At 48.3% G+C, this 278466-nt stretch overlaps 10 protein-coding genes and 1 long non-coding RNA gene across 24 annotated transcripts; 10 read left to right on the top strand and 1 right to left on the bottom strand.

Annotated features, from left to right (window-relative positions):
• Nucleotides 1-26913: 26913 nt before the first annotated feature.
• Nucleotides 26914-37290, top strand: GORAB (golgin, RAB6 interacting). Its single transcript, XM_087734097.1, has 5 exons — nt 26914-27046; nt 28104-28452; nt 30872-30973; nt 32755-32895; nt 35530-37290. The coding sequence occupies exons 1-5, from the start codon at nt 26983-26985 to the stop codon at nt 35996-35998; spliced, it is 1125 nt and encodes a 374-aa protein (XP_087590223.1). The 5' UTR covers nt 26914-26982; the 3' UTR covers nt 35999-37290.
• A 22300-nt stretch (nt 37291-59590) lies between these two features.
• On the top strand, nt 59591-104172 carry PRRX1 (paired related homeobox 1). Of its 2 annotated transcripts, XM_087732296.1 has the most exons (5): nt 59591-59691; nt 62977-63206; nt 97369-97544; nt 98153-98334; nt 103272-104172. In XM_087732296.1, the coding sequence occupies exons 2-5, from the start codon at nt 62990-62992 to the stop codon at nt 103408-103410; spliced, it is 714 nt and encodes a 237-aa protein (XP_087588422.1). In that variant the 5' UTR covers nt 59591-59691; nt 62977-62989; the 3' UTR covers nt 103411-104172. The 2 variants fall into 2 exon arrangements, with proteins under 2 accessions (XP_087588422.1, XP_087588421.1); XM_087732295.1 differs by lacking the exon at nt 59591-59691 and having other exon boundaries at nt 62686-63206; nt 103272-104171.
• A 3664-nt stretch (nt 104173-107836) lies between these two features.
• On the top strand, nt 107837-120401 carry LOC148052187 (uncharacterized). Its single transcript, XR_015699070.1, has 3 exons — nt 107837-107867; nt 115463-115712; nt 119085-120401. It is a non-coding gene; the product is annotated as an uncharacterized LOC148052187 (long non-coding RNA).
• Nucleotides 120402-126159: 5758 nt separating this feature from the next.
• On the top strand, nt 126160-146737 carry LOC104010436 (flavin containing dimethylaniline monoxygenase 3). The gene is given in 10 exon segments (XM_087730443.1): nt 126160-126278; nt 136138-136326; nt 136635-136797; nt 137673-137815; nt 137956-138155; nt 138284-138642; nt 139089-139161; nt 139811-139837; nt 139839-140001; nt 146684-146737. Coding segments are annotated over 9 exon segments (1308 nt in total). The 5' UTR covers nt 126160-126278; nt 136138-136200.
• A 4290-nt stretch (nt 146738-151027) lies between these two features.
• LOC104010437 (flavin-containing monooxygenase 1-like) lies at nt 151028-158897 on the top strand. The gene is given in 9 exon segments (XM_087732647.1): nt 151028-151054; nt 152530-152700; nt 152915-153103; nt 153188-153350; nt 154075-154217; nt 154540-154739; nt 155283-155638; nt 156645-156717; nt 157860-158897. Coding segments are annotated over 8 exon segments (1602 nt in total). The 5' UTR covers nt 151028-151054; nt 152530-152574; the 3' UTR covers nt 158212-158897.
• On the top strand, nt 157905-166010 carry LOC104010438 (flavin containing dimethylaniline monoxygenase 4). Of its 7 annotated transcripts, none has more exons than XM_087732646.1 (9): nt 157905-158160; nt 160648-160817; nt 161122-161310; nt 161678-161840; nt 162250-162395; nt 162746-162945; nt 163125-163477; nt 163780-163849; nt 165187-166010. In XM_087732646.1, the coding sequence occupies exons 2-9, from the start codon at nt 160686-160688 to the stop codon at nt 165575-165577; spliced, it is 1644 nt and encodes a 547-aa protein (XP_087588772.1). In that variant the 5' UTR covers nt 157905-158160; nt 160648-160685; the 3' UTR covers nt 165578-166010. The 7 variants fall into 7 exon arrangements, with proteins under 7 accessions (XP_087588772.1, XP_087588769.1, XP_009460830.1 ...); XM_087732643.1 differs by having other exon boundaries at nt 158070-158160; nt 161005-161310; XM_009462555.2 differs by lacking the exon at nt 157905-158160 and adding an exon at nt 159342-159473.
• Nucleotides 166011-166611: 601 nt separating this feature from the next.
• Nucleotides 166612-243943, top strand: PRRC2C (proline rich coiled-coil 2C). Of its 3 annotated transcripts, none has more exons than XM_087734483.1 (37): nt 166612-166771; nt 178153-178261; nt 187824-187991; nt 189232-189409; nt 192731-192837; nt 195072-195209; nt 197159-197409; nt 197785-197864; nt 198817-198950; nt 199034-199121; nt 199403-199544; nt 200567-200641; nt 201411-202056; nt 202878-203047; nt 203680-203926; nt 205014-205227; nt 206008-208368; nt 209572-209780; nt 210380-210534; nt 210993-211335; nt 211806-211891; nt 212880-213068; nt 215823-216074; nt 221214-221303; nt 223038-223139; nt 227364-227577; nt 228497-228700; nt 229398-229510; nt 230109-230245; nt 232253-232487; nt 232950-233072; nt 234655-234873; nt 235697-235771; nt 236911-237014; nt 238797-238923; nt 239943-240179; nt 242476-243943. In XM_087734483.1, the coding sequence occupies exons 3-37, from the start codon at nt 187877-187879 to the stop codon at nt 242734-242736; spliced, it is 8421 nt and encodes a 2806-aa protein (XP_087590609.1). In that variant the 5' UTR covers nt 166612-166771; nt 178153-178261; nt 187824-187876; the 3' UTR covers nt 242737-243943. The 3 variants fall into 3 exon arrangements, with proteins under 3 accessions (XP_087590609.1, XP_087590608.1, XP_087590610.1); XM_087734482.1 differs by lacking the exon at nt 239943-240179 and adding an exon at nt 215253-215423 and having other exon boundaries at nt 166613-166771; nt 197174-197409; XM_087734484.1 differs by lacking the exons at nt 235697-235771; nt 239943-240179 and having other exon boundaries at nt 166613-166771; nt 197174-197409; nt 232950-233057.
• A 3365-nt stretch (nt 243944-247308) lies between these two features.
• Nucleotides 247309-250757, bottom strand: MYOC (myocilin). Of its 2 annotated transcripts, XM_087734485.1 has the most exons (3): nt 249910-250753; nt 249338-249457; nt 247309-249204 (listed from the first exon to the last, which is right to left on the bottom strand). In XM_087734485.1, the coding sequence occupies exons 1-3, from the start codon at nt 250406-250408 to the stop codon at nt 248420-248422; spliced, it is 1404 nt and encodes a 467-aa protein (XP_087590611.1). In that variant the 5' UTR covers nt 250409-250753; the 3' UTR covers nt 247309-248419. The 2 variants fall into 2 exon arrangements, with proteins under 2 accessions (XP_087590611.1, XP_087590612.1); XM_087734486.1 differs by lacking the exon at nt 249338-249457 and having other exon boundaries at nt 249910-250757.
• Nucleotides 250758-250819: 62 nt separating this feature from the next.
• VAMP4 (vesicle associated membrane protein 4) lies at nt 250820-263600 on the top strand. 2 transcript variants are annotated; one of them, XM_087731440.1, is made up of 8 exons: nt 250820-250942; nt 251290-251401; nt 253281-253327; nt 253688-253738; nt 260879-260979; nt 261543-261622; nt 261808-261859; nt 262922-263600. In XM_087731440.1, the coding sequence occupies exons 2-8, from the start codon at nt 251336-251338 to the stop codon at nt 262948-262950; spliced, it is 426 nt and encodes a 141-aa protein (XP_087587566.1). In that variant the 5' UTR covers nt 250820-250942; nt 251290-251335; the 3' UTR covers nt 262951-263600. The 2 variants fall into 2 exon arrangements, with proteins under 2 accessions (XP_087587566.1, XP_087587567.1); XM_087731441.1 differs by lacking the exon at nt 250820-250942 and having other exon boundaries at nt 250950-251401.
• A 2560-nt stretch (nt 263601-266160) lies between these two features.
• On the top strand, nt 266161-270790 carry ITPA (inosine triphosphatase). Of its 3 annotated transcripts, XM_087731437.1 has the most exons (8): nt 266173-266815; nt 266898-266955; nt 267044-267108; nt 267874-267947; nt 268803-268834; nt 269568-269683; nt 270205-270281; nt 270586-270790. In XM_087731437.1, exons 1-8 carry the CDS (start codon nt 266753-266755, stop codon nt 270704-270706), a joined length of 606 nt encoding a protein of 201 aa, XP_087587563.1. In that variant the 5' UTR covers nt 266173-266752; the 3' UTR covers nt 270707-270790. The 3 variants fall into 3 exon arrangements, with proteins under 3 accessions (XP_087587565.1, XP_087587563.1, XP_087587564.1); XM_087731439.1 differs by lacking the exon at nt 269568-269683 and having other exon boundaries at nt 266161-266815; XM_087731438.1 differs by lacking the exons at nt 266173-266815; nt 266898-266955; nt 267044-267108 and adding an exon at nt 267463-267712.
• A 135-nt stretch (nt 270791-270925) lies between these two features.
• Nucleotides 270926-276886, top strand: METTL13 (methyltransferase 13, eEF1A N-terminus and K55). Its single transcript, XM_009462508.2, has 8 exons — nt 270926-271389; nt 271813-272560; nt 273305-273504; nt 274121-274316; nt 274575-274718; nt 274911-275123; nt 275504-275635; nt 276129-276886. Exons 1-8 carry the CDS (start codon nt 271141-271143, stop codon nt 276401-276403), a joined length of 2157 nt encoding a protein of 718 aa, XP_009460783.2. The 5' UTR covers nt 270926-271140; the 3' UTR covers nt 276404-276886.
• The last annotated feature ends 1580 nt before the right edge of the window (nt 276887-278466 follow it).

The raw sequence follows: 278466 nt of genomic DNA, 5'->3' as shown, positions 1-278466 counted from the left end.
CATGTAAGCTGCAGGAGCTGTTTGCTCTCAAGGTGAAAATAAAGTTAATAAATCAAGGGGACTTTACTACTTTTAAGAAAAAGCTGCTTCCCTACCTGCACCTTCCTCTCTGGAGAAGCATTAAGGTGTGCGGGGCAGACCTGCTGGCTTGGCTATGGGATGCTGCAGGGTTAGGACATCACCCGCCAGCCCTGAGGGCTTGCTAATTGAATATTTTTTTACATCTAATAGGAGCAAAGAAAGGCAAATAGTCTGTGAGGAGACTCCCACAGCATATACTATTGGAATAACAGATGGAAATATTATATTTTTGAAACATTCTTGCTGCAGAGCTGCCTCTTTGAAGTGTGTTTGAGCAGAACACACCGTGCCAAGAACAGGGGGAGAAATTATTTGTGTCAGCAGAGCTGGGAGCTTGCGCGTCCCAGATGCTGCAGAGCCCCAGCACGCTGGGCCACTCACCCTTGCCAGGGAGGGGTAGATGGGATGAGGGTCTGTCAGGACCTGTCCTCTGCAAGCAAATCCACTGGCTGTGCCCAGGTGAGATGGTGAATATGGGGCTTTCCAGAGATGTTACTCCCCGAGTGTGGTGCTAATGGCCTGTGCTTGCTAACAGTGCTGCCTGATTACGTTTGCACTTATACTTTTTTCCCCCCACAATGATAAATGTCTTTTTGGGGAGGGGAAGGGGAGAGGATTAAAAGTTTCTGGGATCTTTCTCCAAAAAGCATAAGAGCGTGGCTTTTACTTCCACCTGATGCTCTTGTTCTGGGAAGAAAAAGTTTCATATTCAGTCAATTTGAGGGAAATTAAAGAGGGAGTGGGGCACCGCCAGGGCCCTGCCCAAGGATGTGGCATTAAATCAGAGGCTGTGAGGAAGAGGTGAAGGAAATGGTGATGGAGGCAGGTTGCAAGCATCCAGCACTGCTAAGGGAATGGCCAGAGAGCTCTTTAACTGGGGAAGTGCCCCATCACCCATATCCCACCGGGGTGGCCCTGCAGAGCTGGGGGATGGGATGCCCAACACCAAGTGCCTGAGCTCAGAGCTGGGGGAGCAGCATGGCGTGCCAGGGCACGGCTCAGTCTGCCCAACTAGCAGGGAGAGGTTTGGGTTGAAAGCAGCTTTCTCCAAAACATGCAAGGAAAGAATAAAACAAGGCCAGGCAGTGTGACAAGGCTCTCAGCTCTGTTTATGGGGTCCCTTTGGGTGAATAAATACCACTTTGGTCTGCAAAAGCTTTTTCTAAGCCCTGGCTATGGAGGAAGGTGGCTCTTGGTGTTGGGCTGGTAGGTTTGCTCCAGAGATGCTGGCAAAGAACTCCAGCGCTGGGTGGCCCTGACCTTGAAGCAGGTGTCCTGGGAGGCCTATCCTGTGAATCCACCATCCTCCTGCTCTCAGATGTGTACTTGGTGCCTGCTGTCCTGGGCCTGGCTTGGCAGTGGGCATGGCTGGTAGAAGAGCAGCTGTGTCCTCTGCACCAGGTCAGGAAGGAAATGGGGTCCCAGGGTGGGAGAGGAACAGGGCAGTGCCTTTTCTTGGGCATGTGGTGGAGCAGACAAGCACTCACCTCCAGGACGGTGGGAAGTAAGGGAGGCTGCAACCCTGGGTGGGCTGTAACAGCCCTGCCTGGTACACAGTGAACCCACGCTGAAACCAGAGGCAGCTTTCCTCCTGATGGCTGGCATGTGGGCTTGCTGGAGCAAGGAGAGCTTTGAGGTGCCAACACTATTCAGCAGATCAGTCCCCTAGGGTTGCATGGTAAATGCAAAGAGTTCAAAGGCAGAAGCAGCCCTGACACTTTGCAGCTTCTGCTATTCTGCCCTCCGGCCCCCCTCTCCCTGCCAGGGAGGATGGTCATGTGTGCTGTTATGCAGAGAAGCTGCATTGCTCCGGCTTGTCCCCAGCTCAGCCTAGCCAAGTAGGACATTTGCACTCCCCAGAAATGTTTCTCTCCCTCTGAGTAGGCAGACATGACTCTCCTTGGAGCTGACGTGGGCTATGGCGAAGTGGAAATGTGTAGGTACTGAAGGATGCTGTGCCTCCTGGGGATTAGCAGGCAAGGCTGGCTTTGCGCTGGTGGGTTCCCTGAGTTGGACTGGCTGTACAACATCAGGACAAGCATACGCGGGTCCTCTCCGTCATGCAGCTTCAACATGTTTTCTCTTCACAGCATGGAGCGGCGCTAGCTGCTGGGGGCCGTCTTGTGACAGCAGGCTGCAATGCCATCCCGTACCTGTTTGATCTCATGGTGCAAAGACGTGTGTGTTATGAGTTTGTGATAAAGTTCCTGTGATAAAGCAGTGAAGATGTGACAGCTCCAGACAGGCCCCCATCCCATGCTCTGGGATACAGATGTTGGCTGTGCCACTCCACAAATTGCTGGGGGATGTTCTCGGCAGAGCTGTGCTGAGAAGAGCATTTAAGACTTGCAGAGGTATTTGGAAATTTGGTTCCTTTCTGATGGGAAGTGAAGTTTGTGATGCTTTAGGGCTCTCCCTGAAGGGAAGCAGAGCATGAGCTGCTTGCAGAGTTGCCTGGTATGGCAGCCGTGGGTCCTGGGTCCCCCTTGTCCTTCCAGGGGATAGGCAGAGGAGCCCAGGAGAGAGTGTGCAGGTTTCCATTTCTGGCCTGAGCTATTCTGCTTGTTAGCAAAGGCTCTGCTATTTCAACAAGGGGGTTTGATTTAGATGCGGCTGCAGAGTGTGTGTTTGCTCAGGGCTTTTCCTTCCAGCTCTTACTCACCTTTCCCCTAAGGGATGGTGAAGCTGAGGCACAGGGACTCATCAATGTCCCTGCATTGCCAGCAGGCACAGAGCAAGGTCACCAGTGTCCTGCCTTTGGCTCAGCACAGAGGAGTGACTGGAGATGGCACTGCTCCAAAGGAGCCCTGGTCTCCCTGTGTGCTCCATTGAGCTCTCGGGCAGCCGGAGTCATCTTCGCTTCCACCGGCCTGATGGCAGTTCCGCTCCTAATAAGTTAATCTGATGGGTTTTGTCATGAGCAAAACAAGAAATCACGTTTTTAATAATAAAAAAGGGTCCTGCATCTTGTTAACATCTGGAGTTCAATCATTTCTGTGCTCAAAACTGTGGAATGCTTCAGCACAATATAAATCTTGCCACTTGCTGTACATGGGCTCCAGATGGGGAGGGAGAGTTCATGTTCACTTGTAACCCATCTGGGTGCTGGCGGCTCTGAGCGGAGCCACCACAGCGTGGGGCTCCCTTGGTCCCACACCAGGGGATAGCAGTGAACCTCTCAAATGGGCTCTGGCACTGCATTCAGTGCTGGGTGTTTGCATTTGGCATGGCAGGGGTGTATCATGGCACTCCCATACCCATGGTGCCCATCTGGAGAGGGGTGAGGTCTCTCCACCACCCAAAAGCTCGTGATGCTGAAGGTTTCCCAGTGCCATGGGGTGATGAAGCCACGACCCAATGCTCCCATGAGACCAAAGCAAAGACCAGGTCGGGCATCTCTGCTGAGCGATGCACAAACTGCTCCTGGGAGCCAGTGGCAAGGCTGGAGCTGCATCCCCCCGATGGCACCCACAGCCATCCGATGGGAGAGCCTGTGGTCAGGGTGATGGGACCCTGAGCCCCTGTGGTCTTGTGTCATCTGTGGGCATTACCATCTCATTTTTCATCATTGATAAATATATTAAACTCCAGAGCAGAGCTGTGGGATGCCCGGCTGTTAACCTAATGTCAGGCTGAGAATGAAGCATTTATCTTCACTATGCTCCTTCACCAGCTTATAATCTGGACCAGTTTGTTCCCTTTTGCACAGTGACTATTTAATTTCCTTAATGGTCTCTTGAGGTGGGCTTTTCTGAAAATCTGAGTGTAGCCATCACAGCATGAATGTTTTTAATGAAAGCAAGAGAATTTATTCTCTTGAAGTTTTCCTTAATTTTCACTAAAAAACTTGAAAATTGCATTTTTTCATTAAAACCAAGATTTTTGCAGCTTGAGGCCAAAACTTGATGTTTTTTCTAGATTTTTTGTCATTTCAGACAAGTCAGGCAAATTTCCACAAAAAGAGGTTTTCTATGTTGGTTTTTTTTTGTTTTGTTTTTTTTTTTAAAGTTGCCTTTCACTGAAAAATGACCTGCTAAACATTGTTTAGATGGAAATTTTTCCAGCAGCTGTAGTCAGGGCACTGATGTGAGAAAGGCAGTAGCAGAGCTGCAGGCAGGAATAGGAAATGTATGCTTGGAGGGTCGTGGAAGCTCTGTGCTGCTTGTGGTTTTGTCGGTGTTATAGGTGGAGGGTGGTCGTTCGGCTTCTCCATGCTTTTAGGCATGTCTGGTCAAACAGCTCTGGGCAGAGTTAAGATGAGGGGAAGGAGGCTGGGGGTGATGCATGATAAGCACGGGTCCACGGCTGTCCTGAAATGGCAGAGCTTTGTGGCCAGGAGGAATCTGGCCTCCCTGGTTTTGGGGATGTCTTAGAGCAGAGACATCCTGTTGCATTAATAAAATGATGCTGCAGGGCTTGCACCGCAGCTGAGCTGGAGGTTGGGTTTTCCTTTGCAGGTTGTTTTCAATGATAACATGAAGGTTTACAAGCCTTGATGCACAATGCATGTGCCTAAATCTCTTCAGGAAAGCCACTAGAAGTGATTTTTTTAAGGCATGTGTGCGCTTCAAGACCCTATCCGCAAAAGTACGTAAGCTCTTAATTTCCATAAAAACCTTGTGTGCCTAAATACCTTCTGAGGGTCTGGGTTTTACCAGCTGGTATCTTGGTCTTATCTGTTCCTTTAGGCATTTAGATATCTTTAAACTGCCTGGCCCTCAGTTCCCAGTGGCTTCAAAGGAGACTAGAGATGTGCCTGCTAGCTTTCCTAAATAGAGATGCTTTCCTGGACAAGGGCTAGATCAGTGTTCTTGGTGTGGCTTTGACAGATGACCTACCGCTCTGACAACCCCCTTCCCCCAATTTCCATCACTGCCTTATTTATGGGGAAATACAGAGTCCAGGCATATGAAAATAATTTTTCATTTTTATCAGTTTGGCTGGAAAATTCAATCTCCTCCTACGCGAGGGCCAAAGCAAAGTCAGTGCTGCTTGTAGGCAGCTCTTGGTCAAGAGGACAGCGGTGAAGTGAGGGTCTCGGGGCTGGACGGGTGCATGCGCTCCATCCTGCTGGATGGGACCTCTGCTTTGTTTTTCAAGTGGTCTGGAGAGTATTTTGGGATCTACATGGGCTGAGATCGCCTGTGGCTTTTAGGCAACAGGTTTTCCTGTCTCAGGCTAAGTCTGCAGAGGAAGCTTTTGAGATCTGCTTTGAGGCATGGAGCTGTTCTCACCTGGGCTGCTTTAATTAGTGTTGATTGATGCTGGGGTGATGGTAAGGAGGGTATGTATGTCCCTGCAAAATGTTTCTATGTAAAATGTCAGTCCTGTGGCAAAATGAATGTTTCTATGTAAAATGTCAGTCCCCTTTTTTTGAAGAGCTCCAATTTTAACTGGAAAACCAAAAAGAACCAAACTGGAAATGAAAAGATTTGGGCTGGAAAAACATTAGATTCCCAGACATTAAGAAAAAAATCAGGCTGAATTGTTTTGGTTTTGGTTCCCAGCTTTTTTTTTCCCTGGGAAATGATCTGCCCCTCAGTTGACAGAGGAAGAAAGAGGCAGGCAAAATGAACTCATGGTGCTCTCTGCCAAGATGATCTGGGGGGAATATTCCTTCCTGACGCTAAAATCAGAGACCTGGTAGCTCCAAATGCTAGCAGGATGCTCACCTAACCACCAGGGTGGTTTCCCAGGACTCTCACCAAACCCCCTTAGCACCTTACCTAGGACCCCTGGGCGGGAACAGGGAGAAGATGGGTTGGAAATCATCTCCCTTGGGTCAAAGCACTCCTAGTGTCCATCAGGCTTAAGAAGCAGGTGTTAGTTTTATCTATGGCTCCCCCAGTATGGGTTGGTTGGTGACCAAGCTGTGGCTCTTCCATGCACTGATAACTCAGTGAGGAGGATGGGTCCTGGCTGCTTCTTCAGCTCTTGTAATGGAGATGCAGAAGGCAACTCTCGGTTTGCTTTTCCCCTTGTCTATGGTTGAATATCTGTTGGTGTTGTTTGCTAAACAAGACCGCCAGTGGCAAAGGAATTAGAAGAAATCCCTTCTTAATTGGAAACAGTGAGTTTGTGTATTTTTTCAGTTGTCTATTTTGGGCCTTGTAAAATTAAAGTTATTAACTGTAATGCAGCGGTTTCCAGATTCCCACAGCCCTTTACAATAGCAGGGAAATTCATCCCAGGTCACTGGGAGCCTTTAATGAATACATTAAGGCTTATTATTAAAATAAAGTACTTGCAGCTTTATGGGAGACATCTGGCAAGGATGCTTGTCTCTCTGAAGGCAGCAAGGCTCCCTGAGTGTCCTCTCCCGGCGTGCACCGCGTCCGCCCCAGCAGAGGCTTTCAGGAGTCGTTCCCTGCACGAGGATTCCCGCAGGCAGGTCTGCGAGACAGAGAGGACCTTTGCTGGATGTGATGGAGAGTGGTTGTACCAGACCTGCCTCCGTGATTGCTCCATTGATGTTTCTAGAGGCGACCAGCCCCTTGCTGGTGCTGCAGGTACTGTGTGAGCCCTGCCAGGATGCTCATGCTCAGCAGAGCAGTTGCAGTGGGGTAAAGCTTCATTCACCAGATAATGTGATGTGCAGGCAAAGCTGAGCTTGGGCTAACCCCAGGTGGGAGGAGAGGAGACCGGGAAGAGACAGCTGACCTGGGTGCAGGCAGGTCAGTTTGGAGCCAGCTGCTGGCCAGCTGTGCTTGCCCAAAGCTCTGAGCTAGCAGGGTGCCGCATCTGATAAGTGGCTTCGTATTGCATTGCACGAGCTCACTGGTGTGGGTGTACCTGTGCAACATCTCCATGCTGCATGGATACATCCTAAAACAACTCCTCAGTGTTGCACGGAAAGCTGGGAGCTGAATCCCTGGGGTTTAGTGCCATAAAGCTCCCTGGCCCGGCACTGATGGAAGCAGGTAACTTGCAGCCAGAGCGTTCGCGTGCCGATGAGAACAAACCGCGGCTGGCGAGGCTGCAAAGGGGTCTGGAACAGTGTGCGATCTTATCGCTGCTTTATCTCTATCCAGGCTTGATCCCGGCAGAAAGCAGGGCCACGTGGCAGTAATTGTGTTAGGAAAACAAACTAATCTCCAAAGGGACGGAGAGCAGCTGTTGGGCTATTGGTGCTATCGGGGGAAATGGATGTGGCCTGCCAGCTTGCAGAGTGGGGCTGCTTTGCTGCCAGGGCCAGGCAGGGGGTGGAGGGGGCAGAAAGGGAATAAAAATAAGTTTGGGCTGCCAGGCGGGACTGAAGGAGTGTTTGTCATGGCGTGATCTGCCCAATGTTATCTGCCTTGCTTTGCCAAGGAGCCCTTCGCTTGCCAGAAGGTTTGTGAAACGTGGTCTGGTGGGTCAGGTGTAGGAGCGGGGAGAGCCGGGTTTAACTACCGGCTCGGGGAGAGGCAGGTTTAACCTTGGCAGATCGCTTATCGCCATCTGTGCTGATGTCTCCTCTGTGCTCCTTGTCTATTTAGGCAGCGGGTTTGCAGAGCTTCCTCTTAATGTGCTTCATACAAGTCTTGCTCTGTGCCCCAGGCACCTCCAAAACCTGCTGCTGACCGCAGCTGAGCCATGGGTGGCTTGCCCATCCCAGGGTTGGGCTTGCTCTCCCTCCCCACCCCACTCCCACCTCTTCAGCCTGGTCTGGTGGCTCCAGACAGGGTCTCACTGGCAGGGCATCACCTTGGGATGGAGGGGCCGGACCCCGAAGGTGTGCTGGGGAGATGAAAGAGGCTCTTGGAGATGCGTGCGGAGACTGGGCTGCAGCAGGAGGAGCCTTCCTGTGCAGCCCCTCCCCAAATTTGCAAAGGAGAGGAAACAGGCAGTGGTCAGACTGGTTTTGAGCTGGTTATCTCCTGTGAAGCCAATGGCAAGAAATTAACTACAGTGATCCTATAACTGTTGTGCTTGGCCCTCCCCACACCTCTCCTCTGTGCCTGGGTCTCCAGCCCAGGAGCTCAGGCACTGCAGTGCAGTAACACACTACTGGGAGATGGGGATCCCCCCCCCCAAATCCTGAGCGTGAGCATCTTTGGGGTGGTGGAAGGTGGGGAGGAAAGCAAATGGCAGAGGCAGGTCAGCCCCACAGGTTACACATGAGCCCTCCCCTTCCCTGACAAGCCGAATCAAGTCCCTGGCTTCCAATAACCCCAAACTTGGGGAAGGTTAAAATCCAGCTCTGAAGTGTCTGGCTCCAACCCAACACAAACATTGTTGTTGTTTCTGGATTATGTAGTTTAACAGAAAAGAAAACCCTATCATTAAGTAATGCCAACAAGATACGCACTTGTGTCTTGTATTTAGTCTGTCCTATGAACTCTACTAAGGCTCCAATCGAGACGGACTTAAAAAAAAAGCCCAGAATTACGCAGCTCCCAAAAGTTTTCCTGAAAATAAATTTTTGCCATGTTCCTCCCCAGCAGTTAATTAAGACTTCTATTAAATGCTGACAGGCGCTTGATAATGTTATATATTGCAGCAGGCTCTGTTCATGGTGTTATAGTTATGGCAGTAAAACAGTTTCCATTATAGCCCTTCTTTTCATAAGCTAATAACTTCTGAAAACATTCACTTTTCAGGTTGAAATTTTTGCATGCCTGGCCCTTACCCAGTGGGGAATTTTTTTGGAAACTCTCAGCAAAATCAATCTAGTCCTTTTTGAGTTATGGAATAGAGGGGAAGAAAAAAATGAACATTTTTTCAGTGGGAATATAGGTGGGGAAAAAAGGTAATGACACAATTTTTCTAAATAGATGGATAGCAAAAGCATGCGATACCTGATGCTTGCTTTGGAAATCAATAGGGCAGGCTTTGCAGAGTGCCTGGGGCATGTCCCATCCATAAAACCCCCTATCTCTGACTTAAAAGCCTTCATGAAGCCAATGGCAGAGCCTTGAGAGGATCCGGTTGTCACCCATGAGAAGTGACTCTTGGTTGCAGGTTAAAAATAGAGGTTGGTAATTAATAACTCTCTCCTTCTGGCAGCATTTTTGAGGTACTGACAGTATTTCTCATCTCTCGTGGGGATGAAGAGTCAGTCCTGAAAAATTTTGTGAACTAAAAAACCAAAGGGTAAGATCTTCTTAGGTCAATAAAAATATTTTTCTTTGATAATTTCAGGCTTCCTGTTTTGATAGGTTTTTTCCTACAAGCAGCCTAATTCTGAAGAGAAAAGACCTTTTCAACTAAAACCCTGGGATGTGTCACTGAAGGAAACGTAAAAGCCAAACATTTGGACAATTTGGAAATGTGTGTCAGTTTTTTTCAAGCTGAAACAACTGTTCGAACAACCCTTGCCTGCGAAAAGTTTAATGGGCATTTTCCCACCAGCCCCCCTCCTCTTCCCAAGCCCATTGCACTGGGAGTTTCCCAGCTGGCCCATGTTAGATGGTGGATAAGATGCAGCGATGGAGCAAATCAGACGGAACCGCATTGGCAGGAGCAACTTGAACCACGCTGAGACTTCACTGGACTCTTGATTTGAATTGTCTCAGGGCAAAAGCCCTGGGTGGCTCAGAGGTTTGTCCTCCTCCCCAGCCACCGCCACCTGGGTCCCTCAAGAGGGACTTCAAAGGCATGCGGGTCCCTGAAGATGTTGAAGATACAGATGAACCTCTACTGCAACCTTCAAAAGCATCAGGATGATTAACAGTCTACCTCTTGTTGGGGCCTTTAACCACACTGGAAAGTGAGACTTAGGCTCTTAAATTGTTTTGGTGCTTTTGAAAAACACTTGTAGTCCTTGTTGGGGCTGGTTCTTCTCAGCTGGTGGCCGCGGCCAAGGAAGGACATGCGGGAGCAGGGTCAGATGGGAGTACAGCTGGAGAGCGATGCCTTTGCAGCATCATGTCACTTGGTGTGCTGGGCTGTTTTTCAGACAGCTAAAAGAAAAGGTGTCCTGGAGAAGGATGTGGAGGGTGAATGGAGGCACAGACCTGCCCAAGAGGAGGGGTTTATCCCTGAGAGATGGCAAATGCACTTTGGCAATGCTAATGAGTGATAAAGCAGAAGTAAGTTGGCTTCTCTCAACCCCCTTGTTTCCAGAAGCAGATCGAGGGGACATCTAGCACTAAACACAGCAGTTACACATTCTTTGCTCCTCTGTAAAATGGGGCATTGACTGCTAAACTTGGTCGTATGCTTATATACAGCTTCACATTCCCCAGTGACAGCTGCAGGGAGTTTCCAAAGACCAGCTGGGTTTTCTGCAGTTCCTCTCCTAACCTGCTGCAGAAGGGATGACTGGTTAGGCCTGTCTGCATGGCAGCCAGAGGTGGGTCTGCAGCCTGTGCTGCCCCATGTGAGCTGGCTTTCCCCTCCACCGTGCCCCTGCGTGGGGCTGCGGAGGGACCGGTGCCCTCCCTGACGTGCTGTGCACAGACCCTGGCCAGCCTGGCTGCTTTCTTTGGCATGGTGGGAGCTCACTTGGCTCTGGCAAAAAGCTGTGTCTTGACACTGATGTAATCGAAATCCAAATATTGCTGAAGGAAGCTTATCTCCAAACATGCCCAGCTCTGGAGCCAGCATCCCCAGCGCAAGCCTGCTGCCCAAGGCAGTGCCAGGAGGGTTGCACGGATGGTGTTGAATAAGTCAGCTCAAAATGATGGCTTGTAGGCATGCTGTTGAGACCTGAGGAGGTTAGGGCTGGAAAAATCTGCCTTGCCTGTCAGACCCAAGTGTCTTCACTGACCTGGACACTTTGTCTTTAGGTTTTGCTCCCTGGGGAGCAAGAGGGACATGTGCCCCAAGCGCTACCCAAATACCCTCTCTGGGGTGGCTCCAGCGACTCCAAGGAGTCCCAAAGACAGAGGCAATAGAAATCTTGCTCTGGGTAGCAGACCCAATGTGTGTCCTTCCTAAGGACTGGATCCAAGGGGGGGTGTAGGCTGCTAGGTAGGATTCAGGCCAAATGCACATACCAGAAAGGTGAAAAGAGAAAAATGCTACATTGATTAAAAAAAAAAAAATTCTTGGAAGGGCTCAAAACTGTTGCCCATGGTATTGAGCTGGGCAAAATGGGGTGAGCAAAGAGGGATCAGCAAGTAAGAAGCAATACCAGTGTTGCTCTTATTGAGGAAGAGGTTTAGTCCATGGAGTGAAACTTTGAAAAGACTTGTGAACACTGCAAACGCATTGGGTGAAAAATACATGGGATGGGATGGTGGAAAGGAGCTGCAAAAGGAAGAATGTCAGAAATGTTACGTTAGGTCCAGTCAAAGGTTTCTGGTGTCCGTCCGCAGGCAGCAGTGACTCCCTGGGGATGGAGCGTGTAGGCTGTGATCTGTAGAGCCAAGGGCTGCACCTGGCCTGTAATTTTCAGATTGTATTTCCCCACAGATCAGCCTTTCTCAAGTGTGAATCCATTCCTCCTTCATCCCTCCACACCACCCTCTGCTGTCAGATACAACAGGACCCTGTGTCTGTAGGAAGCAGTCTGTGGTTTTTGTGCCGCTGGCAGTGGCATGGTGCTAATTTTCAGCTTCTTACCCCAAATTCCCAACAGAAGTGGAGGAAACTTCAACCAGTGGTGTTCTTGGTGGGTCCATGTCACCAGTCTCTGTGCACTCAAAGTTTGTCGCTGGGTGCTTCCCCCTGCAGCGGCGTTGGGGTGTGAGCCAGGCTGCTTGTGAAGAGCTCGCCGATCGTCTCTCGAATATGTGCTGGCACTGCACTGTGCGGTTGGGTTCGGACTTCCCCACTTTCCAGCTAATCTGCTCCCTCCGCCCCAATTGTTTTTCCAGATCGCAGCAATAATCGAATGTGCAGAGGCAGCGAGGCACAGATCTGTGTCTGAGCCCCGCTTGCCTTCAGTACCCTGGCGTGCTTTTGGGGGAGGGAAGAGGAGAACTGGTGGGGGAAGCCTCTTATCCCCTTTTAAAAAGAAGAAACATGGGATGTGCATTAGGCTTTCTTCTCTGGAGAGTATTTCTGCATTTCGCCTCTTGCATCCATCCCTCAAAGCGTGCGCACCCTGCACCCCTCCCTGCACATTCCTGCACAAACCCCTTTTGTTCGCTGTCCTCAGCCAATATACAGGCAGCAACAGCAGCCCAGATGTTCCCTATCAAACTCAGAGCCATGCCAACAAACTTTGGCACACATGAAAGTGTGCTGAGGAATGGGCCTCCGCAAATACCATTTATTTTTTTCCCCCCACCCTCCCATTTCTGCAAGTATTTTTAAATGTTAATGGCTTCCACGCCGTGACAGCTGGCAGGGGGCTGCCAAGCCAGGCTCCGGGGGCGTCTGGCAAATTAGCGGTTCAGGTATCCCCGGCGCCTCGTCGGGGCTGTGCTAACCTCGAGCCCCTGCACAGTGTTTTCCCCGATGGCTTTCCAAGGACGGGGCTGAGCTGGTGGTGTTTTCCTGTGAGCGATGCTGTTTGGAGGCAGCGACCTGCAGCCCAGCCCATGGTGGGAATGCAGACGATGCTTTGGGGGGATTTGCTGTAAATCTGTTTCCTCCTAGCACTGTCAGGGCTGGTTTGTGATGACCTAGAAAAGCATAGTTAAAGATGCTGTGGGGGCTGAGTGGCCTCTTTAGGCTTGGCTTTGCCACAAACCCAGTGCTTGGTAGGTGTGCAGAAGAGTAAGCTGGATTTTTGGCTAGTGTGGGATGCAGTTTTTCATCTCTTTCTCAATGTCTTCCCTGCAGGTGATTCCCACTGGCATCGTTCAGCTGTGAGCCCTGGGTCACGGCACAGATGGGGCCACTGTGCTGCCCAGGAGTGCTGCCGGAGATCACCGGCGCACACCGGGGTGGACTGGGAGCCGAAGAACAGCACGGCCAGGACTCGGCACTACAAACCAGAGTTGGCTTTGGCCATGAGCAGATAGGTGAGTGCACAAGTGAAAACCTTCCTCTGTCCATACAAGCAACAAATCTACTGCTGCTGAGTAAAACACAATCTCAAGGCTGTGCATGCACGTGCTTCAATGGAAAAGCTCCTCATTGCACCCTGGCGCATAAATGTGCTTAAAAGCTGCTGCAGGCAGGAGCCGCCGCCTCTATACGCTCCTGTGCAGGCTCAGCTCTGCCTGTCACTGCAGATGTTTCTCCTCCCATCTCAAATGGCAGAGCCATGTCCCACCTCTCTGGCTCCACCGCGGAACCCCATGCAGTATGTGCCAGATTTGGTGCCCACCACCCCGACTGCGCAGAGATGGGCTCAGGCAGGAGATGGCAAACGCTGCCCCTCACCCGAGCTTGCCGAAGCAAGCAACGGCCATTTCTGTAAGAAGATCCATTCCCATCTAATTTAAACAAGAGAAGCCCATTTGCTTCAGCACCAGGGCTCTTCAAAGAGAGCCTGAACCCTTTTTTTTTCCCTCCACTATAATGGCAGCAATGTATTTTTTCACTCCTCTCTCACATTGAAAAGACTGAAGCACTTTTGCTCAAATTTAAAAACAAAAAAAAAAATCTCATCTGGATGAAGACCAGACCTTGCAAAGTTTCCACAGACGGTGGTGAACCTCTTTCCTCAGCAGTGGGCTTATCTGAGATTATCTCCTCAAGGAGTGTGCCAAGATTTCCACACTGGAAAAAGACCCTTCTCAGAGGGTTTTGCAGAAGAAGGGATGGCATGAGCCATTGCACGGTGAATTTGGCTACGAGAGGAGGAGGCAGACAAGGTCTCATGGGAGGAAGAACAGCCATGTTTCCAGCCTGGAGTTGAACGGAGATGAAGCAATGATTGTGGAGAGGTTCAGAGAAACAACCAGATGTGCATGCGATAGCCAGGACTGCGGAAGGGAGAGAAAATGGGTTTGCGCAATCCAAGTGCAGGAATCAGCTCTGGCTACAAAGACATGCTCTGACGGGCAGCAACGACAGCTGCTGCGGAGGGGCCTGACTGGGTGAACTGGGCAGCATACTGGGCTGGATGAGGGCAGGGGCCATTTTGAGAGACACTCCCCTCCAGGCTTGCATCTCTTGCAGTGGTGACAATGACCCTCAAAAGACAAAATCAGCTCCACCTTCTGTATCCTTGTCCTGCCCATGGACCTTGGAAAACAAATGTAACCTTGGAGAAAAGGTTAAGATAAAGAGGTAGTGGAAGAAAAATGGTCTGAGCTGATGAAAGCCCCCCTCTCTCTGTCTCTCAGGGGAAGAGAAGGGGAAAGAGATTGTGGTTATATTTTTACAAAGGATTTGTAGGGACTATTTCTAGAAAGCAGGAGAAATTGAGCGCCAGTCCCTGGTCCCCTTCATTAAGGAGGGAAGGCAGCACACTGAATTTGCCATTAAAATAGTAATAATAATAATAAAACCCCATAGCCCCTAAATTATCCTATTTAAAAATAAAATAAAAAATTGAGAGGTAGCTGCCATTTCACATGTGGTCTGGTTTAAATCCTGGGAGCAACGTGGCCCCTGAGATCTAACCTGTTGGAGCAGATCCCCGCTGTGTTCAAAGGCAATGGCGAACCCTTGAATTTGCTTTCAAATTTAGGCTGGGGTTGCTAAGGTTTTTGAAGCCCTGAGCAAGAGGAAGATCTCTTTTCATGACCAAGTAGTCTGTGGGAAAAATATACTGGTAGATTTGCATGAAGGGAACAGTTTGGGATATGAGGCAAGTCTCTCCAGATGCTTGCTGGATTGTTTTGTGGCTTATGCAGAAAGTCTGCAATCTTTGGGGTTTTATATGAAACCTGGAGGACAAAGGTCCTCTCTGTAAGCGCAGACAGAGTCAGATTCCCCCAAATGAGGCCGATTTCAACAGTTGATCTTCATTTAATACTCCCAAGCCAGATGAAAAATTGCAGACTGAATCCGACCATGTGTACTTAAGAAGGTTTTCTAGTTGCTGGTGCACAGGTGTTGCTACAGGGAGGATGCAGACATATACCCTGATATATGCTGGTTAAATAGTCCTGCTTTTCTAAGCTGGACAGTCTGTATTGGATTAAAAGGTAGTGCTGGCTTGTTATCAAAACTCAAGATATCTGTTTGTCCTCTTCGGTTCATCTTTAGTTTCTCTGTTTGTGAGCGCATTGCTACACTGAGCACGCGGACAGGGATTGCAGACCCTTTTCTCCTGCTAGGAGAGGAATCTGGAAACAATTACAAGCTGCTCATGCTTAATCACTCGGGTAAATCTTAAATGCCTGTCTTAATATTTTGCAGGACTGAAGATGGCATCTGAATTTTTGCGGTGCACAGGTTACACGGCACAGCACACTGACTTCGGCAGTTTTGCTCTGTGCATGTTTCAGGGGTGGCTGGTCCTGAGGACCCCACAGCTTCTCTGAAATTCAGGTACAATTTCAAAGAAAAACCTAAAATGCAAAGGAAAAAAAAAAAAAACCAAGCGTTTGCTTGATATTTGTGCAAATTGTCAGCTCAGTCATGTTCTTATGAACCTTTGCTGAACCTGACCATTTGTACCTCAATCTGAACTGGAAGAGAGACTATTACATTAGTTTAAAAAAAAAAAAAAAAAAAAGTCTCCTGTGAAAATGAAGGCAAACAAAATAACTCACAAATGTGGGCTGAAGTCAATGACAAGACAAAACAATAGAAGTCCTTCTTTCCTTCCTTAAGTATTGAAATGTTTCACTTCAGTGTTTTCAGGCTGAAGTAGTTTGCTTTATTGAAGATCATTTAGTTTGAAGCCTTTTTCTTCTTATTTTCAAATGGACCTAAATTTAAAAGGAGAAGAGTTGTCGGGTTTAGTTTGACTTTTTTTTTAAAGATTGAATAGTCTCCAAGCAAACTAGAACATTTTGTTACTGGTCAAGCAAAACGAACTTTTCTTATATATTAAGTCTTTCCTCTTCGGCTCAGCTCCAAAATGAGAATTTTCCACCACTAGAAGAAACCAGTCATCCTTGTTTTCACCTTACTGCTGCAGCAGTAAAGGGTCTAATTTTGGTTGCCCCTATTTTAATCAGAGCTTGCTTTATTAAACTATCCATTTATTGCAGGCTGAGATCTGTGTGATATCAGCGTTTGTAGCCAGGGTGTGGTACAGATTGCTCTCCAACTATTTCAGATACCTCATCAAAGAGCTGCTAAGCCTCTTTGGCCATCAGCCTGCTTATTTACAGTCTTTATAGCTACAGTTCAAACCCTGTGAGTGACACTGACACTTGGAAATCTTCATTAGTACGTGGCCGTGGTAAGCCTTGTGGGTGTCAGTTGGGTGTGCAGTCATGACAGTATTCGAAAACTAAAAAATTTCTCCTGCCAGAGAAACTCCTGAAAAACGTATTCTACACAAACATTGTGAAAGGCAGCTACTGACTGACGGGGATGACTTTCCGAAGCCATGAAAGAAAGTTACCTGCTGAAGCCTCAGTGAGAGCCAAGCACTCTGCAACTCAGTGACCCTTTGAAAACCTCCTCACAGATCCAGCCTCGGCAAGTAACAGTTCTTCATTAGGAACACCCATAAACACATGGGGGTTTACATCCTTTTTGTGCTTGCTGCAGAGATAAGGCATCAGCATTTTGTGAACTTTATTGCAGGAAAGACGCAACGTTTCATCTTAAAGACTTCCAAATCATAGCAAGCGTTATCTGTGGGATGGCTAATGGCCAAGGCTGCGGGTGGAAGCAGAAGACCATCCCTCAGGGCTCGGTGTGTGCTCAGGAGCTGGCTGGGTGCAGGCACTCCCGATGTGGTGTACCATAGGTAGCATTTGTTCAAGGTGTTGCTGGACTGCTGCATACAAAATTGGCCATGCTACCTCAGAGTAGCTGTTTACCTGACTTGGGCTCCACCAGCCTCTCGCTGTGGCTGCAGGGCAGTACCAGGCAGCTGAGGGGATGGCAAGGTCCTAACCCTGCACATCTGTCTGTTGTAGCTTAAACGTTTTGCAGGATGGGGAGATGAAGGAAGCTAGCGCGTGTCCTGAAGAGCCTGCAGCTTGCTGGTCTCCAAATGGGTTCCTTTGCCATGGGAGATGCTTGGTTGTTCATCCTTAATACTTGTGTTACCCTGAACAAGGAGGAGCTGATTGTGCTCTGGACAAGACTCCATGGAGAAATGTCCAATGTCTTACTACAGGGATACAGGAAAGGTGAGGGCACAGCTTGTTTTGCAAACACGCAGGGGTTGTCACACATCCTCCTCTGGCACTGAGTGTATCATCTGCCATTGCGCGGCAGGAAAACTACGATGTGGTCGCCATCGCGGAAACATGGTGGGATGACTCACACAATTGGAGTGCTGCAATGGATGGCTACAAGCTCTTTAGAAGGGACAGGCATGGAAGGAGAGGTGGTGGGGTAGCCTTGTACGTTAGAGAGTGTTTTGATTGTCTAGAACTCAACGAAGGTGAGTAGTTCTAACCTACCCATAAGGTTGAGTGCTTATGGGTAAAGATCAGAGGGAAGGCTAATAAGGCAGATATCCTGGTGGGAGACTGTTATAGACCACCCAACCAGGATGAAGAAACAGACAAAGTATTCTACAAGCGATTGGCTGAAGTCTCACAATCTCCAACCCTTGTTCTTGTGGGAGACTTCAACTTACCAGATCTCTGCTGGAAATACAACACAGCAGAGAGAAAGCAGTCCAGGAGGTTCCTGGAGGGTGTGGAAGATAACTTCCTGATGCAGCTGGTAAGCGAGCCGACCAGGGGAGGTGTCCTGCTGGACCCGCTGTTCACGAACAGAGAGGGCCTGGTGGGCGATGTGGTGGTTGGAGGCTGTCTTGGCCTCAGCAACCATGAAATGATAGAGTTTTCAGTTCTTGGAGAAGCAAGGAAGGGGGTCAGCAAAACCGCTACCTTGAACTTTAGAAGGGCAGACTTTGGATTGTTTAGGAGTCTGGTTAACAGAGTCCCTTGGGACTGAAGGGCAAAGGAGTCTAGGAAGGCTGGACGTTATTCAAGAAGGAAGTCTCAAAGGCACAGGAGCAGGCCATCCCCATGTGCCGTAAGTCAAGCAGGTGGGGGAGAAGACCGGCCTGGCTGAACAGAGAGCTTTGGCTCTCAGGAAACTCAGGAAAAAAAGTAGAGCTTACCACCTTTGGAAGTAGGGGCAGGCGACTCAGGAGGACTACAAGGATGTTGTGAGGCTATGCAGGGAGAAGATTAGAAAGGCGAAGGCCCAGCTGGAACTTAAACTGGCCACGGCCATTAAAGATAACAAAAAATGTTTTTACAAATATATCAGTGACAAAAGGAGGGCCAGGGAGAATCTCCCTCCTTTGTTCGATGCAGAGGGAAACTTTGCCACAAAGGATGAGGAGAAGGCTGAGGTACTTAATGGCTTCTTTGCCTCGGTCTTTAATAGTCAGACTGGTCATCCTCAGGGTTCTCAGGCCCCTGAGCTGGGAGATGGAGATAGGATGCAGAATGAAGCCCCAGTTGTCGAAGAGGTGGCAGTCACTGACCTGCTCCTCCACCTGAATGCTCACAAGTCCATGGGGCCAGACGAGATCCACCGAAGGATACCGAGGGAGCTGGCAGAGGAGCTTGCCAAGCCACTCTCCATCATTTATCAGCAGTCCTAGTCAACCGGGGAGGTCCCAGATGACTGGAACTTAGCAAATGTGATGCCCTTCTACAAGAAGGGCTGGAAGAAGGATCTGGGGAACTACAGGCCTGTCAGCCTGACCTCAGTGCCGGGGAAGGTCATGGAGCAGATCATCTTGAGTGCCATTATGTGGCACGTGTGGGACAACTGGGGGATCAGGCTCAGCCAGCATGGGTTTATGAAAGGGAGGTCCTGCTTCACTAACCTGGTCTCCTTCTATGACAAAGTGACCCACTTAGTGGATGAGGGAAAGGCTGTGGATGTTGTCTACTTGCACTTTAGTAAGGCCTTTGACACTGTCTCCCACAGCATTCTCCTGGAGAAGCTGGCTGCTCATGGCTTGGATAAGTGCACTCTGCGCTGGGTTAAGAACTGGCTGGACGGTCGAGCCCAGAGAGTGGTGGTGAATGGAGTCAAATCCAGTTGGTGGCCAGTCACGAGTGGTGTTCCCCAGGGCTCAGTGTTGGGGCCGGTCCTGTTCAATATCTTCATTGATGATCTGGATGAGGGGATTGAGTGCACCCTCAGTAAGTTTGCAGATGACACCAAGTTGGGTGGGAGTGTCGATCTGCTGGAGGGTAGGAAGGCCCTACAGAGGGACCTGGACAGGCTGGATCCATGGGCCGGGGCCAACTGTATGAGATTCAACAAGGCTAAGTGCCGGGTCCTGCACTTGGGTCATGCAATGCTACAGGCTTGGTGAAGAGTGGCTGGAGAGCTGCCTGGCGGAAAAGGACCTGGGGGTGTTGGTTGACAGCTGCCTGAACATGAGCCAGCAGTGTGCTCAGGTGGCCAAGAGGGCCAATGGCATCCTGGCCTGTATCAGGAATAGCATGGCCAGCAGGACCAGGGAGGTGATAGTGCCCCTGTACTCGGCATTGGTGAAGCTGCACCTTGAATACTGTGTTCAGTTTTGGGCCCCTCACTACAAGAAGGACATTGAGGTGCTGGAGCGTGTCCAAAGCAGGGCAACGAAGCTGGTGAAGGGTCTAGAGAACAAGTCTTATGAGGAACGGCTGAGGGAGCTGGGCTTGTTTAATTTGGAGAAGAGGAGGCTGAGGGGAGACCTTATTGCTCTCTACAACTACCTGAAAGGAAGTTGTAGCGAGGCAGGGGTCGGTCTCTTCCCCCTAGTAACAAGCGATAGGACGAGAAGGAACGGCCTCAAGCTGCGCCAGGGGAAGTTTAGGTTGGATATTAGGAAAAAAATTCTTCACCGAAAGGGTTGTCAGGCACTGGAACAGGCTGCCCAGGGAAGTGGTTGAGTCTCCATCCCTGGAGGTATTTAAAAGATGGGTAGCTGTGGTGCTTGAGGGCATGGTTTAGTGGTGGACTTGGCAGTGATAGGTTAACAGTTGGACTCAATGATCTTAAGCGTCTTTTCCCACCTTAATGATTCAACGATTCTATGATTCTATGTTCTGAGCTGGCGTCCCTTCAGCCACCTGGGCTGAAAAAAAGCCGAAACAATGTACACTGCTTCAGCGCTACATCTTCATCACACCAGTGGCAGGATTTCTGGGATACTGTGTGGGGATGTGACAGGATGGGAGCAGGGTCCCACGTCACTGCCTGAGGACTGCCAGCATTTCACTTGCAGAAGGGAGTTGTCTAATTCCAGCTTGCTGAGTTGCAATGGTGTTGAGCTGGGAGAGGTGAGGACAGCATCCTCCAGCATGTGGCTTGTATAGCTGGAAGGAGATACGTGAACTGGCCCTAGAACATGTTGGACTCGGCTGTCACATTGGGCAGTTGGGGATATTTGGCACTTTATGGTAAAGTGATTTTCGCATCATATAATACTCTACTGCAAATACCTATTACAAGCACTGCTGGCTCTTGGGTTTGGCAACCATCTGTCTTTCTGTCTTGCCATGAGAAGACGGACTTTTGCAGCATCTGGCTGGCACCAAAAGCAGTACAATCGGTGGTGCAGATGTGCATGCCCATGAGAAGGGTGATGGGGTGGTGACAGCAGTGGAAAGAGGTGGGAATGGTGTGGGAAGCATCAGAGTCACGGGAACAAGGCTGGGAGAGGTATCAGGAGATGGCCAGTTCTCAGCTGGCAGCCAGTACACCCCGATGGGGATGTGGGTTACCTGGAATGGGCCAACAAAAATGATTCAGCAAAGCAAGGTCAAAAATGCTGTACAGCAGCCTGCACCCATGGGGTGTCTACAGGTCCCCATCTCCTCTAGCACCTGTGTGGGGATCCACAGACCCAAAATGACCAAATATCACATCTTGTTGTCCCAGGGCTGCATTGACGTTTCCTCTGCCTTGTCCAACAGATGTTTATTGCTAAAGATATCTGGTGATGGAGACTCTATGGTGGTCTTAAGCCAATTCTCTCCATGTGTTGCTGCCCTAACTGCTGGGAAGCCCCTTCTCATCTCTAGCCTGGGTCTTGCTTTCTTCTTCACCTATCCACCATGGTCACTGAAAACACACTGCCCCTGTCTCTTTACAGCTGTGTTTTATATATTTAAAGACTATTATCATGTCTTCTCCCCCACAATTCTCTCCCATCCAGACTAAACAACTGCAGTTCATTCACTTGAGCATGTAACAACAATAAGTTTGTTTGATGAAAATTCGATTTGTTTAGTGCAGTGGTTCTAATCACTCATGTTATGCCAAAGATAACAAACATTTAGCAAATTTCTCTTCAAATCTCTAGTTTTATCAACTGTTTTGACAGTTAGATTATAATTTATACACAAATGGTTAGAATTAAAGCAATTGCTTTCTAATTTTTCTATATAAATGTTTGAATTCCAACTTACATTAAGCAATACGATTAAGTATTATGGAACTGTCATGAAACATTTAGCTTTGCTTTTAAAAAGTATTCTTTTAAAGATATTTAAGAGCTATTTAGTAAGTATCTTTTTTAAGTCATTAGCTGCAAAAATATTTCTTTAGCTACACGAAAATATATATAAATAATTGCTTGTTTCCACTTGTTTTACTCAGCTCTGGTATTGCCATTCAGAAGTGGCAAATTTATAATCTTCAGGATATTTCTGGTCAGAATAAATGTAATTTTATTTTATTTTACCAGCTTTTTTCTTAAGGTGCTTTTATTTAGCCATCTTTTAATCCTATTTAGATAGAGATAGACAACTTTTTTTTCATGCAAATGTTTTAAGATGAGGCATTCCTAAGGAATATTTTTGTCTGTATGGAAAATTTATCTTAAATAGCTCAGGGAAGAAAGACAGACCCCAAAGATGTCAGTTAAAATTATCTTATTTTTAAAAAAAGGAAATGTTCATATTGCATGCTGAGCTTTCTTCCAGTTCAGATTTTACTTTCTGAAAGCTAAACTTATCTTAAGGAAAATACCCGAAAGTTGAAATGAGAAAACATGGGGTGGGGGCCTTAAAAGCGGAGATGTTTTGAGGCTCAGTTTCAAAGCAAACACATCACTGTAATGAGAAGTGTCCTGGAAAAACACGCTGCTCTCCCCAGCCAGCTCCGCTCGCCACCAGCCCTGCTCGGGACGTGCAGAGGAGCAGGTTTAGCCCTGGCATGGTGCAGAGCCCCGGTGGCCGTGGGACCATCTCTCCCCCTGGTTTGGCTGCTGACAGCCCTGGGCACCCTCGGGAAGGAAAAAGCCATGTCTGCGGGTCTGGCTGGGGAATTTGCAGCCTGCTGGGGTCCATGGCAAAAATCATACCGATTTTCTGTAGCCCTGCATTGTGTCTTCATATCCCATGCCCCCAGCTGTATTGGGATCTTCCCCTTGGTCCAGTCCCCCTGGTGCCGCAGGCAGCCCTGCAGCATTCTGCAACGAGAGGAGCGAAATCTGCCAGGACCCCTGCTAGGACGTGCCCCCTCTTTCACTGGGATTTGGGAAGCAAAATTTGGATCTTTTGAAGTAAAATAGCTGTGGTTTCAAGCCATGGCCTTAGCCCAGGGGTCAGGAGATTACCACTAAGGTCTCTGTGAAAAGTAACTCAGAGGAAGCAAGGTCACAGCCTTAAACTTGCTGCATAAGAGTCTGCCTCTTTACTAGAAAATGTGAAAAGATCCACAAATCAAAAGATGTTGAAAACCATTGGTTTATATGGTTTAAAAAACAGGTTTCCAATGTAATTTTTTTCACTCAGTAGCTCTTTAGATAAGTGGATTTTTGTTTCCCTCTAAGAAATTTTTACAAACCAAAAGACTGCCTTGGTCCCAGAAATGACAGTGCTGACTTAATTCCAGTTACTGGGCAGCTAAGGGGCTAAGCGGTTTCTGTTAAAGTGGGGAGACAAAATAATGCTGTATTTTTTAATTCCGTTTTTTCACTTCACTCCAGAATGAGAATAATTCATTTTACAGTAGAAACACTATTTCCATGAGATGTACCTGCATTTTTGCATAAATCCTCAAAGCAGCCCATTGCAGTATGGACAGCAACTGCAGGACAACGCTCGGGCTGTGTTCTTGCAGTGTTGCAGGGGTTTGAATCCCTGGCCACGGTTTTATATCCAGAATAAAGCAGCCAAGAGGCAGAATAAAACACACAGCACCCACTGTTAACCTCCTCCAGAGCTGAGGTGCTGTAACACCGCTATATTATCTCATTGCACTCAGAGCCCCATCCTGCCACGGGCTGAGCTCCAGGTTCCCGACGCAGCTACGGCCTTGAGCACCTGGTTAGGAGGATGCTGGTGCCGAGCCAGCCATCCTGGCACTTCCCTGGATCTGCCCGGTAAGGCCCAATTAAAGAACCGGGCGTTAGCACGTGGCTGAGGTTAAAGACACACTCGCGTGCTGTTTTGGATCAGGGCCTGGGGGCCAGGCTAATTTCAACCTTGGTTTCTGTGTCTGGTGTTTACTAATGGAAGACTCTCAGTCTTCAGGGCATTTAATCAGTAAAAAAACCCCACTGCACAGAGACCGGTATTGATACAAGGCTCGAGGCAGAGTCTAATCCACAGCCTGCTGAAAAATGGGCAAAACCCGATTGCCTTCAATGGTCTGCAGAAGAGTTACAGCTCTGTACGTGGGTGCTTGCAGCCTCAACATCTGAAGTGCCCTCTTGCTTCCAGTGCCACGCTAAGAAATTAAGTTATTCATCTCATGCTTGGAAGCTGCCAGGTCAGTTCAGCAGAGAACCAGCAAAAGAAACTTTCAAAGCGTGGATGTCAAAAGCATTCTTTAAAGGACAGATTAAATCATGAGTTATTCTCAAAAGGCAGGTCTTGCTCCTTGCTCACACAGTGCCGTGGCTCAGCTGGATGCGGTGACTCTTCCTAAGCCAGCCTGCGTTACGCTCTGGTAGAAGGTGGGATGGTATTGACATGGAGACAGTTTGACAGATTTTTTATTAGAAAGAGAAATAAACAGATTTAGGAATTCTTGGCTTTCTTTCAGGATGGTTTTTCCCCAGGCCTCTTGCATTTATATGTCAAAGCCCTTGGGAGCATGCGATAGGGTTTGAAACACAAGCAGAAAGGAAACCGTCCTTCCCTATACGTGTCGTTTCCTGCCTCACGTTAGGGCTCAGTCTTTTACCGGGAAAACGTTGCTTTGTGCGTTACTGCGACAGTGCAGAGAGTGGTGAGCAGAATCGGGTTAAGAATATACATCTAAGTCAGGGAGCACCTTACTGGAAGAGCTTATTTGGCTCTTAAGAACCCAAAAAGTTTTCAGTATGAACTAAACCGATGCAAACTGAAGTTATGTCCTGGTACAAATTGCATCTGTCCTGGGTTGAAATGTCACCTGAGGTCTGACCCTGAGGTCTGACCTGGAGAGTCCAATTTGCCAGCCAATGATGACATTTCCACACTGATTTGGGAACTGCAAAGGAAAAGATGGTTTTTTTGTGATCTTTTGGTGCTCGCTGCTTCTAGAGCCAGAAGACTCCAGGCCAATTAGACCAACAGAAAATCGATGCAGCAGTCATGGAGATCTCTAGGTCTGCTAGCGAGATGGTGGCTCTTGAAGCACAAAAAGATAGGGGATCCAGCCCCAGATGTAAAAGGAAAGTTTGCATTGTTGCTTTTTCATCATGGTTTGGATTGTCTATCACCTCTCTTCCGAAGAGGGGATGGAAAAGAAGGTTCCTATTTTCTCTTCATCTGGCCTTGTCCAGCCTGCGTTGTAGTAACGTTTGCTTGGAAAACACTTTATTCCTACGTGGCAAATGTTACGCTCACAGGACTTTAATCAGCCGGAGAACACGGCTAGCCTCCGTTTTCTAAATCTGCTATTGGTAAATGCCCCGTGAAATGACTTCGCTGCGTTATAATTGTTCCTGGAGAAAGCTGGCCCAGCGGCTGGTAATTAAACCTTTGGCTGATGGAAACTGTTAAAATGGATTGCTGCTTTGCCTATAGCGTTATAGTTAACAATTCAAAAGTCTTTATACTTTTTCTGTAAAACATGTGGGAGTTTTATGCCTGCAATATCTGCAGCAATAAAGTGAATATGGTGCTTCATTTTTGTTTGTAGCATTAAAACTTGGAAGAGAAGAAAGAACTAAGGTTCAAGAATGAGATCTGGCATTTGTACTGCATGAAGCACAATCAGTTGGTATCTGTGGGTTTGGTACAGCCCATTACAGTGATTTAGATACCGAGACAGATTTAGATTGCTGCTTCCCATACAGGCATCTAAAAGGGAATTAGGTGCCTGCACCTTGTTGTGGGGCTGGCCAACTCTGATTCATTGTAAAATTCAAGCTGACACCTGGTTCTGCCATCTAGACTCCCTGGAGTTTGAGAGCATTTGTCAGGGTTGGATTATGGTTCTTGTTCAGATGTCTTCTGTGCTTGGTCAGGTTTCCCGGAGGAAGCCGTAATCCCGTCTGAAGGGCTGCTCGGCACCCCTCAGCCCCAGGCTCACTCAAGAAGGACAGCGCTGGTCAGCGCCGACAGAATCAAGATAACCACACTCCCCTTCTCCTCCGCTGGATGCCCGCAACACCTCCGCTTGGTATCAAGGCCTACAGCTAAGCTGCAGGTGAAAAATGGTGGCACTTCTGTTCCCCAAAGGCACTCAGCCAAATCCGATCAGAAACACTGAACGCCTGCCCAGTGAGTGGCAGCTCAGGACTGCTGCTCCTCTGGCTGGGGCTGGTATTTATGGGACGCGTTAGTCACGCAGAAGCTGTTAAAAGTGCTGCTGCGATAAATTGCAAAGTCATACACGGTCATCGAGTTATGAGTTTGCTCTGGGAGATAGCAATACTTCAGAGCTTGACTAATCCCTTACAGATTGGAGACAGGAGGGATGTGGTTAGGCACTGAAAACGTCCCCGTTTTATTGCCAATGATGTATTATTTAAGCCTCCAGTCCCCTGGATGGCTTCAGCTAAGGCTGGGGCTCATGCTCTTGTGTTCCAGCCAGCTTTCTCCTGGTGGGAAGTAAGCTTGTCTTTAAGACCTCTTGTAGGCTTAGAGTGGCCACAAGAATTTGGGCTGGATGGAAAAAAACACTTGTTTTCATGGCTACTGACAGAATACTGCTGTACATTGCAGGATCTTTTCAGTTCATACTTAAGAAGGGGGAAGTATGTCTGTGCATCCTTCTGCATAATGGTCAAAGCAGACCTTCAGAAACATCAGTATGGACAAAACAACACTTTTCCTTGCCCATTTCCTCGCAGTGGTGTCACTGTAACTTTCTAAAGCACACCAGCACCTAGCTGGGCAAACATCCCTGCTCCCTTAATACACAGGTCCCAAAGACGTGCTCTGTACACCCTGCAGACGCAGCTCTGGATGCACTGGAGCAGGTATCTGATCTGCTCTTATAAGTACCTAATTACAAATTATAAATGACCGGGGGCCATGGTGATGCTCCTTGAAGTTTGCTTTCTTTGGGAGCGGGTCCTGCTCTTCATTTATGCCTAATGAGCTGGGGCTCATTAGCTGGGGCTCACCGAGCTCTTCACGGCGTTACGTTCGCAGCAGCTCCGGGGCAGTGCCCCACGCGGGGCACCGAGCCCGCGGCAGCCCTGCTGCACGGCCAGCTTTCCCCGCAGCCCGTGCGCTGCGCCGGGAGCGCCGCGGGCCTGAGTGCCCGGCGGGGCCACCGACGGGGCGCCGGCCCGGCCCGGCCCTGCCCGCCCGCGGGGAGCGGCAGCCGGGGGCGGCCTGCGGCCTCCCGGCCCTGTCAGCGCCCCGCAGCGCGCTCCGTCCCACGCCACCTCCGGAGCCCAGCGACCCCCGCAAGCGCCGACCCCGCTCACTCCCCCCCGAGCCCCCCGCCCCGGGCCGCCCCTCCCCGTCTCCTCAGGGCGCCATGTTCCCCGCCCCCGCCGCGTTGCCGTGGAGCAGCGAGGCCCCCCCGGCGCCGCCGGCCGGGGCTGTCCGCGGCGTTCGCCTGCGGCGAGCGGGCGGCGGCGGCGGGGCAGCCGCGGGCCCTGCCTGCCGCGACGCCCCGTCAGCGGAAGGAGGAAGAGCCATGGCCGAGGCCTGGGCCGGCTTCTCGCAGGAGGAGCTGCGGCGCCTGCGGGGCCAGCGCCCAGGTACGGACCGCGGCTGGGCTCTGGCGGGGGCCGGCGCTCGGGACCGGGCCGGCCGAAGCGCCCGCCTCGGTTAGCGGGGGGCAGCGGGGCCGGGCGCGGCGCGGAGCAGCCTCCGGGCCCCCGGCACCCTATCACCCCTCGCATCTGCGCCTCCGTCCGTCCGTCCCCTCAGCCTCCCCGTCTCCTCAGCCCCGCTCTCGACACCTCCATCCATCCCCTCGGCATACCCGTCCACCCCGGCCTGTCTGTGTACCCTCAGCCCTCCACATCCTTTCCCTCAGCCTTGACATCTCCCATGGGTTCCCACCCCCTTAGCCCTCGCATTCATCCCCCGTATCGGTCAGCCTCGGCCTCCTCATTCAGCCCCTCGGCCCCCTACATCCGCACCTCTATCCATCCCCTCAGCTCATCCAATCCATCCCTGCATCAAACTTCTCCTCAGCTTCTCCAGGCAGCCCCTCGTTTCCCCCAGCCAGTCCCTCGGCCCCTCCAGTCCAGGCCCCATCTCTCCCTGCTCCCCTGTCCCCCATCCAGCCCCTCTGTCTCTCCACCTGCAACCTCTCTGTCACATTTCCAAACTCTCCAGCCCCTTGTCCTGCACCCACATCTGTCCACTACCCCACTCATGTTCCCAGCCTCCTTTTTGCCTATCTGTCATCTTGTTCTTCCCCTGTTCTTCGCTTTATAAATCCCCAGTTTGCCCACCAGACTGCCTGGGACCTTTCTTTAGCCCTACATCCATCTCTCCATGATTTCCCTAACAGTTGCCTCACTCCTACCTGAGGTTCATCCTTTATTCCTGCAGTCCGGGCCCCTTATTCCTCCCTCTCCTTGTTTGGGATGCTCAGATCCTGTAAAACTCCTGATTCTTAGGCTAACAAAACATTTCCAGGTTCCTGGGTTTTTCCCCATGTTGCCTTCCCTTGACACCCTGGCATGTCTTTCCCTTATGTTGGTTTTGCACCAGTTTGCTTGCCCAGAAAAGCTAATTCACAGAGTCTGTCTTTGATCTCAAGATTTGGTTTTAATCCTGTTTCTCCCTCTCATCCATTGATAGATTTGTATGAACCCTCAGAGCAGCAGCATCGCCCCCACACTGTGAATAAGAGTCGGAAGCAAACGCAAAGAGAAAAAGCCCTCCAGCAGCAATGTCAGAAGCTGGGACTGCAGGGTGGAGCAGCCTCTGTTCCTCCTGAGCAGTTGCTTTCTGTACCAAAACACAAGCCTGGTCATCCTCAGCAGCCTGTGCCACCGCCTCATCCTCCTTCAGCGGGAGATCAAAGGCAAAGTCACAACCGAGACCAGCAGAAGGAAGCGACGCTGGTAGATCCTTGTAATGGCAGTGACAATGCACAGACCCGCCCTGCAAAGCCAAATGCTGAAGTGGAGAAAAAGAAAGTGGCATTGTTAGTAAGTCGGTAAAATCAGGGGATGGGCCTTATTCTGTATTGACTCATTCTTTCATTGTACAGTAAAGTGAACTTTCCTGTATCTAATAGGAAGGTTTGACAGATCATGTTTACTTCCTCTGGACTGAACCTTTGTTTTTCATCTCTACTTGAGTTAAACCTGATTCAAGACCGAATTCTGTAGTGTAATCCATGCACACATGCACCATGCTGTCTTCAAATAATTTCCTGTGGTAGTGGGACTGTACATCATAAAGCGCCCAAGATGCAGGACAATCTTAATGGTTTATGAAGACTTAATCTCACCATCATGATGCGTAGACAAGCCAGCAGCCACAACAAAAAGCCCTTCTGGAAGCAGATATGCCATGATTTGTGTAACTTTGTGTTTCCCTTCACAGTATTGCTGCAGATTTGTTAATGCCAAAAGTGTCATTAAGGAAGTAAAATTTCAGGTTTAAGCAGTTCTCTAGCTTTTGTGATTCAAGATGAGACCAATCTCAAGGCTCTCACCCTGTGCATCAGCCCATAGTGGGGTGTCTGTCTCCCTCAGAAGCTTCAGACTGGCACATGTGAGAGAGAAAGGAAAAAGTACTGAACATGGCTCTCTGGGATTCTGATTGAATGTAGCAATTACTTAGTTCATCATCCAGAATTCAAATAGTAGCCTATAAAAGGAAGCTGCTATCTAAATGCTAGAGAGGGCAGGCATTACCAATATGGGAAATTACTTGGTTTTACCTCTTCACGTTTGTTTTCCTGTCTGTATCCAAGTGCTAATTTTCTTTTTCTCCTCAGCAGGCAAAGCAAAGTGTGAGGGGCAAAAGGATGAATTCTTTTTCTGGGGCATATAGTTTATTTTTAAAATACTTTAACAATGCTGCTCCAGCCTTGAGTTCCTATGTAGGTCCAAACTTTTCTGCCCAATATAATCAACAAATACTAGCTGGCCACCAAACTCCCATGCATAATTTGTATTCCCCCAAAACAGGGATCAGCAGCTTTGCAAGTGTGGTGTGCCAGACCCTATCTCTGGTTAGATCTGCCTGTAGGATGTCAGAGGGCACTGAAGGCGCTTCCTGCTGGAGAGGCAGGACTGTGGCAGTCAGCAGCACTTGTGTGGAGAAGCAGAGCGTGGCTTCTCTCAGATTCAAAACTCAAAAGGATCTGGGAGGTTCTGTTTTGCACAGATGTGCCTTGAGAGGCTGCAGGTGCTAGCCATGCTGCCTGCCATTTAGCTGCCTGGCTCCTGGCTGGGATCGCCTACCTGCAGATAGCTGACCCTTCACCAGAATAGCAGCGCCAAGTTCCTCGTGTGGGTGCAGCTCACCAGTAGCGCTGGCTGTTCAGCTCCTTCCTGGTGGTGAAAAATACAGACACTGTTTGGCTGGGGAGAAGATAGCTAAAGCTTTGCAGAGAAGTTTTTCACTCTGTGGGGAGCAAATGACATTTAGCTGCAACAGCCACCCCCTGAATCTGCTGAATTCATCTCAGACTGTGCACTTCAATTCAAATCTTATTAAAAATATTTATCTATATGAGGTTTTAGGAATAGGGTGATGAGAAGAGGTCTGAAGAGATATTCTTGTGCAGAAATGGTTGTTAAGATTAACATAGCTGAGTTACTTGGGTATTTTTAAGCTAAGTTATTTTTAAGCTGAGACTTCTTGAGAGAGGGTATGAAGAACGCAGCAGGGTGGAAAAGGGGCAAAGCAGCTTTTGTTTCTCCTTAATCCTGCCCAGTTGTGTTGATGCAGGTTGTCCTCTCTCCCCTGAGGCCTTGCCTTCCATGCTCTGGGGCTAGTCGTGTCTCTTAGTAGAAGTAGCCGAGGAAATGGAATCCATATAACTCTTTCCCTGGTGGCAAAAGTGAATTCTCGTTCTTCCTCGTTGCTCATTTTCATCGTAACTTTTACCAGCCTTTCATTTGTATCAGTTTAATTATTTCGGGGCTGTATTGTAAAGCAGACCTGTAAAAATACGTGTTTTATGGGAAAAAAAAATTCCAAAAAAGAGGCTGCGTTGGCAGACTGAACTGATAACGACTTCTAGCAGCCAGTAGGAAACCTGAAACTGCTCCTACCTAGTGGGGAAGCACATCCTTTAAATGAAAAATTCCACCCATTTCTGAAAAAGCACAGTATGCTCTTTCTTCCAGCCAAGCTGAATTAACCAGCAGCTTACTTGGTTATGAAGATTTTTGTTCTGATCAGCAGATTTCATCTGGAAATGTTTTATTGGTCTGAATGACTTCTTACAGATGATTCTTCTTTCCTCAGAACCGAAACCTGTTTATTGTTCCTTTGACATTTTTAGAGTTTGCTTCAGGAAATATGATGGTGATTATTTGTGTCATTTGGGGAACAGGGAGAGAAATGAACTTTCTATTAATTTTGATCTTATTGTCAATGAGCAGACAGGAAAAATCACGATGGGAAATCCTCCAGCAAGAGCAGCGGCTGATAGAAGAGAAGAATAAACGCAAGAAGGCACTCCTGGCCAAAGCTATTGCTGAGAGGTAAGGGGCTATGCTGCAGCATGGACTGAGGCAGGGATTACTTTTCATCTGCAACCAGTTGCATATCTTCATTTTAAATCTCACTTTTTCCTCCTCTCTGTGCTCTGTATGTACTGCTCCACAAGTGAGCAGCTGCGATCTACATTTCCCTTTGATGACAAGTGCTGGCCAAGAAGCTGTGACTAAGCTTTCACACTTCCAAAGCTGCAGCTCTGTGTGCAGATGGAAAAGTTATTACACAATTCGAGAATTAGCTGAAGTCCTTGTGCCTGTTTGGAAGCTGGGTGCTTGTATGCTCATCCCTCTTCCTGATTTGTTTTCACTGGATTTAAGGAACTTTTATTTGATTCCTAACCTATGAAAGGAAACTATAGCTATTTCTGTTTGGGCTTTTGACTCTTTCTTATTAATATGTGAAAAGTGTTGAAAAGAGAAGACTATCAACTTTAAGTTTAAGAAGGTACCGTTTTACTACTGGCTGATTAGAAAATTATAAAAATTCACATGTTCTCACAGTTGTTAGCTCTTGCTTTCCAGTTGACCAGACTTTAAGGTATTGTACAGTGTTGTCCGCTGAGATAGTTTAAGACTACAGGGAAGGCAAGGTTTGTAGGGACGGATATTGGAGCAGCTGATGACACTGAATGAAGGAAGGAGATGTGAAGCTTTCAGGCTCACAGTGCTCTCACAGACATGTGTTATGTTCTGCCCATCAAAGCTCTTGAGTAGCACAAATGAACATAGCCAGTACCGTGCAGAATATTCTCTTTGAGGTTCTGAAGATTTTGTTTTCCTTTGCCAGGCAGCGGTAAAACACAAGTACATTTGGTCTGAGCCACTATAGGACAGCAAACGTGGGCCTGACCACCAGGCTGGGTTCTTCCTTCTGGAAGCAGAGCATGAGGAGAGAGAGGAGGACTTGGAAGGTGATAGCTAGGGAGTTCTGTCTGACATCCAAAGGCCGCCTTCAGGCTCCAAGCAATAGTACAGAATGTCTGTTTCTCTCCACCTGCATCAGCTGATCTAATGAGAGGTGGTGTCACTTCCTACAAATCTAGTCTTGCTTTCAAGTACCCACTTTGGGGTGTAAAGCAGTGGCTGAAAAGCATGGTTTTGCTGGTGGTGATGAATGACAGCAAAGTGACCTGGTGTAAAAGCTTTTTGAAAGTTACTTAGCTTGCTTGGGAGTGAAATCCATCAAAGCTTGCTGCCCTTAGCAACATTTAGTTTTCAGAACTTAGGAATGAATAGGCTGAGTTGAAAAAGGTTACATAAGGCTTGATTGAAATCCTTTGTGTTTGATGTAAAACTTTCCATTGACTTCATTGGGATTTGGCTAGGCCTTTTGGGAATAATTTTACAAAATGGAAATCAAGCTTAGGTTAGGTGACTTTTTGGCCCCTACTAACTGGGCTTCTTTGAAAGGGGATATTTGCAGGGCTAAATACCCTTCCCCCTCTCGCTCCCCCCCAAGCCATTTCCTGTTTCCTTACACTGAGAACTACTTAGATACAGCAGCTTCTTGTGTGTTTCCACAGTGAAGAAACACAATCCATTTTAGGCACTTTGATTATAGTCATTACGTAATTTTGCCGTAGTCCTTTAATAGCAGGCATTTTAGATCCCTGTGGATATTAAAAAAGATCAAAAGTCTTAAACCATAAAGGAGAAACCTTCTGAATAGCCCTTAAAGAAGTTAGTTGCTCTGCAAATGAAATGGGGCCCATTATGTCAAGAAGAGAGGCTTGAAAAGGAAAAAAAAATGCATCTTCCTTTTGCAGATCCAAAAGAACTCAAGCTGAAACAGTGAAACTTAAAAGGATTCAGAAGGAGTTACAAGCTCTGGATGACATGGTATCTGCTGACATTGGCATCCTGCGGAACCGCATTGATCAGGCCAGCTTGGACTACTCCTATGCCCGGTAAGGGACAGATGGGGAGGAGGGAATAGCCCTGCCTGAGCGGAGGGAGAAAATGCTGTTTCCTGTCACCGAAGTAGTAATGGAGTTCTGTCATTGTAATAATGTGTAGTTAAAGCGGTCACAGTCTGGGGGGCTTTCAAATCTTAAGGTAAAAGTGTGCTTTTTATTTCCTAATTTTTCCCTTGGAATCTGGAAACTGAAGTAGGTTTTCTGACTGCAGACTGTGCTTTCCAGCTTCATGCTGTCACGAGACATACTTACTGCTTTAACTGTCTAGTTGTCCACAAGCCCTGCTTTATTGTTTCAAGGTTGTTTATTTCTTCTCATGGGGAAAGAGTTTTTTTAAAAGTCCTAAAATGAAAGTCCTTTTCAGGGGAACTTGGTTGTTGATGACAGCTCTGGTCCTGTTGGAATCAACGGGACCAATTAAGCTTAAAACGTGTAATACTGCTGAAGTGCTTTTGGAACTGGGACCAAAAATTGAAGGAAAAAGCAAGCTTTCACCCTTCACAATGTGCCTTTAATCACTCTGGTTCTGATGAGTTCCTTAAATGTAAGAAATTAATCGGAACACCCTATTAGTTGTGGGTAAACCACAACATCAGTAGATAAACATCAGCATGTTTATGTAGCCATTTAATAAAATGGAAATGTTTGGTTGCGGTTTTTAGTTCATGATTCAATGTGTTAAACGTGTATTTCTCCTTATGGCTTCTGCTATACGTTGACCACAGCCCAATAAACATGGTAATTAGTCTTTAAAAAAATATCAGTGGTAGCTAGAAAATAAGGATTTTTTTTTTTTGTAATTATCATTTGAAATACCTAAGATTAACTGTAGTTTCAGTAGCTGAGTGCATATGAATACTGAATTTCATATCCTCAAGAGGAAAAACATTTCAATGTATTTCAGGCTTAAGTCTGGTTTCTAAAACCATTAAATGCTCCTGGAAATTTCCTTACCCAAATTTTGTAATAATGCATCTATTTGAAATGCTTAATGGCTAAACAGCGTGTAACACAAGCAGCTCTGATGTTTGGAAAGCAGTTTTTAATGAAGATAACAAAATGGGATGCTGGTAGGACAAAGGGGATAAACTTTACAAAATACTTAATGACTTTCGTGAACTTGGTAGGTCTTTCTTTTTGTGAGGGAGGGATTTGGAAGCGTGAGTTAGATACTTTCAGTGTTGTAGTTTTTATGCATTATGAGCCAAAGGTGATTTACTTTTAAGTGGTGTCTTTTCAAGCAATTTTTTAGTTCTTGCCTTATATTTTAGGGCTAAAACACAAATAATTTCAGTGGATCAAAAAATGCAATATTAAATAGTTCTGAGCACATACATAGTTAGGAGCATTTGACAATTGCTGTGGAATGGAATTTTCGTTAATATGATGTGAAGAATATGTGTGAATACAGCCCAAAGTTTTAGCTGTGCAGAAGTTTCCAGCATAGCATTAGTTTTTCCATTTGAGTTACCTGGCCCAGGGAAATCTTGACTTTCTTGTGAGGGAAATGTAAGTGGGCATCTTCTGCCCACTGCAGACATAGCCTTTACAGCTGGGTCAAAGTTTTGTGATTATTATATAAAGGAACATATTTGGGAAGGCTGTTCTAAGTCTTATTTCCTTGTGTTTCCCTAAGCAAAGGATCTCTCCTATCTTTCTGTTGCTTTGTTTAACCAGATACTTGAATCTGGTTTTCTAAAACAGCTGGATTCTTTATTCAGCCACCTTACTAACATTAGTTTTATGAATGCTCTGTAAGGTACATCATGTAGGCATTCTGCAAAAGCCTTTGCACGTTCCCTTTCCTGATGAGCAAGACTGCATCTATCTTTCTGTTAATTAAACCAGAATTAATATACAGATTCACTGAATGTAGCGGAAGATGCATCACTAATGTGGAGACCAACCATTAAAGTGCTAGATCTCCTGGATGTGTTAGCCTCAATAAATATTTGGAATATTTCCTTTCTGCTATATTTGTCATGACAGGAAGTGCAAATTGGCAGGAGGTGTGTGTTGGGGGGATGCTTACAATAAAATTCTACATCTGTTGCCACACAAAAGTTGTGATCACTATTGATGTCATATGCTGTGTCAATCTGTGCTTCTCATGATTTTCTGATATGGGTGGCTGGAAGAGTACACTTCTAGACCAGATCGGAATGTAAATGTGTATAGCACCATTGTAGCATCTGTATCTGTTGGGTGGATGGTTGGATTAGAAAAAATACAAAACTGTTTTGCAGTGTTTCAGTTCACTAGATAGGTGTTCATTAGAAGTGTGAAAACACTACAGTTTCTAATGGTTTCTTTCTGCTGCTAGTGATGCATCTCTTAAAACAGGCAGTAAAAATGCTTGTTTGTGATTCAATCTGTCGATTTCAGACGAGCAAATTAACTCTTGGAATACAGCAACAGTGGAGGCTAATGTGTCAAGAGGAGAAGATTTGATCGATTCACACTTATTTTCTTCCCTTTTACTAATGTAGCAGCATGTCATGGAATAACTGGCATAATGCATTGCAGAGCACCTTGCATTTCAGGGATGCTTAAAGTATCTGTCCGTGTGTCAAGTTGTAAAGTGCTTTGAGAACTAACCCACTAGAAATGATGATGATTTTGCAGGAAGCGGTACGATAAGGCTGAGTCGGAGTACGTGGCAGCCAAGCTGGACCTCCAACACAAGACGGAGATTAAGGAGCACCTCACGGAGCACCTGTGCACGATCATACAGCAGAATGAACTCCGCAAGGCCAGGAAGCTGGAGGAGTTAATGCAGCAGCTGGAAGTGGAGGCAGATGAGGAAAATCTGGAACTTGAGATAGAGGTGGAGCGGATGCTGCAGCAGCAGGAGGCAGAAGCAGGGAGACAAGCCAGCCAGTCACACAATCATGCCGGGACAGCTAAGGAAAACCCCACTCCCAATGTTACAGCACGGGAGAGTGAGCATGCTAACCGTGCTGCCGCTTCTGCTATTTCTGAACAGTCGGTTCGGGCTGAAAACTCTGGTACCAAATCCCTCTCCAATATGGACAGCCAAACTCAAGCAGTAAATGTGACTCCAGGAAACTCCTCAGCTTGTTCTGATACATGACTACTATATTCACATAGGCCAGACGGTTATGGACGATATGCTCTCTGCAGGCTTGTGTGCTGTATGTTGTACCTGGGTTTCTGCCATGCCAGTAATATGCACTTCATTTCTCTTTTCCTTTAATATTGTTTTCAAATTTTAGAGGCTCTTTTTTTCACAGGACTCTCATTTGGGGTTCACCATCTGTCTTCATCATTCTGGTTTAAGTTCGTGTTCTAATGCCCAGCTCTTCATGGGGCTTTGTACATTCCTGAAACAGGATACTTGGAAGCCAACAATAGGGTTTTTCCAAGGGCTTTCAACATATTGATATCGCAGGTACCTGTTCCAAGCAGTGTGCAAGAAATACATATCTACAGGAGGAAACATCTCGACTTATTCTGCTTTTGAACATATTCTGTCCCCTGACAAATGTGATAGGATGTTTGTCTTCCTTTGTATCTATAAGGGATTAGTTTTCAACAGTTTTTAATCCTGTGAAACCCAAGTGCTTACTTTAATTATCTTCGTAGCTGATACTCTTTCTTGCACCTGATCTAAAGGAAATTCATATATTGAGGCAAATTGCAAAGTCAGTTATAATATTTCCTATTTATCACTTTGCCTATTTCTTTCAGATCATGCTGAATTACACAAAGCTATCGATTGATAACATTATTATCTATGAAATCACAGCAGCTGTGATTTAACAAAAATGATGGGTTACAGTTTAAGACATTGCAGAATGTAAGATGTAGAAGTAGAAACACGCAAAAGAGACCATGTTACAATTAAAGCTGTTTCATTACAAACATTTTTCTCTGTCGTAGTTGCCTTAAAGTTCCAATAGTTAGCCAGGGATCTTGTAATGAAGAATCCCCACTGTATATTGGAAGTGAGCCCATTTTTATATAATATTCAATGCATTTTCTTGCCTGAAGAGTGGGTTTTTACCCCACAAGAAGTTCAGCTGGTTTGCTCTGTTGTTGTTGAAAGGCTTTAAAAAGCTATTCCAGGTGGAAAAAGTCTCGGGAATTAAAATAGAGGACGTAGGAAAACCTCCCATAGACCTATGCAGCTGCAAACCATGGGGACAGTGTTCATAGCTATCCACTTTGTAACAGAGGAAGGCTGCTTTCATTGTGGAAATGGTTTCTGTAATACCTGACCTGAACGTGTCAGTCAGAGTTTATGAATGAGTTACTGAATGATGCCATCCAGTACATAGATGGGACACTGATTGTCTCTATGGCTTTAATAGTGGAAAAACATGTCACTACATTTCATTTTTATTCTATTAATAAATCAATGCATCTTCTACGCAGTATGTTTACCTTCAGTTGTGATATCTGATGCTAATATACATATCCAAGACTGGTTTTCCAGAGCAGGTGATGAATGACAACATCAGGTATGTCCTTTGGCAACTTTCCGCTGTGTGAAAGTAAAACCTGGAACAAGGCTGTTCCAAAATACGAAAACTTATGAAGCAAAGACATGATAGGATACAGCTTGGCAGGAATCTTTTCAACTAACCGTGGCCCAGGCAGCGGTGGAAAATCTCTACTGGTGCCTCCTATACCCAGGAGAAAGAGGGATAAATCTGTTTCCTAGAGTAGCCACTCATAATCAGGGCTGATTGAAGTTAGAAAACTCCGAAGTAACATTTGAGATACGTATGAAGCATTGCTCTGTTGTTGCTAATACACTGCATTCCCTGTTATTTTGCTGGAAGACGTGGCCTAAAAGCCAAAGATTTGAGTCTATTGTGAGAAAACTGTGACTGACTTCCTTTGCTCTGTTTGCAGTTGCAGAACAGCTTGTAGCAACCTCATTATGGTTTTCAAAACTGGATACCAGTAAGCGCAATAATAATTTAATTGTACCATTCTTGTTTCCATCCTCTGCAGCTGTCCCCAGTTGCTCCTCAAGAGAATCTCAGTCCTAGTGGATAGGTCTGTTCCTCATTACAGTTGTATTCAGCCCATCAGGAGACATACAGAAGAGCATCTGACAGAAGAGTTGAATTGTAATGGTATTTACAGGAAGCACATGCATACCATTTTGCATATAATTTGTGTTTCTCTAGGAGGCTAAAATATGATTGAAATAGTCCTACTGATTGCACCTTGTTGTTACGGATAAGATTATTGTTTGAATTCCTCAAACCAAAAAAGGCAAAAAATTGAGTCCAAAGATCTTTTTGACAGCTGCTTAAGAATATGAGTTTCCTTGAAGGGAATAAGTTCATATCCAACAAAATTACTTGAAAGCTGAAAAATTCTTATGTGCCATCCTGATAGTGCTGGCACTGTTTCTGCTTGACAGGGAAGATGTATTGTTAGAATCAGCAGTTTCTGTTCTCTTACAAGTCCCTCATCGAAGTTCTGGCCAGTTCTATCTGTCTTCAACTTCTGAGCTTGCAAAATTAAGCGAACTGGCTGAAAGCCACATGAAACAGACCTATGAAATAACAATAGGCAGCCTAGCATTTGGTCGCTCTCTCTAGACAGGGAGCTCAAAGAGTTAAATTGTTTGATCTGAGTTACGAAGCCTTTCTCTGACGTGTGATATAAACCACTACCATGGTGTCAGTTCCACTTTGGAAGTTCGCAAATGTTTTGATGGGTGCCAGTGTGCCGGTTTAACATTCCCCCTATGCTGGAGCCAAGGAGTCCAGTCATAATTGTAACAACATGTGTGCTGGTCAGAAATGCCAGGAGATGATTTTGGTGCAACAAAAGGGTTGGTTTTTTTCCTTGTTTTTCCCTTAAGGAAAGGGAACAGTTGGAATTGATAGTCTTCAAGCAAAAGCCATTTCTACCTTTGTAGTAGTTGATGCATCTTACACTGTTTGGCTCTGCTGTCACTGGAGCGCGTTGAAGGCAGGTGGACTGTCCACTCAGCTAGCGTGTTGTATCTTCAGAAAAAATGGAAAAACTAGAAGTTCAGCATAAGTCAGGAATGGGTTGGGTGGGCAGATTTTTAAGTGAAGGCCTTTTGCAGGTAGAGGTAGAAGTCTGAATGCGAAGCATCCTGGAGTTGAACACCTATGGCAGGGAAAATAGAGCAATGCATGATATCTGACAGTAACACTGCAGGGCTCATCACAGGGAACATGCGTTCTCTTGTGGCAATGTAGCCATTTCTGGGTTGGGCCACTGCATTACCATTATGGGAGGAAGTGGAAAACACTGATACATACCACTGTGAGAATGTTACAGAGCACAATATAATTGCCCATGTTGCAGTTTGGCCAGGATGTCGGGATTAACACTCCCCCCTCTGTCAAGAAATGTTTAAATGAGCACAGATGGTCATGGCTCAGCCTGGGGTTCCCATGGATGTCTAGTGTGTGGTGTAAAACACTTGGACAATCCCCAATCTGATTGTATATCTAGCCAGCTGAAGTTGGGCTCTCAAGAGGTTTCAGCTTAGGGTAGCTGTCTGGGGAGAGACTCGACTTCTCTGTCAGCCGTTCTTCTTCCTAATACCTTCTGCGATGCAGTGGAGTCTTCCCTTTGAGCCTGCATCCCTTCTAAACAGAAAGAGGAAAAACTAGTAAGAGTGAAAAGTAGTGACTGGCCTAGTGGTTGGAGGTGCTGTGTTTCCTGACCAGCTTTACTAAGAACATGCTAGGAAGGATTGCATATGGGAAAGTTACCCTATTCTGGGGAAGTTCTGGAGCCAAAGAAAGGGGCAGAGCACTACTGAATTGCCTCCCTCACTGGGATTCACTCCATTCTGCATTGTCTGCTTAGGACAGTAGGATCTATAGATTTTCTGTTCCTAACACCCTTTTCTCAACGTTCAAACTTGGATCAAAACCCCTTGTGATATGAATTGCCCTAACGTGAGGCCTAGTACTTTACTAGATGCCCCTTATGTGGGATCTTTGAGCAGCTGTTGGTCCTGGACTGAGTTTGGTACTTCCATGTGATTCTGTGTAGACATAGCATCTTGGGTGTCTATGCTCCGCTCTTGGGCATGCCATAGCTATGTATAATGGTTCATGCAGTTGCTGAGAGCTAGATGAAATTTTTCTGCAGGCCTGATCCAACCCAGAAATCATATGTTCAACACTTTGGTATTATATCATGGTTCCTTTTCTAATTCTGTGGATATAAGCAGGTGTGGTGTGCAAGGGACAAAGGGTTTTGCCAGTGGCAATGCAAACAGGGTGTCGAGATGTGGGCTGGTATAATAGAAACCACATGCTTGTTAAGTGCCCTATTTAGGCTCGTCTGCATGGTCCTATTAAGGCGAGTGTTGGCTCCTTTGATGGGGCACGAGACTGGTTTCCTTCATCATTTCCCCTGATTTATGTCCCAGCAGCAAACTTGTACGTCAGTGGGGAAAGACCAAGTAACGAGAGAAGTTAGCCAAGCCTCACCCCCTCGGCATGATAGGACATCAGATCCTTCAAATCCTTGCCTTTGGCAGCCTGCTAGTTACAGGGTTTAAATCATGCCTTTTAAGACACAGGTAGAGACACTAAAAAGCTTGGGCCTTTCTGAATTAGGGCCTGGATTGTGTAGTTAGAGTCATTTTCTCAATTAGCTAAACATAAATCAGTATAACGAGGCGCTTGGGAGCACTGGGCAGGTTTAGTACCTTGTCTCTCCTGCCTCTGTCCATACCACTCCCACCTGCTTGTTTGGCTGATCAGCCAGTGATTTTATTTTTCCATGCTGCTAGAGCTGAGCAGTGGGTTTTAATGTCTGAACTGGTTTTCACACCTGGCACATGTGTGTGAGAGGTGAGAACCGGGAGAAATTGCTCTTGTGCAGTAAGTAAAGCAGCCCTCATGCGTGGCAGAGATCTGGCAGTCTCAGCACCCCATGCCACACCATCCTTCAGAGGATGGGGACAGCGCCCATGGTGGCATGAGTGCAGAAAGTCTAGCAGTAGCAGGGATGCCATTTGATGTGATATCGGACTGGAAAGCATGTGTAAGGGCCAGGCACTGCATTTGCACCCTAGAGCTGGGTAGCCAGCCCATGACTCCCTTTTCCAGGGCTATACCATGTAAGGGCTGTGCTGTTTTCTGGAAACTGCTGGATGATTGAGATGGGACAGGTTGCCCTGCAAGCCCAGTTCAGCCCAGTCCTCTGGTGGAGCGCTGGGATCGATTTGAGCAGGCAGTAAGAGAAAAGCTTGGAGGTTCTTCACAGCAAAGAATGAAACCCCAAGAGCTGGAATAACCCATTTTGTGCCTTGTGATCCCATTGGAGTGGATATAAATCATCCAATGTGAAAGCTGCAGTGCTAGGGACACCTCTTCAGTCTCTTGCCTCATGAAGAATGGGGGAGGATGTGGAAAGATGGCTGAATGAAGGAACAGGATCACTGTTCACCCAGACCATGCACGGGCTAAAGCTGTGGCCCTCCCTGAGTCTGGTTTCGAGGGTTGGAGCTGAGTAAGACAAAAACACCCAAACCAACCTTAATTGCTCCATAGGTAATAAAAGTGAAACATGGGTCATAAATAAATCCCTGAATGATGGACCTCTTTAACTTTCCCTATGCAGGGTTTCTTGCTTTTCTCTGAAGCAGTTGGCAGTGCTGGTGATGTATCTGAACATATGATCATCTGGTGTGATCCTCTTGTGTTCTTGTTATCAGTGCTGAATCTGACCCTTCAAATGCCTCTCTGATGTTTCTTTTCTCTGCAGTGAGCAGTAATGGGTCTTTGTTTTGGTTTGCAGGCGTTCCCTGATGATGCAGGGCCAAATTGAGCCCAAGATCTCCGTCTCCTCATTCATTGGGAAGGCATTGCTCTGAATTCACTGTGGCTTGGGAACTCTCAAACAAATACTGCGATCCAAATGCATAATTGCTGACCTCATGTTGCTTCTGCATTAGTGCCTAAAAGTCCTGAAGGAGACCCCATTGAGTTATTTTGCATACACAGCTTCCTCCTTCAAAGAGGCAGTAAGGGAGATAGTAGAACAAAGGACAGAGTCACTCCATGAACTTCAAGCTTAGCAATGTCATAAGGCATCTTGCTAGCAATCGATATCAAGTGAGACCCTGGCTGCACTGCAGTCACAAGGTCCAGCAGCAACAGAAGTAGAAGCCTTTCAGCTACTTACCGTGTAGCTAAAGGGCAGCTGACCTTCTTGACCATTGCCTCCACATGGCTGTTGTCCACTGTGTCCCCAGGAGGATGGGGGATGGAGAGCCCTGGGAATCATTCCTACGCAGCAGATAACAGCAGCTCACTGTTGGTGTGACTCCTTCACTAACGGATGGAGCTAGGTATCCTGCAGCTGGTGTCTCAGCAAGCCATGTTATCTTGCTTCCTTCCTTTCTCCATGTGGAAGGGTAACCCTTTGCACTACCACAGCCTTAGGAGGTCATGAGCCATCAGCCCAGCAAGGGTAACCCACTAGAAGTATTTGTTGGTTGCGTATGGTATGGCTGAAGAGTCACAAATTGGCTGTCCCTCAGATTGTTAGTTTGGGCAACAAACTCTATAAACTCACTGGAGACCCATGCTGTGAGCCTGTGCTGAAATCTGGGCTGAGTATGCTCACTGTCTTTGCAGCGTGAGCTAGGTAGAGTGAAGCAGCTGTGTCTTTGCAGGCTCAAGTCACTTTTCCCATTCTAGTGTAGACAGATCGTCTGTCCTGAGGAAGGGTTAATCCAATTCAGACATCATCTTCTTCAAAGTTTCCCAATTTGGATCTGGATTAGGTTTCTGAATATCACCCGAAACGCTGCGTCATGTTTTGAGTAGTTCTGTAGCTGTTTAGGTGATGACTCTTGTTGCTGATGGTGCATATTTCATTGTCTGTAGTGCTGGTGATGTCCTAGAGGTTGTGTCTCTGGCTTCACTATCGTGTGAGCTGCAGCTGGTCCCATGTTTTGGTGGTTAGCTTTCATGGCAAAGAGGATGATACTATTTGGCATGAGGATGTGCTCATAAAGAACCAGGTCCATTCCAGCATTTTTCTAACGTGCTTCTCTGATCCTCCAAGAAGAACATCTTGCAGCTGTTTTAAAAAGTCATGCCTGGTTCTCTGCGGGATTTTCCTCTTGCTTCCAGATCCTTTTTCCCTGTCTGCTAAAATACCAATTGTTTTCTTTTCTGCATTCCTCAAATCAAAATATTTAGCGATGGACTTTTCTCCATAACGTCCCACTGCATCCCCTAACTACTGTGGACTATTCATCAGTCTCACTGACATTAACCAGTTCTGCAGGAAACCAGCACTGCCAAGCAGGCAGGCTCCCGCTCCTGGACTTGCTCAGCATATCTGGTATTGTCAGTGGCAGTCCCTCTGATGCTCTCGCTGGCAGAACCTGAGAAGCTACTTTCCTTGGCCTGGCAGTTGCACCAGGTCATGCTTGGACACTCATGATGCTCCCTTCTGCCCTTGACATCCACAAAGCTAAATCTGCATTTCATAGTGGGGAAATCACGATTTGCTTTTCAAGGCCTCGTCCATCTCCTCTGTCCCAACTGCCCACAACACTGCAGTCTTTCATTACTCAAACCCTCCCAAGCCACCAATACGTTTTCTCCTTCTGTCCTTCAACCGGTTTCTCTTCCTCCCTCCAGCAGCTGCCAAAAAACTTCCTGGACCCATCTCTCCTGCAGGCTAGGCAAATAACCAGGGCTCCTCAGAGCCATCAGGCTGAGCAGAAGGTGGGTGAGCACAGGGTGGTACTGGAAGTGCTTTGATTCATAGAATTAAAACTCGGTAGGATAAAAATCACAGCCAGTTTCAGAAGTCCAGGACCCTGTTGTTCTTCCCACTTCTCACAGGCTTTGGGGTTATCCACGTTCACCTTTACACCCTAAACGCTTACACTCAGAAACCTTTGCTTTCACCTACCACCATGTCTGCGACCCCAGAGGTGGCTGTTTTGAGTTGGTCACCTCTGGAGAGGTGACAGATAATAACCCATCTGGGCATTTCTGGAGAGAGCCAGAGGGAGACTTCCTGATGGGGGCAAGGCCTGGGGAAGGCATTTGGGATGGCTGCCATCCACAAACACATCAAAGGTGCGAATGGCTTTTATCAAGAGGCAGTAAAACTTTAATCCAAAGCCCACTTTAATGTATTTGCCACATATTTAAAAGGGAGCTGATTTCAGAAATGCTTTTGAGAGTTTTAAAAATTCTCCAGGACCTGTGTCTTACAACTCTCTCCACTCTGGAAACCTGATGCTTTTGTTTCTGGGATCCCAGATGTTCGGGACTCATGACTGAGGGGAGAATGAGAACCATTTCTAAACCTCTTTTGAAACATGGGCACAAATAGCTTTTTTCCTAGCCCCAAACCTCTGTTAAACTGATTTTTTTTTTTTTTTTATCACAGACCACGCTTACAGCAAGTACCTCCTCCTCCGTCAGAAAGTGAGACATCTTCCCATTCAGTTGTCAAAAATCCCTCACTTCCAGCTCAGTAAGGCTGCAATACACTGGCCTTTTGACCTGCTGGGGTGCTTGCCTCTAATCTAGAGTTTTAGGCTTGTCCTATTTTGCTGGAAGATATGTACCTTTAGTGTGGAAAACAGGAGCAATTCCCTGGCAAGATCAGAGGAACTGTAGCCTTTCTCATTTTCTTTCTCTTTTTCTTTTTCTGTGGGAGACTTTAAACATCACTGCTTTCATTTGGAAAGGGCGAGTGACTTTCCCATGCCGTAATACCCAGCAAGTGTTGAGAGAATGTGGTTACATAAAACCATATTTTTAATACAACCGACAGACTGTCTTGAGAGCTAAGTGTTTTTTGACAGTTTTTATGCACCTGTTAATTCAAAGCTCTTAACATGTGCCAGTTAAAAAGAGCCAGGCACTAAAACATCCACCCTGTGGACGGCAGGGGCTCAGCTGCACACCAGAGCACAGGGAATCCGTGCAAGGTAGAAACTTGGCTTCTCTTACAGAACCAACTGGTACACAACAAATTCAACTCAGAGCTTTTGTTTCCCAGTCCTGCTTGGCCTTGGATATTCCTGCTTCTGCTTTGGACCTGAAGAACAGCTGACGTTTCTTTGGGTTTCTTCTGTTTGCTTTTCCCAGCTATTGTAGTTATCAGAAAGAAAAGATGCTAAACATCCTGTCAGGGCTATGTCCTTAAAAGAGGTGCACTGACAATACCTCCCCAGGCTCCTCTGCTAAATTTGTGCCTCCTTGTTTTCTGAATAGTGGGGTTGCTTCTTATAATCAGTGCTGAGACATTGGCATTGGCAAAGCCCAGATGGAGACTTGCTGCACAGTCCTCCAGCACATCTGCTTGGGTATCGCCTCTGCAGTCACTCCGTGCTCAGAGGGGGTAGGTGGTCTGTTTAGACACAGCCTTGCTATCAGTAACATGAAGTAAGGCTGGGAAGTCCTCCTCCTCTTCTCTAAACTTTTCCTTCCTCTCCACCCCTTCAGTATTACCAAACTCTCAATTTAGAGATTTTCTCAGGGTCATTTTAAACCTCTTGCAGCCAGATCTTCCCTCTTCCTTCTAGGGCTTTCTCCCCATGCCCTATCTGCTCACATCCCATCTCCACAGAGTTTTGGCTGGCTGTCCACACTGTGGGTCACCTGGTGGCCTCACCCCTGTGGAGAAAAGCTTGAAAATTCAGCACCATCTAAGATAAAGGCTCAAAAAAACGGAAGGCAGATAGATACAACAAATAAATACAAGAAAGCTTGAGAATTTTAAATACTTGCAGGTGCTGACACAGGAGTTTCTGTGGTAGAAATGACCAGCTAACCCTGAAACGAGAGGCCGCTCGGTTTTCGTGCAAGCCATAGGCATTTACAACTGTGCATTTGGGATGTGCTTCTGTGTAAGGTGGGGTTAGCATGCCACTGCCACTTTCCTGCTGTATAAGCTTAGTCAAGCTTTGTCAAGCCCTCACCTGATAATTGCACTGCCTTCAGGAGATGGGGCTGTGGCATCTCTAGACCTTTCCTTGATCTCCAGGCCAAGAGGCGTGATAACAGTCTCTAGTGTTAAGCCCAAAGCTTTGGGGTCTGAAGAATCAGGGCACAGCAGAGAGGTGTATGAAGGCCAGGGACAATTGTCCTGTAGGGTTGGAGATACGGGTCGGAGAGGGAGAGGAAATGGCTCTGGTTTCATTTGCATGCCAGGCCTGTTGGGGTGTTTAAGGTAAGCTGTGGCATCCATTCTGAAGTGGAGGTGAATCCAACACTGCTATCCCATCTGGGTTATAAATGGGCAGCAGGTTTGCCTGTGGCAATGGGGGTACCAGGAGCTGGCCCTCACCCCAGCTGAAGGGGAAAGTGCTCTCAGAGGACACAAGAGCACATATTTGGAGGACAGGGGTGCCTTGGTACATCCTGCATGTTGAGCCCTAGCTGAGGAGAGCACTGCAAGGTGGTCAGTGGAGCTGATGGGACATGGAGGGCATGTGTGATATTTACAGCCAAAGGTCGGAGAAAGCACTGCTAGGGCCTAGCCTTGGGCACAGAAGGTGCGCTGGATTTGCGTGCTACATGATGTAGAACTGCAGGTTAGTGGGAACCTGCCTCAAATTACAGCTCCACTAGCCTGGACAGTTGACTATGAGTGGGCTTATTGCCACGTGCAGATCAAGGGCTGCTTGTCTCATACGCTGCTCAGAGCTGATGGCTGGGACTCTTCTGCTGGGTAGTTTTCTGTAGTGGTGGTGAACATCCATGTTCTTTCTTGCATCTCTAAGAGGCATAAATCCCTTTCCCTACAGGCTCCGTTTGTAGGCCTGATTGCTTGAGAGTGGGAAAACTCGTCATGAATAACTTGTCAGGATGGTATTGGTATCTCTGAATGCTGCACGTGAGCTTGAACTGACGTGAGGGGTTTTTTAAGCAGGAAACGCTAGATGAGGGCTTATCAGGACAATAGATGGGGCTAGGATTCCACATCATTAACGCTCAGTCTGTGTTTTGCAAAATCACCTGGCAGGACAAATATGATCCAGATCAGGTGTGTGCACACTGTTGCTTTGTGTTGAATTAGCTAGAACATGCTATATAGTGTTTATACTGGCTTCATGTTTTACATTGGCTGCAGGAAGACATATGATACCCCATCTGGCATGAATTCTGTTGGACTAAAGTTACCCCGTAACAATTCAGAGGATAAATTTGACTAGGCAGAGTGGTATACACTGCATCAGTGTTTTGCTGCATGGGGCCACAGCAGTTTTAATCCAGTCCTGGGGACCCTCAAACAAAACTTTCTGTCTCGGTACTGCTTAACTGTGCAGGTATGTGTGATGCTCATGGGGTTGTTTCCCTGAAGAAATGTGAGCTCTGCTCCTGTGAAAGGTTATATTACTGTTATTTCTTAGATTGCTACTTCAGTAGCTGCTGTGTGTGGACTTGACTTGTAGACTATGTCTTTTTGGGGTACACCTTCCAGGCAAGATTAAGGTGCAGGTAGGGTGACCTCCTGTTCTGGAATGACAGAACGGGAAAGGATCTCAAGATGTCCTCTAACTCATACCCGCAACCAGGTCCACCCTGTCTGTCCTGTCAGATAATTGTCTGATAGCTTCTGCACCCTGCAGCGATGGAGAATCTGTCTCTCAGCAGTAGAAGTTTACCCCAAGGTCTAACTGGAAACTCCACTGCTGCAGTTTAAACCTGGGTCTTCTTGCCCCATTAACTGTGTTTGAGGATAATGGTTTTTTCCTCTTCCCAAGGCACAGCCCTTTCTCTGTGTTACCCTTTAAAGCATTTGCACAGCAGGCTCTGCAGTGAGACAGGGAGTGAAGTATGCATGGTGGGAAGCATCCAAAACTTGCTCAGATCTGCATTGAGTTTCCAACACTAATCGAGCCATCTGTGACTCATCTTCATGCTTGTGCGTCAACTCATGGAGATATCCTCAGAACAAGGAAAGCACTGGATCACTGCATGCTTACATGGATAACAGCACCAGGTTTCATGGTTGTTGCCCTCATCAGGGGACAGAGCTATGATGCAAGATAAATTAATAAGAAAAGTATGGTGGTTGTTTACTGCTATATTCGAACTCTGAAACATGCTCAATTTGCAACTACAAGAAAATGATGAGAGTCATAATCCTTGCTGAGAGCCTAACTACTTTTGAAAACAAGTTGTCTCTCTTTCCATCTGATTTAAATTCAAGAGAACCACTCCATGTCCCAAAGCTGAATGATTTTATCACCTCTTCACCAGCCAGAGTACGTGATGACAGATTTTTTGATCAAACTAAAGAATAACTTTGCTGAGAGATCTCCCAGTTTTCAGCCATCTGAGAAGCCCTGATGTTTCCTTAGAATCCCCTCACCCCTTTGCTGCAAAGGTGGGTTGCTCTGAGTGCAAAACAGCTCTCTAGGGCTGGAGAGCAAAGGGAGGCTGCAACACAGGCTCCAGATCAAGCTTGGAGGTAGGAGCTTCTTTCATTAAGCTCAAAGAAGACGTGTCTTTTTTTTTTTTTTTTTTTAAAGAATGTGCTAACTGCATTCAGCTAGAAGCACTGTTCATGGGGTAAAATGTGTAAACCTCATTTAGGATGCTAAAAGAGTTATATTAATTGTATTGCTTAAAAATGTGCACAGTAAAATAAAATGGGCCTTTTTTCTGGCATGCTCTTCTTTGGAGAACTTCCTGAAAAGCCCTTCCTTGGATCGGTGATTGTGCACCATCTTACAGCCAAAAAGCGCTTGGCAGAAAGGTAATGCCAATGTGACCTTAAACATCAGAAGGCAGCAAAGTACTTGAATGCCGATGCACTTTTCCCAGCTGCTGCTGACAAATTAATTTCCAGGGCAGATGCAACAGCTGATCTATCTTGGACAAAGGTTTTCCTTTCCACAGCCACGTGCAGTAATGAAAACAGCAATTTCCAGTGATACTTTCTGCCCAAGAGCAGATCTGTTGCAGACTTCACATCCCCACACTTAAGGTATCTCTGAGTCCAAACTGGACAGCTTGGTTTCCTCTAAAATCAAGTAGCATGTTCAGAGTATGGCTTGTCCTAAGGATCTTGGGCTGGAATTTCTCACCATCGGCTATAGAGGGAGCCTTGATGAGTGACTCAGATCTGGAAGGGACTTCAGCACAAAAGGAATTGCCGGGTTTAGGAGGAAATTGAGTAACCAGAGCTGCAGGGAGAGCTGTACTGATCTACTCCTTAGGGTTTCTGGCCAGCCATGTCCTGGGGTGAGTGATTGCGACCTGGGTGAATAAAGGATGCTTTGTACTGTGGTCAAATTCAGATACCTGGGGGAGGGGACCAGGGAATGAAGCAATTCTGTTTGTTTTGAACCAAGACAGTCTTAAAAAAGGAAAAAAAAAAAAGATAAAATAAACCAGAAATATTGAGTCAACCTAGGACATGGTGTTTGATCTGAAACACAATGTGCCATTTTACAGTTTAATTTCATTTTTTCTAAAGTTAGGTTTTTCAATAAAACCTCCAAAAGGCTCATTTCAGAAACACCTATATGAAGTCAACCTCTTTGCTTTGAAAACACTTTGGAATGAAATGTTTTGAAGTTTAAAAAAGAGCCTCCTGTATTAGGCTTGTTGGTTTTGTTTGTTTTTTTGGCAAAAGGTGCTTGTCAAATTCAGCCCAACTTCGTGAATGGTTTATGTCCCTCCGAAATTAAACTCTGGTCAAAGTTGTATCTATGAATCCACCGAGGGCAAAACGGAGTCTGTGATTCAACCCGGAGCTGTTCCACCTCCTTGGAACCAGGGAGGAGAACCCAGGCCATTTTCATAAAGGAAGCGATTCAGCTCTCGGTAATCAAAACCCAGGTCCTGCTTCCTTTCCAAGGGCATCTGGAGTCCCCTTGCTGCAAGTGGCCAAAATTCCCATTGTCTCCATGAGGAGTTAAAGCACATCCTGCCACCAAACGAAGAAAACAGCAGAGCATGGGAAGAAATGGCCCAAACCCCTTTTATTTATCTGCTTCCAAGAAAAAACATGAGCACGAGACGTGAGGTTTCTTTTCAGGCACTTTCTAATGACTCGGATGATCCAACGAAATAAATGAGAGCAGCCAGGAGAGCGCTCGGCTCCGAAAGGGCAGAGAAATATTTGCCAGTGCAGCAGCTCTGCAAATGTGTGAGGCTGTTAAGCTCCTAATCCCATGTCTTATTTTTATGAATTTTCACACTAGTGGGATAGAATGAACGTTGAGCCCAAAGACATTAATTACTCGGGTCCTTTTTTTGAGAGGAATTTCGATGGAGTGTAACGTTTTAAATTACAAGGTGTGAAATAAACTCCACAAAACTCACAGCTTTAGTGGAGGAACTCCAAAATCAAATAAAAATGCAAAACCGCTGATGAAGTCCAATTTACTGTAAAATGCCCTGGATCATGGTGTTCCAGTAATTTTTTTTTCCCTACATACTTTGGTTAAAATAATTTATATCCGCTGCCGTGTTTATGTACCTTAAGCTTTATTTATTAAAGGATATGTATATTTCAAGCCCGGTTTTAATGAGACATGCTGAAATCTGTAAGGTACAGTGCGACTTTTGTTCTAATCAGCACTAAATCTCTTCTCTTTACTTTTTCTGTGTTGAAAACATTCATGTTGGACGGAAAGGGCTGTGTGTGTATGTGCGTGTATATAAATTTCAGATATGTATAAATATATATGTAAAGTAATAAGCAAAATTTATTTCTCCTTTTCCTATCGTCAGGGCAAATACTCCATCATTGTTCAGTCTGAGCACTTAAAATCACAGACGGATTTTATCCTTATTCTTAGAATGGGACAATTACTTCTTTTTTTAGGCAAATTATTTATTTGCCAAAGATTGTGCTTTAGGTTGGCTGAAAATGTTTGTGAATTCACATCAGCTTGACGAACTGTTCTGACAAAGGAAGAAAAAGAAATCCAAGCGTTTTGGCTTTGTTTTCTAATGAAATGTTTTGAGATTTCATTTTGAAACAACACCCTTAAACTAAAGTTAACATCAACTAAAAAAATACTCTGGAAGCTTAGAAACTTCTTAAAATTGGGAATTAAATGGGGCCTTAGGGATGTTCCTTGGGGGAGCTGCTTTGAAACCTTCTTCCTGTGTTTTCATTCTTGCAAGGAAATAGAAAATATTTTTGTTCAGATAGATGAATTTGAAAACTATAATGTTTATGGCCATTTCAGTATAGCATTAGGAGTAAGTTCTAAAAATTCTATTAGGTTTTAGGAACTTAATCAAACTTAAGCCGTATTTTCAAGACACTGTGGAAAGCCTGGCTTTCACTGACACCTCAGGACAAGATAAAAGGTATTTAACTGCTTAACCTTTACTGATAGTACTGGAATATGGATATGAAGCTGGTCATGCAAATGTCCCTTGTAGTGCCTAAACCGCTATTGAAAATGGTACGTAGGTTCCTAAATCCCTTTAAATGTAGTACATAGCACGCATATCGTGGGCAGGAAAGTGGCTCTCTTTCCTTACAAAACAGTTTTTGATGAAAATGAAAAAGTCCACTTCTGCCAATTTTTGCTTTGATTTAATGAAAAAAGGAAATAGAAAAATCTTTAGTTTAAAGATGCCCGTCACAAAGAGGGCAAAATAAAATCTCTTCTGTGTTTAGAGAAGTGGAAAACGGAAAATTTCTGGTAAAAATCAGCTTTGCTAGGCTTTTGCCCAAATATCTGCATTTCAGAGGCTATCTGTAAAGCAGAGAAGGTTTCAGGTCTGGTGAACTTGATTTCCTCCCCGTGCTTTCCTCTGCACATAAAGCCACTTATTTTTCTGATGAAGTTAAAGACACAAGTTCCCAGCAGAGTGAAGTCTGGGGGCAGAGGGGGGAGACTTTTCTCTGCTTCGTGGAAAATGTCTGCTTTAGAAGTGAATGCATTTCTCAAAAGTGAACCCCGAAGCCCAGAAATGGCTGACCAAGGAATTTAAAGGGAGAAACACTCAGAGTCAGGGAGCAGAGTAATAAAGTACAGGTTTGTTCTGTAACAAATTCCAGCACTTGCAAGACTTTTTTAGACATATGGAAGTCCATTTAGGAGGAAAATTGGTTGCAGCCGCTGATTCAGAACCTATTGGAATCAGTGGAAACGTTTCCATTGTCTTCTGTCCTGAAGAAATGCTGTTTCTGTCCTTCCTTCCATCTCTAGCCTGCGCTCGCTCTCTGGGCCATATGGATTTCATCTCCCTCAAAGACATGTAAGAGAAGAGGGTTTGGCTGTTTAACGGCATGATGTAGCTATGTGGACAGGAATGGTTGAGTTCTACTTGATTGGCTACAAATCAGGTAACCAACGCCTCGGTTTCGAGCGGCTGGCTTCGGAGGAGTTATCTGGGTGCATCTGGCTCTCCTATCGCAGAGCCGAACGTGGCTTTAATCACATCAGCACGCTAATTGTGCCCCTCAAGAAGAGCTTGGAGGAATGAGGGTCTGTGTTTTGACAACCGTCAGATTTCTTTATTGCTGACCATAATTGCTGGGCTGTCCCTGGGAAAGCGCACTGGGTAATTGCTTATCTGGATAGTACCCCCCTTCCGCTATTTCAGCTCAGAGACTTTTCTAGCATTAAACCCAGAGCCAGGCTGCCTGCAGAGGGTGGGCGAACCAAACCCACCAAGAACTGATTTTAAAAGATTGACTCCTGTTTCTCTTTCTGCAAGGCAGTCTCCCAAAAAAGGGGGCACAGAAGGGGACGGATGCTCACGAGCACTCCCTGTTCTCACAGGGTATCACCTGCAGATGTACTTGTGATCATCGCCACTATCTGCCTCCTACCATTGAGGCCAGGACAAGTGCCCACAGAAGGGGTGACAGCCTGCAGAGCAAGAAATGTTGAAGCATTTCAGCCTCTAGAAGAAAACATTGATATTTTCAGACAGGAGCTAGGTTTGAGAGAGAGCATGAGATCAGATGTGAGATGCAAGGAAAGAAGCGGTTTTCTGCCTTCAAACAACACCCATTTTACTGGAACTGGTCCGAAAGAGGCCCCACCAGGCACGCAGAACGTGTCAGCAAGCAGCTGAGCGGGGCTCCTGGAGCGGGGCTGACACACGGACGCAACAGACTCCTTGCTGGCAGCAGAGGCAGAAACCTGGGGTTTGAGTTTTCTGGAGGAAATCACGACAAATCTGTGAGTGCATACAGCAGGCTGAGAATGGAGGGCTGGAGCTCAGCTCCCCCTGCCACCTTGGACCTGCTGTGTGGCCCAGACAAGTCCCTTCCCTTCACTGTCCCTTGTTCCCTTTCGTTCGCGTCTGCCTTGCCCCGCCGATGCTCCACGTCCTTTGGGGTAAGAACTGCCTTACACAGAGGCACCCGTCTCCGCCTCCTGTTTGTAATGACATTCCCAGTGCTACCGTCATCTCCAGTGTAAGTGGACGTGCCAACAAGGAAATCTTCCCTGAAACCAATTCTGGGTATCAGCTGGCTCTGTTCCCCTCCTCTCTCCGCTGAATGGCAAGTTTCGCGGCAATCTTCTCTGGGTAGTCTGGACAATGAATGTGTTTCTTGCCATGTAATTAAATTATCCACTTTAGAAAGAAAAAGATGTGGTTTTGTTCCCATTACAAAAACAAACAAACAAGGACGGATATTTATTACAGGCCAAGGCTACTCAACAAGTGTTTTCTGGAACTCTAATAAATTGCTGAAGAAAGTTTACAGCTGAGCCCTAAAGATGGTTTAGTTTTCCAAGTGGCTGGGATGTATTTATTTCCCATTTTCTTAACCCACAGCATGGTGAACAGCTTAACGTGCTCTTTCTAGGGTTCAGACAGTGTCAACCCAAACCCATGGTCTTCGCCCCGAAACAGTTAACCGCTTTTTAATTAAAACCACGCCAATTATTCATTTTCAAGTTTTGCATTTATTTTTCCCCCTTTGCGCAGCCTACTATTTGGTTTTGCTTCCACTTCATTAAAATGGCTTCCAAAAGAAAAAAAAAAAAAAAGAACAAACCTAAAAACCCCAGCCACACACCCAAACCAAGCAACACAAGTATCTGGCAAGGAGCCTTTCAAACAAATGGTGTTTTGAGTGCCAAGGGCATATCTGTGAAGCAAAGGGCTGGGCAGGTTAGTGATGACTGTGCTTTGTGGCGTCTGGAGAAAGCCTTGTCCTTTGAACAGTGGGCAAAAAGAAGAGGGTGGGCTTGACTGTTAGAACGAAAGCAGCGATGCAGGAAACCCTGAGGACATCAGTCTCAAGATTGCAGAAGGAGAGGGACGACCGGTGCCCAGCACCGACGTGCAGCAGCCATGGGGTCTCCGTCTCGTTGTGTTGCCCGTGCAATGAGTAGTTCAACAGCTCAGCAGCCAGGCCCAGGGACTCTCATCCTGCAGCAGTTTAAACGTGCTCCTCACTTTAAGCACATCCTTTGTGCACGAAGATGAGTGTGGACAGATGTCCCCGTGGGAGCAAGGCACTTAAATACAAGTTGGTTGTTAAGCACAAGCTTAAGTATTTGGCTGGATTAGCAGCCTGGTATTGAAATGTTTGCTTTTTGAGAGAGCCCCCAAAACATTAGAAAGTTGATTTTTTTTTTTCAGTTCATTACTGGGCCTGCCAATGACGTAATTCATTTGCAAGATGAGAAAAAGTGTTTAAACGAGATTAAAAAAAAAAAATTAAACAAGACGCAATTTTAATGACCACTTACAAAGGAGATTTATGGATGTGCATAAAGCTGCTTTCCATGGGAGAGGGACTAAGCTTTTAACAGTTACCTTCCTTTGCATTTTTTTCCCTCTTGCAATATAATACCCACAAATATTTGTGAGTTGTGACTGCGCTCCGAAGGGTTAGTCCTCTTCTAGAAAGGGGGGTGGAGGGAGAAAAGACGAAAACAGTGGTGCCAATTTGTCTGCCCAGACTCTGATTATGGGAGGGCTTTTTTTCTTTTCTTTCCTGCAGGGGAGAGAAGCTGGTGGGACGCTTTCTCTCTCCGGGGTTAGGGATATCTGATATCCAGCCCAAGAGCAGTCCAGCAGACTGAACTTTCATCTCCAGCAGTGAGGGATTTAAAAAAAAACACCCAACCAAACCTTGTGGATAAACTTCTCAGATAAATTTGCAGGAGATCTTGGAGTTTCTGCTGGTGAAATTAGGGCCATTTGCATGTCTGATTGTAAAGAGCAGAGATCTTTATAATGTGCATGGAGAAGGGGAGAGAGAGAGGAGATCACTTGGAGGAAGGAAGGTGGTTTCAATACATCTATTTATTTATTTGCGTGCCCTGGGCCTTGCCCTCCTCCCGCCTAGCCTGCTATCCAGTGACCCTCGGTGCTGATTAAAGTTCCCGGGTGACCTCTGAGTGCTTTTGTTACCCTGCTTGGTAATAAAACCCCGGTTAAACGGCTGGCTTATCCAAACCTACGGCTCCTTATGCAGCCAGCTCTGGAGCCAGCTCAAGTCTGAGCCCTTGGGAACATGTGGCTTAGCCCTAATTTAGCTTTGCTAGCTCTGTTGCCGGGAGGGTTCCTGGTGGCCGTCTCAGTGCCCCCAGGTAGCCATGGTAGGTGAGCAGGCAACCTGAAAGGGCCACAGCCTGGTTGCTTACTAGGCAGAGTCCTGCCTCCGGAGGCAGGTAACCCCGTGGAAATCTTTGAAGAGGACGGAGCAGGCTTAGTGTGATGAAGACAAGCACCATCAACCTGCAGGACTGTGCCCTGTCACCCTGTGCTCACGTGGCTCCTGGCCACTGGAGCTAAGCCATAGTGGGGAGATGTTTGTGCTGATAGTGCTGCGGTTTCCTGGTGGAATCCATGAACCCCCATCTTATGTTGTCTTGAGAGGCCATGATGTGTGTCATCTGCTCCCTCCACCTCAGACATGGTGCTGATCCTTGGGATCATCTCAGGGCAGTGCTGACACACCTCCTGCAGAGGCAGCCTCCAGGGCCAAAGGCAGAGCTGACAGCCACATGGGCATCCCTAGCAAGAGCAAAGCCAGGGAAATGAAGAGCTGAACTCTAGTTCAGATCCACAGACCGTCCAGGCTGCAGATGAGGACATTCCCTTCCTCATAGCCTCTCTTCTACTTGGTGGAAAGCTTATAGAAAAAGAAAATAGGAGACTAGTTCTTGCCATTGCCAGCTGGTGAACGTGCTTGTCATCTCTGTTGAAAGCTAGGTGGCAACTGTTGAAACTCTGTCTTGAAATCTAAAAATTGGGACTTTTACAGACAAACTGATGAACAAATTTCCACTCTCCCAGCCTCCTCCTCCACTTGTGTTTTATAAATGACAAGGCAAGGGAAGGGCTCCAGCCCTAACTGGGTGTGGGGAGGTCTGAGCAAGGCAGATTTGAAAAGGTAGGAACCCTGCTAGTGAAAACTCCAACCCCGGTGCTGCACAGGCAGCCCAGCTGCCCCTACCTCAGAGACTTGGGGGTACTCCCAGGGGCCATCCAGATGCGACTTTGCAGAAAGGCCATTTAGGAGGAGACTTCCCTGGCTGCATTTGGCTCAGAACTCCCTCCCCAACCCTTAGCTCAGCATGCCACCAAGCCTGTTAGATGGTGCCGGTTCCCGTGATGGTTCTGTTGCTGTGAGGTGGCTTTATCCCCTCCTTGAGTAACACATACCTTCCCATCCTTCCTCACCCCCACCCACACGCAGCCAGAGGAGGTGGCAAACAGAGAACCCCTTAGCCAGTATCCTGAGGCCACCTCCCTTATTACAACTGGTACCCAGCATAAAAAAATGTAAGTGCGTGGCCTTGCCCCACCATCCACGTGGGGCTGGAGCCCCATGCGTTGTGCATGTGTGCAAGTGCTCTCCTGCCTCAGGTTCTAAATCACGTACAGTGTCAATCCTGCGATATTCCTAAACAAGTTCCCGAAGCCTAGTATTTATCACCCCCATGAAGCAGTAACAAGCCACCTCGCTCTGACTGGAGATGTGATAGCACTTCCAGGAATGATTGTGTGTGATGTGAACTCAGCCCCTCGTTCAAAATATTATGCAGAGGAATAATAAATCTCAGTTTTAAATTGCTGCCCCATTTAAGCTTTGATTAGACTCTGATGGTCTGTTCACCCTGGAGCTGCTGGTATTAATCTGCATGCTAAACCCTAATTATAAACTGCTCATGGCATTTCCAGATGATATCAAGATGTTTGGGATTAAAAGAAACCCTGTTGTTGAGTTTACAGCTTGAAATGACTGTAGACTACCTGATCCCCACAGACCTAATAACACACCTCTGTGTGGGGAGGAAAGGAAGAAAAGAGGGAGATTTGGCCCAAGCGTGTAGCAGGAGTTTGGAGGGGAGAGGTTGGGCTCCAGACTTGAGTGTGTGCATACGTACGCAAACGCTCACACATGTGTAAGATGATACACCTATATGCACACATATGTTCCTGCAGGTGCTTTCTGTCTCCAGCTCAGCATAGTTCTTATCCAGCCCTGGGCGGAGCAAGTGCAAAGAGGCTTGAGACCAGACATTTCAGTGAACCAGCACAACAGGGTGATGGGAGGAAAACTTTCCAGGGCAGCGGCGTTCTGGTTTGGCTCCCCAGCACCTGGGCATCAGCAACAGAGTCCAGCAGTGGGGATATCGCTGGGCTGGGCAAGGGACGGGACAGTACGGATGCAGCCTCAGAAGTGGCCAGCAGCAGAGGGATGCTCTGATTTGATGCCTCTCATCAGCTTGCCCCTAAGGAGCTGCGGCTGATGTTTCGGGGTGCAAAGGGGTGGAGGTCTATCTTGGCATGCTCCCTCTCCAAAGTGGCTGTTGCTGTGGGCCTAGGAGAGGACTAAGCACCATTTGTGCCCTCCTGTCCTCCGAATCACCCATCTGAACTGCTGGCATCCAGCCAAGGTCCTCATGACAGTGGTGTTGGAGGGTACCCAGCATGTCTCAGAATAGCTGAGCAGTAATAAATTGTGCTATCATAATTTTGGTCATCATTTGTGTTATCATCATCAGGTTTCCTAAAGGCGCAAGCTTGTGCAATGGTACTGGCTGTTAGCTCCTCCTTCTCCCTGCTGCCCTCCTGCAAATATTATTTTTAAACTGCTAGGATGAAACAAATTTGGCAGATCAAAAAAGGGCTCTAAGGCATCACATGCTGACAAGTTTCATGAAAATAAGGTAAGGAAGAGAGACCCAAACTACTTTCCCTCACTGAGCAAAATGTGAGGGAAAAATATCACCTGAGTGCCATGATATTATTAGACAGCTGAGAATCCACACCTGCGTGTCACAGCCTCCACAGGTTCTTCTGCCTGGTTTTCTTTGTTTTTAATTTGGGTAGAAGAGAAGATATTTAGGGCACCTGAACCAAATGTCATAGTCTATGCTGGGAAAGGCATGTGATGTGGTGGTCAGTGCAGAAGAGCTGCATGTGGGAGCAGAGCAGGCGAAAGCTTGGCTTCCTCACTGCTTGGTGCCTTCCTGCGTCCCACTAATGCCAACTACAAGGAGCGTGAGCTGCCCTAGGGGTGTTACTGCTGCCCAGCTGCTCATCTGCTCTGACTACTTCTTGTTGGCTGCAAGACCCTTGGGAAGGTTGTCAGCTCCTGTTTGTTGCACCTGAAGACTGTCGCAAAGACTGTGGCCATGAAGCGTGCTAGGAAGCTCCCTATTTGAACAGACAAGAAGGTGAGGGGAACATTTCTGAGGGCTTATAGCATACTTTGGTAGCCTGTACATTGGAGCTGTGAACCACAGGAACTTCCAAGTGAAGGATTTCATGGGAAATTGCAGGAATTGGGGGAAATACTCAAGCTGGAGATTTTCTCACTGACACTGCAGATTGAACTTGTGTTTTTCTATGAGAAAAGAAAGCAGAAGCAAATGTGCTGGTCATCTGCAGAAGCGCAGATCTTTGGTTTTCCCCTTCTTGGTATGCAACTGGGGGAGAGAGAATGGAAGAGTTTGTGGTTTCTGCCTCACCTTCTCTGAGCATCAAATGTGGTCACAGTGTAGGAGATAGCTAGGTTTTGAGGCAGGGCTCCAGCTGGTGAGTCTCACTGAAGTCCTTCAAAACGATAACCACTTTTGGGAGCAGGAAGGGCGAAACTGGGGTTTAGCTGCTGTCTGCAGTGTGAGGCTTGGCCTCCCAGCTGTGGGCGCTTTACCTAGCGGATTCCTGGCTATTTCAGGACCTTTGGGCTTTCTCTTCTCCCTCCCTGGCAGCAGAGGCTCAGAGGTCCCTGCCTTGCTGGGAGTGTGAGCAGGAGGCAATCATTCCCTGGACAGCCCGGGAAGGTGGAGGTATGGGGCTGCAAGCAGCTGCCAGGCAGGTGCACGTTGGAGAGGAAAGGTGGGACGGGAGGATGGTGGGGAACGGGAGCTATCTGTTCAGCTTCACACCGGGCCAGTGGTGAGGTGGGAAATAGATGTCTAACTAACTACTTGATGGCCTATGGGATGTTGAAATGGTACATGCATTTGCTGACATGGGCCATCTGTGGCATGGGATTCCTTTCCAGCCTCAGGGTCATGAGGACTGGGGTATCCTATCACCTCTGCTTTGGGTTTGATGCTGAGGACAAGCTGCCTTTGCATCAGTTTCCCCATCTGAAACAGGGGGAAGTGTGTTGAAATCTTTGGATTACAGCAGGCGGTGGTGTGGCTCATACCCGTCCTGTGGCTATTTATCCTGCAGAAACTCCTGGAGACTGTAGAGTGAGTGCATGGGCTGGCTATTGGATGCTCTCACAGGAAGAAACTGATGCATCTAAGATAGGTGGCAAATGTCCTGTCCTCTTCTGCCTTCAATGCTGGTGGCTGGAGGGGAAAAAGATGAACACTAGAAGGCTGTACCCTTGAGGGTTCAGGTAAGGTGATCATATCTGCCTGTACTCTAACCTGAAGTTTTCTAAAACTTTGAATCAAGTTAAAGGAAACAGCTAAGGAAGGGATGTTTCATGCTTTTCCTGTAAAGATAGTCCTACTTCTTAGTGGCAGGCTGAGATCTGCAGCTACGTAGGGCCCTGGGGCCCCTTGGCTTGCTCACCCAGGAGCTCAGAGAGCATGTCCTTCATCCCCTCCCTCTCCTCATCTTTCTGATTCTTTCTCTTCTGTTTGTCTTTTGCTCATGATCTTTGTGGGCTGCTTTGGTCCATCACTTATTTCTCATGTGACTTATTTCCTGCATGTGACAAGGTCCCTTCACCCATCCCACCCATTCCCTCAAGCTTGGGCTGATCCTCAGTACAATAGGACACCCTGCTACAAAGAGCACTTTCCACTATTTTCTCCTGGTGGGATTTTTTCCCTGGCACTATCTCTACTTCTACCTTCCTTAGGCTTCCCATAGGCAAACCAGGCTCTCCATGGAGCAGAGTATCATGGATGCTCCACTAATTCTGCCCTCTGGCACATGCAGAACAGGGCAGCACTGCTTTGAAGGACTAGCTTGGTCCTAAAGGCACTACAGATGATCTAGGGAGAGAGGCAGTTATCTGCAGTGGCAGCATGGTCACCATCCCTCTCAAGAGCCCAGGGGGTTCCTACCACGCTCGTTTCCATGCTGCAGGTGTGCCTTGGCCTAGGGCCTGCCTGGTCATAGCAAGTTGAAAGAAGAGTCACAGGTCTGTGGTGTTTGTGCAACCTTGGAGGCCTCCCGCTGTTCCTAACCCTCCTTCTTTTGAGACAGACAGAGCTGGAAGAGTTTCCCTTGGGTTCATCTTGTCCCTCAGCAGAGTTCTCCCACCCAGTCACAGAAATCCAGTTGTGCTGCAGGAGGCATCTGGGCAAGGAAGCGTTTAGGCCACTTCCAGAATGTGAATCTGGCATCCCATGTTGCTGTTCAGCCTGCGGCTGCTGTATGCACAGGGAGCACCTGTGGCTCACTTCGGGGTAAAGCCACAGTAGCCAGTCTTGGAGCTGGGCCCCTTTATTGCCTTGCAGGAGAGACTCTCCCTTTGTAGCAGACGCACACGTGTTGATGTGGTCACCCACAGCACCAACATGCTTTCACCCACCATCTTTCCAGGGCATCTGCTGGTATTGGGCTGCATTCCCAAACGCTGAGGCTGGGAGGGAGGGTTGTCTGGAGGACGCCCTTAGACATGGGAAGATCTAAGAAGAAATACTTCTTACCAGGGACGTCAGTGAGAATATTGGTGAAGGTGGCACAGAGAGCTCTTGTTCTGGTTTCTGTGGCTTCTGCTGTCACCTCCATAGCAGAGGTTGCCTGGGGCTAAAAGCAGTCCCCCCTGCCTTCCCCAGTGGAAAGGAGTGTTTATGGCTGGGACTCCCCAGCACCCACTCCGAACAGCCAGGTCAGCTGCAATATCCATTTGAAGGAGAACAGGGAGAAAGAGGGTAAAACCCAGCTCACCAAGAAAGAAGGCAACCAAATCTCTGGGAAAAGCAAAGGCAGAGAAAAGGGGTTTTGATGCGCTGGGCAGCCCACAGGGGTGCCTACAGTTCTTCAGAGCATGGAAGTGCGTACACCCACCCACCCTGCTCTGCCTAAACCTGGAGACCCTGAGAGGCAGGGTGCAAGATGCCAGCATACAGAAGCCAGCCAGATGCAGCCCTGCACACCCGTGTGAAGACACAGCTCCTTCCCCATCCAACACATGGGCACACACCGCAGGACATCACGCTCAAATGCTCCCTCACATGCAGAAAAAGGGCCACACCAGCATACAAGGAGGCACACACCGCTCTGTACATAGATGCGCACACAGTGTTTTCGGGCGTATATACACCCATGCATCTCTGTGCACACGTGCAACCTTGCCCCAGCGCTTTTCCTGGCCTTTCCAGCCCTGCCATGCTCATTTGGGTCTTTGAGACTGCAAAGGGTAAACTAGGACCGGGGGGGGGGGGGGGGGCTGAAAGCAAGCTAATGATGAAAATGTCTCCTCCATGCCTGTGCCTTAATTAAATGCATGGAGAGGCTTGGGGAAGCACATCTGTTTTCAATCTGGAGCCCTTTGATGGCATCAAATGTTCTTTCCCCAGATCAGGGGGGATGGAAATTCTGGGCTGGCTGTGGCAGCTCGGAGCCCAGGCTCCAGCCACCGGGACGCAGCGGCCTTTCCTGGCCCGCAGGACCCTGCCCCTCGCCGCCAGCCCTGCTGCCCTCGGGGCCCTTCTGCGGGGAGCGAGGGTCTGGGGGTACCTCCCTGCACCTCTGCCTGTCCTTGGCCGGGGGGCCAGGCCGGACTGCTGGGACCTCTTTGCTTGCTGGCCTGAGGAGCCCCGAGTGCGTCCTCCTCCTGCTGTCTTTTTGCCGTTTCTCTTTTTGGCCTCCCCCCCCCTTCTCTTTTGCTTTTGGTCTTTCTTCTCTTTCTTAGTTCTCTGTCGCACTTTTTCTTCCTCTTTCGTGATTTTCCCTCTCCCTTTGCTCTCTCCCTTTCACGCTTTCTCTTCCATTTCTCTTTGTCGCCTTTTCATCTGCATTTCTCATTTTCACTGTTTCTCTCCTCTGCCCCGGGGCCGTGCCCACCCTCCCCTCCAGGTGCAGCTCCGGGTGACGAGCGGGGGGGGGGGCCCCCCCACCCGCTTTGCGGCCCTCCCGCCCCCACCCGGGGGCTCCCCCCGCCGCCCCCCCCCCCCGCGGAGCTAATGAGCGCGGCGGGGCCGGCGCTGCCCACCCCCGCCCCGGGGGGGCCGCGCCGGTGCCACGTCCCGGCGGGGCCCCGCGGGCCGCCCTCCCCCGGGTGCCCGGCGCGGCCGGAGCGCCGCGGAGCCGCCCCCGCCGTTTGAAGTGCGGGGCGGAGGGGAGGGGAGGGCAGCGCAGGGGCGGAGGGAGGGGAGCCGCCGGCGGCGGAGGCGGAGGGACGGGGCGCACCCGCCCCAGCGGCCCCACAGCCACCCTGCGCCTCCCGGCCGGCGGCAGCTCCCCGTGCCCCGCGCCGCCGCCCCGGCGCCCCGAGCCGGCCGCGCCGCCTCTCCCCCTCCGGCATGTTTTAAGCCCGGCCCTGCCCGCTCCCCTTCGGGCTTCCCCTCCCGCCGCCGTCGGGTCCTGTCCCGTTTCCCCCCCCCCCCCCCTTCGGTCCTTGCGCATCCCCCCTCGAAGGGCCGGCGGCTGGGGGGGAGCGGGGGCGGTGGGCGCCCGGGGGGGGCGAGGGCAGAAAAGCCCCGCTCGACACCATGGCGTCCAGCTATGCCCACGCCATGGAGAGGCAGGCCCTGCTGCCCGCCCGCCTCGACGGCCCCGCCGGCCTGGACAATTTACAAGCCAAGAAGAACTTCTCCGTGAGTCACCTGCTGGACCTGGAGGAGGCGGGCGACATGGTGGCCGCCCAGGCGGACGAGGGCGGCGGAGAGCCCGGCCGGAGCTTGTTGGAGTCCCCCGGGCTGACCAGCGGCAGCGACACCCCGCAGCAGGACAGTAAGTGCGGGGACACCCCCCCCCCCATCCCTCCCCGGGGCCAGGGGCTGCTGCGGCCGCTCCACGTGCGCCGCGCCGCCGGGGCGGAGCGGCCGGGGTAGCCGCGGCGGCCGGTGCCGGCCCCGAGGGGGCTCCCGCGGGGAAGCGGCCGGAGCAGCCGCCGGCCGCTGCCCGGGCCGGCTCGCCCCGCTCCCCGGGCCGGCCTTCCCCGCCGTGCCCGCGTCCCCCCCGCCCTCGGCGGGGCCGGCTCCCGGCGGCCTGCGAAAAGGCTTGTTTTCCCCCAGCCGCCTCCCGGGAAAGGGGGAGCGGCGCGCTGCCCCTGGCCGCCGTGCCGCGCTCGTCGGGTCCCGCGCCGCGCTGCTCCGCTCCGTCGCCCTTCGGGGGACCCGGAGGAGAACAGCGCGGGCAGCATCGGGCCGGAGGGCTGAGCCCCCTTTGCCGTCGCCTGCCGGGGGGCTGAGCACGGGCCTTGGCTGGACGGGGCGAGGCGCGGCAGACGAGCTGCCCTCCATCCGTCCGTCCGTCCGTGCCTCCGGCCCGTCGGAGCTGGGACCGGCGCCGGGGTTTGCGTGACGCCGGGAAGCTGCTCGGGGGTCTGGATGGGGACCGGACGGTTGCCCGACGACCTGCCCGGAGCATCGCCGCTCGCAAACAGCCCGAGGGGCCGTGCGCGGCTGCAAAGTGGAGCCGCCGGTCCCCTCCTCCCCGAGCCCCGGTTCTCCCGGTGCGGGCCTGGCAGGGCAGGGCGCAGACCGGCCTCTGAACCGCCCGTCCTAACGGGTCCTCGCTTGGGAACGCAAGTAGCCGTAAAACAACAGCCCAGCGGCTGGAGGGCGGCGGGGACGGGCGCCGGCTTGCGCGGCATTTTCCAAGCGCCGCTTGTTCTTTTCCAAGGGCAGCGCTGTCAGAAAGGGCGAGCGGCGGCGGAGCGGGGCGAGGTGGGTGCGCAGGGCCAGCAAACCGCCCCGTACCCTCCGTCTGCTTTCTGTTAAAAAAAATTATATATCTATATCCCCGGCCGCAGGGACTGGCCGCGATTTTCGTTGTGGGTAAGGGCTGGCTGCGGCTGCCCCCGCCGTGGCTCCCGTGGGGTGGCAGGGACCGCGGCTGCGGACACGGGCTGGCTTCCCGGGGAGCCCCCCATCCCGGGCCGGGGGGCTGCCCTGCGGCTGCCGGCCGAAGGAGGAAAGAAGAGAGAAAAAAAACAAAAAAACAAAAAACCAAAAAACCAAAAAACAAACCGAAAAGCAGTTGCAATTTTCGTTCGCTTTTCGTTTTTTTTTTTTTTTTTTTTTTTTTTTGCCTTTCGCCAGCGGCCGCCTCCAGCCCTCTTTTTCCCCCCGGATCCGACGTGGCTTTCTCGGTATCCCGAAGGAAACCGGGTTGGGGAAAGGGGGAAGCCTTCCAAAAAGCAGCCGCTCCTTACGCTACCACCGGTGGGATCCCCGGGCTTCACCCCGGCCGGACGCTTTCTGCGGGCGGGGAAGCAGCAGCCCCAGGCGAGTTTGTGGCGGGAGCGCGGTCGGGAGGGGAGCGAGGGGTGCGCGGCGGCCGGAGCGGCTCCCTCCCCTCCCGGAGAGCCGGGCCGGGGCGCGGCTGGCAGACCGACCGCCGATGGCAGGTTGCCTTAAAAAATTTCCCTTCCCAGGACCCCGAAAAATGCGATTTCTGACCCTAAAGCTGTATATTTTAGCGGAGAAGGCAGTGGTCGTTGCTCCCCCCCCAGTTCGGCTCCCTGCGCCGCAATACTGCGGCTGGAGAGTCCCCGAGATACTAACCAACAAGTTAGGTAGACAACTCTTTTTTTCCTTCTATTCCCCCCCCCGGTTTCGTTTATCATATTTTATTTGGAGCCGATTTACTCCTGATGCTGCCCCTTGCCAACTGCTGAGCTCTCTGAAGCTAGCCTGGTCAGCCTGGAAAAGAGGGGCTGTGTTTCCCCGATACTCGCCCTGCTTTTAGACCATGAAACGGACCAAAAATCCCAATCCGAGGGTGTGTTTCCCAGCCAGCATTGCCAAGCTGGGACCAAACTACAGCTTGAAATAAATTAGAAGTTCTCCGAATGCTGTAAAAGTTTTAATGCCGTTGTGGTGAATTAGAAAGTTTTAAAAGTATTCTAAAGTAAGCAAAAAAAAAAAAAAACAAAACACGGGGATAAATTCTCCTTGGTTTATTGGGCAGAGCTGTCATCTGGGCTTTCTGGCTCTTTCATTGATGCGTTTAGCAGATCCCATGAGTCTCTGTGCCTCAGTTTCCCCACCTATCGCATGTGTTTTGTGAAGTGTTTTGCAATCTACACAGGAAAAGGACCGTGCTGGAGCTAGGTAGTGCAACGGAGGTATGAGCTTTTCTCGGTGAAAAATGAGAGCTGGTTCAGTGGAAAAGCTAACACAGGGCTCGGTTATTCTCCGTGTTACTAAGGGAGAGAAGGTAAAAGCCGTTTGGAGAAATTGTGGAACGTCTCAAGAATATTAAAAATGTTCTTCCAACCTGGAGGAAAGTCAGCTAGTCCGTCACTGATTTCCGTCCCAAACTGAAGTGAAAAGCCAAATTATTGGTGCTATTTTTGTAATCCAAAATTAAGAGAAAAAGTTTGACACAGAAATGACAAAAGGTTTTATTTGGACATTTGAGATTGAAGGAACTGTTTCACCACTAGTTCATTTGAAAGAGGTTCAGGAGAAAACGTTTCTCTTATTAAAAAGAAAAAACCCAACATCCCTGGGAGTAGCTGTGATTGTAATATTTACAGGGAGAACTGTCAGCGTATTAAGGAGCTGATTTTTCAGTGGTGCTGCAAAGCTGTCACTCTCATTGACTTTAGTTCAACTTGCAGCTCTGAAAACCATACCCTAAAAGCTGCTACAATTCGCAGCAAATCTCCCTGCCTCTGCCGCTTAGCCAGGAAGGCTTTGCAGTCCGAGTTCCTCCTCTTTGGAAAACCACCTGTTAAGCTACAACCAACTCTTGCTTTGGTAGCAGGGCTTTCGCTGATCCAGCTAAAACTGGGATGAAAATGCGGGTCCCAGCTCAACAGAGGAGACCCACCAAGCTTCCCAGCAATCGGCTGCTATTGCTCCCGTGCCCTTCGGGGTGGCAGAAACCTGTCGGTGGCATATGGGTTCCCAGAGCTCATGGCTCTGAGCAGTGTTAATTCTCCAAATCCAGAGCTGGTAAGCTATTAGCTATTTATTTTATATATATTTTTTTTTTAAGATGGCATTTTTGACCTCTGCTTTTTTTTGGTTTGTTTGTTTGAGTCTCACTGTTGATGGCTCGTAAAATGATGCAAAGGAAGCACGAGCAGCAAAAGAAAAATTTTTATGCCTATATTTCTTTTGTGAGGAATGAATAAACCACGCTTTGGTCCAGTACGTGCACGAGTTCTGCATATTGGAGTTATTACTGTCCTTTAACTTCTCTCCAGTATAAAAGCGATGGCAGTTTGGGGGCTGCGCTTCTCTCCCAGGCTGGCAGATTGCATCGGGCTGTCAGGGCTGGTTCGCGATTCAAGCTGGGGGGCAGGCAGCCTGTGGCTCCCCACGACTTCTGTCTCAGTGGGCATCGTGACCCCTCGGCACTGCTGCTCCTTCCGAAGGAAGTAGAAACCCTGCCGGGGCGGCCGGGAGAAGGCGAGTTTCTTTGCTCAGGCTGGGTCAAGCAGAGCATCTCTGCTGCCTTCAGCCCCCTTGTCTCAGGCAGCGGGTTGAGAGGACGAGGAAGGGCTTTCTCAGCCGGCACGTTGTTTGGTGATGGGTCTCGTTGCCACAGGATTTTACGGAGACCAGAAACAGAAATGGTTTCAAAAAAGCACAAGACTAATTCAGGGAGGAGAGGGGCCCGAGGACGGCGGTGTATGGAGGCAGCGTCTGGCTCGGGGAGCCACGAGTCTCGGACTGGAAGGATGAGCTGGGACAGGGATCGCTCCGCTGCTGCCTGGGCTTATGCCCTCTGACGCTGTGGTTACTGGTAGCCTGAGACAGGACCCTGAGCTGAAGGACCTTTGGTCTGCTCCCACATGGCTCTTCTTTATGCTTTAATTGCCTCTTTTGAACAAGTGAGGTTGCCACAGGAGTAAAAGTGTGTGTGTAAATATTGAATTGTTTCTCTGTTTTTTGCTGATCCTGAGGTTGCCAGCAGTCCCCACCCTTCACAAGAAAACATACGCCTTCTTAAAAAAGAGGTGGAAAAACTCTGCCACCGCTTTGAAATGTGAAAAGCGATTCTGGGCTGCATGAGTCCCATGGAGAGTGAACGTGAGGGGAAGCACTAGGGACAACTGCAGGGTTTTCTTTGCAAACCTGTGCTTTATCTTGACGTACTAAGTGGCTCTTTTGTTAGTAAAACACAGCCCTTATTCCCAGAAGATGCTGAGACTGTAGACCTGGGATGTACGAAGAATAGAAAAGGGGGGAGGGGGAGAAGCAGGGGAAATTAATTAAATCTAGCAGCTACCTTCTTCCTCTCCTGTCCTGCCCAGCTGGTGGGCAGAGGGAGAGCCTGCAGGAAGCAGCTGGCTGCTGATGTCCACAGGTTGCACAGGGTGAGAGAGGGAAACCGGCCGGTGCCTTTCACCCCGCGGGCAGCGGTGAGCATCCTTACCAAGTGCTGCCAAGAAAGATTTTCCAGGACCAATCCTTCCCTTCCAGCAGCTGATGTGGAAAAACTGAGGATCAGATCAATATTGTTTTTAAGGCACTTGTTTATGTTATCTGCGTGAAAAATACAACAGCTCACTTTTTATTGCGGGAGTAAACTTTACGCGTGCCAGTTGTACTGTGCGTATCCTAGAGGCTTCTTGCAGGAGGAGCGAACGGTGTTCACTAGAGTAAAGGCTGAATAACAGGCAGATAACTAACACAGAGCAGTTGTTAGAAGTTTAACTTCTTTCCATTTATGTTCCTTGGGCATATCGACTTAATTTCGCTCTCAGGCTGGCTGGTGCATGGTTATTCCGGCAACTGTCTCGGCATGTTGGATATTTTTCTTGCATCCCTGAATCCTACAGCTCTAAGTGGAAAAACATTTTGTGTTTTTCACATAAATTTCTACAGCTTCTGGATGCAGACAAAAGATGGAAATGTAACTCTGTCACAAACCTGGAGTCTTAAAGAAAATAAAAATAAAGGCACCAAAAAGCAAACAAAGATGGACAACATGCTGTTATTAACAAAGCAAAAAGAGCCCTGTGAATTTGAAGGAGAGAGCTGACTCAGTTTGCGAGTGCGGGCCATGCTGCCCGCCTTTTGACGGGCGAAACTAGACTTCTGTTTGTTTGTGAATTTCACTTTTTTTGATCATAATCAGTTTTGCTTCCTGGTTCTCATGGTCTCATAATTTGCTGATGGTATTTGTGTTTTCAATCCATCTGCACAAAGCTTCCAACTTTGTAATTTGAAAAAGATTTTGCTGAAGGTTTTTACTTCCCCCTCCCCTTACTGTAATGAAAACAGTTCCATGAAAATTAGATTTTGAAATCTCTCATAAAACTTAAAGGTTTGGTCTAAACTGCTAGAACACTTTTAATGAACATCAGCTTTCTGTCATCTGCACCGAGTTTCCACTACTAGCCAGTCTATTTTCCATCTTTTTGATGATGTATAAAGCAGTGATCGCATGGGAAAATATTATCTCAGGGTTAATTTGTGCAGTCCTTACTCACACGAGTCATTGCATGCAACTCAATGGACCGCTTATATGTATGCCAATTGATGAGTATTAAACACTTGACCAGCAGCCTTGAGTCATGCAAAAAACTTTTTTTTTTTCAGACCAGTGGAATATTTCTGCGCAGGCATGAAACAGTTTTGCTGTCTGCATTCAGGAGCACGATCCTTTTGCCTTTCGGCAAAGGTGCAACATGCATCAAAATATGTGACGCTAGAAAGCCTGGAAAGAAAGAGCAAGAGCATGGACAGAGTACAAGCAGGAGGGGCTGGGAGAGTTGAGTGTTTGACAAGGCAGACAGGGAACTGTAGGATCATAATTCCTTCGAGGATATATTCTTTTTTTTTTGTCCCCCGTGCAACTGAGTTTGCTCCCATGGTTTTTGACATCCCCAGAATGGCTTGATGGGATTATAGGTGTTTATTCCTGGTTGCAAGTTGTTTATGATATATTTAATCGTTTTTGAAACCCATATTAAGTAGCCCTGAGGGAGCTGTGCTCCTGCTGGGCCTCCATTGCATAATGAAGTACATCACGAGTATTTACCAAGTGTCACAATATTCCAGACTTGGGCCTCTGTTTCTGGGGAGGATGAATCACTGCATTGCTGGTTCCCCACCCTACTCGCCTTTACTAAAGGAGGCTTGGATTTCGGGGCGGATTATGGAGATGTGAAGTAAGAATCATCACAGCCTGGCTGGAGGAGCTGTTGTCCAAGGCTCTGATCTGACTTTCTGTTTGAACTGTCCTTGCGGCTTTACGCGCAGGGCACAGAAAGGCTTCAACCTGTGCTCGGCTGGTGAAGCACAGAGCATAGGTTTTTAGTCTGGTTCCCCCAAGAAAAACCTGTTGTATGGTCGCCGCACATGGGAAGTATCTTCTGAACCCACTGGCTACTCTGGTGGGAGAGCAGACAGCTCAAAGGGGTGTGAAATCCCAGCGGGTGTTTTGGTAATCCAGTGGGTTATGGAGAAGGATGCTAGCAGTGCCTCCCCATGAGGGGGAGATGCAGCATAAATTCAACCTCTTACTAGTCTCTATGGAGACTCTGCGTTATAGACTGTGTCAGTGGAAGCTCACACATGCATAGACGCGGGTGCCGCCAGCCCCCTGGCACGGGTCCTTTGTCAGCCTGTGTTGTGACTGTAGCACTCTTACAGCCAGGGGTCCACGGGTCCTCTAGGGCAGTCCTGCGGTTCTTACACCTAGATTTGCTGGCCCTGCTCGCATTTGTCATTCATGCGTTGATGCATAAGCGTGTGGTATGCACCTAACCTGCCGTTTCCCTTCCTGCACTCTTTCTGCTGGACTCAGCTGGCCTCTACCATGTAGCCCTGGAAGATGCTGTGAGGTAGGGATGGGAGCTCAGCAGAGGTGCACTACATGTCTGCTGGGACTATGGTGGTATAATTTTGAGAGAAGTTTCTTTCAAACAAGAACATCTGGAGGATGCTGGTTGGGAAGGGAAGGGAGCAGTGGTGCCGAAGCTGAGAGCCACCTCCTGCAATGGAAAGCCTGGCATCTGCAAGGATAAGTCTGGGAAGAGAGGCCTGATGAGCAAGCCAGTGAGCATCTATTTCAGCTTACATAGCTTTCTGGGCTCCTCTCTCACCTCCAGAGGCCGAGAAAAGGTTACGCTGGTGTTTAAAGCACTGTCCCAGACAGTCTGGATTTGTCGTGCCCGTATGAAGTGAACATTTGCTTTGGGGTGGCAGCCCAGGACGTCCTGGTGCCTTGTGTTCCTGGAAGGGAAGGTTAGAAGAGGGGTGAGGGGAGCCAGCTGTGCTGTTAACAAGTCACTACATCCTATTGCAGCATCCAGTTCATATTCCACCCAAATTTTCCCCCATTTCTGGCTAGAGAAATTTTCCTACAGGAGAAACTCCAGCCAGTCAGCGAGACTGCTGGGCAGGGCAAACGTCCAAAGAGTCGCTCAGTATCTGGCTAGGACCCTCTCCACGTCTTGATGAGCTGCTCAGGCAGCAAAACTGCTTTTGCACCGAGAGCTGGAATTCATCAGCAGGCTGGGGACATTGCTTCCTGCTCCGAGCCCACCAGCAGATGAACTTCTCCCGTGGCCTCCTTGACCAAAGTAAACCCAAAGTCATCCGTGGCCCTGTGTGTCTGGGGCAAGAAAAAATTGGCAGCAGCAGCTGCTGAGTGGGCAGGCTTGGAGAAGGAAAATGGCATCCAGCTCTGAAGGGGACCAGCAGTCCTAGGGGCACTGGGAACAAAGCAAGGTGCCTGGGGGTGATGGAGCAGGGTGAGTGGCTGCAGAAGGCAGCATCCAAGTAGCTTCCAGCCCTCTCTTGTAGCCAGTGTGGTTGCTGGACCAGTCAAGGTCGGGTAGGTTTTGAACCCATGGGGACCTTTAGCAGTCTGCTGTTTCCTCTTGGTTTTGTTGTGTTTGTGGCTGCTGAATGAGTGGTGGGTGAGTTGGGCTGAGCTGCAGCCAGTGTGCCAGCAAAGCCGTGAAGACCTGCTTAGTGCTTCTGGAAATCGTCCTCTTTTTTGGAAGCGTCACTAATATGACCCACATTTGGGAAAAAAAAAAAAAAAATCATGCTTGTAGCTTTCAAAGAGCCGTCACTTCTCCGCATCAGCTCAGCAGAGTCGGGGCTCTGCAGGGACGGATTGGACTTTAATAGGGAAAAGTGCCTGAGCCGTAACAGTGAAAACAGCGTGTTAATGCTCTGGGCCTGGTGCTGCAGAAAGGGCTGCCCTTGCCGGTGGTTCTGCAGGCAGCTTCTGTCCCCACGAAGTCTGGGTTGGTTTCCTGTAAAGCTTTACAGTGCTCTCCCCACCCTGTGTCTTGAAATGCCGGTAACACTTCATACCCGTTATCCTTCTGCGTCCTGCGCAGTGTTGCGTTTCCCCCTGGATGGAGCGGAGGTTTGTGAATCCAGCACCGAGTTCCTGCTTGGGATGGATGGCTCCCATGCTGACAGCGCTGGAGAAAGCTGGTGACAAGCCTGTGTCTCTTTCCTGAGCGTGTTTGCTCCCACTTGGCACTGGGAAGGCTGTCTCTAGACACGAGCTGGTAGCGCAGCCTGTCTGGTCTTGAGTGCTTGAGGTTGTCAGAGCAAATGTCTTGGTGATTTTTCAGTGTGAGAGAGAAAAACAGCTTTCAAGCCCAGGCCAGAGCCAAGCTCTGCATCCTGCTGCCTTCACTCTGAATGCTGACGGGTCTCCGTGGATCAAGGATGGGGAGCCAAGGTGGTGGTGAAAACCCAGGTCTGAATTTTATGCACACACACAAGGCAGCCTGCCGGGGAGGGCATTTGTGTGCTCCGTATGTTCCCCAGGCAGTGTTGGGCCACTCCGCTTGGGGATACCGCAGGGCAGGGTCTGTGGGGTACGGTGTTTGCTGCTGCTGGGAGCAGCCTGCCCAGAAAGGCTTGCACCCAAAATCTAAATTGCAACGGTGGGGCTTTTTTTCCTCCAAACGTCAGTAGACATGGCCCAGTAGGATGACCTAGTCTGTCTTTTATTGCTCCAAAATGCCTTAGTGTCTTAGCCACAGAGTCTCGAGGTCTTTTTTTCTGTATACTTGTTGCCATAACTTGGCCAAGTTCACCTCGCCATCCCTCAGTTTTCCTGCCCATATAACTGGGTATGATCCTGGCCCCTAATTACGAGCTTTGAAATCTGCTGGATGGATGCGTGTTATATAAGAGTTTGGCTTTAACAGCGACCCGGGAAGATTCTCCTCCCTCTGCATCGCCCCCAGCAAATTGCTATTTCATCTGCCTCTGTCTCTGGAATCGACCACTTTCCATGTTAATTAACTCATTAGCGTTGAGAACATCCCCTTCCATGAACTGGAGCAACTTCCAGCAAATTTGTTCCTGCAGGGAACTCGCCTTCTGCTCAGGTGCACCTGAGTGCACCCCATGCCCTCGGGGCAAGTTGTGTTTCCCACATGAACCTGTCCATGGGGTGAAACAGTTTTCAGTGGCAGGTTTTTCCATGCAGACTTGGATCTCCGGAAAATCTTGAGATGCTTGGGCTCTCCACAAACCCAAAAGATGCAAAGAGCGGCACATGCCGGTCAGCTGGAGGGTCCCTGGAGCGTTTGGTGGCAGGCACTGGAATTCCCAGTGGCTGGTTGGGATGGTCGTGCTCTTTTTCCTTGGCTATTGCCTGGTCTTGAAGGTTTGGCCAAGAAGATCTTTACTTACAGTTTGTTTCATTTGGACAACTGCTGATACATCGCATGGAAACTAGGGGAATTGCTCAGGAATAAGTGCTTGAGACGCATTGCTTGTTTGTGATTTGTTTTTCATTGTTTCTCCTTTAAAAAAAAAAAATCAGTTAATCAGTAAAAAGAAACAATCACCTGTGATTTAGGAGAGGAATCTCTCATTGTAAATAATAAATTAGTGTCAGGAGACCAGGCAGACAGAATGGTTGATGAATATCCTGCAGGCTGAAAGTTGTTTATCAAGCCTGTTTGAAGACTTATGACTAACAAGCTCATTTACAGAGTTTGGAGTCTGTTCATGAGCCGTTCTCCAGCTGGGAGGATGTGGGAATCATCAGAAAATGTATTCACAAGTTACTCGATCATTTAAAAAAACGATCAAACAAACAAAGACTGGTTTTTGGAAGGGAACTGTAAATTCCTCCTCCCCCCCAGGGTTTTCTGAGGCATTCCCCTTAGGAAAACGAGGGGCCCGGAGAATTAAGAACCCCACGTCGCTTGCTAAAGACCCATTTTGGTGCTAAACCTTCCTCTGAATGCCCCACCACTGGCCAAGCCCTCCAGCTGCAGGAGAGCTGGTCCTCCATGGGAGGACCAGTCGCTGCAAGGTCCAGTCACGGGCGCCCGATGGGATGGATCCCTCTCGTCTCCACCAGTGATTCCCAGTGGGAAAATTGGGCTTGCTGGGGGAAGTGGCTGCTCTCACTCCTCTGATGAGCTTACAGAGCAGATCTCCCCCATGTCACAGCCCAGCACGTTTCGGTGTGGTGCCCTGTAAGGAGGGCAGCACAGGAGCCGCTGGTGTCAACCTGCTGCCTGCATAAAGGGGGGTGAATTCGGTGTAAGTAGCCTATGCTGGAGCGCTGTGGCTCTGTGCCCTTTGCAAATCTGCTCACCTGGCCGTGAACCAGCTCTCGTGCTCAAAGCAAAGTGCTGCGTCTTTATGAGGGGAGGCAGATGTTTTTCACGCCCAGCATCTCCTGTAGTTCTGCCTCGCTTGTGGAGCGTCCTCTCGTGCTCAGCCACGGAGAGGGCTCCAGGTGGGCTCCGTTTGGCCAAGCTGGGTGTCAAGGAAGATGCGAACTGAGTCAAAAAAAGTCCAGAGAAGGAAAGCAGTAAGGAGAGCTCCAGCATCCAGTTTAAGAGGAAAGAAGAGGTGCTTAAGCTCAAAAATAGGAGGATATAAACTGATCTCGAAGCCCACCTACTTCTGTTGCAGCAAGGGAGGTGTGAGGCAGGCAGTAGGGAAATCCAGGTCTAGCGAGGATAGGGAAGCCCTGGAAGAGGTGGTGTGAGGATGCTCTGGAGATGCCAAGCACACATCTGATGGAGACAAACATGTAAAGGAATAAACAGTGTAGAGCTCATCCTGCCTTGGGAAGGGAGTCCTTCCCTCAGGTTTCAGTGGCTGCATGACTTCAGTGGGAATGTGCCTGTGTGTTCAACCCTGTGTTTCATCTGTCCTGGCCAGCACAAAGGTGCTGCCTCCAATTTCCTCCTGCTTTCCAAGCAGGTTGTTGTGCTGTGTTCAACTGGGGTGCCTCTGGGGCAAGAGGGACCCATCCAGCTGAGGGAAAGCACACGGATGGGGAAGGGACACGCTCACTGGGGGTGACCCACTGCTGGGAAACCAGACAACACGTTTCCTAGACATGCCTTTTGGCTTGGGCATTGTGGGCTGGAAGTAGCTGGTGTGATTGAAAAGACAGACTAGGCTGTGATTAGCAGGAAAACTGGCCCAAAAAGCTGCCCATCATCAATCTAGGCAGGTTCGTGTCTGCCTTTGTGAAAGCCGTGTGCTCCTCCAGCCAGAGATAGTCTGTGCCTGGAGGAGGTTACAGCAAGGAAGTGAAGAGGACGCCTTGTTCTCAGAGTGTCAGAGCGCTCCGTGGAGAGCGGAGTGCTGAATCCTGATTTTCTCACTGGCAGTGGTGCTGGGATCCCCCTTCCCCCAGCCCCTCTTGCTACACCCGTGGCGCTGCTCTCCAGGCTTTGTCAGAAGGCCCTGCTCTCTGCTCTGCTTCCCCGGTCTCCGCTCCAAGTGGGAGCACTTTTGCTTGTGTGACGTATCACTGTCCCTCTCAGGCCGTGCAATGCTGAGAGTCATTCCAGACACTTGTGATGATGGATTTGAATCCCCGTTTCCATGACTCTCTAGGAAGAGGTCTTTTTTTTTTTTTTTTCCCTCTTTAATCCATTAGAGAAAGGTAGAACAAGAGCCAGTGGCTGGGAGCAAAAGCCAGACGTGCATTCAAAGGAGGTAGAAAACATGCATTTTTTAACTGTGAGATGCGATGTAATCACTAGAAATAACTATGAAGGAGAGTGTTGGCTTCTCCATCCATGAATGTCTGGAAGCCGTTTTGGAAGAGCTGCTTTTGTCAGCCGTGAGTTATTGGTCTCACTAGCAGGGCTAGTCTCGCCATGGCTGGGTCTTGCACAGAAACCGGCAAACTGAAGAGCTCGGCTCTGGCCGTGGGACGGATGGACGCGCTGCAGCATTCCTGCACAATTCGATGTCAGGGATATTCCTGCCAGGAAATTGGATCACAGGACCAGATGGAGAATGCAGATCCACTCAGTGCGAGTCTGTTTACAGGTTTGAACCAAAACATAGCGAGAAACACAAAAGAAAAGCAATGTCCTCATCTCTGATCATAACTCGGGCCCTTATGTGAACCAGCTGCCACGCTCATTTATAGGACAATCCCCTCTGCAGAATCCCATTGTTAGGAATAGCAGAGATAGGAAAGCCTCTGCAGAGCTACGAAGGGCCAACATCAGCCATGGAAATAGCCCAACGTGCTCTCGTATTTCAGGACCTCTTCTGAGTTTACTGCGTCTCTGAAGAAAACAGGCTGTTGCATGAGATTTCTGGTATTTCTGGCCAGGTTGAGAGTCTATGTGAACGGTGTCTCTTGTAATTGCAATGCTGCTGGCTTCGGGTAAAATGAGGAAAGCAGGGAGAGCTGCAAATCTAATCAATGGTGGGGAGGGGGATAAACATGCTCAGCATCCTCACAGGACAGAGGGGCTCCAAATCGATAGGGTGGGCCACGATGGTCAGAGCCATCTTTTGCCTCCTGTGTCTGCACTCCATTTTGCGTTTGCGTGTCATCAGCCGGGGAGGAGCCCCCTGAAACCAGGAATGGCCAAAGAGCCACAGAAAGGCGGCTCTCCCGGGAGTGTTCGTAGCACGAAGCCCTCATGGCTGGCCCTCTGCTCTGCTGTTGAGCCCACGGGGACGGGAGCCTTCCTCCACCCCAGCAGGCTGGGCATTTCCCAGCACTGATGCTCAGTGCTTGTGGCCACGTGCTCATGCACACACCGTTAGCCAAGGAGGATGGAGGCGCAGAGGTTTCCAAATGTGATCCATTCCTAGAAGGGCTGTTAAGTAAAAAATGTGCCGAGAAATGGTTTGGCAAACAATTGGAGGAATTGCACTTTGCTTCGGTATGATTAATCATGGGGATGGGGGGAAAGGATCAAAATAATCAAACTCCTCTTAAAACTTTGCTGGTCTGAGCCACGTTCAAAACTCAGTCCCAGGTGTGAAAAGTCAGAAGGTCTCTGAATTTGTCCCAGATTGACTCTGGGCAGGATTCAAGCTTCTGAAAAAATCCTGGCACCTCCGTGAGCGCATTAAACCGCCCCCAGGCAGAGCCATGGCTGCGGCTCCAGGGTGTTCGGCATCACTGTGCAGTGCTCAGGTACACCTCGTCATGCTTTGCAGCGGAGCCGGAACGGGGGGAGTCCTGTCCGCTGCAGCGAACGTCACTGGAGACCACCATCGTCTTCACCCAAGTCCTTCTTCTGAAAAGACAGCTGTCCACTGCTGCAATCAGGCATGGATGTGAGTAGGGTCATCCTAAACTGGCCATGATGTGGCTGGATTCTGTTGCAGGCTGTTCCCTGCCTGTTAATCCTGCTTTAGGGCAGACTCTCTGTAAAGAGGAAAATTCTTGCACACATGGCGTGCAAGAGAGAGGCAGGTACCTCCCAGGGGGGAAATGTCCACCCCAACCCAAGCTGGTCCTGTTGCTTGTTTTGCGAGTGTTGAGAGGATGCTCAACCCACCGGGGTCAAGGATGTTGTCATTAGCTAATAGCAGAAGCTGCTTGAGAAGAAGTACTAGACTTTCCTTTAATAATGTCGGCAGTCGCAACGGCCAAAGAGAAGGGCATCTTCCTACCTAAAAATATAGCCAGGCACTTCTCGGGTGAATTGCTTCTACATTGAGAAATACAGATTCTGCTCAACTGCAGCAGGCAGGACATTTCTGTCGGTTCTAGCTGGAGGGGGGGAAACCTCGTCCAAATTAAAGTAATTACAGAGAAAGCAGATGCTTTGGGTAAATACTTTGATTCTATTTTTCATGTAAAAGCAGCATCTATGTTGAGGGGAAAAAGTAGATTTTATAAACCTCGACATGGAAAGAAACCACTTTGATTTTATTTTTCCCCTTCTCCTGAATTTGTTTGCTAAAACTTTTAGAAGTCCTGTTCCAGGTCAGCTCCAAACAGGCTTTTAAACTAGAGAGCTGAGAGCCGCTGGTTGCTGCCAGTCGTGTTTGGGGGTTGATGCTGCGGAAAGATTTGGGGAGATGCGGAGGGCAGAACCGGAGGGGCTTTTCTGTTATTCTGGTGCCATCTACTGGTCCGAGCCCACAGATAGGGCCGTGGCAGCGGGAAAGGGGAGGGAAACACGGGGGGTGGATGGTGTGGCGTGGCCGGGGTCCTGCAGGAGCGTGGGCTGCTCGCCCTCGCTGCGCAGGGCACACGGATGCGGTCGGTGCTGCGCTCCCCGCCGCCTTGGTCTCCGCTTTCTCCCGGTTTAATAGTTAGAAAGACGGACACAGCCGTACTGAAACCTGGGGCTCGGGCTGCCCCTCCTGAGCTCCAGCCTCTTCCAGCTCTGGCCTCGCTGAGGAAGGCGAGGGGCTGTGATGCGAAGGAGGCAGCCGTTGGCGATGATGCTCCTGCCGCTGTGCACCTCCAGGTTGGGATGTCCATGGAGGAATCGGGGCTGAGCTCTGCTGGCGTTTCCCCTCGCTTTGGCAGAGCAGCGATGTGCTCTGGTCTGGATTCTCGAGTGTCTTGTAAGAGCTTGGGCTCGCCCGGCTGCCTGGTCTCTCGCCAGCATTAGTAACACCTCTTTCCTTTTACTGAGCCACCGGGTTTTCAAGAAGATTGTAGGAGCCGAGTTATCTTCACAGTTCCTGTTCAAATTGTCAAATTGTAGTCGAAATTGGCCAACAACTCAAAAACAGCCGGGGAGATCAGAGGCAAAGAGCATGTCGCATTGTAAGCAATTTCTCCAGAAAGCCAGTTGAAACCAGCTGGGGAAGCTGGGCCGCCCTTTTGGAAGGCACCTCCGAGGCGTTCGGTGCCCAGAGCAGCCCATCCAAGGACACAGTCTCCTCTCCGGATGCCTGGCTCCCGTGGGAGGCTGGTGCGAGCTCTGGCCTGCAGCTTCTCCTCTGTCGCTGCCCCTCTCCTGGCACACGTTGCATGTTGGCTTTGCCGTCCCGGTGGCTGGGCCAGCCCCGCGCAGCGTGTCCCTTGAGAGAGGATGTCCTCTCTGTTGTGGCTGCTTCAAAGGGCCGAGGCCCGTCTCCAACTTGCTTTGCTCCAACGTGGCAAGCAGTGCTCTGAGCAAGACACGGCCTGCCTTGAACTCAGCCGGGACAGGGAGCAAGGAGGAGGGAGAGCCAGGAGAGGAGAAGAGATCTTCAGTAGGGTTTTTCTGACAATCTTTCCCACTTTTTTTCAGTCTAAAGGCAAGACCCACAGCAGGAGACCTAATAGCTAGAGGGCAGCATCTCTGCCCTGCAAATGTACTCTCTGCTCTAGCAGACACAGGAGGTATTACCCCTTTGGTTACTGTCAGTAGTAATTTTTTAAAGTGCTTGGGTTTCAAGCCTTGAAATTTCCCAGGCTCATTTTCTCTAATGATTTGAGAGGAGTCAAAGCCCTTTCTGTGTGAAATCTGGAGGCACAGGGAGTTTTTGGTGACGGGCTGTACTTGAAAGGTGGAAAGGCTGATGCTCAGGTACCAGGGACTGCTGGGTGGGAGAGGGTACCCCAGAGACCCCCAGGCAGTTGCAGGGATTCAGCGCTGTTTTGGGGCAGCCTGGCCTGTTTCAGCCAGTGCTGGTGGAGCTGGCGGTGGAGCTGCGGGGCAGACGTGCGGATGGGGGCACCCGTCTCTCTGGACATGGCTCTCATGTCTCCCAAGGCAGGCAGCAAGGATGGGACTCTGACTTTGGCCATAGGCTGGCAGATAACCAGGGAAAGATACAGCCTGTGCCCAGGGGTAAGGAGTTTTAGTATTTTATTACCTCTGTGCAGGATGATAGATGCAATAAAACTGCCAGAGCAACTGCAAAGCAAATGCCTGAGCAACAGAAGAGGTTTGTGGGAGAAACCTGCATGTCGTATCACAGCCCAGGCTCAGCACACAGGAGGACTTGAAGTCATCTGTGCATAAATGATAATCATCGAGAGCGCTTTTGCCTCCCCTGTTCATGTAAGGCAAGATCAGAGTGCTGTTAGCCAGAATGAAATGTAATATTTGTTTTAGTAACCCATCCATCCTTCATCGGGGATGAATTCTCCAGTTTAAAAGGAGCTTTTCATCTCCAGCTCCTGCAATTCCTCTAATGCTGGGAGCAGATTTGGTCGAAATATTACTTGGGTTTAATTTATGTGAAGACTTGGGTTTTTCTTCCTCTTGCTTTTGATTCAGGGAAATGTCTCTATTCATCAGGGGCACTTAAACTGTCTGCGAAGTAAAAGCAATGTCTAAGCTGGGAGCAGTCCCTGCGTCCGCTGTGAATTCGTCAGGCGCTCGCTCAGGAACGAGCCTGCGGCAGCAGATGACATGCGGTTTGATACGCTTCTTCCCGTCAGACGTTGGGAAATAAAACATGATTCCGATACGTTCATTTGACGATGTTAGCTTGGTCTCCCTATGAGTCTCTGTGTAACAAGAGTAAATTTAAAAAGCCTTTTTTCCCCCTGACAAAAACCTAGGAGAGAACTCCAGGGTCTGCCCTGTCGAAAATGCCGTCTGACTTCTGGAGTGGGAAATGGCCGAGATTTTGAGGCGGTTGCCTCAAGTTGGGCATTTCAGCCTGTAGTTAGGCGCCTGACTACAAGTGGCTTGAGCATCAAAGGGCTCTGCAGATGGGTTTAGCTGTCACACATCAGCTTTTAAAATTGGGCCAACTGGCTAACGATAGACCTTTACTACCAGCATGCCAGCTTTTGCCTGGCTCACTAACGGAGTGCCTGAAGCCTTTACTGGAGGACTGTCGCTTACCGCATGTATGTGCCATGCCAGTACAGTGGGATTGAAGTCCAGTCTCAGCGTTGCGGTGGCTCCTTGAAGGACCGTGGCTCTTAATTCTCCTCCCTCCCCCCCTGCCCCCCCCACCCCAAGCTCCAGATTCTGGGGTCATGTGAAAACCTGGGGTAAAAAAAGTACATCTCTGGCAGTGTGTTTACATCAGAAGGATGAGACTCGGCCAGCTTCAAGGTTAAAAAAAGCAGAGGGTGCACCAAGAGAAGGCACAGTCTGTCCGGAGCCTGTCTCAATGCCTGTCTCCTACAGGGGCAGTCGCGTGATTCTGGGATTATGGTCCGTGAATGTTTAGGTTGGTCTTGTTTTGTTGCTCCTGTTGTGCGCAAGCAATGCTGGGTAAAGACTTGCAGACACGCTTAATTTCAAGCCAAGTGACAATTCCTGGGCTTGCAGGAGCAGGGGTTAAACTCAAAGGCTGCAGATGCCATGCAGGCGTCTGGGCTTTACAAGTGCTGGAGCAGAGCGTGCTAACGCGGGGCAGGCTGCCTGCCGCAGGCTGCAACTATGTGCAAAAAGTCTCCTTTTTCCCCCCTTTCATTTTTGTTGTTGCTGCACAAGTCCCGTGAATGGTTAAATATCCTGCCAGGGCAAGGTAAATGAAGGGTCTTTGCCTAATAAACCTCTGTCTTTGTAGGTCTGCTGTAGCTGCGTGCCTCTGACTTGCGCTGGGGAAGGAAACAGTAAAGTTCTTGCAGAGCGCGGGGCCGGGAGCATTTTACAGCTCACTGAGCGGGCTCTGGGTTTGCAGCAGGAAAACCGAGCTGAGGCTGACCTCTCCGGAGCCCGCTCTGAGAGCCGAGGCAGTGATTGTTTCTGGACTGATAATATCTGTTGCTTTTTCCAGGTTAACTCGAGATAGCGCTGGCCCGGTGCAGGGGGGCGGGTGAGGGTCTTTCCCTTCCCCAGGCTTACACGTTCTGCGCAGAGCGCTTCTGTGTGCGCTCCTGCGCGGACACGGTGCTCGTCCTGAGCAAACACCAGGAAGGTTTCCTGACTCTGAGGTTTCCTCTTCTGGAGCGCTCTGCACACCAGAGTTGAAAGAGGTTTGAGGGCCTGGGGAGTTTGCTGGCAGAGCTCTTTCCTCCTCTCCGAGAGGTAGGAATAATCCTGCGGGACACAGGCAGCACAGTTGTCTCTCGTCCTGGGATGTAGCTGAGCTGTGTGGGATCAGGAGGTGATGGAGCTCCCAAATTGCCACCTTAGGCACAGAGCCAGGTAACCCACCCGTTGGGTTCCATGCCCTCCTGACCCATCCATGCTGTTGACTTCAGCCTGTCCCAGCTGAACGTCCAGCACAGAGCTAACAGGCTTTGGGGTATTTTGCTCCAAATGGAGCAAGATGCTGCTGTGTGGCTCGGAGGTTCTTTGCAGCCTGGCTAGAGCCAGTGCAAGCCTGGCTCTGCCAGCTGCCCGTCAGCTCTGCAAGGCCCTTGCAGAAATCAGCTTGCTGTGTCTCGAGCCCTGTGGCTGAACTTGGCAGGCACGTGAGCCGGAGGGTCGGGGAGAGGGGTGTCACCAGTCCTAAACCAGGCGGCAGCCTCCCGAGAAGGGGCAGGAAGCGCCGAGTCCCCGATCCCCCCGCTGAACTGGCAGCTCGCGCCCAGCATTGTAGCTGAGCGTGTTTGCAGCGTTTTATGGGGCATAATCTGTTGTCATCGAAGCCGATGGCAAATTCCGTACTTTCTGCAGCTGACGCTAAATAGGTCTTTTGAAGGTTGTAATTTCTCGTTTAACTGATGCCAGTTGCAAATACTTTGTGCTGAGGAATAACCCCTTAGCGCCAAATAAAATACAGTGGAAGTCTGTGGCATGTTTTTCAGCGTATTGTTAGTTACAGCGCTCCTGACAGAGCACATTCTATGCCGAAGATAAATGCTTGGGAGCCTCTTGCCAATTTATGTCCAAAAGGGCTTTTCTTGGATGTCCTCTTCTCTGTGGAAAACGCTTTTCTGTTTTTCCAGCAAACATTTAATGAGCTGCGCTTAAAAGAAGAAGAGGACCTATTTCAGGACCAGACCGTTCTGCTTTAGTTCTCTCCGAGCTGGTTTGTGGCTCTATGGGTGCTCTGATCTTTGTTACACCACGTTGCATGGCAATGGTCTTTGCAGAGCAATATGCGTGTTCCAGTACCTGCGTGGGGGATGTTTCGGTCCACCCAGCACCGCTCTATTGTCCCTCGTGCCCAAAGTTGAAGGGTATTCCCAACTGACCTGTCTCAGAAAATCCAGGCTCCGACCAGGCTGCAAGTACAGTTGTTGGCATATTAGGACACTGGATTCCCATGCTGGGATCTCAGTCTTCCCATTTGAATTCAATTTCTGTGACCAAGGGGGAGCCTGGAGAGCTGGTGTGAGTGGCCTGGGGCCAGTCAGAGGGACGTGCCTGCAGGGACGCGGGCTGGCAGTGGCCCATGGCCAGGAGCTTCGTGTCTGGCTGCTCACCAGTCCCGGTTTGGCATTGCTGCCAGCACTTCCAGCGCATGGCTGGTACCTGAGGCTGGCAGGAGAGGGCCTTCAGCCTGAGCTGTGGTGTCCATCCCTGGTGCCCCTTTCTGGGAGATGTATAGAGAGCTGCACGAGGAGGAGGCGGGAGGAAGCTACCTCTGATGGGGGGGGGTCACCTGCACGCTCACTAATGCATTTACTCTTGTGACCAAAGAGGTTCGTAAAGATTTCCTAAGTGAAGTTGAAGGCTCTCAAGGTTTCTGTGAGCCACCAGGAGCAGCTGAGCTTTCTTTCCTAGGGATGAGGTGATTTCGAAGTCCCCTCAAGGGATGCCATTGGTGGATGTCCTGGTTTCAGCTGGGATAGAGTTAGTTTTCTTCCTAGTAGCTGGTATAGTGCTGTGTTTTGGATTTAGGATGAGAATAATGTAGGTAACACACTGATGTTTTAGTTGTTGCTAAGCAGTGCTTACACTAGTCAAGGACTTTTCAGCTTCCCGTGCTCTGCCAGGTGCACAAGAAGCTGGGAGGGAGCACAGCCAGGACAGCTGACCCAGACTGGCCAAAGGGCTATTCCATACCATATGATGTCATACCCAGTATATAAACTGGGGGAGTTGGCCAGGGGGCAGTGATTGCTGCTTGGGGACGGGCTGCGCGTCAGTTGGCGGGTGGTGAGCAGTTGTATAGTGTATCGCTTGCTTTGTATATTATTATATTATTATTACTACTACTATTACTACTATTCTATTTTATTTTACTTCAATTATTAAACTGTATAGTGTATCGCTTGCTTTGTATATTATTATATTATTATTACTACTACTATTACTACTATTCTATTTTATTTTACTTCAATTATTAAACTGTTCTTATCTCAACCCACAAGTTTTCTCACTTTCACCCTTCCAATTCTCTCCCCCATCCCACCGGCGAGGGCGAGTAAGCGAGCGGCTGTGTGGTGCTTAGTTGCTGGCTGGAGAGCGGAAAGCCCATCCCGCGGCTGCTTCTGTCTAAATTAACCCAGACATCCAGGCCCTGGGGCGATGGTTTGGTAGGTTGACGAGGCTGAGGGAGCTGTGGCACTGCAGCAGTGGGGCGATCCAGGGCCCCATGCAGGCGATGCTCGGTGCTCACCTGCTGTCACACAGCCACGGCTGTGCCTGACCCAGAGGGGACTGAGCTTGGGCTTCAGGAGCTGTGTGCTGCCTCGGCCTGGGGAAGCCTCAGCACAGGGACATGGTGGTGCCCATCAGCTGTTGGGGTGCCATTAAACCTAGCTATGGAGCCCCATTAACCTGAAATAAGTCCATCTGCCTTCATTTATGAATCGAAACTGACAGTTTTTTCTGCAAAGGGTTAAGAGCAGAGCCAGCATCGACGTGGAGCCTCGCTGTTCACACTGATGATAGCTAGGAAATGCAGTCTGCAATACTAACAAATACACCAGCTAGCGTTTGCATATGGAACTGAAGTGAAGTAGCTCCTGTGTACCTTTATACCATATACTGAAAGTACTTTAATTACTCACTGTTAATTTATTCTCCGTGCTGTGAAACTCAACAGCATGAATGGCACAATTGTAATGGGAATGCGTCCCACTTCTGGTTTGTTTTGAAGTGATCTGCTTTTTGTCTGCACCCCTGTAAGTATGGGACTACTAGATGTGTTATGAACAAAGAGAGTGGCAAAACATGTCCTTCAAGAGCGGGTTGTCTAAAGAGATGGGCGAGGTGAAGCAAGGAAGGAAACGGAGGCGCAGAGAAGCAGACTGCGTTGCTCACAGTCGTTTAGAAAGCTGGAGCTGGGGAGTTTCCCTGGCTGACAAATCCCACCCTGCTCCTCTGTCTGCTGTCCCCAGCTTTGCTTTTGCGCTGGTTTCGTTGCCATCTCCGAAAGCTCTTCCCCGAAATACAGCTTCACTGAGAGCTGGGCGCATGGTGTGGGCTCCAGGGACACGAGTCTGGCAGAGACCCGATGAAGTCTTGTGGTCAGTCCACCTTTCCCCCAGGGCAAGATGGAATTCGCACATGCTGTTCGAATTTGCATGCCAGTCCTGACACATGTTGTTCCTCTAGCTCGTTTTAAGGACCTCTAATGATGGAGAAATCTGTATAATATACGCTAATGACCCTCATGAACTTGAATCTGATGGAAGGTCATTTACTGATTTCAGGAGGGCTTTGATCTGGAGCAAAAGCCCTCATTCTGCGGTTCATTGGGAGTTATTAGGGGGGAGAATGACCAGAGAGGGGTGGTTTTAAACCTACACTTACATACTGTGTTGAATGCGGCCCTGAGGCTAGGCATATTTTCTCTAAATATCCTCAAACATCATTGTTTTCCAGTGAAGAACATCACCTGGTTCCCATAGGTTTTGTTCAATAGTTTTTTTTATTATTTGGAGAAATTTTTTTCCAGATTTTCCATTGCAACTCATATTCAGATATCGGTGTTTCTTGGTTTAAAAATACTTTGTACTCGAGTTATTTTATTTTTACTTCAATTGTTAGTAAAAATGGACATAGTGAAGTAACCAGCAAATAATTTTGCCAGAAGGTTGATCAAAACAATTATGTTTTCCTAGGGAAAAAAAAATTCTGTTTAAAAATTTCTCATTAAATGTAGTTGGCATTTCTGGATGTGACTGACACAAGGAATTCTGAAAAAAATGCCCACACTAACAGGCCGGGGGACAGGAATTTGCTGTATTTGACAGGCTGTATACAAGAAGGATGCAGCACTGCAAACTCAGCAGCGCAGGCTTTGCCAATGTGTCTAGACAGCCCATCTCCACGGGGGAGAGAAAAGCTTATTTCTTGGACCCGCTCCATCTGTGGTTGCTCCGATGAGACAAGACCACTTACGGCTCTCCTTTATCAATGGAGATTTTGCGTCCAAGCTTTGGGGTTGGGCTGAGCTTGCTCGGCCCTCGTTGCGCGGTGATCGGTCGTCTGCATGAACTGACTTGGGCTCCCACAGCTGGCGGGATGCGGTGGTCGGAGCAGGGGCACGGGGCGCAGCACGGGTGCATAGTCGTATTTCTCCAACTGTGCTACTTTGGGTGAGCCGTCAAATCTTTTGCTGGTTTTGAGATACTCCTCTGTTAGGTGAGGATGTGCCTAGTCTGGCAATGAATGTGATTCATTAGCTAGAGCCCTTTAAAAGCCTTAAATTCTGTTAAATTGTGCTAGAATGGCAGCATTCATCTTCTAGCCCTGCACCAGACCGAAAGCAGTGCTTTGTGGCTGAGATATCCTGCATCTCCATACAGGTTCCCGAAATTATCTGATCCTCCAGGTTAGAGCATCTGACATTTCAGCCAGATTAAGGGCAGCAATAAGCAGATATCCTATAATATATTCATCACCTGGAGGCAAAGATTATTATTCCGTATTAGGGAATGTTGTTTCCAACATATCCCTCGTTTGCCCCAATTCACAGGAGCTCTGACAGTCATTATTCTGCCTCCTCTGCTGGGAGTTGTGCTTTTCAAACTGCAGTGAACTTTGTGGAAATACAGAGGTTTCAATTTTTCAGCCTTTTGATTTAAAATCTCTAGATGATTGTTCGACTCTGGCAGGGAACCATTCAAAATACATTCCAAAATATTCATCATTCCAGCAGGCTAAGAAACATAAGATGTAGCAATTTATTAGCTAATGTGAAATGCATTCGCCGTCCAGAAGAGGCTAAGGATGGAAGTGGATCTGAGCCTGATTTGCCTTCGCATCCCGCAGAGCTGGGGCGCGGAGCACGCTGGAGCCCGTCGTCCGTCCCATCCACCCTCCTGTTTTGCTGAATGTCCCTGTGCCCAGCAAAAAGCCCCCAGAGCCCAGCAGCAGCCTTGTCCCTCCTCCCTGTCCCCTGGCCTTAGAAGAGCAGGACCTGGGAAGGAGAAAGAGTTGTTTTGAAATGGCCCTACATGCTCTAATCCCTTTGCCTCCCGTAGCGATGCGGGATGTAAAGGTCCTTTATCCCCCACCCAAGGAGCGCGCTCCCGGTCAGGATGCTCAGCCCTTGGAAGAGGCAGGTGGGCTGGATGCTGACAGCCGGGCTCAAGTTCTGTTATTTCTGGATCTCAGATGCCATCGTTTTTCCAGTTGTGATCAAGAGGGACCCATAAAATGCATTAGCGGTCAAAATCTGGATTTCTAAGCGAAGCTCTGCAGCGGCTCCGGTCCAATTTGCTTGGTAGGGGCGATGGCAGTGGTGGTCTGATTTGGTCAAAACACATTTCTTCTTGGATGCTAATGAAAGGGGGGCGCAGCCTTTGGAGAGCTGGTTTCGATGTTCTCGCCATGGTTTGCACTTCCCCTTCTCCTGGCGCTCTGTGGTCCCGGCACGGTTGTTCTGTGCCATGCAGTTTGCAGTCCTGGATATTTCAACAGTAAACAGATGAAATATCCATTGAGAACAGTGCTTCTGCCTACCGGTGGGGCCAGCTGGCGCGCACATCCCACCGCTCATTGTCTGTCTGCTCGCGCGGGTCCCACGTACCAAAAAAGCACGTCCAAATGAATTTCCAGATCCAGTCGGGATGGGGCTGTTTAATAATGGCACTCCTCAGCAGCACGGTGGGCCTCCGTGGGGACCTGAACAAGCGGAGACATTCATGAAGCCGGTCAGCTTGAGTCAGTCTTTCCCGGTGCGGGCGGGAGATTCCTGGGTAACATTTGCAGACTCTTGCGGCTGCCACAGCGTTTGGAAATGAGCTAGTTGAAAGGCCCAAAATGCCAAGTGGTTCATCTGCAACATACATATGGACTGAAAAAAAATCCCCCCCAAAGCAGCCCTTTTTCTGTCTTGGCAACCCCCCCCCCCCCCTTTTTTTTTGTTTTTTCCTTTTTTTCTTTTTTCTTCTTTTTTCTTTTTTCTCATTTCTTTTTTTCTCTTTTTTATCTTTTTCTTTTTTCTGTTTTTCTCTTTTTTGTTTTCTTTTCTCTTTTTTCTGTTTTCTTTTTTCTGTTTTTCTCTCTTTTCTCTTTTTCCCTTTTTCTTTACACTTTTCTTCTTCTTACAAAAATATCTCTAATTTTCCCCATTAGAAAGGTTTTCTAGCTGAAGCTCATGAGGATTTTTTGCCACTTTTTTAAAATGCAAGAGAAAATCTAATAAAAGCAGTGTTGCCCAGAGTTCAGGTGGGTGTGCAGTGGGAGGGGGACTGCAGGGCCCCTGCTTCGTGGCTTCTGGCTGATGCATCCTTCTATGTGAATACTAACAGGGAGGCTCAACCTTCTGAATCTGTGGCCATCAGAAGAGGGTGGAAGTGGTTTCTATCTATTTTGGTCTCAGGGACTACTCTGAGGGTTGGAGAGACCTCGAAAAGACTGAAGTGTGCCATCCCGAAGGGCTGGACCAGTTGTAGTATTGTCTGTGTTGTGCTCCTGGCTCCAGTACAGCCATGAACCCCTGGCCCAAGCACCAGCACGCATCATTTTTGCTCTCTCCGAGGGACTCCTTCCCGTGGAAGGAATCAAAATCCACCCCACGCTTGGTCCCTACAATGAGGGAGTCTCCCTAACATGGTCTGTATTTTGTTGTTAAAGTCTTGTCCCAGCAGCTTGGTGTCAAAGGGCACATTGATCCCTGAAACCTGAGGCATAGGTGACACCTGTTTGTGATTCATGTCCAGCTATAGGTCCGTGGGTTGCCTCTGTACATAAAGAAAAAGGGGACACCAGGTAAATCCAACAGGACAGCAGGTAGAAATAATACTGTGCGCCTTTTGTATAACGTGTAACCCTGTGGAGCTCGCTGCAGGGGGATACGAGTGTGGAAAATAGATTAATAACCTGTCCTTGCCTAATTGTCGTGACAGTCATTGCTAGTGTCTTTGAGGCAACTGGTGGTATCCAGGTGGACATGGATACTGGTTTTCCTGGTGCACCAGTCCGCTCCTGCATGGGAAGTCCCCGTTACGCAGTCAAGCTAGGAGCAGCGTTGACTCTTAACAAGAATGCTCTCAGCAGTTGTGCTGGTTTGGATACGCACCACATGCGTGTTAGAGTTAAAAGGGGCAGTGTTACACAGCTCAGCTTTTCAAGCCTTTGTAGAAAGGACAAGAAAGGGTGCTGGAGGGGAGAAAGACGTTATCTGGAATGAACTAGGGCAGGGACGGGGCCAAGAGCATAGAGAGGCGGCTTTGGAAATGAGAAAATACCGATGGAGCAGGGCGGAGGTTAGGAAGTTTGATCTTGGCTGCCTGAATGCTGTTCCCAAGATGAAACATCAGGACACATGGCATGGGAAGGGGAGCTGATGGGAAGCGGATGTGGGCGTTGGAAGTCATACCCCTGACCTTGCAAAGCCGTGACTTTACATGTGTTCAGTGCTGCCAAACGCACTGATGCCAGGTCTTACCCAAGAATAAGGAAGGGGCTGTGAAGGCTGAGGTGCTCCAGCTCTCCAGGGATGGTCTGGTGGTCATACTGGCACCAGCGGCTGGATGTCATCGTGGAGGAGTGCTGCGCTGGGAAGCACGGACCCATTTTAGATATGATACCTTTGGGTATGGTGGTGGGGTTTGGCTGGCGGAGCCGTGCGATTGCATTTCTGCTCCTCTGTCACGGGTCCAATGCTTTTGCGGCATCAGGCTACCCTAATGAGGGACTCGGGGGGGACTACAGACCCCTTGGATCCTGTCCCCTCCCGAGCCTGGTAAATCCACCCCACTGGATCGCCGCCATGGTCTGGTGGTTTGGTTTCTTTGTCAGTTACAAAGTGCAGTCTCACAGAACATGATTTGCCGCTGGCAGGCTTTTAAAATATGTGTTTGCTTTTGATTATATTTTTTTTTAAATTAATTTTCCAAGGATCAATGTGGTAATGCATATAAAAATTACAATATGTAAAACAAAGTATAAAAGCATACAAGGAATTCCAAACACATAACATACTGTGCCTTGGAGCTTATGAGATCCATACAGCGCTTATTGTATTATGGGAACACTCTGACCCCAAGACCCAGCGGAAAGGCTTGTTAGAAGAGCAGGACTAAGCCATGTGCCTTATGAGCTGTAGGATGCCCAGAAGGAAAACCCTAGCGAATATAAAAGCAGAGCTGTTACAGCAGAACTCTGACTGGTCTGGGGGATCTAGGGGGACTTTCAATGGCTTTGTACCAATTTCTGGAGAAGGATGTATACTTTTGCCCCCACAAATATTGTTCTCCCAGTAGTTAACACTTAACGTCATGTCTTTCCAGGGAGACTCTCCAGATTTCCATTGGATCATGATTACTTTTTTTTTTTCCCCAAACATTATTTCTTCTGTCAACTGCAGCAAGTGGGAACATTGATGTGGTTAGGAAGGACGCACATCTTAGCCGCTATAACTGCCCATGTGCTCTGCAGGTTCCCACCAGATGAGAGGCAGAGCACCAGAGCTGAAACCACGCCGAAAAGGAGTTTTGTCTTACATTTGCTGTAGGGTGGGGCTCTTAGCTGCTAGGGAGGAGCTCATGCTGTGGCTCAGGAGCAGAGCAGGTTGGGGTTGCAGGGGGACCTGATCCCCAGCTCTGCAGACCCCCAAAAGTGCAGAGCAGAGCACGGGGGATGCTTCTGCGCTCAGGTCCCTGCAGCGCCTGGTAAGGCCAGGTGAAGATTTTTGCATGCTAGAAACTTGTTTTCAGGACAGAGTTTTCTACACGCTCTCCACCAAGAAGGCGACAACCCCAAGACCTCGTTCCTGGGGAGCAAGAGTCACCAGCTGGTGCTGTGTCTTGAAACCCGCCTGGAAATGTCCCTTTTGGCCACGATGCAGGTGGGACATCCCTCTGCTCGAGCGCTTGTCCTGGTGGAGGACAAGGAGGGTTTCACTGTTGGCGCTGGTGAAGCTGTCTTTCTACAGGACCTCAGTGAGTTCCCCTAGTCTGGCAGGCAGAGCCGAGTGCAACGGGAGACCGTAGGCACGCTATCCATGCAAAAGCTATTCACAGCTCTGTAATGATATGTAATTGTTTGTATGCGGTCAGCTAAAAATTATCCTGATAGGTTCCACATTGCAGACACTTCAGAGAGGAACTGCCGTAGTCCTGCGGGTAACGCTGAAAATACACACACTTTTTCATTTAATATTAAAGCTCGTTTTTTGTTTGAAAAATTCAGTATCGCTTTTCTGAAGTTCCATGCTCGTGCACAAAGTAACTTGTTTTTATCTGCAAAAATTGAACCTGATTAGTTTACGAGATAATCAAAAGCAAAAGCTTTTAAAAGAAATATAGCATCTGTTTCTTTGTTTTCTTCTTTTTTTTTTTTTTCCTGTGTTCCTGGTGATTGTAACAAGACTGGAACTTCAGATACTTGAATTTTCTGTATAGTTGAAATAATTTGAGGTCTTATGCACAGATGGTGCAGAAAAAAACAAACAAATAAACAGTGAAGGTTAGAAAAAAGCTCAGCCAGTGTTGTGTAATGGGAGAAAAATGATAGTTCAAAAATCTCCATAGTCTGACCTGTAATCTCAAATACAAACCTGCTGTTATTGCAGTTGTACAGCTGGGCTCGGTATCGCTGCTCATCAGGGCTAGCTTCAGTACGTGACTTAATAGGCATCCCCTACCTTAACATTTTTAGTTTTCTTTTAAGTGTCATCTCCATTCCATATTGCCTACATTTGTCATGTCTGGTGTAGGGTAATTATAACTTCCCTGTGTAGCATTTGCGTACCTCAAAGTTAGACCTTATCTCCATTTGAAAATACTTTTCATGCATGGAAATACGTATAAATCAGAGTTCGTTCTCTCCTGGGAGCTTTTCGAAAGATACTTCTGGCAGCTCTGAGCATGAATTCTTATCCGTGTGAGTCCCCTTGCCCCTCTTCTGTCCCTGCTCACATCTGGCGAAGACAACAGGCACTGCTGGGCAATGGGCTCCTGCTGCCTGGAAGAGCGGGGTCCTTCCAGGCGGTGCTCGGGAAGGGAAGCAGCAAAACCAGCGGTGGACCTGGCCGTCCAGGCTGGTCAAAGACACAGAAAACAAGCTGAGGGAAAATAGAGGTGCAAGGCTTTCCCCCGTTTTCTGCTGAAGTGATGTTTTTGGGCTGGAAAGTGGCTTTTCAGGTTGAAATTGTCTTGTTTAGGGTGAACCTTGCTCTGGCCAAGCTCGGCGCTGAGCGCTGTTGGTGTCTGTCGGCTGTTTTAGCTGGGTGCGATCTCATCTTTGTGTGAGCAGTGGTGGTGGGACCCCCTGCCCGCGGGCAGCCCCGTGCTGTGGCACACGGGCTCGTCTCCAGCTTCCCGCACGAGTGGAAAATCACTTCAGACCATCTCGAATCGGTTGGGGCAGGGCTTTGTCATCAGGTGGATTTTGTATGTCCCCGTCTCTGCTTCCCACTCTCATTCCTGGCGCCTTGTTTTAGCTTTGATTAAACCTTTTGGGTTTGGGTTTTGTTTTGTATGATATAAGTTGACAAAGCTGCCCTGCACCCAAAGAGTTGCAATATTTTGGAGGGATATAATGAATCGAAAGCGAAGCAGAGCGCAAATAAAACTGGAACATGAGACTGCAAAGGGCTGTAGCTGTGTGGATGGCTGATGTTGGGGAGAGGAGTCTGCCCGGAGCCAGGGGGGATCCGTAGAAATATTTCTACTCAAGCTTCTTAAAATTTAACTTTAAACCCAATAAAAAAACTGTTCCACTCCATTCTGTTCTCCTTCTTCCTTTCTTTCTTCACCATTCTGAATAAAACTTTCTCCTTTTTTGGCTTGCAGGATTTTTTTTTACTTTAAAAGAAGTTTTAGTTGCTAGGTTTTTAGTTTTCTAGATTTTTTTCCCCCGTGAAATAATTTGTCTTGTTTTGTTTTGTTGTTTTTAATCTGTGCTCAAACTTTAGCCATAACTTCGTATTTTGAAGGCTGTGATTATAGTGTGATTCCTTATTTTCTTCCTGGAATCCTTTCTCAGTTTACAGTTTATATAACTGATGTGACAAATCTTTCCTGCCTTCCCGTAGATGATATTGCGGTTAAATGTCTCTGCCCCTCACTTAATTAAATCCAATTGTTTACTTTCAATTCGGATCCAATTAAGGTACTCTAATAGCTGGTTCTGGACTTAATAGAACTGGTCAAAACTTTTCAAAACTGCCCACACAATGTAAATCCCATCTGGAAATTAGATTTTGTTCTGACCTGGAATGAAAGCAAGTATGTGCAAGCATTCCTGCAAATTGGAAATCCAAAATATGTTGCAGTTGCAAGTCGTGGTGGAAAAAATACTGATCTTGTAACTTATATGTAGGCATTTCGTTCTCAACTCTGTTTTGCTGTATAATGCGTTGTATTTTCAATGTGGCATCCCAACAGGAGCCATCTGATGGTACCCCGCTGATAGTCACAGACGCTAGGACAGCCGCTGTGCAATAAGGAGCATAGATCAGAGTGTCTTCAAGTCTGGATGTGCCTCGTTGCAAGAGAAGACATGATGAGCAAGGGAAAAAAGAATAAGATGTTTCATACTGTGTCATTTAGAAGCAATAAAAAATGCTTTGGTGCATCCTAGAAGAAGTGCGTTTGTGTATGACACCAGGATTTGCATGTCATGGGTGAATGCAGAAATGAGACAGGAAAACACAAATGTACAGGAAACAAAATCCCCCAGCCCAACATGAAAGGTTGGGATTTTGAAATGAAATTCCCAGATTTTCCAGCATCGGGTTCCTGAGAGGGGAACGTGCGTTTCAGTCTCTCTGGGGGATGCATTTGCAAGCAGCTCAGCTTTTGAGAACGCTGCTTGTAATGAAATATTTCTGATTAAAAGAATGTTGATGAAAGACTTCTGACCCATCTAAAAAGCTTTAGAGCTGTTTTCCTCTTCTCTCCATTTCTGCTGACTCCAGTCACTAGTGCTGTCAACACTATTTAGGAATACCATTTTTCAGCGTTCAGCATTGTTTCCTGATAAAGAAATAATGGCAGAAAAAAAAATACCCTGCTGACATGTTGAAGGCAGCCAGTGACTGCTGCGAGCAAGGTGACATTTGCAGACACCTGGGGTTTAGGTGTCTGCATTCCCTTGTTAGCAGTTTTTAATCAACATATGGCATGTCTGCATGGCAAAATGCAAGGAGTGATCAACCCGGCAGCATTCTGGGCTAGTACGGCTATTATTATTTTTTTTTCTGCTACCCAAGTAACTTCTGTAGACATTTGGATCTAGCTGTGTTGTGCGGTTCCAGAGGTGGGGGAAAGGAGATCTCAAAATCCCATCCCCGCTGTCGCAGGTGGTGCTTAGCTGTCGAGCCACCGCCATCCGGCTGCGTCCTGGAGAGGGGGTGACTCACGTCCCTGCTCTGTGCCAGCCGATGCTGGAGGTACGTTAGCCAACGGTGACCTGACCATGAGTCACTGCAACGCGGCCATTGCCTGCAGCTTTCCATTTCTTGGCCCTGCTATTTTTGGGTCCTGCAATTATGAGGTGAGCTGTGAATCACTGGTGTCTCGCTTTAAGCCAGGAGGAAACCAGGCAAACTGTGTTAACGTGCTTGGCAGGAGGGATTCTTGTTCTCCAGCGTTTTACAGGCTTTGGCCCTCCTTCTTGCTCCCCAGAGCGATGTGCTCACCCTTCCTCATGTGTAACTGTCACGCAGGATCTGAGCAACGGCCAGACGGCCTCGGCCTCAGGCTCCCTCCAGCCAGGTGTCATCTTCTGAGCAGGAACTGATCTTCAGAGGCCTGGAGGGGATTCCCAAGGGGTCCCAAAGGCTTATACTGATTTGCTCATCCAGTCCACGTAGGCAGGGTTCAGATTAGAAAATAGCATCAAATGGGTAACTCGGAAGGAGGCCAGACACCCATGTTGACATTGGCCTCTACGGCAGCTGGCCTTGCAATGTTTCTGCCATTCAGAGGGACGGTTGTGCCCTGAGGCTTGTTCTTTGCTCTTTGCTGTGTTGTGTGGCGCACAGCAGCGCAACCGTGTCGAAGCTCGCCAGTAGAGCCAGGGGGAAATTGCTGACCCTTTTTGTAAAGGCTTTGATGATGAGTCAAGAGAGGAACGTGCAGGACTTTTCTGCTGCATTGTAAGGGATGGACCCTGTGACAGCGCTGAACCCCCCAGCAGGCAGAAACGTGTGCATGGTCTTCTGCACAAGGAGGGGTTAAATCCCATTCCTCTGCTTCACCACTTCGCTTCCCACCACCTGAGCAGGATAGATTCACCTGTAGCCTTGTTTTAATGGCCCGGGATTCCTACACACATTTGTTTTTCTTGCACGTTCCTGCCTCTGCCAGTCCCTTCCCAGCTCAGCTGTATGATTCAATGTGCTTGTTAAAAACTGGTATCCAAACACTTCCTCTCAGATACAAGAAAACCAAGGGCGTATTTTTGCACCCAGGAATCCCCAGGCTGGAAAGGAGTCTGCTGGGGATTGTCAGGCTGTTGGAGAAGGACTGGGGACGGAGGAGCTGTAAACCTGCAGGAATTTGAAAAACCTACTTTAATTTAAGAGGAATGTCCTTTTGTTCCCAAATGGATGGGCCTCGCTCCAAAGGCGTTCAGGTGCAGTAACTGTTACCAGATGGGCTGTGAAAAGCAACACAAACAGGTGGTGAGGACAACAACCGTAGACTTTAATTTCCTTGTCAGCTTCTCCCTGTGCCTTACATACCCCCTCGAGAACAGGAGGATGAGGGGAGCTGTCGTATTTGTATATGGCAAAAGGAATGACTGTGGAGGGGATATTCTGCAACTGTATATAGCAGGTCAAGCCCTTGGACTCTCAGTGGCGAGACTGTCATCTGGGCCAAGGTGCACAATGATTAACTTAAAATGTAGTTCACTAGCACGTGCATTTTTATAGATACAGTGATCAATATCTTTTAATGCATGCTGACATGTATATGGGCTCAGATCCTCCCAGGTGTCACTACTGCCCTTCCATGTGAGACAGTGGGACCACGCTGACATTGCCCACCTGGAGCTCTGCCCAGTGTGCTTGGGAGCAGTGAAGGCTGGGGCTGCGGGAACACGAGAAGCCTTGATGGTTTTGGTGGGACCCCACACGTACTGGAGCACTTGAAGAGGGATGAGTGCAAGGCGACAGCATACCGGTCCTACAGCCTGGGCGGGGCTGTTTTACGGAGGCAGCGGTGGCCTCCCACTCCTGCAGGCTGGTGCCTGGCTCTCCACATCCCTCGGTGTGGCTTCCCACGGTAACTGAAGTGTTTGCGGTGCTGTGACTGGTGTGATGAGTGAATATACTTCAGTACAGGTAGGGTAGAAGCAAAACCGGTGTCATAGCCTCCAGCTTGTCCTAACAATGAGTGTTCAAACCCCTGGAGCCATCACTCACTGCTTGCCAGTATCTGCGAGTGCCCATGCATTGATAGCTCCATTGCTTCTGCTACATTGGCATGTGCAACAGCACTGGAAAAAGGAGAGACAGTGCAGAGCAGATATTTGCTAAGAAAAGCCATTTCATAGTTATCTCAGCACTGATGTTGCTCCAGTGACCGTAGGCACAGGCAGTAGTGATAAATGTGACTCCACATATTACAGATGTACTGATTTATTGCTGGAGTAAATACAAACCAGGCACAAAACAGTATGTGTTCTTATGGGACGCACAGTTTATTGCTCACCGCCTTGCTGGCCTGGGCAAGGCAGGGCAGGTGCGGGAGAGTGCACAACTGTTCTTCAGTCAACAGTATCCAACGTGCTTATGCTCAGTCTCTCTCATACTGGGTTTTTGCTTCCCAAATGCAATGCTATCCATGTCTGTCTGACTGTATTTCCATGTCCTTGGCTTGCAAGCATACAAGTGAAATTGTCTTTTGGGCTTGTCTCTTGTTCAGGCCCGTGTCAGTGACGCTTCATTTCCACTGTCTGACACCTCTTTGTTGACAGCTCCCCGTCTCTGCCCGAATGGATGCCTCTCAGTCTGGATGCAGGGAGGATAAGAGAATGCAGTCCTCCTTTAAGCCAAATGGAGCTATGTACAGAGAACGGCATTACCTTGGCTGTAGTCAAGCCCAGAGTAATAGCTGTTTCCTTGTGCTTTCCTTACTTGGAGACGGGCACACCTTCTCACAGTCAAGTAAGAGCTGGCGCAGGACTCATGCTCACCACAGAGAGCTGTATTACGTTGCAGTAAGGGCAGTCTTCGGAAATGTGAAGCCGAGAGAACAGAGGTTCATGATTCTTTATGGTCAGGAAAGGTTGCTAGGATTGTCAGGAACGGGGAGATGCAATTTGGACTTTTTTTGTTTCTTTTTAGGGATAAGGAAGCTGAGGCATGGGGTAGCTTGAGAGAGCTGGTACAAGTCTTGTGCAGTTGAGCTGGGAAAGGAATGCTTGGGTTCAATGCGCCTTCCACCTCCTTTTTACACGGGGACTAACGTGATGCGGTTAAGGTGTGGTGTTGAAATTGTGCAAGCCTCTTCCTAAGCCTTTTCCATCTTGAAACCATTGAGGTTATTTACCCCATTGCTGTGGGCTCTTAGCTGTCTAGCCTTTGACATCTCTAATTGTCTCTCCTAGATGATCAGCTGAACTCAGAAGAGAAGAAGAAAAGAAAGCAGAGAAGGAACAGGACTACCTTCAACAGCAGCCAACTCCAGGCATTAGAGAGGGTCTTTGAGAGGACACACTACCCCGATGCCTTTGTACGGGAAGACCTTGCACGCAGAGTCAACCTCACTGAAGCCAGAGTTCAGGTAATCACCACAGCTTCTACCCAGACACACCTCACCTCGGGGGGGTCATCAGGCCACTCCAGTATGGCAGTAGAAATCCTCAAGGTCTGCGTAGCACTCTAGGGTCACCAAGCTTCTGGGTCATGCTGTATTGAACTCCCAAGTGTGCCATGCCTTCAGGAGGACTGCCAGGCCTGATCACCATACTTACCACCTTCTCAGTCAGATGTGTTCATATGGTTCGTTCAAGGCCAAGATGTTGGATGTGCTGTGCTCAGGCTGCTCACATTATCTTGTGCTGCTCAGCTTTTAGGTTGCAAGCCTGCACCTTCTGAAGGTCAAAGCAGCCCATGGTGTCTTCTACAGCACTCCCAGGCCTTGCTGCCTACAGCACAGGACAGACCTGGTCCCACAGGGACCTCGCTGAGCCAGTTCCTTGCACGAGGGCTTTATCAGGGCAGACATAAGTATTGTCTTGTCATTAGAGTTTCCAGTGACAGGCATGACAAAGCAGCCTGCTTTTACAGCATCCTGTCTTGCCCAGCAGGGCAGAGGTGGTGTGATGAAAGGGGGGTGTTGCAGCAGAGCTGGTTGTGATGGTTGGTGGGTCTGTGTGCTTCCTATCCCAGGTGTGGTTCCAGAACAGGAGAGCCAAGTTTCGCCGGAACGAGAGGGCCATGCTGGCCAGCAAGAATGCCTCTCTGCTCAAATCCTACTCAGGGGACGTGACCGCCGTGGAGCAGCCCATAGTACCTCGCCCAGCTCCAAGACCCACCGACTATCTCTCCTGGGGTACCGCCTCGCCTTACAGGTGAGTGAATAACCCCTCTGGGACTGGCAAATTCCTGGCATAGTATAGAGCAGCCTGAGAGTGGCCCTTGGATAGCTCTAACGGGCTGTTTATATTCGCGTGGGACAACTGGAAAATACAGCAGTTTGACCACCCTACTGGTTTTCCTTATCCGTTCCCATTCCACCCCATCTCACTGCCAGGCTTGCAAAGTGGGCTCGGTTCAGCATCACCGTGGCTTTCTGGGAGTTGGGTCCATGGGAGGCTGCAGCTTTTTTGGTGGTCTCTCTCTGCAATTCAGGACGTTTCGAAAGAGGATCAGGTAGAATTACATGAAGAGAGAAGGGGTTGCACTTGCTTCCCTAGTGCATCCAGTTTAAAGCAAGGAGAAAACCTTTCCCTGAGACACAGATCCAGGGGAGGTGATGGCAGAGCACTTGGAGAGGCTCAGCCACCACACAGTGACCAGAAGAGGGAGTTCTGTGGCTGTCCCGTGGCAGTCACTGGTTGGAATGCAAGGAAGGGCTGGGAACTCACTCCATGCATGTTGTTCCCAGCCTTCACCTCAGTGTCAGCACTGAACTGGTGAGCAATTTCTTTCTGGTTGCTAGAGCACAAGCATGTGTGTGAACGAGCTGCACCGTTGTGCGGTGCTGTGGTTTGCCTGCAGTAAGGCCAGGTGTCTCTGGGTGGCAGACTGGTGTTCAATGTCCATCTCCTGTGGCCAGCACTGCTTAAAGGGTGGCAGGAAAGAAGTGCATATATGGCAGCCCCAGTCTGCTCAAAGGATCTGGGATGTCTGTGCATGTCACACGCCTCCCTGTCCTCCTCCGTGCCTTCCACAGCCCAGCAGGAACTGGGTGTGGATGCAAGATCCACAGGATGTGTTGGTTTGTGGGGAGCCAGCGGGCTTGGAGGCAGTTAAAAATGAGGTTGGTGGGTATCTTTCAGCACAGTGGCTTCATTGTTGGTCGGGACCTTGGAGCCGTTGGCTGGATTTCTTCCTGTTCATCTGGCTTGATCACAGCCAGCTTCCCACTGGCTTCCAGGAGTCACACCAGGCCCAGGACCTCTCTGCCTTGGTCACCTTGACCCCCTTCTTGCACTCCAAACATTGTTTGCACAGTTAGGTCTGCAAACAGTATGGCTTCCCTGATAGTTTGCTGCTTCAGTGCCATGGAGTCCTCCTCATCCACCCTGTAGCTCCAGAAGAACAAGTCATAGGTTCACCTGCTCCGGATACCGAATAGGACACTTTTGATGAGCACCAATTTGGTCTTAGAGATGGCCCTTATCCTTTGGATTTTGTCTGAGGACTGCTGTCTGACAAAATCCCCCTTTTGGAGTTATGGCTTTCTCTCTGTGAAGCACTCCTCTGTGTTGCATCCTGAGGAGGAGTTTGGGTGGGTGAGTTCAGGGGAGAGAAGCACAGGTCCTTCCCCTCTCCACTGAGCTGCTCTGGTCACAGTACCAGATGCCTTCTTGAATGCTCGTGGTTTATTTCTGCCTCTCACACTTTAAAAATAGATCATTCCTCCCAAGATGATGTTTACATGAGGGGCCTCATAACGTCTTCTAGGAGAAGACCCTGCAAAGGTGACTTCCAGGGGCACACTGGGAAGGGCTGTCTGGGGCCACTCTGGGCAATGAGAAGCCCAAGGCATCTGGGATGTGCAAATGAGGAGAGCAAGGGAGAAGGGAAAGCCTCAGGAATGGTTTTCTCCCCCTGAGGTCCAGACCTGGCTGTGCCTCTCCATGGTGCGAAGACGCATCCTCACTGCCTTGATGTCTTCTTGACTTAAGCCAAGACATTTCAGCAAAGATGTTTGCAGCTTACAGCCACCCCCACTGGCTGACACACCAAACCAGGATGGACTGTCACCCTCCCACGGCCCTGCAGAGGAGTAGGAGGCATTGGCAGAGGGGCAGAGCAGCTGGTTTCCACAATGTGGGGTGGTCAGGACCCTCAGACACTTTACGCTCCCCAGGCTTTCTAATCCTGCTGGGCATCTCTTAGCAATCACATTCATCTTACTGGGCACCTGGGCCAGGTTCACAGCCTCATTAAGGCTTTGAACTGAGTAGTGTTATTGAAGTATTGGACACGTGGTGAAAAACAGCCATGCAGAGTGTTTGCATGGCCCTCTGCCCCCTCCTCACCTCCCCAGCGCTGCCGTAGCAGCTCCTGAGTAACGGCTAGACCGGGAGAGGGCTGAGAGCAGGGCTGAGACCTGCGTTGGCCGGTGCTGTTTTTACTCTTAGGTCTGGGGAAAATTTTCAATCAGTGTGTTTATTCTCCAAATACATTCAGCCACAGGTCGACCAAAGCTATTTGTAGATCTGTGTCACACAGATAGCCAAGTAGATACTATTATTTTTTTGAAGTTGAAATATTTTGCTTAGACATTTTTTAGCTAGTTTTAGAAAACAAGACTAGCAGTCGCGCTGTCAGCCTGCACTTCCCGCTCCAACGGGCCATTGAAAACCATATTTGAAAGAAGGATTTTAGGTCTCAGAAACGTGATGTTCCCCTGTGTTTCATGAAAGCAGGCAGCTGAGTAGAGGAAGGAGACTTTTTGTGCCTGAATGGGGCAGAGGGAGGGGGCAGTAGGGTGACTTCAACCCCTTATCAGACCCTAGAGAGTCTCTGGACTAACACTTCAAGCCATACTGATGTTTGGAGACAGCCTTCTTGGGCGCTGGTCCTTGTGGAATAACTTGCTAAAAGGGAGTGTTTCTGTAGATTTTTGGTTTAGCAGAGATTTCACTGAGCAACAGTAATTTTTCCCACACCTCTGGGGAGCTGAGAGCAGGAGGCACTCTGGAGTTTTAGGTCAGACTTGGGCAGCAGTTATATATGGGTTTTGAATGGGGGCAGTTTACACCCAAGATTGAAAATTCCTACTTTATCTAAGCTAGAGCATCCTCGAGGCTCTTCTTGTGCCTTCCGGCATGAAACCATGCGGGAGATGCACCCTGTGGAAATGGGTGGGAATGGGTGCTTTAGTGGCCATCAGCTGTAGACCCTGCAAAACTTTGCAACGCCCCTGCAGGCAACACTGGGCTTCTCGCATTGCTGCTGACTTACAGGGGAGAGGGTAAAGTCACCAGCCCAAAGTCAGCCACAGAGAGGGAACTGGGGGGGTGCGCGGCCGTCTGGGGAAGGCTCCAGGCACGCCGATCCATCACATCCTGGACCCCTGCAAAATGCAGTCAGTGCACCCCGTGTTGGGCAGTGTTGAACACCCCTGAGCCCCAGGGGTGCATAGGGAGCTCCGCAGCTCTTCCTCACCAGGTCCTGTGCTCGGGGCTGCTGTGGCTTTCTTATCTGAAAGGTTTTGGGTTCTTCTGAAGGAATAAATTGAAAAAGGATAAGTCGATATTTTTAAGGATATGCCTGTATTTTGATGTGTGTATTTTAATGTCCATCCTCCATATCCTTCCAGTAGCTGCTAGAGACTCTCGAAGTGTCCTCAATGTCTGTTGTCCTAGGGAGAGTTTTTGGTGGTTTTCCCTGGATGGGTGTAAGCAGCTGTATGTCCATGAGTCTTACCTGTCATTTCTGTGGGCGTAAGCTGTCGTGTTTCCACCAATGCTGATGCAGAGATGACAGTTCCTCCCTGAAGAAGTTCTTTTTTCCCTGATTTTAAAGTGAGAAATAGCAGTCAGTTGGCCTGGGATGGGACCTACTAGTATTTCCTGGTCTGGACCTCCTGGAGGCTGAGGATTCAGACAGCGCTGAATTGCATTTAAACTCCTGGCGGGTCAGCTCTGCCTTGCAAAGTCAGAGATACCGCCAGCGCTTCGGGGCGAGCATGCGCGCCCACGGCCTGGATCTGTGCGTGCAGTAAATGCCCACCTCCCTCAAGGGAGATTTGCTGTTGCAAAGGCTCTTCCAGTTGTGGAGATCAGCCCTGGAAGGAAAAAAGAAAAAAAAAAAAAAAAAAGGAGAAAAGCAAGTTATCTTATTTCTTGGGCTGTGGGTGGAGGAGAGTGTTTCCCAGAGTTGGACCTGAGCCACTCAGGCAGGCGGTTGGAAAGGGTCAGCACCAGACCTGAGCTTGCCTGCAGGAGAGCATTTGTGGTTTACTCCTGAACACGCTGGCTGCGTTAAATGGGCGACTCTAGTTCACCTCCTGTTTTTCAACTGATTTTTATCTGTGGACACACCTATAGGAAATGCAACACGTCAGATTGTTTGCTGGTTTTTGGGGCGGAGGGGTTGCTTTTCACAGAAACCTGGGACACATGGGTTAAACAAATTTTCTAGTGGTCTGGAAAGCAGATTTGCAAATTTTTGGTAGGATAAGAAAGGACTCTGAGATCTTTGTTCATGCTCCACTGCCAAAAGTAATGTTTTTCATGAATAAAGACATGATTTGAAGGGAGAAAAAAATGCTTTGTTTTTTTTCCCTTCAGCCTTTAAGGCATGCTCTATATGATCATCTGAAGTTTTGAGGGAAAAAATGTGGAAATTTTCATTCCAAAAGGCTGAAACCAAAAAGCATCACAGTTGTTGAAATGGGTTTTTACCAGAGTGTTTCTTTAATGTAACATGTGTTTCAGAAGTGACGTGATTTCACAAGCAATAAAACCAGCATCATGCTCTCATCAAAAAGACATTGCTTCCAGTGGGAATACTTTTAAGGACAATGGTCTAACTGGCAGACTAGGCATCCTGACCTCACTGTAAACCTTTTGGGTTAGGAAATAGGAAATGGAAATTTTCCTATTGACTTCAACCAACTTTGGCGTTCACTATCCCTGGGTAAGTGAACCGCAGTGGAGAGATTTACAGGGGCGTTAAATAAAACGTAGCGATAATTCCCTGCTCACATAAGAAATAAGTCCCACAGGTATGGAAACCCTGGGGTTTAACCTTGCTGCAGTGCGCCTCTGCTCTCTGCATAATGTGAAGACCACGTCTGATATGATGTTTCTCTCTTTCCATCCCACAGCGCCATGGCCACCTACTCCGCCACGTGTACCAACACCAGCCCAGCGCAGGGCATGAATATGGCCAACAGTATTGCCAACCTGAGACTGAAGGCAAAGGAATATAGTTTACAGAGGAATCAAGTGCCCACAGTCAATTAACGACTGGAGGTAGCTGCCTTGCAGAAGGAGAAAATACAACAGCACCCGTCCTGCTTCGCAACTTGTTTGTGCTGAAAGAAAAAAAAAAAAACCAAACAAAAACCAAACAAAAAAAACACAAAAAAAGAAAAAAAAAGAAAAAAAGCCAACCCTAACCCAGAACTGAATGTGGGGACCAAACTGGGAGCAAACTGAACCGCTCATGAGTGACAAGGTTCCTCCTTCCTTTTGGGATAATGCCACCATTTTTTTTTTCTTGTTATTGTCAGGTTTATTGCTTCTGCTCAATATACTACGAGCTTCTTCAGTAAAGGACAGTCTCACCCTTGTTGGTTTCCATTTTCGTATGGGACTGCAAAGAGAAACCTGCCAATCTCAGCTGGTGGACATGTCCCACCTGCCATCATGCTGAGACGCAAAGCTTGCTCCTCTCCCCCCTGCCCCAGCTCACCCTAGAAGAAGTTGTTTGGTCACCGCTTTCCATTGTATCTGCCTGACCCTTCATCCCTCCAGTCCCTTGTGCCACAGAGGCAGCGCCGTTACCATTAGTCTACAAGAAGCCGGTTAGCGCAACAAGATGGGGTCATCCTGCCTGGGTTGCCTGGACCAGTCTGAGACATGAGGAAGACCTCCTTGGACTTCGCAGCGCTTCATTGCTTTCTTGAGTATTCCCGGCACTGCTGCCTCAAAAAGCCAAAGAAGAGAGAAAAGCCAATGTGGGCATGTGAGCGGGGCGGGGGGCGTAGTGGGGGGATCGCTCTGTAGTGCCAAGAATAGGACTGTTAGGACACTCCTTTTTATGCCTTACAGTTTGCGCCACAGGGAAAGGCGTTGTCCGGATGCATTTGTTTTATATATACTGTATATATTTATATATATAAGATATACATGCAAGCTTGGTTGGTGTTTTTTATTAAACAAAATAAAATCCATTGAAAATGTTTGGGATGTTTGTGCTGCATCAAGGTTCCTGGAGCCATGCATTGAAATTCCAGCCGCAGCCTCTCTCACCCTTGTCAGAGCTCTTCCCAGTGGCCTCGGCTGGCACTTGAAATGGCCAGCTCACATCTTCCTGTGAGAAACCCCAAAGAAGTGGCACTGGAGGGAGCCACGCTCCTTTGCAGATTTTCCCCATGGGCATTTGCAGCTTCATAAAATGAGAAGAGAATCTCCTTTCCAGTCAGGTAGGTTCATGTGGCTCTTGGCAACACGCAACACGCAATCCTCATGGAAAATCTCTCCCAGCCCCTCTGAGGATGGGTAATATCTCAGCAGGGAGCATCCCACATGAAGACCATATCTCCCCTCAGTTCCCATAACACTGCCCAGGGAGGCTTGTCCTGTATCCTTAACCACTCTCCTTTGCTCTCCCTACCTGCTGTCCTCCCTCCTCTGGGGTCTGGAGAGCTAGTTAGGACCTAATTTCCTTCTCTCCATGAAGAGTAGAGGAGATGCAACCCAGAAGGGGTTTCTTCCATGCAAGCATCCTGAGGAAATTAGGATCTTTCATGTTGTTGGTGATGCCTGCCTCTTTCGAATTTGGGAGGAGGAGGGGACTTCTTATTTATGGTAAATAGTGCTTGTGCAGGAGGCCTGCCCAAACTGAGCAGGACTTTGCCATGGAATAGTCCCGCTGAAGGCAGCAGAGCTACTCCATGGCCCAGGCTAGACCATAAGGGAAGGAAGCTTGGTCATGAGGGATACTTCTGGTAGGGTGGCTTAGGTTTCCATCCTGGTGTTTGCTGCAGACACACTGGGCATATGTAGACAGTGGGCTTTGATAGTCTAAAATAGCATGTTGCAGGAAATGAGAAATAAATCTCTTTAAAGTGAAGGTGAAAATTAAACTGGCAGAGGATGAATGGAAATCTGGCCAAAGTATTTGAGCTAACACTGGCAAAAAAAGCCCCAAATCCAAACTGGTGTAAGTTGTGCTGGTGATTGTGTGTGTTGCTGCTGGAATTTTTTTTCTGCCTGTATGGATATTTTTGAGGAAAAAAAAAAGAAATGTAATTGTGAACAGGACAAAAAGCTAAAAGTTGCAGATTACATTTGCAGAAAGAACACCAGCAGGGGAAGCAAGGCTGGACAAGCACTGCGTTTTAAGAAATACATGATGTTCTGTTTGATGCCTTTTTTTGGCCTTGCCTTCTGTAGTCTGGAGAAGCTAACGTCTCTAAACCAAAATATTTCTATCACGAGAAGTGTGGTTCCAGCTTCTAGAGCCAAGTGATCACACTGGAAATCTCAGCCTTCACTTAGAAATTCACTCTTGGTTCCTGTGCCTACACAAACAGAGAAACTATAGAAGAACATGTCCTGCACAATCAGAAAGAAAAAGGACCCAGTGCAATGTAACATTACTCAGAGGCTGAACCAGTCACTGAGTGCCTTAGCCTGGTGCTCTCCCCTCTCCTTGCCTTGCTGCCCTCCTCTGCGATCCACCAACATCCCAACAGCAACAGCAGCCTGAACGAACTGCCCCATGGTAGCCTGAGGCTGCCTGAGTGTCCACCCTGGAGGTTTCAGCTGTTTCCTTCAGCATGGTGGTGGCCTGTGGCTTTCCCCTAGTCTTTGCTCACCTTTTCTGCAGTAGAAAAATCACCTTGAGCAGCTTTCTTTGGTGTCTGTGTACAGGCACCCATTTCTGAAGTTAGCAAGGAGACAGTTCAGAGAGTATGAAGTTCCTCGTACCCCGTTATCCATCTGTGGACTGAGATACCCATCCCTACTGCCACACTGTGATGTCTGTGTGAAGGGGCTCACATAAAAGCCTGTGCAAACCCTTGTTGACCCTCCTCACTTTATTTGTGTGAGGAATTGAATTGACTTGCACGGGGCTGCTCCTGCGGGAAGGTTGTGTAAGCTTGTGCACTTCGGTTTTAGTTGACTCTTGCCTTGGGTTGGACTGCTCGGTTGGGGATGCCATCACAGTTGACTGGGCTGTTGTCAGTCCAGATGAGACCTTTACATCACCTTTGAGCTGGGCGACATCAAGATGTAAACCAGAGCATCCAAGACAATGTTGCTTTGTTTACATGGATTTGCTAAATGGAGTCCAGCTGGATGAATGGATGGGTTTTGTTGTTTGTTTCTTAATTGCCGATGACTTCAGCCAACAGGCAGTGTCTAGTTGTCTATCAAGCCAAAGCGAAATATTATGATTGTGTATGTTTAATCTGTATTTTATTGAACCATGTAAATATATGTGCAAATTAAGGGCCTTATCCTGAAAGCATGGAGTTCTCCAGGGTTTTAGCAGACTTTCAGTTGCAGCTCCTAGGAAGTTGCCATGGTTACCCCAGTTATCACTAAGTTTGGGCACCATTCAGGGGAGAAAATGGTCTTGAGGCACATTCCTCTCTCCTGCTCTGTACGAACGCTGATTTCTCAGCTCCCCCCTGCCTTGATGTAGAAATAGGTGGCTGATTCCCTCTAAGTGGGATTTTTGAGCATGACAGGGATGGATGATTGATGAGGCTGGTGGAGCTTGACGTGTGAAGCCACGGGAGGGATTCCCAGATGGAAGTGTATCCTGTAAATTATCTCTTGCTTTGTGATGTAAAATGTACAGTGTTTGCACTAGAATAGAAATTATCATTTTCAATAAAAGGGGGAAAAGACTCCCCAATCCTTTCTATAAGCTGCCACATATGTGTCACATGTCACTGCCCTGAGGTGTCCTGCAGTGTTGGCTGGGGCTGGGAATGCGCTGGAGCCTTGGCGGGGGGAAATTGGGATCAGGGTTGGCAGAGTAGGGCTCAGGGCTGTCCTTCCCAGCAGGCTCATCCTGGAAACACCATGCAGCCAATTGGGGGACCGCAGAGAGACCCCAGCAGAGACGGGGACCCCTCTGCAGCATGCACTGTGCAAGCCAGCCAGTGAGCCAGGTGGAGATGGATGCTGTGTCCAGACCCCTGCCTGAGCCACAGGATCCTTCTGTCAGTGTAGGCAGCTGCAAACAAGTTCAGCAGGTGCGTAAGGCAGGAGGCATCCATGGAGACTTCTCCTAAAAGAGATGATTTTTAAAGAGAGGCAAGACACACTCATGGCTTTGCCCCTGGCTCCCTACACCGCACCGGACTGGTGAGATGCCAGTGTGGGGCTGAAAGTGGGGCAGGAGGAGTGCAGGGGGGTCTCCCTTCAGAGAGGAGAGGGGAGGGAGGGCTGGGCATCCTTACCTGGGCATTGGAAGGTGGGTGACCAGCAGAGAGGGACGGGAGGAGGGAAAGCCACAAATTAGGAGAGGAAAAGGGTTGAATCCCACCACGTGGGCAGGGAGCAAAAAGAGATGGGCTGCGTAGGGAAAACACTCCACTGCAAAGCAAGGAACATGGTCAGAAGGGGCTCAGAGGCTAACGAGGGCTAATTAGCACAGTAGGCTATTAAAGTAGGAGCTGCACAGGTGCTGGGGAAGAGCTTTTGGCAGGGGAAGGCACCAAGCTGGGCTGGAGCTGGTGAGTTGTGTTACAGAGAGCAGGTCTCTGCTGGGAGCTGTTGGGCGAGGAGGGGGGGGGGGGTGGAGAGAAGATGCTGGGAGTCTGGGGCTGGTGGGTTTCTGTGACTTCCCTTCTTGGTCTCTAACTGATTCGTTCAGATTTGAGTCAAAGGGTGGGAATCTGGAGTGTGTCTGGGCTGGCTGGCTGTTTCCCTGCTGATCTGGCTTTTGATCCTCTGTGGACAGTGTGTGTTAGGGTTAAGCAGGCTGAATGCAAGGGGCAGTTAAATTTCAGCAGCCCAGCCTATGGAGAGACCCTGATAAGAGGAGATGGGTATCTCTGCAAAACCCTCAGCAGTCAGATGAGTTTACATTCCTTGCAAAGCTGATTATTCACCCCTCTGAAGCTGAAATAATAATAATATCAGCCTCTTTCTTATTATTTTCTGCTTGCCAAAAGAAGTAGACTTGCAAATAGCATAGCTTCCAAGTTGTTTTTGAGACCAGAGTGATTTGGACTGAGTTGAAAGAAGCCTCAGATGTCCATCCAGACCTGCAGCTGGCTTATCTGAGCTCCCTTTGGGCAGGTGTCCATCTCCCCACCTGGCACCACTATGCTGTGGCTCCTCATCTGATGGCTGCCAGTCACCAAAGCACCAGGAGTTACCAGCCCATGGAGCTCCAGCTCCCAGTTTGGCCTGGATTTCCCAACAGGACCAACAAATGCTATGGCAGAAGTAGCAGTAGCTGTGTGTGGCGAGGCTGCTGCACGCTGCTTTTGCTGGTATCTGCTAAACATTTGACCGTACGTTACACCCATAAAGAATTCCGTCCACCCCCCCCCTCCCTGCCCCATGGGAGTAGATACCTAATTCACTTGGGCTTCATCTCTCTAGGAAAGTCACATCTCCTGCTTACCACTTGCTGACAAGGAGTGACACTGCTTATCTTCATCACAACCTTTCTTTGGGACCAGGAGGAGTAGATCCAGACCCTCTTACTCTGATCGTAACAGGTGTCAGATTAATTTTCAGCTGGGAAGTCTTAATGGCAAACATGGATGCAGGGGCTGAACATGAGGCTTCTTGATTGGGGTTTCCTTTCAGTGAGAACCCAACAGCCATGGGAATGCTGAAAAAGACTTTCATTAGGGCAAGTCCTTGATCCTCTCCCAGGGATGGTTTTCTCTGCACAGGGACCCTGAACCCCAGCAGCTGGGGTGATGCTGAAGAAGAGGTGCCAGTCCCAAATCACACCATGCCCCTGGAAACCCTCCTTCTTGGCAGCATGGCTTGTCCCTTCTAGGTCCAGCTCTCTGACTAGTGGCTGCTGCTTGCACCCACCTGGATGGACTGTCCTAGAAAGCCAGGAGCTGAAGTCCTGCCAGCACTGCTGCTCTGGCCATGCCCAACACAGAGTCTCTCCCAGGAGTCCATCTTGAGCAACGTGTGTGCCTGGATTGCATCTTTCCCCAAACTTTGGCACGGCTTTGAGCTTGCCCTTTGCAGTGTGCTGGAAGGGTCTGGGGCTGCAGGTGAAACTATGGGGGCCCTTCACCCTGTTGGCTTTCTCTGCAGCACCCCTTGCTGCTTCCAGGAATATTTCAAAGTGGCTCAGCTAATCCCTGCGGCTGTCTGCCAGACTCCCCGTGCATCCTGGAGAGATGTCCTGGCTATTCCCATGGAGGGTTTTCTTCTTAACCCCAGTAGGGAAGCAGAGGCTGGTCAGGGCTCAGAGATGACTGGGACTCACAAAGGAGATGAAGCTGTGCCCAGCTGCTCTGGGTACTTACAAAAAAATCCCTGCCCAAAGGTGACCCTAAACCCAGATGATGGCTTTCTGACACACTGGAAAACCTGTGTTGCCTAAACCCCACCCTGCAGTACGGTGGTGGGACTGGGAGACTGGAAGTGCAGAAGGGTTGGAGAGCTGTGGGAAGCGGGATTGTAACTTTTCCGGCCTAACAGGGGGTTGGAGCTGGTCCTGAGGTTTTAGAGAGGTTGTTGCTTTATCCAAGGCAGAGGCTGGCCTGCAACCCTGCCCTCCCTTCCTGCTCCACGCTGGTGGGAGTGGGGAGATGCTTAAAAAGTCAGCAAGAAAAGTTGTGTAGCTATAGAGCTCTGTGATTGTAGGAAAACAATGAATGTGCCAAATAAGTTTCTGGCTGATGCTGTTCTGTCCAGGAGGCTGCTCAGCCCTTCATCTGCAGTTGTGCAAGCACAGCTCTGGGGAGGAAGAGGAGAAATTTGGAGCCTGTGGCCAGGGCTGGGCACCTTGGCACCAGGGCAGTGCTCAGCCATGCTCCCTCGGGTCTCTGCTTTGTCTTCCTGGCAATTACTTAACAAAATGGGCATGTTATCCCTAATCCCCATCTGCACTTTAATTTCTAAACTCCACACATCTGAGGCGTTGGGGCAAGGCTTTTCAAAGGGGCTTGAGTGACTTGGATCCCTGTAGACCAAAAGTCATCCATGGAAATATCCCTACTGCTCTTAAAACACAGTTCTGGCTCCTAAACCACTGCAGTGCATTGGGCAACTGCTGCCCCTTGCCCACGTCACCCTATTTGTGGAAAGCCCCTGGGTGTCTCCGTGCCTGGGGGTTTGCTTGTGGGGGCTTTCCTCCTCACCCCTCCCTGCTTCTGCCCCTGCAGCGAGATCCCAGGCGAGCGGGAGCAGCTGCCCAGAGGTTTGGTTGCATCTCTACAGCCTGGATTTGGGGCTTAGCACCAAAAGCTTCCTTTTCAGCCAAGTGGGGCTCAACTGGGTTATTCTGGGTGATTCTGCCTGTTTAGCAAATGTGATGAAATCACACAAAATGGCAAAATTCAGAATAATAGAGGAGTGGGAAAACCCCAGCTCCTTTCACAAGCCTGGAGCACCTGCATTTCCTACCAGCAGGCGGTTAAGGGATGTGGTGTGCACCCGAGGCAGTGCAGAAATTGGGTTTTAACAAAAAAAAAGTCTCTGGGAGGGAAGGAAGGCCAGCAATCACTTTTTGGGGGCTGGTGAAGACCATATGCTGTGCCCAAACCCTCTCCCACACCCCATGGTGCCTGCTGCAGGGCGGGAGGGCAACTGTGGGGCTGCTGGGACCAAAGTGCCCTGAGTGGGGGGAACCCTGGTGAGGTTGTTGCATCATCAAAAAGCCAGACATTGCTCTTTAAATGAAGTTGAAAAGCAAGGGATAGTCCCCTGTTAAGGTGGGGCCAGGAGCCGGACCTTGCTCTGTGCTCCCCTGCAGCCTCCCAGCCCATGTGCCTGGGTCCTGGGGGCAATGCTGGGATGGGGCCTGGAGGTCTCCGGCTGTGAAGATGAAGCTCAAATAACTTTGGGACAGGAGGGGTTGACATCTCCATGTCATGGCAGGGAGAGGCATGGTGGGAGTTAACAGCAGGCTGAAAGATGACAAACAGCAACCGGCATCTTATAATGTCTCATCCTTTTTTATTTTTTTTAATAACTTTAAGATTAGAGTTACTCTTTCCAGCGTCTTGGCCAAATTCTGCTCTCTGTCTAGCTGGAGTCTCTCGGCAGGCTCGGACAGACACTGTTTTCCTTCGCTTCCTGCCTCTGCCTGTCGGAGCAATGCCAGATGTTGTCTCACAGCTGCTGTTCTCCAGCCCAGAGGTGGTTTCAGCGCAGGGCTGGGTGGAGCCCTCCTTGCGAAAGGGAGGTGCTAAAATTAGCCACACTATAAACACATCTCAGGATACCACAAAGCACCCCATTTCAGTGGCCGGGCTGCCCTGGGGCTGGGTGGCAAGACCAGTCCCATCTGCCCAAAAAGCAGCCATGTGTGAAAGAGATGAGTGTTCCTCCATGGCCAAACACAATGAGTGGAGGAGGTGGTGAGCTTTCCCGGAGGTGAGTGTGAGACATGTGGCTTTCCCATGGCTCCCTCCTCCCACCACAGGGCTGGCATGGCGGGTGCTCCCAGCAAAGCCTGTCCCTCAACAGGAAAGGTCACACCACACTTCTGAGGTGGGTCCTCATAATGCTACTGAGCTAACGCGGTGGCTCTCCCTCCAGCAAGTATGCAGATTTGGGACTGGCCTGGTAACACATGTGGACTATGGTCAACCTAGAGATGAAGCCAAGAGTAATCTAACGGGATGCAGCTCTATGAAAAGCCCTCTGCAGTTAGTGGAAAAACAAATGCAGCTCCAGATTGTGCTTCATCCCCTGCTATGAAGGGTGTGAAGACAGCTAAGGGTGTCCTCTGCAGGAGAGCAAGCTCAGGTGGAGAGTCATCCTGCCTGGGAAGCACTGCTCAGTGTGGATCAGAAAGGAATGTGTTTGACCAGGAGGACAAACCAGGTCCGTGCCACAGCAGAAGGAGGTGCTGAGGAGGACACTTTCATGGCAAGTGCTTTGCCTGTGAGACTGCACCCCGCAAAACCATGCTGGCTGTAGCGGTGCAAGTAGAAACAGTTTCTGGAGGAGCTGTGCCGGGGAGTCTTCAGTGGACGTGTGGGTTGACATGGCTGAGCTGAGGCTGGTCCTTCTGTAGAGCTGGGAACTGATGTCTTTCCAAGCCAAGCCCCATCATTTCCTCCCCTGCCTCAGCCACAAGATGTGAGTCTTGTAGATAGGGGACCCTCAGGGAACGGGGCTGTCTTGGAGGAGAGCTGATGAAGCACAGGGAGATAGCTGAGCTCTCCACTCCTCTGGCTCAGGAGGGCTGGATGGGACAAGGAGCCAGGGAGCTCTGCCACATGCCCTCTCCTGCTGTTGCCTCCCATCAGTGAAGCAGCCTCTTGTGGGAAGCTTCAGCCCATCCTCAGAGGGGTGGGATGGCAGCACCTTCCCAGCTGGTTGGGGACAAAGACCTTCTGGACCAAGTTGGGCCCTTATCTGGGAGGCGAGTGCAGCTCTCCAGGCTGGCAGAAGATTTATCACCACAGCCGAAGGCTGTATCTAAAGCTGGTTGAAAAATGGAGTTTCTTTTCCTGTGGCAGCTTCCAAGATTTCACATACTTGACTTCATCCCAAATCAGGCCGAAGAGTGGAAATCTCTAAAAATACTGTAAGGAAAATGCAAATATGCACAGGCATGGCAGGAGAGCTGACACGATAGATTTTCCAGCCTTGCTGAAGTGGAACATGTTGAGCCTTTGGAAAACAAACTCCAAGAAAAATGTTGCATTTCTGCAATGCCTGTCCTTGTGGCCCAAGTGAAATGTCCGAGTGGGACGCTTCATGTCCTGAGCTTGTCAGGATGTAGGCTGTTGTCTCTAGCATCTCTGCCATGGGCTGGTTCTAGGTGTCTCCTCCAACTGTGCGACGAGCCCTGCGGTCAGCCTGGGTGGCTGGATCTTGCCCGTCATCTCTACGATAATTGCGCACAGACAAAACTGCATCGCAGGTTCAGGGGGCAACCTGGGTGCCTGCTCCTTCCCCATCAGCCAGCTCTTTTAAGGCCACAAGGACGCCACAGTGCCATCCAGGTTGAGAAACAGGGTGAGAAGAGCAGAAACCCAGGAGAACAGGCTGCCCAAGATCGCAGGGACCAGGGAGGGAGTTACAGTGGTGTAATTACTAGTTATTTTGGAAATGCCTGATACTTGAAGTTTTTCCCTTTGCAAGCTGTTTGTCAAGGTGGGGTTTCACTGATGGAATACAAACATCCAAGAAGGTTTTCAGAGGTAAATAGGGGGAATCCTTCCAATACAATTACTTGTCTGTTGCGTGAGAAGAGACATGAAGGTCCTAGGGGTGTTGAGCACATGCAGCAATAACACATCCTTTGCTCCGCAGGGTGACTTTTCCCTCCTTGGCTGACATCTGTGAGGGGGCAGCTGCGGCCACCCTCACTTTACCAAGGAGGTCTTGCTGGCCAAACATGGCAGCTTTGAATAATAAATAATAATAATAATAATAATCTGTCTTTAATTTCCCCTCCCTCTTTTTGGTGATGAATGGCTCCCATTGCAGCGTGTGGAGGAGAAGCAGCTGTTGATGGGGAACAGGGTGGCTTCTCCAGGGTTTATTGTTTTAATCATGGCCTGAGTGAAAGTGACAGCCCGAAGATGAAATATCTGCTGAAAGGAAATCATAACTCTGGGTGACTCCACTTAGCTCCACGACTATTAAGAATGTATTTTTGTTGGATGCAGAGGAAAGCGATTTCAACTGACTATGCACTTAAACGCTGTTTCTGTCTCCATTAATGCTATTGTGTTTGCAATGTCTCTGGTGCCCTGGTTGGGAGCTCTTAGATGTACCTGGAGCCCCATGCCTGAGCCTCTCCAGCCTCAACAGGTCTGGATTTTTTGGTGGATCTGTGCTGCACTAAGGAAAAGAAGCCATGAGGCTTTATAATCCCAAGGGAGGCAAGGTGGGAAAGATGGTGGGCATGGGGTCTGCTCCCTGCACAAGGGGAAGGACCTTCCCAGTGGGGGCAGAAGGATGCTAACAAAGGAGGGAGTATATTGGGTGACACCTGAGGAACTTGCATCCACCTGGTGACCATCCTCACCAGCCACATCTTGCTCTGCCCAGGCTCTCATGTCCCTCTCTAGATGTCTGCAGTGCTCAGCACAACCAGACCCTGCTCTCGCCCCGCCACTGGCCCAGAGCCAGCACCAAAAGGTGTGGTTTGGGGCTGGGTGTCGGTGCACAGAGCGCCGTGTCATGTCCTGATGGTGATAGTCTTGGTGTTGGGTGCTGTAAAGCTGTAGATGGATGGACAGAAAGGAAACCAGCCTGCAATGAGCATGGTCATCCCACCACCCAGCCACCAGACTGGGACTTCTGCGCGCCCCCTCTCCATGGCACAGATAGAGTTAAATGGTACATATTGCTGCAACATGTTTAAACTGGCGCATCTTTCCTCCAAGCACCATAAATATGGGGGAGAACAGTTAAAAATAGCATCTTCCATGTTCCTGAAAAAATGTTCTCATGTGCTCTGCTGGCTGCAGCCGCTGTTATGAAACAAAATATTTCCCATCAACAGTCATTAACCTTTGAGTCTGGGCTATGACGCTGTTTATTACAATAAGAGCCATTACTGAGAATGGAACAGGATTAGAATAGAAAAATCAGCAAAGTTGTTATTTTCCTAATTAAAAAAAACACATCATAGACCTCTAATGGTGCCAGGACGTTTGCTCTCCTTTCACTGGATGGGAGCCCTGGCAGCGCCTTCATTGCTGCGGTCAATCTTCAGCCCCTGCTGTCCCAGTGCAGGAGGTTGAGGTGGCACAGGGAGGGTATAAGCATGAATGTGCCCACACAGCCACATGTGCACGTGTGTATACCCCACACACACAACCTGAGGAAGCTGTGTATGCAAAGGTGGGTCCCATTCAACGCCTCTCCTTTGAGGAGACGGCATTGCTGCATGTGTGTAACCTCAAGCTAATTGTTGCATGCATTGGCTTCATTGAAACCACCGGGGAGAAGTGTATGCTGAAAGAGAGTGGGAAGGTGCCTGTGCCCAAAAAAGATGTGTTTGGAGAATGTGCGTTGCATGTGGTGCACACGTGCAACTAACATTTGCTTGTGCTGCATTAACGTGTGCAGAGTTACAGCTGTAGGTGCAAGAGTCAGGACAGCAGTGGTGAGATGTGATTTTTTTGGCTTGGTTTGCTTATCTCCTCTCCTGCAGGCTCTCATCCTGCCTGGAGGACCCCTAGTAGGACCTTGACCAAAGACATCAGCTGGCATGGGCATCCCTCAGCGGTGCATATACAGCAGAGTGCAGGCACACCATGCTCCTTGCGCTGCTGCATAGGGGTGGTTTGCACATGGACCTGCAATGGAGCTGCAACATCGCATCCAACCCAGACCTCACAGCACCGATATGCATGTGGTTGCCCTCTGGGAGTCCAGGCTCTGCTCTCCCATCTGGCCACCCTGTGAGTCCTTTTTTTTTGTCAAACATCAACAGCTCCACTGGGAAAAGAAAGAGAAGGGGATGGAGAGGAGGTAGGTCCTGGGGAGGTGATGGGGTGAGTGTGAGCGGCCCCTGGAGAGAGAGGCTGCTATGTATTGAGGCTGGGACCATGCAAGGGCTTGGGGACCTCATTGGAGAGAGCTGGGATGAGCCCTGCTGTCCCTGTGCCTGGCTGATGCAATGGGGGCTTTTGTCCCAAATGGTCACTTTCTGGAAGGGAGGAAGGGTGAATTTGTGTCAGTGTGGCTGAAAAGCTGCTTTCTCTCCACATTTTTTGTTCACCTTTCCTAGTTTAAAAAAAAAAAAAAAAAAAAAAAAAGAATCCTGGCCAAAAAATACACTGAACAAACAAATCCAAAACCTTTCAAGAGAAGACTGAAAATGTGAAAACCCCCTCCAAAATTCGTATGTACTCAAACATCACTGTTTTAATGAAATCTAACATTCATGCATTCATGGTTTATTTGACACTGGGTTACTCTGCCTAGGCTTGTTTTTCCTGGGTTATCTTCAAGCTACAGGTCATTAAAAAAACAAAGCTTGAAGATGCCAGTGTGCTGGCCAAGATGGCAGCACGGTCGTCCATGTCTCGTTATGAATGAGTAACAGGGAAACGTACACTTGGTGATTAATAGCAATTCCCATGTTAACAACAAAAGCGATGAGCTGGAAGGAGCCAGGTTTCAAAGCATGGTGTGCCGGCTTGCTAACCTGGGGCGTGCTGGCTCCTCCTGATGCCAGAGCCTGCTCAGAGCAGTTGATCAAATACTGGCCAGTAAGGAAGGAGATTTTTAACTTTTTTATACCCTTTTTTTTTTTTTTTTTTTTGGTCATTCCTAGGAGGTGTAAGTTGCTTTACTTCATCTCTCAGCATCTCAGAATTGGGTACGTCCATCCTAGATGTTGTATGGATGTATCCAACCATACAACAGGTTTCTTTCCTCCCAGCTGAGCTCTGGCAGCTCAGTGGAGGGTCTGCTTGAAGGATATCTGGATAATTCTGCAATTAGTAAATGCTACCCTCAAGCCAAAGGGCTGCTGAATGGAGCAGCCAAAGCATGTCCTGGTCTCCTCTTGATGAGGCTGAACAAGTCATGGTGCTGCCAGACACAGCTTCGTTACAGGAGATTCAATGCCATCGTTTGCAGAAGTAAAGACCAAACTTCTCCTAATAACTGCCAGGAGTGAAACAACATCTAAAGTTAGTTTAATTCTCATCAAACCTGACCTGTTTTATTCTGTCACCATGAGAGCTGGAAAGCAAAAAGGATGCAGCTCCTGGCATTGTGGTCCTTCAGCTCAGCAGCTCCAACGCTCTGCTCTGGAGCCTTGTTTCTCCCTCCAGCACCTGCTTCTTGCAAAATCAATCACTTTATTACGGTTATTTTAATCATACGGATCTTGCTGACGATGTACATCTAGGCTGAGACCCACAAAGGAATTTCAACCCAAAGTAATTTGTCTTGGGAAGTACAACGGCTGTTGGGACTCGAGGAAAAGCGATGCTCCAGAGCTCACGTCCTGGGGTACAACAGAGCCTCTCGCAGGTCTATCATGCTTTGAGAAGTTTACACGGACTTTGCCAGCTCTCCTAAGCAAAGGAAAAATCTTTTCTTTTTTCCCCCCTTTATACTTTCAAGGATTTCTTTGTCTTGATTTCTGCCAGGAAACCTCTGACGGGGAAATCACAAAGACATCAGTCAAACCTCTTGCCATCAAAAAAACAGTAAGTAGGCTGTCCCAGCAGACAGACAGACTCCTGAACTTGCTGGAGATGAGGATTTGTTTCCTAGCCAGCATCCCCTGGGAAAGCCCAGACACAGGGGATCTGTCATACCAGGACTGCTCTGGAAAGCCACCTGCAACACTGAATTTATGATTGTAACGCAACTTGTCCCTAACTCATACAGTTTGCACTTAAATGCCAGTGTTGTGAAATGTTTGGTTTGGAGCATGACTGAGAGACATGGTCCTCCATCTCTTGAAAGTGGATATCCTATAGCCCCACTGCTGCCTCCTGGGCTTCATCCCTGCTCCAAGCATCCTGCCACTGCCTGCAGGCTCTCCCTGATGGCTGGTTGTGACCCTTTGAGGGGCAGCAGCACGGTCACTGCTTGCATCTTTCCTGAGAGCACACGAGCTAGGTGATGGGCATGGCCTCCATCCTGGAGGCTGGGTAACAGTGGGTTCCCTACTGCCCTCCCTCGCCTGTCACAGAGCTGGAAGAAGGGAAGCACATTACAAAATGCTTTCCATCACCAGGCAGCTCCCTTAGCCCTTGTGTTTAGTTTTATTAATGAAAAACATTAGCAGAGCACTATGTCAGCAGGCTACAACACTCCAGGACTTGGTCTCTCCAAGGAATTGCCCTTGAGTAGTAAGACACAGGGCTCTCGGTGTCTCTCAGACGGCACCTCCTGTAACCCTACCTCTGACGGGCCCTGTAAATCCCTCTTGGATTGTTGATGGGACATAAATCTCCCCAAACCGCGATGCTTACCAAACATTATTGCATTATTGAGACATAAATCCTGCGTCAGCTCAGTGAAATATCTGTGGCTATCGTGTTAAACAAGTCAAGACAGCTACTTAACTATTCCCAAACATTAGCTTATTAAAATGCAGGCAAGGAGCATATGAGGAGCAGCCCAGAGATGTTTTCTGAGTAGCCATTTATCACGTTTATACAACAAGTCATAAACAGGTCTACGGCTTTTGGCTGTGCCTTGAATTTCCAGAAACGGAGATACGGTTGGGAAGAGCAGATACAGGAGGGTCTGTTTGGATGCAGGCTGAGGAGTTGGGGCATTGGCCCAATTGTTGCAGAAATGACCAGTTTTCTGCTGCAGCCAGATGGTGCAATGGCATTTGCAGCTTCCACGTCTCAGGAAAGAGGGAGACTTTCCAGGAGGGGAATAGAAATACACATGCACGGGAGGGCTTGTGAGAAGTGGGCATCTCTGAAAACCCAGTGATGTACAAAATGAAATGTTATGTACTGTTATGGTGAAGTAACAAATAATGGAGCTTTTTGACAGCTTGGGTAAGAAAAAAAAAGGAAAAAAGGGAAAAAAAAAAAAGCCTTTCTGTGCCATATTTTAGCATCCTAGGCTGCAGCAAATCCCCATCTCGAGCTGGAGCATGGAATGTAACAGCAGTGCCCAGGCTGGAAGTCATGAATCCACCCCTGGAGCTGCAGCAGGCATCTCCATAATGGGGAGGATTTACAGCATCTTGTTCCTGTTACCCTCTCCTTAAGCAGCTGCAGCAAGGGTGCCCTTCTCCCTCATCTTGGGAGTCTCCCTCACTTCTCACACTTTGCTTTTTCTTGCAGTGGAGAATATTTTTTCCCCCTGAAGCGTGGGTGAGACCGTTATTCTCCATCAGCCCTTCGACCCACCATTGCCTGTGATGGTGTGCCAGGGGCCAGCAGTGCCCGGCAGGTGCTTGCATGCTGTGGCGGGGGCTCCCGGGAGCCCGTCCTTTTGCAGGCACAGGAAACTGAGCCGGGACCGCGGAGCTACTTTGTGCAACTGGCTGGAGAGATCTCCCTGCAGGAAAATGAATCAAACCCGTCGCCAACTGGGACAACCCAATTACGCTGTGTTTGCCTGAGGTCAGGGGCTGGGGAGGGGAAGATTTAAAGCCCCTTGAAGCCCTGTGATTTGGCTGCTCCAGCGACTGTTACGGTTTGTGACAGCGTGAAATGCCAGCACAGATGCTCTGCAAGGCCCATTTGAACCAGTGACGTGGGAGCATCGCACGGGCGGGTGCCTGAGTCAGCACCCAGCGCTGGGACTGTGCCCAGCGTTTATGTAAACTCTGAACTGTGTACAGCCACCGAGCCGAGCTATAAATCTCCCAAGAAGTAGCTCTCATAAGGATGCTGATCTTTCCAGGGTAAGCTGGAGCTGGAAGTAGAGGGAGAATAAACTCGCCTGCCAATCGGCGCTGCATAGACCTGGACGGAGCGACCTTCTGGGGGACGCGCAAGGAGATGCTGTCTTTGGAAAGTCTCCAGGGCTGGATTCATGACTGGTCCAAACACCACCTCAGGATGTCTCGGGGTAGAAAGCAGCATCCTAATAGGAGTCAACCTATCCCATTCCCAAAAGGCCACGCTTTCAAAGTGAACACTCACACGTGCAAGCCATCAAAACCAACAAATACTTTTCTTTCATCTCCAGCGATGCTGTGCTTCTCTCAAAAAACACTTGCAACATTATTGGAAGAGCTCAGGAGGTCAACCCGTCAGTTAATCCACTCAGTAGCATGTCCAAAATATGCAGGAGCAGGTAATAGAAACATTTTGTGAGCTCTGTTGGTGCATGCAGCCACTCTAAATGCTTGAAAATGAAAAAGGACTTTTTTTCCACAGAAAATAAACACAAGGACTGCCGATAACTTAGTTTGTTCGCCGTGATTGCATCCATTGCCTCACATCCTCCTTTAAAGGCACTTTAAAAATTGTAATACAAAAGCAAAAAGCAAGTGCCCCAAGTGCTTTAGGAGACCGTTTTCAAAAGGAAGATGCTTTTGGGAGACAAAGGCCCTTTGAGACAATGTGCTCAAAAATCAATTGCTTTTGGAAGTGGAAATTTGGCATCTGCAAAAGGCTGTCAAATAGCAGTCAGAAACCCACTCCACAATCCCCAGAACATGTTAAAAGGAGAATCACATCTTACTGCCACTTGCTTAAACCAGACCTATGGTCCCAGTCTCCTGGGCTGGACCATGTCATTAAAGCCCAAACTGTTTGCATTGTAAGGGCAAGCAGCTCTTGTGCTTCATCTAGTAAAACCACTCGACAGTGCTGCCAGCTGGGTGGCCCGTGGCCAAAATATAAGCGTCACACACAGGCATGAGCTGCTCCGTGGTGTTGGCAGGAGAGGCACTGCTGTCCCCACTGAGCACATGGGTCCAGACCTGTATTCCCAAGCAGAGGAAAAACCCAGCCTAGGAGATGTCAGCAAATTAACAAACCAAGCAGTTCCTCCTCCAAAAAGCTCTGCTGGCTTCTTCCCATCCAGCTGGACTTTACCCTGTGGGCTTGACCCCTTTCCTCAGGGCTGGAGTTCAAGTGACCTACGTCTAATTTCTCACCGCCTTCTGATGAGTGTTTTCATAACACTTTTCTCCTTCCCAGCTTTGGGGACCTGCCAGAGCTCAGCCAGAGCTGAAATCCTTCTGCTCTTTGACATCTAATTTTGTTCTTCACGGGATATTTCCTGGAGGGCTCATAAGAGTCTTGAGAGAGGCCGTCCAGCCCTGCAGTGGGAGGAATCGGTGCCGACAGGGATCGCAGTGATGCTTTGTGGTCTTATAAACAGTTGGCAAGCACCAGAACTGACTCAGCCCACGCCAGGGGTAGTACAGAGCACATCCATCAGCCGATTGATACCTGGCGGTGATGCAGAGGGTCCAGAAGGGCTGTGGTGCAAGAGGGGAGAAAGGTGGGCAGGGGGGAGGGAGGGTAGCACATCTCCTGCCCAGCTGTGTCCTCCTCTGCTCTGCTGGTGGGTGACCCCCTGTGATTTGATGCAGGATCATGGGCCAGTGCCCGTGCATGGATCTGGGGTGCTCAAGGCTGGTCCTGCAGCCCTGGCTCTGCCTCACCCCAAGAGGGATGGCAAAAGGCTGGACCAGGACCATGGGAATAGCTGAAGATGCTTGTTGCTGTGCTGGAAACCAGTGGCTGGGAGGGACCAATGGTGTGGGGTGGCACCCAGCAGCATAGGGGATGCAGGGGGAAGGTGTGTGTCGGAGGGTGCCGGCTGCCATCCCACAGTATGCCCTTCTCTGGGCTGCGCTGCCTGTTGGCATGGGCATGAGGCTGACCTGAAATCACTGGAAGTGGCACTGGGGGCTCCATGAGAAGATGCTGGATTACCTGCATGAGAATTGATTGCATTAATGATGAAATACATTTGGGTTTTATAGGGACTGGAATACTGTACATGGAAAGGAGGCATTTCTTCAGCGTTCTGACCATGCTGCTCTTTGCTTGAACTATCCATTTTCTTTCCCCGTCTTTGCAGACATATGCCTTCCTACACATGCCCTCCTCTCCCTGCTGTCTGGCTTCTGGGTAATGTTATTTTTGCAGGTCTTAGGCTCTAAGCTCACAGCAGAAGGTGCAACTCCTGGTCCCTGCTTCCCAGGGCTGGTGGCTTCCTCCCAGCTGCTTTTAGCCCAACAGCCACCCAAGAGCTGATAACAGTGTGAAATCTCCATGAGTCTAGGCTTATCTGACTCAGTCTGGTTTGATGTGCTATTTTCTCTCTTCCACCAATTCTTGTGGTGTGTTTGGAGGCTTTGTGGCCAAGATGGAGCTCTCTCAGCCTCTCATGCTGCCTGAAGCCTGCAGTTCTGGAGATACAAAGCACTTTGGGTTATTTAGCTCCATTGGCACGGAGCAAGCCCTGCCCTTACAGCTTTTTCGTTGCCCATTGGTCACTTTGTGGGACAGGGAAGCCGTTGTGTGTGCCCTGTGCCCAGCAGCCATGAATTTGGAAATGCCTCTGGCCCATGCACGTGGAGAGGAGCCATCTTTTGGTGCCTCTGTTCGTTAGATGTCTCTGCAGCCTGTTGATGCTAGTCTTGCGTACAAGAGTCTGAGCTGGTGCCAACAGCCCTGCACTCTGACATGGAAGTGGCCAAACTCCGTTTTTGGTGTCCTTGGCTCTCTTTGATGTGTTGCCTTGCTGCCCCAAGCTTACGCACCCCAACCCATGCTATTCCCCAAGGTGGACCCCTCTTTCTCAACAGCCATGAGAAACATCCTCCTTGTGGTGTTTCTGAAAGGAAAAATATGTCCTTGGTTGCTGTAAATAGCACAGAGAAATGATTTCTCATGATCCTTCTAGGACCAATGTTTCTGTTGCTTGAGCCTCATAAGGTCCCTAGGCAAATGTCAGTGGAGAGCCCTTCTCACCGCTCTGTAGCCAGGCCCTTCCCATGCTGTTGACTTCACACAGGCCGTTAGGAGGCCCTGGGGAGCCAGGAGTCCAACTGTCCCAGGTGCTGTAAGAAACAACTTTTTCCTCTGAGAAGTCAAGCCCTGCAAAGGAAGGATGAACGTGCTCACTTTGCACACACCAAACAAAGCTTGGAGACCCTCACTGAACTCGAGTTGCCTGATAATTAGGTGTTCAACCTGCAAGTACGAGTCTAAGATCCTTTCACATGGATAGAAATCAACTCCTCCTGTTTACCTATGACAGGTATTTCAATAGGTACCAAGATGTCTGTGGTTGGGTGAGATGGACCTTGTCCTACACGGAAACGTGACTGCTGCTCACTTCTGCCCCATGTGACCACAGGTTTTGTACACCACAGGCTGTGTCCTGTCCACACGCTGGGAAAGATGGGGAGGAGAAGGAGGGCAAACCTGTCTTACCCTTTCTGGCTGCGTTTCTAGTCTCTTGCAGAAGCTCTACACCTGCAGCCCAGAGATGATTTCCCAGGCAAGGGTTACTGATGCTGCTCCACTCCTGTGATTAGCTCCAGCTTCATCCCCTTTCTGAAGGTTCAGCCTGAGCTGGGATAGGCAGAGACACAGAGAGGCTGGAGGCAGCATTTTTTTATTATTGCAGTGACTATGGCAAAACAGCGTCTTCCAGGCCACCCATCTGGCCGCTGGCAGAACAGACCGGCCCAAATTCGCACCCGTGGGCTAGTGCTGTGCAGAGATACATCAGCGAATCGCAAGGGTCAGAGGTACAGCTGGCCTGGCCAAGGAAAGCACATGGACCAAGGGAGCCATCGCCCCCTCTGCAGGAGGGCATTCCCATCTGAAGGCAGCAGCACTGTGTCCCCAGAGTACCCCAGGTGCAGTCTGGTAATGAAACAAGTCCCTTGCAGCATCTTCTGCATGTCTGAGGCTGCTCTGTGCATCGCTTCCAGGCTGGCACAGAGAGAAAACTGGCCAAGGAAAAAGGAGGGTATTTCCCATATGGAAATAGGGCAGTGCATAGGGAGCTCTGCTCCCAGATCCCATGCTGCTATGAATCATCCTCTTCCCAACCCTTGGGGAAAGTGCCGCCAGAGGCAGACCTGGCATATGGAAATTTCAGCCCTTAAGTCAAATATTATTTCAAAGCTAATGACAAACAAAATCTATTTTTGCAGTGGTCTTGTTTAAAATATTTCCCCTTAATCCTCTTGAAATAGCAGTAATTGAAAACGGTTCTTTGAGATGCCAGTGCATACTTCTTTAATTATATCCTGCGCTGCCTGTTTCCAATGAAAGGGCCCTATCTGTTTGCAGTTACCGGCCTTATGAAAACCAGGCTTGGGCCCAAGTCGGCGGGAACCCGAAATAAGAAACATTTCCCTTCAGAGGCATCATTTGAGCTAATTAACTTTAATCAGCCCAGAAACATCTCTTTGAGATTTCTTCCACCGTGTGGAGCTGGTCCGGCTCCAAGCAGCCCCAAGGGTGAGGGCTGGCAGGGCAGTGGTGTCCCTTCGTCCCTTCATCCCCAGGTGACAGGCACTGTGGCAGTCCTTGCCAATGCACCCAAATGTCCTCTGGGAGAGGCTGAGGCTGACAACGCAGCCCGTGGCTGCCCAGGGCTGCAAAATCATAGCCTGATGGAAGGGAAAGAGGAACCATGTTCTGGAGCAAAAACTCAGGACGTTACAGGCAGTTTGAGCTGATGAGGAATTGTTTTTTCCTGGGGTGGGATGGAGCTACCATACAAGGACCTGCGGCTGGAAAGAGTGTTTTTACAAACCTGCATCGATCATATTACAAAGAGGGAGCAATGAGCCACTGGCCGGAGCCATCATCTTTTGGAGGTGAGGACCCAGCCTTTGGGAAAGAGAGTTTTCTGGGTGGGGAGCGGGTGATGTGCAGCGGCACAGCTGCCATGCTGCGGCCCCAATGCCCAAACCAGAGCATTGCCAGCGCAAGTGGGTTGGTGTTTGAAGGCGCAGGTAGCAAGACGGGAGCAAGTTGCTGATGGAGCATCTTCCCAGCCCCAGGGTGGCACACAAGCCGGAGGGCTGCTCCCAGCCAGGGCTGTGAGGTTTTGCACAGACTGCTTATAACAGCAGAGGGAACGCCGAGCCCCGTCGCTGCAGCACCAGTAGTTAATTGTAAAGAGCACCGCTGAGCTTGAACAGGGGCTTAAATCTTAGTGCTTTCACTCCTCTGTTTCTGCTGTCACCCAGGGGGGCGTGAGATTGTCCCCCAGTTTAGGGGGCGATTGGTTCAGGTGCGCAGCCAGCGTGGGAGCTCATCCCGGTCCTCCCGCCTCGGCACAAGCCCGGGGACGGCAGCTCCGCGCTGGACCGTGGGCAGCTTCATGAAAAACCGCAGGCCGGCGGTGGTGGAGCAGCCGGAGCGGCCCCTCGGCGGCCCGCAGAGGGAGCTGAGCGCCCGCGGCCCGGGCCCCGCTCCCCGCCCGCTCCCCGCGGGGCTCGGCCCCGGAGCAAGGCCGAAGAGCAAAACCGGGTCGAGTTGGGTACCGTCAAATCTCCCGCCGTGGGTCGCGGGGGGATGCTGATGTACCGGCGTGGGCCTGATTGCGGGTGCTGCGGGACCAACGGGGAGCGGGGTGCTCGGTGCCCACGGCGGGTGAAGGAAGGAGGGGAAAGGCGGGTGTACGCTCCCTGCGCTTTCCACCCACCCATGCTTGGTGCCCGGGCTGTGCGTGGGGTGGGATCTGGGGAAGAGCTGCCAGGTTTGCCCATAGTCTGGACCCCACAGCTCTGGGCTCGCTCAGCATCGTGGCTGTGGGCACTGGGGAGCCTGGATGCGCTCTGGGTCACTGCGCCCTGCGAGCCTGGAGCTGGGGGCCCAGAGCTGGCCGCATCCACACTGAAACCAGGCTGGGACTGTTAACCCTTCCTGCCATAAGCATCTCTTGCTGCATCTGGGCCATTTTGGACACGAGCTGGATTAATTTCACCAAAAGGCTTCTCCCTTGCTATTTCACCTGCACCATGACTAAGCCCAATGGAGGAATAGACCTCATCAGCCTGAGTGTTGGGGCCCTGAGGGCACTAATGGGCTTTAATTGCCCCAGGCAGCCTCACCTAGGACCCCCACCCACACACCCACTGCCATGGGCCCAGGAGCCCTATTTAAGCTCAGGCACTTACCCTTTTTCTAAGTGTTTTCCCAAGACTTTGTATTGGATTTTGTAGGGAAGGTCCAGTTTTGACATCCTCCCTAATGGGTTTGGTTTTTTTTTCCTCTCAGTAGACAGAATGCCTTGCCAAGCCAGGGGAAGTAAGCTGAGATTTTGACTAAATTCAGGCTGGATGGTAGCTTGAAGGCTCCTGCTAGTATGGGCTGTGTGCTCCAGGGCTGTCCTGGCTGAGCCTGAATGCCTTGCAGACCCAGCAAAGAGCCTGGAAAGCAACCAGCAGATCCTGCTGTCGTCTTGTATGTCCCTGGAGTGACCCAGGCAGAAACATCGTGGGAAGAGCAAGCCATGAAGGACAGACAACTTCTGCATCGCTTGTGGAGGTCTCCAGGCTCTTTCAGAGTCCAGAGACAGACTTAAAAGTCCAACAGGTAAGTTCATTGATATTTTAATGCAGATTAATTCATCCCTAGAGGCAACATCTTCCCTCAGTTCCTTAAAAGCCCTACAGGGGACAGCCCTGTCACCTTGATGGAGGAGATGGTGTCATGTAGCCAACCTGCATGGTACTGCCTGCTGGGCTGGGAGCAGCAGGCTCCATGGGAGATCTGAGTGCGCAGGACAAGCAGCATGAGCAATATCTTGTAATGTCAGGAGAGGCTTTAGATGGGGATTTTGTTGTTTTGGTTTTTTGGGAGGGTTTTTTTTGGTTGGTGGGGGTTTTTTTGTGTTGTGTGTTTTGGTTTTTTGGGGTTTGGTTGTTGTTTTTTTTTTTTTTTTTTGATAGATGCTGAGGAACCAGAGATTATAAAGGGTATGCTGGGGAGGGATCAGCCCCAGGAGCAGAAGATGCTGCAGCAGCCAGTGAGTCCTAGCACAAACTGGGTGCCAGGCGTGGTGTTACACATGCTCAGCAGGCAGGGTTTGGGCCAGGTGCAGCCTGCTATGAGACTGGAGGCTTTTCTGCCCCAGATACCCAAATATTTTAGGGCTGCATCTGTCAGGACTTCCTAATTGCCTGGCGCTCAGTTTCCCAGGCTAGTGATCCAGAGAAATCCAAGGGCAGGAGTCACTGGCTGCAAACAGAAACTGATGCAGGAGTTGGTACAGAAAAATGGGAAAAATATTCTTTGCAAGCTTGTTTGCTGGGGCATTTAAAACTAGTTACAGGAGCAGAAATGAGTGATTGCTCACTTTGCTGTCTGCTCCCTGTGCACTTGGAGAGATTTATTGACTGGTAGCAGAAGATCAGATCCCCCCAGTTCCAGATTGTCTGTGCAACTGAGCACTAATTATGGTTAATGGTTGTACTGAAGTGGATAATTTTTGTTCTAGCATGACAGCAAGAATAATATGATTTAGCAATATCCCTACAGCAAAAAGGCCAGAAACTGTTCTGAGGTTATTTCTGCAAGCTTTGCACAACAGGCAGAGCAATGACAAGAAGACAATGGGAAAGGGCATTGGCATGGAAGGAAATCAGTCTCACCAATCCCGGGGCTTGGGATGGGCTTAGCCAACAGAATTGCTCATCTGTCTGGGTACAGGGGAGCTCTCGGGGCAGCAAGCCACTGGGGAACAGCCCCAGCGATGGTTTGCCATGCAGAAATGTTTTTCTCCAGCTTCCTAGTCTGCAAGCACCTTATGAGCGCATGGAGCAGAGGTCTGCTTGCGGGGAGGCACATAGGGACAGGTGACAGCCAAGAGTCCTCTTCACCCAAAAGCTGCCAGCTCCCACTCAGTAGATGTGTGATGGAGAAAGAAGGCAGAAGTATATAGCAGTGTTGAAGTGCAGGCCCTGAAGAATAAGGGGGCTGTGTCGCACCCATTGCTGGTTGAAGCCCTTTGCCTTTTGCTTTGTACCATGAGGAATTTGGTGCTTTTGTTTCAAAACTGATGGCTAGGACTGTCTGGGAATGGGGCATGGGAACTATAGATGGCTTGTGGGTGCAAAGGTGAGCAGAATAACTAACATGAGCATAAAGACATCTTGGCAGTAGTGATATTGCTTTTGAATATGTGATATAGAGAAGTTATAAAAATATATAAATACATAAAACAGCTCACAGAGTCACAGGGTACGTGACCAAATACAGCTTGGAGAAAGCAATCTACAGGGCAAACAACATACAGGCTAGCAGTTCAGGCTGGGGCAGCAGTGATTCAGCATCCCAAAAGGGCAGAGCCAGCTGGAATGTGAGTGTGGATGTGAAAACTGGGGTGCAAGGTGGGCTTTTCTGTGAGAGCTGGGACTTCAAATGGAAAAGGCAGCGGAATTTCACCTGTTGATTCAGCATTTCTCCCATGTTGCCTGACACAGAAATTGGACAAACTGGATCATGTGTATGATACCAATGCATTTAAACATCTGGACACATTTTGCTTTATATGTGTGTTAAGTAATTCCAGTATATGACTGGGAGCTATAAATATTCCCATAATGACAGTAGGATACTGCTTCGTAAAGCTTTATCCAAGCCAGGTTTATAGCAGCCTGTGTACAGGCACAGGAGGGAGACACAGATGAAATTCAGGTTTTTCTTTAAGGTGTAAGAGAGTCAAATTTTCCTTTTTTTTCTTTTTTTTTTGTTCACAATAGTAATAAAGGCAAGAAATCTCAATTGTAAAGAAAGCTGATACTCCTCTTTATCAGCTTGGGCCCCACAGCTGGGGCTTGAGCAGCCTTGCTTGAGGCAGCAGGGCATCTCTCCCAATAACTGTTTTCCATGGTTTGAGGCTCTCTCCTCCCTTCTAGTTCAAAATCATCTCCAAACAAAGCTCTGATTACCTGCCTGGCCCAAATTCAGACTTGTGGGTGGTTTTGTAAGGGAGCCTGCTTTCCCTGGCTCCTGCTCCAAGCAGCTCTTGAGGCTGCAAAGCCTTTTCACCAGCTGGGTCAGGAGCTCTCGGTGTGGGGAACACCCCTCTGGCCTTCCCAATGGTGAGCCAGGACCTCGTCACTTGGTCTGTCCCTGGGTTGGTGGGAACTGGGACATGATCCCATCCACACCCCTCTCCTTCCCACTTTGCGGATGGGCTGCTACAAGCTGAATGCTTCTAGGAGGATTTGCATGACTTCTCCCTTAGCATCCCTCACAAATGACTGTGTCCACAACAAATTTGTGCATAGGGAGGAGAAATCAATGAAAATACCTTGGCTGCAGCTCCGGCGGGTGCTGTGGAGTCAGGCTGCTGCACCCAGAGACCATCCCCTGAGCATGTCCTCAGGGCTGGAGCAGCCTTTCAGAGAGGAGAAGGGTTGTTCTCTTCTTCAGGTGGGTTTCTTATAACTGGCAATTAGCAGCCCTAAAACCACAATGAAGCAACTTGACTCCCTGTTGCTGGGGAGCAGCGGTGGCCTGTGAAGAGAAAAGCTCTTGTGCTGTGCCCTGGGAGGGCCAAGCACGAGGACCTCCCTGGATGTTTTGCTGCTGCTTTGCCTTGGAAGAAGCAGCCAGGCTAGCATGGAAGATATCCAGCTTGCAAGAGCCCATCTCCTCTGGCTCCTGAGCACCACCTCTCCCTGCCAGCCCTCAGCAATAGCAGTGTCATGGGGAGAGCTTGCAAACTCTGGTTTTGCAGCAACCTGCACCCTTGGTCTTGTGATCTCCACTGGAGGAGATGGGACAAGAGCAGTCCATGTGGAACTGCAGCACTGGAGGTGCTGGGCTTGATTAGCCTTCCTTCTTTTGCAGCCTTCATCCCACTGAACATCTTAAACCTCTGGCAAATTTCTCCACTGAAGCAAGGAGGGGCTCCTTGCCTTTCCATGAGGCACTTGAGCAAAACACAGTGCTTCAGCCTGTGGATGGCAACTTGCAACTCAATTCACCCATGCCACTGGGACTGGAAGGCATGAGATGAGGATGAGTGTGTGTCTGTGGAGGTTTGCTCTGGAGGATAGTCGCTGCCTTCCTGCTCCAGGGTGGTTAAACTAGCTGTCTTCTGCTGGGTACCTCTCTCCTAAGGACAAAAGGGAAAGCATGGTTAATTAGCAGGAATTATGTGATTGTTAAAACCTGTTCCAGGCAGGTGTGGTCACGAAGCACCCCAAGCAGTTTTGTGCTAAGACTTGAGCCGCTGGTGTCCTGTTTGCTGAACAAAGGCTGTGTTTGTTCCTTCTCCAGTGGGGATGTGCAGAAAAATAGCTCAAACCTTGCAATCCCAGCTTGGGACCTCACCAAGACTTGGGGCTTCAAGCAAGGCTTGCATGTTCGTGATGGAGGACAGCCCTTTTCCTGGGGAGGTCCCTGCCAAAATACTGGCAGGGCGGGGGTAGGAGAAGCAGTCAGGAGGAAGGGGTTTTCTTGAGCGAAGAGTAACCCTTGGGATGAATCCCACGTTTGGGAGCAGACCTCATGGGTTGTCCGTGTCCATAGCACTTATGGCCCCAGGCGAGCTGCAGCAATCGCTGCGAGCATGGCAGCAGCCCTCTGCATGGCAAGGGCTGTGTATCACTGGCCAGAGCAGCGCTTCACCGGAGCTGCGAAGGCATTTGATACATGTGTCCTTGTGGGCCTCTGCTCCTGCCTGCCAGGTTGTACAGGGCTTGGAACAGGGCAGAAGCCAGGTAAACACTTGGGTGCTTTCATGCCAGGTGATTGCCCAAGAAAAGGATGATCCTGTGTGAGATCCTGAGAGCCAGGTACCTTCGAATAGGTTATGCTGCAATGAGGGGGGCTGTGGCTTCCCATGAGGTTTCACCTGGTGCTCTAAGGATCCTGCCTGCATCCAGACAGTGCCTCTAGAAAATAGCACATGCGCAGGAGAAAAAATGAGGGAGGACAGAGCGAGGCTCTAAGGATGAATCCCAGAGAGGGCATGGAGATGATTGCAGGGGTGGAGGGGTTAGAGGAGAGATGTCTTTGAGATAGATGCAGTGAGACGTGTTATTGTGTTGCAACTGCTGTACCTAAAAAAGATTTCATGGGAGGCATGGTGAGTTTTTTGGTTGGTTTGTCCTTGTCTGGGAAGGTGACTGTGGTGAGCTGTGGAGCTGAGGGTGAGTGATGCCCTCAGAGCTCCCACCTCTGCTGAAAGGCTGTGGATCAGAACAGCTCCCTAGGGAACAGCAATACCAACTTTCAGGGCTGACAGAGGGCTAAGGAGAGCAAAGAGATGCTGTTACATTTGCTCCCCCATCGCAAGGCATTAGCCTCCCCTGGGGCGCTCCATCCATCAGCCCCAAACCTAATGGAAATGGTCCTGGAGCCCCTTTCCTGGAAGGACTTTTCTCACAAACAAAAACGAGCAAGAAGAGTGTGGAAAAGAAAATGAAAAATGTATCTTTAGCTGCATTCAAGAAAAACAAGAGCTGGCCTGGGAAGCGCTCCGATGTAATTAGCACAGAGCAAATGTGAGGTGAATGCTCTTATTTACTGCCTCACTTTATGCAGCTCCAGCTGTGGATTTATTGCCCCCCCACCAGCAGTGGCTGGTGCAGCACTGCTGGCTGCTCCGGAGGGCTCTGCCCAGCCTCCCACACGGGGTGTTTCTCATTTCACACTTCAAAGATGGTTGAACAATGTAGCTGCATATCAAAGGGCTGAGCTGATCCGGAGGGATGCCGGAGGAGAAGATGATTTGCTGGCCCCATGGGAGTCGTGGGTGCCTGTGGGGTGCAGGGCCCCGCTGCTCCCAAGCTGGGCCAGCAGTGCCTCCAGCAAGTTCAGCTCATCCCTGGCTGCCAATGGAGTCAGGAGCCCAGCTGCTGCTCTGCGATCATGACGGGTTGTGTGCTCCAGCAGAGATCAGAGGAGTCCCCAGGGATGTGCCCTCCGCAAGGCTGAAGGCTGCTCCTGGCCAGCGTGGCATCTGGCTGGCCATGGGCTGACTGCTGTGGTCAGGGTGCTGTATTGGGGCTTATTCCCCTTCTGTACACTGAGGGATCACCCTCTTCTTGGCTGTTTTGACTGAAACACTCCTTGGGGAAGCATCTGGCTCTTGCTGCGGGTGTTGTGCTGCAGAGCCCAATCTGGCTGAAGCAGGAGCAGTGCAGCACATGGTCAAGCTGCTTCCCAGCCTTGCAGCCAGGGTGCGTGCCGAGTCCCTCCAGCTGCTGCCTCAGGGAGCCTTTGCAGGCAGCAAAGGGATCAAAATTGGAGGACTTTTCACCCTCTGCTTTGATGCCGCTGCCAGCGGCTGGGTTGAGAGTGGCTGTGAGGGAACTGGCTGTGCTGGCCACTGACCCCTACCCACCATCCGCCCTTGGTTAATGAATACGTGTCTCTCTTAGTGCAGCAGCCCTGATGGCAGCCAGGACAAAAAGCTGTGCCCAAGGTGAGGGTCACAGTGCGCACCAAGGCAAAGTGTGCCGTCAACCTCTCGTGGCTCCTGTCACTGCAGGTTGACCCCAGCAGGATTGCTGTAACCCCCCTGAGCATCACAGGAAGCCACCTCCAGCCCCAGTTGTGCCACTGGTGCGAGGCAGCTTCGGGCTGAAAGAAGGCAGGTTTTTATAGGTGAGACTGCTTTTTCCTGACTGTTCTTGCTCTTTTGGAGTTTAGGAGCCCTTTTCTGCTCTCACTTTCCTGTAACATATGATTAAAAACCTCAGTCAGGATTTTGCAGGTGTTGGACAGAACTACTTCTAATACCATTAGAAATGTTGAAGCTTTTGATTTTTGGTTTTGGTGTTTTGGTGGTTTTTTTTTTTTTTTCCCCCAGGGGTTTTTGAACACCCTAACTTTTCTCCTTTTCTTTGCCTTCCCACACCTGCATTTCTCCTTCCCTTTTGTTTTCTCCTTTTTAGAGAGGAGGGGGGGAAAATGTTGGAAATATTTTCTTTTTTGCCTTTCTCTTTTGAGGAAAATGGCAGCTGGGAAATGATGAGTCAAGAGACCTATGTCCTTTTCCTTTTTCAGATGCTTGACAGCTGTGTCACTCCACGTAAATGATTGACTCTTCCTGCACCTTTGTTCCCTTTCTTCTGCCTTGGGTTTACCTTTCCTATCTCCATGCCAGAGCTAGCAACAGGCATGCTCTCTCGCTGTGCATCACTCCTAGGTGTCATTTTCTGACAAAGGTTTTAATTCATAAAGTCCTCTTCCTCCTCCAGGTTGCGTCCTGCAGGAGAGGATCCACACCTCCTCTAGGCTGGGAATCCATAAAGCCAGCTTGGCAGTTTATTTGTATTAAGTCAACTTAACCACGACTCCAAAGCTGATCCCTTGGAAGGCCCAACCAATTTGGCAGATAGTGAAAAAATTAGTGATTTCATTCTTTTTCAGTTTGGTTGTTCAATCATTTTTCTGGCACTCTCTGCTCTATTTTATTTCACGTCAGTTTAGCATGAATTAACAGCCCAGCTTAGACAGCTTTAGAGGCTCCAGCAACTGCACACTGTAGGCTTTCAAACAGGCGTACTCCCAGGCGTTCTCCCACAAAACCTGTCTGGAGGCAGGGATTTGATGGATGAACTCACACAATGAGACTTAGGCGAAGAGCGCAGAGGTGGATTGGGATTTGCAAACAGACCCCTCAGCACTTGCCTGCGCTTTGTCCTTCCCCGCAGATGTCCTCTGAAACGTTTGCCCCGTTTATTAGAGGGGGGGGTGGAAAGCGGTCAGATGCCTTGAACAGGAACCTGTCTGATGCCGGGGTGGCTTGTCCCCTGGGGTGGCACTGCCAGCTGCCCTCTTTGCAGGGGAATAAGTGCAGTGCTGGGGTGGAAGGATGGGGTGAGGTCGGGCAGCCTAGTCCTACCTGTTGTTCTTGATGACATGGGCATCGCCATGCTGTTTTGGAGAGGTGTGTCTGTGTGAACACGTACGAAAGATGCTGCTTGTCCCACGGGTTGGAGGTGGCAGCTGCTACTCAGTGACCCTGGGCTCTGTCTTGCAATAATTTCAGTCCAACACTTTATTTCCTAATTTAGGAGCTCTGCGCCCACAGCTCCTCCTCATCTTATAGCTCAGGGCTTGCTAAAGTCCAAACAGCACAAGTTGTTCATCAGAACAAGGCCTCAGCGCTGGCCCTGCCTCCTGTGCAACGCTGCATTAAAGAGATTTGCTCTTTCAGGGAAGCTCCTCCTGAGCCACCGTTCCTCTCTATGAGAGAACCCCTGGGTTCCAGGGAAAGCTCTTTCACCCTGCCCAAAACTCTTACCCACGTACCTGGGGGCTGCATGGGAAGCAGGTGAGCAAGGATCAGCAAGAAATCCCCTGGGTTATTTAAAGAGCTGGGGGAGTTGTGCAGAGGAGGAGGTGCCCTGCTCCTGCGGGACATTGCTGAGGGGTGCAGACCCACCTGGGCAAGTGTGCCTGGCCAGTCTCTGCTCCACCACAGCTGCATTCCCCTGCAGGCACGATGGCATGGTGTGGCACGAGGTGGCGGTGGGCACAAGCATCAGTGGGCTGGCGGCCACCAAGTGCTGCGTGGAAGAGGGGTTGGAGCCCACCTGCTTCGAGCAGAGCAAGAACATCAGAGGGCTATGGTCCTACATGGTGAGTGGCTTTGGCTGCCTGGTTTCAGAGCTGGCTAGGAAAACCTGTGTCCTCGGGGCTGGGAGGTTGTACCTGGCTGCAACCTATGTGCCTGCACCCACTTGCTCTGCTCTGATGGCTGCACATGGGAGGGCTTGGCTGGTTCAATACAGGTCCCCAGGTCCTCTCTCTTACCCTGGGGGCAGCCTGGCCATCCCTTGGCTTTCTGAGCCAAGTCTACTCTGAACTGCCAACCCCTCACCTTTGGGGATGGAGGGAGCCACCAGCTTCTCCCCAGCTAAGGGGCTGCAAACCCCTCAGGGCTGCACCAAAGACATGCTCCCCCCAAAGCCCATGGAGGTAGGGACATCTCCGAAGTGCAGGTCTTCAGGCCCTGCGAAAGTTACTTGTGGGGCTGCCAGCAGTCACCCCACCTTGGGGAGCACTCGCTGCTGCTCAGGGTAGCAATCAGTGTGCTTTAACACAGTGGCCATGTACCATGAAGCCAAAAAGGAGCCTGAATGAATAATTAGAGGGTCGGACCCAGAGCCATCTTGTGTCATGTGCCCACCCACTGGCAGGCTGGGGCTGAGGGGATGGTTTGGTGTGTGATCGCACTTGCAGAAGCAGCTCAGGGTGCTGTTAAGGAAAGGAATTGAGCCCGTGTGAGTTAAACCCCGGGGCAGAGGGGGATGGCATGTTCTAGGTGATCTGAAACATTGGATTCATCTCAAAACATGGACCACACGTTTTCTGTCTTTTCTGGGGAGGGCTCCAGTGAATTCCTCCAGAAAGTTTGGCAATACTTTTTGATATGTATGATGGAGAATTTCAGAACAGAATATTGCTATCAAGGGAAAAAGTGAAAAACACATCAGCTCCTTTTCTGTTTGGGTTTTTTGTTTTATTGGAAACCCAAATACGAATTTTCCAGTGCAGAAACCTCACTGCATTTTTTCCCAGCTCTGTCCTGGCATCAAAGCCATCAGGAAAGGGAAATGCACTACCTGTGTTTTTTGCTGTTAAGTGCCAAGTGTCAGGGCAGACATGGCAGGTGCCCCCTCGATGGGGACAGGGCAATGCATGGGGCTGGCCATTTTGGGCAGAATTGGACCAGGCCAGCCTGGGCCCCACCGCATGCATGGTAGTCTGCGGGATTTTGGTAGATTCCCCATGTCCTGACCTTCTAGATGTCAGCGGGACACTGGCTGGCTGGCATGGGCATTGCTGGGTGGTAGACACAAGCCTCTGTCCACATCCCACGACAGACCTTCCCTGTGGTTGCATAAAGCATGGGCAGCCGAGATGCTGTGCCAAAGCAAACGCACCTTGCTGGGCTTCTGCCTTCGACTGTGCAATTGCCAAGACCGTGCGCAAAAAGGAGCGATGTCCAGGTGTGCCTGCAGGATTTTGGAAGCTTTACAGGCAGACCAGGAGGAAGCTGGGCACTGGGAGGTCCCATGTTACTTACCTTGTGTGATACTTGGCATGTGTCCATGTGCACAAGCGTAGCTGTCTCACACCTGACCTCCTGATGTCTTCTGGATGTGCAGTGAAGAGGCTCTGGCGTGGTCCTTCCACAGCACTCACTTTCCCTGGGGTTTCCACTTTCCCTGGCAGATATGCGTGTAACCGGCTCCTAAATGCCTTGGGCAATGCAAACCCTCCTTCTGGCCTGTTAGGACACTTTTGTGCTCATAGGGGGTTATTAGGCTACTGCACTTGATGGCTTTGCCGTTTTTCTCTGGCTCCAGCCTGGAGGTGGAGGCCAGGGGTGATGGTATCTGGAGGAGCTGGTGCAGGGCTCCAGGACAGGCAAGGGTCATGTCCTCTGCAATTGGACATGTCCATGCTCCTCTCCCTCCAGGACCAGGCAGACGAAGGCAGAGCCAGCATCTACCACACTGTCTTCACCAACTCCTGCAGAGAGATGATGTGTTACTCTGACTTCCCCTTCCCTGATCACCACCTCAACTACATGCACAATGCCAGGTTCCAGCACTACATCTCCAAGTATGCTGAGCACTTCGACCTGCTCCGGTACATACAGTTCAAGGTAAAAAGCTGGGAGCGGAGAGGGGCAGCGAGTAGTGGTGGGGACCTAGACAGGAGGGACATTGCCTCCATACCCGGGTCTCCCTGCCACAGGGAAAATCCTGCAAGAACATATTCCAGGGAAAAAGCCTCCTGGTTTTGTTAAAGAAGGTCTCATCAGGTCCCCTCTGTGCACTCCCCAGAGCTGCCAGCATGAAATTGCAGGCGCAAACACCCCCTGGGCTCCCCGAGACCTCTGAATCCCACTGACTCCTTAAACATCTCGGTCCACTATGTGGACACCCATGGATCTCTTTTGTTTGCTTTAAGACCCTGGTCACCAAGGCTAAAAAACATGCAGACTTTTCTGTGACAAGGCAATGGGAGGTGGTGACCCAGAGAGATGGGAAGGAAGAGACAGTGGGTTTTGATGCTGTTATGGTTTGCTCTGGGCATCACATCTACCCAAACCTCCCCCTCGCCGACTTCCCAGGTAAGTTGTGCATGTGGACTTCATCCACTGGGACACAGCTGAGCAACAACTTTCCATCACATTGTTGTTCTCTGCAAAAAATGCCTTTTCAGCATTAAAAAGAGAGCAATATTTTTGGGGATGGGGGTCTGTTCAGGAAATAAAAACCTGTTTGTTTTTAAGAAAGACTCAGTATCCAAATTATATCAAAGCAGGGACAATGCTAATCTTTCACAGGAAAAAAATTGTCTCAGGCTGTTTCCTTTAACAGAATATTTTTCATAAAAGGATTTTGTACAACACTTTTTGGGGGGGGGGCATTTTCCCATGAGGTCTAGTACAAATGTCATGCATGTTACCCGACAGCCTTTGCCTCTCTGTGTACAGGCACATTATTGGGAAAGACTTTCTCTCTGGCAAGAAATATTTGGTGCTGGGTGTCTGTTTGGAGGACATGGGCTTGAGGCACTGACTGGTCAAGGAAAACTCCCCTCAGGTCCTTCGCTGTCTTCTCTTTTAAAAAATGAAAGCTGCTTCCCTGTCGCTCACTACCGCAAGAGTGTAAAGCCATGCTGAGGGGATGGAGTGTGGCTATCCAGGCACCTCGGGGCAATGTTGGGCTTGCAATAGTGCCCTTTTGGGGTACAGAAATACCATGCAAGGGTATCTTGTGCTTGCACACTCTTTCTCTTTAAATATTGTATGAAGCCAGAGAAAAATCCCATCCGACTACGGGTTTGCAGCATCCCTCTGTGTACAAGAGACATCTGCTACAGTGAGAAAGGCTCAGACAGATGCTCCAGCAGCATCTGCAAGAATGGGAGATCCCAAGGCCAGCACAGCCTCTCCTTTTCATTGCTGGGGTGAATTATGACCCTTTCTGTTCTCCTTCCCAGGAATACAGAAGTTTAAAGGCTGCTACTTCCACAGATGAGAGTATAAGGAGCTGGAGAAGTTCAGAGGGAAGAAGGTGCTGGTGATAGGCTTGGGCACCTCCAGCTGTGACGTTGCCATGGAGCTCAGTACTGTGGCATCGCAGGTACAGGGACCTACACCAGAGCCACTGGGGAAGGAGGAGGTCCCTATCTGCTCAAGCACATGCCGCTGCCTCTGTGAGACAGCCCTGGGGGCTTGCAGCCATCGTGGGGGCAACTCACCCTTTCCTGGCTGTTTCCCCAGGTCTATCTGAGCTCCTGAAGAGGGTCCTGGGTGATGAGCCGCATTTGGGATAATGGCTACCCCTGGGACATGCTGGTCATCACTTGTTTCCAGACCTGGCTGGGGAACTTCCTCCCCAGGGCGCTCAGCGACTGGCTGTATGTGAGAGTGAACCATGAACTGGTTCTTCAAACACGAGAACTTTTCATGCCACTGAACAGGTATACATGGGGCCATCCATCCCCAAACCCTCCAGGCGTGCTGATTCTGGACGGGGCTAGACTGTGCTTATCCTGGGCCAGCAGCAGAAGCCACATCTGTGACAGTTCCACTGCATTTGCCCTTGCAGAACTTCACGCAAGGAGCCGGTGTTCAATGACAACCTCCAGAGCCGCATTGCCTGTGGTGTGGTGGTGATAAAGCCAAATGCGAAGGAGTTCAGAGAGGCGTCCATTTTGTTCCAAGATGGGATTGCGCAGGATGATGTCAATATGGTCGTCTTCGTCACTGGTTACAGTTACTCCTACCCTTTTGTGGAGGATGATTCCATCATCAAAAGCAGGGACAATCAGGTCACCCTCTACAAAGGCATCCTCCCTCCTCAGCTCAAGAAGCCAATCGTGAAAGTCATTGGGCTGGTCCAGTCCCTTGGACCCATCACCCCAACAGCAGACCTCCAGTGCCGCTGGGCAGGCAAGGTGTTTCAGGGTAGGTGGATGGACATGTGCTGGGGAAAGGTCTATTTTCTGTTAATGGGAAGTAGCATTTCCCAGCACCAACGGGCAGGCTCAAACTGAAAACCAGGGCAATGCCTGAGTGCTGAGGAACACAGTGGGGTTTGGTCAGGAATACCAACAATGGGTTCTCCATGTGATGGGGTGCTTTTGGCCGTGGGAGCAGGTCACTTTTCAGCCCACTGCAAATACCAATGAAGCCCCTGTGATGGGGATGAAGAGCCTCTTGGGCATCACTGCACACCTTTAAGGACAGGGGACCCAGTGTTGTCACATCCTCAACACCCAAGCCCAGTTCTGGACACCAAAGGGAAGAGAGGCACTCAAGGGCTTCAGCTGATCCCTGCAAATCCCGTCTATAGCAGGAGGGATCTCTTGGGCATCACTTCCCTTTGCCGATGCTCTTCCTGCTCTTTCCAGGACGGTGCATGCTCCCCCCAGTCAGTGAGATGATGGATGACACTGATGAGAAGATGGAGAAGAAGCTCAAGTGGTAAGCGCAGCTCATGGGACTCCCTGTGCTGGCAGAAGAGCCCTGCCATCGTCTCAGCCCCAAATGGGCTGGACACAGGCACTGCAGAGGCCTGAATCAGGCAAGTTTGGGTGGAAAATTTGTGATGGAAAAATCTCCTGTCTGCAAATGCTTGCTTGCCATCACTGAGCATTATCAGGCTGAAAAAGCATTTCTCATTCACACACGATCAGGGTGAGGCCCCAGCAGAAATAGAACATTTCCATCATTAGTCTTCAAAGTGACACTTTTTTGTTTCATAAAGTCCATGGAAGTGCCTTGCTTTCCCCATCTCTGACTGTATCTGATATTATAGTGAAGCAGTACTTTAAAAGTATGAATAGAACCAGTAAAAGCTGAATCTGGCCCAAGCAATGTTTTCTTTTGTTTTTAGAAACTGTTGCATTGTAGGAAGTTTCAAAACGCAATGTTTTCTTGTGAGACAGACTCCTCTGCTAACAGCAGCAATAACGCAAATCCCCTGGAGCTGTGGCCCCCAGCCAGATCTGCTCCCCAGATTTGGTGGGGGAGAGCAGAGGACAGATTCTGCTTTCACTGTGCTTAAAGAAAAGAAAACAAAGGGGGGGGGCAAACCTAAAGCAGCCCCTGTTTTCCTCTCTCTCCCCGGAAGGTACGGGAACAGCATCACGCTGCAGACATTATATCAGCTACATGGATGAGCTGGGCTCGGCCATTGACATGAAGCCCAACATACTGAAGCTCCTGCTGATGGACGTGTGGCTGGCCCTGGAGGTCGTCTTTGGCCCCTGCAGCCCCTACCAGTTTCGGCTGATGGGCCTGGGGAAGTGGAGCTCAGTCCCAGTGGGACTGAATGCTGTGGGGCAGACAGATGCACATCACCCCCACTGCCTTTGCCTGCCTGGCCATGCTGCGGGTGCTCTTCCTCCCACTCTTCTTCCTCCTTGCCACCCTTTACTGCTAGGGGACCCCAGAGGGATGGGTTGAAGATGGGGAGGGATGCAGGAGTAATGAGCAGTGTGTGTGTGTAGGATGCTTTCTCCTGCTGGGCAATATGTGCTGCTTCCCCTCTCTGTGGCCACCCCCAAAGTTTGTCCAGGGTTGACAGGGATGTGCCATCTGCCCAATTTTCCACCCTGGGTGGGGGACAAAGTCTCCAAGGTTCACCCTCACCTGAGCAAGTGGGGAGGAGCTGGGCTGATCCTGGTGAGCTGCCAAACTCCTGATGTGGCTGGGTCTGCCGGCTTTTTCTTTGTGTCCATCAGCTCGGGATGGAACCACCCCCATGGCATAATTTTGGTGCTCTGCAGGAAGCACTCTGCCTGCAGGCAGCTGCAGGCATCTCGGCTTTTCTCCTCCATACAGCAACAACTTACAGCTTTGCAAAATGCTTCATGGTTTTATGAAAGGCACCACATAAATGCAAAATAATATCATTACTGTGAGCTCTAGCCCTGGAAGTGAGACTACAGGACGCTTGCCCTTCCCTTTTCAGTGCCTCTGCCCAAGTGCTCTGCTAACATGTTTCCTCCTGCCAGGAGATGAAGGGATTTGCCTGCTCTTATTTCTTCCAGTCCAAATGATGTGTAGCTGTGGTGGGAATCAAACCTTTCCTACGACTGTGGTCCAACTCAGAAAACCTCAGATGTACCGACTATCTCAGAAACAAACATGAGTAAAAATATAGTGGCATCATCTGATCAATTTTTTAAATTCTCTTGCAATTAACAAGCTGTGTGTGGTGTATTAGTGTGATTTTTCTTTCTAGCTGGTGATGGCAGCCTTGTTAACTGGCTGGGACACAGACTGTGGTGGCAGGGGACATCACTGCTTGCCTTGTGCTGAGCTGCAGGGTGCTGGCAGGACCCACGCTGAATGCGATGAGTGCCAGGAGCCCTTCCCCTTTGGAAGCCGAAGTACCAGGCTTTGTGAAAGAAAGGGCAGTGGGGAGAAGAGGCAGCTGTTGGCACTGGGAACTGTGGGATGCACTGAGGAGGTGTCAGGGCACCAACGGGGCAAGCAGAGATGACGTCAGGGAATGAAAGCAGAGGGTTTGTGGGGTGCTGGCAGGGCAGCCCCTCTTCCCCAGGTGTGGTCAATAAATGGACGTGGGCTAGGCTGTCACAAGGGCTCTCTGGGGCTGGCTTACATCTGCAAAATGGGTTGAATGGCCTATGTCTGTGCTGCTGAGAGCATGCTGGCTGCACCGCTCTTCCCTGGGCGGATTGCAGGGCATTACTGCTGGCCAGAGGATTATGGGGAAGGTATACCCAGCTGCTATTTTTGAATTCCTCTGTTCTGCAGCTGTTCTCATGTGTGCAAACCTACCCTGGGACCAAAACCCCAAATCCAACAGCATCCCTCTAAATGAGGATGCTGTGGGGTAGTCCTTTGCAGAGCAGACATGCATCCCATGTTTCCTTTTATGCTAGCTTCCACCTTCTTCTGTTATTCGAACAATTAATTATTTCACACATGCAAACCCAGTAACCACCCATGATACTTTCACCCGTTACCAATTTGCTCCAAAAAGCCAGAATTTTAGCCAGCATTTCATGACATTGCTACTGCTGGATGCCTTGGGGATGCCAATACCAAGGCCAGCTGCCGGGTGAAGATGAAGTGAACCTGCACGGTGTCCTGCAGACCAAACACCACAGCAATTATTTTTGCTTTGCTGGAGCAAGTGCTCCACCTAGCAAGGACCAGTTTGCCAGCCCAGCCTGCTTCCCATGGCCCAGAGCTTGCTGAAACGGTGGGAGGCAACAGCATCAGTGCCAGAGGGGGTGCCTGCTCCCCACACCCCATGCCACTGGGGCCAGGCTCTTTGTCCCTGTGGGGGTCAGTAAATGGTTGTTTCCCAGAAATCCCCCACCAATTAAGGCGAATGAGCCAGGAGGGCCTGAGCTGACCCGTTACTTACAGCTGGCCCAGCTATTGTAGGGCAAGTGAGGATGGGAAGCACAACTCAGCACCCAGCTCTGCCTGTTTCACATCGGCATTGCATGGCGTGAGGGGACCCATGTATTGATTCATTTGCTATTATTTCCTTTCAGACTACAGTCATCAGGATAGAAAAAATAAACATCAGGCCTTCTCAACCACCTGCCAGTGGGTTGTTGTCACTGAAACTAATGGGAAGGAGGAACTGGACATTTTTGATGCTGTGATGGTTGGTGTTGTCACCGTATACATCCATATGTCGTGCTGGAGTCCATTTGAGGTAAAAGCTGTTTATAGAGTGCTGCTAGAGGCACATGTCTAGGAGCAGGGTTAAGAAGCTGCATATGTACCAGATGTGGAAGTTATTTCCAGAGTAATACCAGCTGAGCAGCTATAAGGTGGGAAGCCAGGGAGGCGGCTGGCCTGTCCACAGCCAGCCAGGGCTGCTGGTGCCTGGGATGCAGCCCATACCCCACTGGAGGGGCTGAAACCAAAGCCTTCAGCCTGTCTTTGGCTGGAAGCAAATGAAGGTTCACTATGAGGGTTGGAAAGGCACCATCCTGCATGGTCTGGGGAAAAGCAGGCGAACAGCGCAAATACCCAGCCAGCACCGTCCCCTTCCAACACCTTGGTGCTGCATCCATAGAATCATAGAATTCTTAAGGTTGGAAAAGACCCTTAAGATCATCGAGTCCAACTGTTAACCTATCACTGCCAAGTCCACCACTAAACCATGCCCTCAAGCACCACAGCTACCCATCTTTTAAATACCTCCAGGGATGGAGACTCAACCACTTCCCTGGGCAGCCTGTTCCAATGCCCGATTACCCTTTCAGTGAAGAAGTTTTTCCTAATATCCAACCTAAACTTCCCCTGGCGCAGCTTGAGGCCATTTCCTCTCGTCCTATTGCTTGTTACTAGGGAGAAAAGACTGACCCCCACCTCTCTACAACCTCCTTTCAGGTAGTTGTAGAGAGCAATAAGGTCACCCCTTAGCCTCCTCTTCTCTAGGCTAAACAACCCCAGCTCCCTCAGTCGTTCCTCATAAGACTTGTGCTCTAGACCCTTCACCAACTTCGTTGCCCTTCTTTGGACACGCTCCAGCACCTCCATGTCCTTCTTGTAGTGAGGGGCCCAAAACTGAACACAGCACTTGAGGTGCGGCCTCACCAGTGCCAAGGACAGAGGCAGTATCACCTCCCTGGTCCTGCTGGCCACGCTATTCCTGATACAAGCCAGGATGCCGTTGGCCTTCTTGGCCACCTGGGCACACTGCTGGCTCATGTTCAGGCAGCTGTCAACCAACACCCCCAGGTCCTTTTCAGCCAGGCAGCTCTCCAGCCACTCCTCCCCAAGCCTGTAGCATTGCATGGGGTTGTTGTGACCCAAGTGCAGGACCCGGCACTGAGCCTTGTTGAATCTCATGCAGTTGGCCCCGGCCCATCGATCCAGCCTGTCCAGGTCCTTCTGTAGGGCCTTACTACCCTCCAGCAGATCAACACTTCCACCCAACTTGGTGTCATCTGCAAACTTACTGAGGGTGCACTCAATCCCCTCATCCAGATCATCAATGAAGATATTGAATAGGACCGGCCCCAACACTGAACCCTGGGGAACACCACTTGTGACCGGCCGCCAACTGGATTTGACTCTGTGAAACACCACTCTCTGGGCTCGACCGTCCAGCCAGTTCTTAACCCAGCGCAGAGTGCACTTATCCAAGCCGTGAGCAGCCAGCTTCTCCAGGAGAATCCATGGAGCTACAGCGGTTCTCCTTGGTTGTTGACACAAATGCCACGTGGCATGAGATGGATGGTGCACCACTATTGGATTATTCCTCCCTTATGCCTCACAAAACGAGGCTTAGACCTTTGAAAATATATCACAGCTGTTTGTGCTTGTGTTTCTGGTTTCACTGGTAAAGCCCAGAACTGACGATACTCCTGGAGACCATGCGGCTGTTACTGCAGCCAGTGCAGGAGGCAGGCGATGCGGACCCATGGGCCCCAGATGGGCTGTCATGCTGCTCACACGCTTCTCCAGAAAAGTCCACCAAACTCTTGAAGGGGTGGCTGCAAAAAAAAAGACTGCTGTAGCTACTTCCCCGCTTTCTCACCAGCTCAATCCCTGCCGCAGCCCATTGTCGGAGATTCTGGCAAAATCCCACCCGGTGGGCAGAGCAGGAGTTACCATCTGGGTTTACTGCAAAAAGTGTTTGTAATGCCATCTTCTTTCCATGCGCATCCCTGCCATTTTGCAACAGCAGTGTTGTGCAAGTCCTGTGTGTGGCATTGGGAAATGGGGCGCTGGGAGACAATTTCTGAGCTTGGGGCCTTTATCTGGAGGAGAGAAGGGTGATGAGGAGCAATGTGTTTCCGAGCTGGTCCCATGACTGTGTGACGCTGCATTTTACAGTAGAGCTGTTGGGGAGGAGCACATGTTCCCAGCTCCCCTCCTCTAGCCAGTCTTTAAATGTCTGCCAAAAAATAACATGGCTCTTTTGCAATACTTAGCAAAGAGCAGCTCCCATTTCTGCTGTCTCAGCAGCAAGACAATGTTTCAATTGTTCTTACAGGGCATTTACATGCTTTCCTGAAAACGTACATTTACTGCGTTCAGTCGCTTCTCAGCTCATTTTTTTCAAGGATGGATGTGTTCCTCGTGAACCATCTGAGCTCGGGCAAAGGCAGCTCTGTAATATAGTGGTCCTGAACCAAGCAATGAAATGGACCCCTGAGCTCAGCCCTGGCTTCACCCACCTTTCCTCTGCCTCTTGACCCAATATATATAATCTGCCATGTCACCACCACCAAAGTCTAGGTCCCAGCATCCTGGGATTTTAGGTTGTACTGAAGTTGTGCTGAATATTGCAGTTGAAGGCTCCTGGAGCCCTAGACACTCCTTTCATCTCTTCTCCTTGCAGATATTGAGAAGTTCAAGGGCCAATATTTCCACAAGACCCCTGAGGGATGCAAAGGGAAGACCATTTTAGCATTTGGCCTGGGGAATTTGGGGTTGGACATGGTGGTGGGGCTCTCCCCAGAGGCCAAGGAGAAGGTGGACCCCTCCAGAGCAGAGGGAATGGCCCCTGCCAGGCGGTCAGTCCTGGCAGTGCCTTTCTGTATGCCCTAAGGTCACCTCCTGGAGCTAACAATCTGCTTTGCAATGTTGTGATCTTTGAAAATATCTTCAGGGAAAACAGATACAGCGGTGATTATCAGAATTATTGTAAAACACAGAGCATGACAATGGTGGTTTATGCATCCTGAAGACCAACACCACTTCGGGCCACGCTTTCTCTTTGGATAAGAGGAAAAATATTTTTATTATGCAGTTGCTATCATGAATTTTGTTGTGGTTTGTGATTGATGTGTAACAAGCATGTTATTTCACCACAAGGACTATGGCCCAGTCCCACACTACAGGTATTTCAGAGCACAGGGGATGGAGGAGTTGATCCCTGGGAAGAAAGGACAGAAAAGAAGTCTTGTCTCCAGACCTGACCAACCCACTATTTACTCTCTGGACACTAATCCTTCCAGACAAAACAGCTTTTGTTGTTGTATTGTGGAACTGATTACATATTTTGTAACCTGAATAAAACCATGGGAGTCCGTCAGCAAAGGTGAGGCCTGGGCTGTCAGGAGGAAGAACTGGAGAGCCAGTATTGTTTTAGAAAAGGCAGATACAGGGTGGCTGGTCTTAGGATTTGCCTGTCCCAGGTCTGATTCAGATAAAGATATTCATTAGGAGCTGCTATTGCCAGGTTATTCCACATGTCACCGCTCCCGTTGCCAGACTCACGTTGTATGGATTAAACCGGAGGCCCCAGACTTTTTTCTTTCTACCCCTCCAAGGTCAATGTGTCCTGTCTCCTTCCAGTCGGAGGGACTGAAGGGGCAGAGCTTGGCTCACAAGCTCCCCCAGCAGCATCATGTCTCCTTGCTGCACTTCTCTCTGCACACTGGGCTGTTATCTCTCCTTCTGCCACCCACCCCCTCATACCATCAGTCCATTTAATTATTTCCAGTCTGGCTGCCTTGGCCACACTGGTCCAACTTCCCTCCAACCCTGATCTTATCATCTGGGTGAAGCTGTCACAGAAACAATCTAATAGTCTGTCCCCTGTAGAACAATTTCCTCTTAAAAAATAATTTCCAAAATATAAATAGGAAACACCAGCCAATGGGGCTAATCTTCAGTGGTACCAAGCAACCCCAGGACCACCTGTGAGTACTCAGCAGCTTCTCAGACCAACTAGTAAGCCAAGGCATGAGCCAGTCAGAGCTCCTCTATCAATTTAATCTGGAAAATTCCCATTTAAACTGATGGAGCGGCGATACTGCAAATTCTCCTCAATTATCTTCAAATGTTGTCAGCTTGTCTCTGCTGTGGAGAAAAAAGAAAACTTGACAGCTACTCCAAAGGCAAGTATGAGGTTGTGTGGGAGGTGCTGCAGTCTCCATCAGCAGGGGTTTTTAAAACAGGTGAAGGAAACAAGGTGGTAAAGGTCAGTTAGAGCTGCTTTGGAGGAGAAGATGGGTCAGATGTTCCTGAGGTCCCTTTCCATCCTGTCTCCTAGGGTCTGGTGAAACTATCGGAGGTGAAAGAAGATCTGCCAGCTGATGTGAGCTAACGCAGCTCCAAGGTGCCTGTGCTGGCTCCTCAGCAAGGTACTTCTGAGTGGTCGGAGAGTAGTGCCTTGCTTAGTGTTGGGGGTTTTGTCCTCTTAATAAAACCTAATTTCTAATAAATACACCAAAGTAATAAATGCACAAAAGTGCTCCTAGGTGGGAGGCTGGGGTGGTGCACATCTCTGCCTGAGTGCTGCTTTGTCCCAGTGCCAGGGGATGGGAATATCGTCCACGGGCACACCTCTGCTGGAGATGCTCTCGGAGAGGCGGCAGGAATTGAAAGCATTCAAACCGCCTGGCCTGGGAGCGTGGTCGATATTTACAGAAAGGAGTCAACTGCGCTGACTGAATTTTTGAAAACACTCGAAGGCTGATGCATGACTTCATCTGGTGGTGGTGGTGGTAGGAGGGAGCCTTCTGGTCGGGGTGTGCGTGTTTTAACTATGTGCTCTCCAGGCAGCTCTTCCTTATGATTATTTGCTTACAAGTTACCTTAACTGTAACTCCTGTTTGCTCTGACAGTCTCTTCAGTAGTTACGTTTTATTACACGTGAAATGACAGAGGCAGACCCCAAACCCCTGAGGTTTGGTTCAGAAGTGATGAGGAGGGTCTAAAGCCCTTCCTAGTGCTGCATGTTATTTGGGTGCGTCTCCCACGGCACGTGGAGTGTATGTGTTTATCTGCTTTGAGTCCTGGTACAAAGACATGGTGAACAAGGGAGGGTATATGTGTCTGGCAGGGTTTTTCTTGTGAAGGTTTTTGAGTAGTTTTCTGGGGAAACTCTTAATTGTACATTTTAAAACCTACAAACCCAAGAATTTTAAAACTGCAGCTGTCCTGACTTCATTAATGTAAAAGGAGGCAACAAGTTTAACAAGCAGCTTCTCCTTGACAAATGCCACAGGTTACATGCCCGGGAAACATGGTGACTTATTATTAAATCAGGTTAAACTTTGCCAGGTATGTTGGAGTAAAAGACTTGTGCCCTCCATGCAGAGACATCCTTGCCTAGCAAGCAAATCCTTCTCCCATAGGACCTGCTATAGCTCATGTCCATATCCCATGGATTGCCATATCCTGCAGCCTCATGGGAAGCAGTGGGAGGCAACAGCCACCTTTGGGGTAGCCTCACCTCTATGTGCAGTAAAGAAATGGTGATTAAAGCCTTCTGGTCAGTAAGGGGAGGCAGTGATAATATTGGAGAGGGGAAAATTAAGTGTTTCACTGATGAGCCCAGATCCCACCTCCCATCAGCTCCTGAGCGTGCATGACAGCAGCGGCTGCTTGACGGTGAGCATCCCACTTTGCTTGGAGACTGGCTTAACAAGAAACTCCACTTTTTTTTCTTTTTCTTGTTCACCTTCACCGTGACACATGCCAAAAGCTGCTGACACAAGCCTAGAAAACAGCACAGCGGGCTGTGCTAAGACTTGTTTTTTACATAGATTTGCCTCTCCTTGGCTTAAAGTGTTATTTTAAACAGAGATAAAACTGGTGCCAGAGTTTTGCAGAGAAGGTGCCTTTCCTATGTGATTAAGACTAAATGGATATATTAAATTTCTCTTTCCCTCTGCTTTAAGGATAAAAAGTCCATTGCAGAGCCCAGGTTTGCGCTACGGTGCCAGGGAGCTTTGCTCCTCAAGGGGAGAAGGGGCTTACCAGTAGGCAGGCATGTGAGCATCCCGTTCCCAGTGCTCCTCCTGAGCCACCACCAGTTATTTACTGCTCCTGACTCTCCCCGTGGTCCCCCATGACTGATACACTCCCAGCATCTAATGAGGCTTGTGTCTCAGCATGTGAGGACACAGATAAACCCAGCTGCTTCATGTCCCAGGCTGAGCAGGGGGAAGGTGGTAAAATAGTTCCCCAAATTATGTGCCCTCAGTTGGCCTCACCCCATCCCTCAGCCAAAGCCCGTTTCCCCCAGCAGTTTGTGTGTGCGATGGCAGGGTCCCCCTTCCCTCCCTGACAGGGTGGCAGCAGATCCCACTTGCTCAGAAAGGGGGACAGGGGCCTCTGCGGCCGTGTCCACTCCTGTCTTCACAAGGACAGAAATTCAGGCGGACTGGCCCAAGGGTACCAAGGGATGCTCTGCTTGAACTCCAGGCCATGAAGGCTTTTTTCAGCCCTGAGAACATATTAAAACCCACCAATGTGCTCGCTCCACTCTGCTCTGCACAGACTGTTCCTGGAGAGAAGCTGGAGAGATGGGTCCTGTGTGTCCCTGCTGGCAGGGGATGGCAGAGCACAGGGACCAGGATGCCGTCCCCTGCCGTGCCAGCAGCAGAGGTGAGTAAAGCAACCAGAATTTCTCTGTGTGTTTCCAAGGGCTTTTCAGCACCCTGGGCATGCGTGTGCATGTGCGTAATTACAGTAATTACCTCCCTGCTATCTCACTGTCCATCTCCATTAATACTTTACTTTCTGCATACCTGGTCCGGACCATCACAGGGGTATTCGGAGAGGGGAACACCACAGATCTGAGGCAGATGACAGGAAAGTGAGATTTAATCCCAGGGCACTGGGGCTTTGGAGGTGCTTCTACCCTGGACTCATGCAGTAACACTTGCTGCCTCCTGTTCTCCACCTCCAGACAGGCTCCAGACCAGATCCCCCATCAGGGATGGCTGAAGCCTCTACTGCTGTAAGCAGCTGCAGCAAAGGCATCTGGCCCCATTTCTATGCCAGAAGCTCATCTATGACAAAACAACTTGTTCTTCTAGACAGCTTCCCTGAACTGCCCTCCCAAAAGCACTAACACCACTCCTGAGGAGCTGCCGCAGTGTCCCTCTAACTGCGAGTCAATTGGATGCCTGCTGGGAAACCCAGCAGGAGCACATAAAGAAAAAGTATTTGCCTTTGTAGATTCCCTACTCTTTTTTGCTGAGTGCAAGCATCTTTGCAGGTGCGAGGTTTTGTGCATCTGGAGAAGAGTCCAGTGGGAGGGAGGGCTGGGAGATGTAGCCTGTGCAAACCCCAACAATGTCAAGGATGTGTGAGGCTTGTTCCCCATTCACCTCAGTAACTGCATCCCACTGGCCTGGGAGAGCAAAATCTGAATTTTGATCTGAAGTTTGATTTCACAGGCTCCAGCTCCTGCAAGTGCATCGCCCTCAGCTGCCGCTCACGGAGCTGTGCCGGAGCATGGCTGGCACAGCCAGTCCCAGACCACACACATGCTCCAAACCCAATGGGATCAAACCCAGGAGCCAGGCATTGGGCAGAAGCAGTGGGAAGTCCTGGGATTGGGAAGCCCGAGAAGGCTAATGTTTCCTTGTGGGCACTGCAGACGGGTGGCAGCCCAGGCTGCTGCACTCCCAGCAGTGACCCAGCACTGGGGCCATGAGTCCTGTGCCTCCATGTACCAAACATGTTTTATTCAAATGCCTGGGTCTGCCACAAAGCTCAGCAGACTTTTCCTATCACTAATCTTCCTTGTTACCAATGTGCATTTTATTTCCACTTCTAGTTTCAACTCCCAGATACTCGCCCATCTCATGCCTCTGCAGCTTTGAACCCAGGCTCTGAGCAGATGTCTCTATTGGGTAGAGCTGCTTTATATACCACCCCCTGTTCTGCAGACCTCAGATGGGTTTTTCTCCCCCTCCCTTGCAGCCCCCTTGGTTATTCAAACAGTTTAAAGAGCTGATAGCAAATTTGGGATCATTTACCCCTGGGAGATACCTGGATGGGTGCTGTGTCTTACATTGGTATGTCAGCTAACATTTCCACTTTCTTTGAGTTTAGGACCTTGCTACGCTGATGTTCGTGGCCATTTCACGCTCCCCCGGTGTGCACAGGGAGCCTCCTGCCTGCCACCGGTGTAAGTGGTTGCACGTGTGGCTGATGGCACGATAGCCTCTGTGAGCAGTGTCTGCAAAACCAGCTCTCTGTTTTTTGGAAGGTGCCCTGGGTGCAAGTCCTGCCAAAACCCTGCTGTCCATTGGCTGCTTTGGCTCCCTTTTGGAAGGCAGCCAAGTGGCAAGTGAAAACATCCCACAGCTGGAGCTGCCCCTGCACACACAGGTCCTCCTTGCACGGCTGCATCTGGACCACTCCGGTCTCTCCCACCCACTCGATCCCCTTTAGGGATCATCGGCTGGGCCATTTGGCTCACCCTGCACAACAACAGGAGAGTCCAGCCGCTCCTCGCACTGCAAACCTGGGTTGTGCAACCACCGTGCGAGTGGGGTGGCCGTGCCAGGGCGGGGGAAGCCTCCCGCCCTCCCCTGCCTCTGCCAAAGAAGTGCTGCGTCTTGCCTATAAATTGGGAGCTCTCCCTGTGGCAGGACAGAGCACGGGCGGCCGAGGCTGGGAGGTAAGTGTCCTTGGGGAGCTGCAAAGCCTTTCCATCCCTCCCTGCCCCAGGCAAGCACCCCACAGCTTGAGACTTCTGAGGTTAGCTGCTATGAATACTTGCAGGGACAGTATGGAAAGTGTAGCAGCAACAGGGACAGGGTGGCCAAGGCAGTCTTTCCTGGATGTTATTTCTATCTTCTCTGCAGAAGGGTAGGGAATTAAATAGCATACGTAGCTAGGAGATGTTTGTGATATAAGTTAACTCCCACCATGTAACCCTCCCCTCCAAACAGTTAACAATGAGCAGCTTATGCTAGCACTTTCTTCATTTAAAGAGGAAAAAGTCCAGTTTTCATTCCAAGTTTGGAAAGCAAAGTATTCATTAGGTGTTGCCTTTCTACTGAAAGTTGAAACTGTTCATGGGGAATTTGGTGTTTTGTAGAAAAAAAAAAAAAACAACTCTATGCAACCCCATTTTTCTACTGAAAACTTTTTTCTGGTGAATACACCATCCCCCATGTCTGGTGGAAGCTGAAAGCGCTTCTTGGGACAGAGAAGCTGTTGCCACCTGCCATAGTGCCATCCCAGTATGCTGCGTTAATAACTCAGCCAAGCAAGGTGGACCCCACTGGCGCTGGGGTTAAACGAGGGGTTACAACAGCCCCCAGGGCACCTGTGTCTGTGTGGTGGTCCCCGCTCTGGCAATGTCCAGCTCAAGCCACAGCACCTGGCCATCATCCCTTGTTTCATTGCCCACCACTATCAGGAAGGGTTTGGGTCCACCATCCCCACTGCAGCCCTGGGAGCCTCGCAGGGCTGGACGTTGACCTGGGGGCTGCTGCCTTTCGCACCCTGGGGTTGAGCTGTTTGCAGCCCTGCAACAGTCTGCCTGTCCAGCCCAGACCTCCCCAGCGGGGCAGCTTTGGGAGACAGACGCAAAAACATCCCTAAAGCCAAGGTGTGCTACACCCGCAGCCCCTCCACCAGCCTTGGTGGCCACGTCAAAGTCAGCAGCGTCTTCTCCAGGGATGGGGGACAGGACCACAGTCAGTGATGCAGAGGCTGAATAGTCCCGGTACATGTTTTGTTTTCTTTTCTAAGAAAGGCAGGGGCAGATCTCCAAAGACAAAATACAAATAGTCACAAGACTGATAAGGAGGGATAGTTTAAACACAACTTGTAAATAAAAACTGGCAGTGATTTGTGGCTTAACTACATACTTTCAAAACGAGTTTCCAGGTCAACTGCAGGGTTTTGAAAGCAGCCTGGTGAGCATGCTGTAAAAGCGGATGGATTTATTAAAAAAAAAAAAAAAAAGAAGAAGAAAAAAAGAAGGAGATTTAAAGTCATTTAATCTAGCTTGTAAATTAAGAGCCCAGAATGTTGGTAAAGGGAATGAAGGTTTGAGGGTGGCATATAGAGAAATCCCCTATAGAGGGTATGCCGGCAGTTTCTCCCTGAGAGGGTGGTGACCATCTGTGGGGTTTCTCACAGGTTAAGCCCCGTTTGCAGCCCGGGTGCCTGGCAGAGACAGCAGGGATGAGAGTGGCGGTGGTGGGCGCAGGCGTCAGCGGGCTGATGGCCACCAAGTGCTGCCTGGACAAGGGGCTGGAGCCCACCTGCTTCGAGCAGAGCCAGGACATCAGGGGGCTCTGGCACTACATGGTGAGCTGGCAGCGCCTGTCCCTTCCCGTGGGATCTGCAGCTTTGCAGGCTGGGGAGCGGGTCAAGCTAAGCTCCAGCGGGTGGGGAAGGGGTGCAAGAGCTTGCTGGGTGCTGAGCTCTCCTAGCTGTGCTCCCCGAGATCAGAGGAAGGAGAGCAGGGGAAGGGTCCCAACCCTGGGGTGCAGGGCTGATGCACTCTGGGGTGCCATGCCAGGAGCATGTTGAGGCTGGCCGGTCAGGCCTCTACCTGTTGGTCATCAGCAACACCTCAAAGGAGATGTCAGCGTTCTCCGACTTTCCCTACCCTGAGGACTTGCCGCTGTTCCTGCCCAACGCCCAGCTCCTGGACTACCTCTGGCGCTACGCTGAGCACTTTGGCCTCCAGGAGCACATCAAGTTTGGGGTGAGTGATGGGTGCCCCAGCACTGCCCTGCTCCCTGTCCACACTGGGCACCGATGGTGACTCTGCTTGGCTTCCACGCTTCAGACCACTGTTGTCAGGGTCCAGAAACACCCCAACTTTGCCACCATGGGCCAGTGGGATGTGGTTATGGAGGCGGATGGGAAGCAGACATCGCGCGTCTTTAATGCCATTATGGTTTGCAGCGGCAATTTCTCTGAGCTGTCCCTCCCCCTGCACTGTTTTCCCGGTATGGTATGCGGCTGCCTGCAGTTACCTGCGTCCAGGGGCTGGAGGGAGAAGAAGCATTAGCAGTTCCTCAGGGAAAATGCTTCCTTCCTTTTCTTGCTTCTGCTTTTCAAATCTCCTGGCATGAACAGCAATACGTCCTTGTGCTTCAGCAGCCTTGTTTTTGCAGGCACTAGTCACTTCAGAGCAAACTTCCAAGGTAGGGTGTTTTAGCATCAGAGAAACTGTCCACACAGTATGTGAGACAGGACAAGGTCCTCTCAGTGAAGCTCCATCATCTTTGACAGGGCTGTATTCATCAGTGCTGTGATGAATCTCCCCAGTTGTCAGCATAGAGAGGGTTGCCTTGTCATCAGCATTATCAACTGCTTTTGAAGCCACTTGTGGGACAGGAGGTCTGCAGGCTTTTCTGAACCTCTTGTTCATCCCCATCTTGTAGAGGCTGAATCCCAAGACTGCACGAGCACAGCTCTTGCACGACTGTCTTCCAAGTCCCACCCAACATGTGTCCCTGCTCACTGCTGTGCAGGTATGTGTAAGACCCCATTTTGGAGAGGAAGCACCAAGTCTGCATGCGTGGGATGGACAGCTGGACCTCCCCAAGTCCCCAGTGGCCACTGATTGCGCTTCCTTGCTCTTGCCATCTGGATTGTTTCTATGACAGTTCTCCCAACAAAAACTACAAATGTTCAAGTAATTAAAAGCTTTGTTTCTTTTTCCCCAAGGTATTGAGAGGTTTCAAGGCCAGTACTTTCACAGCCGGCAGTACAAGCATCCCAACATGTTTCAGAGGAAGCACGTCCTCGTGGTCGGCATGGGCAATTTGGGAGTGGACATCGCAGTGGAGGTCAGCTGCGTAGCTGTGAAAGTACCACCACCCAGCCACCACAGGGGTGTGGGGAGGGTGACACTGGGGCCAATAGCTCAGTTTGCCATCACTGCAGGGAGAGAAAGCTGTGTTGTCCAAACAGTATTTCTGAATCTGCATTTCTTGGTCAAAAACCTACCCTGAAAGCAAGCTGGTTGTTCTCTCCTGTTTCACCTCCATCACCAGCTGCCGGGAGGTCTTAAAGATGCTGTTGCTGCTTTTTCATTGCATAGCTGTCTGTGCTGTGCCCCTCTGGTATTACTTTATAAAAGCAAAGCGGAAAATTCATCACCCAAATCGTTGATTCTCAGCTCTCTCCCAGGTGATTGTTTGTACCAGTCGAAGCGCATAGGTGCTCAGCCGCATGTTTGACCACAGCTACCCATGGGACATGGTTTTCAACACTCGCCTTATGAGCTTGATCAGAAACAGGCTCCCTGGATCTCTTTCATGGGGGTTGATTAACTACAGCGTGAACCAGTGGTTCAAGTATGAAAACTATGGCCTTCAACCAGAGAAAAGGTACTTCTTGGTGGCTCCCATCCCATGCGGTGTCACATGGCTTGTGCTGCGGGCAGGGGGCAGATCTCCAGCCATCAACATCAACCAATGCAGCAAACAACACCCAGACTGGGGTGACCTCCAGCAGGGAGTTTGTAGCCCAGCAGGAGAAGATAAGCAGTAGCCCCTTTAGGTGGTGCAAAATGGAGCACACTGGAAAAGCCCAGGAAGGACCAGAGGAGTTTTCCTCATGAGGCTTCCTGGGAAAAGAGGAGGAAGGAGGCTTAAAGCATGGATCAGCTCTGAAAAGAGATGGTTTAAAGAGTAATTCAGTGAACGAAGGAAGAAGGCAGGTGTCCACAGGTCACTCAGGCCATGGAACAGGGTGACATTGCTGCAAGGGTGAAACATGTCAGTGTTTGGAGGGGGGAGGTAAGGCTGTTTGCTCAGAGCAAATGACAGCAGCAGGTCGTGGGGCTGGAGGGTCCAGGGGAAGGAGGACCAGGGGCACCGGCAGGGCTTCTTCATGTTCTCCAATGCTCAGAGACCCTCGGCTCTCCACAGCTGCCTGGTGCACGAGCCCGTGCTGAACGATGACCTTCCAAGCTACATCCTGACGGGGAGGATCACCATAAAGGCAAGCGTGAAGGAGTTCATGGACCACTCAGTTGTCTTCCACAATTGCCCTGAGAAGGAGCCCATCGATAGTGTCATCTTCTGCACAGGCTACAATGTCTCCTTCCCATTCCTAGAAGAAGCAGATGTCAAGCTGGGAAACAAGCACGCGTCCCTCTATAAATACGTGTTCCCAATCCACCTGCAGAGGCCCACCCTAGCTGTCCTTGTGCTGATTAAGCCATTAGGAGCCATCATGCTCGTGACAGAGATGCAAGCACGCTGGGTGACCCATGTCTTCAAAGGTAGGAGAGCTAATGTGAGCTCTCCCGTGTACCAAAACGCAGTTCAAACTAGACTCATCTTGCCCCCTGCATGCACCGAGGGATTTCAGTCCTTGGGGACCCCGAAGCTCACTTCAAAGTGGATGAGGGAGCATTTCTAGGTCTCAGACTTCCCAAGTTATTTCACTTCAGCTGAGCTACAGCAACACGAGTGCATGATTGGTCCAAGCTACATGCAAGTTCATGACATCTACCTTAAGTCACTTTTTTTTTTTTCCCATTAAGCTGATGCTTTCAAGCTAATGCTTTGTACCGTGTCTGCTGCAAGCTGCAAGCATGCACTCTGTTCCTTACTGATTCAGCTGATGTCCAGTCCTGTACCTGAGCCTGCAAACCACAGTCTAAACTAGGTTGTTCGAGACAGTATTTTCACTCTAAAATATTTTAGAAGTCAGAGCACAGAGATGGATATGTAAACCTGGATGCACAGATAAGAGTTGTCTTTAAGATACTGTGGTGGATCCACCCTGGCAGAATTCACTGCTCTTTAAGGGACAGAGTGGTTTGTCCACCATGACTACCAGAGAAGACCCCCATTGCCTCACAAGAGGAATTATTTGTAATTATTGGGGTGAGGAAAGAAACCTACTGGCATATATCTTTTTTTAATAAAAATAATAATAACAACCTCCCACTGGGCTGGTGTGGAGGGCTGCATCAAGGCTCCTTGACAGAGCTGGGGTTTCTCTTTAGGATGATGCTCTCTGGGGGCTTGCATGGCCCGTCTCACCCCCCATCATCTGCCTGTGCCCCAACAGCACAAATCTGTAAGAGCAGGAAAAAGTGCAGGAGAATTCATACCACTGTGGAGGGCTGGTCTCTGGCAAGTTGCCACTGCTGAGCTAAATCCAGCGATGAGGCTTTCCTGCCCTCCCAGGGAAGGGTTTTTCCCAAGTTTTGCTTTGCTGAATGAGTTCCCAAGTCCCCCCAGGAGTTAAACTCTGCAGGACACTCTCCTCTTTTCTAGGCTTGTGTCAGTTGCCTCCTCAGTCTGTCATGGAGAAGAAAGTAAATGAGAAGAAGAAAAACCAAGTTCGAAGGTAAGCCAGTCTCCGGAGCCCCAAAGGTTTTTCAGTGGATTGAAAAGCCTCTGAAGTTTGGGCGGGCAGCAACACAGCTCACACTCTGCAGCTGCTCCCTGCACGTATAGTTGCGGCGAGGGGGGGATGCCCAGATCCAGCCACCCCTTTATTCGCTTGCACTGAGCCAACGTAACCTTTGATTTGACGCTGATATTTTGCCTGTTGATGACAGGAAGAAATTAATTCAGGGTAATTGAAACTAAAGCTTGCTTGGGACTTGGAGAAGTGTGCCAGGGTCCCCAGAGACTGAGAGATAAAATGGCAGAGAAATGGTAATAAATGCAAAGTAATTCAGCAGGTAATTCAGCAGGTAATTCAAAAATAGCCAGCCTGAGGTGTACGTACAAATTGTCTCACCTCTCAGCACAGGGATCTGAATCACTATGAATAGGTGTCTCAGCACATTGGCACATAGTTCATGGGCAGGCAAAAGGTCAAATCAGAAGCTAAGAATTATTAGGAAATGAATAAAACCAGGAAACTAAGTGATATATTAATCCATGATTCGTCTAGATTGCTGTAGTAGAAAAAGTATAGAGGAGTGAGATACAGAATTGCACAGAACAATTGCTGTATAATACAAGGCTAAACAGCCGAAGGTGGGACATGAAGTGGTGAATTCTGCAAGGAAGGTGAACTGGAATCAGTTCTTCAATTCACCACACCTTTTTGCAATACTCAGTGGAAATGAACGTGAGGGAAACTAAAGGGAAATGAATGTGAGGGAAACTGCAGAGAGCAAAGGGAAACTAGTTAAAAAAAACAAAACAAAACTGGTTTGACAAAGTCTTTTAGAAAAGGTCCGCCAAAGTGAAGAGAGGAGGTCCAGATACAACTTGTGGGTGATGAAGTGAAGGAGCAACTGACGCACGTGAGAAAGGTGTCTATCAGACCCAGTATCACTTTCCATGTGCTGTGTCATGGACAGGATTCGGGCCCAGACAGACCCTGGTTCCCACTGCACGTATGCCCAGTCCTTTCCTAAAAGGAACCCAGTTGCGTTCACATGTAATAACAATTACAGATGCAGAGCATCTGACCTCCAGTTCCTCTCAGCCCCAGTGGCACCAATCCTTCTCCCACCTCTTTTTCTTCTCCAGTTCATTAAGGTTTGGTCTGTCCTTTGATGAAGTCCTCAAAACCGATTGCCTGGTCTACACGGACACACTCACCTCCTTCATCGGCGCCAAGCTCAACGTGCTGGGGCTGCTCTGCAGAGACCCTCGGCTGGCCCTCACCATATTCTTCAGCCCCTGCACCCCCTACCGGTAGCGGCTGGGGGGCCCCGGGCTCTGGGAGGGGGCACGCCGGGCCATTCTCCCCCAGTGGGACCAGATCGTGAAGCCCACGAGAACTCGAGTCGCCGCCAGCTCCTCCAGCACCTGCCCTTCTCTCCTGACTGTGGTGGGGTTTCTCCTGCTTCTGGCTGCCCTGGTTTTTGGTTTCCATTAGATTTGAGAGCCTGTTTAGGTTTTTTCTTGTCCTTGGGGATGTTATCTCGGGCCAGACAGTTCCACAGAGTGCCACAGGACAGGGAGAAAGGGATTTCAGCAGATCACAACGAATTTAAAACTAACCAGCAGTGCAAAACTCTCTCTGCTCCAGCTCACCCCCAAGCACAGCTTTGCAGACCTGATTACCCGGGGATGGCAGCTTCCCCCCCAGCATGTATTACCCCTCTGCTGCTCTCCTGCCTGCTGCTGTGAGCAGAGCAAGGCTGTGTGACATGGCCATGCCTGGACCACGCTGGCCAGGATGCAGCGAGGACAAGATTAGCAAAAATGGCTTTGGGTATCACAGATGGAAAGGAGCACAGGTGTCCAGCCCTGCCCCAAATCACCCAGGAATTGGGATCTTTAGTCCAGCAAGGGGTTATCTAGGCTGGGTACGCAGGTCAGGCTGTCCCTTCTTCCAACCTTAAACCCTATGACCCAAAAATCCCAGTTTGGGTTGAATCGATGCATCTTTCCAGTGAAAGGGCCCTGGCTGCAGTGGTTTGTCACCCCTGAGACCACGACTGATACCCTATGGGGCTGAGCGCTCCCAGCTCCGCTTCCCTGCACTCCCCACCACTGGACAATCCCGGGGCTTTGTTTTGTGCATGGAGACTTTCAATCAATAAAACTTCATCGGCTGTGGCGGAAGAGTGCTGCAGGCTGCCGCCTCGTCATCTCCCTGTGTGCATGGGAAGAGCTGGGGGGTCCTGTGCCTGGGCTGGGGTCATGCCAGCAGGTGCCATGGGCAACCCACAAGCTTGGGGCTGCAAGGGCTTTCAAAAATTAGGCTGCACTGTGCACTGTCCCCCCCATCCTTGCTGTCTGCAGGCAAAGGGAGTGTGTTTTGCTGATTTCCCGGGGATGCCAAGTGAGCGCCTGCCCAGTGCAGGCAGCACATGGTGGGGACGGATCAGGACAACCCCAAGCTGCTGCCGGGGCTGGGGCAGTGGCGAGCTGCAGCGTGGGAGTCCTCGCAAGCCTGGCCTCCTTGGGATTATGGTCCGGATTTTCACCCGGCACTGCCACGGGGCGGTTGAGAACTTTCTGCCAATGCGTTTAAGCATTAAGAGTAGGATAGCATGGGTGTAAAGGTCAGTGGTGCAAGAACCGTGACGAGCTGCCCAGACTTCAGCCTTTCCTTTAAATAGGTGGCTAGAGAAACTCGAAGCAAAGTTCAGCCGAAGCCTGAGCAGCGAAGGCACAGCACTGCCCCGCAAGGTTTGCTCCTCGCTTCTCTCCGGCTGGGTTTTGCAGGCTTTAAAAGCGGGCAGCCAGCTCTCCGGGGTTTTGGCGTTCACCGCCAGCTTCACCCCGCTGCTGGCGGGGGGCGAGGGGGTGTTGCGGGGACCCTCTGGAGCAAAGCCGTCTGTAGACAGCGCTGGAAAAGAGGGCTGACTTTAGCACCCCAGGCATGTCGCTACCCTTTCCCAAAGCCAAGGGAGGCTCCGGAAACGGGGGGGCGGGCGAGCGTTGGTATGTCCTGCCCTGTTCCTGCAGATCAAGGAGTGGCTCAAGCTGGGCTTTTGGATGAAGAGGGGGTTTTTTTTGCGCCTCCCTCATTTTTCCCTGGCTTTCTGCATTTTCCTCCAGTTCCTGTTTATGTTAACTTACTTTTTGACACAAAACGGGTACAAAAAATGTTTTAAATGACTCTTTCTTCAGACTTTGCAGCAGGAGTGTGTGTTATCTAATCAAAGTTCACATGGATTCATTTTTTCCTAGTTTCTTTGCTTTCCAGTCAAGCTCGGTGCAGCTCAGTTTACACACCCCAAGCTTTGAGTTCCTCCCATTTATACCCTGCGTTTCCTGGGTTTCTTACCTTTTGTATATTCTGTAATCCCAGCCGCACTTTCACGGTGCTGTCTAACTTCTGAATTACTGTGCTGTGCTCCTGCTCAGTCAGGCATCACTTTTTTTTTTTTTTTCTAAAAAGCCTTTTTGTTTTCGAGAGAATGCCCTTTAATGGGAAATTAGGAAGTAAATATGAAAATGAGCCAGTTTAACTGAAATTGTTTCTTGAAAAGGTTTCAGGAAGATCACTTTGTGCAGGCAGCAGCAGACAGCTGCGAGCCCCTTCCCCTTCTTTGCATGCTCTGGTTTTGGCCAGGAAAAGGAATAAATAGAAGCAGCAGTGGAGTGAGGTTTAAAAGTTCCTCCTTTTCCCCTGCCTGCAGAAGGGGAATCGCTGGGCCCTTAGTGTGGGCTTAGAACAGCAGGAAGGGTAATGAGCAGCATCTGTCCGTGATGCTCAAGTCAGGAGCTGGCGATGGCTTTCTCCAAGGACAGTTTTCCTCCATGGACACCCGCAGCCGGAGAAGACCAGGGGTGTTTTGCTGGGGGTGGGGAGAAGGGGTTGGTGTTTCTGCTAATCCCTGGGCTATTTTATTTCCAGTTTCTCGCACGCCGGCCCGTCGCCTGCTGCAGGACAGCATGGTCCAGCGTGTGGCCATTATTGGGGCTGGGGTTGGTGGGCTGGCCTCCATCAAGTGCTGCCTGGACGAGGGGCTGGAGCCCACCTGCTTCGAGAGGAGTGAGGACATCGGGGGGCTCTGGCGCTACACGGTCAGTGGGCTCTGCCTGCGCGGGGAGGATTGTCCCTGGGTTTGTCCCCTCCCTTTGGATGCCCTTTGCCTGGAGCAAATAGGAAAGGGTGGCCATGTCCTCGGGGACTGTCCCTGTCCCAGGCATGGTGCTCCCCCTGACTCCAAGGTGGAGAAGGAGATGGAGGGAACAAGGCCTTGCTCACCAGGTGCTAGTTCTGGTTTATTCCTTGTACCCGAATACATGGAGGAAAAATACTCAAATACTTTGGGTGGAGAAAGTCCTTCCCCGCACACCTGCAAACGGCACCGCTGGCTTCACACAGGACTCCATGGATGGCGGGAGAGTCAGCGTGTACCGCTCGGTCATCACCAACACCTCCAAGGAGATGTCCTGCTTCAGCGACTTCCCCTGTCCAGAGGATTTTCCCAGTTTCCTACCCCACGGTCTCCTCCTGGAGTACTTTCGAATGTATGCCCAGCACTTTGACCTCCTGCGGCACATACGCTTCAAGGTAAGCAGGGACTCAAATGTCATGGGGAGAAGAGCCATCAGTGGCTGCAGATACCAGGGCATCACCCAGGTAGGATGGGACAATGCAGGGTGCAATCCTGCAAAGACCACGTGCCTTTTGCATCCTGAACGCAGCCTTTTCGGCTCCAGGTTTTAAATTAGGCTGCTCAAACATGGGTTGCCTGGTGCATCCCCCCACAATGCGGTCACCAGCGGAAAGGTGCAGGGTGGGATTTAACAGCTTCAGAGGTGACATGCAGCTCCCTGGGGACCCAGCCTGCCCTCAGCAGTCCCAGCTCTTTGCAGGCAGGTCCTCTCCGAAACGTGGTGCAGTCCCTGACTGCTGTTTTGTTGGGCTTTGGTGCAAGACAACAGCTCTCAGCGTGAAAAAGCGCCCGGATTTCACCACCTCGGGCCAGTGGGATGTGGTCACCGAGACCGACGGTGTCCAGGAGTCACACATCTTCGATGCCGTCATGGTTTGTACCGGCCATTACCAGGAGCCCCACTTACCATTGGCTTCTTTCCCAGGTAAACCCTGCCTCAGCAGTGAGGTGGGCTGGGGCTGCCCCCCAGGGCTTCACCCAGCACCCATGGGTCCCTCAGCTGCATTTTCTTCTGCAAGCCTGTCTGCTTCATGAAGCCCCCATTCTGGGGTAGGAGGGACCCTCACCACGTGGGAACGGTGGGAGGCATTCCTGGGAATGGGAAAAACACCTCGTAAAGATGCAGCCAGGCTCTTGCCTGAGAATTTGCAAAGCAGGACCTAGCTGAGGAGGTGGAGGAGGGTGGCATCACCCAGGGAGCTGAGACCTCCATGGCTTCTCAGTCGCAAGCAGAGGTGGGAGGTGGAGGGGCAGGGGCTGCAGAGGGTCTAGGCATGAGGCTGGGGCAAGCAAACGTATCTGGTAGTAGGAGATGCTCCCTGCTCTCTGCCTAGGTATTGACACTCGCTTCAAAGGCCAGTACCTTCACAGCCAGGAATATAAAGACGTGGAAGCTTTCCGGGGAAAGCGGGTCCTTGTGGTCGGCATTGGCAACACAGGTGGTGACCTCTCCGTGGAGCTGAGCCGCGTGGCTGCAAAGGTACAGCTCTGTGGCAGTGCTGAACCTGGCCAGCAACCACGAGAGCCAGTAGCTTGGGGTATACACAGGAAGCTTTGCCCACTGGGTTTTTCAATAAATACTACTTCAAATTGAGGGCAATTGAAGAAGCTCTGCAATTCCTGGAGTTTGGGCCACCTGAGGAGTGGCCGTTCAGCAGCTGTGGGAACTTTGCAGAAGCTACCACGAGCTGTTCAGTTCATCCAGATGCCATCTCCTTCCCTTGGGATAACCCTCTCAGCTCCTAAGTGCAAGAGCTGGGATTTGCAATTCAGGGCAAAGCTGACAATGAGAGGTCAGGGCAGGAGTCTGAGACCTGCCTTCTCCTCCAGGTGTTCCTCAGCGCCAGGAGAAACACGTGGGTGTTCAGCCGGGTCTCGGACCAAGGCTTCCCCTTCGACATGGTCAACACCACCCGCTTCAACCACTTTCTGGACTGGCTTCTCCCATCAGCCCTCACGAAGAGGATCAGGTTTCGGAAGTTCAATTCGTGGTTTAACCATGCAAACTATGGCTTGGCTTCCACCAAAAGGTGTTTTTTCTGACTATATTGTTGGTTGGTCAGGGGGTTTTAATGGCGTGAAATGCTCAGTTTTTAATTTTAGGGAATATTTGTGGAATAGCAAACCATTGGAGGGGAACTCTGGCCACAAAAGATGTTTCAGGTCCCTCCCTGATGCTAACACTGCTGTCCTCTTTTCCACCTGCAAGCTCCAACTTTAAGATAATTATCAACGAAGAGCTGCCGTTTTGCCTCCTCTCTGGGACCATCGTGTTGAAGCCAAATGTGAAGGAGTTCACCGAAAACTCTGCTGTTTTTGAAGATGGGACAACCGAAGAAAACATTGACGTGGTGCTCTTTGCCACGGGCTACATCTTCCCATTTCCCTTCCTCGAAGAGTCGGTTCGCAGCCTCTTCGGTGATAATCGCGACCTCTATAAACGTATCTTCCCTCCCCAGCTGGAAAAGCCGACGCTGGCCATCATCGGCTTAGTCCAGCTGACCGGCTCTGTGATGGTGGGAACAGAAATGCAGGCTCGCTGGGTGACAGGGATCTTTGCAGGTGGGAGACGGGGAGCAGGGATGGGGGGATCTGCTGGGGTGGGAGGTCTGGAGCAGCCTGATCTGCTCTCCACAGAGCCTAGGGCATATTTCAGCTTCTGCTGCAGTGCCTGTGGTGGCCATGGACATTAGTAGCACTGTAGCCTCTGCCCCCCAACTGCATCCCCATATACCTGCTGCTCCACGCACGCTGCCGTAACCAGCAAGCATGAACGCTCTCAGTAAAGGGGCTGGGAGCATGGGAAGGGGGTGAACTTTTCAGCTTAAGGTGCTGCTGGAGGTCTCTGGTTTCTCTGTTCTCAGGCTGGAACAAGCTCCCTCGTGCCAGCAGGATGATGGATGATGTTTTGAAGCAGAAGCCTCCGGTCAAAAGGTGCATGATGCTCCTGCGCTCAGGGTGCAATGGGCGCTGTGTGCCAGGATAACCCCAGGGAAAGGGGGGCCCTACGGCAGTCATGGGAGGGACCCACCTAGGACACCCAACTCTTCTTGGATGCATTTATTCCCTCACCACCCGTAGCGAAGTGGGGAAATGCTGTTGTGGCTCCTTCATGGATGACAGATCAAGACATCAAGGGCGGAGTGCTCTGGAGCAGCTTACAGCAAGACCCGGGACCTGCAGGTCCTCTCTGCGAGGCCTCCAAGCCATGCCCTCATTCCCAGCATGTCAAGATGGAGGTTTGGTTTCCTCCAGACTAAGGCTGCCATCTCGTGGCTTCTCCCTCCCAAATCCAGGCAGCGCAGAGCACTAGGATCAGGGCCAAGCCGCATCCAGAAACCCCACTGGAGCCAGGCAATGCAGGTGGGGGGCATCTGGTGGCAGTTTTTGACAGGTCAAGATGAGTATTAGGCAAGGCTGGAACTTGTCCGTAGTGTACATGGGAGCTAATGTCCCGCCTTGTTGGCACTGGGATTTTACAGGAGGTTGAGATGTGTCCTCAAGGCTGGGGAGGGGTGATGGTAGACGTGCTTCCTTGCAGCAGCTTTTGGGAGCAAGGAGGGGACCTTGGGCCGGGAGGCGTGCAGGCTGGGTTAGGTCTGCCAGCAAGGCAGAGCTGGCTCATAGGTCACTGATGAAAATCTGGAACAAAACAGAGCCACAAGGATTGTCACCAAGAGCCCCAGCGACTGCAGACACAATGCTGTTACACAGAAATATGGGACTCTGAGGTGAAACGGAGCTCAATTCAAGGGTGTTCCAAATTTGCTGAAGCAGACTGAGCACACATCCTCCCTCTTGCGAGGGAGATGAGGCCTCAGGCAGAAAAATCCTGGAGGTCCCTCCCAGCATGGGAAGCTTTCTGCATCTCCCAGTTTTCCCAGTCCCCTTGGCAGTCTTATCTGAGAATGTCTACTCCTCTACCTCTCAAAATTGGCCAAATCCACACCTGTGAACCTTGGGGAAAGACATAGTGTGGGTATTTGTAACATTGCAATGATGGCAGTATTATGCTAGAAACATTTTTGAGGCCACAACTAGGTTGCAGAGACAAAACAAGCTTCTTCCTACTGCCTGCCCCAGGTAACTGCTGGGGACGAACCCCACAGAGGCTCTTTCGTTGCCTTTGGATTTATTTGGGGCTGAAGGAGCTCAGCCCCGGAGACCCGGGCTTGGCCGATGTCTGAACCCAGAGCTTTTGCTTTCTGTGGAGCTGGGAACTGGGATGGGATGATGCTATTTGATTTTGTCTCTTTTATGTCCCATTGAAGGAATCCATCTGAGAGGGAGAACTTGAAAATAAGTTTTATCAGCTACACCGATGAAATTGCTTCGTGTGCTGGCGTAAAGCCCAACGTGCTGAAGCTCCTGCTGACAGACCCGCGGCTGGCCCTGGCTATCTTCTTCGGCCCCTGCAGCCCCTACCAGTACCGACTGGTGGGACGGGGGAAGTGGAGCGGGGCCAGAGACGCCATCCTGACTCAGTGGCAGCGGACGCTGAAGCCCTTGAGAACTCGGGTGGTGGATGACTCTTCTGACGGCTCTGACAGCTGGTGCTGGATGTGCCTCCTGGCCCTGCCAGTCGCGGCTCTCACAGCAGGTTTCCTCCTTTCTAAATACCCCTGGCCAGGCTGGATCTCCTGGGCACATCCCCAGCTGTAGAAGAAACCTGGTGAGACCCAGTCCCGGGCAAGCTGGGGACGGTGCGAAGCTGTGCCGCTGCTGGGTGCTGTCACCGGGACCGGACCTGGCCCAGGAGCCCAGACCCTGGCACTGTCTGGTGTCTGGCCTCCCCCTGCCGATGTTTCACCCCACCAAGAGCCGAACGGAGTGTTTACCCCAAACCTGCCGCAATCCGTGCCCTTGTTGCGCCAGCACCAGGCTGAATCTTCAGACCGCTCTTGGGAAGAGCCATTTTGGGATGGGCTGGTGTGCACGGGGCCAGCCTTCCCCACCCCCCCCCCCCCGCTTCCCTAGATCTTCCTCCGTAAAATTTCAGCAAGACCCACGACACCTTGAGATTTTCTGAAACACTAACTGTAGAGATCTTCGTATTTGTCTGGTAACTTTTGGGACATGAAGTAGGGAGCCACAAATAAACCTCACGGATTTGGTCTTCTCTGATGGTTTTATTAATGGTTTATTATCGGGGGGGGGTGTGGGTGTGGGGTGTGTGTGTCAAGTGGACCCGGTACCCCGAGTCGTGGCAGAGGGGAAAGCCCCGTCTTAGGAAATAATATATACAGTGACAAATCCAGGCGGGCGAGCGTCCCCGCCATTGCCCGAGCAGCCTCAGGCTTGCAGGGAACCCTGAAGCCCACGGGGAGAAGGCAGAGCCGCCCCACGCCCCCGCGGGTGCCTTCATCTGGGGATTTTGCTGCAAACCCAGCGGTCGGGCGCTGCGCACTTGCACTCGGGCTGCAGCCACATCCCTCCCGGCGTGTCCCCAGCCGTCCCCCTCCCCGCCACGGAGCTCCCGATCGGCGGCAGCGGGCGCCGGGCGCCGCCGGTCCCCAGCCGTGGGGACGGGGACGGGGACGGGGACGAGGACGGGCGGCCCCGCCCGCCACCCCGCGCCGCCAGGGGGCGCGGCGGGCGCCGCGCGCCCGCCCGACTGCGGCACGGCGTGGCCACGTGAGCGGCGGCGCGGGGGCGGAGCCGGTGAGCGGGTGCGCGCGCGCGCGCGCGGCGCGGTGAGGTCAGACGTCGTTGGCGCCGGCTTGGCCGCCCGCCATCTTGGCCCCTGTGTGGAAGCGGCTGAGGCGCGGCGTCGCGGCGCCGGGAGCGGCAGCGGCCTCGCCGAGTCCGGGAGCCCCCGGGGAGGCCGGAGCGCCGGCCCGCCCCGCTGCGCGCCAGGTAAGCGGCGGCGCCTCCGCTTCTCCGCAGCGCCCCGCGGGCCTGCGGCGCGGACCGGCGCCGGGAGGAGCGGGCGAGCGGCCTGCGCCGCATGGCCCCGGGCGGGGGCGGCTTCCGCCCGCCCGGCCTGGCGGTGGCGGGCCCGTGGCCGGCGGGGAAGGGGGTGCCCCCGGGGGCCGGCGCCCCGCTGCCCGCCGCGGCCGGGCGGAGGGAGGCGGCGTGGCGCTGGGCCCGCGGCGGGCGGGCAGGCCGGGCTGCCCCGTGCCGCTGGGCCGGGCCGCGCCGCGCCGCGCCGCATCGCCGCCTGGGGCCGGCCGCGCCCCGCGCCGGGCACGGCGCCGGGCCTCGCCCGCGGGCGGCTGGAGGGGGCTGCTGTGGTGGGGGCGGCTGAGGGCTGCTCCTGCGGGTGTGCTGCTTTTTTCTCCCGCCCTTCCTCCCGCCCCCTCCCCCCCTTTCTTTTTTAACGGCTCCAGGTCTCTCTGTCTCGAGGGAGATTACTCGAGAAACGTGCCGTCCCCTTCGTGCGTTTGCGCTCACTTTGTGGCTGTGATTCTTCTTCCAGAAACGCGGGGGGAGGGGAGCCTTTTCTTACGGGATGCTGGAGGTACATGCAGGGCACGGCGCTTCGTTTTTCTAACTCTGAAATATTCATCCACAGTTCTTGAGATGTACAGTAAAAGGCTGTTCCTGGGTTATTTGATGTAGGACTGAGTGAAGCACCGTTCCGGAAGGTATTGTTTCTGCTCCTAGGGACAAGGTTTGTAGGGGTGAGGTGATCAGAGTCAGGGGTGTTCATATTGATAGCACTTAAAGGATGGTGTGAGTGTGGTTAGATGACATGGCTAAAATTCAGGCAGCCAGTCTGCAGTGGGCATATTGGGAGCCATCACCTAGGGATGCAGGAGTTGAAAATCTTGAGGTGAAAGATGGCCCAGATGGTTTCTGGTTCAGGTCCTCTTTATGGGGAAGCGGAGCATGTATAAGAGCATGGTGCTGGGTGTTGAAAGGAACATTTTTCTGTTTCTTTCTTTTTTGTGTCTCACACGTGTGTTTTGTAACCTTGTTCCTTTGTGAAAGGTCTTGAACTCTGTATCATTGAGGAAGGACCATTTTTCCTTGCTGCTCTTTGATTACTGGGGTCAGATGAGTATATTAGTAGAAATTAGCATTATTTCCAACAGAAGGAACAGGGCTCTAATTTTTAATAGCTTTGTTTCTTCTGCAGTGAGGCATCAGGCCTACCCGTTGTCTAGTTTTCAGAGGTGTGCTCAGACAAGAAACTGCTTTTGAAGGGGGGAGGAAACAGGACATGATCTCATTTGTGCATCAGTGAGAAACAAAAGGATTACCGTTTAATACTGACTGCCAGGAGCTGAATGGCTGTCACTTTTCTTTGAATTAACGTAGTCTAGAGAATTTTTCCTCAAAGTTAATTTTAGGGTGTTTTAGTGCAACTCAGCTACAGCCTCCTTGGGACTAAGGAATCTCAAAGTTTTTTCAGAGAAAAAGAATCTCAGAGTTCTTTGAACTTGGTGAATGTTCAATGAAAATGCAGTTTGTCCCTCAGAATATTGTGCTCAGTGAGGAGTATGACTGCTTTGGTGGAGGTGTGGGCTTAAGAGGTAGCTGTTCAGACTGAAGTGAGAACTGGCATAGGCTAGTGCTTGTGTGTGGAGACTAGGATTATGGCCTCTGTGTGTGTCTCTGTCACCTAGAACTCCGCCTTATTGTATATGTGTTTCCTGCATAAAGTGTATTGCTTTGGTAATTTGGTAATGTATTGCTTGTAAAATATGTATAAATCAATACAGAGTAATTTTTGTGAGTTTTGCTAATAGAAATATTCTGTCTCTTTGCAGTTTAGTAGCAATTTATAATTTCTTTTCTCTCATTTAGACTTCATAACAGGAACCCTAGCTTTTTGTAGAGCAACATGGAAAAATAGTTAACTTGGTTGCCAGAGTCCTTGTTCAATGGTACAGATTTATGGTACACGTCTTCTGTAGGTCCTGTTTCCCCACATCCTGAAGCCTACTAGGGAAAGCGAAAGGGGCCACAAAGAGCAAGCAAAAGATGATACAGTTCAGAAGGGAGCTCTTGTGTAGGTTTTGTTCTGTCTGAATGAATGCTGTATGTCAATAAAAAGAAGGAATGTTAAGTCAAAGCAGTGGGTATATCATATGGGGTTGACTTCAGCCAGGTGTCCTAGGTTATTGAAAGTGCAAGCCCTTTATTCCAGAATATTTTTCAGGCTAACTAACAGGAGTGATGTGAAAGTGGAGAGAGGGTGAAAGATGTAGCCTAAATATCATATAGGGGTGGCGTGGGTAAGAGGCTTAGATGTGGAGATGGAAAGAAAAAGGTAGCTCTTGCAGAAAGATTAAACCCTTCCATAGTGTGCCCTTGCAGAGGAATAAACTCTTGGGTAGTGTGTTGGAGATGTGAGCGAAGAAAAAATATTCCTCTGATCCGTCTGTTGAAGGAAGAGTGGGACATCTTCAGAGGCTGTGTACAGTAATGGAGGGTTTGAGGGGAGAAAAAAAAAACTCCGCCCTGAAAATGCACCACCTTTCCACTAGTTGGGGATGGATGTTGGGCTTGTAATGACGGGACTGCCAGTAGTGTGTTACTGGTAGAACCAGTTGTTCATCTTCTGTAGCAAAGTTTTCTTCACTCAGCTTCATGCCCTCTTTTTTTTTTAGGTCTGGGTTTCACAAAACCCTATGGGAACTTCTCATGGGTGAAAGCAGGTGTAAAAATAAAAGCTGAGATTTGTGTGAGGAGGTGGGAGGAAATAATGCTGTGTGCATGTTGGTGAAATGAAAACAGAGTGGACAGAAGTCTTAAGAGGAAGATGAAGTCCTAATAAAAATCAGATGAGGACAGCTTTTATGTCTCTGAAGAACAGGCTAACAGAAATAGACTGTTTTTATTACAAATACCTCAACCATTACATAACATTCTAACTAAATGCTAACGAACTAGTCTGTTACAGATTGCAAACACATATTAAAGGGAGAAGCTGTGTATCATTCACATTGTTCATGTTTTTAGATACCTGACACTGTCCATATCTTCAGTCTGAAGTACGATGGTGATAAATTTTAACTGATAGGTGTTTGAAAATAATGTGGGCTACACTTTCAAGGGCTTACAACATCAGAGACAGGAATCACTGCACTTTATGTTCAGGTACATCAAATGCCCAATTAGTGCCTGAAGAACTGTGGCATCACCTGGGGCTGGGTGACTGAGAGAAGAGGGGTCTATTAAAAATCTCTTTAAATCAATGTATAGCTGATTCCTAAATGAAACAGCAGCTTTCCTCAATTTTTAGTTATTTGGGTTATAAGATGTAGCTCATCATGCTCAGAGGTACCAAATGCTTTTTTAAAGTAAAACTAGCAATGGCTAGGTTGCCCATTTTTTGCCACACTTCTTGCTTAAGCTAGCAAATCAAACTTTCTCTGCTTAGAAAAGCAAACCTTTTCAGGCTGTCCTCATTAAATCATGTAAAAAGCTACAGTTTGTATTAAAATTAATATTTTGTAAGCATGTGACCTTAATATTCCTAGACTTCAGTGTTTGTAAATTTTAACTTATACTTCAAAATTATGACTGTAGACTTAAATTGTATTTGCAGGACCAATCGTTTAAGTTATTCTTGGCAAAAGTAACACTATTTAATTCATTTGAATCTTTAACTAAGGTGGAAGTGCTGGAACATCTTCCTTTTGTCTGAGAAGCCAGTGATTTTCTACCAATTTAAGACTTCATGTGCTTTAGGACTTAATATATTTCTTCTATTTCAAAGTAACCATATATTCCACTGAAGGACCTCACTGTCTTTAGATCAATGCATTGATGCTTTAATTTTGCAAAAAATGCGTTTTTGTATTTACAGGGCTTGTTTTGTAATAATGTTTAGGACAGTCTGTGCTTCCTGTACAAGTGTATCTAGGTGTATATATAGGTGCACAGCAGAAGTGTTCTAGTGAGGAGGAACAATAACATTTTCTTGTGCCAATGTGTATAAATAGTCTGTAGGAGAGGATGCGTTCTAGTAAAAAAAACTTGCCTTGGGCTTGCGATGTAGCTACTTGGTTAATTTGCTGGAGTCACCTTGGTTAGGAGGTGTTTTTCATGCCACAAATCAAGCTATCAGCATGGACAGAGCTTTGTAGTATGCACTTAGCTTTGGATAAAGAAAAGTTTCTTGATAAGTGTTTTGATAATGTATTGAGCCTTCTTAGTTATTTAACTACTGCGTCTTGAAAGCAGAGTATCAAGGGACACAAGATTTTTTTTTTTTTTTTTCCCCTAAGCAGAATAAACAGAACCAAGAGCAACTGAAGACGTTAAACTTCATCTGTAGCCATTTGGCAGATGCGAGTTTACTTCCATGGAAAATGGGTTCTGTAATGCTGAAAGGCAGATAAATAAAGCTGCGTATGCTGATAAGGCTTTTCTAATTTAGCTCCTCATCTTTTTTCTTTTTTATTTTCTTAACAAAACATGAATGAATCCAGTCTAAAGCAGGGAGCTGAAGTTGACCCTTACTGTAATGAACCAGTGTTGTCCAGAACTGTTGTCAGTGTAATTTTTGCAGCTGCATCTCTTACATGCTGAGCATTCTTTCAGTGAAGGAGATGGCCTCTGCTCCAGGAAACTAGTGAGTCACAGGGAAAAACATATAACCGGAGATCCAGATGATAACAGGCAGCAGGTAGAAAAGACTGTTGGTGAGCAGCCATCAGTTGTCTCCAAGCCGGACCAGACCCAGGAGCAAATTCTACCACCTTTGTATGCAAAGAAGTCAATTTTTTTTATTGATGCTATCAGTAGTATATTATAAGCTGGTACATTTGGCAACCCTGGCTCTCACTATCACAGTGGTTGTATCTTTGATAGCCTTAAGAGCAAATATGCTGGAACATCTCTTGATACAGAGGAGAAATTATGATTATTTCTGATGTACATGAATCAGGTTAGGAAATATGGTAGGAGTTACAGGCAACACAGAATTTGGGTATTGGCAAGGTGGGAAGTTTTGAAGGTAGTGACAAGTAGCTTAAGTTATTATATAACTGATTAGAGTAACTGGTTTTGAACAAGTTTTTGTTGTCGTGCTAAGGTTGTACAGAACTCTGTATAAAATTGTTTGTTCTGTAGATTCCTACTGTTGATGACTGCCTTCATCTTTGGGTTAGACCCTTCAATAAAAAAAGTATCTTGAGAAGGTGAACCAGAAAAAAAGTTGGAAAAAAAATAGCTAGAGAAGAGGGAATTCATTTTGGCACATCTATTCTAAAGAAGAATGAAAATTCTTAAGGGTGTAGCCCTAGAGTGCACTTCCAAAATATTCTGAAAGAGCTCACGAACAGAAGAGCTTGCCTGAACGTTATTTCAAAGCACCATCTAACTGATTTCTGAAGTCAAAAACCTTAGATGTAACTATCTATGTTACTTAAAGACTGATCTATGAATAGGGGCTTTGGAAAAACAAGTTTTGTATAAAGACTTTTACTTATTTGCAACTGAGGTCAGGGATACTTTAAAGGTGCAGAAAGGTATGATGTGGAGAGAAATCCACTGCTCAAAGTGAGTTGTGGTTCCTTGGGAAGGATGCTGAAACTTGTGTCACTTCCTCTATCAAGAAATGTTAATTATTACAGTGCGGCTTGGAGATTGTGGTAAGGGAGCAGGAAATGGAAGTCTTGGAAAAGATTCTTTCAGTTATTCACAGCAAGGAATGGCTTTACATTTGTCTCTTAATCTGTCCTGCCCCCTTCCACCGTCCAGTTCAATGTCGGATGGGTGGGGAGGGTTGGAAATATGCCACCAGTTTAATTGGCATTTGTTGTGGTTTGAGCCCAGCCCAACTGGCAGCTAAGGACCACACAGCCGCTTGCTCACTCCCCACCCCTGGTGGGATGAGGGAGAGAATCGGAAGATTAAAAGTGAGAACACTTGTGGGTTGAGATAAGAACAGTTTAATAATTGAAATAAAATAATAATAATGATGAATTGTAATGAAAAGGAAAATAACAAAAAGAGAGAGAAATAAAACCCAAGAAAGCCAAGTGATGCAAATGAAAAATGATTGCTCACCACCAACCGACTGATGCCTAGCTTGTCCCCAAGCAGGGGCCCTCGAGACAGCTTTCCCCTAGTTTATATACTGAGCGTGATGTCATATGGTATGGAATATCCCTTTGGTCAGTTTGGGTCAGCTGTCCTGGATGTGCCCCCTCCCAGCTTCTCATGTATCTCCAGCCTTCTCAGTTGGTAGAGCATGAGAAGCTGAAGAGTCCTTGACTTCGTGTAAGCACTGCTTGGCAACAACTAAAACGTCGGTGTGTTATCAACATTATTCTCATACAAACTCCGAAACACAGCACTATACCAGCTACTAGGAAGAAAATTAACTCTATCCCAGCCGAAACCAGTACAGCATTGTTTCGGAGTTTGTAATAAAGTGCAAGGGCTTTTGCAGTAAGAGTATTAAAACAAAAGGGAAAAATGAAACAGCGAAGAGATGGGTAACTTTAAATGGCTGCAACTTCTGCTGCTCATCTGTTGGGATCTAGTCTATTTTCACATACCTATTGATTATCTTTCATCAGCTTCCTATGAGGAAGTGTTTTGCACCAAACACTGACTGACTTAAGGAGTGAACTCTTGTTCAGCTCAGTTGTTGTTACTGGTAACTTATCCCAGACAGCCGCCTGCAGAGGAACAGATCCTGAGCACTGCTCAGCCCGCATCTGGAATCAGATCTGCTGAAGTGCAGCCAGAAGGGAACCACAGGTCGCTGGTACTCTGTATGTTTAGAAATAAGAGAAAATACAGTAACATGTGGAGACTTCTTGCTCATACCTTTTTTTGCTGTAGGGTGCAAGCAATTCTATTTCCTTTATTCTTGCAAATGGATCCTCAAACCCACCATCACCACCAGTTCTGATTATTCTTTCTGTGCAATTAAATCTAAATGTAGCAAGTGCAGAAAAGTGCCAACCATTTTAATATTTTCAGTACTCTCATTTGAACGGACATGGGAACATCTGTATGTCATAAGTTGTGGAGCTTCCCTTTTGCTCCCATGTTCTCAGCCTGACAGAGCAACTGCTACTCAGGATGCCACTGAGGAGGAGACTCCCCATGTCGCTTTCTGTGTGCGTGGGGACAATGGCTATGCTAGTATTTTTGCCTTTCCAGGCTTCTGCTGGATGGTGTGATGCAGTTGAGCAAGAAACAAAGTGGTACTTGTGACAAGCATGCTAAATTCGTTTGTAATTTTTTAAGGGACTGTTTGTGATCTTAAACATTAACAGATGCCTTTACAGAGAGTGGCTGCGGTCAGGATAAGCTGACCTAAATTAGTTTGTAAGAAGCCTAGTGAATAGTTTTAACTTTTTCAGTTAAAAAAGAATTCTGATAGGTAAGACAGGTCACATTCGTTTTCTGTATTCAGAGAAAAGTGCTGCCTACCAACCTACTATTATGGTACTTTGGTAGCAGGTACATGGCTTTTTTCTGCAAGAATTTGCCTTAATTTAATTATCTTTTTCTCAAATAGGCAGCGATTCAGTTTTGAGAGCCTTGAAGTTTTCTCATTCTTCTAAATAATGGAAATTTCTAATAAATGCTTTTGCAAATCTTTAAAATAGAAATCTCATTTGGCATCTGCGAGTTGAAAAGCTAATCGCGTGAAAGCACTTACATTGTTCTGTTCCCGGAAGTAATGAGAACGCATCTCATTGTGATGCTCTTTAATTGTATAGAAACTGTTCTTGTATTTTTTTTTTCTGGTCCTGGCTTCCTTCCAGCACTTCAAAACTCCTGCCACAATTAAAAATTTACAGTTTAAAAAGTTTCTTAACCAACTGCATGAAACTGGAAAATGAAAAATCTGTCTTGCAAAAAATTTGCGCTAATGCTTAGTGACAAAGAAATAAAGACTTGTAGAGAAATTGTCAGGCTAAGAAGGAATAAAATAGCCTGCCTTAAAAGTGAGCTGCAAAGAAGTTTTGGATCTTACATTTTCAGAAATGAATACATTTTTAGTTGAAATGTATTCAGTAATCTTGCAAAGCATCTAAATTATTCTAATTTATGTTTGAGGATTATCAGAGCATGGCAAGAATAGCTGTGTTGTGTTAGTGCATTAGCTTTATGGTGTGCTAGTTCTGACTTACGTGTGGCACGCACTGTCAGTCTCATTACTGGAATATCTTGAAAAATCCTTTCTGGCAAAGAAGCTGTTTAGATGTGCTTTGATAACTTGAAAATGGGCTGGTACTTGAAGGAATGCTTCTAATACAATACAGTTAGTAGTAGTTATTAATTTTTGTCATTTTTACTTGAGCTGTGGTGGTGGTATTAAGTTTCTTCCCACTCGTCTGGTTTATATAGAACAAATGAGTACATGAGCTAGACGCTTGTAATACCAATGAAGGCTGTAGTATGTTTTATGTGATCACTATACCCCACTGATGAAATTTTAGCATAATAACTGTGTTCTTCTCATGTAATATAGATTGTAGTCTTTTCAGGCTCTGGAAGCTTTTTATTCATGTGTCAGTGAGAAACAAGATTTGTTTTGCATTGCTGCTTTGTTGTGCCTCAACCTAAACTGGGAATTGCTCTGAAAAGAATTGTAAGCTCATTCCACTAGCCTGTTGGTCATTACTATTTGAGTTTGCCAGCAGACAGAGAAAGAACTATTTCTTTAAGCATGAGCCCACGTTTACTTTGGTCATCAAGCGGGAAGCTATCTGGGACAAGTGCAACCTTCCAAAACCATGACTAAGGACAGAAGCAAGATATGCTGGATCAGTGTTGAGGTTGGTGTGTTTATATCAAGATCATTCTGGTCCATTCCAGTAGAGGTGAATGCTGAACCCAACGTGCATTTGGTCTAGTGGCACACAAGGGGTTTCTGATTCTCATAATTTTATGGTGCCTGTGACACATGCAACTATGGTGTACAACTTCAGCCTTTAAGTCCATTGTATTACTTGGTTGTATACAAATTCCATCAGTATATTAGCCTAAAGAGCTATCCCTCGTGTTGCAAAGAAGTTTGAAAAAACGACTAAAGTAAATTTTCTAAACTCAGAAGCCAATTTAAAATCGCTTCTGTATAGATCTTTTAAGCCAGTCATCAATTTTTTTGGCTACTCAGAAGATGAGACTTGAGGCTGAATCTGGACATTGCATATTTCACTTCTTGAAGGTACTTGAATGCTAGAGTAAGTATGAGAGAGGATTTCTGTAGGAGTCTTGTGCCTAAAGGTCCTGCTGCTGCAGATAGCAGATGTTGGATTTTCAGTTCAGAATTGTGATGTAAACATTCCAAGCAGAATGGTTTTTGGGAGCTCGTGTATTTAATTTAGTATAAGCTGTATAGTTTCTCTTGAATTTACTCAGCTGTTCAGGGGGAAGAGTACGCATGGCTTTTGCTTGAGAGGTGGAACGTGGAGGTGCGGTGGTAAGTCTAATGACCATCCAGACTAGGAAGTTGTAGGCAATAGTAGAGGCTTTTTTGTTAAAACTCTCTGGTGATGCTTGTACCCTCTGTCTAACTTCTGGTAATTAAAAGAATTATATGCTACTACTATTCTCTTCTGAAATTCTGGAAATAGTGTTTAATGTGACAAGCAAGAGGGAGGGAGCTTTGGAGCTTTAATTTTATCATCTGCATTTAGGTTGAAGATACAAAATGCATTGAAGGGAGTTTCTTAATTTGACCTTGTTTGATACTTGATACTTTTTTAAATTAATTTCTATTTTAATTTTAAACTTATTAAAATACAAAGCTATTGTCCTGCCTTTACAGAGGATGTAAATTTACTAGAAAACTGACTAGAAAAGAGTGATAACCTTAATGTGAAAATGTAGGAGCAGTAGTCTGAGGAAATTGTTTTCCCTGCTGGGAAGAAGGGCAGGGGTTGGTTGGTAGTTGGTCCTGAACTCTAAGTCACCTGTTCATCTGCTGCTGGTTAGTAAGTGTCTGCACTCCAGACCTCATTCACTGCCTGTTGCTTGGGAGCATCTGTTGCTTTCTCACATCTCCTTTTCTGTGGTGATGTGCTGCCTCCTTACAAATTTTGTTTGTTTTCTGGGAAGCCCCAATGAGTCTGTTTGTATCTTAGTAGCTACAAAGTAAAAGTTAAATATGTTGCTGGCTCTTGGTGAGCTTCTGAATGGTAAGAGTGAAACTACCCATAAAAAGTTACTAGCCCCTCTGCTAGTTACAAGGTGGGAACTTCAGCTCAAATCATACCCTGTAGGAACTTAATTCCCATTAACTGTAGCAGGAGATAGATGCCTAATTAGATTGGAAGCATTGTGGCTTTAGCCTAAATTTTAACCTGAAATTTAACTTCAGTTCATCAGCCTCTTCCAGTGAGAGAGGTGGTGCCAGTGCTTTGTCCTTCTAGCTATTTTCTTTGGAAAAGAGATTCCCCCCCCCCGCCCCATTTGAACCACTTCTATACTATCTTCGTTCTGCTTGATGTGATAGGGATTTAAAGAACTACATTGGATGTTATCACAGCCAAAATAATTCTGTGCACGGCTTGGACAGAACCTTACTTGTAGTTTCAAGAGAATTTGCTTTACTTCACTGTGTAGCCATCTCTTTACAAAGATGGCAAGAAAGTGTTTAAAAAAAAAAAGTTAGGTAGTCGTTGTTTGGTTGTCTTTTAGTACCTATCAACCTCTAAAACCTGCTATCTTTGTACATCTCAAAAACGTGGCTTTTTGTTCTTTGATAATTTGTAATGTGCCTTCTGTAACCAGTCTTATGCTATTTATTTTAAATGTTTCATTGATAGCGCTTTGCACATTTTAGATTTGAATCTCCTCTAGTGATAAAACTGGGATTATGTCTCAAATGTGGAAGAATCTACAGCCAGAAGAGTACTTAAAAGTGTAATACAGCTAAAGTAGAGGTATTACATCTTCTGCATGTACAATAGTTGAGAACTGAATAAAATTTTTAAGGAGATGCTTACTAATTTCAGCATTTTGTTCATAAGAATAGCTGTATTTATGTTTGAGTGCCTCTTTACATTATCTCCTTCCTTCCTTCCTTGTAAAAGGCAAAAGTAAGTATAAGAGCTGTATTGATGAACAGCTTCTCTTATGCGGTAGAAAGAGGGAGACCAAACTTGGGCCACTGGTGTAAAACATGGAAGAAAGTGACATACATAAACATTGAAAGAGTTGAATCTCTGGGTAAGAGTATTGCCCTAGATAATATTTAGATAGTATTTGTCAAAATGTTGAACAGCTTTATTTGATACTCTGAATATAAACATGCAAAAAATTATCCTCAAACTAAATGAAATGAAAACTGTTCTTTCTTTTCCCAGAGCTCTTAATTAGCTGTACTGGCATCATTCTGCCTGTGAGGGGAGGGGACCATAACTTCTCTGTTGCCTGAAGTCACTTCAGAAGGAGAAGAATTCATAAACAGTACAGGTATCAGAAATTATCTTAGCTAAAAATAAAGAAGCTATGTGACACCTGAAAATATTTAGTGCATTTTGGACAGTTTTATTGCCAGTGTGGCTTTATCCTGTCTGTGGCTTTTTGATCCCTCGTTATATGGGCACATTTAAAAAGACTTGCTGATCATGATTGACCCTATGGATCAAGCTTCTTCTGGCAGGGCTGTTACACAAAAATATGATTTCTGTGCATGTTAAGTGAAATATTCATGCATGTATAGTTAAATAGATATTCAAATCTGTGGATAGAGACAAATTTGAGGTTTGCATGGTTGCTGTCCTTTTATCTGTGTTTTTTTACTGCAGCCAGTGGCTCTTAACTTATTTTTCCTTTTGTTCTCAAGAATGCACTGGATAAAAATGACTAGAACTAACTGATTATTTTAGTCCATGCTAATATTTTTCTGCTGCAGGATGTGTCTTAACTTAAATAAAAGTTTATTTTAAAAGTATTAGTCATTGCTGTTAGTGCCATGTTAGATTTGAGAGACTCTGCATAAAAGTTCCCTGAGATGATGTGGTTTGTTGCTGGTTGTCCTGTTGGAAGGCCATATTCTAGGTGACTAGTATTTCTCACAGAAGACAATTCAACAAGCTGCCTTCCAGCTTTTCTAAGGCAGCAAAAGATTTGCTTGCTCTATAGATTGCTAGTTTAAACTAACATATGCTTTGTGGTAAAGTTAGTTTCTGTGTAGACTTTTTGTGGGTGGTTAATTTTGGTTGTTTTTCATTGCTTAGCTTAGTAGCTCTATTTAGACTGTTGTTAGGTGTCTCTTAGAACTGATGCAGACGTATTTGTGGATGCTCATTTCTGGCATCCACACACTGCATTTTTATAAGATGCATCTGTGGGATAATATCCTAAAATGGCTTTCTTCTGTCATAATCTGTTTTCCACCTGACGTATCTAGTTTTGGTAGTGTTTTGGAAAGACTCTCTTAGGCTTTAAAGGGGAGTAATTCAAAGAATGATAGAACTAGCAATGCCTCCTTTGCTACAGCTTTGTGTCATGACAGAGTGCTTTGGCTATAAGGAGCAAAGCTCATTTTGATTTTCCGTTTGGTGGCCGTTAACAATACTCCTGTATAGATTGTCTAGAGCCTCAGGGATTGGCCTGTGCCTACCATTTTTCCTCTGAGGTGATGGGTGCAGAAGAGATGCTGATTAAAATGGTTTTCTTTTCCGACTCATCCACCTACCTTCACAGAATTTATAGAATCAATGCAATCTTTGCATCGTGTACCCTCTTTCAAGCTCTGCTGAAAACTGGTGAGCCCAAAATCTAGAGATGGAGAAGATGGAAATGTGTGTTAGCCTGGCTTTCTAAGGAAATAAAACTTAGTATAGATCTTGTTCAAGAATGAGTTGCAGTGAGATCTACCCAGAACTCTTTGAAGATCTGGAGAGCTTCTATTCTTCTAAGTCATAGAGCCATGTCTGAGGTACACGAAATAGAAGCTCAGAAGTCCCTAAAATCTTTACTGCAATTCTCAGCCTGCTTAGCAACAACCTACTTGACAATGAACCCTGCTGCAAATCCTTCTTGGGAGGGGAGCGATATCCTGACCTTAGAGGTGGCTTTATTAGATAATTTGATTTGACAGAGACTTTAAGTGTTACTGAAGGTTTTGGAAGCTTGTTTTCATGCCATGTTAAGCTGACTAGTGCTGAAACTATTAAGAATTCTTAATAGTGGGATAAATGGCCAAAATGTTTTGGTGTTTGTTTGTTCCCCATTCCACCCCCCACCCACCCCCCCAAATAAAAATTGGGCCTGAAAACATCAGTCCCAGAATGATGCTTTGGGCACTAGAAAGTTGTGAATATAAGGTCATCAATAAGAGATTGTTAGTGTGTATTGTTTATAAACATCCATGTCAGAGAAGTGAACTCAGTATATGTAATTGTCATTCCATTTGTTATTTGTGTGCAGCCTTCTCTGTGCAAAACCATGTATTCAATAATTACACAATATTTTTGAGTGTTCATTTAAAATAACAGGTTTCCTTGATAATGGGTTACAAATAAAGCATGAAGAAGGTTTTTTGGGGTTCCAGTACATTGAACACAGTATCCTATGTTTCTCTGTTTTAAATTGACTTTATATTTCTGCAAATGATCTAAATTATTCTCTTCGAAGATGACACAGTTGTTTTTCAGAATTTAATATCTAGGTGCAAGTTTTACAGTTAAGAGGCAACTTCTTCAGTGAAGTTCTAGAATCTAAATATGCCAGACTTACAGTTGAAATGAAACCTTTCCTTTCTAGCTGAAATTTTTAATGCCATGTTATTTATCTGGGGGTTTGAACGCAATGGTCTTTTGAAATTAATAACATTGAATTTGGGAACACCTTTAACATCAATCGAGCATGTGGCAAAAAAGCTTCATTTTTTCAGTTGCATTATTTAGTTCCAGAACTTACCAGAACCACATTCTTCAGTGCGCCAGAAACAAAGCTATTCTAAGACATCTGGAGTTATGGCTGGGTACAAATGAAAAATTTGTATATGATGTTTTTTGCCCCTTAACCACTTTCTTTAGTGTGCTTAAAATAGTGTATGAAAGGTCTTTCTGGATTTGTTTCTTGTTTTCTGTTTTGAGAGAGGTGCTAATGTGTCCCAGTTATGAATAAAGTTTCGTGTAGTGTTTTTTATGATGTTTCCCACTTCACAGATGGGCGTTTGAGGCACTGAGAGTTGAAGGTTCTAGGAAATCTTCAGCAGGTTTGAGTCCTGAATAGTGTGCTTTGCCTTGAGTCATTCCAGCTCATCCTTCTCCAAATTTAGCCAAAATATAGCCCTTGGAGTGGAGGCGGCAGGAACTAGATAGCCTAGCTGTGTTGAATAGGGAATGTGGGAATTATTCTAGTATTTACTTAATGTTTTTAAGACTTCAAAATCCTGCGAAGCTACCGTACAGGTTACCTGTTCTAACTGATTGTGTGCTTGTAAGCTAAATAGGCATGGGGTGTAGGATTTAAGAAGATAGGACTGTGTAAAAAAACAACTGTAATATTGCTGAAGAAGTCTCTTGACATGTTATGCTTGTGTAAAAAATAGAGACTTCTTTTGTCTAGAGGTTTAAAAATACAGTGTAAAATACGGATCTAGAGAGTTTCTTGTGGTTGTCTGTGCTTACATCAGCTAGGATGGGATGCCTGAAAAATAAAGGGGATAGTAATCTTTCTCCCAAAGGTGAGGAGTGGTATATGCTGTGCCTCAAACATATACAGAAACATATTACTTGGAAGACGATAACATAGAGAATACAGTTATTTCTCATAGCAATAGTAAGAGTTGATCTGTCCCTGCCAAAACTGTGGATAAAGAAACTAACTTTCTACCTGAACCTTTACACAAGTTTCTTCCCCTTTCTATGCCTGTCTGTACTTCATCAAGACAACAAAATTGTGTAGCTTATGCAGAATGCTGTTCTGTTCTCACATGTATGTAAAACTGTATTTTCACATGTATAATAAAACTACAAAATACTGAAACGGACATGGTGGGAGAGAAGGAAGGAAACCAGACAAGAATTGCTGAGTTAAGTTGTTAGATGTTTTAAACTTTTCAGCACTCCAGTCCTCAAAAGTGACCTCAAAATATGTAATACTTTCTTCCTTATTTAACCACGTAAGAACTTTTTTCCAAAGTGGAAGTAAGATCTCTTGTAGTCTGCAGTTGGTCCTAATGGAACACTATGCAAAGTTTACAGACATATGAACTAGTATCATTAAATTCTGAACAAGTCATTTTGGGGAATTCTGAAATGGTCAGGAGAGCTAGGAACTTAGTGGAAAAGGTCTGTGTAAAAATATGATTCTGCAGTCTGGAATATACTGCATTCTGTTTGCTCTTCTACCAACTATAAGTATCTAAGAGGGCACAAGTAAATATTCCTTAACAGAGACCAGGATACCTAGAACTTGTGGCAGCTACTTACTGTGCTAATTTCTGTACATATGCTTCTGAGTTCATTGCAGGATCTAAATAAGCCAGCCAGTTGCAGTCTGAAAAAAGTAGACTGGTCCAGAAATTACAGTAATAATTTTAACCTTAGAATCTTAAAGCCACCACGAAGGTCAATTAACTTATTTGATAACGTTACAGAGTGGTTGAAAGGTAATCTTTGCTCCAGAACTTTGGGTGCATTGTGCCTTCTGTAATTATTCATAATAGTAACTGTAGCCATTCAAAATGAACTGCTGACTTGCTTAAATTTCTTAATAGTGCAGTGAACCCTGCCAGCTGCCAGTATTGCTTGTACTGTTGCCTGTCCTTCTCTTTGCTATCATGGTAGTTATTTAATTTTGGTAAGTAGTTCTGACATCTTTTCTATGTTGCTGCTGTTCAGAGGTATACGGTTGTCTCATGTTCTTACTCATATGACAGTCTAAACCTAGTGGACAGCAGCGCTTCACTTTTAAGGGTTTGAATAATAGAGTTCAGACTAACAGCTACCTTACTGATAATAACAAAAGATATAAATATTAGGGCAAATTGGGAATCACTTGGTGAGTCTAGTACTTGCCAACCTGTTGTATGCACAAATGAAACGTGTCCTATGTTAAATTACCTTGTAGGTGGTGCTACTGAGGGAATGATTCCAATGCTCTGGTATAAGCATGTAGCATATACGACTAAAGTTTGAGTGAAAAGGCAAAGGTCTTACAGCTGAATACATTTCATATGGCTTGAAACCGTGCCATTATCTCTTTATAACCATTGTTAATGGCACTGGGTGCTTGTTTAATGTGTGACCTGGTAGGTATGTTTGTAGAGGGCCACATGGGCTCTTCAGAGGGAGGATTTGTCCTCCCTGACTTGAGTACCTGGTCTAAAATCTAATTTTGCAAGTATATCTTCTTTGGCATCCAGTATCAGGTCTAAACTTAGTTAAATATGAATATATTGACTGGCCTAATTTAAGAGAGCACTGTTTGCAGTGCTTGATTTATTTTCTGCAAGTCAGATTACTGAGGAATGTGCAATTTTAATCAATTTAAAGTATTCTGTTTCTTTTTCTTTGTAGTGTAACTTGGGAAAAAGCTTGTCAAACAGTACGAATTTTAATACTATAAAAGGCATAGAGCTCAGCTGTAGTGAGCAGACCAATTTTTGTAAATTTGACATAAAAAAGCATTATTGGGGGAACATGATCACCACCTCCTGTTCTTTAAGCTATCAAATGTTCTAGAAAGAACAATTGTTACTTGAATTGGATTGGACTTGCCAATTGGAACTTGAATTGGAACTGGCCAGAGACGTCAAAAATAACAAGAAAGGGTTCTTCCAGTATGTAAGTTGCAAGCAGAAACAGAAGGAAAACATAGGCCCACTGTTAAACAGTAGAGGTGAATCAGTCACGAACAATGCTGAAAAGGCAGAGGTTCTCAACACCTTCTTCACCTCTGTCTTTACCAACACTGTTGGATCCCAGGCGTTGGGAACAAAAATCCAGGAGGATCCAAACATAGACCCACCATCAGTGAAGAAGGAGTTAGTACGTGAATTATTACAGGAGCTTGACCCCTACAAATTGATGGGCCCTGATACCATCCACCCGAGGGTGTTGAGAGAGCTGGCTGATGTCATTGTGGGGCCACTCTCTGTAATCTTTGAGAAGTCGTGGAGATCGGGGGATGTCCCAGAGGACTGGAGGAAGGCAAATGTTACCCCTGTCTACAAGAAGGGCTCTAGGGAGGATCCAGGTAATTGTAGGCCCATCAGTCTTACTTCAATCCCCGGGAAAGTCATGGAACAGATCCTGCTGGGGGCCATCACGGGTCAAATGAAGCACGTGACTGGGAAAAGCCAACATGGCTTCACAAAAGGCAGATCGTGCCTGACAAATCTGGTGGCCTTGTATGATAAAGTGACCTGCTCGGTTGACATGGGGCGAGCAGTCGACGTTGTCTACTTGGACTTTTCCAAGGCATTCGATATGGTTCACCACGGCCTCCTCCTGGAGAAACTGATGTGTTATGGCCTGGACAACTGGTCTGTGCAGTGGATGAGGAATTGGTTGATGGGCCACACCCAAGGGGTGGTGGTAAATGGCTCTTTTTCAACCTGGCAACCTGTCACAAGTGGGGTCCCCCAGGGATCGATATTGGGCCCAACACTATTTAATATCTTCATAAGTGATCTGGGTAACGGGATCAAGTGTAGTCTGATGAAGTTCGCAGATGACACCAAATTGAGTGGGGAAGTAGACACTCTGGGCTGGAAGAGCGGGCTAACAAGAGCCTTATGAAGTTTCACAAAGACAAGTGTAAGGTCTTGCACCTGGGAAAACATAATCCAGGAGTGCAGCTCAGACTGGGATCCACTGGCTGGAGAGCAGCTCCGTGGAAAGGGACCCGGGGGTCCTGGTGGACAGGAAGCTCAACATGAGCAAACAGTGTGCTGCTGCAGCCAAGGAGGCAAATAGGATGCTGGGTTGCATCAAAAATGGCATCACCAGCAGAGATAAAGAAGTCATTATCCCTCTCTACTTGGCGCTTGTCAGGCCACACCTGGAATACTGTGTACGGTTCTGGTCCCCATTATACAAAAAAGATGTGGACCGGCTGGAGGGGGTCCAGAGAAGGGCCATCAAGCTGATCAAGGGTCTGGGAAGCCTGCCGTGTGAGGATGGGCTGAGAGAGCTGGGTTTGTTCAGTGTTGAGAAAAGGAGGCTTAGAGGTGATCTCATCACCATGTACCAGTACTTAAAGGGGAGCTACAAAGAAGATGTAAAAAGGGAGTCTCCAAGAAGTCACATGGTGAGGACAAGGGGTAACGGGCACAAGTTACTCCCAGGGAGATTCCGATTGGACGCAAGAGGTAAATTTTTCACAATGAGAACAGTCAATCATTGGAATAATCTCCCCAGGGAAGTGGTTGACTCTGCTATGCTGAACGCCTTTAAGACTCAGCTGGACATGGTGCTGGGCCATCTCGTCTAGATTGTGCGTGACAGGTTGGACCAGATGATCCTCGAGGTCCCTTCCAACCTGGTATTCTATGATTACAATTAAGATTTGTCCAAGTATGAATTCTGTCTTACTCTGTAAAGAAGAGAGTTAAGTTTTTCCATGTTTGATCTCTACCAGAGGTGCAGGTTTTGGGAAGTATTACAAAAACTCAACGTTATCTTAAACCATCCTCAGACTGCTTTCTGCTCTGCCTGCATCTGCTAGGACTTCACTGCTTTTGTGAATTGAGGGGGCAAGAAATTACCTGAATAATCTTTTTTTTTTTCCTTTTTTTTTTTTTTGTTTGTTTGCCGAATTCTGCATTATTCACCATTGTGAAGCTACTTCTTGTTTACAAAATCTTGGGCTGAAAATTAAAACTGTCTATGAGTTGTTCTCACTTGAAAGTGCATGAGCATAGCTAAGTATCAAGTAATTATAGTGTATTACTTGATATGATTATATGCACATTTAAAGCTTGTTTGCCACCCGTACGCTCCTGGTAATTATCTGCCCAATACCTTCTCCTCTGATACTCCAGGATGATTGCGGTGGACTCTCTATCATGAATACAAGTCTGGGAGCAGTGAGTAACAGGAGAATTGAACGGGCAGAATTTTCCAGGTTATTTCACAGACATTTTACTGAAGACCTTATGATAAACTGAGTTTCCTCATAGAAGAGGAGGCTATTGCAGGGCCTAATGTCTGATTTGGACTCCAGCTTGATAAACTAGTCTGCCCGGATTCAGGTCTCCAGACTAGCTGAAAGCGGTTGTGTGGCCATGAATAATTATAATGGGCAAAGCTTAACATGTTGTTGAATTGCAAATAAGTATTGGGGCAGCTGTGGACAGTGAATGGTTGCTTGAAATCTGCTTGACTGATAGCTGCTAAGATAAGCTTGTCTAAATTAGTGTATCAGGCTGGGGTTTTTTTCTTCCCTGTGCCTGTAATGTTTGAGTAGTGAGCTGTGGCTTCCAGTGGAACCTTGCAGCCTCAATATGTAGGTTTTTGGATAGATAAGGGATGGCCTGACAGCCATATCTGAGGTCTGTGTTCTAGTTACATGGTCTGCTTGGTGGGCTGGGTTCACCCTGCTTCCATCCCGTATTTTGTGGTTTTGGATGACACGAGGAATGGCTGTTGGTGTAACACACCAATAGCCAAATGCTGACCAATCTGGCAAAAAAATCTGGGAGTTGTTTTCTCCTTGTGAGAGGAGAGGATATTTTCTTAGCCATGTATGTGACCCTGTATGAAGCTGAAGACTGTCCCCTTTGCAACAGTCTGCATGGATTGTAATAGAATAGCATCTGGCCCAAGTCTTGCTGAAGCTGGACTGTCCCAAGGTGATTTGTCATCTTCATTTCTTAATTTTCAATGATGTCTTGTAAACTGAGGTAGAAAGCAGAGGAGGGTGGGAATGTTATCATTCCTATACAAATGAAATTTCCCTGATGTTTTGACATTAGTTAATGTCTGTCATGACCAAGTAAGTGCTTTATTCTTTAGACTGCTTGTCCATGCAGACTCTTCTTAATACACGAGTGCCTTGCACATGAATCAGGTTCCTTTTGAAGATCTTCTGAGGCTCTGAGTTTGACCAGGGAGTTTGTTGATCGCCAAAGGGTTTGGGCAGGATGTCTTGCTTCTTGCCGTCTCCTTTTAGAATGAAACATAACAGTATTTGAGCATACATAACTATTCTGGAATTCATATGGAAATATATAAAAAAAATTGTTGCTGTAAGGAAGGTAGCAGGGTTTTTGAGTGTTGTTACGATAAATCAACTATATAATCATGTTCCGTTTAAGTGAATGCTCACTTTTGTTCCTGCCCGATGATGAGCAGCAACTCTGGCAGAACTTGTAGAACTCTTAAGAACTTCTAGAGAAGTGTCAGTGATAATTACTGGGTTCTTTTTCTCAAGGCCTGCTATTCTGAGGGAAGGAGGCAGATGACCTGATCTAACAGCCTTGTAATTTACTGCTGCAAGAAGAATAGTGTAACTCTTGGTTTAAGGAATTCTCACCCTCCCTGTCTGAACATACTGTGTTCCTCATTTTGATAAAACTCCTGACTCGGTGTACTTAATTTCTCTAGCTGCTGAGTTCATGATGATTTTAAATGGAAAAAAAAACAAATTCCAGAAATACTGTACCACAGTTAATGGTATATCAGCACTTGGCTTTGGGATTGGGTGAAGTCATTGAGCTTCCCCAGTGGGGAGCTAGCTGCTGGTGGAAACTTTGCATGTTTGGTTTGTTTGTTTTTTTTTAAGTGAACTCATGGATGATATTTACCACTTTTACAGGGTTTGATATTAATTAAATGCTGACCCTCCTGATTTTGTAGCATTCAAGTTGTAGAGATGGAAAAACTTTAAAAGTGCAAGTGTTACATAAGGCTAGGGGTTTCTGGAGCTAATGTATTCTATGGCATCTCCAGTATGCTTAAATGAAACAGTGCTAATGGTGTTAAATATGCTGTCCACTTTTGTCCTGTGAACTCTGTCTTAAGTATTGGCTTATATTCAAATTGCTTTACTTCTCTGCTGTTTTTCTTTTCAGGCAAATTTTGAGGGGTGAGCAGGAGGTACCAGACTCGATGAGTTTCCATCGAAATGTCGGAAAAGTCAGGCCAGAGTACAAAAGCAAAGGATGGAAAAACAAAGTATGCAACACTCAGTCTGTTTAATACTTACAAGGGAAAGTCACTGGAAACTCAGAAAACCACAGGTGAGTAAACTGACACTAGTTTTGCGTTCTGTTTCATCATTACTGTAGTACTAATTAAGACTGCAAAGTATATGAGCACTTAACCACAGCAAGATTTTTTTAACTGCTTGATGCAACAGTTAAATGGAAGAATTCTGGAAAGCAGTGCTGATTACAGTTTCTGGTTAGCTTTAAACAAGAGTATCAGCTCAGGGAGAGAGCATTTGCTGTCTAGTAGGAAGTAGAATATTGGTAAATAAAAACTGTTTTATAGCTGCAATTTCCATTTGTTATCAGCATATGACATGCCATGCCCCAGCTGTGCTTTTTACCGTTTTCAGAAAACGTTTGTGGTATTGGAGGTGTTTGATTAACAAGAAGGCAGTGCTCACTTTCATATCAGGTGCTTTGTCTGCTTTGCAGACAAACACTGAGTGAAAGGATATTTCAAATAAGGTCACTGTGGGCCTGCTTTTTCATCATTGATTGGATTGAGAACCAGGGGGGAATGATACTCTAAAGGGTTTGAATTTGATTTGACATACTTGCCTAAATTGAGGGGTGAAAGAGGGGAAGTGTGTTCAACCTTTGTTAAAGTTTGCCACAGTATTATTTTTAAAGGTTGAAACGGAGATGTTTGTAATGATACAACATGCCTAGGGTAGTATCTTGTACTTGTGTCACCTGAGTTGGTTACTTGGTTGGTTGAATGTCCTGTGTAGTGCGTTAGCTTCATATTGCTTTTTCATACTTGTGGTCTGGAGTAAACGCAATTTGTAGGAATGTTTTTGCAAGAGCAGCATCTGCCAACTGAAACTGGCAGCAAAAAAGAAATGGGCTGGACCCATGTGGGTATACCTGGACTCATCAAGGTACATTAAACTCCAAAAGAAGCAAGAGAACAATGCTTGACAACATGTTAAAGGATATTAAGACATGAACATCGTATTTTAAATGGCTCCTCTAGCTTTTTGTCGCTGAGCATTGTGTGTAAAGTTGGGGCCATATATTCTTTTTAATCTCTGGAATAGGCTAACCATAGTGACTGACTATTCAAAAAGTACTGAAGTTCTCCCAAACCAAGTATTTCGAATTCCGTTGTATTTCTAAATTAAACTATGCAGAATTTTGAATTTCTAATTCTTACACTCTTACATTTTCTGAGTTTGTTGCAAAACACTTTTATTGATTTACACAACTGTGTGTGAGCGCTACCTGCTAAACAGCATTGTTAACCTGTGCTTTCTGTTTTGGCATGCAGTTGCTGCACGCCATGGATTACAGAGTCTTGGAAAAGTTGCTATTTCAAGGAGGATGCCTCCCCCAGCTAATCTCCCCAGTCTCAAGGCAGAGAACAAAGGCAATGACCCTAATGTGAACATTGTGCCTAAAGATGGCACAGGATGGGCTTCCAAACAAGAACAGCACGAAGAAGAAAAGTAAGTGACTAATGACATCAGGGTGGTTTCGCTGTGCCATTTCTCTCAAGTTTTCCCAAAGCTAGGGGTAGGCAGGGCATGGCAAGAAATTGGCTAGACTTGACTGTCCTCAAGATAGCTACCAGAGAGGAAGTAGCACCACTAATAATTTTTGTGAGGAAGAATCTTGCTATTGGGGAGATGGTTTTTTTTTTTTTTTAAACTAAACAAAAAACAAACAAACACACACACACACACACACCCCCCTTAAGTTGAAAGCAGTATGCTTATAAATTCCATATGAAGGCATGAGTGTTTCCTTCAGCCACCTGACATTGGCTACCTTTGTGTAAGTTTTGTTGGCTGCTAAAGGAAATACTATAGCACGTTTTTTGTAGGATCAGTGTAATCACCTTAAAATTCTCTTGAAACTCTAGGAGGAACCCTTAGGTACACAGCAGCTAAGCTAAATAATAACTTGCAAGTTCGTGACAGTATGCAAAAATCTGTTTAATTTAATGTGATTGTGCTGATGTATGGCCGGGAAAGCTCAAAATTTCTTGGTTTGTAGACATTTGTTAAATCTCTGCTTTATTTTCCTAATGGTTCGTAATATTTGCACTTAAATTTGTTTGGTTAGTATGCCATAAATTCTACAGACTTAAAAAAATCTTCTGTCTTAAACTTTACACTGCCGTTTCACAGTCCCCCAGTATGTGATATAAACAAAATAGTAGTGATGGTGACGATAATGCATTGCTGTATACTGTATATAACATGATTTCCCATGCTCAGTACAGTTTCATCTAAGTTTTTTTCACACTTGTACAGGAGGTCAGTAAAGAAAATAGAGACAAACTTTTCAAAAATCTAATTAGAAAGTATTTTAAAGCAAATTTTTGCCATGTAAGCTTAAAATAGGCTATAATTCTCACTACAAAAGTAGAAGTGGGTTTTAAGTGTTTATTCTTTGACATATAAATTGTTCTGAAAAAAACACTGGAAGACAGAGGCAGTGGTTGTATGTCACTGGCACTTCTGAAAGCAAAAGATGATTAAAGGTTTCCTTCCCCTTCTTGCTGTTCCTTTATTTCTGCCTGTATACTTTCCTACATTTAAATGTCAATTTTTGACATCTCTCTGAAAAGCTGTTAGACTTCAGGAGTATACAGTTGTGTTTAGCTTTTTATTTTAAGCTTATGAAACTGCAAGTTTACAGTTTTCTGCCCAGTGTTTTGTATGGTACTTTAACAACATCTTCCTGTACTTCAAGGTCACTTACACTTTGGTTAAATCTGTTTTGAGCCAGTAGCTTGTTTGACTAGAACACACTTCATCTGCATCTTTGTCTGCATCTTCGTGTTTGACTAAAACACACTTTTATCTGCATCTTCGCCTGTTGCATGTGTTAGAAGTATATTCCAGTAGTTGATGTTGTGTTTAAAGATAAATAAATAGCTATCGCTTATCTGCAACTGGAAGGTGTTTGTCTTTTCACATGCATTATTCTGATAAAGGCCTCAAAGACCACATACAAGTAAAACTAGTGGGGGGAGGGACTCATTCTACAGAACAAGTATGTATGCCCAGGCCATGAGCAGATTCTCCAAAACTCAGACCATCTAATGGGTTTGCTCAAGTCTTCAGACCATTTTCATAACTACTGCTATATTTCTCCAATATTTCAGCATGCTTATAAATGCTGCAGTTTACATGTAAAGTGTTTTGGTATTCCTCTCGCAAGTGTTGTGGATAAAGGTAACATCTTGATATCAGCTTGCTTTAGTTTAATTGTTTTTCTCTTGTATCACTGCATTGGAGTTCACATGCGTGAGTTGTTGCCTGTGATTTATGAAGCTTTTTTTCTGCTGCTTTCCCAAGTTGTCACTTTCTATGGGTATTGCCTCAGTCCCTTTTTCCTGGATAGTGCAGCCTGTCCTGTATTGATTTGATTAATTCAGCTAGCATCAAGCTGAGTTCTTTCCCTTATCAAATAGCACACCTACAGGACAGTGTTTGGATAACTCAAATTCTGAATGGGCTCGGTTTTGAAACAGCAGAATGGCAAGATACAATCTCTTAACTGTCTTGTTCTGTGTTTCACTTCTGTGTGACAGAGTACAGGCACTTAAGTTCCAGCTTCCCCAAAGTCTGTTTAGAAAATGTGCGGCTCTAAGAAAATATAACTAAGTGGAAACTGAAGAGATGAGATTTTTTTTTTAATTCCGATAATCTGTGGAAACAAATCAAAATTGCATTCAGTTATCCTTGTGAGAAGCCAGTGTGTTTCTCCCTAGCAGTCTTTTTTTTTTGTGATGTTTACTTCTATGTCATTTCTGAGACTACCATATAAGTGCTTTGGGCTGATCATCACGGAACCCAAATGGAACTAACTTCTCAGTGGCAGTCGTCAGAAATTTTTTATTACTTTGGGATCTATTTAAAGCATTTACAGTTGTTTTTTTGTAAGTTAACTGACATGATATTGCACTAATTATCTCTTTACTGGTCTAATAAAGTGATCCTAGGCCTACCGGGTTTGCCCCGTAATTCATGTTTTATCAAAAATGAGTAGTACTGAGCTGGAGGTATTGACTCGTAGACACTAATGCTTTGGAGCCTTATCTGAATATGCAGATTTCAGAAATAGCCATTCTTGAGAGAAGTTAAACATCATCACTGAATCTGTAGACTAGAAAGATCTTCAAGAATATGCCTGGTTTTTTATTGGACAAAATGAGTGCTTATAGTAAATGTCTGCCTCTTCATTGTTAAGATGGTGAAATTGAGACTTTGTTCTTAATAGACTTAAACTTCTGGCCTCCAATTCACAGTACCCATAATTTTATTTTCATGATGTCTTTAGCTTTCCTTATCAGTTCCTTTTACTTCGTAATTTCTGATGTATATTTGCCTTCTTTCTCTCAGTTCATGGTGGTCTTTAAGTGCTTTCCTCTCTCAACTCCTGAGGCAAGAGAACATTATTCCAAATCATTCCCTTCCGTGGCTGTAGATTGATTGGGTTTTGATTGTCCAATAGACTACTTCAAAAGTTATCATTCTGTTCATGACTGACTGCATTTTCTGCCCAGTCACTTTCATTCATTCCTCTCCACTTTGGGAAATCTGCTCTTGAAAGAATTAGCTAATTTATTCCAATTTTTAACTGTTACTATAACAACTCCTTTTATAAAAGAAAATGCTTTTTCTACAGAAAAGTGGTTATTGGTTCTTCAGCTGCATAGCTACCTCATTTCATTCACTTGCTTGCAGTAGCAATCCTGACAATCTTATTCTGTGCTCACCCTCTTGTATTCACAAGTGCATTTCCTCTAATTCCAGACAGCCCGACGTGCCGCAGACACAGCCAAAACCTGCTGTTCCTGCTCCTCCAGAAGCGGCTCCTGTTGCCAAATCATGGGCCAACACCAAACCAAGTGGACAAGATGGTAAGTGATGTTCAAGGTGAAGTGGTTCTTGACTGGCCTAGCAGGCTATGAATGCTGCTGTGAGAGACCCCCAGACTCAGCAAACCGTTTCAGTCTTGTCTGGGCCAGTTGGGGCTACGAATGCTGTGGAAGCAAATTTCTTGGCCAGAAGGTGAGCCGGTCCCCTGTCACTCAAGTGAGCTCCAGCCTGATTTAGCAGCAGGCCTAACTGCCTTTTAAACGGCTGGCATAGTCACCTCTTTTGGATTGACAGGGAAATGGTGGTGACAGTGTAAGATCTTGAACATGGCTATGGTGCAGAGGAAAAATCTCAGTCAGTAGTTACAATGCATACAATTTTGGCATGGGAAGGAGAACCATGAACAGTTAGTGGTCATTCTAATCATAATTTTGGATCATTTTGTGCAAAATGTGTGTAGTCTTGCTTCTATTTAAATGACTGCTACAGCAATACTTTTCCCTTTATTTTATAGATTGCTTGGTTATTCTGGTTTCAAAGCGATAGTGTTCAAGTAGGGTTTTTTCTGGGAAAAGCATTAAAGGTGTATTTTGGGTTTTTTTTAACATAATTGTATGAAAGGATGGAGAACTGTTTCCATCAGCGTGAATCTTAGCTTGAGTGTTTTCATTACAGATGTAAGATCAGGGCTAAATCTTCAACAGATTTTTTAAATTGCTCATAGAGTGAGAGGTTATTTAGAATTCCTGTGTCTCTGTTATGAAAAATAACCTATGACATGTTTTGTTCCTTAAATTTGAGACTCGCGACCTTTCTGTGGCTATAAAATAGAGTTTTGGCTTCCAAGTTGAAGTAGTGAGCTCTCTTCCAGATAGAGATCTTAGAATAGTAAAATCTGAATTGCATGGAGGTAACTTCTAAGCCATTATATGGAGTTTATTAACATTGTACGTCTAATGATTTTGCCTTTTTTTCAGTAAGTATTAAAAGTGACAATTTTAGATGCTCAACTTCTTGCTCTCCTCTCTGATGTTCAGTGTTTCCTTCATTGTTAAATATAAGAACTCTCCGTCTTTAAGCTTTTGCAGGAGTTTTTTAGAATAAAAAAAGGAATTAATGCTGATGCAAAGTGATCTGCATACCAGCCTTTCTACATAAGCTAAGATTATCTGTATGACACAGGAAATAGTGATTCGGCTCAGTGGCTTCAAAATGCATTTAGCTAATTAATTTGTAGTTGCCATGGCAGCTTGTGTGCCAAGCCCAGATGGCACCCTCATTTCATTCAATTAATGCAGTCGTGGGTTTGCTGTTCCAAGAAGAAATACAGAATGTGAATTGGCATCAGCTGCTTGCTGTCCTCCTCAGTTTGAAACTCAGGATACACCTGTTGTGCTCATGCTTTCCTGAGCTGCAGTTGGCTGGTGGAACTTGTAGTTTTTCCAGATGCTTTGTATGTGTTCCAGCAGTCATTCAGACGGCTGCCTCATTCTCTTGTAAGACCTCAGTTGAGTGAGGCAAGACTAAATCTTTCTCTGATGCTGTTGGTGGCCATGTAGAAAGACTTCTAAAAATGTAATGGCAGCATGTATTTTTCAGCTCATGCATTGGCTAAGAGTCAGGGTTAATTGCTACCATAACACCTTTGAATTCTTTAACTTCTTTCTGAACTGTTGGGTGGCAATCTGGCTATTTCATGTTGATAGCTTAACTGCTGTCAAGCTGATCACTGAGGATGCTGTTACTTTGCAATGAAAACATTGTTGCTGTCACTGTGAAGGTTTGAGCAGAAAGCGTTTTTTCAAGATTCATAAAACATGAATGTTGCATGCCACAGGACCTCTGATGAGGCTCCCTTGTCTGGCAAGTCATCTGGTTAGTGTGACTGTGGTTTTCAGTCCCATTGAGCAAGTCATTGGATGTCGCTGCTTAGGAATGTCAAGAGTCCAATGTCCATTAACAAAAAAGTGTTAACAGAGCTGAGGAACTTCAGATGCTCCCTGTGTTAAGTCTTGTTCCGTTGTCCTTTATTGCTCTCTGGTGGTTCTGGATTTTTCTTGGCCCCATCAGGTGTGACAGTTGGCCTAGTAAGTTCAACAACCTCGGTAGCAAATGTGAATGCTTTACAAGGATTGCTCTTTGCTTATGTGAATTATGTTACCAGTAAATTGATGTGGCTTTAATGTTCACTTTTTAAGGATGATCAGGCTTTTAGCACTTTCTGAACTGCTTTGACTACAGAAAGTTGTGACTTTGTGAATACCTTACTGTGTAGGTCCAGCTATTCAAGTAAATAGTTATTTCCAGCAAGAGTTTCCCAGTCTGCCGGCAGCTGGGGATCAGGAAAAGTCAGGCAAAGAGAAAGATGCGCCTGAAGAGCTCCATGGTTCAGGACCCAACTTGCGACCACAAAGTAAGTATATGCTGTAAATTTTTGTGAAATTACGTGGGTTTGTGTGGAACTCATTTATTATGAGATTACTTGCAGCCTGTGTGAAACAAGTTTGATTGTTTGTTAAAACGTTTGATTGTTTAATCAACACACACCTACACAGAAGAAACAGATTTTGGAGGCTTTCTTCTGCTTTACTGTGTTCCTGGTGTGTGGAGAACAGGGTATTTAATCCTATCCTGCAGTTCACTTTCCAGTTTCCCAACCTAGTCAGTACTCCATTTGTGCTCTGAGGAACATTTGTTAGTTGCACAATACTGGAATTTTCTTACTTCCAGCTGCTAGATGTCACAACAGCTAAAATATGTATTTAAAGACATCTCCTAATATTAACTAATTATATAAATCATCAGTAGGGTTGTCCCCAAATGCTTAGTACTCATGAAAGTAGCCTGAAAAATCCTGAATAGGAAGTGTAATCTACGGGATACCAAAAGAGTGGGCTCTGATTTGAAAGGCTGAGGCATCTGTAGCTCATGGCTGAGGTGGTCTGACTACCTGGATTTGTTTCAGCTGTGGGGGATTAGATCTAGTGAAAACAACCATAACAGTGCTGGTTTTACATGTCTCACTGAAGAAATGTGTATTGCTTCTCCAGATCCTTTTAATGGGGAGGCATTTGGGATTGTGCCTGTTGCCAGTGAGAAACAAGATTCCTTTCTTCCTCAAAAATTTGGTTTTGATGAAGTTTGGACTAGGGGTCCTTTCCTGCACTGTACGTGGCACTATCTTGTGCCAGTGATAGACAAAATGTGCACTGCTTTTAGAGGGCTTGGGCTTTCAGGGAATCCTTAACTCCTTTCTGTGTTACAGGCATCAGTTTTCCTTGATTTTTTTTCAACCAGGTCCTGCAGACTGAGGCCATATGCTTGCTCAGGTCCTCACTTGGTTTTGATGTAAAGAATAAGTTGTCAAGAAATTGGAGAGATGTCCAACGTCAAATTAGGAAAATAGCTACGCATGTCTGTTCCAGCCTCCTGCAGGCAGTTATAGTTTAAGTCAGCACTGTACATGCTATATTAAGCCCTTCTTTGAGGTCTGACAGCAGAAAGCTAAACAAGCTTGGCAAGTACTGCCCCTTTAGCAGCTGTGCTCCCCAGCAAAGATAAGTGGAAGAACTGTAATGAATACTTAGGAGCATAGTTTTAACACTGCTTAAAGAGTTTGCGCCCCCAAAGGAACATTATTTGCAGTGTTTGTCTGTGAATCTTTGTTGGTCCCCATGGATTTGAGCACTGCTGCTAAGTTTACTCTTCTTTTTTGTCCTAACCCATGCTCTGTAGGCAGAAACTCATAAATGAATGGACTGCCTGGCACAAGTGATAGGTCATTAAAATGTCTTACTTTTCCTGGACTTCTTGCTAGACATTCACACCCACAAGTACAGCCCTCGTCACTTCTATTCCATCCTTATCAGATAGAGATACAAGTCAGACTCTGGATACCTGTCTTCACTTAGAAAGATAATGTGCAGGTGTACATCATTTTGAGCTGCTTGAGATTTTCGTGGTAGGCCTTTACTGCTTAAGAAGCTTAATCTTTCCCTTGACAGCATCTTCACACTGAGTCAATAGTAGCTCACTTACCACAGCTAAATGCGTTTTCTCTCCTGTGCTATTATCAGTATCTTTCCTAAATTGCATTGTGTTTTGGAAAGTAGAGTAGGACAACTAGAGCAGTCTGTAAATTTAACTCTTACTTTTCAGGAACACAGCTGGATATAGGGCTGAAGAGGGTTAGAAAACAGCCTCTGTTTTCTCAAGTGACCATTGCTTGCTTCAGTACCAAATATGAACGTGCATCTGCACAGATAGCCATGTCACTGAAAACTGGGTAGGAAGAACGTGTTTTTCATCATGCCTGTCTGTAAATCTGTAATATAAAGTCTGTTCTTGTTTTTTCTCGTACTGATTCTGTCCATGCAGATGCTACTAGTTGGAAAGAAGGTGGTAATAAGAGCAACTCGCCCAGTTCTCCAGCTGACCAAGAAGCTAAGGCTCTTGGACAAGAAGATGGTAATGCTACACCAGCAGAACAAAATGATGGCCAGAAGGCAGCAGAGAAGAGGGATGTGCGGTTACCACAGGTCCCTCAGCCCAAGCTGAACGGCCAGCAGCAACCACCTATCTCATCTCAGTACAGAGCGATGATGCCACCTTATGTAAGTGATGGTTACATGAAAAGTTTTTAAGAAGCAGGGATTGATTACTGGCTTGTGTGATTTCCTTATGCCCCTTTCTCCTCCCTCCATAGAATGCTTAGCAGTTCTGCTAGAAGGGTGAGATTGCAACTAATTCCTTAAAGGATGTGGCTACCTGTTGTCACTCCTGCTGCACTGAGTTTGAACTTGTTAGGAGCTGATGAACACTTGTAATCACTCCACCTTGGTGACTGGATGTCACACTTGTGACATTGAGCAAACTGTCTTGAGTGAAGAGTCTTGCTTTACTTTTATTGTGATTCCTTTGATGGTCTCAGTATGCTTAATGCAATGATATTTTTTAACGAGTGGCTTCTGTTTTTAAACCTTTCTTAGATGTTTAATCAGTATCCTAGAATGGCATATCCTCCTTCCATGCAAGGTCCAACAAGGTTTCCCAATTCTGAGCCTAGCAGGTAAGAAACCTTGCAAATGTTGTGTGGGTATGAACTCTCGTTTGTGACTCAATGGAAAAAAAAATTGCACTGAGTATCTTGATTATGATTATACGCTGCATAAGAACTGCCACTGGTTAGTCTGACAAGTTTGGCTTGTGTGGAGTAGTGCCATGGAGTGGTTTGTGTTTGACAACTCAACTGCAAAACTTGAGGGAATTCTGCACATTACAGGGTTTTTGATTGGGAAGATCAGGAGTCACTTGGGGACACTTTTGAAATTTCAACCAGTGTCTTCCCTGTAAAAGGACTCTTCCATTGTTATAATGAAAGTAGTTAATTCCTGGTTCTCAACTCTACTGCTCTCCCATTAAAGTAGAACTGTAATGCATTATAAAATTAGTTTTCCTCCTCTGTGCATTTCTCCATAGTTGAGGATGGCTGTGCACACGCATGAGGAAATAGGGGATGCTGTAGGCAGTAGGGTACAAACGTTGACAGGTGATTTGTGGTTGGGGTAAGGAAGAGGACAGAAAGGCTAAGAGGGGGATGACTGGGAGAACTTGAGCATAGGAGTAGGTACAGAACCTTTGACAGTGGGAAGCCATGAAAAGTATAAAGAAATATCTCCGAGACGGATAAATTGTTGATAAGAAGGATGCCAGATCTATGCAGTGTGTTGATTAAAAGTTACAAGGCATGTGGTTTTCTGCTGTCAACTGATGTTTGGCTTGTCTGTGAAGTGTGCAAGCAAGGCTATGGCATCTATCTCTTCCATGAGGAACCGTCTGGTGGTGTATTGTAATTATTTGAACTATAATAGTGGCACATGTGCATGATAGTTCACATTTATACTGTATTTGAGAGAACTGTATACTGGAAATAAGTGTCATACTAGTTGACGTTTTATCTAGTCATTTTGCTGGATAAATAGTGACAATGACCTTTGTTTCTTTTTTTTTTTTTTTTTTAGAGGGCCAAGGGGAAGAGGACCACCTTCATGGTGTTCAGAACCTATTGAGCGCCCATCCATTCTCAGTGCTAGTGAACTTAAAGAACTTGATAAATTTGATAATCTAGATGCTGAGGCTGATGAAGGCTGGGCAGGTAAGAACGTCAGACTAATGGTTTCCGTTATTTGTACATAGAATCCTTCTGAAAGATTAATTGAATATTTCCTTATGTATCAGGTGCTCAGAGTGAAGTGGATTACACTGAGCAGTTGAACTTCAGTGATGATGATGAGCAAGGAAGCAGTCAAAAAGAGAAGGAAAGTGGGTGAGTTAGTGTTGCCAGTTGGGGTGAATGCCAGTTAACTAGCTTAGCTTTTGGGAAGGTTGAATGAAATGAGTGCAAGTACTCATTCCAATAACATTTATTCCAGTCATTTAATACCATATTAAATTGCATAACTGCCTGCGGACTCCAGTCAGCTGGGCATGTAATAGAAATTATCCTTGCTGTGAGAAAATTTCACTCTTGACATTGAGGATAGAAGATAAATCACCAGATACATGTGTGGAGTACACCTTCCATTTTTCTTATTTCTTTGCACATAGCGATGAACAAACACCATCAAAAGATACCCAGAGTCCTGATGGCCAGAAGGAAGCAGAAGAACAGACAGGTGCTAAGTCTGCCACCCAGGTTTCCACAGCAGCAACCAAAGGGTCTTACGGCAAAAGCTCTCAGCTTGATCAGGTTTGTGTAGTGTTCTGTTCAGGTCTTCTGGCAACAGCCTTGTAAGGAGAGGTCCGACTCAGGTGTCTTTCCAAAGTGTTGGGTCAATTAAGGTTATGAACATGAGTGAAAGCATTAGCTACTGCTTATCTGAGCTGTGGTAACTGATCGGGTGCTGCTTAGTCAACTTAGCTGCTTCTGGTCACAAAATAAAAATAGCACATCTTTATCTAGTGTGTTCCATAGTTGTGAGGGGGTGAGATCTCTCGTGTCGGTTACTGTGACTCAACTGAAAGCTTTAACTCGGTACCCTTGTCTGTTCATCCCTCTAACAGTGAATGAAGCCATTCTGGTGTCCATCATGTTTTATAGTGGCAGAGAGTAAATAGCACCCAGTTGGCCCACACATTTTTCCTGGGTGTGTGGGGTTTTTTTGGTGTCGTGACCCACTTTCTTCAGTGCAACTTAGCAGTAGTGTGTCAGCTGACTTCTGACATCTCAGGCGGATAGATTTTATACAGACCATGTAGAATTCATCATCTCAGCCATTTTTGGTTTTGGTTTATTCTCTAGTAGAGGAAGGTTGGCAGTCACCTCAGCTTGTGCCTGCTTCAGCTCTATTTTTATTTTTTTTTTCCCCTAAGGAAAAGCGACTGTTGACTTTATCTGAAAATTTCCCAGAAATGTTTTCTCTTGACACCAGTAATAGTGAAGATGGGAGATCTTGAATTGGTTTTACTTGCACTTTATATATAAAGATCCTGTTGTCTTTCAGGGTTTGATGCTACATTGAATCCGAGTTAAAACAGTGCAGTAACATAAACTCTGAAATTTGGATGTGTGACTTTTTAGAGTAATTGTTTAGCTCTCAGTACATAAAGTGGAAATGTTCTTGCCCTTGTTTTGCATGCAAATTTGTGTCATATGCAGATAGTTCACTAGGTGTAGTATCTTAATGCAGTAGAAAAAAGTAAATCTAAAATTTGTCAGCTTGACTGTTGTTATGAGCTTGCTTAACACTGGTGCTATGTTTGATCCAATAGGATCGGGGTCCAGCACAGCCTTCTATACATGAAAGAGGTGGTCCTGCTCTTCATCCAAAATCTATTCTACCACCGGTAAGAAAGATTAGAATTGTCCTTATTTCCTTGAATTAAATTCTTTAATGCTGTGGTAGAGGGATTTAGACTAAGAAAAGTAAAAATGTGCTTCACATAAGGATAAGCCTTTTCTTTAACAAGTAAAATGATCGTAGTGCCTGGAGCCAGTACGAATGGGACCTCAGCACAGCTGTGTTGCTAATTGTGTAAAGCAGCCCCATCTTGTAAGTGGCATATGAAATGCATGAGAACTTCAAGTGCTTTCAGTTATCCAGCCCCATTTGGGAACTAGAGAGGACAGGGACATTGGAACAATGCTGGAGGGCTGGCTGCTGAGGCAGACAGGGAGATGAAGCCCCAAATGAAATGTGTATGTAGTAGTCTCTTACCAATTTTCGACAATCCTTATTAAAAATCTCTGTTATCCTGAGCTACCTTGAATTTCTTTGGCTCCTTGGGGGACTTTTGTTTGAGATCTGCCCTAATTCTCTGATTTAGAGCAGCCTGTAACCAAATCTAAAAGATGTTTGTCATCTTTGCTGTCACTTTGCCTCAGTGATGGGGAGAAGGAACATGAGCCCAACTGAATCTTTGCCTCTTCTTTCTGAGCTCGGGTTGCATGAGTCTAAACTGGAGCAGGAAGGTGGGGGCTTGCTTTTTCTTCCAAATCTTGCTTTTTAAAGGTGCCATGCAAATACATGTGTTGACAAATAGTTAAATATAATATTTCAGCTGGCTGTTGATACAATACATGCTCAACTTGACGTAACTGATTTTAATATTGCAGCACCCTCCTCCCCCTGATCGCCAGGTAGGACCTGGAAGGCAGGGACCCTTTCCCCCTAAACCAGTACCAGATGAAGATGAAATTTGGAAACAGAGGAGAAGACAGCAGTCAGAGATATCCGCTGCAGTTGAGCGAGCCCGTAAGCGGCGAGAAGAGGAAGAAAGAAGAATGGAAGAACAGCGAAAAGCAGCTTGTGCTGAAAAACTAAAACGACTAAATGAGAAATTTGGCTGCATGACAAAACCTCCCCGGGAAGACCCTCTGAAAGAGAGGGAGAGGGAAAGGGAGAGAGAGAGGGAGAGGGAGAGGGAAAGGGAAAGAGAGAGGGAGCGGGAGAGGGAAAAGGAGAGGGAGCGGGAGAGAGAGCGAGAAAGAGAAAAAGAGAGGGAGAGGGAGAAGGAAAAGGAAAAAGAGAGGGAAAGGGAGAAGGAAAAGGAAAAAGAAGAAAAAGAAAAACTGGAGAAGGCAAAAGAGCAAGAAAGGGAGAAAGAGAAAGAAAAGGAGATGGAGAAAGAAGAGAAGGAGAATGAGAAAGAGAAAGAAGAGGAGAAACCAGCTCATGAGGTTCCTGAGCCTGCAGAACCTGTGGCAACACCTGTAGTAGAAAAACAAGAAAGTGAAACTAGGAATAACAAGGAAGAAAAAGGTATGCTTGCACACAAGTAGGAGTTGTCTGTCTTAAAGCTGAGCCACAGACCATAGTTGTAATCTAGGAGTCTAACTTGCGTACCTAATTAACCTAATGCATCTAGACCATTTATTTTTCTGGCACATTACAGCTGCTAACTGTCCTTTTAGCTAGACCTGTTTGCCCAACTCATCAAAATGTTAAAGGAAAAATTGGGCTCTGTGATTTAGGCTGGACTTTGAAGTATACAGAAAGAAAAGCAGGCTTTCTTTTCTTGCTAAAGAAGGGTCAGCAACTCATGTTGCTAAAAAACAGTGTAAATTATTTCAGCTATTCTGTTCTTTCAGAAAGCCTACAGAAGTAGATGCAAAGAGCGCGTATTTAAACTTGGTGCATATTTTGTAGTGGAACATGAATGCCCCAAGAGAACTGTTAGGCTATGCTTAATAAGGTTGTGTTATCCTTTAAATGGATAAAAGTGATTGTAAAACCAAACCTTGGTTCATAAAAAAGTTGATTCAAATGTAATATGGTAGCATCGATACACCACTTCTTAAATCATGTAATAGTTACAACCTAAATGCCGGTGGTTGATTACCCAGTGTATTTGAGTTTAAAAGGGACACTGAGAGATGTATTAACAGCAATTATTCTGTTTTGAGGGGTTGTTCTGAACTTTTTTTGCCTTTATTGGTTTTGAAAACTAAGACTGTAAGGTTAGAAAAGACAGACTGTTTTCATTTTAGAACATCCTTTATCTGCCATTCTGGTGAAATTGTCATAGTTTTAAGATTCACTCGTCTCCCGCGTGTGGGTTGGTTTTGGTTTTTTTTTTTCAGAAGATCAAGCAGTCTTTACCCGACAAGATAGTGGTCGGAATGAGAAAGAGATATCACCAGTGACTCATGAGAGTGAGCCAGATTCAGGATCTCAGCCTCGTCCTGCTGTTTCCTCAGGCTATTCTAAACAGTTCCAGAAATCATTACCACCAAGATTTCAGAGGCAGCAGGTAACTAACCAGTTCATTAAAAGAAGGAAGTTCATTAAAAGAATGATGTCTTCTGCCTCATTCTGAATAAGAACGTGACCATAGAAGTTTCAAAAAGCCTAAGTTGTTGGTTTCCAGCTTCTATAACATCTATGGTATTGGCAGGAATTGCTCTGCATGGAACACTTCTTGTCACTTGCAAAGTATGTGAGTGAGCAGAAGGCAAGAGAGGCTTTTAAAACTGGCCATTTTTGCATCAGTTGCTGAAGTAGAGCATTGTCCTGTGGTTACCTGTGGAACCTGGGGTTTGATGATCATTGTTTCTGCAGCTTTTCCTTAAAGGGTGTGACACTCACAAATGTACTTCGGACTTGGGTCCTATGGTCTGAAGAGCACTTTGCATTAATGCAGTGCATGAAGTATAGGTTGTTCTGTGTCTCAGCTGAACACCAGCAAAACTGTAGCTATTCTAAATTGTCCAGTCTGGTTTTCCCCCTTTTCTCCTAGTTCTTCCTGATGCATGTTTGCCATTAATTTTCAGAATGCGTAGTGTCCTGGAGATAACTGTACTTCTTGCTTCCAAGGGTTATTTGAATTCTGCTCAAGTCTTCATCTTAACAAAAAGTTGTGTAATACTGTTTTCTGTTATACAGGAGCAAATGAAACAGCAGCAGTGGCAGCAACAACAGCAAGGGGTCCTTCCACAGTCTGCTCCCTCACAGCCTTCTAGTGGCCCTGTCCCGCCTCCCCAGCATAGACCCCTTTACCAGCCCATGCAACCACATCCTCAGCATTTAGCTTCAATGGGCTTTGATCCACGGTGGCTTATGATGCAGTCTTACATGGACCCACGAATGATGTCAGGAAGACCTGCAATGGATATGCCTCCTATTCATCCAGGTAAAACCTGGCAGCATTTTTTGACTGCTGAACTTCCTTGGATTTGAAATAGAAGTCTTTCCCTAACTGCATTATGTACAGTTACAGCAAATGGGTGGATTTTTAAAAAGAAAACTACATTATTTCATTGTTTGAGACAAAACAGATTTTAGTAATACTGGAAAAATGATAGTCACGTGTCAATGTATATCTCTGACTGTAAAGTAAAATCACAGCTTTCTTCTGTATTGCAGGCATGTTAGTGACAGTTAAGGATGTATTGAGAATGTCAGCATAAGCCTTACTTTCTTACAGATATTAAAGCTGGCATGAGTTAGGTTGAACTGAGAAAAATAGCATATTTACCATTTGTGTTTCATTACATGTTAGCACTTGATACTACATTGCTTATTAAAAAAAATATGAAATTTTGTTATTTTTATATTATGTATTAGCACCTCTAGAGTCTTACTAAATTTGTGTTTTCAGATTCTTGGCACTAAAAAGTCCTTTCAAATTTGTGGAATGGCCATCTGACTTGCAGTTAGGAAAGCTATTGTGCATAAATAATACAAGTGTGGCATGTAATGTAACAGAGATACTTATCGAGCTAATGAGCAAGGGAATGTGTATCCTGAATGAGTGCAAGGAATGAACGGAGGAAATGGCAGGCTAAGCAAAGACAGTGAAAACTGTAGAATTTCTTTAAAATGTTACCAAAAAAAAAAGGACCCAGAGTTCTTAACAGAGTACAGACAAACACCTGTGTGTACACTCATCTTGCCTTTTGCCATTCAGATCTTGCATCAGAAACTTCATCCACGAGTTTACAGGTCTACAGACCTGGTTCATCCCATTATAGTGGAAGCAGACAGCTTTTCCTTTTGTTGGTACATAGGGTACTAGTGGTGAATATGATTTAGTCATTCTGAGGTCAACTGGCAGTGAATAGACATTTGGTTTCAACCACGGAAGGTACAGAGGAAAAGAGATCGGAGGAGAGAGAATAGTGTTCTTCAGTACCTCCTTATTAGTTTTGTTTGTCTTTAGGTAGGTTTCCTTGCTAGTGTTAAACTGGTTTCAACTGTTGAACTTAAATCTGTCACAGGAATTATGCCTCCCAAACCACTGATGAGAAGAGACCAGATAGAGGGATCAGCAACTAGTTCAGATTCATTTGAACATATAGCTCGCTCAGCAAGAGAGCACACTGTTCCTTTGTCAGAGCCCCGCATGATGTGGGGGTCAGACCCGTACCCCCATGTAGAATCTCAGCAATCTAGTTCTCCTCCCAAAGTGTTAGAAGAGCCTGACGATTTGAGGTAAGTGTGAGTTACATGCTCCTGTGTGTCACTTCTCCGAGCCATACACACATACTTACACGCTTGGCTGTGTAACTTACATGCAAAACACAATTTAAACCGAGTGAGTTACAGCTGCTCTTCACACAAAACTTTAAAATGAGTTGTGGCTGGAGGATGCGGTGTACTTGGCGCTGTTGTATAAAACAAGACATGCCTGCTCTGTAGTGGGGTGTAGAAAGACAATTTACTCCTTTTTTAGGATTCTTAACCTAATCTGATGAATGGTGATTGCCATAATACTTTGAATTAACACTCCTGTCCTGTTCTCCATCTGCTCTCCCCATATCAGAGAACTTCTGTCTGATGTATATTAGTTTCAAAAGTGGTGTGTTAAGTACAAGTGGTATAAAGCAAGACAGTCACTTTTGACCTTTGCTGCATGATGAATGGTCAGGAAGGCTTCCTCTACATCTTAAAAGTACCCAAAAATTTTTTGCTGTACTGCTATCTGGGTAATACTTGTGATATTAGCCTGCAAACTTGGAGGCTCCATTTAAAATTGCATGTTATAGCCATTAACAATAATACATTCCTAAAGCTAACTGAACATTTGACACTGAACTCTTAATCAGGATAGAATAAAATTGACTTCTACAAACTAGAAGCGACCATGAAAATTAATACCTGTTATTTCCTTGAGCTGACATTAATCCTTCATAGAAATAGAAAATTATTTAAGTAGATATTTGAGTAAAATTTTTTCCCCCACCCTGACATTCTTAATTGCTTGCTGCTTAGGTCTGAGGCACACTTGGAGCAAGAACGAGTTGCTGTCCCTGCCACTGCTTATCCTGTAGAACACAACCAGTTGGACTCTCATCCAAAGACAGACTTTTTCAGAGAATCAGGAGAGGTGGAGGTACAAAAGTTCCCAAGCAGGCCTTTGGAAGATGTACAACCTCTCCAGACTGACACACCTAACATGGCAGTTAATTTTGAAGGAGTGAATGAGAAAGTTGCACATAGCTCTCCAGAAGAATTGGTGCCTGTGGGAGAAAGTCACTCTTTGCTAAAGAGAAGCATTTCCCATGGTTCAAGTCACTCTCTAAAGTCAGAAGACCAGAGGAATGAGACAGCAACAAGTATCCCTAAATTAAACAGGCCTGTTGAGACAAAGGAGACAATTGAGAGACTTGAGATTAAGCCAAAAAAAGACATTTTGATCAATAATAGAACATCAGAAGGACCAAAACCTGAAAAAACTTTCAAACCTAAGTCTGAAACAAGATGGGGTCCTAGGCCAGGTTATGGCAGGAGAGACGAAGGTGGTGATAGACCAGTAAGAAGATCGGGTCCTATTAAAAAACCTGTGCTTAGAGATATGAAGGAAGAGCGTGAACAGAGAGAAGAGCGTGAGCAGAGGAAGGAGAAAGAAGGAGAAAAGACAGCTAGTGAAAAACCTAGCAAGTCTGAAAAAAATGACAAAAAGGAAGCACCTCAAGTGCCAGTGCCTCAGGCAGAGCCAGAGGCATCTGCCTCCAGCAGTGTTCCTCTGGCTAAGAAGATAACCCAGGATGCTGCTCCGACACCAGCAAGCCAGGAGAGCAGTCAAACTGAGACTGCAGCTAAAGCTCCGGTTCAGCCACCCACACCTCCAGTCCAGCACCAGCTACCGGCTGCCCAGCCCGCTGCTCCACAGCTTCCCCCTGCAGTACAGCAGCAGCCGCCTGCTCAACCGACAGCACAGCAGCAGCCACATGTTCAGCAGCCAGCTACCGCAGTGAAGGAAGAAAAGCAGACTGAGAAGGTAGTTAGCAAGGAGGTTGTAGAGAAACCACGGTTAGAAACCAGACCAGTAAAAAGAGAGCCTGGCTTACCACCTAGGACATACTGGAAAGAGGCTAGGGATAGAGACTGGTTCCCAGATCAGGGATACAGAGGCAGAGGTCGTGGGGAGTATTATTCTAGAGGTCGTAGCTACAGGGGTTCTTACGGAGGACGTGGTCGGGGCAGTAGAGGCCATAACAGAGAGTACCCACACTACAGAGATCCTAAGCCTAGATCAGACCACGTGCCTTCAGGTCCTGTTAGGCAAAGAGAAGAGAGTGAAACTCGTAGCGAGAGTTCTGACTTTGAAGTAATCCCAAAAAGGCGACGACAGCATGGTTCAGAGACGGATTCTGACAGCGAAGTTCACGAGAGCGCAAGTGACACACTGCTTTCAGACAAAGACAGCCTAATCAAAGGCAAGCACCCGAAAAGAGAAGAGAGAGCTGATGGCAAGAAGCCTTCAAAGCCCCTGTCGTTCAAACCTGAAAACAGTATCAGAGTAGACAACAGATCCCTAGAAAAAACATATATAAGAGAAGATGAGAACAAACCCAAACCAGGATTTCTTCCTAAAGGAGAGCCTTCTAGACGGGGCAGAGGGGGAATGTATAGACGTGGTGGCAGAGATCCTGGTGGGCGTCCTCCACGTCCATCTACAATAAGGAGACCAGCCTACAGAGACAATCAGTGGAACCCTAGGCAAACAGAGATCATTAAACAAGAAGATGGGGAGCCTCCAAGAAGAAATGAACATTATGGTCCTATACCAGTTGATAAAAGACCTCCAAAATTTGAGAGAAAGTTTGATCCGAATAGAGAGAGGCCACGAAGACAAAGGCCTGCTCGACCTCCAAGGCAAGATAAGCCACCACGCTTTAGGCGCCTAAAAGAAAGAGAGGCTGCATCAAAGATAAATGAGGTGGTAACCAGCTCATCAACAAGTGCCACAGTTAGTAATGCAGTTAATGAGCCCTCCAACACTGCTCTGGATGTGTCGGGAAGTAAGACACCAGACTTGTCCAACCAGAATTCTTCAGACCAGGCAAATGAAGAGTGGGAAACAGCCTCAGAAAGCAGCGACTTCAATGAGAGGCGGGAGAGGGATGAGAAGAAAACAGCAGATGTAGCAGCACAGGTGGCTGCAAAGGCAGGAGAAAACGCTGGAGCTCCAAAAAGGGAAATAGCCAAGAGAAGTTTCTCTAGTCAGCGGCCTGGAATAGACCGTCAAAACCGACGTGGCAACAATGGGCCAGCTAAACCGGGGAGGAACTTCTCAGGGCCTAGGAGTGAGAGGCGGAGTGGTCCTCCACCCAGAAGTGGAAAAAGAGGGTGAGTACCAGCTTCTGTTAGGAAGCACGTATGGTCTCAGTCTTCTCTTGTCCTCATGTGCTTCAAAATCATTAGTAGTTATTTTAGATTTGTAATAACTGGTAGAAAAGAGAATGAGACAAACACGTGCACCTGTGGCTGTGTACTTTGTATTTTTCCTGCTTGTATACAGACATTTGGAACATGGAGCTAAGAGCAGAGTATTCTTACATGTATGCACAGTGTTAAAAAAGCCTAATTAAATAAAAATTCAGTGCTGTTTCTCAGAGTCGAGCTATGTTTCTCAAGATGTGGATGCAAGCTGAAATGTTAATGCGAGCAGTTTTGCAGTTTAGTACATAGATTGCTGCATTGCATTTGGCTTTTTGTATTCTTGGATCAATCACCTAACGTAGACGAGCAAGTTGAGAAATGCTGGCCATTGAGACTAAGTTTTGTTTCTCTATATGCTAAAATTGATTGAAACTTGATAATTATCTAGTGTTACTCTTTGCCCACTGTTTGTAGCCACTGTACACACTAGTCTGATAAGTGGGAGGCAGGACAAGACATTTCATCATTGAATGCCTACCCTGTACTCTAGGACTCTTGTGCTTGTAGGTTGCTGTATTCTAAGTTCAGGTTTTGCCTGGGCTTAAAAACTTGTGATCAATGCTCTAACCTCTGAGTTAAAACTATTAAGAGTTTCTTTGGCTAGTCACTTTAAGGAGATGTTGAAGCAGAGGTTGAGTATTCCAGGTTCCTCAGCAAAGTCAGAATGCTGCAAATCTGATTCTTATGGCTTCAGATAGTTCTTGGCAAGTGAGCCTATGGAGCAAGTACCTTGTTTTTATTTGCTCACGTTGCATACTGTAAGCTTCTGTTTTGTTTTTTCCATGGAAGACTTTATACTAGAGTTCTGAACTGCATACTTGTTGAGTTTTGGTGTCACTAACTACATAGACCAAGCCAGAGCTGACCTTAAAATTATGCTTTTTTTTCTGTGATTCCTTTTGGCAGCAGGGCATTTGATATGTCCCCAGAACAGCTTTTGCTGTTAAGCTTCTGCTCATTGAGGAGCTGAACGTAAAAGTCTGGAGCCTACTAAGAAGTTGCACAGTAGACACTTGTAGCCCTATAATGTGATCTGCATTAGATTGTTAGCTCCTTCCTTAGTGTTCTCTTTGGCTGGTTGTTAATTTTCTCAAATTCTTTCTAACATAGGCCATTTGAAGAGCAGACAGCACCTGTGCCTGGTGTTGATCCCACCAACAGCAACTCTTTAAATCAGGAGGACGGAGGTGTTACTGCTGCAGGACAGAAGAGCACCAAGGATGCAAGTGGCAAAAAGAGAGAAGAACCTAAGGCTGGTCCAAAGAAGCCGAAGGAAAAAGTGGATGCCTTGTCTCAATTTGATCTTAATAATTATGCAAGTATGTATTGATGATATGCTAACAGGAATTTGTAATCCTGCTGGCTTTGCTGAATGTAGAGCTAGATGTTTGAAAACTTACAAAAGAGGAAAGGTGATTTTTTTTTTTAAACACCAGGATAATTGTGTACTTGAGTATTGCAAACTTTGTCATATTAACAATGTGTGTGCCCCTAAAAGGTGGCAAACCTCCTTGTGTTTATGTATAGATACGAACAATTTTGTTATATCACCCAATCTTAACTATGTCATTCAGACCATTTTCCACCACATGCTAATAATTTGCTTAACCTTCATAAGCGAAGGCAGTGGATATCACTGATAAGCTTACAGCTAATATTCGGGAAGGCTGTTCATTATTATGTTTCACTTATTTCCTGGAGAGTCTGGTACAGGAACCTCCAATTTTTCACTTAAAGATTTACTCCTTGTCTTCAAACTCAGCAGCAAAGCACTTGGCAAGCAGAAGCTTACCTTTAATCAGGGCCACCATCTGTGTCTGTGGGGAAGTTGCTTCCACGCTAAAGCAGATTTTGGCTTGGTGCGCTGCATCTGAAGCTGTTAAAACAGCAGCATCTATACCTTTACCTTTTTCTATAGGTGTTGTGATCATTGATGATCACCCTGAAGTGACAGTAGTTGAAGACTCCCAATCTAACTTGAATGATGATGGTTTCACAGAAGTGGTGTCTAAGAAGCAACAAAAACGCTTGCAAGATGAAGAGCGCAGAAAGAAGGAAGAACAAACAGTGCAGGTACAAGACCAGCTTTTATAGTGGGAAAGAGCTCCTTGCAGTCCTGGGAATGTAGTGAAGCGTGCAGAATCTTCCTGCCAAAGAAGCTATATTTTCACTTTATAAATATAACTAGATATTTGTATTAAGTTGTTCAGAATTAGTAAATGAAATTCATTTTCACTTAGTCATCTTAGGATTCTGTACTTCTTGATCGGGCACTGTCAGACAGGTGGAACTGGCAAACTGAAAACACCATTTTTCATACTGTGGTAAAGATTTATACTATTGCTTGTATATCAGTTGATTCCAAGAGGAAAATGGATGAGAAATCATTGTTCCTGTGGTTAAATACCCCTAAAAAAAATAAACTTTTTTAAGACAGGGTTAATCAGTTTGCTTTTTGCTGCTACATAATGTACAGCTGGTTGTCCATACAGACTACCAGCTGTAAGAATAAAATGGGCTTCCGCTTACAGGTTTGGACCAAAAAAGGATCAAGCGAAAAAGGCCGAGGTCAGAATTCCAAGCTCCCACCCAGATTTGCCAAAAAGCAGCAGCAACAGGCAGCAGCTGCAGCTGCACAGCAGGCACAAGCTCAGGCACAAGCTCAGGCACAGCCTCCGTGTACAACGCAGACTCCAGGTCAGCCACAGGCTTCTGTTCAGCCGCAAAACCAGGCTGCAGGAGGGACAGCCAGCACAGAATACACAGTGTCAGGCAAAGTTCTGCAAAACACCCAGGCTCACAATGGTCTAGGAACTGAATTATGGGAAAACAAGGTGCCTCCTACAGCAGTTCTAAATGACATCTCCAAAAAATGTAAGTGGTGTCTTTTGGATTTGGGGCAGGGGGCAAGCATTGTAGTTAGAGAATGCTGATTGCCATCTCTCTCAGTTAATCTCTCATTTCTACCTGCAAATGTGTTTTGCATAGGGAATAGAGGGCAGCATTCTTAAGTGCAGTGTTGTAACCTATGAATATCTCGGAAAAGACATTTTTGCAGTATGATACTACTCAGTATTGTACGTTGTCATGTTCTTCATTCACTGTGAATAAGCAGCTGTCACTCCCTTCAGGAATCTATGTTTTGTCGGGCTTGGTCATGCTCCCAAACATGATGATTGCCCCACTTGAAAGCAGCTAAATAGGCTGCATAGGTTAACAATTTCTTAACCAAAGCTTATTTACTCAAGACATCTATAACGTAATTCTCAGTCAATTGATAAATTTAGTCAAATGCATTTAGCAACATTGGGTTTTTTTTTTAACTCTCTTTTCTTAATTGTCAGTGGGACCCATTAGCCCACCTCAGCCACCTTCGGTCAGTGCCTGGAACAAGCCTTTGACATCTTTTGGTTCAGCTACATCTCCAGAGGTAAGAACGAAGGGAGCAAGAGTAGCTGTATGCGAAGCTTACCCAAATTATGTCTCTTTGGGATTGGGTACAGATTATCCATTTACCCAGGCATGCACATACGTAAACTAGTATGTGTAGAATTCCATGAAGTCAGGAAATAGTACAGAAACACAGGATACAGGCTAGTGTTTTTATGATTGCAGCATGGAAAAATTGTTCTCTTAATAAAATCTCAGCCATTCACAGATTCTATTGATGGCTCTTACTCCGTGCATTTTTTAAGTAAAAATATTGCCTAGTTTGCATGTGAACACTTGTGTACTGTTCGGTAATGTAGACAGAAATAGGATGTTTCTGAGGAACTAAACATTTTTTGTGTCTCTTCTTAAATCAGAAGTATAAAAAGCAGTAGATGCTTTCTGTGACTATATCAGCTCTACTTATCCCATGTAACTTGCATAGCCCTAAATTTTACGTTTAATGTCCTGTGGTTTTGTTTTCATGGGCCTTTCTGGTCTTGAATGTATTGTTTTAAACTGTAAGAATGTGACATAACTCTCTTAGGAGACCGTTTTGTCTGCATAAGGAGATCTGGAAATATTTTTTAATTTCTTATTGTTCTTCTTGAATTGAACATTAATTTTTGAACTTTCAGGAGAATGTTGTAAACCTGAATCTGGACATTTTGATATTGCAGTTGTCCCTCTCCCCCTTCTCTACCAGTTCATCATCTTGATCTTGTTTACGTATTTCTTCACTGCTTTTTTTTTCCTCCTTACTCTTGAGCTTGTATAAACAGCAGGAACTTGAGGAGGAGGTGTGCATTCATATATTGTTTACTCCTGCAAATCTGTTGCAGTCACAAATAATGCTTTTGCTGGCAGAAGATAAAAGTACCCTTTTAGTGGTTTTCAGCTGAGCATGTTTTGTGCTCTTTTCTGAACCAGTGGCATTGTACTGATCTAGAAATCTTTTGAAACGTGTTAAATGTTTGCCTTTTAACTAGGGGACAAAGCCAGGGCCAGAAGGTGGAGTCGATCTTGGTATAGAAACTATTCAGTTTGGAGCCCCAGCTTCCAGTGGCAGTGACAATGAAGCCGGCCCTGTGCTTTCTGAGAAGTCCACTGACAAGCTACCAGAACCAAAAGAGCAAAGACAGAAACAGCCTCGGGCTGGACCCATCAAAGCACAAAAGGTAAAAGGTCATATCTTCAGTACAAACTTTTAAACTTAAATAAGTTCAGCCAAAAAGAGGTTACAAATAATGGAGTTAGGATTAGACCTATACAAATTACATTCCCCTTTTATATTTCCTAAAACAATCAACGAGTTGGTTCCTGGAGAGAAGATGGGGAATTCGGTTCAAGAAGCAAGTCTAAGTAAATAGCACTCTGGCGCAGCAGAGTGTGTTCATTGGTTCTGTGTTTGGAGCAAGCGATGTGGCTAGAGCAGGGATGGGATTACAGATTTGCAATAGCTTTGTTGGGAGACTATGAATGTGGTAGTGTTTTGTTTTGTTTTCTAGTTTGGGGATTTTGGTTTTCTCTTGATGTTACTTTGCTCAGGCTTTGAGAGCTGTTTTGAAGCAGGCATTCTGTTTCTGCCCTGGCTGTATCTCCATTTTCAGTGGTTCTTCCTGCCACCATGCCTGCCTTGCCACCCTCTAAATGATGCACGGTGCCGTGCTTACTTCTGTAGCCAGATTACCAAGTTGAGTAATACATCAAGTTGCAGGAAAAGAAGTGTTTTGAGGAAAGGGAGGAATGTTAGAGCCACTGATTTGAAGTCTCAGATTCAAATGCACAGATTTCTGGATCCTTAATTTTTTTGCAACTAATATGGGAAGACTGGATAGGTAATCAAACTTATTTCAGTTTTTAAAAAATGTGTATCACTTGCCCTCCAGTGATTGAGGGGCTCCATTCAATCATCATCATCTTGTATTTCCATTGTTACCACTTGTAAGGAGTAATACTTTCTCCTCCTATCATTTAGCTTACACTTAGTGATCTTTCATGTTAATGAAATGTACTTTCCTGTTATTTCCACCTCCAATGCATACTTATCTCTGCATCGCTAGCACTCAGCACCAGCTTTCTCCTCCCAGAATGATGGTTATAGCAGATAAACTTGGCTGGTGACTTACAGAACCAGCTGTTTCAGTCCCTCTTGATGTCTGAGATTTGGCAGTGGTCCTGATGGTAATTAAAGCCCTTTTGTCTTTCTAGAAGACTGGGTATTTCTGTGTTGGGTGTTTGGGGGTTTGGTTTTTGTTTTTGTGTTTGGTTTTTTTCCAAAAAAAGCTGAAATCTGAAAGTGCAGTGGCACATAAAATGAATTTAACTTCTACATGAGGCACTCAGTGGGTATGCTGCAGTTTATGGTTTTTATTGCAAAATATAAAACCCACACATCAGAGAAATATGCAGTAGTTAATTCTGCTGGTGAGTTGTAGTAACCCAACACATTTGAAACCCATATCTCAGATATACTAGCAGCATGCCTAAAACTGCCCCCATGAAATCACTTAAAGATACTGAACTCTAAAGTTAAATAAAGAGAGAGAGATGAGTTTACGCTGCATACAAAGTTCCTTTTTTCTGCTTGGCTATAGCTGTCAAGACTCCTGTAGATTTTGTTGAAAGACAAATGTGTGACTAAATGAGAAATTCATCGGAGATTAACATTTTTGTACACTCTTCTGAATGAGAGGGCTGTAATCCTTTAACTGTCACAATGACAAAAAAAAAACCCAATCAATCAATTCCTACACAGCCACAATCCCCACGGTGATATTGTTTGCTATGAAGCCTAAATACAAACTTATGTTCAGGACTGGAGGTTAGTATTGTTGAACTAATATGGGCAATGTAAGAGGACCATACTTGAAACAAAGCAATTTACCTTTCCAGGTGAGACCTTAAAGTGTCTGGAGGAATTTCTGCCTCTGTAAACTGTTAGAGGAAAAATATTTGGGGTGAGGTGGGTCTGATGTTCCTGATTGCTGCATTGCAGAGCTCAGGCATCTGCTTCTACTGCTGTTTTCTTCCTTCCCTCTGAAAGCTAGTCTCTGCTGGCCTCCTGAGGGTAACAAGTACCTTTGGGAAACTCCACCCTCCCCAAAGCCCAAAGGCATTGTATTGTAAAGAGTCTTCATCTACTCCTGAAACAGCTGGTTTGTGTTTATAGAGACAATACCAGCAGCTTCTGTCTTTCCACTATCAAAGCTTAAGAAATGGGATTTTAAGGACTGCCTTTAAGGAATTTTTGTTCTGCTCTATAGTGAAATGGGCTGAGTAGTCTCAGCCAGAAAGGATATGGCTATTTAAACAGCAGAGCATTCATGTTCCCTGAGGCATTTCATTCTGCTTTAATTCAGCTGCACAAAAAGGAACTACTGAATTGCAGCAGTTATTCCAGCCATGGTGTCTGCAATATAAGGCAACACTTGCGCGTAGATGTTTTTATTTTTTCTGGATATTCCCTTAGCGCTCAATTCCTAGGGAGAGATGCTGCCAACATCCATACATCAAGATATCTTCAAATGAAGGTAGAGTCTTCTGTTCTAGTATCCTGGGGCCCTGTAAAATCCTGATTCTCTGAAAATTAAAATAACCTGTATGTATATGAAGTCTTTTGGGTTCTTTAGTTTTTTGTGCTTTTCTTGTAAGGAGAGTCAAGCTGGCTTTCTTCTAGGTTTTAACTAGATCTTATTTTAGTTGAACTCTACCACTTCACACAAAACATGTATTGCTTGAAAACAATAGTTTAGATTCCTAATGTTCAAAATTAATGCATTTCATGTCTATATCGCTAACTTAGTCTCAAATTATTTATCTGTTAGAAAATGCTTTGTTAGATTTAAACAATTATTTTAGGCATGTTAGAATATTCTTGTGGGATAGGACATGGGGGGGAAGACATAACTGACAAGTTAACACTAACTTAGCTTCCAGACTTGAGTCCGGTAGAAAACAAAGAGTATAAACCTGGTCCTATTGGGAAAGAGCGTTCTTTAAAGAACAGGAAGGTGAAGGATGCTCAGCAGGGAGAGCCTGAGGGACAGGAGAAGCCATCTCCCACCTCTGTCAGAAGCCCAGAACCTGTCACTACAAAGGAAACCAAAGCAGCAAGTGAACTGAGCACGGAAATAGGAACAATGATATCTGTGTCTGCTCCAGAGTTTGGAACAAACACAAAGGTAAGAAAAATATTAACAAATTACTGAGCACTATATGTAAAATATGATTACAGTGATGTAATTGACATTTGGTTGCCTACTGGTGGTAGCTACCTGGACAGCAGAGCCCAGTGAATAGCAGATGTGAAACATATTGGTACTGCTTGAATTAAACACTTCTCCAGAAGTGGTACAGAGACATGCTGTTTGTCATACCCCTGTACAGAGATCAGCTTGGGAGGTTTTAAACTTTTTTGCTGCCTTAGAAATGTGAAAACTCTGTCCTGAGCCTTGCTGTGGCGAGTGGCACTGGACCCCGGTATAGGCAGATTCTGTAAGCTCAGATATATGTGATATATGCAAAATGAGTGCTTGACTTACAGCAGAGAACTGAAGTAGTGTGCGTGATCGTTGGTTGAGTGCATGGATGACCTGAAGCTGTGAATTAAGTGCTGTTCTGTGAAAAAAGAAAACTCTCTAATCTAGGAATATCCTAAAGCATTGGCTAAGGCTCGTTCAGTTTACCTAAAGGGTCTGTATGTCAGCTCTTGTTGGCTTGGATATTGTCAAGGTATCCCTTGCAGAACTCCGTCAGGATGTTGAGGACTCATCATAGTTGTCTGCGTGGAACTCCCCTGACTTCTCTGTAACTGCTCAACAGTGAGATGGTGACTTGCAGTCGGGATTCATTGTTCTACAGCTCAGTTCTTGGCTGTGGTGCGTTGATAGCACTGGCTGAAAAACATCCACAGAGGCGCTCTCCTTTTTGCCTAAGGACCTGTGTGGAGACTGCCCTCGCTACGTCAGCATTGTGTCTTGAATGTAAAGAAACCATGCAGTTTGAGTAGCTACTAGTTAATAATTACACCCCCTTTGGTAACGGAAAAATGCTTCTTAGATGTTTGTAAAGCAGTTTTGTGAGTTTATACTCAAGTTTGTTGCATGCTGTCTCAATCTTCCTTTTCCTAGTCTTAAGCAGAAATGTTCTGATGCCATCTAGGAAAACCGATCCTCTGCAAAAGTTCCATTAATAGTTGAAAAATCTGAAATGCAAATCACTCACAATTTATCTTTGTCACCTGCAGTTGGGGTAAAAAAAAAAAAAGACAATTTTGGCAGTTTTTTGCCAAGGTGTCATCCAAGCAGAAGATGCTATCTCAATGAAGTCTTGTTACAGAGCCAGCGTTAAGGAGGATATTTGTGTCCAACATAGTAGCTGCAAACTTGACTTTTGAGTGGAATGGCAAATACATAAGAAAATTCAGTGCTGGGATTTCTCATCCTTCCTGGCAGTTTTCATCTTGTAAGCAGATATGAATGGTTTATGTTGATATCAGAAACGGATAAAGTGCCTTTCTTGTATGCAGAATCAGAAGTGTAGAGCCGTAAACACCAGCTTGCTCAAGTATTTGGTAAGAAGGCTGTTTGTATGTGTCATGTGCTTTCTCGTTGTCTGTCAAGCTCTTGTGACCAGAGCTCAAGAGAAGAGGAGGAGATGAGGCTTCTAAGCCACCTACAGAATAGGAAACATACCTTTGTTGATTACTCCAGGCTAACTCAATATTGAGTAGCTCTACTAAAATCAGCATAATTTCCTCTCTGCAATTGTGTTTTTAAAGTATGAGATCTTCAAAAGGGATCTCTGGATTTTGTGCCTTTCTGGCCTTAGTTAAACATGGGTTGCCAAGGTTCTTTGAACTACCACAGTACTAAAGCACCAAACTTCTGTCTTCTGGAGGGAAGACCAGAGTGAAAGGAAACTTTCCAATTTGTGCTGGATATGAAAACTCGCAATAATTTCCTCATTAAGTGGTTGCCAATAGAAGCATTTAATAATAGGCCTAACTATTCCTGTCTCAACAGTTCCAGGTTTGCTTTTGAGTTCTTTTGCCGTGAGTAGTTCCTAGGGCATCAGTAAGTTTTCTAGAAAAGGGGTGGTCATATTTTATATTTAATTCTATGGAAGTTGAACCAACAACTTGCAGATTTATTAGAGAAGATAAGCTGCATCTAGATTTTGCAGGAATAAACCAGTCTTGCTACTTTTCAAAGTGGCTTTTAAAATGGCTTCAAATACTGCTCTGACCCTGGAGTTCCTGTACTGATTTGTATTGCAACTGCTTTCTCTTGACTTTGTACTCTTTCCATTGCTCATTAGTGAGGGAAGAAGTGATGACATCTTTAATCTGTTGTTTGAATGTCAGGTGTTGAAGTTTTAGCAAACCTAAATGATTTCTCTTTTGACACTCTTTAATGTCCTTCTCAGAGACTGCTGCTCAGCTTCCAGGAAGGCACGCTTTCTTTAGTGATTTGGTGATTTAAATGCCTGTAAAAGTCAAGTCAGCTGTTCTCCTTCAGAAGCAGCAGCTTTGTAAGAGTACCCCATCCATCGAGCATGTGCATTTAATCATACAAGACTGTTTTACCTTAGAAATGGCATAAATGTAAATTAGCTCATACTGGTGAGATGTTTAAATTCAGAACATAAGCATGATGCTCTGAAACAATTGCAGCTATTTCTCTTGGGTTTTGCAGTATTTTTGGAGTAAAGGCAATCTGATGGCGTAAATCTCTGAATCGGGTAAGACACTGTACCCCTTGCCTTTCCCCACCCTACCATGTCTAAAGTTTTGAAGCTTTCAAATCAGAGGAATGATCAATACCTGCTTGTAGACATCGCAATGAAATGTTTGCACAGGTAGTTGATAACAGCTATGTGTTATACAGAGATGATGTCTGAAAGGACACAGGCTGTACTTGAGAATAAATTTTCAGTAACTGACAAGCTCTCTGGTTTGAGTGATTTACATAAATCAGGAACAAATCAAATAGCTGATTAATCCCATGTAGTATCATGATCCTTTATAGCAAGGTCAGCTCTGAGGTCTGTCTTGTCCTTTTGTTCATGAAGTCACTTCAGGTTTTGTGATCTCTTTGTTTTGGGCAAAGTAGGTAGTTATAAAAAGTTTGCCTGTTCTTTTTCTTCAGGTATAAATAACTTGTAAAAACTCCAAAAAAGCATGTACAGCTTTTTGCTCTTGCTATTATTACTGTTACTAGTTTATAAGGAAGTAATAAGTTAGTTTCTTTAGTAAAGCAGTTGTACAGGACAATCACTTTAATTTGATTACAAAAGCTTATGGTAATAAGCTGTATCTAACAGATTCCTAGACTTCACGTACCAGTAAATTGAAGGATGGTGGTTAACCTGCAGTTTATGGAGTGGTATTCTTATAGCTACAGCATTCTTTTCTGCATGTTCAGCATGTGACTTCTCCTTGTAGGATGATTCAGCATTGCATATATACTTCTAAGGACACCAGAGTTGATATGGTGGTTTGTTTTTAATTCTAGTGAAAAAGGATTTTTGAGCTTTTAAGCTTCCAGAGTGAGAAAGCTAGCAATAGTCTTGATCTGATTTCTTTTGTAAGGAATTTTAGTGCTGAAACCCTGTAAAATATGCATCCAAACCTTGAAGGAGTTTTAATAATGTTATATTAAAAACTTCCTCTTTCTTATGCAGTAAAGCATCTTAAAAAACCAAGAAGCCAGTTAATTACTTTATGAGAACAGCCTTGTGATTAAAGCAGCCTTGTGTGCTTGCCTTGTTCTACTCAAATTAAGGTTGCCTACTGGAATCAAATATAAATGTGCAACTTGCAGTTTGGTAATTCGGATTGTGGGAAACATAGTATATCTCATATTTCACCAGTTTAACAAGTAACGGAAATAACTAAATGGAGAACATAGTTCTCTCTGTTTCCTTCGTAAATACAAAAATAAGTCAATGTGCACATTGTGTCCTCTCTCACCCCATTATGGTTTAGCTTGTTGTCCTAGTTTTTTACCAAAATAAGCTCATCCTTTTAAAGAAGATTCTTTGTTATTTGCCAGTTAGTATCTTGATGCTTTAATTGCTCTTTTAGGAGACATTGCCACAGGCTTGAGGAGTAAATTGAGCGTGCGCTCTTTTAATAGCTTATCATCATCATACCGGTTGGATGCAATTAAACAAGTGTTACATGGTTTGTGCCTTCAAAATCATTATGTGTTGGCAAGTCCAGGCACTCATCAACAGTTCTGCTGCTAATTTGTCCTTCAGTTCCTTCTTGGTGTTTGGTTCTGTAAAAATGATAAAGCCTTTTCTGGGCTTCAGACATGTAAAACTTTGGAGTTTGCAGGGCTTGCGAGAGAGTGGATCTTGGCTAATTCAGGGTCGCACCATTTATCTAACAAAGTCTGTGGGTCAGGTTCTGATAACACCTGTTTGCCTGTCCAGAATACACTCGGTAGATATCCAGTGGCAAGTACTAAGAAAAGTGCTCAACATGGCTTCACAGAAGTACCAGTGCCTTTTTTGTTCATTGTAGGTCATTCTCTAGAGAGCTGGCAGTGTTATCAACGAGACGCTTTCATCAGGCAGTTTATACCTACAACTGCAATAGTTACTGGCTACAGCCAGGTCCATGAAAGTGGACCTTGTTCATTGAGCACATTAAGGTCCACTTAACTGTGACAAATAAGCTTCAAGGAAAGCCTCTGGGTAGACTGGAAACTTCAGCCCTTTTCTTCCTTGAAATCACTGCCCAGTGCAGAAATCAGGAGTAGACTTCACCATCTGGAGAAACTGGTTCTTGTGGCTCAGAGGCAGGACTCAAAGAAAATTGTTTTGCAAATTGCAACCATCCCTATGTGTTCTTTTTAATCTGGAGGGCCTTACTTGTCATAGGTTTACCCACGAAATTTCTTTATTTATTTAAAGGTACAGAATGCTTTCAGCTAATATATTTTATTTTTTAAATAAGCTAAAAGTGCCCACAGGTGGCTAAAACATCTTGGGTGACAAATGATGTTATGCCACCACAGTTCAATATGTCTAGTGCCCAGGCAGTACATCACTGTATATTCTTGCTTTACAGACTGTATTTTGACTTGTCTCCAGATATACGTTGTGAGGTCACGAGCCAAACTAATCTCCCAAGAATTCTTCTGACCTCAGCAGCAAGGGTTGCTGGACATGTCTTCTAAGAAAAAACTGGTGTGAAATTCTAATCTTCTGTTGCTTGGTGAACTCCTGTGGAAAGACTGACATCTGTCCAAGAAACTTAAAATCTAATTTAGATAAGGGAGATACTTTAATGGAATTATTTTTCTTCACAGGAGTCTGTAACAGACTACACTACACCTTCTTCTCATCCTAACACAGTGGCTACTAGCAGTACAAAAATGGAGGAGACTTTGGTGACGAACGTAAGTTTATTGCAGTGATCGTCTTGACTTTGAAGACAAGAAAATATTTTCACACTTCTTTAAAGCACAAAATACTGCCTTCAGTAAACAAGTCACTAGGGTTTCTTTCATGTTAACTAGCTGTGCATTGTCCAATAATCTTACTCTGAAGGACAGTTGGTTTGATTAGTATCTGTTCTGGAATTCTTCATATATTTTCTTGTCTTTTGAACAACCACAATGAGCTAAAGAGCACAGAAAGTTGAGAAGATGTTTCTAGGGATAATTCTAAAAAAGCAAGGATAGGTATAAGGAGAGAACATGCTCTCAGCAGCAGTTGGGACTTGAACCTGCTACCAGTAGCAAAGCTCTGTAGGTGAGTTTGAAGAAAGGCTTTTACAAAGAAAGCAATTTTGGACTGTAGCCTGAAATCACAGCAACTGCATGTAAAGGGAGCAGCTTAATGGTTTCTGAAAGCAGCAGCAGGCTTTCAGTTGCTATGGAGATGAGATGTGATGTTTGCAGTCCTCATAAAGCCAGTGATCCTGACTGTGTGAGCATGGTGCAGCGATTGAGAGGACCAGCTGGGTTGTGACTTGTAGCAAAGTCCAGTTTGTCTTGAGTGTGCTGGGATGTCAGGTTGGGAACTCGGATCTTGTGATTTTTGTTGTTTGAGTAGCAGAAATAGAATTAGCTCAGAGTTGAGTTGCTTGTTGATTGCGGGAGGAAAGAATCATACAGTAGGATCTCAGGTTTTTATGAAGATGTCTTGTGAATTCCATCTAAGAAATGCTTTTCAGCTTGCTGCAGCATCCTTTAATGCCGTTTTGAAGCAATACTGGTTGAACTTCCTCTGCTGCTGGATTTTCGGGTGGTGTTGTGATTTGTGCCTTTGGGTAGCGTGGAAGACTGAATTCTTCTGTGTTAATGGTTTTAGTGTATGCTCCCTGTGGTGTGTTGGAGCTGGATTTGCAACACAGGAAATGGGGGCTCCTGGCCACAAAGGATCTGTGATGTCACCTGCTTCAAAGCTTCAGTATCTCTGTCTTTTGGATTAGCCTTACCTCATCCAGCGGAAGTCCATCAGCTGTGCTCTGAATGGAGAAAGAAATGGTCAGAAGTAATAGACTGGCCACTGCAGCATTTTTGATACATTTCATTTAAAACTTATAGGAAATCCATCAGTGTTTTCTTAGGCAAAGATAGCAATAGCATTATGTCAAGTCCATTTCCTTAAGTTTCACTTCTTTCATCTTTTGGAAAAGAAGATAACTGAATTCAGTTATTGGATGGCAAATCTGTTCTGGTTTGTTTCATGGTCTTGTGACTTCGGAGGTTTATAGCTTCCTCTTTTCAGAAACTGCATCTCAGAACTCAAGATCACGAAGCCCCATGTACTGTAGTGGTACAAAGGGGGCCAAACTTGGCTTGGGAGGAACTTTTGCATATCAGTAAACTGAAATGGTACTTTAAAGTAAATCCCAAAGCAGAAAATTGGTATTTGTTTATGCAGAAGACATGGATGCTTTAGAACCTTAGTCTTCAGCCTTTTAAAGAGAGATGAGAAACATCTCAGCACCTGCTGAATGGCCTTTCCCCACCTACCAAATTTTCACCTTATTTTACCAAAATCTCCCTGCCAAATGCTCAAGCCTTGAAGAAATTGTAGCTCACTTAATAAAGCTTGAGCTTTGCTTTTCTGGGGCTTTTGTAGTAGACATAGTTAGAATGTGATGTGTGTTGCCTGCCTTTCAGGTGCCCCTGCCCCACACCCTTCCCCTCCCTAGGAGGGAGACTCTACAACAGAGCTCCAGCCTAACTCCAGTTTCTCCCGCTACCGTCGACCTCACCCTCAAGGTATGTACCACATCCCTCTAAGGGTCGTTTTCTTGCATGCAGGGGAAAAAGTTAATGGAGAACTTGCTGGTGAACCTTTTTTTTAGAGCCTTCCTTTGTTTCCTCTGCTGAACTGCTTTTGCATATAAGTGGATGGCTGAAACACAAGACTCTATCAAAGGATGCATTTAAATTATAAATCTCTAACCCCGTTTTGCATTAACACTTGGCATCTCAACCAATCTTAGCTCCCACTGCCCTGAAAAAAAAGATCCTAGCATTTTAGCATTGTACCATAGTGTTCATGACAAACCATCAGAATCTGAGGTTTTTTGAGAGTTTAGCTTAAAGTTGACTGTTTTGGTATTAAAGGCTGTAAGGAGTTGCTTGGTAAGCCGAGCTTGATTTCTTCTTAGCTGTAAGATTTTGGTGTAGTGTTAATGTGGTGTTGAGCTGGATGGCTAAAGTTCTAAATAATGAAATGTAGGTGGTGTGTTGGTGTCTACGAAGGGCAGTTTGATCAGCTAGTCAGAATGTGTTTTGTGGCGTTATAAACGTTACGTTGTTTTCTGCTCTCCAGTGTAGAGCAAGCGTGTAGAATATTTTGAATGGTGTCTTCCCATTTTGTTGGATTTTGGACTGTGTGCATTGTATAACTCACTAACATAGAGTTGGGCTCTAGCTTTGCTACTGTATCTTTAGAAGTTTTTGGTCTTTTTTTTTTTTTTGGTGTCCTAGATTGGCTTTGTGATTGTGACTGCAGGTGACTGAACCAGTAGAAATATTGTTGTTGCTTCTGGTATTAAGGAAGAGTGATGTTTGAACTTAGTTTCTCTAAATTTTAAAAGAAGAAATGAAACTAGGGATTGGATGCAGAACTAACACTTTGGAGAAACTTGCTTGTCAATCCCAGTGAGACTTGCGTCTCGCTGGCGTGGTTTGACAGCTGCTTGCTCGTGTTCTCTACAGATGATAGTTATTAATGATCTTTTGTTGAATCTTTGCTTTTCTTTTGTTAACACTTTATTTCCTGAAAAAAATGTAACATCACTTTAAAACAATAGACCAGCAAAAATGGGGAGAGGGCTGGAGAGGGACAAGTAATTCAACAAAAATCTGTGTTTCTATTGCATTCTTGTGTAATAAGTTACTATAATCTGACTTTCTGGCGCCTGAAAGCGTTTTTCTAAAACAGCAGTCTCTAACTGTTGAGCAGATGGATATCTGATTCACATGTAATACAGATAGGAATGTAGCATGATGCTGCAAAGATTGTGACACTGCTCAGTTATAGAGCAAACTGCGGTGTTTGTGCCATTCATCCTGCAGTTTCTTTTTCTGCTGCTCTGGTGTCAGTGATTTGATTGCTTTCTCAGTGGATGATAGATCTTGGATGTATGCTAACAAAATATGTTGAAGATCCACATTTTGAGGCTACCTTGAAGAACACTGACCAAAAGCTGAATGGAAAGGCATTTGGAAGCGGCTTTGTCTCTAATTTCTCTGTTCCAGCCACTGGAGCTCTACCTCCTTTTTGCAAACGCTGAGGGCAACAAGCTTGTTTTGAAGAATGCACTGAGACTGTCACTTTCACAACAAGCCTTCTGGTCCAGACAGAGCAGAGCTGCTCTTTGTCATCCTCTTAAATATAATCCTTGCTTCTTTGAAAAGGTACTTTTGGAGCAGCAGAGAGGAAAGTATTTCCTTCCTTCCCTTAAAAGAACAAAATCTCCAGGCTCTGTCTCCACAAAGGAATAACCCTTACCTCTCTTCTCTCGTTCATCCCCTATCAGAGAAAGTTGTCTGTGAGGAAACTCGGCAGGGGAACTCAGCCAGAATTGCTCCCACTGCTTGGCATCATTCTGCCAGAGTGTAGGTATAAGGTGCTCATATGGGAAGGCTTGTTGAGATCTCGTATTTCCTTGGAGTAACTTTGCTAAAGATGCCTTTACTAAGGCAGACATCTTCTTAAGGACTTAGCTGTCCTTAGCTGATAGGGCTATTGGTAGGTAAGGAAGCTGAGCAAAAGAAAGTCCAAAGCAATCTTAAACTGAGCTGCCTGGCGCTCTTCCATGTTCCGAGGTTCCGTCTAAAACTCCTGTGTAGGCATCTGGTCCAGAATCTTGACACCTTTCAACTTCCTTTTTCTGATCACTTAAACTTTGGCGTACTTAAGGATATGCACATTGGTGTTGGTCTCCAGTCAAGTTTTTGGGTAGTACGTACTGGACCATTATTGCAATGTGAAGGCCCCAGTGGGTCAACAGTGAAGAGAAGCCTCAAGCAACCATGGTCTCCAACCTGTACTCTCCTTTTCCTATAACTGAGTGAGCAGTGAAATTACACCACTTTCCCCAGCCTTAGTTAATTTAGAGCCTCTCACTCCTTTATATCTGGTCTGTAGATGGTGCTGCATAGGCACTCCTAGAGCACCAATCTGGTTTGCATATTTTTTCTGGCTTAAGAAGTTGGAGATCGTTAAGGAGCTCTCCAAAAGCAAAGCTGTTAGAACACTCAGGACTCCATTATATGCCCTTTATTGCAAACTGGTAGGGGTGTGGGATGATCTGGCATCTTGGCAGTGGTTAGGTTTGGAAGACAAAATGCAGTGTGTAGAGTCTAGCTTTTGCTATCAATAGTTTCTACAGGACATCATGAAACTCACTGAATGAAGCTTCTACACCTTCTCTATTCAGACATTCACAGGTACTTCTTCACTTTCTCTTAATACCACTGCGGTACAAGACCGTTACCTTGTCTTACCAGAGCCTGCGGTGTTCAGAAAGGAGCCTCTAGTCTTACCTGTACTCCACCTTAAGCAAAATCCTTTCCAGCAGATGAATAATAAATTTTGAATTTTACCCTGTCTGTAAGAATCAGAACCAATTTGGAGGAAAATGTTGTGGAGGGGAAACTGAGAATGATTGCTGGGGAAGATGGTCTCAAAAAGGAAAATAGGTGACTTACCTCCAAACAATTTAACGTGTAATCCCTCCTCCCCCTTTACTCTCTTGAGGAATACAGAGCTCTGCTTTCCATGTGGGTGTGTATTGATCACCTGTTATCTACTTATTTGGATATTGCTCTGCTTTTTTTATCACTTCTGAAGCATCTAGACAAATAACAAGTCATGTTTGGTCTGTCCAGACTGTGCCTAACTCATGCAAAACAGGGTAGGTTGAAAGTCCAACTTTCAAAGACTTCAAGTCCCAGTTAGGGGGCTCTATTGATCCAGGCAGTGAGGTCAGATTTGCTGGTGAATATGTATTTTCCCCTTTACATATATCATTAAAGACAGCACGTGGCCTTCAGAAGCTTGCAGTCTGCCAGGTGAGCAATTTCAGCCTAGGGCATCCAGCTCTGCTAGTAAAATCTTTGTTTCAACTGAGGACAGCTGAAGGCTGTAGAGAAGTCCATGGACTGTGTTTGAGCCTTTAAATTAGTGGGTGTGGTCTGAGCATTAATATTTCCTTTTCAGTGGTCCCTCAAAAGTGTCTCAGTTCAAAGACCTGGCATTGCGTGTCTAATGTAGCAATAATTAGATTGTTATTGGGTGCGGTAAAACAATAGTTCTTTCCACTTCTGGTGGAAGAGAATCGTGTATACAGTATTTAAAGTTTCATCTTCCTTGCTGTGCAAGACTTAAACTTATAATTATTATAGAAATAGAGGAGCATGAAGCATTTTTAGCATTAATGTAAAGCAGTGTGCACAAGCTGTGTCAGCTCGTGATTGCTTCTTGAACAGCACTTGCTTTGGAAGTCTAAACTTGACTACTCTCATGTTTACTGAAGGGTGCACTAGATGTTTTTAGTGGTCACCCAGCGTGGATGATTTACCAAGAAAGCAAGGGGCTGTTTCATTTAAATGGTCTAAATAACTTGTAAATAAAGGACTTCATGGAAATAGTTAGAGGGTTTTTTACCTTTCTTTTGCTCACCATGTCTTTTGCTCTTCATGTCAAACAAAACCAGGCCAAATTAGTGTGAGTGAATTCTCTTTTGAGCATTGAATGTTAAGATGATGAACTGTGCACGTGTGCAGTTGGAACAGATAAGAAGCTCCAACTTAAGGCTGTATGCTTTTTGCATGAACAGAGTTGCACGATTATGGTGACTTTTAAAAAAGAGGCTCGCATGAAGCCTGAATTGCCTTTTGAACTAAAAAGAACTGTTAAAAGAGGAAGACTGTTTGACTAGTTAGAACTTCCTAATGGATGAGGAAATTTTGTTTTCTTTTAAATAGATGGAGTCTGCACGCAAAGCGTGGGAGAATTCCCCAAACATGGGGGAGAAGAATTCGCCAGTGACCTCAGCAGCATCTCCCATTGCTGGTGGCAGTGGCAGTAGCAGTAGCAGCAGCAACACTGGGCCAAGCGGTGGTACTTACAGCTCTTTCTCTAGTGCATCAATGCCTCCTATTCCTGTGGCCTCGGTTACACCGACAACTTCGCTATCAGGTACCGGATGTCAAGATTGTAGTAGCCTGTTGTATTGTTCCTTGGTTATGTTTTTCAAGAGATTATATTCCCTTTGGACTTATGTTTAATGCAAAGCTAATGGAATTTTTATGCTCGTATGAAATGTCAGATCTGAACAGCAGCTTCCCAAATACCTTTTAATTAGCAAGGAGATAATTCACCTGTTTCACTTCAGTCAACTGAAAAGAATATGAAAAAGACATCTCTGCCTATGCTACTTATATGGACTTGAAAGAGGAGGTAAATTCCTCCTGTTGGCTGCCTTATTGGTTTCATTTTGTTCAGCTGAATGAAAGCAAGCAAGTAGATTTTGGAGCAGATGGTAGTTCTGATATCCAGCTAGCTGCAGTCTTACTTTCATTTGTGCTACTTGCTTTTGGAGTCAAAGCTTTGACAGTTCATAGCAAGACCCCCTTACACTAGGCAGAGCAAATGTCCAGCTGCTCTTCAGAAATGGTGCTGGTTTTCACCTTGGTTCTTTGCAGTAAACAAAAGATGCTATATCTGATTAAATCTTCACACCTTGGAATATTAGAATGTATGCCCAAATCTCAGCTGAAGTGCGTGAAGACGACCTTTCTTTGGAGCCCGGCTCTCAACCATGAGAGGAACGACCACTGTACATTGCAATATTTTGTTGCGTAACTGACCAAGATGTCTACTTCAGTATTTTTATATATAGATTTTATTTATTTTTTTATACATAGTATTTTTTATAGACAGTATTGTCCTCCCTGTCCATCTTACGTTGATGGAAACAGCTGTATTAGGTTTCAGCGTTCTTAAGCAGTTGTGGCTGTGCTCGTATAGCTGTCCCAAAACTTTCGACCACTGAAAGATGCGGCTTTGAAATATCTTTAGCTGTTTTATGATGTATGACTTGCTTCTCTCCTTCTAGGAGCTGGAACATACACAACCTCTTCACTGAGTACGAAGACTGCAAGCACCTCAGACCCTCCTAATATATGTAAAGTGAAACCACAGCAGTTGCAGACAAGCAGCCTAGCTTCTGCCAGTCACTTTTCCCAGCTGAGCTGCATGCCATCCCTCATTGCCCAGCAGCAGCAAAGTCCCCAGGTCTATGTGTCTCAGTCTGCAGCAGGTAATAGTGTTTGTGGCTGAGAAGCAACGTGTCTGCTTTTGTGGAGTTCTGAAGCTGGAGAGTTGAATTCAGTTCTGGTTTTATCTGCGGTAAAGACAGAATGATGGAGAGCATTCTGTAAGCAAATATTCACTAATTGTCTTATTCTAAACATGCAAGTTTCTATCAGTAAGTATAAAGATAATGCTGTGGTGTTAGTTTGTTGAGGGAAGTAAGTCTGAATTTCTTGATGTACCATTTTTCTGTTGCAGAATTGTAAATTATTATTTAAGACCAAGAATGACTTAGTCTTGACTTCTTTCTTGAAGTGCTACGACAGTTTAGAATCATAGCATATTTCTTTAAAGAAAGCCCTACATATAGTTAACCTAAATTACATGATGGTATAGCATGGTCTTCCCCTTCCTTCGCCCAAACACCTGCTTTGGCCAGAACCTGTTGCTTGTCCCCCAAGAATTGCATGGGACTGAAGATGCATATGCAAGACTGAGAGATTCTGGGGGTGAACTGGAAAAGATACCAAAGCTGGTTAGGCACCCAGCTCTTCAGTTCTGTTTCTTCTCCTGGTCTGTCTGGTAGCTGTCACAATGGGAAGTACTGACAGTGGCTGCACCTCTAACTCTTGATGAAAACCTTTCTAGCAGGGAGATGTTTGGAATCGGGTACTAATTGTATTGCTCTTCCTGATGTACTGCAGCTCAAATCCCAGCATTTTATATGGATACAAGTCATCTGTTCAATACCCAACATGCGCGTTTGGCACCACCTTCTCTGGCCCAACAGCAAGGCTTTCAGCCAGGGCTTTCTCAGGTATTTGGGGATTTCTTTTTTGCTGTTGTGTTTTGTTTTGTTTTTTTCCCCGCTCCCTGTCTATATTGCCTTTTTAAAGCTCTATTAATGAGCTAATGGGGGCAGGGGAGAGTGGGACTAAAAACTCTGCAAAAATGAGGTCATGCCTGCCCTTGCTGTTTCATCCTGGTGCATGCAGGCGGTGCTTGATCGCTACTGTTCCTGAGAATGAAAGCATTAGTCATGAAAGTTGAGAGTATAAGCTTTCATTCACAAATATACTTTATATAAAAGTACATATTCACGGGAGGTGTTTATGTGGCCGTGTTAGTGCAAGCTTATTCAACTTTTGTAGTACAAAATTGTATGTAGTCTTGTGCAGTTGCTTTGTATGCAAATATAAATGATTCATCCAATTTCTGCTGGTTATTTGCAAGGAAAAGAGTAAAATTCAACTAGAAAGTAATTTTCTGAATGGTGGCAATACCAGCTCTGCATGCAGCCTTGGGATTTGTTTACTTGTTTACTAAATGTTACACGAATCCTGGCACACATTTAACTGTAGCTTTTCTACATGACTTTTGTCCTTGGATATTTAATGATTTCTTTTTTTATGCAGCCTGCTTCAGTTCAGCAGATCCCCATCCCCATCTATGCACCTCTGCAAGGACAGCATCAAGCTCAGCTGAGTTTAGGAGCAGCACCAGCTGTTTCACAAGCCCAAGAGTTGTTCAACTCCTCCTTACAACCTTATAGGTAGGTAGCATATGCAAATTCCTTTGTTTTTTGAGTGGCAGAATTTATAGCACTTGCTTGCCTGTAGACTTGTGTTCTGTGCTCAACAGCTGCCTCATCTTCCTGTCTTCCTCAAAATCTCTTTTGTCATCTGTCTGGTTGAGAACTCTGTATGCAGATTCGCTGGCTAGTCTGCATGTGCAGATGTAGTTGTGAAATTGTGGGTTCAAAAATTATGCGTGATATTTGTATCTTTAGGAAACCAGGCTAAAAAGCTGGAAACATCAGTCTTTCATACTAAGAGAACAGAAAAAGAGGAGTCTGTCCCTTTAATTCAGCAATGTGTTTGTTATTTTCTAATCGTACCAACATTGGAGTCTTGAAACACTTTTAAATCCTAGTTTGAACCCCATAGGTGGTAGAAACTGAATTTCAGATGTGTAGGGGATAGCAGGGTATGTTTTGGAATAAATGTTTTCTGTTTGCTACCAAAGATAATAGGAAGACCAGTATCTCTCAAATGGCATTGATAGCCAGACAAATTTCCACTGTAAGCCTTTCCACAGCTTCCTTACAGTTCCTGTAACAACTGATTCACAGTGGTATAATTCTGACAAATTTTGTTAGTTTCCCATTGAGGAAGTCTATTTGGAAATTTAATTAGAGTTTTGCCTGTGCTGTAGAAAAAACGACTTGTTACAATGTAGAAGGCTGAAGCCACAGAAGGTTTAATTGACTACATGTGTATCCTGACTTTGTGCTTGGCTGGCTTCGTTGGACCAAATACTGCTTGTCGTGCCACAGCTGACAAAAGTCATTGCAAAGTTAGCTAGTTGCAGAAACACAATCAGTCTGGCATGCGGTACAGATTAAATAAATGCTTCTGGCTGATCTGGTCATGCACAAACCCAGTATTAATGGAGTTTTCGGTTGTGCTGTTTGTAAGAGTAGGAATACTTTTCCCACATCTTCAAAGGTGCAGAGATGTACAGGTTACTGGTTTAAAAAAACAACAAAAAAAAAAGCTTGTGAAAATGTTTTTCGCTACATTGAAGACTGTTGTCTGGATACATTCTGGAAAAGTTTCTCCAGTGCTTAGAGTGCAACTCTTAAGATAATGTTTTGCAATTAAGGAAAGGTACAGAACAAAGCTAACCCAAGTGTTCTGTCAGGCAAGCACATGGCCACTACGCTAACAGATTAACAGGACCAATGCTATCCTGGTACATATCAACCAAGTGATAAAGTGAAAAGTGTTTTTACATCAAAAACATGCTCCCCTGAGCTGAAGAGCTTTGAGAGGGGCATTTATGTAAAAACACTGATTCTTCAGTCTGAAGGTGGCTATTCAGCAGGCTCTTAATGGAAATGTTTGGATAAATATTTCTGATGGACTAAAAACCTGTCTGTCATGCTTTGCTGTACGGTTTTTGTTCTTTGTTTTTTAAACAACCTGCACCTTCCCTGTACGGATGACAAGGGAATTGAATATCTAGTTAAAACTAAAGGCTGTGGTGTCTGTCTGTGTTACTGTTTTGAAGCCAAAACATTCATTTGGAAGCGAAAATTGTCAGCATCCAGTGATGTAACCTGTAAGTATTAAAAGTTGGACTATGGAGATCTGTGAAGTCAAGAGAACAAAGCAGTTTATGACTAAGTGGAACTACTCACATGTGGTGCTTCTCCACCATACTACCTTATAGCACAGGAGCTAAGAACTGGTAGCTTCTGTATGTTACAGTTAAGTTATGGAAAAACTGTTTTAGCGTGCACATCTAAATATAGCTAAGTGTACTTCAAGATTTAAATAAAAAGCCTAGTCGTTTTTTCCTGTGGCATTTAGTAGCATCTATTATTTTGTTGTGTGCGGAGTAAATAGAAAAATCTGCCTTTCTCAGGTGAAAATCTGTTCAATAGAGCTAAGCATTCTAATTGTGTTTAAAGAATATAACCTGTGTTCTTGACTTTTGGTGGCTCATTGTTGAGCTCTGTCTGCATTTTTATGTCTAATGCTCCAATCTCTTGCAGATCCCAGCAAGCTTTTATGCAAAGTGGTTTGTCTCAGCCATCACCGGTAGTTCTGTCTGGTACAGCCTTACACAATTTCCCAGCAGTACAACACCAAGAGCTTGCTAAGGCACAGTCAAGCCTGGCATTTCAACAGACTTCTAATACACAACCTATTCCTATCTTATACGAACATCAACTTAGTCAAGCTTCAGGACTGGGAGGCTCTCAGCTTATTGATACACACATTCTCCAGGTAGGAAATGTTCCAAAATGCAAAACTTCTGCAATGGTTTGATACAGATAATGCAATAATAAATCAAGTATTGCTCAGCTTGGGACAAGCCCACCTCTGTGATAATTTCACAATAGTCAAGGTGGCAAAAAACTTAAGACACTTGGAAGAGAATGTTCTTTTAATTTCATAAAGGTACATTAGCGTAATCTCTGAATTGAGGATTGTTCCCCAAACTACAGGGCTCCTTGCACTTCTGTCACTAATTGGAGCTTCAGGTTTAATTTCTGTTATGGTAGGCGATAAGGGGCTGTTCTACCACTTGCAAATGAGAGCTTTATCACAAGCTGAAACCTTCAGGTTGTCAGCTTCCTATGCTGTGGTTTCTACTTTACTGGCTGAAATACAGAATGATGTGCCGTGCTGTCTCAGAACTGCTCTCCTAAGTATTCTTAATGTAATGGTGTCTCTCACTCTTCCTAGGCCAGAGCTACACTCACTCAGGCTTCAAATCTGTACTCTGGGCAAGTTCAACAGCCTGGCCAGAGCAATTTCTACAACACTGCACAGTCTCCCAGTGCTCTCCAGCAGGTAAACTATGGCATGGTAAATTTCTTAAATTGTATTCTTCTTAAAAGCATGTTATTGTTGTTGATGGTTTTTGTGGGGTGGGGGCTGAGACAATCTTTAATTCTTCCAAAATGCAAGAATTTAAAAACTGATAGCAAGAGAGAGCTACTGCAGCAGCACTGAAAAACTGAGTTGCTGAGAAGTTGGATGGTCTACAGGTTCATGTTGATCATTTGTCTCTGGCTTCCTTCTCAAATAGTTCATTTTCCAGTGACAGGCAAAGATTTAATTGGTACAGTGATGTTGCTAATTGATTGAGGCATATGCTGCCTTTATGGGGGCAGGTGTCAGTTAGTGATGGTGGGGAGAGAGAGAGAGAGAGAAACTCCAGGTGCTTAGTGCAGCCTAACTGTTAACACCAAATCTCACTGAGATGAAACCTCTGAGCTGCTACGTACGTCAACGATACCAAAATATGTAGAAAACAACTGAGAAGTCAGCAGATGGATGATCATGCAGGCAAACAGGACAGCCAAGTCAGTAACCTACATCAGGAGGTTTGTAAAATAACTGCAGTGATTTTAAGTTTTTTGAATTCTTTTGTGAAATAACTGTTAATTTGCCATGTGCAAGCATTCTGTCATATTTACAGGATGCTGTCTAGTGGTTTTCATCTTCTGGTTCAATTTTTTTTTTAAGTGGCTTTTAAAAAAAAAAAAAAAGCTTATGATGGACCAGTTTATTATAATAGCCTACTTCATATGCAAGAAAAGCTGCCAAGGCAGAAATGTAGAAGAGTCTTAAATTGGATCTCATGTTGGAAATCTAGCATAAAGTTTTAAGGACCTTTTAGAAGGGTTAGTGCTTTTAATGTGTTCAATCTTGGCTGTCTCTGTGCTTTTAATCTGTTATCCTTCAGAGCAGAACCTTAGTAAGTCTTTCACATCTGGAGAATATCATATCATATTGTTCTAGTTGCACTCAGAATATAACGTTGCAGGTTGTGGATTGATAGTAAGACTAGGAAATGCAGTAACTCGTGCCAGTCAGGTCACTGCTGTGGTATTTTCATGTTTATCACTACCATTCTGTGGCGTTTTCAGCCCACAGCACTCCCTGTTAATGCAAGCAAGGCACAGGCTGCGGTTTGTTGGTTTTTTGGGTTTTGGTTTGTTGGGGTTTTTTTAGCTTGGACCGCTGGCTCTTGAGACTCCTGGAAAGTAAAATCTAGTTTTCATCCCAAACAACGTCCTTATGATGACAAAATTATTTGAAGTAAATAACCCTATCCACCCAACTGGCTATTTCATTCTACTTTTATTTTCTGAGTTAAATTAAATTTACTTCTTCATACAATGAAATCACGTTGAATGATGTTGGAGTTAGGAGCCTGCATGCAGCTTTGTATCTGAAAAGCAAAGACCCAAATGCCATTAGAACTGATTATAAAGACAGGCTAAACAATAAATTCACTTATTTGCTTGCAGCTCTCTGGGTAAATGTATGAACTCCTTAAGCCATTTAGCTTGAATATAGCTGAAATCGTAGAGCTAGTAAAGAAAGTTAAATAATGGCCCTTGTGTATATGTTACTGGTGATTTTGTACTTTTTTTTCCAGGTGACGGTACCTTTGCCAGGATCACAAATTTCTTTGCCCAACTTTGGATCCACAGCACAGCCACTGATTGCCCTACCCCAGTCTTTACAACCACCACTACAGCACACGCCACCGCAAGCACAGGCTCAAAATCTAAGCAGACCTGCACAAGTAACCCAGCCTTTCAGAGGATTAATCCCAGCAGGAACTCAACACAGCATGATTGCTGCAACCGGAAAGGTAACAATATTGGTAGATCTACAGTACAAAAATCAATACAAAGCACAGCTGTATGCTGTTTTATAGAGCTAGCACAGCAACCCATGTTGACTCTTGCATCTAAAAATCTGCCTTGACTTTAAAAGGTAGGGAGGGGAAGATAGAACAGCCAGTCAAGGTTAGTTCCTTAGTGACTGAGTCTGTGCATTTTGTAAAGGTTTAGCTGAGTTTTTGTAGCTATCTTGATATTAGTCCATTTGCACTGTAGTTTGATAATGACTTTGTGGACTAGTAGGCTATTTCATGTAGAAGCCATGTAGAAAATAGTACAGAGCCGTTGTTAGAGCAGCAGGCAAACAACGTTGCGCTGTCAGGGCTGGTTTCTGATTCTGGTCGTGCATGTGTTTGTCGCTTTGTTTCCGGTGCCATACTGGAGCAAGTTGTATGGGATCAAGTCTTTCCAGTGCAACAAACTGGAGTTTTAGAGGCTTCAATGGACTTTGTATCAGACTCTGTCAGCTGTGGCCTTAAACCAGAATTAAACTCTACTAATGTTGCTGGGAGTCTGCTTTTCTGAATAGCACAACAAGGTGCATACTGAGAATGTAGCATTGTATGCAAGGAAGGACCTTTGATGTGTGTAAATAAATAAAAGGCTAGTCTTGCAGCTGAAGAAAACTCTCCTTGAGTGACAGCTCCCGTAAGGAGGTAACACTGAAATAGTGAAAGAAACTTGAATACCTAGGAGGGAATTCTCTCCTCTCCTTTATCTGGAGCTGCTGTGGTAATTGCTAATGAGGGGATGTATGGAGCAGGCTTCCAATCACAAGGTCTCTTGTCTTAGATGGAATCACAGATTTACAGGCACCTGGGATTTTCGGATAGTGTGCAGCACAACGCAGTTGCAGCATACTTTCAGGTGAGCAGTGGGTGATAACACTGGACATGAACACAGCTAAGTTTTTTCTGTCAGACACAGCAAGGTCTTTCCCCAGTGCAGGGAGTAATCTAGCTCTGGAGAGCTGCACCTGAAATCCTTTCAGCTTGTGGCCTAGATTTTAGGGTGTTTTTGAGTATAAAATGACCCTGTTGTCCCAATGGTTTACAGCTGTGATAAGAAAAATCTCTCTCAAGCATTAATTCCATGTCTTGGAATTAGCAACCAGAATTCCAGATCACCTAGATGAAGTTTTCATCCTGTCACCCACCAGAGTATATGGTGATTTTTGAACGATGCAGTTTTCTAGCTTCATAGAATCTGGCCAAACCTTTTCACCTTTACAATTTTTGTGAGCCAGTCTTTCAAGCAGCAACGTGTTTCTTGCTACAGTTGTTATTGGAAAATGATCACTCATTTCAGCAAGAAATGAGAAAGAACTGCAGTGGGATGGTGGCCTAGGTGACTTTCCTGTCCTGTGTTAAGGGTTCCATCCTGTTCCTGCTAAAGAAAATCAACTTAAAGCAGCCACTCACTTTCAACTGATTTATTGTTGCCATGTGTGCAAAGATACTGTTCCAGAGACTAATTTATTCTGGCGAGTGTATCTGCAAAACATCATGCAAGATTCATTGCTCCAATTAGAGTCTGGAGATTTTTTGCGTGAATGACAGCTCCATTTTTGCTGTGCTTTTCTTGTTTGGTTTTTTTTTTTATAGAATGGGATTATTTTATGGCCTTCTTCACTTCAGCATTTTTCAGGATTATATCTAAATGTTTTCATGTGGTATCTGAGATGGGGAAGGAAATTTCAACCCTGAAGCATTTTTTTAAGGGCCAGATATGTGAAATGAGTCCCAAATCTCCTTTCATTATGCAGGAAGATCAAGTTAGAAAGCCAGTACCATTGCTGGAAGTGCCAAATAGTGCAGGAAAATTGTACACAGAGGTGCTTGTGGTGCTGGGGTTGTCCTAATTATAAGCCATTTTGCAATCTGGCTTTCACCTTCACTTAAGGGACCTATTTTCACTGAGAAAAATGTGAGGTAAGCTAACAGTTACTTAGTAAATGTAATTTTTCTTTGAATTAGAATTAACATGTCAATTGCTGTGTTTTTCAGATATCGGAAATAGACCTGAAGGCCTTTGGAGGTGGCATTGATGTTAAACCTGGAACACCACCAGTTACTGGTAGAAGTACTACTCCAACCTCCAGTCCCTTCCGGTAAATCTCTCTCAAGCTCAAAATTCCTTGAAATCAGAGCTAGAAAATGTACCTAGTCATGCATGAGCAGACAGTTCTGAAAGGTATGAGGTGAGGGGCTACTAATACAAAATACAGTGCTTAATCTTAGTTTAAAACCAGCATTCCAGTAAGTCATCGGATCTGCTACAGTTGGCCAGATGTACATAGCTCTGAAATAAGACATTAAAAATTTTTTTTTTGATTAAACGAAACTGAACAAGCCATGTAAAATGACCTGGGATTGTACCAGGAAAGCACAGAAGTGGCAGGGAAGATGTACTTTGAGATAAAACTCTAAGACAGCTTATCTTAATTGCGGTGCTCAAAGTAAAAACTCTTAAAGGCTTACACCTCAGTTGTGGCAACAATTGTGTTAGAGAACTGAGAATCATTGCAAGATATGTAAGCTTCTCACAAGTGAAATTAGTAAGCTGTTTGCAGGTTTGCTTGGTTAATTGACAGAATTAACAGAATCTTGCTCATATGGAGATGCTCTTCATGGTAAACCTGTTGGGCTGCTTGTGGGTGAAGTTGTTAGTGGGCTGAAAGAACTTGAAAATGGAACTTTGCTACACGATAGTTTTGTTCTTGAAAGCTGCGCTTCCATGCATAGTAACTATATTTGGTGGCTTTCACTGTAGCAGACTGACAGTGTTCAGGCTTTTTTAGTGAGGTAGAAATGAGAGTTTGAACTTAATGCTGAAGTCGTGCCTCCAATACTTCACCCCAGAAAAAAGTGAAGGGATGAGGAAGAAGAAACTTGAATTTGCAAGCTAGTCAACATTTAGGACAATTGACTGAATGGTATATATCTTAAAGATTCTACACAAGATGTCTCTTCTCCTAGCAACCAAAGCAGGGCTTATCATAAGCTTTTGCTCTTAAGTGTAGAGGTACTGGGAAGATCGACAAAAGCATAATAGATCTCAAGAGTTCAAAGTGAAAACTAAACAGAGACTTCTTTAAGCTTGCAAAATGATGGTGTGTGTTGAGTTTAGCTGCCTTCCTTGCCACTGGTGCCCCGCTGCTCATTTTACATTAAGTGTATCGCCCACACGCTCTGCATGAGAACTCTTGGCAAATCAAGCTCCATTTCCTAAAGGAGGCTGTTCACTCTTTTAGCTTTCTCTGAGGGCTGTTTGGTGGCCTTCCCCGAGATAATCTTTCAGGCTTCATTTAATTCATGGTGGTTCAACACCTCTTAAAAGTTTTAATGGAGGGTCATGTTCTTAGCCAAATAAAACAGGGAGAGAGCCTTTCTGTGAATTCTTGAGATCTGTTTGAGTGCGCTTTGAAACATTTGACAACAGGTCAGAGTGGAAGCAGCTGCACGTGGCAGCTTTTGCTGTGCATGCTTAGTGCCTGTTGTGACAAGCTCTGAACTTGACACGATAGGGCAAACAGCGTAAAGGGGTAGGACTGAACATAAGATAGCAGGGATGGGAAGGGGAATACACTTTTAACATCAGTATTTGTGTTACGAATACTTTCGGGAAAGGTCTCTGTCATACAGACTTTACCCTGGAATGTTTCTGTATCCTAAATATTTCTAATTATCGTTTCTCTTTGTATTCTTAAGTTCTGAGTTTGTTTGCATTTGAAACTAATGCTAGATACAGAAGAATATCTGATACCGGCTTCTCTAAGAGATTATTTTTTTTCCCCCTCCAGTGCTGAATTTCTAGTTAAGTTGTAACTAAAGGCAGAAACATCCCCTGAATGAGAACAGTGTGATTCTAACTGGTGGGTTTTTTTCTTTAGGGCCAGTTCTACAAGTCCTAACAATCAGTCCAATAAAATGAACAGCATTGTCTACCAGAAGCAGTTTCAGTCAGCAGCTGCCGCTGTGAGAATGACACAGCCATTTCCTGCGCAATTTGCACCACAGGTAGGTGACTGGTGGCTTCCTACAAACAAATCTGTTTCTCTGTGTGACCTGGTGACTCTAAGTCGGCTGTTTCCTCAGGGGAGATACAAAATGGAATCTGTAAAATGAAATGGCATGAGAAAACTGATTTCAAGATCAAAGCCAAAAAAGAACCCCTCTCTGATCTTGCTAACTAGTAGTGCAGATTTTGTGATGTGTTTAATTTTGAGAGTTCTGTGCGCACTGAGGAGTTTAATACAAGTTGTGAATGATGTAGAACAGACAGTTGTTTTGCTGGCTTCCCCATGCAGCTCATCCTGCAAAAACAAATCATTTGGTTGGGGAAGGGGAGAAGCTTTGTGTCTCAGAAGGGTCCCAGTGCATATTTTAAATGTTTAAAGACAAAGCAGATTTGCAGTTGTTTGTCTGAGATGCAGCTCTGGAGTAGTGATGGAGCAGTTCAGGTTGGAAGGGATCTCTGGAAGTCATACAGGCCATACAAAGCAGGGCCGATGGCAAAGGGTTTGATTTGCTTCTGGCATTCCAGGGAGCACAGCTTACAAGGGTGGTGCATCCCTCTTACAGGCGACTGTAGCCAGGCTGCTAGGGAAATGTAGTGTCTGTAAAAATGCAGGATATTTCTGTCTGTCTTTTAGCATTTGGAGTGTTCGACTGCAGGACTTGAGATTTGATTTTTGGATTGCCACTAGCAGAAACTACCTAGCCTTTCCAGAAACTACCTGCCTTTCACTAGTGACTCCTCCACTGCCTCACGTGGGTCTTCTCCCTTGTTACATGCTGAGTTTAAGTTGTTGGTACTACTTTCAGGCACAGCAGCACTAGAGGGCTGGTTTTTTCTGGAGTTCAAGCGTGGCCTTCTTAACATTAAAATCCTATTTTCTTGACATGAGTTTGACAGCAGAGCAGCAACTTTTTCCCCTTTACCTTTAACTTCCCCCATTATCTTTAATGCCAACGTGCAGTCTAGTTGGCCATTTTCTAATTGCGAAATGTCTTTTTGTTGTTTTTCCCCCACTTAGATCCTCTCTCAGCCTAACCTGCTCCCTCCATTGGTAAGAGCCCCATATACTAACACCTTCCCAGCGCCTGTTCAGGGGCTGCCAATAGTACTGCATAGTCAGATGCCGTCTCAGATGACCACAGGCCTTATGAGCCACCCTCATTTACCACGTGTGGCCAGAGGTCTTTGTGGATCAGTATCTGGAGCCAGAGGCAATCAGGCCCAGGCTGCGATGAAGGCTGAACGAGACGTGAAGGTTAGTATTTGAACAGCAGCGCTGTTAACACCAGTTCAGTCTTGACAGCTTGTAGGGCAGGAATGTGTCTGCAAATCATGTCTTAATTTAAATGCCTCTGGACCCAAAGCCGGTAGCCAGGCCTTCAACAGCTGAACACAGACCTGTTTTATTTAATAAGAACTTCAAACTGAAAAATTTGTAGGGAGGTTCCTTTCTCAAGTGGTCTTCCGGTCAGCAGTTGTGAAGCTGCCACTGCTGTCAAAGGCAATCTGACAACTGGGTTTCAAGAGCCTGGATTTTTTGAATGAGTGATGAAGCCTACGAACCTGGCTGTCAGCTATCATTTCACATCTGCCTCCCCAGCTCTGAGCAGCAGCATGAACCCTCCTGTTCCAACCAGCCTCGCTCCTTGGTGACTCTGGAGATTCATTTCCTGGTGGTTTGAAATGCCTGTGGTTAATTCCCTTTGGTAGAATGCAGTTCCACGGTACGCTCCACAGAAGAGGTGGCTGCATTTCCGTAGCAGGTGATGAGTCCTCTAACTTGGTAAAGCACTTTGGGACCCTTCAGGTTGAGGCAAACTCTCCTTACCAAGGCAGACTGCAATATGGGACATCTGTGTAGGGACACTGTGGTACACTTAGCCTGTTTTCTGTGGAATAAGTTGCTTGTATGAATAGATGGTACTAAAGAGCTCCTTCATCTACTGTCATTCGCTGCAACCCATGCATTGAGGTGTAAAAACAAAAGGATGTGGTTTTCCCCGTTATGTCTTGTTGTAGGAGAATTGATTATCCCATCCCTTAAATTCTAGTTATTTGGTCCATTTAGTTTTCTACTGCGAGTTTATGCTAGGTGTAGACTTACCAGGTGATGCTTAGTATGTTGTCTTTAGTGTTTATTATGAATTGAATCTAGCCAGTCATAGCAAATACTAATACGCAGTCCTGGTTTTCCGAATCTCCCTGCAAATGCTGTTCAGAAGAATGTGAGTTATTCTGTCGCGCTTGGTTAATTGTGGTGAAGTCATCCAGCCTTCTAGCCTTAATCTCGGGGGATGGCTGAAATCTGTGCAAAAGATTTCAGGTGTCCATCTGGCTCCAGTAAAATCAGATTGTTGCTGCAGTCCTGCACATCAGAGTGCACAGGTTTGTTTTCTATTCTGTTGCTGACTGAGTTACTTGGAGCAACTACACAGTATTAAAGCCAAGACCTCTTGTTCCAGGCTTTTGCTGGTTTGTCCCCTCTGTTGTCATGTCCCCCCGGCCCCGTTTTCTGTAGAAAAGCATAAAATACTTGGAGAGGTACGTGGAGGCTTAGTGTCTCTATGGTAGTTGGAGTTCCTTGTATTAAGATGCGCCTTCTTAATATTAAAAAAAAGCGTTTGACTGCATTGGGCTTAATCGCGCAGCTTCCAGAAGATTGAACTCTTAATGCAACTCCTGCTTTGCCGGAGTCTGGGCAGGAAAGCCAAGCACTTGGTCTGAAGCATCCGGTCCACACAGTGCTTCACTGACAAATGAAAGGTCCAGTGTAAAACCGTAACTGAAACATGGAGTCACAAAGGCTGAATTTCACAAGTGCAAGTCAAGGTTACCGGTAGGGTTCGGAGGAGGGGTCTGAAGGAAGCCAGGCAGTAGTTTGCGCTTCCTGGACTGAGCGCCCGCTTTGAGTGGGAAGCAGGTACGGCTTCAGCTTACAAATAATGCAGCCTTGAACCAGGTTCACTTGCATCCCCTCTGAAGTCTGTGTCCAGAACAAGGGGGGGAAAAATGCGGGTGCTCAGACTGCATTCTGCTGCTGTCACACAGCCCCTGCGCTCAAGAAGTCCGGACCATGCAGCAGGAGAAATGACAGCTGGTACGGCCCTCGGTACCGGCAGTGCCTGCGTAGCTGGGGTGGTGTCAGGGCGCGGGCAGCGTGCAGGCACGCGCGCCTTCTGGTCATGTCTGACTTTTACTGAGGTGTGAAGCTTCGGTTCGAGCCCACTGTAGGCAGTGTTTATACTACTTAAGCTCTGCAATAATAGTGGCATAAAAAGATGTTAGATAATGCTTCAAACTGCTGTCCTTCATCCTCTTGTCCGGGGTGAGGATTAGGAAGAGCAAGGGAAGCCTACGCGTGACGTTAAGCTACTGCTGAGAAGCCAAGCACCCAGATGTGGTGGCATCTGGGAAGCAATTGAATGCACGCTGCCTTCCTAGGAAAGTCTGTCCGCTGCGGTCAGTCCTTCCTCTTTCATTTAGGAATTTTGTGAAGTCACTTTTATTCCTATGCCCTCTCTTCAGTAAACATATTTTCTCCCTTTCTTAAGGCAAAGCAGAGAGCAGAGGTACTTCAGTCCACCCAGAGGTTCTTTTCTGAGCAGCAGCAGCAGAGCAAACCCATTGGAGGCAAAGCGCAGAAAGTGGATGAGAACGGGAGCAAACCCGCCGAGGCAATTGCTGACTCTTCGGGAGTCTGCCAGGACAAAACCGAGGAGAAGCCTACCCCTGCGCCTGCTGCGGCAACAAAACCTGTTAGAACTGGACCAATCAAACCTCAGGCAATCAAAACCGAAGAAACAAAATCTTAGAGGCCGCGTTTCCATGGAGGTGGGGGAAGAGGGGAGGGCGGGTGAGATGACAGCAGCATGAATTTGTAGCCCACAGGACAAGACGACAGTCTTCTCTCCCTGCAGGGCTCTGAACAGCGTAAAGGGACATAGAAGCTATCAGCAGTTATGGATGCAAACTGCTGCGTATCCAACTGAGCTTCTAGGCTCTTTGGGCTTGTGTCTTCTCTAACAGCATGAAGGCTGCTTTCGGTGTGTGCACGTTCTACACGTGTGCGCGTGTTGTGGCTTACACACCTGTATGCTTCCCAAAGCGACAAAAATTGAGAAATAGCAGTGGCGGGGAAGAAGGTGGTCGGGAAGGCATGTTCCTAGCTGACAAGATGAATACTCTTATTTTCTTCAGGCTCTGATCTTCAGCTGCTGTTTATCTTTTTGTAAACCCATGCGTATGAGAACATGCAGATCTGAAGATGGTGCTGGGCCAAGTGATGTGTGTTAAGTTTTTAGTGACTTAAGAAGCTTCTATCTTGTAATAAACAGAGGGATTCATGTAGCTGGCAAAAAATCGCCTTTGCCGCGTGACATCTAACCTAACGTAACAAAGAGTAACGCTGACGATGTTGAATTTCCCTCTGAAGGCAGTGCTTTGCTGGCTGCTGCTTCTCGGATGACAGCATACTGTGTTTAGATCACCATATGAAAATGCTACTCGGCCACCTGTGTTCTCTCCAGCCACTCCCCCCTCAGTCGCTCACCTCTGGAGTCGAAAGGTTCATTGCATCAATAGTCAAATTTGTTCTGTTCGCCTCTGTCCGGCTATCTTTATATGATGCGAGTGATCTTTAAACGGTTTCCAGCTTATGTCTGTATACAGCAACGAGCACTTAGAACTGTGCCACGAGAATAAAAGAAACCTTATCGGATTAAAGAAAGTTTTATCTAAAAGGTGCATTCTTTATATCAGAGCTGCGTCGCACCACCTCCTTGCCCACAGTGTGCTGGAAAGTAGAATCAAGTCAAATAAATGCCTTTTTAATTGTATCCTCTAGTATTATAGCTGTAGGACAGTACTGTATGATACTTCTGTGAATGTAAGATATCCTGTACCTGCTTATGATATGTAGTAGTGACTGTGCTATACTGGAGCTGTTTTTAATAATGTTATTCTAGAGGTTTTTTTCCAGACAATGATTGAAAAAGCTAATAAAAAGCACCAGGTACCACATCAGTAGCAGAATTTGCTGGTTTTTTCTGGGATTTTTTTTTTTTTTTTTTTACATTTTTTTGGAAGGAAGAGTGAGTTGAAAGTCTAATGTGTATAATTTTGTTCAAATGACTGCAGAAGCTGGAAAGGCTGTTGCTGCTATTGATGCCTAGTGAATCGCTATTGGTTATCTTTTTATATAAATATATATATAATTTGAATTTTTGGAAACTTTAGCTGTGATGTCAACTTTGGAAAAAAGTATCCCACTTGTAGTGTGAGTTGGCATTGTACAGAAATTAACAGCCATATTGGTCTAGAAATGTTAAACTTAATTTTTTTTCCATTTGTACAGGGGTAACGCACTGTATTAAATATGTACGGTCTTATTTACATGGGTTTGATTACAGAAACTAATAAAGTATTCTCTAAATAAAGTATCCGGGTAATCTCATGATTAGCAGAGCGCTGCAGGATGCGAGGAGAGCACCTGAACATCGTGTGCCAAGCGAAGAGTGTGTGTGTTACAACCAGACTTCTCAAGAAAAACGGTTTGAGACAGCTCACTCCTGTTTCCCCCGGCACCTTTGATCTCGTTCTCCAGCGAAGGTCTCGCGGGACGTGGCTTCCATCTCGCTCTGGAAGGAGCCTGCCGGTTGCGTTCGCAGGACGTTGCATCTCCGGCGCGTTGGTGAGCTGCAGCGGAGGCTCGCGTTTTCTTCCCTCGAGAAGAGCCGCTCGTCAGAGGAGACCTGGATGAACACAGCCGCTTACTCGCATTTTAGCTGGTGGGTGACAACAGGCGCCGCCTGCGCGGGCGCCCTTGCAGCACGGGGCTGTTCCAAGCAAGCGGTTTCCCTGCGGGGGGGAGCCTTGGGGTGAGCTGTCCCGAGGAGAGGGGAGGCTTCCTCCCGGCGCTGCTCCTGCGCCGCTCCCTTCCCCGCTCTCTGCAAGCAACGCACGCGCGCTACCACGCGTTCAAGTCGCGCAGTTGCTGACTCGTGCCCGTAAGCGCGGGGCAGAAGGAAGGAAGGGTCGAGCATCCCAGCGGTCCTTCGGTTGCAGGGGCGAGGGCGTCCCTGCGGCCCTGGGCTCCCTGCCCCGCGGGGTTATGAAGAGGCAGGATCAGTGCGGGGCTGGTGCTGTCCGCTGGCCACCAGAGGGAACTCTGGGTTCGTAACACACCAGAAACCACCTCGTCTTTGGTCTCTGAGGAGGAATTCCGGCCTTGGGAGAGGGGGCTGGCTGCCGTTGCACCTCCAAGGGATGCGAAGGAAGGAAAGCCAGCCGCGGGTGTCGGGGGGTCTCTGCAGAGCAGACCTGCCTCTGGTCAGGGGTGTTGCTGCCAGCCCCGTGGTGGGCCGGAGCAGGCAGACCTGCCTGCGGTCAGCGGTGGTTTGCGGGCACCAGAGGAGCTGGAGCTGGTTCGTTTTTGGGGGGTTCTAGTAAAACTGCAGCAGTATGGAGTAAATAAAGGTGCTGTAGTCCACAACTGGAGCGATGCGCAGAAGTAACCTCCGACTAGGCGATGCCACTGGTAAATGGCGTTTTTTACAGGAACCATAGGCGCACAGCTACAGCAAACGCTCAGGGAAAGGAGGATGGAGGTAGGGGAGCTGCGGGAAGGCAGACAGTGGTTTGAACTACAAACGTGCTCTAAAAGAGATGGCTTCAACGGTAATTGAGTTATGCTGATGTCTCCCTGTTTTGAGGCTGTCTGCTGCTTCCTCTTGGAAGGGAAATCATTCACTGGCCTATTCTGTTTTTAAGGAAATGCTGCTGAAAGGATTAATCTTAAATTCTCCAACAGAGCCACTAGAAAAATCAGATTAATTTCCTGCAGTCAGCAGTGTGAATATACCAAGCTTTTGGATGTTTCTTGCACTGAGCAGAATAAGGATAATATTTCCGCAGAAACTTAATTAAAAGCAAATACTTGAGCATTTGGTGCATCTGAAGAACACAATTTTGATGTGTGCCCCCCCGCCCCGCAAACCAGCCCCCAACCACCCCGGCTGCCTTTGAGGCCAGTTTGAGCTTTCAGTCACTGACCCCAGTTCATTTAATATTTTTATGACACTTAACCAGATAACTTGCTGCTGGCCGCTTACGCTGGAACAGATCCTGCTTTTTTAATCTGCGTGGGATTTGGTGTGTAATCTCTTTTCTGGGACCCTGGTCATCACAAATAATTGTGCTGAACCTCCCATAAATTAGGGAACTATTTTGTTTGGGGATTTCACTTTTTTTTCTTTCTTAATAACATTCAGTCTGTGAGAAGGCTGTAGCTTTTCTCAAGGGCAAGAGCAGAAGGGGGTGAATGTGACTGGGGCCGGATCCAGCAACCCCCCTCGGCTCAGGCTGGCTTCTCGCTGGGATGCGGGAGGGGAGGGACTGTCCGGGCTTGTTTTCCAAAGCCTGCTAAGTAAGGCTGCGTATTCAAGGGCTGTTCGGCTCCAGCCCAGCTTTCTGGAAATCCTGTGTACGTTGGCTTGTCGTCTTTTTTTTTTTTTTTTTTTTTTAGTCAATTAAGTGATGGACTTCCCAGCCCCAGAAGCCCCAGCACTGGCAGAGAGCGGGGAGGTGGGAAGGGCTGGGGCTGCCTGCCCTCGGTGGCTCTGCTCACTGAGAAGCCTTCGGTGCTGCTGCTCCCCGGAGGCCTCTGCACAAGCCCTCGCTTCCGTGCTGGGGCTCGACCTGCGCCTCCAGGGAGCTGCGGGGCAAAGGGAGGCTCCAGCCTCGCCTCCCGCCCTGTTTTGGGACAGAAATGCCATTCTCCCACCCTCAGCAGCAGGTTTTCTGTGCATCGGGTGGGTGGCTGCCCCTGGCTGGGTTGGGTCAGTGCTGCGCAGGCAGGGGCTGCCGGCTGCCTGCCTCCCTCTTCCCAGCCCCAGCGGGTACATGACAGCCCCTGTCTCCTCCTGGGTGACCCCCATAGGTGCCTTCATTCCCCAGCTTTGCTGCCCTGGATCTTGCCCTGGCGTTTGCCTTGTTTCTCTGCAGCAGGGCCCAGACAACCGCCCGTCCCGGGTGGGTTTTTGCAGCAGGACAGAAGGACGCTGCGGGGGCCAAGGCTGCTCCCTGAGGCAGGACTACACACCCGTGGTTTCTGAGGCCCAGAGAGCCTGTAACACACCACTGGTTTCTTGCAGCAGCTGTGGCTGGTCACAGCGGGTGCCCTCTCCCTGCGCTGGGACCAGGGTGCCCAGCTCAGCGCAGACCCGCCTGCTCCTCCTCCTGCAGCGCCCAGCTGGCCGAGGCTCCGGGACCCCCATCGGGAGGGGGGGAAGGCGGCACCTTGGGGCACAGCTTGCGGCACCCCGCGAGGACCAGCCCACCAAACCCCCAGGAAAACCCGGGCTTGGAAAGACGAGGTGCACGGCAGCGGCGGTCGGCAATGTTTATTACGCCAGGACCCTGTGCATCCCCCGGGGGATGCGGCTGCTGCTGCCCCGTCTGCCAGGGAGGGGTCGAGGGGAAGAAAAAGCCTCCTACAAACTTTCTACAATAAATAGTTAAAACAGCGTGTTTTGGCCTGGCCTGGGGAGCGCTGCCGGCCAGGCGGGGCCGTAGCTGCCGTGTCGCATCAGTGGCCGGGCATGGCTGTAAAGCCGAAGCGCGCGGCCGAGGGGCTGAGCGTGCCAAGGGGCCGCTCGGCTGCAGGATGCTCTGCCAGCACTCCTCACCACTGCTCTCTTGGCTGCTTCTTTTTTCCCCCAATAAAATAAGGCTTGTGCAATGAGCGTCCATATTCGCTGCTGCTTTTGATCCCGCTGGATGATTTTTTGGAGGCGGCTGAGCTCCGGGATGCCCCCAGGCACTGGCAGCATGGGATGCATGGGGAGCTCGGCTCTGCGGGCCTGCTGTTGGTGGGCGAACACCGCTCTCCTCAGCGAGGCTGGGGGAGGCCTCACTGGAACTGCTGCTGCTGGGGCGGTCTGGGGGGCAGCAGCGGTGCTCATGCTCAGCTGGAGCCTGGAAACACAAACCCCAGCCCTGCAGAGGGGATGGCTGCTTGCAACCAGGGAAAGCATTTATTTTTAGGTGGGACCCTCCCGAGCAGCCTCTCCCCACCTCCACCGCCTGCCCTGCCCAGCCTTCGCTGTGCCTGAGCCCTCCCTGCTCCGCGTTTGGGGTGGCTGGGCTGGGAGCTCCTGGAAGGTGCTGCAGCAGCTCAGGGCTGGTTACCACTGCAGCCCATCCAACAACACCTGCAGAGGCCAGGGAGAGGCGTTTCGCTGGCTCTACCAGGCTCCAGAGAAACACTTAATTTCCCTCCGCTGCACTCAAGCATGACGGGATGTTGCCAGAGGTGCCAGCGGGGACGTTTGTAGCCCCATCGCAGCACGGCTGGTCAGCGTGCGGCCCCCCACCATCGCCTGGAGCCGTCTGAGCCGACGCTCCTGGCTGCGCCGGGGGGGAGCTGGGGAGCAAAGCAGGGTGCTGAGGCGTGCACAGGGTTTGCGGGGGCTGAGCCAGCGCGTCCCCAGTCCCAGCTCACGGCCGGGAGAGGCGGACGGGGTAAGTGACCATGTTGAAGCTGTCCCAGGCGAAGAGCTGCCGCTCGGCGGGGTTGTAGTCCACCATGCTGAGGTAGCGGAAGCGGTTCTCGAAGGGGATGCTGAGGGCCCGCCTGGTGCCGGAGGCTGTGTCGTAGGCGAAGTTGATGGTGGCGTTGGGTGCCGAGTAGCTGCTGACGGTGTAGAGGGTGCCGCAGATGACGAAGGAGTTGGCCACCCCTCGCTTGCGGATGTTGGTCTCCCAGGTCCGCTGGATCTCCAGCGTCTCAGGGTCCAGCTTGGAGAGGACAATGGCACCCCTGGCCTTCTCGGTGCTGTAGATCACCCAGAGCCCCGTCTCGTCCACCGCCAGGTCGATGTCGGTGTAGCCCCCCCAGGAGTACGGGTACTGCCCGTGGTAGCCAGCGCCAGGGATCTCCTTCTCAGCCGTGATGGCCTCTCCCCGCAGGTCGTAGCGGGCCACGGCGGGGGAGCGGCGGGGCTGGAAGAAGAGCCCGCCGCGGTAGACGACGGCCCCCGTGCTCTCCAGGGGCCGCGGCAGGATATGCACCTTGGCGGGGTAGCCCTGGGCCAGCTGCTCGGCTGCCTCGTACTGGTAGAGTTGACGGACCTCCGTGCCCACCGCATCCACGCGCCAGGTGGTCTCCCGCGTGAAGGGCGACACGGGCTCAGGGTCCTTCATCCACACGCCGTACTTGCCGGTGATGGACTCTGCCCGGCCAAAGACGACGGGCTCCCCCACCCACACCAGCTCGCCACAGCCTGCTCGGGGACAGGAGGGGAGAGAGAAAGGGGTTATTGCTCAGAGGCGGCCCCCAGTGAGCCCTTTGGGAGGGCCAAGCGGTATCTGTGAGCAGCAGAGCATGGGGCTGGCCAGCCATGCCGGTGGCAGTACCAGAGTCCTCGCTTCCCGGACGGCCGAGCGCGGTCTCCTCCAGCAGCCGGGATGCGGGAACCTCCGTCCTCTCCGACTGCAGCTCCTGGTAGGCGAGGGGCTGCGGGTCCCAGCGGGGGGCTGTGGCGGGGCCAGGCGCAGGGTGAGCAGGGGCCAAGCCAGCCCCCCCTCACCGCCACACCTGCCCTCGCTGCTCTCGGGGGGCTCCACACCAGACCGTTGCCCCCCAAAACGCCAATGCCTCGATCGGGAGTCCAGTGCCCCCTCCCACTGCAGCGGGGGACATCTGTGACCCGCTGATGGGGACCCTGCTCTGCAGCTGCCGATGCCCCCCAGGTGCAGGGTTTAGCGCTCCTCGGGGGAAACTCCTAACCCCCCGGCTTAGCGCGGTCCCCCTCTGCTGCGGGGCGGGCGATGGGATGAGGAGGGCTCCGGCTGCAGCCCTGCTTTAGGGACGGGGAGGGGGTTCGGGGCAACGGGCTGCGACTGCCTGGTAGGGCTGAGCCCACCAGGCTCCCCAGGAGCGGGGGCGGCGGCGGGGACGCCGAGGGGTCCCGGGCCCCGGCACTCACCTTTGCCGGGGGCACGCAGGGCGTCGCGGCCGGGCCCCTCTCCGCCGGAGGGGCAGCGGGTGGCCCGCAGCCGGCTGAGCTCCTGGGCGCTGCTCTCCAGCCGCCTTCCCAGCTCCTCTTTCTCCCGCTCCAGCCGCCCCTTCTCCTCCTCCAGCCGCGCCTTGGCCCGCAGCAGCTCGCCGTAGGCGGCCTCCAGCCGAGCGGCCGGGGCCGGCGCCTGGGGGTCCCGCACCGCCCCCGCCTCGGCTCCTCGCGGCCCCGAGCCCCCCGCGCCCCGCTCCCGGCTCTCCAGCCGGCTCAGGCGGGCGGCCAGGGCGGCCAGCTCGGCCCGCAGCTCCGGCACGCCGCCGGCGTCGGGGCAGGCGGCCTCGACGGGGCTGGCCACCGTGAAGGAGTAGGTGCAGCGGCCGGCGCTGTCGTCGGCCCGCCGGAGAGAGGCCGCCTCGCCGCGGCAGCCCAGGGCCAGGCCCCCCCAGAGCAGCAGCCAGGCCCCCAGCATGGCTCCCGGCCCTCGCCGCCTCCGCTCCGCCGCACGCCGGGCGCTGCCGACCGCATTTATAGGGCGGGAGGGCGGCGGGGAGAGGGTCGGGGCGGCGGCGGGGGGCGGGCGAGCCGGAACCTTCCAGATGCCTGCGGCGGCGGCTGTCGCCCGGCGGCGGCGGGCGCTCCCCCCGCGGCTTCCCCGAGGCCGCTGGCCGGGCTCCGGCAGCCCGCGCTGGCCGCCAGCGGCTTTGCTGCCGGGGCCGCGTGCCAGGGGCGACGCCGGGGGCCGAGGCGGCCGGGCCCCCCCCGGGCGGGGCCGAGCCGGGAGCGCCGCCAGCCCCCGGGCCCCCGAGCCCCCGAGCCACCCCGCTCCCGGCCCGGCCGCCCCCGCCGCCCCGGCCCGGGCCCGCCCCTTCCCCGCCCTCGGCCCGCCCCGGCATCGGTAGCTCGGCGCTCGGCGCGGCGGGCGGAGCGCCGAGGCGGTCGATGGGACAGCTGACTCGCCGGCGCACCGGCCATTTCCCGCCGGCCCGGCCCGGAGCGGAGCCCGGTGAGCGGGGCGGGGGGGGGGGGGCGGGGTGCCTCTGTCTGGGCACCGGCTCTGCTCGCCGGCGGCCCCCGGGGCACCGCAGGGCCGGACTGGAACGGCGGGGCTGGGCGAAAGCGCGGGTCCCGATCACCGGCTGCCCTTGCGTCCCCCTTCCCCCGGGGCCACCGCATCCCCCCGACCCGGGGCCGCCTCGTCCTTCCCCCTCTCCCCCCACCCCTCCGGGCCCACCGGTGCGGGGGCTCCCCGCCACCCGCCTTCCCGGGCCCCGGCGAGGGGCGGCCGGGGGAGGCGCGGTCGGGGCGGCGGGCAGCGGGGTGAGGCGGCCCCTCCCTGCGCCTCCCCTCCAGGCTTCTCCTCCCGGGCGCGGAGCCGCCTCTCCCGCGGGCAGAGACCATGCCTCCGAAATTCAAGCGGCACCTGAACGACGACGAGGTGACGGGCTCGGTGAAGAGCGAGCGGGTGAGTGCTGGGGGGGGGGGGGGGCGGCCTCTCCCTCCGGTGCCGGTGGCCGTAACGGTGCCGTAGCGGGCTCTTACGGCGCCGGGGTGCTGTGCCGGTAGCCACCGGGCCGGTGCGAGGTAAGTTACGGCTCCCTTTGCCGAAGGGACTCGTGCCGCCACGGCCTTCAGCCACGGGGGCCAGAGCCGTGTCGCTGCTGATAGCCACGTTTAGCTAGCGAGGGAACCGTCAGTGCAGCAAACCTGATCTGTGTATTTTAAAGCAAACCCCGTTAGGGGATGCGGCTGTCTGGAGAACCCGTTCCAGTTCCTTTAGGCTGCGTCTATGGCCGTGAGGCCACAGTGTGCTCCAGCCTCCTGCCTCTCCGCAGAGCTTGGCCTGGGCACGTCGCGGCTCTCCTCCCCACGTAGCTGGCTGAAGGACTTGTGTGAAGTTACCCTGTGCTTTACAGCTGAATTTTTCTCCTGTCACCAAGGTCCCCTGATGTTTCAGGCTTCGAATACGGGTCAAAGTACTGTAGTTGCCTCTTTTAGACAAAGTGGATTTATCGTGATGTGTTTGTCCTGGGGTCATACTGTGCTAAAACTGAGTTTAGACTGTAGTCTAAAATGTTGCTGCAGCTCACGATAGCTGTCAGCGAGATGAGGACCCCGTGTTGCCAAGAGCGGTTCGCTCATCCCTTGAGGGAGGCGATGGCTGAAACTATTGCGTGGTCTCGCGGGTTGCTTAAGTCGATTGAGCAAATGTGACAAGGATGGAAATGCAGGTAAGCTTCAAAATAAGAGCACTGCGCTTGCAGGTGGGAGCCCAAATTTATGCACAGGAGAAGCAGCAGCAGTTGGTACTGTAGGGGCCATCTGATGTGTTCACTGGCCCACATGTTTAGCGTGCCATTTCTCCCTCTTGATTATTTTTGATCTTAAGTGTATGTTACTGGGAGCCCTCGGCGGAAAATCCATGCTGCCTTGATACGAGAAATGAACTCTAGTAACGTCTTTGTCCTAAACTTTCAGGCTTAAGTGGGATTGTGGGCTCTTAAAAATCAGCCTTTGGATCGTCTGATGGGGTGTAGCAGAGCAGCAAATCCGAGCCCAGGAGGAGCCATTTGGTGTGAAGCAGAGGAGCTACCAGACCGCACTGCTTTCCAGCCCGGCCGTAGCCTTTGCCTTAGTTGGGGGTTTGGAGGGGCCGACCCCCCTGGACGTGCCGTGCAGTCATCCTTTTTACAGCTGCTGCCATCAGATGGCTGGAGAAACCACGTCCTCCAAACTGGGAGTGGATCTGACTTCCCACGTGGATGGGATACCCCAGGGTGGCTGTAGGCGATGCTGACATTTTTTTGAGCAGCTGCCATTGACTGAGTGCAGCGCTGGGGATCGTCCCTTGAGCAGAGAGAGCCTTCCTTCCACAGCTGGCCTGCGCAGGGGCTCTCCCTGCTGCTTTCCAAGGCAGGGCTCAACATGCTGACGCACTGGTTGCTTCTGCGTCGCAGGGAGTTGTACTGATCCCTAGAACTGGGAGCTGAACCTGTGCAGGCAACTGACCATTGATGCAAATGTAGTTTGGCTCAGTGGCAGAGGTGCGAGTTGTCCCAAGTCAGAGCTGCAGAGCTATGCATTGGTCTGTGCTGTACAGAGCTAGCAAACACTGCCGAGGTGATAACAGCGGCACAGAGACGTCCAGCTCGGCCCCCTCTCACAAGCAGAGAGAAACAGCGCAACTCCAGACACCTAAAAAGTACCATTGACGCTCTACAAAGGAGGGCTCGCGCATAACCTGCAGTCGGAGGATGCTGACTGCATCCTAAGGTCTGGAACTGTGTGTGTGAAATGGGGGTTGCTTATTGATGAGGTGGTTTGGTTTTTTTCTGTGTTTGCAGAGGAACCTGTTGGAGGAAGATTCAGATGAAGAGGAAGACTTTTTCTTGTGAGTTTCTAAACGGCTGCTGTAGGGAATGTGATGTCTTAGCTGCCTACATCTCCAAGACTGGAGGTGTTGAATACCAAAAGCTGCTCCCTGCCACATAGGTGGGGGCTTGGGAATCAAAACTTTTGATTCCTTTGAGATGGTCTCCTGGAGCCATGGCATCGAGCATGAATTGAGACTTAATAGGTGTGACCTGTATAAGAGTGGGGTGCCCACATATCCTAAGACATGGGAGGGGCTGATGGGAGGCATGAGAACAGTCCTCCATCCACAAGGCTCTGGTTCTGTCTTTGAGTCTTTGGTTTAGATACATGTTTTCATTGCATCTTCCATCCTGATTGCTCTCTTTTCTGCCTGCAGGAGAGGGCCTTCTGGACCAAGATTTGGACCCAGGAATGACAAGATCAGGCAGTAAGTTGTTCTTCCTCAGTGTCGCACGGATAATATTTTATTTTGGCACTGTGAGCTCCTGCTGCTGTCTTACTGGAGTAGTTCTGTGTAGTTCTGAATATGAACATGGCTTGTGCTTTCTGTCTTCTAATTGACGTTTCCTACCCTACGGGTCCACAGCTAAGGGAAATTTCAAATTTGATTCACACTATCAAGAAATTGTGCATTGACAGAGGCGAAGGGATAGGATTGTATCACAGTAGCTTAGTGGAGTTTCTAAAGCCCTTGCTGTATTCCGGTGATGCCCTGCTCCATGCTTTTATGAGGCTCTTTTTCTAGAGCATTAACCCTGAATTTTAACCTTCGCTAGCACCTTTTTTTATTGTTTCATTGCTTTTTTCTTCATCCTGTAACTTGCTCCTCAATGTTTCAAGAAAGCAAGTGGTCAGGAGCACGCCAGGACCATGTTTTTTGGGCAGCGGCTAGTCCTCTGGCCTCTTCTTCTCCAGATAAAAACCTGATACAGGTGACCTGGAGATGAGCAGTGACTCAGTGGGTCAAAGCAGCTGGACAAACAGGAAGCCATTACAGGTGGAGGAGGATTATTGACTGTATTAGAGCAAGAAGGAAGGGGTGAATGCTCTGGATCCTTCTCCCATTGAGTCATTTCCTGCACGATGCTTGTTCTGGGCTCCAGTTTGTCCTGCCCTTTCCTATGAGGGATGCAATGGTGGTACTTAATGGAAAGTGGCAGGGGGGAGGATATTCACAGACCCCTGGTTTGTGTTGCACTGTTTCCTTTGCTGACCTCCATGGAGCCAGAACAGAGATCTGTGCGGGGACTGATGACCGGGCGTTATTCAGACTGGGTTGTCTTGTGTGCACCCTGAGCGTTGCCGTTCGTTACGGACTTTTTTCATGCCGGGAAGAAGCCAGTGCAGCTCTGAGATGACTCATTGCCAACATCAGCATTAGGCAGCGCTTGCTTGTGTGCCTGCTTGCCACGTTACCTTGAGGGGCGAAGTGCACTTGAGTTACACAAGAGGCAGCAGGTCGGTCACTGCGCCCTGAGTTTTCAGGGGATCTCTGCTCCCTCCAGGGTGTGAGGACGCTGTTGGTAGAGGCGCACTGGTCCTTAGAGTAAGCCAGTGTGGATAAAGCCTCCCTTCTAGGGCAGGGCCAGGCTGATCTAGAGTGAGTGAGAAGGATGAGCATTGGTTTTATGAGTGGGATCCTGCCCCCATAAAAAGGTGGAGAGGGGAGCACATCTACCCCTTCATCCTCCTCTGCTGGAAAGGAATTACAGAGTGTCTTCTGCCTTCCCTGCGTGGCGGGGAGAAAACGGGAGCTCTTCTCTCCCTACTGTCTTGGACAGGCAGGAGGGAGCAAGGGCTTAGGTAGAGGATACCACCGCAGCTGTGAAGGGGAAGAAAAATGAAAGAAGAATTCACCCAGGAGCTGGTGGGTTCATAGGTGTGATGTGACTAATGCCCAACACACATGAGGCTTGCGCATTGCCAGAGATTGCCTGTCTAGTGGACCTGGTATGGAATATGTCCCTTGGGGTGGTAAGTGGCTACACCTATCTAGTACCTACAGCATCTATTATAAAATAGTATCTATTTTCCGCTCTCATCAATGTTGATTGCTTTGTTTAATAAGCACTTCCAGGGTGCAGTTGTCACTTTTTTGTCGTGGAGCTTATTATTAAGTTTCTGATCAGACCAGCCCTTGTGCTGGATGGATTGATGCCTGGTCTCGTAATGATGCAGTCTGTTCTTGTTTCAACAGAGGAGGAAAAAGAGGGTTGGGTTGCTGCTGAAACACTGTAAGGAAAAGACATTTTAAGGAGGAATTTGAGCATTTGGACAGCTGAGGCGTAACTGGGCAAAGCTAGAGAGACTGTAGCTGTACGGGGCTGGAGGAACGAGGTGTGAAGATAGGCGTAGAAGGAAACTGGATGGAGGATTGGGTAGAGGAAAAAGTGATGGGATCATGGGAGCAAAGATGAGGAACATGTTGAATGTGAGGGGCAAGACTGGAAACTTTTCCTAGTTGTCCTTGGCCACGAAGGGGCTTGGGTCAGGGTGGAGATTTTGGCAGCAGAGACCCTCAAGGCTGGGTCAGCTGAAGAAAGAGATGGTAGGGAACACTGCAAACCTCGTAGGGGAGAGAGATGAGTTAGAGCCAGCAATAGTGGCAGGAGAAAGTGTCACAGTGCCCTCAGTGCTGTGTTTTGTCCTGATGTATCTGGAAGTTCAGGCTCTGTTGTCCGAACAGCTGCTTGGCTGGGGTGGACTCTTCCCCCGTAATTAAGTGGCCACATGGGGTCTCTTAGGCTCCCTCTGAGACGTCCCCGTCCCTGGGGTGGGCTGGAGCTGAAAGGTAGCTTTTAACAAGCTTTTCCCCAAAGTTACAAAGAACAGGTAAGAGAGCACTGCCTTTGCTTCCAGGCTTTGTGAGAAGTCCTGAATGCGCGCCGAGAGAGCTCTTAGTGCCTTTACGGTGGAAGGTGAGACGTTCATCTTCTGCCTGGGTTTCTTTTATGTAGAACAGGAGCCTGTCATCACAGGTCATCTTTTCAAAAACATTACCAAAATCCCCCCCTTTTCTGTGCTGCTTGACTTCCTTCACTGCTGATGTTTCTGCTTTCAGAGGACTGTGCTGCTGGATTCAGGTTCCTGCTTGTGCTGGTGATGAGGCTCAGCATACTGTTGTGGTTCCCTGGGAGCCAAGTTTTGGTCCCTTGTGGTTCCTCTGTTGCACTGCCGGGGGTAGCCAGCATCCTCGGCCCCAGGGCTTGGCCCCAGTGGCTCTGTCTGGCTGCAAGCCCCAAATTATGTCCCGAGGAGGGGGAGCGTTTGGGGAATGGTTTGAAGGCAAGAGTTGACAGCAGCTTCCCAGAGCCTGGCTGCTCGTTGCAGGTGGCTGGACGTGCAGTGGACCCCACCCGTATTCCAGGCTTTCATTTGGAGGTGATACCAAGACCATATCATCAGGCATCGTTGTTGGGTATAATCCTTTCAAGGACTGAAAGGCTTCAGGGCACAGCATAGACTGCTGTCTTCCTCGCTGTTGTGATGGAACAGCAGCTTAGGGATTTGTGGCACGGTTCAGCGCTGATACCCCGTTGCTGAGTACAGCAGAGCTGTCTGCCGGGCAGCCCCTCTGCAGAGCGCCGTGCCTCGGGGAGCGCTGCGCTGTGCTGGCCTCCTGCCTCCTGTCCATCTGGCTTGGCTCTCCATCCTGTTCCCTCTTCCCTGGGTTATTGCCACAACGAGGGGTGTTTGGGTGTAATTTGCACCAAAATACACAGCACTATTAATATCGCTGGGGTGGAAAATAGGAGTGTGTCATGCTGGCTGTAAACAGCCGACTTGGAGACAAGAAGCAGCCTTGAGCAGCACACCCCATGGTGCGTGCACAGCCTGTTTACAATGTCTGAAGAATGCAGCACTGTTGTTAGCCCAACACCGTGACCAGCCCAAGGAGTTTTTCAGTAGCTAACCCAGTGTGGCCAAAATGGAAAGGCTTATTCCTCCCACTCTGGACCCGGCAAAGCACAAGAAATGAGGAGCCTAAACCAAACTAAGCGCTGTTGGGTGTCTTGTTGTTGCTTTGACGGTGTACACTTGCTGTCCTTGTTAAAAGCATCGTATTTTCAATAATTAGTAAGAAGGAGGGTCATGGGAGACATGTTATATGCTTTTGTCTTGCTCCCTTTCCTGGCAGGTATTTACTCTACTTTATTTCTCTTGGAAATCTGGCAGGAGTGAAGCACATGAAATGTATGTGTCAAAAGCCAATAGCTCCCTAACAGGAAATATGCTTCGTATTAGAGGATTCATTCTCTCATGCCAAATAAAACAAGAAAATATTTTCTTCTTGATGCGACTTGAGTTTCCAACGTCAAGCACGCCAAACTAGTGGGAATTATTGAATTTGCTCTGAAACTGCAGGGCTAATGCATAGGCTGGGCATCTTTCAGCCCGCTCTTGGAGAGGCATCTCTTGCAGCAGTGATGGGTGGGAGAGAGCAGAAAGCAAGGACTGCCTTAAGGTCTGGTTCAGGCACTGTGTGGAGATCAAAGTTGCATTCCCTGGCTCTGTCTCTTCCTTCCTGGTTTTTTTTTTTTTCCAGGGTTCTCTTTTACATCAGATACCAAAAGGTATTGGGCTGCTCAAATGTGCCTGTGTTCCATGGGAGTTAAACACCTTAACATTTGCGAGAGTTTAAGCCTTGATTTCTCTGTGCCTCGTTTTCCCAACTGTGAAATGTTTTGTTCTCCTGGGGATGGCTAACAGCATGCCCAGGCTACGGCCAGGTAGGAAAGGCATGCAGCGTTTCGCCAGCAGCTCAGGTGAAAAGAGGTGGGATGCTGAGATGCAACTTGGGCAGTGGGGGTCTGTGCTCCACAGGTGTCTCCCAAATGCTGGTACGCAGCAGAGCAGCTTGAAGTTACATACCTGCCCACTCTGCCTTGAATGCTTTGGGGTGTCCTGGGACTGCAGCAGCCTCTCTCCAGGCTCTGACCTGTACTGGTGGGGATACAGGTGGCATTGCGTTGCGCTGCATGTTCCTAGATGCATTGTAACCTTGCGTGCTCCTGCTTGTTAGTTGTACCAAGATGACTTGGTTACAAATCTGTTGTGGGAGGAAATCTCTTTATTTTGAAGCCAGTAAATTATTTCAGAAACATTTACGTACTGCAAATGTAGTGTTCTGCCTCTGAAAGTGATGTTTAAGGCCTTAGAGTTTTTGCCAAGTTGGCTCATCTGGGATAGCAGATGTTTCTGCTTCTCCTCTCTCACCGCAAGCTATAGCAGCGTTGCTGGCAGCTCTGAGCTGGGACTTGTCTGTTGTGCCGAGGTAAGGAAACCCCCTCGCAGAGCACGCCTCCTCCTCACGTCCTCACCTGCTGCCCCAAGGAAGGGCCACGGGGCTGCCCGTGTCCTGTGTGGGGTGGACACTTTGCTCCGCAAGGTGCCACCACGTGTTTCCCAGGCAGCGTCTGCCTCCGTCCTCTGTGCCACCTTCTGTGCTTTCCCAATGGTGGCAGCTCTGCCACTCGCCTCATACCTTGTAAAACAAATGGTGGATCAAAACAGGCTCGTGGGCATGGGGCAGGTTCCTGCTGAGAGGCGTTTGAGGATTATCTATGCCTTTCCCCTCCAGATAAGAAACTCCTAGCAGGCGGCTGCTACTGCGCGGTGTAGGTGGGTGCAGAGAGATGCTGGTTCCTTTCTTGTGGTATCCTAAAAAAAGCGAGTTTTTACGTGCACTGCTGGAGTCCAGCATGTGCCATATGAGGGCTGTTGAGTCAGGAATTGGCTTCGGAGGGGTTGCCTGGCTGTTCCAGCTCTGGAAGCTGCAGTGCAGTGGTGCTACAGAGCCTGACCTGAAGTGCTAAGATATGGGAAGCCCCTTCATCTTCAAAGATCTGGAGCTCTTTCTAGAGATTTTTGGGGAGAAAAAAGCCTTTTCTTTTAATGACATTCCTTGCCCGTTTTTGGAACGATAAGGATCAAGGCATACGCTTTTCCATTGCAACCACTATTGCTTGTTGCAGCTGCTCCTCATGTGCACGTCTCAGCACTAATGTTTGCTCGGCAAGAGGCACGTAGCTGGTAGGGAGACAGGAGAAATAGGTCCATGTGAACCTATGCCTCTAATTAGAGGCATGGTGGCTAGGATGGGGCCCTGTTTCTGGTTTTGCAGCGCCCTGTTGACTGGCCTTGGACAAGCTGCTCTGGGTCTCCCTTGGCGCTGGCTTCCTGGGCCGTGGTGGAGGATGTGCTGTCCTGTCTCGCCAAGTGCTCTGAGCTTAGGTGCTGGATGGTGGCTCCCTAAGCGGTGGAGTTGGGTCTGGTGCTGCTGCTGTAAAAACTCTGATTTGGCAAATAACATCTTTGAACGTTTGCGTCTGTGAGATGGCAGTGGGGAGGAGAGGGTTTTGCATGCGTCCAAAGAGGAAGATGATGTGACTGGATAATTTGGGGAGCAGGAAAGTGTGGGTGCTAAGCAGGCGCAAATGATGAAGTGGTAGCAACCCTTCTTCCCTTTGGGGACACCGGTGGTGGACTGTTAATAGGAGGCTTGTGTTTCTGGTAACGTGGAGAGCTGCTGAAGTGGCCTATTCGTGCTGAATATTTGGGAAATGCTGGATGCATTTCGATATGTTTAAAGTGCTTAAATGTTTTTAATCAATGCAACTGAAGTCGTCAAACCTAATACTTATGCAGAGTGAGTGGCCTGGAGCTATTTCTGTTTTGTTGCCCTGTGTGTAGCGTTGTCTCCAAGACATTGCTGTTGCCACTTACTTTCTGGGAACGGTATGTCTCAAACAATGTATTGTCTCCCTAGGGCCCCAAGAAATTTCTTATTTCTATCTCCAGGAAAATAAAAGTGTATTAGCTCCAAAATACAAACCAGAATGTAGCAGTATTTTTCCACCAGGAGAATTTTTCTCTCTTACCAATGTGGCTTTTTTATGGAGTGAATAAATGCATTTATAATAACCCTGCGGGTGTGATTTAGGCTACTGTTCACTGAAGCGACTACCCACAGAGTTGCGTAACCTGTGAGAAGATGGATTATAATAACTTGGTTTAGTTCATATCAGCCATTTCTTTACTGTCCTCTTGATGCCCCTGGCAGAGTGGGTTTCATTTAGCAACTCAGTTCCTGAAGGGGGGAGTGCACCTTGCTTTGATTTCACCCCGAGTTATTTAGCAAAGATGCGGTGTGAGGTTCTATGAGATCTGGAAAGATAAGGTGCAGTTTTTATATATATTTTTTTTTCCCTTTGTGAGCTCTTCTGCAGCAGAGGTGCCCACCAACAGCAATTTGTGCCTTTTCTTACTGCATTTGTGTGTTAAAGGTGTTACGGAGGGTGCCCCACTTCTGCTGACTTCTCAGTGCTCTCTTTGAGCCCCTTGTGTTCCCTCACCCTTCCTGGGATTGCCAGTGACCCGCCCCAGGCAATGCCATGCCTCTGGCTTTCTCGGCATCCCATCAGCCTCCCTCCACTGTAGTCCCCTTTGATTTTTGTCGGTGAGCTCCTGGACCGTGTCAGCATGGGCGACTCTGAGCAAGGGCTGGTGCTGCAATGCAGCGGTGGTGCTTGCTTCTGCTCCTCACACTGCCTTTTGTCCACTCTAGTGTCCAGAACCAGGTGGACGAAGTCATCGATGTTATGCAGGAGAACATCACGAAGGTGATTGAAAGAGGCGAGCGGCTGGATGACCTGCAGGATAAATCAGGTACGATGCTAAATGCCGCTCTGCCGGCCTGTTCCCCACATCTCTTCCCATTGCTGGGCCAGGTTACCTGGTGTCAGTTCAGAAAGCGCCTAATGACAGACCTGGGAGTATTTCTGTGCCTCCTGGGAGTGGTGTTTCCCAGCCTTGGGCTGCAGATCTGACTTTCTGCTGACATTCGCCTTCACCTTCTGCTGCTCTGCGCAGAGGCATTAGTTTGGAGGCGTTTGGGTGCTGTAATCTAGTTCGTCCTTCAAGCAAAGGTAGATTGGTCTGTCTCCCAACAGCCCTGAGCGCTTCAGCTGTCTGCTCGCTTGCTGGCTTGCAGAGCAAATTCCTGTCCTCAGAGGGCAGCCAGTACAAAGGGGGCTCAGTGGGACTCGGCAGGTCTGTGTGTGCTCTAGCGAAGGGCGTCACATTGGCATCTGCTGTGGCTTTGGTGAATCACACTGTGGTTGGGTCTTTTCCCCTAATGCTGAGTTTATTGCTTAAAACTCAGCGGAGTCAGAGTGGATGCTCTGACTGTGCGCGGGCTGCTGAATCGCCTCTTTTCTTTCCTTCAATAGAAAGTTTATCAGACAATGCAACAGCTTTTAGCAACAGAGCCAAGCAGCTTCGGAGACAGATGTGGTGGCGAGGCTGCAAGGTGAGCAACAACAGAAACAGGCATGGGCGGGTTTGTGAAAGGGTCGTTACCTGCCCCCACCCTGGGAGGGGATGGAGAAGGCCTGCTTTCTAGCTGAAAAGATGCTGGAAGGCAAAGGCCTCCTTTCAGGTCGAAGCAGCTACACGTGGCACCCCGTGTAACATGCCTCTGTGCTCCCCTTGCAGATGAAGGCGATCATAGCGCTGGTGACGATCATTCTCCTGCTCGTGATCATTGGTGAGTAGCTCCAGGTCACCCCAGCCATGTCTGGCATTGAAATATTTGTGGCACTCCACACTGAGTGACACCGTGGTGCTCTTGTCCCTGAGGGAGAGCACCTGAGCCGCTCCGTCGGGCCCCACTCTGCCTTAAGCTGTCGTAAGTGGTGCCCGTAGCCCACACCACGCTGCTCTTCTGCAAGGCTTAAATGTGCACGCAGAGGAGCAGGCTCAAACCAAGTCCTACTGACTGTGGCCAAAAAAAGCCAACGTTGCCCTGCCAACGTTGTATCAATTCAGGGTTGGCACCGACTGATCCTCAGGCTGGTGGGAGTAGATGGAAGAGTTTCAGACTAGAGCAATGTCTTCCAAAGGCCTCTCCACATATATCAACTATCTTGCAATGGGCCTGCTCCCTGCAAATGCTCCTCCCCAAAGCTGCTGGGCTGCTTAATTTTCAGCAAGTAGCTGTTGCGGCTTTGCCGTTGGTCCCTTCCCCTGCCCTTCCTGGTCTCTCTGGAGCTCCCCAGAGCAGAGATGTCACCGCTTTTCCTACCAAACAGGTAATAACGACCAGAGCGTATTTCTTCCAGGCAGAAGTAGTAATTCAGCCCCCTGCCTGCAGAATGACATGCTCCAGGGATCCAAGCAGCCCAGCATGGCCAGCGCAGCTCTTCCGTGCCACAGGCTCCGGCGTGTTTTCCTCCCACTGACCATGGCCGGGGGCAGCTCTATTCTTTTTACTTCGGCAAAACCCCTGTGGCCTGTTGTCCGGCTGACACGCAGCCTGCAGCGGGAGAGGCAGAGCTGGCAGCAGGGTAGGAGCGTTGTAGAGAGAGAGACACTGATGGAAAATCCCATCTGGTTTAATTTTGGGAAGCTGGAAGGAGATGAAGGTGGCAGGAAATGTTGTCGTGTGTGTGTGCAGGCAGCAGATTGCATTAGCTTGAGCTTGGAAACACACTTTGCCTCGCAGCTGCTTGATGTTTGTCACTACAGAAACAGGGGGGATCTCTCTGGCAGGGATCGATGTTGCATGCAAAGGGGTGTGGCTGAGAGCTTGTTTCTTTGTGTTTTCCAGTACCCATAGTCCTGAAGTACCATACCTGACGGGGCAGCTGGAGGCTTCGGCGGAGCTGGCTCTGGGATAACCAAACTGCTGTGTAATTTAAGTGAGATATCTGTATATAGCTTTGAAGTTGTTTTTCTCCAAGGAGCGAGGAGGCAGCAGCAAGTAGCCAGTTCTAACAGAGCGTTTTAAGAACTGCCAAATGACCCTTTTTTTTGGTCGAGTACCTGCTCTGGCTGTCAGACTTTTTTATAACAGAAGATTCAGTTCCCAAACCGCCTGTTTTGTGGAATTCTGGGTCTCTGGTTTGGAGCTGGCTACTTGCCACTATAGTTTATCTGTATATATGGTTGAGTTGTAATAATAATAATAGTAGCATTTGAGCAGTTCCCCGCTGCGTGTTGTGGAAGGCAGAGGGGACTCTGTCCTTTCATTGGAGCAAAGGAGGGGAAAAATGTCTGAAGAGAAACATACCATTATGCTACAGGGAACTGACCCTTCTGTGGAGAACTGCAAGGGTGTTGTTTCTCTCTTGTTCAAAAAAAAAAAAGGGAGAAAAAAAGAAATAATTAGGTTTTACAATCCAGAAGACTTTCTGGTCCTGCCATGGGAATGCACAAGCTCAGTGTTTTCAGTATTGCTGCTTACAGCTGTGACTAAAGACATTCCAGTAAACCTATTTTTGACTGTACATGTGGAGTTCCTGTACGTCTTCATAGTGTTCTGGAGGATGTTCACAGCTCTCCACTGCCGGGAGTCACTAGGAAAGGGCTGTTTCAGTGTTTTCTTAACCAAAAGCAAGAAGCACTGTGTGTAAAGCCCAACTAATGCCCAATGATATAAAAGACACAGCAGGAGAATGACAGCTCTCCTGAAACCAGTCCAGGGCGAACAAGCCCATCTCGTATTCAGAGCCCTTCACCTTGATGTGGTGGTTGTGATCCCAAATGCCAGCCCCTTTTGCATTCCTGTGATCTGGCGGGGTGGGGGCTGTTCCCAGACAGATGCACTGGGGTGTAGGGGCCCCTGTGCTGGACTAAACAGGAGCTGAGCTCCTCCATCTGTGGGTGGGACTGCTGCATTTTGACTCTATCCAACCGTGGTCTCAGGTGTCGGTGGCATTTATTTTTGGGACCCTCGTTCCTTCCAGCCCTGAGCTCGGGACTAGGCTCTCCTGGTTCTCTTTTTGCTGTCTCTTATCTGATGAGAGAAGGATTGTCCTGCTTAGCGTGTGTCTGAAGTAATGTTGGAGAGGGGAAATGGTGCCCCAGAGAATTCTCAGTGCCATGTCCCAGCTTCCTCTTTTGAACCCGCCCTCAGTACCTCGTACACAGTTTCCACCTGAGTGGTGGTGCTGCTTCATGCAGAGAGGGGGATTAAAAGTGAGCACAGCAGGCTGGAGGGTTGGATGTGATTACAAGCTCTGCTTGCCCAGCTGGAATATAAATAGGGCTTTTTCCCCTCTGTGGGCCCTGGTCTCCCCAGGTGGGAACCAGAAAGCCAAGCTGGGTTTTTCCTCCTGAAGTGTAGCCTGGTTTAAGATCATGCACGCAGTGGAAAGGACAAAAATCATCCTGCCTATGCCTTTGGCTACTCTCCACCTGCAAGGGATCAAGAGGGGGGATGAAGAGGGACTGTGTCTGTCTTCAGGGGGGGCTGCAGGTCTTGCTGAGCTATCGGGTGCCTTTTCCTGCCAGCTGAAAAGTGAGTTAATGGCACTGCGAGCCTGTGTAATGGCCACGCTGTGCCTGCTCTGGTGTGCCTGTTAGGGCAGGCTTTACTCCGGCTGCTGGAGAGCCCTGCCAGTACCTCTGGCTTTCTCTCCCAGCCCCATCTTGCCTTTGCTTCTGCTGCTGCCACCCCCAGAAGGACCTTGGTGCCGCAGCAGCACATCAGGACTTCAAATCCCTGCTGGCACCAGGTCTGAGCAAGAGAAGTTAGCTGATCCAGATCCATGGAAAATGAGGTGGCAAGGTTAGTGCCCCTGAGCCTGGACCGTTTGTGTCTTGTGCCTGCTTCGGACTCATCCTTTGATACCAAAGGGACTGGACCAGGCCCACCCCGGGCAGCTGGGCACAGGCAGCAGGTTCTTGCCCTGGAAAAGCTGGCTTTCCTCGACAGTGCTGCCAGAGTGCTTTTGCAGCATTTCCCAGGAGGCTGGGGTGCAAACGGTTGTACTCGAGATGCAGGGCAGGGAAAGCTGCCGTGGCCAAAGCCTTCAGTGCACTTCCATGGGTTGCCAGGATTAGGTGTTGATCAATTTTAGGTTCAAGTCACTGAACGCTGGAGTCGTCCCGAGCACAGACCTTCTCAAGGGACCAGCTCGGGCTGTGAGAGGCAGCAGCACAGCAAACTGTGGTCAGTAACTTCACAGTAATAGAATTTATTGAGCAAGTTTTACAGATATTTTTTTTTTTTTTTTTTTTTCAAGGCTGAAAAGACCATTACAATGTCTGGTCTCAGGTATGTTACAGAGCACTCCTTATGTTCCTTTGGGATACCATGGTCTTTATATTGCAGCCTGTGCTGTCTCACCCTGGACTGGTGGCAGGGAGAACGGTAGTGAGTGGAAAGGGTTGTTGTTTCCAGCAGCGTCTGCATGCTTTGGGGTTGGTTTTCACTTAGGAGACGTTATGAAGGAGATTTTACAACAAAAACAATTCCTTCACCTAAGCGTATGGTCTGTTTTATCCATTCCTTCTTTGTGCAGAAGACAGACCTCTTCATTAGCTGCTGTTTTCCACATGATCGCTTTTTTACAAGGAACGGCATGTTTTGGCTGGAGTTGTGCATTCCTGCTGCAGGGCTGGTTCCTCCTCCCAGGCTTGCTGGTGAGACCCATGCAGCGAGACCCTGGGGTCCCCACGCCTGAGGGCACAGGGGCTGCAGGGATGGATGTCTGCAGCTCTTATGCAGGTGGGGAGAGGCCTCCCTGCTCCCGGTTCTGGGAGCTGGCCAGACCAGAGGGGAAGAAGTCCCCCCCTGGGGAGTCCCAGAAGCTCCTGTTTTGCAAGGGGAGGACTGGGTCTGAGGTGGAGGACTGGGTGCCACAGTGGGAGAGCTCTCAGGACCCTGCTGCTTGGCAGGGCGCTGCTCCCCACTACCCTTTGGCTGGGGAGCACGGGGCTTCACTGACCCATTGCTCTAGGGCTCCACAGTGGGAGCAGGGACCACCTCTTGACCATCCTGATCATCAGGACAATCTCCTGAGTCCAGCTCTCCCCACTCATGTTTTTGCTACAGCCGCCAGCTGGTCCCGCATCACCCTCAGCCAGATGAAACTTGATGGCTCCCACATAGGAAATCTCGCATCAGAAAGTGCAGGCTTGCCAGAGGTCGGGGAGTAAATAGCAGCAGCGCTTGGAGCACAACCCGCTACCCAGTTCCCCAACTACACGGGATTCTCCCTCAGGGAAAACAGGGAGAGGGATCCTCCGGCCGCGGCTGCCAAACGCTGGGGAAGTAAACAGGGAGGCGGCCGGCGGGGACAGCGCAGGGCCACAGCCGCCCCCGCCCCGCTGTAGGCCGGGCCTCAGCCGGCGGGGACCAGCTCAGGGGCCCGAGGGGGCGCGGGGGCGGCCTGCGGCGGGGACGGGGCCCGAGGGCTGGGCCCGGCCTCCGCGGACGCCCCGGCCGCCATGGCGACCCGCACCGCCCTCCGCGCGCCTCTCGCGAGACCCCCGCGCATGCGCGGCAAGCGCCCTCCCCCGGAGGACCGGAAGGTCGCGGCTCTGAGGCGCCGGCGGAAGCCTCCCCCATTGGCTGGGCGTTGCGGGGAGCGCCGCCGCCGCCGGCGGTGATTGGCGGCTGAGCGCGCAGGCGCGGGCGGCGCGCGGGGTGAGGATGGCGGCGCCGGCCCGGCGGAGCGTGGTTTTCGTGACGGGCAACGCCAAGAAGCTGGAGGAGGTGGGAGGCGGCGGCCGCGGCCCGGGCCGGCCTGGCGGGGCCGGGCCGGGCCGGGGCCTGACGGGCGGGTTTCCCTCCGCAGGTCACTCAGATCCTCGGGGACTCCTCTCCCTACACGCTGGTGGCGAAGAAGCTCGACCGTAAGTTGGCGGCGGGGCCCGGGGGGACGCGGCGGCGCGGCCCGGCCCGGCCCGGCCGTCTCCTCAGCGCCGGGCTTTGTCTCCCCAGTGCCGGAGTACCAGGGGGAGCCGGACGAGATCTCCGTGCAGAAGTGCCGTGAAGCCGCCCGGCAGGTCGCCGCCTTTCTCCTTCCCCTTTCCCGCCGGTCGGAGCGGCGGTGTGGGTGCGGGAGCTCCGGGGGACCCCAGCCCCGGCGGGGCGGGAGGCAGATGGGCTTCTGGCCCGGCCCAGAGGAAAGTCAGGGACAGGTCCCGGCCTGGCCTGGCCTCGCTGCACTCCCGTCACCCGGCTGTTGCTGGCCTACGCTGGGTGATGGTGAATTCTCACTGGTGACACAGTGTTTAGGCAGTCTCACTGCCGCTCCTCTGGCCTCTTGTGTCCCTCAAGCAGCAGGAGGACACGAAGCTCCTTCAGTCCAGCCCCAGCGGTTGTGGGACACTGCGTTTTCTGTCAGCTAGAGCTTCTGATGGATCACCTTCCAGAGCTGTCACTGGGATGAGTGTTTTAAAAGAATCAAGTGAGGACTGAGACTCGAGGAGAATGCAGGCCTGCCTCCAGGACACAGGCTTTCCCCTTCCTTGTCCCACCATTCCTGCCCCCCAAGGGGGTAGGGGGTGTTCAGCTCTGCTTGTTTTTCTCCATGTGAGATCTTCCCTACCACACTTCAGCCACTCCGGCCTGCCTGGGGAGAGCATGGGTTTCAGTTGTGTCTGTTTGGTATGGATTTCCTCCGAGGCAAAGACCTTTAGTGGCTGGTGGATTTTTCTGATGTCCATGTTATCATGGAAATGTGAGAATAGGATAGAGCAAGAAAATGGGGTTGGAGGCAGTGCCTTCCTCTAGGTCTAATGTTTCCATCTCTTGGGCTTTCACTGTAGGTTCGGGGACCTGTTATAGTAGAGGATACCTGCTTGTGCTTCAATGCCCTGGGCGGGCTTCCAGGACCGTACATGTAAGTAGGAGGGCACTTGCTTCACCTTTCACGTCCTAGACTTTGGAGCGCAGGCTGGCAGGGTGTGCTTCACAGGAGATTCTCCACACACCAGGAGCAATAGGCTCAGGGAGGTGATTACTGGTCTGTGTCCTCAGCTTCATCCTGCACCCCAGACGCTGGACTTCAACTCCTTGAGCCTTGCTGTAAGTCACGGTGCAGGACAAGAGAGACAGACTCGAATTGTTGGCTCTGGCTCCCAATCTACGGTGCCTGCTCTTGCAGTCAGCTTGGGAACGTGGCCCCACAGCGGCCTCTGTGTAGTTAAGGCACCATGCGTTTCAGCAGGACTCTGGGATGAGTGTCCTATAGGTCCTCATAGGGACTGCTTTAATCCAGCAGATAACAAGATTATTACATTACAGTCTAACTCCTCTAATAAAATACTGCCTTAGCTCCTGGAATTAACTTTTAGCGTGATTAATTCTTCCAAACTATCTCTGCTGAGCTAAGCAGAGACGTAAAAGCTTTATATGGTGAAGTTGGTACTAGAACTAGGTGTAAGATGTGAACAAGTTGAGCTGAGAAATATATTTTGGCATGTTAGTGCTCACGAGTGAGAACTGGGTTATTTACATAGAACCCAGTACTGCCGTAAATTAAATATCCTGCTGCTGTTTTCACTGCGTCTCATTCAGTTTAAGAGCTAAGTCTGTCATTATTGATAAAGAGTTCCAGAACGAGGCGATTTGACAGCACATTTAAGAGGGAATCAAAGGGCTGTGAAAATGCCTCAATGAAACCATGTCTCAAGGATGCTTGTCTTTCTGAGAAATAATAGCAAAAATTAATCTTTCCTCCCTTCTTCTCCTTCAGAAAATGGTTCCTGGAAAAACTCAAACCAGAAGGTACTGCCTCCCATGTTACTGCTCTGCATGTAACTCAGTCCTTTCCAAATGAAATGGATCCCTGCCCGTGCTGCGTTCTGCTGACAGTGCTTGCCCACTGCACTGCCCGTTTCACAGCTGGTTCCTTTCCTGTCTGTCCAGCTCTCTCCCTCGCATTCTCTCCTTGAGCCTGCTCTGTGCCCTTCTTCACGGGATGTTGTTTCCCCCAGTAGCTTCGGCATCATCTGTGGATTCCCAGACTCCTGCCTCTGCAGGCTGGTGGCAGGGCTTGTGGGAACATCTTGTTTGTCATCAAGGAAGACCTGCTGCTCCCTTTGGCTCCTGTGCAAGCCCCTCTCCACTAGTGCTCACCTCCCCTGGCGTGCAGTGACTGCTTTTGATCCCGCAGTTAAGAGTGACTGCAAATCCTGCACTGGTGTCACAAGCACGAGCGTTAATCGTGCTAATTCAGAGTGGGCTTTAGTTCTCTGTGGTGCCATGCACTTGTTTGCTTCCGCTCCCAAATTAATAGCAGGGTCCTGCAGCTCACGCTGTGTTAGATCTGAGGTGCTGGCTTCAGTCATACGAGGGACCCAGCCAAGAGCATCCTTGTGCCTGAGCTTTGTCACCCCCTGTAGTTCTTCCTCTCCCTTGTGGATGTGAACACAGAATGCTCCCTCGATTGGTCTCTAGGTGGGTGCGTTGCGCTCCGAGGGAAAGGCAGTAATGCCGGGATCCTTTCTGTGTCGCTCAGGCCTGTACAAGCTGCTGGCTGGCTTTGAAGACAAATCTGCCTACGCTCTCTGTACCTTTGCATTCAGTACTGGAAACCCAGAGGAGCCAGTGAAGCTGTTCAAAGGCCAAACTCATGTAGGTGTTGCGCCTGGGGAAGGGAACATGCTGAGGGAGGAGGGCTGTAATGTGAATTTCGTAACAGCATTGGCTCTGTTGGGGATAATTTTAGTGGCTCCTGGGTCACTGAACCCCCTTGGAGCTTGTTGCTAACAGGCTGAGGGAGAGCGCAGCTGGTGGGTGCTGAATGCCGCAGCCCTTTCGCCCAGCTGTACGTACCGAACAGTTTGCACGTTACCTCAGGCTCTTCACGCCCCTCATCTCCCTCTGGCAAGGTTGTATTTGAGTGCAGTTGTTAGCTCAGTTAATTGGGGGTGTAAAGGGGCTGTCAGCATAGGGCAGCGTGATGGAGCACCGAGTTTGGGACCGCTAATTTTGTTTACGTCCTGGGAACAAGGACAGCACCACGTACTGAGCCTTTGGTGACCACCGCCTGAGCTATGGCTGCGTGTAACTCCTCAGCCTGCGTTTGAAATGCAACTGCGAGGAAAGTACTGCAAAACCACAGCTTACTGGGCTTCTTTGCATTCTCGTGGCAGGGGCTGATAGTGGAGCCCAGAGGCCCTCGAGATTTTGGCTGGGATCCCTGCTTTCAGCCGGACGGCTACAACCAGACGTAAGTGGTGGTTTACCTACAGCTCTTTACGTAAGGAAAGCCAGGGTCGAGGTTGTGCGTGGAGAGGAACCTCACCCTTATGAGCCAGGGTGGCAGGGAGAAAACACCCTCCTGGATCTGAACGTGGTGGGTCACGGGGAACCCCTGGGTCGGGACGGGGTTGTTGGCTTTGCCGGCGTGTCGCTACAGACGCCCCGCGGCAGTCGAGCAGGGAGATGGCGGGCAGAGGGGGAGCTCTCGGTGGCTGGGGACACACGCGCTGTAGCTCTCTGCTGCTGAGGCTTGCCGTTTCTCTCCCCTCCAGCTACGCCGAGCTGCCCAAGGCCGTGAAGAACTCCATCTCCCACCGTTACAGGGCGCTGAGCCAGCTCTCCGCCTTCTTCCTTCAAAGCAACTCGACAGAGCCCGGCTCCGCCCCCAGCTAGCCTCCCCGGGCTGCGGGCACCCGGTGCTGCCCGCCTCGCGTGCCGCCCCGGCAGAGCTCTGCCATTAAAGCTGCTCCTTTTGAACCCGCCGGTGCCTTCTCCCCCCCCCCCGCCCCGCTCATTTTGTTGCTTCAGAAGTGCTGCAGAGCGCGGCGGGGCTGGGTGACCTAGGCTGCACGTCTGCGCCTCGCCGTGGGGGGGGCTGCAGGGCCGCCGTGCCCGGGAGGGCCCCGCCCGCGCCCCGCCGCTCCCGGCCGCCCGCCCACCGGCCCTGGGCAGCGCCGGGGGCCGGGGGGGCGGGGCCGGGCCCGCTGCGCGCTCACTTGCGGCGGCCGCTGTCCTGCGCGGAGCGGCGAGCCAATGGGAAGCGGCCGGGGGTTGGCGGGGGTGGGGGGAGGAGAGGCAGCCAATCGGCTGCGGAGCCACCGCCTCCAATGGGAGCGCCGCGCACCCGGATGCGGTCAGCGCGCGGCGCGGCGGGGACGGGGCACGTGTGGCGGCGGCGGCCCCGGGCCGGAGGGCGGGCGGCCATGGAGCTGCTGCCCCGGAGCCCCGGGGAGTTCGGCTCAGCCCGGTACTGGGATCGGTTCTTCCGGCAGCGCGGGCAGCGGCCCTTCGAGTGGTACGGGGCCTTCCCGGAGCTCTGCCCCGTCCTGCACAAGTACGTCCGGCCCCGCGACAAGGTGAGCCCCGTCCGGTGCCCAGCGCCCTGTGCCCCGGCCGGCCTCCTCCTGGGCGCCGAGCTCTGTGCCGCCCTGTCCCGGCTTAAACCGGCACCGTGCGCTGCCCCAGGCGATGCGAAGCCCCCGGTGCGCCGCGGCAAGAGAGCGGGAGAGACCCAGGAGTTTCCCTGGGACGGGGAGCTCTGGGGGGTGAAACATCCACAGCATCCCCGAAAGCGGTGCAACTGATGCATCGCTTCTGTGCCCGCGCGACTTCTCTATATGGAAATGTTATCTTAGGGCCCCGGAGAGCGGGTGTGCAGGTGCCGCGGGCGTGGTTTTCACAGGAGGCTCGTGGCCGTGGCTGATGTTTGCTCGTAAAACACTTTGGGGCGCGTTTGCAGGGCGCCCTCACCATCGCGCTGCTCTTGTGCCGCTCCCCAGGTTCTGGTGGTGGGCTGCGGGAACTCGGAGCTGAGTGAGCAGATGTACGACATGGGGATGTGCGAGGACATCGTGAACATTGACATCAGCGACACAGTGATCCGTCAGATGCAAGAGCGGAGCAGGAGCAAGAGGCCAAAGATGAGCTACCTGCTGATGGACATGCTTCAGATGGACTTCCCTGATGCCCACTTCCAGGTGGTCCTGGATAAAGGCACGCTGGATGCCGTCCTCACCGACGAAGAGGAGGCCACTCTAACCAAGGTGGACAAGCTGTTTGCCGAAATCAGCCGGGTCCTGCAGGTAGGAGGGCGCTACTTCTGCGTCTCCTTGGCTCAAGCCCACGTGCTGAAGAAAGCAGTGGAATACTTCTCCCAGGAAGGCTGGGTTGTGCGTGTCCATCAGGTGGCTGGTAGTGGGGAGAAGCAGCAGTTTGTCCTACCAGTCTTCGTCTACGTCATGACAAAGTTCAGGAAGATCCCCGGCTCGGCACCACAGATCCTGGAGATCTGCCTGGAGGAGCAGGACAAGCCAATGCGGGTGGAGAGCACGGAGCAGCTGGTGGCGGCGGTGAAGGACAGGCAACATTACGCCCTGCTCTGCAGCCAGCTGAGCAAAACCCCCTGCGGGGAGCAGGTTTCTCTGGATCTGTGTGACAAAGAGAGCGGGAGGCCTCGCTACACGCTGCATGTGGTCGACAGCCCCTCAGTGAAACCTTCCCGGGACAATCACTTTGCCATCTTCATCAGTGAGTACATCTTCTCCTGCCTGCAATGAGACAGTGCTCTGGCCAGGAGCTGCAAAACAACCAGCGGTCCTGGCCCTGCTGAAATCGGGGCTGGAGAGGGAAATAACCCGCCTGTGCGGGGTTCGGTTGGTGTTTTAATCCTGGCTTTGCGGTGGGACGTGTGTTTGCCTGGTGGTGCAAGCAGAGCTCTGGCACAGGGCTTGCTGGCGGAGCAGATGCCCGTCTGGCAGCAGAGGGATGCTGCCTGCCCTGCCTCCAAGGTGGTGAATCCTGCCTTGATGCTGGTGACAGCCTCTGTAGCACATTGCTGTATAAAATCAGAGCACAGTGGACGCAGCCGGAAAGGCGTTGCTGGTGTGTGGGCGTCCTGACTTGCCAGGGCCAGGCTGCTCATGGCTGCCCTTTGCTTTTGTGCTTGCACCTCACGGAGATGTGTCAGGCTCTGCCAGCAGCACTGTTCCCTCCCTGGGCACCTGCAAAGCTGGGACTTAGTGCAGCCTGGAGATGGGTTGTGAGGCTGTTGGATGTCCCCTTCTTATGAGACGTGGCTTTTCCAGCCTCCTGCATGAGCCTACCCAAAACAGGGAAGGTCCTGGCTCTCTTGATGGTTGCAGAGCATGGCTCTAGGCATGCAGTGGTACCTTGTTGTGATGTCTTGCCATTCCCTGCGGCTCCTCTTTTGGAGGTTGGGGCAGTCGCCCAGGGACCAGGAATGGCCCAGGCTGATGGCAGCTCCTTCTGCAGTCCCGCAGGGCAGAGAAACCGAGTGGCTCTTTGGGACGGAGGAAGGGCGGAAGCAGCTGGCCACCAGCGCGGGCTTCGGGCGCCTGGTCACTGTGGCCCTGCACAGGGAGCAGCACTACGAGGGCATGGCCGGCATCCAGGCAGAGCTGTCGGGGAAGGTGATGAAGCTGGCCCCACCGGGCCTCCCTGCCCGGCAGCAGGTGAGCCCCGCCGCCCAGCCCCCTTGCTTGGCTTCCCCAAAACCAGGAACAGGCTGGTTCTCTGCCAGCGGCGAGTCCCTCTTCTCCAAAGGAGACAGAGCTGCAATGCGTGAGCTGGCTGCCTTGGTGGGGAGGAGACTGGCCTCAGGTGTAGCTCCTCTCGGTTTTCCCTCCAGCTGGCTGCCTTTGCTTGGAGGCAGGATTTGAGGTGCCTGCGTGGCAGGATTCAGTGTGAAGTCCTTGCACTCCAAAGTCTAGCTTCCCAAGAAAACCAGGCATCCCAAAACCCTGAGAGCATCCGCCCCCTTCATAATCCTGGCTTTAACTTCTCCTGTTCCTTCTGTCTCCTCCTTCCTGCCCCAACTCCCCAAACCTGAGGTCTTGCAAGAAGTCTTGGGGTCTTTGCTCCCTGTACCCCAACATGTGTATACGGGAGGGAAGCTGGTGTCCCATGTGCTGGTCCCCAGCTCCCTTGTGGCTGCCTACAGCATATCCTGCTGCTCCTGCATTGTGTCCGCTTTGTCCCAGCTCTTTAGCCGTGGTCAGGACAGTGGGAATGCCGGGGTCTGTTCCTGTTGCCTTTCCTTCCTCACACCAGTCCCTGTCCTCCCTGCAGGTGCCCTTCCTGTCCGTGGGAGGGGACATCGGGGTGCGGACGGTGCAGCACCGTGATACCAGCCCCCTGAGCGGGGAGTACGTTGTGGAGGACGTGAAGGGGGACGGCACCTTTTACTTCCGCCGCCTCATCTTCCTCCGCAACAGGAATGTGGTGCAGTCAGAGGCTCGGCTCCTGGCCCCCACACCTCTCCCAGGTACGTGGGGCAGGTGAGGCAGCCAGGAAGGTGCAGGGGCCAAGGGTGACTTTTTTGGGTGGCAGAGAGTGAGATCGATACAGGAGGAAGATAAAAGTCCTGCTGGGACCTTCCTGCCTTGTCCTGGAGCAGCTCCAGGAGAGTTCTTACACTCCACTGCTTGCCTTGTGGGTGGGACAGGGGCTGGGGGTGACTGGTCCCCAGAAAGCACCCCTGGCTCCCACCTTGCCTTACCAGCCAATGCCTCCTGTCATTCAGGCCAGAAGAAACGGAGGAAAGACAAGAAGAAACCCAGCCCAGCTGAGCCATGTGCAGCCATCGACAAGAGTTACCTGTGCTGCGAGCACCACAAGGCCATGGTCGCGGGGCTCTGCCTGTTGGGGGGCCCCAAACCCCTCCCAGGTGATGGAGCCAGAAGTGTGAGGCTGTGCTGGGGGCAGGCGCACATGTGTCCCCATGGGGGCTCCTTGGGGAAGGGCTTTCCTGGCCAACGTCCCCCATGCACCCTTCCCGAAGTGGTTTGGGGCTGGCGGGTGGGATGAGCAGTGGGACTGTGGCCATCCCAGTGGTTCACTGGGTGCTCTCTGTTGGCAGGAGCCCTGCTGGCAGTGCTGGTGGTGGGGCTTGGCGGGGGCAGCCTGCCCCTCTTCATCCACGACTACTTCTCACAGGCCCGCGTGGCCGTGGTGGAGATCGACCCCTCCATGCTGGAGGTGGCCACGCGCTGGTTCGGCTTCTCCCAGGGTGACCGAATGCGGGTGCATATCTCCGATGGCCTGGACTATGTGACCAAGCTGGCAGCTGAAGGTACTATCTCGCAGAGCATCCCAGGCGCCCCATCGAGCCCAGTGGGTAACGTACTGGGGACTGGAGTCCTGGGCTGCTTTCACCCTCTGCTTCCCATCCCTGCCCATCTCCTGCGATGTGTCATGAGCTCCAGCCTCGCCAGGTCTCTGCAACTCACAGGCCTGTCCTTGCCAACATGTGCAGGGAACCTTAGATTTGCTGCCTTCCCCACCGCTCAGGGCTGCTGCCCTGGGTTTCATTTGGAAAGAGAAACCCCAGGAGAGAGAAGCGGCCGTAACATGGCAGAGGGGGCATCTTGACCACCCCATTCGTTGCCTCCCCACCGTGCGTGGCTCATCTCTGTCCCATGGGATAACAAGTCTCTGCGTTCCCTCCTGCAGCCCCAGCCCAGTATGATGCCATCATGTTTGATGTGGACAGCAAAGACCTCACAGTGGGGATGAGCTGCCCGCCCCCAGCCTTTGTGGAAAAGCTCTTTCTGCAGAAAGTTAAAACCATCCTCAAGCCACAAGGTAGGAGGGGAGATCTGGCCGTGGCCAGGCTGGCTGGTCCTGTGCAGTGTTTGAGTAATGGGGCTGTGCCACCGTTTCTCATCCTGAAGAATAGCAGCCATGGCCAGGATTGCTGCGTGGCATCTGCTGCTCCTGGTGGGTCCTGGATCCGGGTGTTTCAGTGGGTGTCGTGACAGCAGGGAGCAGGGTGGAGTGGGTGGCCTGCGGCGCTGCTGGGTCAGGCAGGCTGAGACATCCTGGGGGGCCAAGAAAGGTTGCGGGAAGGCAGAGGGTGTAGGCGGTGCCTGGGAACAGATCGTCTGGCCACCCACGACCCGTGTGGCGGCAGGGATGTGGAGCTGGGCCAAGGGCACCGGGGGGATGCCGGTACTCCTTGTGCTGCCATGGGGGAGACATTTGCATCAGGGTGGCACCGATTCAGCTGCGTTTCCACAGGGAGCAGGGCAGTGTACACGGGCTGGTCTGAACTCCCATCCCTCTTACCCTGCTGCAGGAGTCTTCGTGCTCAACTTGGTGTGCCGTGATGCCCAGCTGAAGGAGTCTGTCCTGGCCACCCTCAGGGAGGTCTTCCCGCTGCTCTATGCACGCCGCATTGAAGGGGAAGTCAACGAGATCTTGTTCTGCCAGCCCAGCCCTGAGGGCCAGCAGGACCCCACAGAGCTGGGGGCACGTGCCCGGGCGCTGGAGGGGGCTCTGCGGCAGCCTGGGCGCCCCTGGGACAGCTCGTATGCACTGGCGGACATGCTGCAGGCCATCAAGATCCTCTGAGAGGGGCTCCCCTGCCACTTGAACGAGAGAGAGGTGTGGGTGCTGTGGCCCTGCAGTGGAGGGGTGCCCATGGCTGGGACTGACACCTTTGGGGGGCCAGTGCTGGCCTGGGTCTGCCTGAAGGATGAGACTGGCATGGGGAGGCACTCCCCGGGAAAGGGGTCCAGGGTGGTGGAGGGCTGTGCAGCCCAAGGGAAAGCACTGGGGTGGTGAGGGCAGGAAGGTGCTGCAGGACTAGCAGGACTGTGGGTTTGGGTCTGTCCTGTTGCATTCCACTTGTGGGGAAAAATGTCGCTTCTGACCTCCCCCTTTGCCTCCAGCACAGCTCCTTCCCTCCAATGCTGCCTCTCCCTGCATCTCCAGCATCCCTGGTCACTGGGGTCTGTGCAGAGCCCCAGCCCTGCCCCAAGCCTGGTTGTGGATGTGTATGAGTGGGCTGAGAGCTGTGAAAATAAAGTCCTCAGGGCTGCTCCGAGGCCCGCAGTACTTTGCTAGGTTTATTTCTGGAGTGCCCAGCACCCCTGGAAAAGGTACAGTCACCTCCACTCTTCGGGGGCATGTTTTGGGGGCAGGCAGTTGCCCCTTGTACCCCACTGCCCCCTCCCTACTCACCTTCCCCAAACTGGACCCCACCATGTGCCTGCCCCTCTTCTGCATCTCTCCAGATGCCACTGAACTGGGACCTGCAACCTTCTGGGCCCCCAGCCCTTCTTGTTCCCCCTGCCCCGCTGGGCCAGCAGGGACCCAGCCATGTGCTCAGGCCCCTGGAGACGCCAACCCACTCACCCAGCTGGTGCGGGTCAGCCTTCCTGCAGGATGAAAAGGCAGCAGGGAAATACTCATTGGGGTGTTCCCACGGCACCCTGTTCCTGCCCAGACACCTCATTTTGTCTCTCCTGAGGGTTTCAAAGCCTGGTCCCTCCCTGCATGGTTTAGCTGAAGACCCATGTGTCCTGGCTGGTTACAAAGTGGCTGACCCGCTGGTGCTCCCACATTCATCCAAAGTCATTTTGGGGGGGCTTGTCTTTCTCCCCTGCAGCAGCTGGTACCAAAATGAGTCTGAGACATGGTACCAAAGTGACTGGCTTGCAGACATCAGGGTGACAGCCTGCTTGGGCACCGTGGTGCTTTGTCACTGACCCCACACCCTCACCCTGTGCTCCCTTCTGCCGCTGGCACCCTGAGGGAGGGCATCTTTCTGGCAGCTGCTTCCTAAAGCAAACTTCCCCAGCCACCTTTCCACAGCCCAGGGTGGTAACAACACACCAGAATCAGCTCGGGGAGGGATCTGCCGTAGCTGCTGGCATGGAGGCAACAGCAGACACATCTCAGCATTGCTGCTGGAGGTGTCTCGCCAGCTTTGCAGCTTGTGCACCCTGTCCCACCTGGGTGTTGGTGGGCTGCCACTCATCAGCCTCTCCTTCCTCAGCAGGACCAAGCTCTCTTCCATCTGAGGGAAATCCTCTTTTGTTTGGAAAGCTGAGCAAGGGGGTGTGTGAGCCTGAGGGTTTGCAGTTCCCCAGCATCACAGGGGCCATGGAAAGGGCACCTCAAGGGCTCTCACCCCCGGAACCGATGGGGACCGCAGCCACCACGCCGATGCAGGAGACAGGGCTGTTTGTACCCAAGAGGCACTATGGCAGCCGTGCCGACAGCCAGCACATCCCTCCAATCAGCAGCTGTGGCTACATTTTAATTTTAATTTGCCAGCATCTTCTACTTTGGGAACCACTCTGTTCAGATATCTTCTCCGATGCTCCCTGCTTTCTTATTCCCCTTCACACAGAGGGACAAACCAGTGTCCTATTTTCTCCCTGGGCTGGCCTGCTTCTACCCAGAGGGAGCAGATGCTTTTTTTAAATAAGTGCTTTTGATGGTTCCCAGGCACTGGAGAGCAGGGCTGGCCTGCTCCCTGCCTCAGATAAAGGATGGCAGCGTGGACACGTGCCCTCTGTACATTGCTCACCACCCAGTTGCTCCTCTGTGCTGTAGCGCGTTCGGGGCAGCACGTGGTCGCTGGTCAATAGGAGAGACAAGGCTGGAGCTCAAGCTGGGTGGAAGTC

This window comes from Nipponia nippon, unplaced genomic scaffold (genome assembly GCF_047370975.1).
Source record: "Nipponia nippon isolate SJK-2023a ecotype South Korea unplaced genomic scaffold, ASM4737097v1 scaffold_5, whole genome shotgun sequence".
NCBI classification, from domain to species: domain Eukaryota; kingdom Metazoa; phylum Chordata; class Aves; order Pelecaniformes; family Threskiornithidae; genus Nipponia; species Nipponia nippon.
Note: the sequence above shows the minus strand (reverse complement) of the source record. Positions and strands in the feature narration are given on the sequence as shown.

Bases quoted from the DNA above. Each gene is read 5' to 3' on its own strand.
- GORAB (XM_087734097.1), top strand. From the start codon at position 26,983: ATGGCCGAGGCCTGGGCCGGCTTCTCGCAGGAGGAGCTGCGGCGCCTG. The intron at 28,453-30,871 runs GTTAGTAAGTCG...GTCAATGAGCAG, and splicing joins GAGAAAAAGAAAGTGGCATT to ACAGGAAAAATCACGATGGG. The intron at 30,974-32,754 runs GTAAGGGGCTAT...TTCCTTTTGCAG, and splicing joins GCCAAAGCTATTGCTGAGAG to ATCCAAAAGAACTCAAGCTG.
- METTL13 (XM_009462508.2), top strand. From the start codon at position 271,141: ATGGGAGCGCCGCGCACCCGGATGCGGTCAGCGCGCGGCGCGGCGGGG. The intron at 273,505-274,120 runs GTGAGCCCCGCC...TCCTCCCTGCAG, and splicing joins GCCTCCCTGCCCGGCAGCAG to GTGCCCTTCCTGTCCGTGGG. The intron at 274,719-274,910 runs GTGATGGAGCCA...CTCTGTTGGCAG, and splicing joins GGGCCCCAAACCCCTCCCAG to GAGCCCTGCTGGCAGTGCTG.
- LOC104010438 (XM_087732643.1), top strand. From the start codon at position 160,686: ATGGTCCAGCGTGTGGCCATTATTGGGGCTGGGGTTGGTGGGCTGGCC. The intron at 162,396-162,745 runs GTACAGCTCTGT...CTTCTCCTCCAG, and splicing joins TGAGCCGCGTGGCTGCAAAG to GTGTTCCTCAGCGCCAGGAG. The intron at 163,478-163,779 runs GTGGGAGACGGG...CTCTGTTCTCAG, and splicing joins GGTGACAGGGATCTTTGCAG to GCTGGAACAAGCTCCCTCGT.
- PRRX1 (XM_087732295.1), top strand. From the start codon at position 62,966: ATGGCGTCCAGCTATGCCCACGCCATGGAGAGGCAGGCCCTGCTGCCC. The intron at 97,545-98,152 runs GTAATCACCACA...TTCCTATCCCAG, and splicing joins TCACTGAAGCCAGAGTTCAG to GTGTGGTTCCAGAACAGGAG. The intron at 98,335-103,271 runs GTGAGTGAATAA...TCCATCCCACAG, and splicing joins GGTACCGCCTCGCCTTACAG to CGCCATGGCCACCTACTCCG.
- ITPA (XM_087731437.1), top strand. From the start codon at position 266,753: ATGGCGGCGCCGGCCCGGCGGAGCGTGGTTTTCGTGACGGGCAACGCC. The intron at 267,109-267,873 runs GTCGCCGCCTTT...CTTTCACTGTAG, and splicing joins GCCGTGAAGCCGCCCGGCAG to GTTCGGGGACCTGTTATAGT. The intron at 268,835-269,567 runs GTACTGCCTCCC...TGTGTCGCTCAG, and splicing joins GGAAAAACTCAAACCAGAAG to GCCTGTACAAGCTGCTGGCT.
- MYOC (XM_087734485.1), bottom strand. From the start codon at position 250,408: ATGCTGGGGGCCTGGCTGCTGCTCTGGGGGGGCCTGGCCCTGGGCTGC. The intron at 249,458-249,909 runs GTGAGTGCCGGG...GCCCCGCCACAG, and splicing joins CCTGCGTGCCCCCGGCAAAG to CCCCCCGCTGGGACCCGCAG. The intron at 249,205-249,337 runs GTACTGCCACCG...GTCCCCGAGCAG, and splicing joins TCCGGGAAGCGAGGACTCTG to GCTGTGGCGAGCTGGTGTGG.
- VAMP4 (XM_087731440.1), top strand. From the start codon at position 251,336: ATGCCTCCGAAATTCAAGCGGCACCTGAACGACGACGAGGTGACGGGC. The intron at 251,402-253,280 runs GTGAGTGCTGGG...CTGTGTTTGCAG, and splicing joins GCTCGGTGAAGAGCGAGCGG to AGGAACCTGTTGGAGGAAGA. The intron at 253,739-260,878 runs GTAAGTTGTTCT...TGTCCACTCTAG, and splicing joins AGGAATGACAAGATCAGGCA to TGTCCAGAACCAGGTGGACG.
- PRRC2C (XM_087734483.1), top strand. From the start codon at position 187,877: ATGTCGGAAAAGTCAGGCCAGAGTACAAAAGCAAAGGATGGAAAAACA. The intron at 197,865-198,816 runs GTAAGAAACCTT...TTTTTTTTTTAG, and splicing joins CCCAATTCTGAGCCTAGCAG to AGGGCCAAGGGGAAGAGGAC. The intron at 203,927-205,013 runs GTAAAACCTGGC...AATCTGTCACAG, and splicing joins TATGCCTCCTATTCATCCAG to GAATTATGCCTCCCAAACCA.